At 34.9% G+C, this 239218-nt stretch overlaps 2 protein-coding genes across 6 annotated transcripts in view; one reads left to right on the top strand and one right to left on the bottom strand.

Annotated features, from left to right (window-relative positions):
- The window catches only part of LOC142347900 (uncharacterized), a 67600-nt gene extending 56517 nt beyond the window's left edge, over positions 1-11083 (top strand). For all 5 annotated transcript variants that reach the window (XM_075399058.1, XM_075399062.1, XM_075399060.1 and 2 more), the window contains exons 9-10: positions 4891-4951; positions 8716-11083. In XM_075399058.1, coding sequence (XP_075255173.1) covers positions 4891-4951; positions 8716-9595 — 941 coding nt within the window. In that variant the 3' untranslated portion in view covers positions 9596-11083. The remainder of the gene's footprint in view (positions 1-4890; positions 4952-8715) is intronic.
- Positions 11084-69525: 58442 nt separating this feature from the next.
- Positions 69526-190616, bottom strand: LOC142347902 (uncharacterized). The gene is made up of 5 exons (XM_075399063.1): positions 190179-190616; positions 143629-143981; positions 139889-140354; positions 84429-84734; positions 69526-69844 (listed from the first exon to the last, which is right to left on the bottom strand). The coding sequence occupies exons 1-5, from the start codon at positions 190503-190505 to the stop codon at positions 69659-69661; spliced, it is 1638 nt and encodes a 545-aa protein (XP_075255178.1). The 5' UTR covers positions 190506-190616; the 3' UTR covers positions 69526-69658.
- Between the last annotated feature and the right edge of the window lie 48602 nt (positions 190617-239218).

Raw genomic sequence — 239218 nt, forward strand, 5'->3', positions numbered from 1 at the left:
GAACGACATGACACACTCTAAGTTTTTCTATTTGATTCTATTTGCTCACTTCTGTCAACTTTGGATGACTTTGAAAAAAATCTTTGATGGCTTTTTGCTCTTCCTTTCTCTTTCTTCTTCCCTCTTTCTCTCATGTGATGTCGCAAATCAGGAAGTCTGCATGCTAATTGCCCATCACAGATCAACTTGTGTTCCCTGGGCAAATAAATGCCCAAGCATTGACAGACTACAAAAGAAAGTTGCCCAATAGATAGACAGACGGCTGGTAACTGGTCAATCAAGAAAAGTTAACTCAATTATTTTGATCTTGTCGGCCATATTTTGGGCCCCAAGCCCCAAGATTTTAACTAAGATTTCAGCAAACAATGCTAGGAGCTTCTCAGCCAGACTACTCAATAATAAACTCTCTGTTTATTATTTCTCTTTTTTTGTCTCTGCTCTCTGAAATAACGAAAATCTTGAAACTCGAAAAGGAAACTAATGTGGCAATATGGCGTCATCAATTTGTCCATTGAAAAAAATCAATTAAATTTGAGCTATTTGTTGAGCTGTCAGAATATAGTTAATGTGATCAAAACAAGTAAAAACCTGAGAATTGAACTGACCATTTGGGGGGTTCAAGGATATCATTTTGGTAGGCCCAATTCAGTAGTTACAGTCCTAGTTGAAGTTCCGAAATTTTCTTGGGCACTTTTAGGCGCGTGAAATAACACACGGTTGTATGGATAGCGGATAGAAGAGCACATAATTCTAATTAACAGACATACAACTGACAGTTGCTAGGAAATCTGAACTGATCCGCTCTCTTCTATTGATCTACCCACCCCCCCCCCCCCCCCCCTCCTCCCACCCACCCACCCCGCGTAGAACCTCTTACAGCACACCGATAGCCCGGGAACCTGAAAACCCAACACGCGCGCGGAGAAAAGCGGAAGAGAGAAAGAGATCAAAGGAGTCGGCGCTTTTATGAGGCCAGAACGAAATTAAACAGAATAAACTAACAAAATAACTAAACGATTATCCGAAATCGTTAAACTCTCTCTTTTCTCTCTAGTTAGTACTGAACTCAACCACTATTGTCCTACTGCTATCCCCTCACAAACAACACTTTTATGGCCATCCCCGAAAGTTTTAGTGCCCACACATTATGATACATGCTAAAACCCACTCGGAAATTCGTGCGCAATTCCAGGGGAAATATTGGGGGGGGGGGGGGGGGGGGGGGGGTGGTGAAATTCGAAATATTTAAGAAGTTAAGTATGCGAGGGAGCGCGAGAATTTGTTAGGTGAGAAAATGTGATAATGTTTGCGTGATCAAAGATCCGTGAATCAGCTATATAGCCATTACAATAATCAATCATAGGGCAATTTTTATGTTCTTTATATATACACACTAGGACATTAGTTTATAACTTGTAATAACAGTGCTAACTGCAGACTTAACAAAACACTAGCCTCGCCATAATTCTCTCAGAATAATTATTCCCTAAATTTAGGTGAAGCCGATATAGCTACTAAAACTGTCTGAGTTAAAATGGGAAAAAATAGGTCAAAGGTCAAGGGCGTTTTCCACTTTTTGTTTGAAGTAGTTGGTCTATTTAGAGAGCAAATAATTGAAGTGAATTATGCTTATCAGGCTCAGTTTAACTTGATTGAAGCCTGTTTAAGTAAAAGTGTACTTTTTGAATTTAGCCATATCTATCTATCTATCAAATCCATAGCAGTTACTCACATATATCTATTGAGTGTTTATGTGTGTATTTATGTGTGTTATATTTTAAGAGCAGTTTAGTTGTAGTATTGTCGTGGTCGGTCATACAATGATCAAAGCAGTCTAATTTTCTCTGATCTGGCATCATAAAAGCGATCAAACCGAATCAAAATTTCACTCTCTCTTTTCTATGATCAAACTACAAACTGAAACATTGAACAATAATTCATTCCTTATTACTCCAAAAGCGATTGATGTTTTCTCTATTAGGAGTCATACAAATATACATACATGCATATATAATCATTTTCAATCTAGTTTTTCCTAAGTTTTTTCCATCCAATTATTCTGCACTTGTTGTTTTTAATTAATTGGGACCTTTGACTTGTTCTTTTAAGTTCTTTTCAAGTGTGCAACATCAAAAGTATTGTAATAGCGTTTGCGTCCTAGATTCTGATGTGATCATAACACGCTTAGGAAGCACAAAAACCTTTTAAGCCTTCAAGTTAGTTTTTTTCCAAAAAGAGTATAGGTAAGTAATACTGAATGAAACACTTAATGTGAAAGCTAATGTAGCGTATCAAGAGAAAGGGAGCCAACAATAGCCACTTTTAGAGAGAAAAAAGTAAGAGACAAAAGAAGAAAAAGAAAGAAAGCGACAGTGAATTAAAGTAAAAAGAGAAGAGAGAGAGAGAATTTGTCTTTAATGTGCTTGTGTGTGATCTAGTTATAGTGTGTGTTGTTATTAGTAGCTGGAATTTAGCTGGAATTTAGTGGCCGGATGGCGCGGCGGCTTTTTCCGGATAGGATCAAAGGAAAAGCGGCTAAGCTGCCGTTACTTTGCCGCGATATTCCCAATCCCTTTAACCCCTTTGATTCCCACAATTGCCTTCTGTTCTTTCCTATTTCAAGTATCCCAACACCACCACCACTACTACCACAACTGCTATTGCTAGAATCTCTTCTCTGCTTAACACACGTGAACGCACATTTGTTCCATGGCTTTTGAACAATTTTTCACGCACCAAATGAACCAATCGAATTACGCGCACATTTATTCACAACAGAGAGACAACAAACAGACAGACAGCGAGAAAAAGTGCCAAGTGGCCATTTGATTGGCTGATTAAGCTGACCAATAAGAGCGACAGCCGCAATCAAGTGTGCTTTGTTTGTACAGTAATCAATTGGGCTTTGAGTATGGCGTAGTGCGAAAGTGTGCTTTGTTGATAGAAGTCAGAATTTATGATTGATTAACAAAAGTGTGTTTGAAGTCTTTCATCTCTTAACTTTAACTCTAGTTCAATGACCGCTACCTTTCAAGTGTTTGCCCTCTCTTTTGATCTTTCTTTCTTCTCTTTATTTTGCTTTACTCTCTTTCTTTCTCTCTCTTTACTCAATATCGCTTTCGCTTTTCACCATAGACGATTGAAGCGCATATGATTGTATGTATGTGTTTGTGTTTGTGTGGATCTGAGAAAACAAAGCTGCAAAAGTCTTTAGAAGTTGCCGCCCGTGGTCACCGCCAATCACACACACATACATACACACTAAACAATTGCTAGCCATCTGAATAGCCTTTTGCGAGTTGATAAAGAGAGTTAGTTAAGCAGTAGTCGTCTAGTGATATAGCGGCCATAGTTGGTCAGATTAGAAGAAAGAAAGAAAGAAAGAGTTCAAAGCAACACAAACATATCACAACACTTACAAACTAGCCAACTTAAAACTTCATTGAAACAAGACACGGTTTAACGCTATCTACAATAGATACACACACTTTCATAACAACAAACTTATCAAGTCAAAGCAAACCGGCTCGCCCCAATACAAGACAACACCCCATCATCAAAATACCCTTTTAAAAAGTAAAAGTTCAAGTTGTGCCATTTTTGTTTGTATTCTGGACACAGTTAAATTTTCAGTATCGGAAAAGCAATCTTTGCGCATATAGACGTATAGACATATTAAAGCGTTTGTAATAAAACGAAGGAGCCTATTGTATGTTATAATGTAGCCAGGCTGCTTTTGGACTGTAGTTGTGGTGGTGGCGGTGGTTAATAAAAGTAAATCACAAGTATAAATTGTTCTGTCAATTTGTCGGATCAATCGCTTGTTTGTCTTTGAAGTTGGCACCACCAGCGAATATGGTTTGCGTGATTGATTTGATACCTAAGTGTTATGTCGGACCAACTTTCTAATACCGCATTTACACACACATAGTCAAAGGGCAATGCTTTAATTTGACACATGCCAATCAAGAATAAACTTCAAAGTTTACCTGTCTAATCAAAGCCCCACAACCCCCTCCCCTTACCATTACAGTGTTAATACTCAAAGAAATCTAAGAGATTAGGATCAAAATGGGAATAGACATCAAAAGAGGGTCCGGTTAATTAGAGGATACTGTTCAAAGTCTACCCAGTGACGCACAGGGTTTCCTTTTAAAGATCCAGTCTTGAAAAACAAAAGATTTTCCTCAATTAATTTGAGTTAATAATTTTAGTTAATGATTAGCTCAAGTGCTGTAAGTTCTGCCATGGTTCTCCTCATAAAAGTACAATTTTCAACTAGTGGATGTAAATTATAGAACTTTCATAAAAGCAGTTAATATTTCAAAGGTCTAGAAAATGTCAAAGTTATGGTGCCTTTAAACCTGTTTTAAAAATCTTTGCGAGTCATGCGTAAACAAAGTTGTCGCCGCAAGAAGCCAAGTTACTTATTTAAACAGTTACTGCAGTAAACACGACGAATTCAATGGCTGCTTATGCTTACTGATGTAACAAAAGTTAAGAATAGATTTCTCATTTTCGCTTGCTGTTATCCTTACATTATTAAGCTCCCGGTTTCATTTTAACTGCCGTTATTATTTTGTAATGATGAAGCAGTGTATTTTTGGGACATGAACACTCGGCTGTTTAAATTGACAGTTTTCATGGCAACGTGGTGATGTAACAACTACCAGCTGGTATAAGAAAAAAAAATCCAGGAAAATTACCATGACTGTGGTGCAAAGGTTAACACGCTAGACCGCAATGCTTGAAGTTGTTAGTTCGAGTCTTCTTAGCACGAAAATTTTGTGCTAATTGTTAATAAAGGTACAGTGGTGGGTTGTTACAGTTGCAATTGATAAAGTTATGGTCTATTTTGGATTGTTTATGTTGTTTGTTTGTTTGTTTCAGACAAGAAGTGCAGAGCTAGATTTGGGATGGATCAACAAGACGCATGGTGCAAACATTGCAGGTCAGTTACCTACTAACACTACTCACTGAAACTGAACTTGAAATATCGTCAAGAAATTTTTGATAAGAGTTTTGATCGGAAAATGTCAAGATGTGCACGAGATCATCACACATGGTCCATAAATTAAGTATTTTACGAAGATCATGGCAACATTTAGCAACATTCATTATGAAAATTGGGCTTATCTAGATTATGCTTAGGTATCTAATGTTTTACGAAAAATAGGGTGTTACAAAAATAGGGTTTACAAGTGACTCATTTGCCGGGTTAAATGACCCTGAGGTTAAAATGTAGGTTATTAAATTTTGACTACATTGAGGGGCGCATTGAAAAAGAATTGATTGAACTTAGATGTCGGAAGATGCTCAGCAGTCCTATTCAATTTTCTTGTGATACGGTCGGAACTTTTGCACGCACATCAGTCCAGGTTCCTACCGAACCAATCAAAATGTTGAAACTCGCACTTAACAGCTTGATGATCACATTTTTCCAGTTTAAACGGCAAGTTTAGGTGAGATTTTTTTTGCAGTTGCAACTTGTGTTCAAAATACTCAAACATTTGTGAATTAAGTATAATGTACGTTGTTAAGTTGCTCCTGTGGCCTGGTAGCTTGTTGTTGTTTGAAGTGATTTGAGCTGAGGAGTAGAACGTTTGTTCACTTTTGTGCATTCCTGATCGTTTGATGTAGTGAAAATTCACACTGACTTCAATTGGCGGCGGCTTCGGCCTTGATCTCTTTCTTGTCCTGTGAGCCCCTTTCCATTTCATCTCTCTCTATCGGCTGTCAACGGAGCAACTCTCTCTTTGAGTCTTGCAAGATCTTTCAGGCAATATAATCACACACACTCTCTCACCCTTTCCCACTTCTGAGGAAAAGAGACAGAGAGAGAAACTAACTGGCAAGACCAAAGGTACAAAACGAGACCAAAGGGCAAAGAATTGATTTGGCCATAGACCAATAAGGCAAGAGGGAACAGACGTGAAAGGTACCCGAAAGAACGGAACAAACTACTATATCAAATGATTTCACACGGCTACCATAAGTAGATCAAAAGTCATTCACTAAGCTTTGAAGCGGCCATTTTGACTCAACTTTTCCGGTTCTCCAAGTTCAACCAATCAGAATTTGCTGCCTGTCAACTATCTGAAACGTGATTGGTTGAATTAGAATCTGTCCTGAAACTGATGGAAAAAGTCACGTACCAAGCTACAATTCAACAGTCAACTGAGCTTTCAATTTTTGTTATCTTTTTTGCAATCTTGAGAAACATAACTACGATACCGAAAGCTAGTTTTGATAATTTAAGTTATGGTTTTTTTGTTTCCGACTTTTTTCAGAAAATTTTTTCTTAGGCAATAAATAACAAAAAGACTTTTGCGAAGGTGATAAAACTAATGACACCGACTGCTTGATAGGAATATTTCATGCTCATATGAATTAATAAATCCTTATATCCTTGGGTACATAGTTTGGCCCTTTATTCTTCATAACTCAAGTCGCGGCGAAATTGGTCAAATTGCGAAATATAGTTCACACTCAAATAATTGGCCCCCAAATCGATTGGGTTATTTTGTTCTGTGCCGTAAGCAATGAATAGTATCGTTTACTCTATTTCCCTTTTATCTTTTGTCGCCAAAATTCTGCTTGTTAAGGAAAATACTGAAAAAGATCAAAAATAGCACACTGATTATGGACTGTGAGTTAATTTTACCTTATTACTAATTGTCCCTCATTATAGCGATTAGTATTACTCATTGTCTTTGAGTAGGAATTCAATACTAACAGGGAAAAATTAGGAATTGTTAAGTGTAAATTGGGAATCAAAGGTAGAAACTAGATGGAAAATTAGCCGGCGGCAGGGAAGCAACTAATATCAAACTAACAAAAACAAACAAACAAACTCTGGGACAGGACGGAAAAAGTAAATTAAATGCCTCGAAATTGTGGGGAAATGCAAAACTATGCCCAGAGTGTTTTAGGGGTGATTTGTAAATGCTAAGATTAATTAACCCAAAGGAAAAGAACTCAAACATCATGCTGCTTTTGAAGAAGTGGAAAAGGCGTCAAAAACGTGAAAAGAATCGTAAAATTATTTTGTGAACTGATTTAAACAGCAGATTTAAACTGCTGTCTGAATTTTTGAAAATTGTTGAATTACGCATAGATTTGTGAAAAGATTTCTAAGAAACATTTATTTACTTAAAAATTCTGTAATTTCTGTGTTTGAAAATTGATTGTCTGATAAATTTACGCAGGAGGGGAATTATTTATGCAGATTTAGTTGGTTTCATAACATTGTCGATGCTATTTTTAGAGTAAGAAAAATGTGTGTGAATATTGAGATGTTGAATTGGAAATACGTACTTAGTTACAGTCATCACTATCTATTATAGCGCATAATTGTATGTACTACTAATGTGAGGAAATAAGCTAAGCATTAGCTCTTACTGCTCGAGCTATATCGCTAAGCATTTAGCCGCCGCGCTCAGCTGAGCTTGTTGTTGTTTGCGGCTATTCCTCTGCTGCTGGGCTTGAATCGCCAGCCAGTGGATTGAATCCTCGCAGAGTTGGAAAAAGTGCTTCAACTACAAATTCACTGCTTTTTAAAGTGGTGGTTTATACTTTTTGCCAGCTGGCATAATGTGATTGGTTGATTCACTATGTCGACATAGACTACAGCAATAGCACAGTAGGATAGCATCAGATAGCACTAAAAATGATTGAGTTTTGTATTGTATGTAGCACTGCTACATCTCACCCCAGTTTTAAGGAAATTGAAAAGTTTTTTCAGTTTGTGAATATGACTTCATCTCTGGTTAATCCGAATCTCTTTCTCTTCTTGTATTGCTTCGTTGCATCCAGTTATTGTGTTTTGTTGACACATCTGCTACGGCAATAATTCAATAAACTTCAGGTACCATTGTGTGGGCAAAATTTGCCTCACCAAAAAGCCATTTTAGGCAAACAAATAAAGGCAACGCTCTTTTTGGCGTTTTCAATAATAAACGAGTGTAACTGACAAATAATTGAACATCGCAGTCCGAAATCAGAATAATAACAATTGATAACAACAAAAACAAAGCAAGAAATTCATCCCTCCGGGGACAAACAGAAAAAGAAAATAGTGATAACAGTGAACGAAAGAAGAAAGTCTCACATTCTTAAGGTGTAAATTTTTTGCTGCTCGGCGCACCAGATTTTAGAGTAAGAAAAATGTGTGTGAATATTGAGATGTTGAATTGGAAATACGTACTTAGTTACAGTCATCACTATCTATTATAGCGCATAATTGTATGTACTACTAATGTGAGGAAATAAGCTAAGCATTAGCTCTTACTGCTCGAGCTATATCGCTAAGCATTTAGCCGCCGCGCTCAGCTGAGCTTGTTGTTGTTTGCGGCTATTCCTCTGCTGCTGGGCTTGAATCGCCAGCCAGTGGATTGAATCCTCGCAGAGTTGGAAAAAGTGCTTCAACTACAAATTCACTGCTTTTTAAAGTCGTGGTTTATACTTTTTGCCAGCTGGCATAATGTGATTGGTTGATTCACTATGTCGACATAGACTACAGCAATAGCACAGTAGGATAGCATCAGATAGCACTAAAAATGATTGAGTTTTGTATTGTATGTAGCACTGCTACACTATCTGGAAGGAGAACGCTTTGATAAAATGCAAAAAATTCCCAATGCAAACAAATACAAATAACAAAAGTCGGAGGTTAAAAAATAGAGCACTTGGTTAAAAAAGTTGTTTGTGTTGCAGGCGGAAGAAAAAGTGTCAATTTATGATCAAGACTGAAGACGGGTTCCAAATGACAGTGGCTAACCCCAACAGTGGTGACGATTCTGAAGACCAGTGCAGTGAATCTGAGGAATGTTTGGCAGCAGAAAGAGCAGCCCAGTTGCAACAGAGCGCAGTCGCCCTGGGCTACCACCACCCCCACCAGCAGTTAGGCCAACTCTCTCCCCCCAGTCTAGCAGCAGCTGCAGTTGCATCAGCAGGACAACATATCAATGTCAATTGTCAGCAGCAGAACACAGCTGGTGTGAACTCAAACAACAGCAGCTGTGCCACCCCAGGAGCACAGATCCCCACAGCAACTGATATGACTATCAACAAAAACAACAGCGCCAATTCCTCATCGTCATCAAACTTGCTACCTGGTCACACCTCAGCAGGGGGTGCTCAGCTGGATCTGGGATCCGGGCAGCCCAGCGGCGGAGGATCCGTATCGCCCCCAACAACTGGCCTGAACCCTGGTAACCCCGCGGTATCTGTCCACCACAATCAGACGTCTCAAGCCCAGGCTCAGATGGCCGCAGCTCAAGTGGCAGCAGCCGGGGTCCTGCTTGCAGCCAATCACAGCAGTCTGTTGCCCCAGAACCCTATCTCAACACCCGCCCACGCAGCAGCTGCTCAACAGAACTTAGCCCCGTTCTTCGCAGCTGCAGTCGCCGTTTCCGGTCAACATAACGGAGGATATCCCCCTAATTCGAATGCAGCCGGGTCGCAAGTTATGGGCAATGCTGCCGGTGGTCTACCCTTTTCTACATCCTCGGCTCATCACCCCTTCGCAACATCTGTAGCCGCTGGATCAGCCGGTCTGTTTTCCCAGAATGTTCACGCGGCAGCTTCAAATTGAAACACTCATGCAATGACAAGCTCAAATACAATATCCAAAAATCCGGTACCTCGCTATTATACAGTAAATGTTTATGTATAAACTACAGAAGCCGCTAACGAGACGCAAACAAGACCTCGGCAGAGCCGAAAGCCATGATTGCGCAACTTCCAGTACTCTGCGATCAGAGTTCGTCTACTATTACGTCATGACAAATTACGTAACTGCATGGTCTGGTCACCATATATGGACACTTTCCGAATGAAATTCGTACCGAATGTATGCTCGGTCAACTGAAAAACATTTTCTGAAAACTTCTTAAGACTAATTTGAGTTCCTAGATGCCATTCCACAAAGACTCCATCTGAAAATAACCAAATTTAGCCTAAAAACTTCATTTTGATGAAAATTTTGATGTTTTGCTATTGGTTCAACTTGTGAACGAATTTGAAACTACCTTTTAAAGTGCAGTTTAGTTACTCCCAATTTTATGTGCTCCCTTAAATAAATTTGAAATATTTCTTATACTCTTAGCTGTTGTAGAATAATTATAAAACGTCTTTAGAAGGAAGAGCTTTAAGGCTTGAAAAGTCTTGAACATTAAAGCAACAAATCATATTCTCTCGGAGCTTTCTCTCTCTCTCTCAAATACAAAGACATCACTAAATGAGCTTTACTTTGGTGCAAATGCTAATTACTATCCAATGTTTTGTATGACTCAAATAGTAGAAGAACCAAACCACAATTTCACTTCAAAAGAAATCAAGTTGATGAATTGCAGATTGGGCTGGATGGTTTATTGGAAATGTTTTCTAGTTTTATCCAGTATAACAAAAGCTTTATTCAATAGTTTAATCATATCACTGTTGCACTTTTAGCCATTGCCTGAAAAAAAATTGATTTGAGAAAAATTTACAAAGAAGTTTACATTATTTTTTTCAGGTTATGGAAAATTACAAGGAAAATTAAATTTTTGGCTGATGTGCGATACAAAAAATCCCTTCAAAATGTGTTTCATTTGCTGCAGTACACACTTAAATTAAACACAAGTGCAGATACACCCCTATTTATTATAGTTATATCCTTATTAACTACTAGTTAACTGCTAATTTTATCAAGTTTGCCTGATGTCGGAAAAAATCTTGATTAAATTTGGAAGTTTTCGAGGAGGTCAAATACTGGTGCCATCAATGTGTGAAATCATTAATAATTGTGGTTATGAAAACAAGTCCAGTTATGATTGGTTATGACTGGTGTTTGGTTTTCGCCAGTCTCTGCTGTTTGTTTTGTTTGTTGTTTTTACAGACAACAACATCATCCATCGCAAAATAGCTTTCTTTTCAAAGATTCCTTTATCGTTTATGACTATAATATTCGTGTTGTGTGTTGTAGGTCCCAAGAAACTCTTTCTTTCTCTCAGCGCTTCACTAGATATTTCTTTTTGTCAAAAATTATTGATTAATTATGCAATATATAAATATTTTTGTAATTAAACTTTATGAAACTTCATTTTGCTCACCCTTTCCAGTTTAGACAACCAGAAATGTTTAAGTGTATCACAGAAAATTGAGGTTGAATGAACTTGTTCACTAGTTTTGTATAGTGGAAAAACTAAGTATTGTAGGAAGTAAAAAACCTCATTAGTGTAAAATCAGGGTGAAAAACACTAGTACGTGTGAAATCATTAACTTTGAAATTAATTATGCTCCCTTTTATCATTGGGAAACGTGTCGTGTTGTGTGCTTGTATGTCGATATTAATGAGTAAAAATTGAGCTAGCTAGTATCGCACTTAAAGATGAGAGGAAAAGGTTTCAAGTACTGAAAGTGTTTGAAGTACTGAAAATTGAGCAGTTATACGTTAAGTGATTTCGAGAGAGTGAGACTTAAAAGTGAAAATTTTGGCTTTGATTTCGGGGTGTCATTTTCACACACACACACATACACGGGATGAGGAGATCGTTCCCCCACGTTTTTCCTCCAATTTTCCTCTCTTTTTATCATCTCTCTTTTTTCTCTACCCCCTCCCCTCACCATTTTAAAATTTGCTGGGGGCGCCGGCAAGCCTTCTCCGTTCATCACTTCAATCGATGGGTGTTGAATGCTTGCAATCAATATCAATCAATTCAGCATTACTAACTTCTACTAACTAATACTAGTCAGCCACTCTCTCACTACTATTACTACTAATACTGCTCTTACTATTTTTTACTTCTTATAATAGAACCAATCACAACTCCAAACTGCAGACGACGGATAAATGACATGAAAGCAAATGGAGCCAAATACACACAAATATAGGCACACTGGCGCACATGTAATTTATACATAAAAACACCCGTAAAAACACTAACACTTGATGATGCATATATCAAAACACAACTAAGAGATCATTAGCTGAAAACTATTTTTTTCAATCCGTTGCTCAGAGCAAACACAGTACCGACTTATTACGACAGAACGGCCCAATAGAGTCAGGAAAAGGAAAATTAGGAGAACTTTATGCTAGCTAGCCCCTTTTTTCTGTTCTGACAATTTTTGACTTTTTTGCGCGCATTCCAAGCTAGCATATGTGGTATCATTTTGGAGCTCTAGAATATCGTTTTACGTCTAGAATTTCCCTAGACATTTTATTAAGTTTTTGAAAAATCAAAAATATAAAGATTTTTCATTTCGAACCTGGAAAACTCATAAACATTTCAATTTTTAATGAAAGCATGCACTTTTTTTCGCATACACAATTGACTGAACGCAAATCAACAAACACTCATTTTGCTTTTTGTACTTATCGGACTACACTGAGATTTGAAAAAGAAATCAGATACTTTTTTTGACATTTTTTAACTTGGAAGTGGGAAAACTGGGAGAACTTTATGCTTGCACCTTTTTGTTCAGAAAACTTTTGAACTTTTAAGGGCATCTCAGGGTAGCATTTGTGGTATAGACTTGAAGATCTCTGCGTCTGGAGTTTCATTAAGCAAAGAAAAATTAGGAAAATTTTTTTTTGAGAAAAATCACAATTTTATAACCAACTTTTCTGACAAACTAGCCTTTATTTATCATTATAGCAAAATCTTCAGCCAAATAACAATCCTTTACGAAAAATAATTTTTTGAAGACATAATTGGCAAAAAATCTTATTGCTTTATCAAAGTCTCATAAAGTGCAGAAAAACAAAAAATTGCCTTTTTTGAGAAAAAGATCCGGACCAGATTTTAAGCCAGTTTTAAGTAACGTAGTTCCGTCACCTGTTTGCTCGTAATTTTTAAGCAAAATTCAGTTTGTTTTGAATTTTTGTTCAAGTTCCAATATATTGGAGAAAAATATTTGAGACCAGTCTAAAAATGGTTAATTGTTACAATTTCTTTGAATAATTAAAAAACATGTTCTCATTAAGTAAAAATGTCTCACATCAACGATTTTATTTCCTAAATGACAACACATAAGACAACGTATTAGTACTGTTATGATCATAGCAACGATGAAGCCACGTATAAGAACAACGTATTAAAATCACGACGATCGAACCAACAAATGGTTTTTGAGACAGCAATTTTTGATGCTCATGTCGCTGGTAATTTGTCTGATAGCGACTCAGTTCAACAGCAGTCATCATTTTGTACCCATAAATCCAAAATCTTGAAAATTACAAAGCCGACTCATGTCTTATTTGACAGGTTTTATGATAAGACTCAATGAATTAGTGTTTTTTTTTTCAATTTTTCCGAGCTTTATATGTAGATTGGAACAATTTCAAAGCGAGTCTTATTCATTAAAATTAGTATTCGAATACTCATTTCTGATTGCAAAATATTCTTGCTTTATTTAGCAACATCCTTCCTTCTATAAGAGGATGTTGGGAGAATTGGTACTAACTTTACAAGCCGGCGAACGAGAGGTCCGGTGGACGGGCGCAAAACAGCGAAGCGTGCGACGCTGTCTGAACCGTAACGTAGTTCAGTGATCCGAGCAGTAGGGTTGTAACCCCTTGGGTTAATGTCTTCAACTACACAAACCAGGTCGTCAGTCTTTAGATGTTGCTCGGCAGGCGTTTGCCACTTAGAACTTGGGTTCAGCGTCGGGACGTACTTTGATCCAACGAGACCAAATAGCGTTAGCATAAAACTATGCGCGAGCATAACGCTTACGGTGATCGAATTGGTCAACGCCAACGACTGACTGAATTGCGGTAGCTTGGTTACGAAGTAGAAAATAGTTAGGTGTTATTGCGCTTAGGTCGGTAGGGTCGGCGCCTACGGGCGTTGACAGGCGTGAATGAAGTGCGTATTCCACGAGACGGAAAATAGTGTTCAAACCATCGTCAGTGAGGCGACGAGTACCTAGCACGGTGTGAAGATTTGCTTAAAAGAACAAACTGGCTTTTCCCAGATGCCAACTGTGGCGTGCTGGGCGGGTTGAACCTCCACTTACTTCCTTTATGAGCAAGTTCCGCTGCGATATTGATAAAATTTTAATTCTCAATATTCTCGCGTAGCTCTTCCTCCGCGCCAACAAAGTTGGTACCCCTATCTGACCAAATAATTGCGGGTAGGCCCTGACGGGAGACAAACTGCTCCACTCCCAATACGCACGAACATGCGTCCAAGGACGAAACAATTTCATTATGAACGACACGAGTAGTTAAGCACGTGAAGAAGAAACCCCTTCTCTTCTCGGTTGTCTTATGCACAGTAACGTAAAACTGGTCAAAGTACACAACCGAGGTGTTGGTGAGGGGATGAGACAGGTATGCGTGTATTTCTACTGGGAGGTCGGACATGATGGGCTGAATAGTGGCAGCGTGGAACTTTCTGCACGGGACGCAGTTGGATTTAATCGAATCCAGAAAAGATCGTAACTTTAGGACGGTATATTGTTCATGTATTTCAGCCCACAGATATTCAACGCTTTGATGATGGTTTTTTTACGTGGGTATGCTCTAGAAACAGTTTTACAAATATATGGCGTTCGTCAAGAAGGATAGGATGTTTTACATCAAAATCAACTTCGACCAACCGTTTGATGCGGCCAGCCGGACAGATTAGACCAATTAGCTACTCAGTTTAACGGATTTGTTTTCCAGAAGATGTTTCACTCGGAAGTAAAAGATTCTCCATGGACGAGTTACTGGAGATGACGCTCACCTCCGTCGAGCTCAGTGGGATCTATTATACTACCATCGATTTTGCTGTAGCATTCATGTGAGGGTTACAGCCGGAGAATGTATGCTGTTATTCGAAGCAATTTTTGATAGGATAAAAACTTATCGAACGGGATTAGTTGCGGGGGCGTTTCGTTAGTTGGTTTAATTGCGGGTGCAGCCAATGATGTGTTAGTATCATCAGTTTCTTTGGTTACTATTCCGATGTTTTTAACTACTTCAGTTCTTGCTTCGAACGGGAATTGCTTGGTTCTTAGGAAACATCTCAGCTACTTAATTGCAAAACCTCAGCGCACATACCACGACAACCGGCGTCTGCAGGGTTGTCACTTGAGGCAACGTGGTTCCATTCGTCAACGCTAGTGTGTTCTAAGATCTCGCTAACACGGTTTGCAGTAAATATTGGGTGCTTGGTTGTAGTGTTAAGCCATTTATGGACAGTAGTAATGTCGGTCCGCATAAAAATCCTGTTGACGTTCTCTGTGAGAGCTCGACAGATATCCTGTTTTAATCCAGCGGCCAGTAGCGCTGCCTGTAATTCCAACTTTGGAACTTTCAGCACCTTCACAGGTGCTGCACGAGTTTTATCCAGGACAAAAAAAGCTCCGTTTGAGACGCACACGAAGTAGTTATTCGAACTCGAAAGAATGCAACAACACTGAAAATTTCTTGCGCACTATCGCCAAACATATGCAATTCCAGGTGTTCAAAAATTCCGGAAAATTGTCACCTTGGTATAAAGGTTTTGGCAAGCTCGAATAGTTTTACGCTCCATGCGAGGAACCTTTCAACAGTGTCATTTGCTAGCTCTTCATCCCAATGCTGTCACTAGACCTATGGGATCAAACACTTTAGACACTAGAATCAGTACCAAGCGTTGTGTTACAGACTTGGTCACTGTACTGGAGGTACTTCGACTCACAACTAGAGTATCGTTGTTGTGATCCCATTTCAACCCAAGCACATGCGAACATTCTTCCTTAGATGACGCGATTACTTTTGGTGTGGTTGACTATGGTGACCCATCGATTTGATCAGCCAGATTTGGTACATTGCTTACAAATTTAGTAAGCTTGAACCCAACTAAATGGAAAAGATGCACCAATTCATTCGATATATTGAGAGCCCTCTCAGGGGAATTCAACGAATCTAGGTAATGGTCCATTTAGAAGTTTTCTAGGAAGGCTTTGGTTGCATCCGGATACTGACCTATGTTCTCTAAGGCCGTGTGTTGCATAGCATGGTTAGCGCAAGGAGGCTAGTCTTCAGCCCCGAATTTATGAGGTGTGTTTTGATAAACAACAAAATTTGTTGTGGTATCCTCCTGCCACAAAAAAAAGAAGTTATGGCTGGTCACGGTCTGGCACACCAACATGGAGGAACATACCATCGATATCTGCCGACACGGCAAATTGATGTTGACAAATCCTGAGTAGCATATGGATTAAGTTCTAGAGCTAATAGCAAGGATTTAATCAAGGAGGAACCATGAAACTTTGCTGCCGCATTTAGTACCCTAAGCAGTTTTTCCGGTATGTTCGGGTTGATTACGGGATGATGTGGTAGGTACCACTCTTTATCCAACCGCTGTTCGATCGTGTGAACACCAAGAATTTTTATTAATTAACTTTTTTATAGGTCTTCATCGATGGTTTTCGCGTCTTTTCTTTTATTGTTGTGTCTCTCGAGAGCCACATCTTGACAGATTTAAGTTGCAACATTGACGTAAAGTTGTCATTCGGGAGCTGGATGTTGTCATCAACCCACAACATAACAACATCGTACCTTTGGCCATTATTAAAAAAGTCGTTGTTGTAAGTATTTTATGCACGCCAGCATCCGCTGCGGATCGTGTGTCAACTTGCTTGTACGCGCAGTACGATTCCATGTCGTACTTGACTTAACTTGACAAGCCAGTTCATAATCCTCTTTAATATTGGCTTTGATTCACTTCGAGACTAAACCTGAACTTGTCGAGAGTGGGCCACTTAGAGCCCAAGATATGGGCAAGCGGACATCGAACGGTGAGAGCTCTTCGTTTGCTGAAAAGTACTCTAACGTGCAGATGGCATGGTAGACTCTCTGTCCCAGTATCATCTCAATTTCTCCATAACTCTATCTTACTGGATCTAGGACAGACAGATGTGGGTAACTTTCTTGCATGGACTTTACGTCAAAGATGTTGGAACCTACGTTTAATGTTTTCCTCAAATAGGTACGTACAGTGAATACTTCGAAGTCTTGATTGTTAGGAGATCAATTGAACCACCATTGTGTCGATGAGTTCTTTTGTGTTTGTATTCTTGACGGTAAGCTTTAAAGCAGTACCTTGCACACCGAGTCTAGCTGCGAGACTATCGGACACCCAAGAGTTACTGCTAGCGGTATCGCATAAAACCAACGCGGTAGTACTAGTACGAAAAGAATTAGTAAGTTTCAGTTTGGTCACTTGAAAGAGTCCCTTGACATCAGTGACAGAAGACAAAATGGTCTGTTTGCTTGGTTGCTGTTGACAATTAGTTGGCCTACTAGTAACTGCATTCGACTTCCAAATATTGATGTTGCTATTTGAGGACATAGCTGGGAATAATCTTTTAACTCCGTGAGGTAAGGTGTTATGAGAGCTGTTGCAGCCATCTTGCCTACATTTACAGGGAATTGGGCATTGCATGAACATGTGACTATCACACAAACAAGGGAAACAGAGCTTTGCTTCAGCCACGACCTTGGCTCGCTGCGTGGGAGTCTTTTCCTTGAACAGCGACGCTCTCACAGACGATGACTGCCCTTGCATACGATGCAGCTTGGGATAAATGTTGACAGAAGAGTCTGGTGCGGATATTGAAAAGCCTTTTGTTGCGTATTTGCAGCAAAAGCCTTCAATGCAAATTTTGACTGGTTTACTGGGTTGATGGTTTTCTCAGTCTTGGTTTTAATTGTGGTATTCTGTATTAAATCGTGCGCTTCAGCCTTCTCCTTTAACCTGTCGTTGAAATTCAGAAGAGTAGGTTTCACCCAGTGCTTGTCGACCGTGAAAAGTGGCCATGACTACATCATAATGGGTGGAAGCTTCTGTACGGCTGTGTTGAGAGGCGCAACACTCTTTAAATCCGAATCGTATGAGAGCGAATTAAAGACCCCGACTACACTTGAAATGCGAACTCAGGGTTAGCTTTAGCAGTTACGAGGGTCTTAAGGTATGTCAATTTTACATCATTATTTAGGGACTGAGATTCAATTGCGCTTTCCAAGTGACCGTACCATTCGTGCCACTGTAGGGGATCCCTATTGTATTGGAACAACTTCCATTGGGGTAGGAGAACAATTCTTTTGCTAGTTATGGCGTCAGCCAATGCCTTAATTAGGCTTGCATTTTGGGCTGCTGACGCCAAAGGTGTGGGATGCGGTGGGCCACCGCGACACATTGGTATTGGAGCGGTATGCCTTCATGCTGGATGTATAACGGGCGTGATAAAATGTGGCGCGATGTTAGCAATTGTTCTGAAGGGGTTGATGGGATGCTACAGGTTGCTGCGTGGCTGCTATTTACGTTTTGTGGACAAAAGATTGCAGGATTGAATGACTGATGGCGGGCTTAGCAGTGCTTGTGGGTAATGTGTGTTACAAATTGATGAAAAAGGCTGCATTATTTGTGGACTGATTAATTTGGGGTTATTCTAAAGAAAGAGCCCCAAGTTTTGGTCAAAATTACAGTTAAAGGGCCGTTTCGGTGCGGTGGGAAACGGTACTAGGCGTGCTTGGTGTGAATGGACAGTGTTTTTCTGTGCAATTTTGGGGATGGGTAGGTTTGTTGCTGTGCTCGCTGGGAGAGAGGAAAGAATCACGTGAAGGTGAGGGCTAATTAATTGACGAGGCGGGATAAAGGGTGGCGGGTTCATGAGTGGGTTCAAAGGTGATGGTACATTGTGCATGAGTAGGTTAATAAGGGTGTTGTGCTTCGTGTGGAATGTTACTTTGAGGCGAACTTTGCTGTAGAGCACGAGGGTTGGAAAGAAGCAACTGACCACGCACACTAGAACATTTCGGGCCCAAGCGTATAGCGGGTTGATTCATAGTGGGTTTGATTTGCCTGTGGATAAGCTGAAAAATCAGGTACGAAAAAGTTGGAGTTCGATGATACCATACCAGGTTTCGGTGGCCGGAGAGGTTGCACAGGTGGCTGAAGTGGCGGGAGTGCGACATGTTGTTTGTTGACTGGTACTTGGTTCACTGGTTCACCACACCAGTACCTGAGGGACTATGTGCCTATTCCAACCTTCGATCACTGAAAGCTTGCTGCAGTTAAGCCTGGAGGTAGTCTCATTACAACGATTCTTTATGAGCAGCAGAAATTGAAACTCCTGTTCGTATGTATTGAGATAGCATTTTGAGTTGATTTATGTTACGAGCAACTTTACTTGAGTTTTCTGGAGGGTTACTAAGGGCAGCATCTTAAACGGGATAGTCAGCGGTTGCCGAACAAAAACGAGAAAAATTTAAGTCCCTTGCAGCATTCAATGAGTTACCGGGTGGAAACAATTTTTTCCAATGCTGAACAAGTTTCTGACTTCTATCTGATCACCTATTTTTAAATAAAATTGGTTCACTTGAGTGGTGACTAAACAATGAACGATTATTCATTAATTCGGCCTCAACTAATTTAGCTGCGGCAACACGCTGGCGGTGGTCTTCCTTCAATTCTTGAAGTGCCATCTGCTCCATTTGTATTTCAAGCTCCTTGTTCTCATAGTAATTTCGTGATTTTAATTAGCAAAGCGTATGGCAGCATGTTCTTGTGGCTAGCCTCTTCGCGTTTTAGTTTTGCCATGAAAAAGTCATGTTTACGCTGGCTAGACATTCATGACATTGTTCGGCGTGAATTTCTCTTTTCTTGCCCTTGAGGGTTGACGACCTCGCATACGGTGTCTCGGCCAGCAATTGTGTCAATACAGCTTCTAGCCGCGAGCAAAAATTTATCATTGTTCTTAGTTATCTCGTCAACCATTGCTCAAGACAGGATAAATTGAATCTGGGTTCTCGGTTTTACTGGCCAAGTCAATTAGTTCTTCATTCTTCGGCACCAGTTTATTGAAAACATCTTTCAACTTAGAAGTCAAGCGTTCAACTTTAACCCTCCTTTCCTGTCAATCTATGGAATCTGTGATGTTCTTATGAAAGTTACGTAACACAGATTCGAGATTGAATATTACATTAAAGAGCTGTTTCAATTTCTCTTGCTGTTCTGCCATGATACTGAAATGGCTAATTTCTCAAGGTGAACTAACTTCCAATTAAACACATGGAATGAGGATTATATCGAAACCAAATGACAGCGAAGTTATGATAAAGACGCCGAACAGTGGGAAAAAATTTTTCGAGTAATGAATTACTCGGTGAATGTAAGTAACAAAGGGGAGAGGGCGTCTAACGTGCTTTTAACGTGTTAACGTGCAACGTGTTACTAGTGGACGGAGCGCGATCAAATCGGGAAACAAACGGACATGGCGGGAAGGACCGGTGGACGGCGCAATTTGAATCAGGAAACGAACGGACCAGGCGAAAACGCAGGTAGGAAGCGGGAAATGAAACGGACGGAACGGAAATGACGGGCGACGGGCTCACGACGCGTCGGGAAAACGGACGGATTGATTAGAAGCTTTAAAAGAGTAGCGCGTAACGAAAGGGAAAGACGGGAAAGGACGGTCGGGAAACGAGCAAACAACGAGCGGGTAGGTGGGGAATTACTATGCTAGCAGACCACAGCAACAAACTGAAGCAAACAAACTATCCGTTACTCCAGAACAAAGTTAAGTCACACACTAGGAAGGAGGAGAGATGCTACTGCAAGTCAAACTAGCACAAGCCATTGTGGGGCTTAATATACAAATAACAAACATATTTAGGGCAACGAAGTGGTATACTGAATGGATGAAAAGAGCAAGAAACTAACTAGCCATAACTCCAGAATAAACTTAAGTCACACCCTAGCAAAGCACAAACCTTAACAACCAATCACCATAGTGACAATATTAAATAAACTACAGCAAAAGTTAAAAAACAACTGAAGTGTAGTTGTAGAATATGACAGCTGGAAAAGTCAAGAAATTTTCTAGCTGTAACTGGAAAACAAACCGAAATCCCACAAAAGAAGACAAAGGAACAAACCAACTAAAAACCATACAGTTAAACGCAAACATGGAGCAGCAAATATCATTATACTACAACACGGGAGCTAGTAAATAAGTTGGAAAAGTCAAGAGACACTCCAGCCTTAACTCGTGAATCACCTAAGTAACACCCTAGAAAGCTGCAAGACTAAAACAACAGACCAGCATATTAGCATAATCAACACACTGCAACAAAAACAGAAACATACTTCATCACATAGGACAATATACTTTATAGATGGAGCAAATGAAGCGACGTTGAACGCAAAAAAAAATCAAAAAGATCGGACACAAAAATGAAAAACAAAATGTTGGGAGAGAAACTTTATTGAAATAGTAAACGGAATACGGAGATTAGAAAAATTAAAGGACAGAAAAAACGCGGACGGTACGATATTTAACCGAGCAAAGAGAAAAGTATATTGCTACGCAAATTTTTTTTATGTAGGCCGGAGGTTGTGATTTTATTCCCAACTTCTCTGTGTATTGAATTTCACTCAATTGACAAACTTTCTGTTTGGAAAATTAATATATGACATATTTGTAAAGTTTTTAAAATTTGTCCAGTTTTTTTTATTGTTTGTCAATTTTTTTCGCGGAACGGTCATCCTGTATGCTGGCGGCCTTAAGCTCGAAAATATGGTTTATCAGTTTTCGCTATTGATTTTATAGGTTTTTTTAGAATTGCAACAAAGTTGACCAAAAATTTTCAAAATTGAACAATTTGGCACTATATATTTTACTATCTTTTTTAATAACTGAGGTTAATTTTTGTTATGCAGCTTATAGAAGACTAATTTTTCTCAATTTCCTAAACTTCTCCAAAAAATTTTGAAATTCGATGCTTTTTTCAAACAAATTTTTATTGCGGGGCCCCTTAACATTTATTTCTACAAAGAATTGTTCAACTCCCCATATAATATGAAAATTAGGGGTTGGGTTTCTTTGCCGTCTAAGTTCTATTATAGCAAATTATTGCCTTAGTCAGTGTTGTCTTACAGTTTTTTAAGTTTCACAATAAGTAGATCTTCGCTGTTATCAAACAACCAATTGACCATCTGAATGGGTGTGAATTGCATAAAAATCTCGCTTTACTAAGTAACACCGAAAAAGTAGAGACATTTAGTTCTAGTGTTTGCTTGCACTTGCTCTACATGCACAATTAACCACAAACCAATGACAAATAATTTGCATTTTGTTTTTTTTTCTTTTACTAAGGTTGATGTTTGAAGAGATAAAAGGTACTTTCTTAAATTTTTTAAATTTTAATAAGACGTTACGCCAATTTTTTTCTAAAAGCAACAAATATGATATGTTAGGTGAAGATTTGCTTACTGAGTCAGGTTTTTTTCAGTTCCAATTTAGAATAACTTATTTCTACTTTGTACTCTTTTTTAAGGAACACATCGTAATTTTTAGCAATTTTGAGGTCAATTGGAAGCCAAAATTGAAATAGCAGATCAAAAAACAGAGCGCTAAATCACACTGAGGAGGCAGAGATAACAAAAATCAATAAATTTTAGGGAGAGAACAGTTTTTCTGAAATAGAGAACTCAGATTTTTGCCGTTCTATTTCTTCGCTCTTCGATATCAATTTTTGTCATGTCTGCTACATAAAAGTTAAAAGTTCCGTTAATTAGTGCTTAGTTCGAACTGTGTCAACCTCCTGTCATTATTCTGATAATTTTTTTTCCGGAAAAAAGTGTTTGGAAAAAATGGTCAATACTTCTAAGGTCTAGTTTTCCTATTATTTTAATGGCTTGCGTGATCGCCATTCGCGAAAACAATTCATACTAAAACCAAGTAGATTTTTGAGCATTCAGATTGATTTTTACTCATCGAGATTACCAGTTTATTGAAAACCGGTTTTTCAAAAATGAACATTTTTCCTTTTAAACATTTGATGACATGTTTTCTCTTTATTTCACACGGTTTTCGTTCCTTCTACAGACAATTTTTTTTGAGTTTTAATTAACGCAAGTTGAAACAATTTGGAATTCAATTGTGTCGGCCCTCTGTTTTTATTTTATTTTAAACATCATTTTTTCAGGAAACAAATTTTAAACAATTTTTTATTAAAATAATTTCATGATACATTTTTGAAGAACATCTCGCTGTCCAAAAGGAACAAAGGGTCTGAACTGCTCTATAGTAAACTACATTGTCTTCTTTTGACTCTTCTTTTACGTAGCTTACGGTTGTACCAAAACTGATATAATTTTTGAAGTTTGATTGCTTTGGAAATAATGCTCATGTAGTAATATTGTTCGTACTCGGAGTGTTAAAACCAAAACTTCAGCATAGAACATTTATGTTTTGTAAGTTCTTCGAAGACATTTTTCAATTAAACTCACGGTATAAAAGTTTCAAAATCTTTCTTAGTTATTCAGAATTGTCACATAGAAAAACTTTTCTCAAGGTATGAAAAAGAAGACTGAGCTCTTTATTAGTTAAATGGCAAATTTTTTAATACCGCTTTCTCTAAAATTAGTCTCTGATGCATTATTAAGCTTCTGTTTTCACTATTTTGTGTTTCTAAAGACATGTAGTTATTTTGTTTGGGAATAAGTGATACCACACCTATTTTCAAAAGCCCAATCCATGTCGCTAATTTTTGCCCCCTCTACAGCTCTGCGGATTAGTTTTTGTTTTAATTGTTTTATAATTTGTCGTCGATGAGTCCTCAGAAATTTAGCTCGATCTGTGTATATTCTGATTACTTTGAAACGCACAGCTTTCGAATCTAATATAAAGTCTTCCTTTCTCAATGTTTTACCGCATTCGCTTAATTACTAACAGAACAAGTCAGTAGCAATGAAATCAATGAGTTAGTCAGAATTGAATTTTCCTTGTTGTTTTCTTTGTTTGGAGTTTTTTTTCGAGTACTTAGCCTGCTACGTTTATGAAATATTCAAATAAATGGATTCACTTAACCTCCTTTGCCGCTTGATTTTATATCTGTCTACATTCATATTGACTTCTAATTACTGTTTAGTTCCTTTGTTTTTACCAAAACAGCATATAATGGTTGTAGAAAAAAATAACTTGAAAGAAATTGACACGACCTTGTCCCGTTATTAATGTAAGCCACAGAATCAACACAATTATTACAAATAACAAAAAAATAATTGTTTTAGTTTCTATTACTCTAAATTTCTGTAACAATGTTTCGGCTACAAGAAAAATAAAACAAGAAGAATTTCATTGAATAGGCCTGACGTGGAGCCGCTATTTCGTGAATGGTTTTGGCTTCTTTTTAGATTGAATAGATGAGACATGTAAACAATATTGTTTTTTGCAACCATTTTAACTTCTACAGCCACATTTACCAATGTTTTCCACCAAAATATACTTTTTGAGAAAAATAGAGTGTTATAAAAAGAGTTAAGTTTGATGACATGTCAGCAATTTGACATAAGAGTTGTTGAAAAACCTTCAATTTCTCAAAGAGTTACAGGAAAAGATTGATGAAGCTCTACCGAAATCGTCAATAATGCAAAAGATTTCAGACTTTAAGGAATCATGTTTAGTTACACGGCTTACGAACTTCTTTAGATAAAACTCATCATAATTTAAGCGCAACTAAGTATTTCCTTATTGAAGGTTGCTCACGATTGTTGGTTGTTTTGAAAACTCAATAATTTTTCTAGTTTTTTTTCTTTAAATTTCGGGAAGTTAACTTTAGCTTTGCAGCTTGATAAAAACAAAATGTGGTCCCAAAACAAAATTTTCTGAAATATCGTTTTCGTTGTATTGATTCTTTATATGGTGTGTTTAAAAAAGTGAATGTGGGCACGTTGTATGCCATGCACCGTACAAGCGAGCCTTCTTGTCACCATATCCTGGAACAAACAAGCAAAATCCAAAAGAATTTATTATAGGTTTAAAGCACTCAATCCTCAGTAATTTAAAAAGACAGCCTTTTGGTGAAAGACTACGACAACGTCACATCAATGCAACGGCTGTTGTTCTTGTTATGACAACAAAAATTTGACACAGCCCATTTTGTTCGAGTCGTTTCAAGTTTGCACAGATTTCACGCTTGTAACGGCTGCACTCCTATCAAAGACAAGGAACACTTTACCCCGCTCTGTTCTTTTCAGCAGTTTCAATTCTTTCCGGATATTGTGTTTATGTAGTAATTTTTTGTGAGCTGTATTATCCGCAATATTATAGAATACCGTTGCAATACTTGATACATAATAATTTAAAAAAATCTTTTTGTTCAGCTTTGCCAAATAACAATTGGCTTTGCTTTAATTAAGCAGAAAAACAAAAATTTCAAATAGGGGTTTTTGATTACATCTCTTTAACAAAAAATGCTTGTCAAAAAAATTTTCACAGGTTTTTGAACGTGAAATTGGCCTACTCTCTAATGAAAAAACTGGCAACGCTTGGTAAACTGCGTTGGTTGGTCTACCTTTTATATTTTATGCCCAATCTAAACACATGGGCAAAAAGTTCCTCCGAAAGTAAAAATTCAAAATTGAGCAAGCTTGGCAGTGCACTACACTGTCACACAGGTAATCGAATAAAGAAGAATTGAACTGTATTGGTTGTATGATCTTCGAGAATTAACACAACATTTATCACCTCTGATTCGAATATTCTGAATTAGTTTAAGGAACCACTTTTGTTTTTCAGTTGGCTTCAATAACCATCAATATCAAAATTATGCTAGGCTTCTTTCAAACCAGTAAGAGCAACTGACTGTGCTCTTTGCTCAAAGTTTCTTCTACATAGGAACTTTGTTCCTCAGGCAGAATTTTTTGGGAAAACAAAATTTAAATCTCGTTTCGACAAGTCAAAGTTAGTTTAAACTGTACAATCACTAAGATGATCTATAGAAATAAAACACGGTAACAAGTAATTTACCGCTCAAAAAATGTGCTACAAAACGCACTGTATATCAGTTTAATAATACGAATTCAACGACTTCAACTAATTTCTGATAGTTTTCCAAGCTCTTTTATGCTGATAGTCACGTTGTTCTACAGTTCAAAATTGCATATCTGGTTGGTTGTAGATAAAATGGTCAGCATTTGAGAGCAATTTTCTTTAACGTCACTTTTTCGGTGTAGATCTGATCTCATGGGAAATTTGTTAACCAGGTAGAAGTTTCGTCGAATATTCTGTATCAATAGCATTTGCCTTCTCTAAGTGTTTCGTTTGCCGTAGATCGCAGTTTTTGCAGGTTACTCAACGTCGGCAAATGGTCTTTACGAAATCTATCGCAAATGAGATCCGAATAGGCTTGATATTTTCGAAAAAGTTTTGTAGGAACGACAAACTCCTCTGCGCTTGGTAGATAGGGTAAACAAACGTTTTGTTGTCCAGCAAGAGTCCATTGGGTTTTAATGCTTCTAGATTGTTGAATTAGATCATGTTCGATCTTTTCTTGTTTCCATGCTGCAACCTACTCTGCAAACTCTCCATCAGTTTCAACAACGTTTGTCCTGTTGTCGCTGATTATTGTGTTTGTTTTGCCTATTCGCGAAATGAATCGCATGATTGCATTGAGACAACTATCTGTGTCGAACGTGGGTACAATATCTATATGCAACGCTCTCATTGTTAAACATGTGAGCAGACAACACCACCACTTTTCGTTTCTTCGCCCAATCTTCACAGTGAATGAGCCAAAGTAGTCAACTCCAACATTTGTAAAGGTTGTTGATTTCTTTAACCGGTCTTCGGGTAGATCAAGCAATACTGGTGCTATCGTTTGCTCTCTGCCTTTTCTGCAGGCAACGCACTTTTTTACTGATCTCAAGGCGTGTCGTGTGCCTAGGCTCCACATCTTTTGCTGAGCAAAATTTCTTTTATGCTCAGTGCCTTTGTGTTGATTGTCCTTGTGCTCGTTTTGCAAGCATAATCCAACTTCATGATGTCTCCATTGTAGCAATTTTTGGTGCTATGCATTGAAGTCCAATTAAATTTAGCCTATTTTTCTTTTGGCTAGAGTAAGTCATTCTACAAGAGGAGAGGGTGAGAGTTGTAGGATTTTGCTGCCTCTTGGAATTTTTTTCAGCTTTCAGTTATATCATCTCTTCACCAAACCATTCTTGCAGTAGTAACTTGAAGATGATTGCTTTTGCTTTTCTCTTTCTTCAATGCTGACTACAAGTGTTGATGCTTTGTATTTGCTCATTTCTTGATGTACAAATGCCATTGTGTTGACTATTCTGTTAAAGTTACTAAATTGTTCCTACGTAATAACCGCTTTCTTTTTTTCAGACTGTATCATGAAGACCGGTGAGGGTATATTCTCTTTATCTGAGGCAAAAATTAAGTCCACGTGCTCTGACCATTCACTTTATGGTCGCATCAGCAAGACCGGCCCGGCGAGTCACGTGTTTCTTTTGAGTTCTTCGATGTTGATTGCTCTGGTGCCAATATCTGCTGGGTTGTTGATACCGCTCACATGTTTCCACTGTGAAATATCAGTTGTTTCCGGTACCTCAGCTGCCTGGTTGGCGGCAAACACTTGTTGCTTGCAATGGGAACTGTGTATCCACTGCAATACTGTAGTTAAGTCTGACCAAAAACTGAAATTATTTATCTTCATTTCATGATCCTTGAATATCTGTTCTTTCAGCCTCACTGCCATAACTGCTGCTTGCAATTCCAATTGTGTTATTGAAAGATGTTTCATTCTGCATTTTTTGATGACAAATTCTAAGTCAGCTGAGTGCTTTATCGGTGGTGAACGTAGATAGGCTATTGCACACATCTTGTTTCAGATCCGTCAGCAAACACACGAAGCTCGGTTTTACCTACTCTCTATTGAAGAATCTTCTATCGATGCTTGTTTCAGCTATAATAAAAGTTGTTCTTTCCATCTCAGGAAATTGGCGTTTTCATCAAGCTCAACTTTGTTGTTTCAATGCTGCCTTTTGTTAGTCCAAACGCTTTTCAGGAGTCATCTCTTGTGAACACTGAACGGAGCGAACAATCCGATTGCGTCGAATACTGAGGACACCAGAGACAGAATCAACTTCTGAGTTAAAGATGCTTCAAGTTCTCTGTTCGTACCTCTTCACACTTGAAAACTAGCATCAGTAACAGTCCATTGGAGCCCTATCACTGAAGATCCTCTCCATATTAGTTTCAACGTTGACTCATTTTGTGATGCTGAACTTCCAATCTTCTGAGATCGCTTCGGTATCTGAATTGGTGTTGCTTATCCACTTCATCAGTTCAAATGAAAGTCTTGAGAGAAAAAGTTGTAGTTGAATGAAGACCTTAGTCCCCCCTTCAGGGGTTTCTACCGGTGTTATGAAATCTTCCATGCAGAAGTTGTTCTGTTTTGCTTTTGCTGCAATTGGATATTCTTCTTCGTTGTCTTATCCCACTCGCGTGAGAGCATAGTTGCACACATTGGAAAACGTGACGCTGATACTCGTATATTTTAACGTGTTCTTCAGTTCTTGGACGCCATAGAAACCTCAAGCAACCTTTATCCTATTTGGGATCTTGCACTTGTAGAAACATCGATTTGATGTCAGCTATCAGGGCTATTAGTATCTCTGGAGATTGTTCTAATCAACCCCTGTAGCAGATCAGGTCCTGCTAGTAGCGTATTGTTTAGGCATACTTCTTTGTACTTTGATGCAGCTTTGCAAACAAGTCTTAATTTGCCAGGATTGCCCGGGTTTAGCACTGGATGGTGTGATAAATACTATTCCCTCTCAAAGGTGCCTTTCACTTCGGACTAATCCAACATCTTTAAGAATGCCTTAACTACATCTCTATCTGTTAAATTTGAATACAAAATCTTCAGATTTGGAATCTTTGCTCCTGTGAGTGAAGCTGACCCAAGGCTGAGGTGTAGTTGTTAGGTAGGTTTGTCTCTGGTTCACTCCACATCATTCCCACTTCGTGCCGCTCGCCTGTGAACTTCGTCGTACCCTCTAGCAGAATCCTTTGTGCCCGCATTTCTGTCTTTGACTGACTGACAACGTTTTTTTAGGAAAAATAGGTTGCTATGTACCACCAGTTTTGAATACTCTCAGCAACTTTCACATCTTCTTTGATAACTAAATGACAAACATTATGTCTTCTTTTGACCGTCGTGGGTCCATTGACTATCAATCCCAGCTCTGTTAGATCGGCGAATGTTTCACTTTCTATCTTGTAGTTCAAAGGGCGTTATAGCTCATAAGCATTTTGACAAGGTAGACGCCAACTTCCATCAAGTTGAAGCTTTTGTTGGGTAGAACACTCAAGTGATTGAAGCTTTGCTTCAGCTTGTTGTAGTTGTAAATTTTTTTCCACAAGGATATTGAGGTGAGTGCAAACACTTCGATTAAAAGCACGTTTGAATGTAGTCCAATTTTCTTGATAGGAACCTTCTCTTTCTTCAGATCCTTTGTTCCGTGTAAACCATCTATGTTGAGCTTCACATCGGTGCCGTGGGCCTGTAACTTGTTTTGCAAATTTTGATCGATGAATGAAACTGTTGATCCACTATCGAGGATTGAGACAAGAACGCTCTGACGAAAGCTCGTAAAATCGTTACACTTATTGATTGATGCTCTGTATTGAGACAGGAACGATCTGAAGAAAGCTCGTAAATTCGTTAAACCTATTGATTGATGCTGCGCTTACGTTGACTGCGTGATTGCCCTCGTCAATTTGGTTTTTGAGTGTAGCAATCTGTTACGCTTCTTGATGCATCCATTGATACCACACGCATTGACCTTACGATCTTGGATTGCATCATTTTGCCTAGACATCCGTATTATAAGCGTTGCTTCTTCCCTGCTGCGTACCAATAATTCCCACTCATGTTTCTGGATAGTGGAAAATTCCAATTTTTATGAGTGCCATCAGCTAGTGCACAGTGATCACCTTGCAATTGCTTCCTTTCTTTCACGCTCAAACTAGCACTGAAGTTCGATGTTCTCGAGAACCGCTTGTCTCTATTTGTGCTTCTTTGGTCTCCTTCTCTTCACTCTCCCTTGAAAGTTTAAAACTCCTTTTTTGTTCCTGACTGCCATCCCATAGAACCATTTTTCAAACATAATCAGATCAAGCCACTCTCCATCTTTATCATCATCTAAAAACCACTACTTCTCTATAAGAATTTGAGGTAGTTCATCTACTGCAATACAGAGTGTAGAGCTTGATTGCAGATCACCAATCTGTCTGTACTTTTTGAGCATATTCACACAGTTCGAACCCATTGAGAAACGGATCAGAGCTTTTGAGTTGTAAGGTTTCACTGACTTGCTTTGCGAAGCCTCCTTAGCTGTGCATTAATGAACCCAAGAGGCCTTCCAAATTTCATCCCAAGAACAATCCATGCAGCACCATAGAACTGTCATCAATAGTCCATTCAGGAGAGTAATGCCTTTTCCTTGCCTGTCAGTTTAGCCTTCAGATGTCTCATCTTCACTGAGTCTGGTATTGGGCTTGGATCCACTGTAGCAGTGAATATACCAAACCACCCGGGCCATTCAAGAGGCTGTCCGTCGAATTTCTTCTACATCAGCATTGGTAGGTTACTGCTACATGGAAAACCACCTTTTTCCTAGAATGACTTTGAGGGAAACGTATTGGTCTTCAACACTTGAGAAACGGTTTGGTGAAATGCGATATCGTGAAGAGTGACTATGCCTGTTCGTTTCAAGGGTTGATTCGGATCGAACTTATGATCAATCTGGTGTTTTAGGACTGTCGGTTCTACTAAACCAGTCTGCGTCATGTTTCTTCTTTGAGGTCTCATTGAAGGGCGATTTGTCTCGAGCACTAGTTGATAGGGAACTAACATCATCATTTTCTAATGCTGTTATCTTCACTTTGAGCTCTAGCTCATGCTCTTCCTCCAGTAGTTCACGTTTGGTATCCATTTCCTTCATTTTCATTTCCAGCTCTAGATTTCTCCGTTCGAACCGTGCCTGTTCCAGTCGCATCATGGTTTTGAATTCGATATCGATTTTCCTCATCCGTTTTTCGCGCATTTTTCCTGCTGAAGATGTTTTCGACACATTCTCCGTATCTTGGCCGCTTGCTGTTGCTCCATTTCCTACTTTTTGAGCAACTGGGTTGTCCGTTGGGTAGTTGCTGTTAATCTAACACTCGTTCACTGTTTAATTTGAGCTGCTTTACTCTTAATTCATTGCTGGTTGCGTGCCTTTGCTTATATACGCAAGCCAATGATAGTCCAATTTTGCTTTGCACTTCCTTGCTTTTTTCAGATATACATAAACATAATTTGCATGGTAGGACACAAGCTTGCTTCGACAATGCAGTTGCTTAGGTATTTCTTCCTGTAGAAGGTGAACAGTCTGTTGGTAGAGGAACCTTAGTTTGTAGAGCCACTCTGATTTGTCAATTATTTTGTAGCCAAAACTTGTTTTAGTGCAAAATTCTCTCACGAAATCTTTGAACTTCTAGTAGTATCTGTGAACCGCCGCTCTCCTATCAAAGTCAAGGAAAACTTCACACCGCCCAGTTCGTTTTAGCTGTTTCAAATTTGTCCGGAAATTGTGTTTTTGTAGCTAACATTCGTGAATTTAAATATCACCTATTCTTTAGAATACGGTTGCATTACCTGATAATCAATAAGTTCAAACAACTGCTTGTTCAATTTTGCTTCAATTTCAGCTTTGCTTCAATTAAGCAGAAATCCAATTTTTGAAATAACCAACTGAAAATATACATAACGCTAATAAAAATAACGCTAATTTTGCCGGTTCTCCTTTTCATCTTGAAAAACGGAATTCAATTACTAGTATGTGGTTTTTTTTGAAATTGTTTGAATTCCAACATTTGTTGTATGACTTGCAGGTTTTATTTTTTTTTTCACCACGATTCATTTCACTCCCTATAATATAAACCCGTATAATATCACCCCCCAGTTTTTCAACCCAGCAATTTATTCACACAGAAAACGGTTTAACACCGAGATCTTTTATCTATTTCTTCATCCAAAAAACAAAAAGCAAAGTTGAAGTTCAAATGACTTAAATAACACAAAACTACTGACCTTCAAGAGTGCGGCATTGAAAAGCTTGCGTTTGTTTGAAATCAAAGAATAAATACAACATTGTTTTTAAAACAATGCCTTTGATCGAAAAAGAACACTTGACAAGTCTGACCTCTTTTAAGTTGAACTTTCATTTGAACCAGAGAAGTTCAAAAACCGTCCTAGTGTCTCTTCCTTGGGGTCCAATCGAAGGACAATTTGTCTCGAGCACTATTTGATAGGGAACGAACATCATCATTCTCTAATGGTGTTATCTTCACTTTTGAGCTCTAGCTCATCCTCTTTCTACAGTAGTTGACGTTTGGTATCCATTTCCTTCATTTTCATTTCCAGCTCTAGATTTCTCCGTTCGAACCGTGCCTGTTCCAGTCTCATCTTGGTTTTGAATTCGATATCGATTTTCTTCATCCATTCTTCGCGCATTTTTCTTTTTGAAGATGTTTTCGACACATTCTCCGTATCTTGGCCGCTTGCTGTTGCTCCATGTCCTACTTTTTGAGAAACTGGGCTGTCCTTTGGGTAGTTGCCGTTAATCTAACTCTCGTTCACGGCTTGATTTGGGCTGCTTTACTCTAAATTTATTGCCGGTTGTGTGCCTTTGCTTAGATACGCAAGCCAATGATAGTCCAAACTTGCTTTTTTCTCTTCCTTGCTTCTTTCAGATATTCTTAAACATAATTTGCTTCGTAGGACACAAGATTGCTTCGACAATGCAGTTGCTTAGGTATTTCCTCCTGTAGAAGGTGAACAGTCTGTTGGTAGAGGAACCTTAGTTTGTAGAGCCACTCTGATTTGTCAATTATTTTGTAGCCAAAACTTGTTTTAGTGCAAAATTCTCTCACGAAATTTTTGAACTTCTAGTAGTATCTGTGAACTGTAGATTGAAGCTGTTCTCTGCTGATTCTGCGTGAATTTGCTTGGTTGATGATCGATTTTGCTTTGCAATTTTCTATTGCGCGGGGTTTGCACTTTATTTTCTTTTTTGAACTGCACTCTTCGATTCGCCTCATTGACATTTTGCGGTTGATTCGTCTGATTTTCTTTGGTGGCAGCCTTCTGTACTCTCTTCCTCAAATTGGACAGCACTTTTTCCCACTGTTTGTATTGGCGAACCAATTGTAACCGCCGCTCTCCTATCAAAGTCAAGGAAAACTTCACACCGCCCAGTTCGTTTTAGCTGTTTCAAATTTGTCCGGAAATTGTGTTTTTGTAGCTAACATTTGTGAATTTAAATATCACCTATTCTTTAGAATACGGTTGCATTACCTGATAATCAATAAGTTCAAACAACTGCTTGTTCAATTTTGCTTCAATTTCAGCTTTGCTTCAATTAAGCAGAAATCCAATTTTTGAAATAACCAACTGAAAATATACATAACGCTAATAAAAATTACGCTAATTTTGCCGGTTCTCCTTTTCATCTTGAAAAACGGAACTCAACTACTAGTATGTGGCTTTTTTTGAAATTGTTTGAATTCCAACATTTGTTGTATGACTTGCAGGTTCTTTTTTTTTCACCACGATTCATTTCACTCCTTATAATATAAACCCGTTTAAAATCACCCCACAATTTTTCAACCCAGCAATTTATTCACCCAGAAATCGGTTTAACACGGAGATCTTTTATCTATTTCTTCATCCAAAAAAACAAAAAGCAAAGTTGAAGTTCAAATGACTTAAATAACACAAAACTACTGACCTTCAAGAGTGCGGCATTGAAAAACTTGCGTTTGTTTGAAATCAAAGAAAAAATACAATGCCTTTGATCGAAAAAGAACACTTGACAAGTCTGACCTCTTTTAAGTTGAACTTTCATTTGAACCAGAGAACTTAAAAACCGTCCTAGTGTCTCTTCTTTGGGGTCCAATTGAAGGGCAATTTGTCTCGAGCACTATTTGATAGGGAACGAACATCATCATTCTCTAATGGTGTTATCTTCACTTTTGAGCTCTAGCTCATGCTCTTTCTCCAGTAGTTGACGTTTGGTATCCATTTCCTTCATTTTCATTTCCAGCTCTAGATTTCTCCGTTCGAACCGTGCCTGTTCCAGTCGCATCTTGGTTTTGAATTCGATATCGATTTTCTTCATCCATTCTTTGCGCATTTTTCCTTTTGAAGATGTTTTCGTCACATTCTCCTTATCTTGGCCGCTTGCTGTTGCTCCATGTCCTACTTTTTGAGAAACTGGGCTGTCCTTTGGGTAGTTGCTGTTAATCTAACTCTCATTCACTGCTTGATTTGGGCTGCTTTACTCTAAATTCATTGCTGGTTGCGTGCCTTTGCTTAAATACGCAAGCAAATGATAGTCCAAATTTGCTTTTTTCTCTTCCTTGCTTCTTTCAGATATTCTTAAACATAATTTGCTTGGTAGGACACAAGATTGCTTCGACAATGCAGCTGCTTAGGTATTTCCTCCTGTAGAAGGTGAACAGTCTGTTGGTAGAAGACCCTTAATTTGTAGAGCCAATCTGATTTGTCAATGTTTTTGTAGCCAAGCCTTGTTTTAGTGCAAAATTATTTCACGAAATCTTTGAACTTCTAGTAGTATCTGTGAACTGTAGATTGAAGCTGTTCTCTGCTGCTTCAGCGTGAATTTGTTTGGTTGATGATCAATTTTGCTTTCCAAATTTCTATTGCGCGGGTTTCGCACTTTAATTTGTTTATTGAATTGCACTCTTCTATTCGCCTCACTGATATTTTGTGGTTGATTCGTTTGAGTTTCTTTGGTGACAGCCTTCGACACTCTCTTCATCAAACTGGACAGCACTTTCTCCCACTGTTTGTGTTGGCGAACCAAATATAACGGGCGCTCTCCTGTCAAACACAAGGAAAACTTCACACCGCCCAGTTCGTTTCAGCTGTTTCAAATTTGTCCGGAAACTGTGTTTTTTTGTAGCTAACATTTGTTAACTTAAATATCACCTATACTTTAGAATACGGTTGCATTACCTGATAATCAATGGGTTCAAACACTTGCTTGTTCAGTTTTGCTTCAATTTCAGCTTTGCTTCAATTAAGCAGAAATCCAAGTTTTGAAATAACCAACTGAAAAAATACATAACGCTAATAAACATAACGCTAATTTTGCCGGTTCTCCTTTTCATCTTGAAAAAACCGAATTCAACTACTAGTATGAGCATTTATTTTTGAAATTGTTTGAATTCCATCTTTTGTTGTAGAACTTACAGGTTCTATTTTTTTCACCACGATTCATTTACATCCTTATATTAAAAACCCGTACAATTTCACTCCTCAGTTTTTTAACCCAGCAATTTATTCACCCAGAAATCGGTTTAACACTTTATCTATTTCGGCATCCAAAAGAACAATAAGCAAAGCTGAATTTCAAATGAATTAAATAACACAAAACTACTGACCTTCAAGAGCGCGGTATTGAAAAGCTTGCGTTTGTTTGAAATCAAAGAATAAATACGACATTGTTTTTAAAACAATGCTTTTGATCGAAAAAAACACTTGACAAATCTGACCTCTTTTAAGTTGCGCTTTCATTTGAACCAGAGAAGTTCAAAAACCGTCCTAGTGTAGAAGACGGAAGAACCGGTGTTTTTCAAAAGAAAGTCTGTAAGCTAAAACTTAAAAAAGGCATAAAATAGCAATTCAAAACGAAATTCAAAACTTCAACCGTGTGCTTAACAGAGTTTTCAGTGAAATCCAGATTGATATTTTTGCTAGAATCTACGCTGTGCAGGCTTTTTATCTAAATGTTGCAAAACTGTGTTCCCAATTAGGGGTCCCATCATAGGGTTAACGGCTGGTATCAAATTCCCTAATGAGTAACGATATGAGGCTTCGAGCGCCAACTCAAAAATATTAAAATTGATTTCAAGTTTACCTTAACACGGAAACACAAACACAGTAATATAGACAAAAAAAACACACCTGAGTCAAATTGGCAATAGCCCTGAAAAAATGAACATCAATTTCATCCCTGTCAATCTGCATGAAGTTTTGCACTTTCACTTTCAAATTCTTATACTTCTTCTTGGGAATTTATTGCCTGGATTAGGCAATCGAAAAGTTTCATTTTTGCACCGCAGAATCTTTTTTAAGTTAACCATAACTTTCCAAATGCCGGGGTGGGATCCGCTGAACAAGGCTTGTATCCCATAATGCCAGCCCTCAACAGCATTAGTTGTTCTGGCAATTTCCTCAATGAATGCGTCTTTTTGCTTCCAAATTTTTGGGGGGAATGTGGGAGGGCGGTTCAATAGTGGACACTTGATATAATTTGATTGGAAATATGAACAAAACTTGTCCATTTTTACAGTAACGAAGCTATCTAAATTCTGTTGATCCGCCACTTTAATTATTTCCTCGTCAATCAAATGGTTTTTTGATTACCTCATATTTTTCGAAAGCTAGAGCAGGAATCATTTTAAGCGCCAGGGCCACTTCATGATTTTCTGACACCAGCTTCTTTAGTCCAAATTATCCAAATTTTCTAACAAAAATTTGAGTTAAATGGAAATAACAGCCCGATAGCATTGAAACGGGATGATATTTTTGAAAGGCATTAATAGCGACAATTTCAAAATCCAATAGAATTTTATCTGGCGTACAATCTGGGCCAAAGTTTTCTAAGGCATCCAGTAATTCGCTGTATAATAAGGCATCAAGTAATTGGCTGCATAAACAAGCAGGAGCAATTCCGAGAACATACATGAAGTGTGTAAATTTGATAAAAGATTTCGGGCGATAATTTAAAGGTTCCAGTCCAAAGCCAAAACTTGGAGCCTTCGAGAACCGATGTCATATACTGATCACCAAAAACTAAAATACGCTCGTGGTTATCTTTTCCGCTGTCATACCGCAAAAACTCTTGAAACGTTTGGGATATATCAAGATGCCGGTCTGATGGTTCTTGATTTGACGCTGTTTGTATATTCTTTCACAACAAATGCGAGGTTTGTTTTAAATTTGGTTTTGACGGCAACGCATACCGGGTCGACAGAAAGTCAATTACTGGTAAAATTGCGCAAGTTATGACTGCTGCGGGGGTTAGGTTTTCACTCAGGGCTGTGAGCGCTTTCATAATTTTTTGTGTGGCCGGCTTTCTAATCAAAGCATTATGATTGTGCTCACCGCTTACGCGAATAAATGGGTCATCTTGTGTAAAAGCGGAGACGCAGCACTTTTAGCTTTGATATTTCGAGCAATTCCAGGTAGTGGTAAACTTATTTATTCTTTTAAAATGAAACTCATTGCCTTCTACAGCCAATATTTCTTTGTTTTTGGAAGAAATAGTAAGCTCAAAGTCGATAGTTATCATGGTGAATTCAATATGCAACAAAAGAAGAAATGTTCGTGAGTTCCAATCATTTTCAAATTGCTTTTAATTGCCCCATTAAAGACTAGATGAGAAAATTATTTCGCTAATTGTTATAGTTGTGCTTTAAACTATTGAGTCGTTAGCTCTGTGTCCCTGACAATTATGATCCATGAAATTACAGATTTAAATCGTGTTGAAATGATTGAGGTGTGAAAAGTATATTCACACCTCAGTCATTTCACCCCAATTTTATCTCCAATAATTAGAATAAAAAGAATTGATTGAGGCCTAAATATCCTCAATAAGAGGAAGCTTAAAATCGGGTTGAAATAATATAGGGGTTAATTAATTGAGGGTTTAAATGATATAGGGTTGAAAAATCGGGGTTAAAATATAGGGGGATAAAAGAATGGGGGTGAAAAAACAGGACACCGACTCACAATGTGAGATCTTTTGAGGGTGTACCTCATTCGATTCAAAACGTCGTATCCTGCGCTGATCTTCGACTATCCAACATAGTCTCATGACTCTTTTTTTCGTACCAATTCTGCCGAATATTGAAAGTAGGAAATTGCGTTTTACGAATTCTGTCACATACACAGGATGCATAAACTTATATATAGTTCGATTTGTGACAGAAGTTTTCTGAGCATGGTTGATTAAGTATGCAAACATCCTAGCATTTTGCAGAAACAAACTTGGAGGCAATGCCTTTAAGTCAGATTTAACTGAACTGGTGTCACAGGCCTTGCAATCAAATTCTGCTAAAAAAGGTCAACAAAGCATCTTTCATGACTGATCAACTAAGCAAATCGGCACATATTGATCAGTTGCAACATCTAAGCAACCACTCCCAGATCCCATAAAAGTTCCGAGCTGCGCAGAAATTGAACATTAATAAAATAAATCGATGAAAGTGATGTTTTGCAAAATTCTCACCTTTGTTTCTTGCCGCAGCATCACTTCCAATTTCAGCTAAACTCCAACAAAGTTTTTAGTTGTCATTGATTGTCATGTTCGGCTGGTTTTACGGAACCACAAACCGCATTATTCCAGTGACACAAAACTCATGGTCTAACTTGGGTACCACATCTATATGCACCTCATTCACACTTAGGGGTACAAACAAAGAACACAATCGCCTTTGATTTCGTCGCTCAGTTTTATCAAGAAAAGATCAAGCAGTCCACTTCAGCATTTGCAAAGGCTGCCGAGGAATCTAGTTACTCTTGGGGGGAAATGTGCCATATTTTACAAGACCGGCAGCAAAAAGTTTACATAGGAGTGGAGTTGTGTATCTATTGCAGTGCTGCATTAAAGCGATGAAAAAAAAGATGGGACTGCGTATCTTTATTCCGGACGCCATCGATACTCAAGCAACTTCCCCCAGGTTTGAAAAAGGACTTACACCAGGGTAAAGGCCATTTCCATATGTGCTGCGAGGGCAAATGGTCCCTCTCGAAATTTGAGTATGGTTCCAATCAACTTCTGCATTAGATCAGATCCAGCGGTTAGTTTTCGCTGCAACATGAGTACTTAAAATTCGAGCAGTATTGCAGACAGGGCTTTTTCCCGCATGTTGAACTAGTATGTATGGATAGTACAATTCTTTCTCGAAGAAAATAGTCATTTCGGAGTCATTTGGTTCACAGCATTCACACTAATAAATTTTCTGGTGATCTATATTATATTAACACTGAGGTTTGTTCATTGTATGTTGATTTACTGGCAACGAATATATGTACTGCCAGGGCTGATAGTCTCTCTTGAAAACTGAGTATCGTTCCGATCAACTCAATCATTATAGATTAAGTCATGATTGTAGTTTGCAGTGCAGCTTAACTGTCTAAAGTTTTGAAGCGGCATGGCAAACAAGGCATTTTCCCCCCGATTGCTGAACAGGATTGTGGAGCTAAAATCTTTTTCCAAAAAAATGTTCAATTATGAGTCATGTAAGTAGTGGATAAAACAAGGAAATCAACCACTAGCAAAATTTGGCCCGTTCTCCAAACGCTAATCGCGCATGTCGAATAGGGCCGAATTTTACTACTTGTTGATTTCCTTGTTTTATCCACTACTATACATTCTCTCTATATTCGATCAAAAATCAATCAGAAATCAATTAAAATCAAAATAAAACAAAAAATCAAAAAATCACAGCAAAATTTACATTTCACTCTTTAAGAGCGATTCACTCTTATTCGGGGTGATCCCCCAGTAGAAAGATCGCTCTTTTTCGCTCTTAAAGAGTGATTCCCTCTTTTTCTGATATTTTTTTTATTTTTTTATACTTTTATTTCAAACTGTCTATACTCTTCAATAAATTTATATTTTCTTTTACTTTTTCTATATTTAACCCATTATTAATAAGAAATGATACAAAATAATAATATTTACACGAACAACTTTCCTCAGTTTGGCTATTAACTAAAGGACTTACAGTCTTGCTTTGCCAACTAAGATTAATTGTTTTTTCACTCAAATTTCTACTAAATCCTTTAGGTATATCTACATCTGGATGTTGTTTCTTTACATGAGCCCGTATCCCATCATATCTCACAACAGAAGCACAATATGGACAATTAACTTTAGCTGAAGTAAAACTTCTACATGTATACTTACTCTCATCAAAATCAGTTAGTGGTTTTACAGAATTACATTTATTACAACTTCTAGTTAAGACTTCTGGGCTAAGGTTAAGGTTAAGGTTAGGGTTAGGGTTAGGGTTAGGGTTAAGGTTAGGGTTAGGGTCTGAGTTAGAGTTAGAGTCATAGATAGAACCAGAACCAGAACTAGAGGTAGAACTAGAACTAGAAAGAGATTCATTTTTTAAAGAACAACCGCATGGAGAAAAATTATTAGCACAATTACCACTTAGTATTATATTACCACACACACAGTTATCAGTTTCATCTTTATGACATGACTCATAATGATATTTTAAACAAGCAATGTTTCCATATTTATAGTTACACTCTAAACATTTTGAAGCATTTATAATAGGGTAAACTATAATATTTTCCTAATCATTTCACAGATCAGAGAATGAGCTTTGCACGTGGTTCTCCAACGAACTTTGCAGATAATATTTAGCCATGATTCCAATTAAAAATTTAGTATTATCTTTAGATGCGATACACTCTGCTAAATATTTATTTCCTAACGTATTGAGTGTATTAATTTTATATCTCCTATCTAAAATCAATTCAAAGTTTAATTCTTTTTTATCTCTAACAAAATATATAATCTCTTCTCTAAATTCTTCATTATTTCCATATAGTCTGGTTAAAAACTATCCTCCCTTTCTATTCAAAATTCCCATCTCTTCATTTAAATATTTTTCTTATAGTTTCTCTAAGGGTGTAACAAGTTTACGTGCCCCATTAACCAAACTATTTTTTAGATCGGTATAATCACTTTGTGTATCAGTATAATCACTTTGCTAATAGGACGTTGTTTATGTTTCACCATCAGTATAATCACTTTGCATATAAGACTTTGTCCAGGTTTCACCATCAGTATAATCATTTCCCATATTAGGGAACCTGCTTGGCAGATCTCCATATCCAACACTAACCAAAGTGTTTGCTCTATTCAACATATTGCTTGCACTCATTGCCACGGCTCCAACAGTTTTTATTTTTGAATCAGGATTATTATAACAAGTTATAACTAAAACCCAACCTATAATTCCACCAATATTTGATAATTGTTTTAAACCTTTTTCTTTAACCATCTCTTTTGTTAAAACATAATTCTGAAATTTAATATTATTTAAAGTCAGAAGTTTATTAAAATAAAACTGATAATTATCTTGATTAATGGTATTTTTATCTGTTGCATTTATCATGAGTGGTTTCATATATGCTATAAGTTTATTTATATCTTCCCTTTCTAATTCATCTTTTAATCTAAGAGCTTTTAAATCAAGGAAACCAACTCTTGAATCATATATAATTGTTCTATTACTATTAATAATAATAAAATATTTTCCTTCTTATTATATTTAATTATACCATAACGAAGTTCATCTGACATTCCATCTGTACGATTATAATGGTTACTATTTAACTCACTAATTATTTTACTAAAGTCATGTTCACATTTATATATCTCTTTAAAGTTTTTAAATAGATGAGGTCCATTATAAGTTGTTAAATAAATAGTATCACAACTCATTCTTTCCGTATTAATTATTTGAGCTGGTTTATGACACATTACAATCATTTGAACATTATGATGTCTACCTTCAGTAAAATAAAAAGCTATATCCATATTTTACCTATCACCCATATCATCAAGTACTATTATACAATTTTGAAATTTATGCATTTTATTTTTTGTGATCATATTTATATCACATTTATTAAACACAGTATAAAACTTATTAGACTCGGGATCTATCCAGTCTCTGTTATCTTTACACACTATAACTATATTTTTAGCTTGGTCTTGGTTTCGGTTTTGGTTTTGGTCTTGGTTTTGGTTTTGGTCCCCGTTTTGGTTTTGGTCTTGGTTTGGACTGAGTATAATTTTAAGTATTGTCTAATAAAATATGTTTTCCCTGTACCAGTTCCACCATAAACAATAGTATGTAATGGTTACTTTTCATATTCAAATCTAACTAGACTCCTATTCATAAATCCACCAAAATTTTCTTCTAGTTTTGTGTATTTACTCGGTGTTGAATCATATATTATAAAACAAAGTATAATTATTAAAAATAAAATGAAAACTACACTACCCGTCTCCATTTTTATATATAAAATATAGACTTGATTTAGACTTAGACTTAGACTTCTTAAATTTATTATATAAAAATGATTATCCTAACTTTTGAGGAATTCAAAAATAAATTTAATATTGATAATAGTGCTATGAGCGATATCAGAATAAAAGATATAGGTAAAGATATAAGTCAAAAACCAATTGAAAAAGTAATGAGAGATCAAACTCCAGATAGTATCAGGGAACCTGCTTCGCAGATTACCAATCCGAACTCCAACATTATTGTGAATTTACATCCAACTGATGGTACACATTGGGTTTTAGTTATAAGAAGAGAAGGTGGTCCTCTGTATTACTTTGATAGTTTTGGTGTTGAGACCCCCCCCCATTATTTTTAGAAGAATATGTTGATCTAGGCTCTAATGAAAGAATACAACAAAATGATGAATCTTATTGTGGGGCTTATTGTTTATACATGATCTATCTTATTGATAGAGGATTTAGACTTAAAAGTGCTTTAAGCATTTTAGTTAATCAATGTAAATATCCGAGAATATAATGAGTGTTTTTGTTCGGGTTGTAAAGTTAATGATAAATATAATGTTAATGATAATGATAATGTTAATGATAATGATCTACGAAGTAGCTTTGCTAATCAAGGAACGGACGAAGTCCGTGGCATGCCAACCTGCTCCGCAGATAATGATAATAATCTACGAAGTAGCTTAGCTAATAATGATAATGATAATGGTAATGATAATGATAATGATAATGTTAATGATAATGATAATGATAATGATAATGATAATGATAATGATAATGATAATGATAATGATAATGATAATGATAATGATAATGATAATGATAATGATAATGATAATGATAATGATAATGATAATGATAATGATAATGATAATGATAATGATAATGATAATGATAATGATAATGATAATGATAATTTTATATATCTATTTGGTGAAAAACATCAATGGGGTAAACCTAACAACAAAGAATGTCTTAGTAAGAATATCTCTGTTAATATAAATGATGATCTACAATCATGGCTAAAAGATGATGATATTATTACGGAGGTTGAATTCCCAGATAGCTTTAGTTGTATAATATCTTGTCCTAGTGAATGTGGTAAGACATTCTTATTAAAAAAACAAATTCTAGCTAGTATATATTTTGATAGGCTATACATCATTGGACCTACTGGTGATCAATACAATGGTTTAGAAAGAATAAATAATAAAGCAATTATAGAATTTATTAAAGATATATAGAAGATTTACCCTCTCCTGATAAACTACCCAAAGACTTTAAGAATCTAATGATATTCGATGATGTTAGAGCCAAGGAACCAGTTATTAATGAATACTTTTGTAGAGGTAGACATAATAATTGCATTATGATATATCTTAATCAAAACCTGTTCTCTCTGGATAGGCAGAGTGTTAGAGAGAACTGTAATCTATTTGTTTTATTTGAACAGAGAGGTAAAGTCCTAGCATTGATATATCAAGATTTCTTTAATAATATTGAACTTAGTTATAATGATTTTGCCAATATATGTAATAAGGTATTGAAGAGCCTTATAATTATATTGTAAATAATATAACTAAAAATAAAAATATTAATGGTAAACTAAGAATTAATTGGGATCGGAGAGTATTGTAGATGTTTAATTATAATTATTTATTTATGTTTAATTATAATTTATAACTATACTAATCTGTGAATATGGTATAGTTATGTTTATAATTATATATAAATTTATTTATAATTATTTATTTATGTTTAATTATATATTATAACTATACTAATCTGTGAATATGTACATAGCCTACAATAGAGATGTTTAAATCTAAACTGGGAGATATGTTTATACACTTTAAACTTTCTACAAGTTAGATATTGATCGGGATTATTAAAATGTTCTAGTAAATGATTATGTTTATCTCTATATGTTATAACTCTATTACATACAAAACATTGATATAGTTTGCCCTGACACCAATTACAACTTTGAGCCCAGGACTTATTTTTACATTCATCACATTTAATACTAAACATTTTTAAGGAAAAAATACTATTTCAAATATGTTATGATTATAACAAAACAAGGCTTCGCCCTGCTGACTACGTCAGATTAGCGAAGTTGTTCACACAAACAGACCTTCGGTTTGCTAGTTACACTAGATCAACGAAGTTGTTAACACAACTGGGTCTTCGACCTGCTAACTATGTTAGATGCAAAGTAAAACTTAATACATCGCCATTAAAGTCTATGGGTCTTCCATGCTCATCTTTAATATGAAATTCTATATATTCTATTCTATCTTTAGTTACAATTTGATATAAGATATTAGTTGGTATAATATTTACCAAATAGCCTGGTGGTTCAGTTAGATTAGAAGTATATAGTATGTCTGTATCTTTACCATTATCTTTAGCTCCAGATATAATATTGCAATGAATGTTAATAGTATTGAAACCCATTATATCAATAATTTTATTTGTAGTATACTTACCTCTTGAATATAATTGTTTATCAAATCCTAGTATTGATGATACCGAGTTTTCTACATCGAAATTAATAACACCTTGTTTCACTTCCATTTTACATTTCATTGTATTTTTATCTACTTGTATTATAACATTATTATTTGTTTCTTGTTTTATTATATCTGCTATATCGGCTAACTCATAGGACCCTGGTGGTATAATAAATATTTTGGATGCATCTATTTGGTAGAAAGATTGAGGATTAGTAAATATAAACTGGTTATTTCTTTCAGTTATATTAAACACAGAATTATAAACAGATAATCTAATTAAAACTAATTTTGTTGTAATAAGTATAGTTCACTAAAAGTTAAACTTTTCTGTTGGTTTTATCATTCTAAAGTTAAGTGTATAATCTTCTTTAGTTTTAGTTAAAGCTTCGTGTACATTTTGTAGTTCTCTTAACATTAAACTATCGGTGAAACCGCTTCGTGAATCAGTCATTTTTCATCTAATAAAAATGGATTTTAATTTGGATATAACTTATGGTTATAATAATCACATACATAAAAGTAAGACTATAAAATATAAACCAAATAATCTGGCAACAATGAATACCAGCAATACTAGCATTAATATCATTCTCAATAGAGAAGAGAATTATTTAAATTTACGTGATTCATATCTAGAGATAGAGTTTGTTGTATCAGATGATGCTGTTGGTGTATTTGCTAATGAAGCTAATATTAGATTAGTTAATTATGGTATGATGGCATTATTTAGTTCAATTAAGCTTGAAACTAGTGGTGGTAGGACTATTGAATATATAGATCATTGTCATCCTAATCTATTGATGTATAAGTTATTAACTAGTACTGATGATGAATTTGAGAGTGGTTTTCTTTTAAATATAGATAAAAGGAATAGTCAACTCAAAGGTGATCAAGTTGCTGCAGAAAGAGGTCATGTGTATATGATGATTAAGATGAGAGATCTATTTGGTTTCGTAAATGATTTAGAAAAGATTATATATGGTTTAGGATTTAAACAAATATTGAAAAGAAATAAAAATGATAGAGCTCTATATAGAATTAATGCTAATTCTGGTGCAGTTGGTAATGATGGTAATATAGATTTTAGAGATATATCATGGTGTGTGCCTAGTATTGATCCTAGTACTGATAATATATTTATTGTACAGAAAGGATTAAATAAAAAGAATAATATAGACTTTAGTTATTGTGAAAGAAAGACATTTTATAAGAATGTACCCAATGCTACTATTTTCTTGTTTGATCTAGGTATGGAAAGTGGTATGGAAAGACCGCAATATATAATAATTGCTTTTGAGAATAATATTGTTAATGAGCAAACTCATGATGCAAGTACATTTCATATAATGAATGTTACTGAATGTTATTGTAAGATTGGTAGCGAGTTTCATCCTGAGGACAGAATGAATATAAATTATGGTGCTAATAATTATAATGATGCTTTTAAAAAGATTGTTAGCTTTAATAAAGATTGTAATGGGCTACCACATAATGTAAAACCATATATAAGTCATAGAACATTCAAAAGTAGTTATAGAATATATGTATTTGAAACTAGATATCAAAATGATCATATAGGACCACAACCAATACAACTTAATTTTAAATTTAGTGCTGCAGTTGCAGATGTTACATGTCATGCATTAGTATTAGATAGAAAGGTTATTAGTGTGAATAGTGATGGTTGATATTATATCATAATTATAATTATAGTTAATGACTTAATCAATTACTAAATCAATGACCAAATCAATGACTAAACAAAGACTAAATCAGTGATAATCAAACTAATTTCATACTAGTCTTAACAAAACCTTTGGCATAAATAGTATCCAGTTTCTTCTTATTATCTAGAGTCAATCCCTTAGCTTCAAGTTCAGTTTTAGGCTTTGGCTTAATCTTAGCCTTAGGTAATGGTTTAGCCTTAGGCTTAGGCTTAATAACAACAAAGGGATTATACTTTTATTTCCATTATTTTTCATATATAGAAATGAGTCTTTTAAACAAGTTCAAAACTAATTCATATTGTGTTGGTGGCAGACATTATAGTGGTACTAATAAAATAAGTGGAGCTATTAGCTCAAAAGGTACTAAAAAGTTAAGAGGATCCTGCAAAAAATGTAGAAGGAATAAATCAACGACAGTATCTGATGCAACAATAGAAGCAGAGGGATTGAAATATTTCTTTAAAAGTGTTGGTAGAGCTAGGGTTAGTTTTTGAAAGAATGCTACTAATCCAGTAAGAGCATTAGAAATAGAAAGTAAAATAGGAAGTGCAGCTACAAGTAGAAACAAAATGGTGAAGGTATAAAGGTAGTACAAAAAGGAAGAGGGTTATGCTTAGGTACTAAGAAGAGATAATTATGTGATTATAGTCATGACTAAATTTATGATTATGTTTATACATTTTGTTTATAGTCATGATTATATTTATGTTTATATATATCTATCTATCGGTGTAACCGCTTCGCGGATAAATAATAATACTAAAATTATTATTACTAAATACATTATTATAACTAAACACTAACAACTTTAGTTTAAAAAAACACAGCTTGTTTTTATTGTTCTTCTTATAATCCTCATATAACCTCAATTCATAACTAAGTCATTATACTCATTATTATCTATTTTTTTATCTTTCTTTGAATTAGTATATATTTTATTAAACTTGTCGCTAAACTGTTTATTTAAAACATACATTTGTGAATACTTTATAATTTTATTTCTTATTTTAGTATTAATTGTTTTTGATAATGAACCACAAACAGTTGCCGTAGCTAAAGCTGTTGGTATAGAATAAGGTAATCCTACACCTGTTAATACAACTGATGTTGTTGTTGCCGTTGTTGCAATTGATGATAATACTATTTCTGTTATCTCAGCTACGTTAATATAATTTTTGTTTTTACTTAACTTCTTATTATAGTTATTAATTTCAGTTTCATAATAATTTCTAATATCTTTTATAATGTTAATATTTTTATTAAATTTATTATTAGCTAAGATCTTTTCATTTATTAATCGTTCTGATACTGATGACAAATCTGGATATAGTAATCTCTCACTCGGTGCTGTTGGATTGGTCAAGGACTCCGTCATAGCTTTGCTTAATTTCATTAGTAAAAACTTTCTATTTCTTTCGTGATATCTTCTTGTTTAAATCCATAAGGCATCTCAAATCTTGCTTGCTCTTTATTATCAACTATTTTTTATCAACTATATTTTTATCAACTATTATCAACTGTATTTAACGTACTTCGTAAAAGTATAGCAATTATATATTGCACTATTGTCCTTTCATTCTTTATAAGTGCTTCATCAACGGCAGAATTAGTCTTTTTATTAATTTCTTTAAATTCTTTTAGACCCATAGTAAACATATCATCTAGTTGTATGTAAGTGATATTCTGATTAAACTTATTATTATCAAATTCTTGTTTTAATTGATTATATTTAGAGATAGTATCAGCAGCAACTTCATTACAAAACTTAACAGTATTTGTGACTTTATTTGCTGATTCAATAAACTCATTAATTAGTTCATCATTAACTTGTGTTTCATTTAGTTGTAATGCTTTAGTTGTAACTGTATCAAAGTCACCCTTTCTTAGTTCAGCTATGTTTCTACTTAAAATGTCTACTTTATTAGAAGAGGATAATAAGTTATTGTCACAATACTCTTTATTAACAACATCTTTTTCATCTGTAGGAGGATGTACATTCGTAATTTTATAAGTATCCTTCATATTATTATTATCATCATCTTCTAGGAATAACCCACGAGCCTTACTTAGTGTTAGGTTGTTTCCATTCCCCATATGGTGTTTCGCTTGGTTAAATCTATTTCTTGCCTTCTTTGTATTTGTTTACAGTAAGAATTGATCCATCTTGCTGGCTTATAAGTTTAACTTCTTCGATGATCAGGGAACCTGCTTCGCAGATGACCGGAGGCCTATACCCAATGTTTCCAAAACCTTATTATTAGATTCAAAAACAAACTCGGATTTTAATAGTTCCTGTTCATAGTATTTACCACCTTCTAGTATCTCTCCATTAATATCTTTTAATTTTTATGTTGGTGGTTGTGTTTTTAGAACTGCATTAACTTTAAACAATTCTCTATTCCAATAAGAAATGTATCCCTTAGAGAAGATATTACGTTTATCTGCATTTTTGACATAATCACCAATTTTAAGTTTAAGTTTAAAATTCCTATAAATGAATGAGTATTTAACCTTATCGGGATTATTAGAAGCATCAACAGGTGTCATATTAATTGTTGAATGAATGTTATTGTTATATTTTATAACAGCATCATTTAATATATTTACCCAATTACCATCGCCATTGATGAACATAGGTTTATTTATTATGGGTAATAATGTTCTATTAATTCTCTCTATGAATACAGCCTTTAAAGCGCTATGTGTAGAATATAGTTTTGTTTCATATTCTTTAAGTAAAGATTTAAATATTTCATTGTAAAACTCACTACCTCTATCTACCCATAAAATTTCTGGTTTTCGACCTTCAGAGCCACCCTGTGGATGTTCACTTAATACTATTTTAAAACCATTAGTTATAGATAAACCAGATTTATTCTTTAAAGAAATACCCCATGCATATTTTGTGAATATATCTATAACAGTTAATATTAACTTATAATTATTATTGTATTTACTTAGAGACCACTGATCAATTAAATCAGCTGACAATGTTTCATCTTTATTTAATGGTATTATTCTTTCTCTTCTAAACTTTGTTATTTGAGGGCTAAATACCTCTTTAGCTAGTTGTTGTTGTTGTTGTTATTGTTTTTCCACATTTTTTTATTGACGTAGTCATGGTTTCACCTATTTACCATAGTTTAAAACAAAATTATCTAGTTGCTCTTGATTAATAATATTCATAGATAAAAGTTGCTTAGATATATCTAGCATTTCATCATATAATCCATCATGATCAGTTTTTGTTTCTGGTTTTAATAATTCTAGTCTTTCTATTAAGATGTTGGGGTCAGTCTTAGTAAGACCGCTGGCTTTAACTTCTTCTTCTTCTTCATTAGTATCATAAACAGTGGATTAACTACTAAAGGAATCTCTTCTCGGTGATGCGATACTAATTGATAATCTTCTTATAACTTTTGATCTATTACTTTTAGTATCCCCTCTTTGTTTATAACCAATATCCCTTAGAAATTGTTTTATTTTGTTTTCATCACCTTTTATGTCTCTTTCTGTCACATTTTTATTAGTGATAAACATAAGGAAACCTTCAGTGAAATCATAATTTTTATTTCTTAGTTTTATACCATTCGGTGTTAAATGAGTGGGCACATTATTAATTGTAAACTCATTTTCATTTAATTCGAATGGGACTAATTGTTATCGAATGTTTGTTTTCTCATATCTGCTAGAATATCAAGCATCTCGTTGCTTAGTTTAAACCACTTGCCCTCTCGACCTGGTAATGTGATAGGCTCTCTGACAGAGAACCCGCTTTGTTGAACGGGAGAGAACTCTAAAGCTTTCAATGCATTTGTGTTGTCTTCTATCCGTAAACCGGTTTCACCGATCTGCGCAGCAGTTTCACCAATTGCTTCCATTGTTTGTCTTTGGTGGGCTTGTTGTATTTCACTATTATTATTTAAAGTTTTAGTTAAGGGATCAAATAACTCTTCTATTTCACCATAATATTCTTGTTGTTTTAATTTATCTTCTAATCTATTCTTTCTGTTTTGTTTTTCTAGATGGTTTAATTCTATAAGTTCATCTAGCTTAGTCATTTTTTATATAAAAACATTATACTAAGTTTGAATTAGATCTATATTTATAATTAAAATAATAATTATAATAACTCATTATATAATATAATGGCTGCTTCTATTAATTTTCTATTGCTATCTATAGTTAATTCTTTAATATCTATAATCATGGAATCTGCTTGGCTTGCCACAGACCAAGTCTGTTCGCAGATCAGTTTATCTACATCCTTATCCTTATCCTTATCCTTATTTTTATCCTTATCCTTATCCTTATCCTTATATAGTTTCCTAATCCTATTTAACAAATCCCTTTTAAATAAATATAGTTCCTTATCATGTGGATAACTTGTTATATTGTTTACATAGAACCTTTTATCAACAAAATTATTTAAACTAATCCTTTTTGTTTTTGTTGTTGTCATGCTATCCCCAACTTTTTGTTTTCTGCTTTCATCTACTGTTCTCTGTGTATTATTCATTAACGCATCATAATAATCTATGTGCATAGCATTATTATGCTTCTTTATTCCGTTTTCTTTAGAGTTTTTAGGATAATTTTTGAAGCTATATGTTTTGGGGGACAATGCTATAAATTCCTCAATAATCATACTCCCCAGCTCGTGCTTAAACTTGCCGGGGACTTTATTATTAGTTTTTATAGGTATGTCTAGATTACTTAAGTCCATATGCTCATCACTAAATTTACCTTCACTATAACTTAATACGAAACTGTCTGTATCCATATAGTGAAGTGTTAGATCTTTGAGGGATGGTTGTAGAATATTATAGAATACATCAAACATATGTAATTTGCTGAGTTCGAGTATTGTTACTCCTACATATACAGGTGAGCTATATTCTATTTTTATCTTTATATATTCTATTTGGCTATAATCCCTATATCTAGTTATATTCTTAAATGTTGGTTTACTTACACTTTTCATTATCTTTTCTTCATCATGCAAGAACTTGCTTTGAAAGAAGTGTAGAGGATTCATGCACATTCTTCCATATAATGAGTTATTCATTATTTCCTTACATCCTTTTCTGCTTCAGTTTTAGCTGTTTTTCTTTTATTTGTATTGTTTTGTATATAATCTCTACATATATAATCTTGTTTAAATTTAATTACTCTATGTATTTTTGTTAATTTTACACCCATCTTAACATAGAACTTTAACATCCTATAATGAACCGTATATTCTGTTTTGTTGTTTTGGTCTAAGATTAATTTCTCTGTTTTTGTTTTACCTTTTTCGTTTTCTTGGTATCCCAATTCATAATCATTTATCTTTCTTTTATTAGGCATTAGTGCTAATTGTTCTGTTCTCTCTTTACATTCATTAGTATAATCAATATCACAAACTATATAGTAACCATGATCACTATCATCTGTAGTATTCAACATTGCATCTAGAGTAATAGTAGTAATAAACTCAAAATCCTTATAAAGTAACTTTTGCATCATTGCGTAACCATATAGGTTGTTTGCGTCTATGTACCAGATAGACCTCCGGTCATGCTCTGCCATCTGCGAAGCAGGTTCCCTGATTGACTTACCATCACTGTTATCCGCGAAGCGGCTTTGCCGATTAACATATCTATCACCCATTATTCCACAAATACCATCTCTCTTTGCTCTCACAAAATCATCTAGCATTTGTTTATCTTGCAATGTATCTAATGTAACACCACTTGACATCAACCAACAATCAAAACTATAACCCGGTAAACTTACGTATTGTAGTGGGTTGAGCATGAATTTTTTCATGCTTAGTTTAACATATTCATTCATGCAATAGTCTAATATTTCCATATCATTCTGTAAACACTCTATAGTTAGATCTTTACCATTTTTATGACTGTTTTCATTATTAAAGTTATCTACTTCTTCTTGTGTTGGTAATTTATTATGTAGTGAGGATTTGAAGTCTTCTATTTTTAGATTACCTAAGAGATTTTCATAGGTAGCTGTGCTACCACTGGTAGTTCCACTACCATACGACTTCATCGTGGTGCCCAACTCATCTAAACCAAAGTATTCATATGGATATAATGTTTTAGTTTTACATCCGTATCTCTTTGCCATTTGATCTAGAGGCATAGCTAAGAAGTTATAACTATCTAAAAACTTGAGACAACCAATGCTAAACATCTTAGACTTACCAGCAGCTAAGGGTATGTTATCTACTTTTCTTTTATCATTATTGTGATTGAAGAGTTCGCTGTATAGTAGGTTGAAGTCATAGCCGGAGCCATTGTGGAATATTACAGGAATGAAGTTTTGTTGTTTGTACCTCAGATTACATATTCTACATGCTGGTCCTCTATACTTACCAGTTTCATGACAATGATCTCCTACTTTATTAATACATGTTTCGCTGCAGATAAGACAAGTGTTATTGGTTTCATGATATAATTTATCTTCTTCTGTGAATATCATCTTTTCATTATATTTGAAATTATTCTCTGTTTCTATTTCTAATAGATCTCTAGCAAATCTTTTGATGCAGTCTAGACCGAAGTATTGCTTGAAGTTACCTTGCCAGGTGTAATCAACCCACAGCTATTGGAATATGTTCAGCTATTACACATTTACAATCATTAGTTGAGACTTCAACAACGCAACATTCTATATCGGCAGTTAAAATATTTTTTATATTTTGACGTTTGTGTTCATTTACAAAAGTAATATGTTTTTTCTTAGGACAAACAATCTCTGGTTTGAATGAATTGTTGCTTTCGTGTTTATCATATTTAATTTGTGAGTAAAACCAAGAGGTACACCTATCGCAATAATAATATTTAATGTTATTTTTATTTGGGCGAACTAACAGGGTTTCTATATTTTTTATTAGGGCACAGTGTTCTATTTGACAATTACTCCAAACTAGTATTCTTACATCTTTTCTATCTTTAATAAAATCATCCACTTGTTTAAACATTTCTACTTTACCTCCACCACAGGGGGTCTATAACCAAATTTTAATATTGTATAATTTCTGTATTTTTAATATATTGCCGAAGTCATCTTCATGTTGTTGTCTTGGTTCAATTAGTTTATCTACATATTTACTTTCTCGAGTTGTATTACCTATGACTGGATGTAACCATGCGGTGATAGATAGTTGCAAGCAGTTGTATTTATAACTTCGTATATTTAATATTGATTTAGAGTTTTTGAGATCAGCTGTTAAATCTATATGGGTACCAATAGAGGCTTTAGTTGGTTCAATGTTTAACTGAATACTTCTTATTCCAAGAAACTCGAAATCATAACCATAAACTTCATATATTTCCTCTTCAAAGTTTAACCATCCTTGAAACGGCTTCGCCGATTGTGTGAAGTCTCCATTTTCATATATTGCGTTATTAATAATATAGACAGTATTGAAAAATATTTTAGTAGTTTTAACTTCTTCTTTGTTTCTCTTTTTATACTCACACTCGGCTGTGATCTTATATTTAAAACTTTTAACTTTTTTGAACTAGTAACAGTTTTTAATTTCTTCTAAAGAGTAATTAGTTGCTTCATCTATATCTTCAATGTAATTCCCACCTTTATCTGTAATATAAAACTCTCTCATGTTCTGACTGAAGTTTATATCGAAGTCTTCTGTGTTTTCTAGATACTTACGATTATGACTTTATGAGTGAGAAGTTAGAGCTATTTTATTACTAAATTCTTCATGACATTCTTTACATTCATATCCGTGAAATGGCTTCACCGATCTAATTTTAGAGTTGATGTTATTTTCGGTTTTGGCTTTATTTTTTCATAATATAATCATCTTCATCCAAATTATACACCCTCTCCGAGATTTCTTCTTCTTCAGACTCAAACTTTCTCTCCAATAGTTCCTTATGTTTGAGATCGTATCATTGATGCCTGAATAAACCCTTCTTTGATTCAAAGGATAGATTACAGACATCGCAGAAGTTTACGACACTAGTATTAGTTGATTGAGACACGATGCATTTATTTAGGGAAAAAATCAAAAAATAATTTTTTGAAAAATGAAAATGAAATGCAATAAGTGTATAAATAAACCTTGGAAAGATTGTTGTAATAATTGTAAAGAATTAGAATATTCTTGTTATGTATGTAAAAATATGGTTAAAGTGAAAGATTATATAGAACATTTGGGATATCATTATTCTGATCCTGATCAATATCTAACATGTAGTATGTGTAATGTTTATAAACATATATCATTATATAGATTCAGAAATAGGAGATGTAGACTATGTATTTATCTTCATAGATATAGATATGGTCATACTAGAAATCAATTCAGAGAGCATGTTTATAAGAATAATACTCAAGAAGCTTATTCTTCTTCTTTTAATTTATCTGTCATGTAGTTTTTGGGTTTTATTGATATTTTAGATTTAGACCTTTTTTCTTAATTAATATCAGATTTAGAATAAATAATAAGCTGGTTTTTTTATTCAAGTTACACTGAAAAACACTAATCACTGTGTATCCACCGATCTCAGTGTTTTTGACTGTGCTCTTTTTGTTCAAGTTATCCACGAAGTGGTTACAACAATTTTCGCAAGTTTGGTTTTACGTGCTTGTTACACGATCTCATCTGCGAAGCAGTTCAACGGGGTTGTTTTACAAATTCATTGATTAGTTATACTGAAAAACACTAATCACTGTGTTTCCACCGATCTCAGTGTTTTTTGACTGTATACCCATCACAGTGTGTCCCATATACATTCTCTAAGCAGGGATCATCCTTTTTAAGAACTGTAACTTTGGTTTTTTTATGTCACTTAGTTTTATAGTAATTCATCAAATCCTGAAAGGTGGCATCGCCGATCGGGGGACGTTCACTGGAGTCAGTGAGGAAGGAACCCCAAATCTTCCGTTTGTTAAAGCAACTTAACTAGACTCGATGATTTAACCACTACACCAAGTGAGACAGAAAGTTTTAGTTTTAAATTGGTTAAATATTGATTAGGGGATATATGAAAAATTTCATTATTTTAATATTTCTTTCAATTTTTGTTCAAGTTTTCTTTTTTGTTCAAGTTTTTTCGCAAGTTTGTTTACGTGCTTGTTACACGGTCTCACTAGTTTTATACTAATATCTGGGGACGTCCACTGGAGTCAGTGGGGATAGAACCCAAACTATCAGTCTGAAAACGATTAATTACCAGGTTAACTCTGTTCTAGTGGATTGCACTAAGTGAGACAAGAAATGATTGATTTTGAGTGAATATAAAGCTAATATATATAGTAGTGGATAAAACAAGGAAACCAACAAGCAGTAAAATTTGGCCCTATTCGACATGCGCGATTAGCGTTTGGAGAAAGGGTCAAATTTTGCTGGTGGTTGGTTTCCTTGTTTTATCCACTACTCATGTAGTATCTTTACGAGTCAATTTCTTATATCGATGACGATTATTTTTTGCTACAATCTTTTTGAATTTTGTGTCATCTTTGATTCCTTGCTCCCATGACCAGAGGCTGAGCAGAAATTAGCTGGAAGGGTTGCCTCTGGTTCTCTCGACAGCATTTCCCTTCTTACAATAAGTGATACCTTATAATGTCTTCTTTCACTGAGGTTTGTTCATTGTTTGTTGATCTACTTACGAAGTATATCATGGAACCAATGGTTCTTATTTTCCCAGACTGTCTCGAAAAACCTTTATTGACTGCTACAACTTCCGAGACAGCGAACAGTCGTTTTTTGCTTTTGCTAGCCATTAGGTATCCACTGACTACCCATCCAAGTTCTATCAGAACTGTGAAATCTTCACGCTGTGTTCCAATTTTATAGACCAAAAAAAATTGTGGCACATAGCAATCATGAGGAAGAACGGTGCCAATTTCCCTCAGATTGGTGCTTTTGTTTAGGGAAACGCTCAATTGACTGAAGTTTTATCGCAATTTGTTGTAATCGTTGCTTGTTTTAATATAAACTGACATGTGTGCAAACGCTTCTAAGAAATGCACCTGTGATTGCATTTTTCAGGGGAGATCACGGCTTCAGATACTTTGTTCAACGTATACACGGAAAAGTCGACTTTAACATAGGTGCTTTAAGCTCTCTCGTCTCATGAATATCTGGATCGATGAATCTTACCATTGAGTCACTGTCGGGGACAGCTTTTGTATATAGCCTATTACTGATACTGTGTTTTAAGGCAGCAAGGATGATCAAACAACTTTTACTCTCAATGAAACTGCAATTGCTTTCTTTCGACTAGGGGCCAGCTGCTGATAGAAAACTTTTTTTTACCATTGGTCGATACTAAAATTCAAATTTGGGTGTTGACATTTCTTTAGATGTTGACACTTTTTATTATGTGATCATACGTCTTTTTGTAATTGTTCTCTGCTTATTGGATGGCTATACTGCTGGCTGCTGGCGTTTAAAAGGAGTTTATTTTAAAGATCTTGGTTTTCCAATTTTTGTCCCAAGCATAAGAATTCAAATCGTTGTTTTCCAACTGCTGCGGATCATTAACATTTTGTTCCTGATTAACGGACAAATGCAAACTATTTTGCGGGCACATTTTTCAAGCAATCAGATCGAGCCAGTTTTCATCTTAGTAATCAACATAAATCCATCAATTGATCGAGGTCCCTGGTCAATATAGCGACTGCCATTTACAACTTTTAGCTTCATTGCAGACCATATTTTTGTTTGTCCATTCTAAGGGCGTTATTAAGTCTGAAACCACATCTAAAACTTTGTCATAACCGATCAGTCTTTAGGCTCTGCCCTTCTAGCTCTGCATCGATGGTTCCTTATGTTGCCCTTTTTCCATTTTGTGAATAGAGTTTTTACAGATGTTTCATTTTGTCTGCTTCTCATTGAAGTTTTTTTTACAGGGGATTGGTCCATTTGCTAAATCTCGACATTGTTAAGTTACTGTCGGTTAAGAGCACAATGTTGTATCGTAGACCAGTTCAACTCCATCTACATGGGCAGCAGAGGAACCTATTTATTCATGTAAAAATTGGCCATTATTTGTGCCATTGTATAGGAAGTGCCTTCTCTGCAGGTGAAACCTTTATCCTTTTTGCTTCTTGAATATTTCCAGCTTGTTAATTACTGTTTTCTACGTACTCAGTGCCTTCAAATTGATTGAATTTGAGTTGAATAGTTCAAGAATAATTGCACGAGGTCAACAATAATGGCTTTTGTTTCCAATAGTTAAATGAAATTTGTCTATTTTAACATAAACAAAAGGAAAACCATCATCAATAAGAAAGGGTGAGAACTAGCTGTTTTTAGGAACTTCATTTTCAGCTTCTTTGAAATTTCATATCTTCGGAAAGTTGTTTCTGCTGCAAAAGCTTAAAAAATAGTCGGTTTGCGTTGTCTGTCCTCAACGAGTACCATCCGCAATGTCGGCCTTTTTTTTGTAAAGACGCGCCTGCTGTAAATATACATTCGTATTCATTGGCTTAGCTCTTGGTTACGCACTTTTGATTGCAATTGTGCCATTATTGGCTGGGATTTTGATACTACTAGATTTTTTCCACTGGGAAACATTTTTGGTGTATACATCAACAACTAGATTGGCAACAATTAGTTGCCACATATGATCGGGAACTGTGTATTTCTTGTAGCACTGTAGTTCAGCAAGACAAAAACGGCTATTTTGTATATTCGGTTCGTATTAGATGAAAATCGGATCTTCCAAATTGGCTCCAACTACTGCACCACTTTTTACGAAGCGCCGTTTTGGAAAATGTCTCCCAGGTAACACCGGGGCTTTTCCAACTACAAATTTTGAGGAGTTGACTATTCACTTGGTTGTGTTCGCAATTGTCTCACTAGGCACATTGTCTCTTCAGAAGCATCAGCAACTTCAAGTACCTCAATTTTACATTTCCCTGTACGAATCTTGTTCCATCAATACTTGCATCAGTTAAGATTGGAATTTATTTCCGAGTTCAAGAACAGGCTGCACTAGGTTTTCTTCTTGTGGAAATTTTTAGTCAAATACTTTTCAAGAATTTTCTCATGTGAGCAGTGACGTATCAAACAGTCGGATTCGGAGAAAAACCTGGAAACTTGTAACAGAATGTTCACCCTTACTTGTTCGCGTACAACATCGTAGCTAGTGTTTGTGTACATTAGCGTTAACAACAGTCCGTTGCAGTGCCGTCATTGAAGAAACCTCTATATTGAGTTCAATGTCGACTTTAATTGTTGCTGATAAGTTGCGAGTCTTACTCCATTGATTGGGTAACTGAAATCTAGTTGCTTATAGTGTTCACTACCTCATTCCTTTTTGGATGGAAGAGATTGAAATTAACCAGAAAATGCAGTAGCTTCTGTTGACGTTTTTACCAAGCTGATAAAATTTTATTTTCTCCCTATTACTATATAACTCCTTTGGGAGCGTAATTTGCACTAGTTGCTTAAATTTTGCACCAAAGATCAAGGATGTGACGTTGATATTCTGTTGATGTACAGGTTTGATAGATTTTTTTTGTTCATGGACGCTATCGAGGCTTCAAGCGACTTCCCTCAAGCTTGAAAAAGGACCTACACCAACATAAAGGCCCATTCGGTATGTGCTGCAAGGGCTAATGGTCCCTCTCGAAATATGAGTAATGTTCCGATCAACTTCTATATTTGATCAGCCCCAGCGATTAGTTTTCGGTGCAGCATGAGTAATTAAAATTAGAAGCGGTATTGCAAACAGGGCCATTTTTCTCGCATGTTTGAACTTGTATGTGTGGCTAGTACAGTTCTTTCTCGAAGCAAAGTAGACGTTTCGGAGTCTTTTAGTTCACAGCATTTACGCTCATAAATTTTCTGGTAATCGATATTGATATTTTGAACGAAGTTTGTTCATTGTTCCTTAATTTACTGACGACTTTCATCTTGGATCCAATGGTTCCTATTATCCCAAACTGTTTGAAAAAATTCTTGTTTCACACCTTTGTTGCCTTTTCTAGTCGAACACAGAGTTAACTTTTGTTGCATTTTGATGTAAGTAGCTCTTGTTTCAAAAGAGTTAGACGGCTTTGCAAACACTGCAATGAAATTCGCACCTTTGAACTCTTTTCTGTAGGGAACATGTCTAGCTTCTGATTCTTTGGTCAATGCATACCGGCTATTGTTCAGCGTAACATCAATGCATTGGCCCAAAATTTTCACGAAGAATTGCCTTGCTGAACACTGCGTTGCTTCAATATTGAGAAAAGCATTGGTATTTTGCCTACTAATACCGCTGTGTTATAAGGCAGCAAAGATGATAGGAAGGCTATTACGCACTTACACTCATTCCAACATTTTTGGTGTTTTTGGTTAATGCATTTTCACCTCAAAAGTTGTCCTTAAAATCTTGTATTACAAGTCATTTTTCCTAAAAATCAGGAACATAACCGTTGTATTCTCACTGCTGCTTTTTGTTAACATTTTGCTCCTTAAAAACGGATAAAATTTTTGCTTGCGATTTTTCAAAACTCATCAGATCGAGCCAGTTTTCATCTTAGTCATCAATAGAAATTTAAAACCCTGAGGTCCTGGGGCAATATATCAACTGCCATATACATCTTTGAGCTTGATTGTAGAACAATAATTCATTTGTTCACTCTGAGAACCCGATAAGTTGCGAGGCGTCACTTTGCTAGCCCTGCAAAAACTTTCCATCTCTCCATCCGTCATTCCTAATACTGCCTCTTTTCTTTTTGACTCTCATTGCGGCTTTATCCATGGGAGTTATTATCAAGCTAAACTAGACAAAAATATTGAATTCGTCAAAGGTGTCAATCTTCATTTTTGAAGGTAAATGTCAATTGATAGCACGCTGATGTATCATAGATTAATTTATGAGTCCCAGTTTTCACTACTCAATCACAAATGATAATAATACAATGATCATAATTTTCCCGCCGTCAACTAACTATGTTTAGTTAAGAGGTTTATTTCGAAACAAATAAATGATCTATATGTCGTCATAAAGTTGTCAACAGCGCTGTCCACTTAAGTTCCGGTTGAAGGGCTGTTGTCGCGGTACTGGTTAGTTGAGAACAGAGACCACCAATCTTTTTTGTCGCTGCCGTTACTCTGTGCTATAGCTCACGTTCTTCTTGCCGTAATTGAAGCATTGGATTGGTGTTAATTTTTCGCAATTCTAATTTTAGCTAATTTTTTGAATCGTGCTTTTTTTCGGATGCAACTTTGTCTCATCTTCGATCTCGAATTTCTTCATCCGTTTGTCATTTCTTTGTTTCCCTCAAGATAATCCAGATAGCTTTTCCATATGCCGACCGTACACTACTACTCCGTTCTGAACGAATTGAGTTACTGAATTGTCCGCTAAGTAATTCTTGTTTTCCTTTCTTTCCGTTCGTACCTAACTGGCGGTGCATTGCTCTGTATTCATTGATGATTGCGTGCTTTTTAAATGTGTTTTTATTTTCAATCCAGTATGTATAATTATTTTCTAGCCAAGTTTGCTCCTGACTCCACTGCTCACAAGTTTTTTTATCAAAACACTTTAGTGGGCAAGGTGCCAGTTTGCCTCAAAACTGTAGTTGCTTCTTGACAAATAGGTGAAAGCTGCTAATAGAGAACCGTTGATCAATATAAAAATTCCAATCTATTGAAGACAACAATTCTTTTAATATTGACATTTTATTATTAAAGGTTCATACTTCTTTTTGTAATTGTTCTTTGCATATTGGATGGCTATACTGCCGGCTGCTGGCTTTTGATGGATGATTATTAACACTGTTTTCTTGTTGTCTTGCTTTCTGCGCGGCGTAGATAGGGTTCAAGCTTCAACTTTTTTTCCGCTGGCGTCGCCTTATTGAATCAATTTATTTTCGGTAAATGATAAGTTTGGCAATATAGAACGAATTGGACAGCAATTAGACTTCCATTGCCTAAGTAGGTTAAATAAAATTAACGTTTCGTTTTCCATTTTTACACCAACTGTTTCAGTGTCTTCGAACCTGTCTAGTCCACACGTTTTGCATTTGATTTTCGCTAACCAATTGATTTTTGCTATAACCATTTTATTACTTGATACTTATTTAATTCAAATTAGTAATTGTTCAGTTAGGCTCAACTTAGACAATGAAAATAACTTAAAATTTATTTCATCAATTAAAAACTTTACAAAAAATGGGAGTTAATTATTGTTGCTGATTCTTAGTTGTAAAACTAAGAATCAGCAACAGCTAAGCAAAGTTTCACCCAGCTAAAATTAGTGGTATCTGTTTAGGTAATGTTACAAAATATATATCAAATAAAAAACTAATAAACTATCAAAAAGGCCAATGTTGAGAGTTTATTTAGCAAATTGTTAGCCAGTTACGCTAACTGTCCTTGTACTTTGCACAAAAAGTTTTCGTTAAGAAGTCTGTTCCTTTGAAAGAAAATTTTGGAATACCAAAGTGGACTCTTCCTCCGAAAATCAATATTAGTTAAGCGACGCAATCAATTAGTCGATAATCAGAAACAACGCGCATTATTAAGCATCTTAACATTGGGGATTGAATCGCGTTTTACAGAACAGTTAGCCATCTTAAGTTCACCAGCAAACGATCTTTAGTCTTCACTAATTTTGCTAGTCTACTGCCAGTCACGAGACTTACATGTCAACTTATCGCCTCTGTTTGATTGCAGAAATGTTTGTCGATATAATGTGAACATATTTCCACGACCAATTTTTCCACGACCAAAATTCATTTGGCTAGATTGGCGTTTTTATGACCCAAATCGAAGTCTTGGTTTTCTTAAGGTTTATTTTACCGGAATTAGTATTCATTCAGACGGCGTTTTGAACTGAAAGCGGAAGAGTAAAATTGCCGTGTGAACAAACTTTTCCTCAGCAAGAAGTTTTTTTGATCATGCGCTTCGATCAGTCAATGAATTTTCCTGGTAGAAGTTTGTGAACCTCTTATCAGGATACCATTGTGTTTTTGAGAGTCCAATAATGCGTTTTAATTTTTAAATGAGTATTTCCCAATTTTTAAATTCATTTGTGGCCTTTTTTCAATTAAATTCTTTGTTTTTAGATCTTAAAGCGGATTTCTTTTCATATTTTTGAAAATCATTGCATATGACAAATTATTTTGTGAAATTCATGCATTGCATTCCTCTTTAAAACGCGAGGTTTTTTTGTTTTATAGAATTGTACAAATGATTGCCTGATTTCGGCATTTTTGTCTAACGTTGCTCGCTTTTTTGTTTGTTTGGAATTAATTACTAGAAAAAGAACTTTCCGCGCTGTCAGGGATCCTAATTGTCATTTACTAATAATCGAATAATTTTGGCGTTCAGTAATTGAAATTCTGCAAACACGATTTTCAAATCAGCAATTTTCTTTTTATTGCAAAAAATTTTATTGTTTCCAATCTTTGAACTGTGTTTCTACTTTTAGCTATATAATTTCTTTTAAAATTATATAGCTGTCCTCCTGTGTAGAGTAAAATTGCCATGTGAACAAATTTTTTCTTAGCGTGAAGTTTTCTGATCATGCGCTTCGATCAGTCAATGTCTTTTCTGATTTGAAAAGCGTCTTTGTCACAGAATGCCTCATGTAGATAAAACCAATTTTTGTTCAATTGGCCCAATTCCTGGTCTATAATTGCTGTTTTGTAGACTTACTACTTTTTAATAGAACAAGTAGCAACCGACACAGGAGGAAAGCTATATAAACTTATGCTAAACAAGGAAATCTAAATGTTTTTTACTTCACTTTTTTTATTTTGAACTTTCAAAAATCAAGAATTGGTCTTTTTTTGTGTGTTTTTGTTTCTGTCTTTTTCTCCGCAATTTAGCAGTTATCAGTTTATCATTTTCCTCAGACTTATAGTTCTAATCAGCTCTGCTTTTATCAATTGTAAAAAAGAAAGATTTCAGCCTTTTTTAGTTTTGATTTGACATATTGCGGCACTGAGGATTTGCTTTAAATGCCGTTTAAACATTTTAACTGATAGTTACTGTCTTCGTATTGATTTTAACCGATATTTTGCTTAGGAAGTTTATTCTGTTTCTTTTGTCTTTTTGTGGATTAATTTGAAGGTTAACTATTTTGCTGATTTGTGGTCATGTTACATATTTTATCCATTGTATCGTTTTATTGAGTTTATTTGTGATTGAATTAAAGCCTCATGCCTGTAGGCTCTTTTTAATACAAAGGATGCAAGTTTCTTTTGCTACAAAGTTTTCTTTTTCCATTCAGTTTTCTCAAAAAATTGAGAAATTTTACATAATTTTTTTTAATTTTTTTCCTTTTCTTCAACAAGAGATATCTTGGTGATCTCATTAACACTTGGCTGATATTTTGTGGTTGGATAACCTGTTTTCTTTTGAAACATTTGTTTTTGTAAGCATTTTTACTTGTACTAAACGGTTGTTTTCTCTGCATTGATGAGTTCTCCAAGGAGATATTAGCTATTTGAAAAGCCGGTTCTTTCAGAGGATATGACCTCAAGTCGTTTGCGGAATTCTTCCGGCTTTGTTTTCAATTCGATTTTCCGTTTGAAGTTCTTGTCAGCTATGATATCCACAAACTTCTAGTAGTTTACCATAAGCATTGTTTGAAAAAATAATGAACGAATCGATTTCAGTTTGGTTGAATGTAATGGCAATTTTTGTTCATGCTCTGCTCTCTGCACCACTTATTTAGTCTTTGATTGCACTTGCTGAACATATGTAAAACGCTGTGCCCAAACAAATAAAAAACATGTAATTTTTTTCGGCAAATTTGTATTTTACAGGTGCCAGATTGTAGTCTCAACAATTCTTCGGTTTAGAGCAGCCATTGATAGTTTTGGAGGCAATTTTTTTCAAGCCTAACAAAGTTCAATCGATACTGTTTATTAAAATTTTTGCTCAAAAATAATTGATTTCAAAATGCTAGTTTGTATGAAATTTAATGTGTTGTACATATTTAAAAATGCAAACTTGGTTGCTTGAAACTGTTCTCATGGCATTACACGGGTAGGACTTTTGGCATTGGAAAACACATTATACTCGTTACAACGTAATTTTGCTTTTCAAGATGCTCCAGACCGTTAAGAGATGTTTTGAGTACCACAACAAAATCAAGGATTGGACAAATAAAAGAACTTGTGCCTGAGAGAGAAGAGTTAGGGTAGTTATTGGATGGAGCCGTAATGGTTTCGTTAAAACGGGATATGACATAGATATTAACACAGTGTTGCTTTTTCCGACTGTCTAAAATAAGTCACATGTCTGGTGTTGCATGGCATATGCAGGTACCCTTAGAAACGGTTTAAAGCGGGAAACACTCCATTAGCTAAGGCAACCAACTTTGATGGCGCATGATTGCGCCTAGTTTGTAACGCCCAAAAACAATGATCTCAACTCTGCCAAGGTTGAACGGAAATAATTTTCAATGGTTAACGACCAAAACACGAACTCGATGCAATTGCACTTAGGTTAGACCGGTAGATGATACGTATTCGACAAAACAAACTGTGGCTTTCGAAATCTCATGAGTTAAAGTAGAACTTTCTACAAAAAGAATATTTTGGACGCTGCAGAACATAAACACCCTGGTGTGGCTCTATAGGAGAATTAAACTTCTATTTAAGGTATATTTAAGACCTGAAGCGAAAACTTCATGGCATTACCAATGATATTCCTTTTTCAATACCCCAACCAAGCTCTTTTTCCGCTCCAGTTTTGGATGCAGATGTAGCTTGAGATCGAACGGCTTGTGTCACTAATGACGAGTTTACCAGCCTATGTTTGTGCCTGGTTCATAGTTTCTTCCATCTGTAATTCACTCTTCAGAAGTGGTTCATCCATTTTTGGAAAAATAGTCCTCCACTGGCACAGAGTGTGCTGTTAGAGTTTTCTTGTTTCAAATAATATCAATGCAAGCCGTTTTACTTATAATGCTTGAAGGAGTAGTAGTGATTCTTCAAAAAAGTTCTAAATCGTGTACCCAAATCTGCAGGATTTCCTACTCCAGACACCGGATGCCATTTGTCAACAGTAGACGAATCCAAATTTTCAACTACTCGGTTGGGTACAAAATCTGGCCCTTTTTTTGTTGCTTGAACAAATCCACTGGAACACAGTAGTTGAATCTGACCCCATACGTTTCATGAAAGTGAATGGAGTATTCCTTCTTTGAAGCATTCCTGAGTCCGATCCCACTAAGTGTTGCCATTAATACAAGCCTTGGAACTGATTGATGCTTCAATGAGCAATTCTTGCTTTTTTCTAGATGAAAAAGAGTATGAAGCTCGTTTCGTGTCACCAAAGATATTAAGCTCATTTCTGGTGGCAGCTTTACCTTATACCATCGTGGATGTTCAAAGATTTCACCACCATTTCACGAGTTCAACAATTCATTGAGTGAACTGCTCATTTACTTCATTGCTGATTCTCGAATCCCAATGTGGCCCTTTCTTATGCCAAATATGCTTCATAACTATTCTTCCGCGAATGGCAAAAAACTAGGATTCCCAATGCGTCAAAAATGCTAGACACCATGGACAAATCTTTCCCATCCTATGTGACCATTGGGCAACCCTCTGAAATTAAGTATCTCGCCTTTAGCGTATCTGCATTATTCTCCCAATCAAGTCCAAAAATAGCTTTTTCACGTTCTGCTTCGTCATCAAAACTAGTCGACCATTTCGTCAAATTGAAACCATCACCTGCCAGCAGATCCGTCAAACCAGATTTCAACAGTAGAGCATCATCCTTGGATTCCAATGAAGTTGAGAGGTTGTCCATATAAACGCTCTGCCAGGCTACTTGGCTAGCATATATGAAATTTTCCGTATGGTCTCGTGCACACTGATGAAGGGCAGTTTTAACAGGCGTTGGCGATGAACTGTCATCAAAGACGTGAAGATTATACTGATAAATAACCAGCCACCATAAATCAATCTTTTCATCCTGCCACGAAAACGAAGATATGTCTTCGGATCTCACTTCAATTTGCAGAAAAAATTGACTCGATATTGGCAATCACCGCAATTGTATGTTCTCTGAACCTTGCTCGTATTCCCACCAAATTGAGCAGCAGGTCAGGTTCAGCCAGTAACCTTCTTCTGAACTTTCTGGCTGGGTTGCACACTCGTCGTTCTATGTCTGGGCTATGTGGTTTAGCACAGGGTGGCGAGGGACAAACCAAACTTGCTTGTTGTTTGAGACTCGTTGAGCAATTCACCGGATATGAGGGAAACCTATCTCTTCTCGAGGTCAGTAAAGTTTGTCTTTAAAGCGCTCAAACAACGTTTCACCAGTGCTTAGTCTTTGAAATCCCACCCCATATCTCTGTCCACTAAAGTTTATGGTTGCATTCAAATTCTCAGACACCACTCTATATAGGACCACAAAGAAACAAATACAGGTGAGACCCAAAAATCACACAAATCTTGCAATCACAATGCTTGGAAACTATTAAAAGCAAAACTACTAGCGGAAATAATTTTATAATTCAAAGTGGGCCAAAATTGAATATCAATAGGTCTGATTTTTAAAGGGGGGGGGGGGGGAGGTGAGGAGACAAAAAACCACAAATATTGACCAGCATCAAAAGCTCACAATACCTCTGACAACTAAGTGCCAAAATCACACAAGCATTGTTTGAAACAAAAAAACTAGCAAAGAAAAGCTTTTCACTCCACAGTTTCACTTTTAAAAACAAATAATTTCAAAATCATCAAGAAAAACTGTCTACTGAAAGAGTAAAATAAATGCTTTTAAGCACTCCAAAGGAAGCCATTGAGACCTGTCAGTGTTCAGAATGACAGCAATATAAAAGAACAATATATATCCTATATATGTTCAACTGTGTCTCCTGTCAAGAACAAGGAGAATTGTCGTTCAAGTGATTGTGAGAAGAGACCGATTAGAACCACAAAAACAGGCAACTGTTAAAAAATTATAGAATTTTTTGACACTTGGAATATCAAAGTCAGAAACCAAAAGTTAAAACAAATAACCGCCATTAGATTGAATTTTGCTTTACACCATAGAAGGTGCGACTAGTCATTAGTAAGACTCAGGTAAAGTTGACAGAAATAAGTTAAAAAAAAGTTTAAAAACAGTAATACACTGAAGAGATATGAGAGCAATTAGAAATCAAATGAAAAAATAAGATAAATTCACTAATACCTCTCTAGACAGCGAAATAGACTTTTGGTTAGTGAAAATAGGTCATAAGACTACAGAAAACAATAAATGCTGGCAAACTAAAGAGTTCATTGAAAAAATACGGAAAGGTTGTGGGAGCCTTAAACACCATCTGCTTTACTCAGAAAACATATTTTTTCAAAAGGCCACTACTGAAAATAAATGGGATCTCTCATCTTTGGATCCTCTAAATGAAAACAAACCGAATGAAAAAAAAACAGAAAACATTTTGAAAAAGACGGCACGGCAATACAATTTTAGTCCTTTTCCACTTTAGAAGTCTGCGATGAGACCAAAACTGGCCTAGCTATAGATGCACAGTTTCTAGAGACCTCATTGTCTTAGGTTATTGCGTAATTTGGCGCATTGAAACGTTTTTTTTGATAAATATCAATTAAATTTAGCAAAAGACCGGCAAATTACTATTTCCAGTAGCATAATTTTTAACTTTTGTCGAAATTCCCAAAATTTCAAAAAAAAAGTTTTAGCCAAAACAGTCGGTTCGAACGATTCAGTATCTTTTTCATCTTCGAACGAAAAACCAATTAAGTTCTCGGTAACACTTTTTCAGTTTTTTAAAGCAAAATTGATCCAAAATTACAAAAAAGTGATCAAAACAACGGAAATGCGGCCATTTTTTACAAAATTTTAAACATCGTTAACTATTTGGAAAAAACTTACTTCAAACATTTTTATTTCCTTATTCTACGCTGAAAGAATATGCCCCAATATAATCCGAATAAATTTGATTGTAGAAATCCATGGTGAGATAAAAAAAATAAGTTGCCTGGCCATTTTTGCCTGCCTATTAGCATTTGCTAATTGTCAAATTTCAAACGAAAGATAATTTGGCAAAAATCTTCAGAAATAGTAGATGCATTTTGTATAATTATCGTTTTAAATAAGCGGAAAGCCGCTAGAAATTTAATTCCAGAACTATCTCTTAAGAAACGGAAATAAAACTATCACTCTTTGGAAATCACAAACATTGTGTCAGCAGTTTTTAGATCTCTATTTCACCGACAATTAAACAAAGTGAGATAAAGTGCATATTTGGTGCCAGCTTTGATAAAAGCTGAATTTTGAGAAATTTTGCCAAAACCTTATCCAAAAAGTTGGGACAAAGTCTAGCAACCCCCATGTTTTTAAATGTCAATGCAATCCCTCTATGGTAAATAATTCTAACGTATTTTCAACGTCAAAAATTTAGTAAATTAAGGAAAACGTAAAAACGGAAATCAGTCTAATGTTCAAAAAATCTTAAACTTTGGAAAACTCTTTAAAAAACGAATTTGAAAATCTTTTTATTTCTATGCAGGACGGTCTGTCGAATGATGTCACTCACCTCTATTTTGAACATATCGATCGGCCAAATTTGACTGCACAAAAACCCAATTGAGTATATAGTTCCCTCTCGCAATTGAAGTGGGGTACGTTTCTGATAAATATGAATCCCAAAATTATGTCAACCTCTGACTAAAACTTTATATTCAAATATTAGCTCAACGATTAATTTAGTTCTAAATAATTCCATAAAAACTGCAATCAGCGATTTCCTTGAAAAATTGTCGCCATATTTTGCTTGCTCCGAGAAAGAGATCGAACTGATCTGCCCGTTTGCTGCTTGAATTTCAGTTGGTATGCCGTGGAGCAATCAGAAATACTTCAGAAAAGATTAACCTGAAAAAACATTTTGCCTTCTGTCGAATTTAGTCTTTTCCGAGTAACTCAAATATTTCCCTGTTAGAGTACTATTCGAGTTATTCAAACTTGATTGTAAAAGTGATGATCATGATTTTTCAATTCAGGCACTTCGCCCATTTCATCAATTTTGTACACATGAACACATCTAAGAAAACTACAACTTTGAAGTGAAACAAAATAAGCATCGACACGCGGTCACAGCCCCAACGAAATAATAATCAACGTCAAATTTGTGGACCAGAGATTCCAAATAATAACACGAAATAACACTTAGAAACAGGAAGAAATTTTTCTGTTTTTGGAACAGATAGTCATACACCCTCCTGTTATAATTTCGATCAAATCATTCAAAAGTTGGACAAAATAGAACTTCTTCAAAGTATAATTGAGATGTGAAGGAAATCGAAACCCTTTTCAACAAAATAACCCTTGAATAAATATTTTGCAATTAAGATTTTCATTAATTGCTGAATTCAATCCAACTTCAACTTCTCATACCTTGGTCCACAAACTTGATCAGCAACCTACATGTACATATATCAAAATCAGTTATGTTCCCAGAGAACATTTTGAGCACAAAAGATCTTATTTTCTAGTTTATTCCCCCTCGTCACTCGAATCCTCGATTAGATCAATGACCTCTGGCTTTTGCACACTGATTTCGTCATCCAACACTTCGTATGTCACACCTCCCGCCTCGTATGTTGGCAATGGACCATCTGGGATAGTGCCACGGGGAATAGAATTTGAGTTCAAGGACAATTGGGCCCCGTTCACAGGATCCTAAAACGTGCCTCATAATAACACAGTCTGACCATTAAGGGCCATATAACTCCAGAGGCTTTGTCTAGCGAACTCTTCATCTATAACAAGCTAGATCACTTTTCCAAAAAAACTATGCTTTTTAACTATTGTTCAAAATGTTCAGATAAATTTTTTAGAAATGTTTTTTATGTTCAAAAAGAGCAACAAGATTCATCCATGCAAAATAAAATAAATTAAATGACAAAAACTGGGCTAATCACCCAGGAGGAGCATTAAAATACCCAAACTTCCATGAATTGGCTGAAACCTGTTCCAAACTATTTTTACCTCTTTCAAAAAATCCCACTTAAAAAGTGTCATGAATACATGCAAACTGTTCACTGCGTATTATTGTTACTTTTGTACAAGACGTTTTTCTTCTTAGTTCACAACAATTCGTCATATAAAAGCCATGAATATTGAAGCCAAATCGAAGCACTCAATCTAAACCGCAAAATCTATAGAAGAGCAGCTGCTTTATTAATATGGCGACCTTCTATATTTGGCAACCAAATTTAAAATAAGAACAAATGCATTGGATTGTCGTCACTTCAATAGTTTCACTCATTTATTACAAATTTGACTACAGACCACATTCTTGCGACATACTCGAATCTATTTATAGTTTAACCATCGAAGCATGAAAAATAGAAGTATCATCCCTTCTCTCAACTAAACGTCGGAAGAATTGCTCTTGAACAACTAGTGGGAGCTCTAATCAATTGCAGCCTGCTTCAGTCGGGGGGGGGGGGGGGTAGGGGGAGCTTACATGGGACTAAAAAGTTCAATAGTGGGCTTCAAATAACCACATTAGAGGTTAACATATACCACTATTAAGATTAAAAGTAAAAGATGACACCAGTTTCGGCGCACTTTTCATTTGACTTTTAGTATTAAATTGCCGCCAATTGAGTTCAGCTGTTTGAAATTGTGATTGAGAGAGAATTTTAGATCACGCGAAACGTAAAAAGTCAAGGGCGTAAAAGCCACTCGAAAAGTCAAAATTGTCAAGCAAAAATTTTGCATAAAAAAGACACACACGTTTACAATAATTGCTATGAACTGCGTTCAAGAGCAATTAAAGACAATTTAACCAACTAACAAAACTAAGACAACTAACAAAACATAGCCTGCATATTGCCGGAAAAAAGCCGTTGTTGTTATTATTGTAGCTGTCGTACAGAGTTGCAACTCGCGGGTAATTATGGCTGCTTTCTTAGGTGCATTTGTATAATAAAAATAGATACATTAGAATTTTGACTGCCTATCCCCAACTTGCTTGTGGTGCGGCAAACTTCTGCATATACGCAATGGAGGATGGCCTGCGCTCCCCGGGTTAGGGGTAAAGGGGGACAAGCGTGGTCGTGTTGGACTGATGGTATTAATTCCTCTACTGCTACCTCAAATGGTCTTTCCCACAAGTCAATAACTTGTAGGTCTGTGGTCTTTTTACTGCAGTTGAAAATGTTATTTCCTTCATACGGTGCTACTTCACATTTCGGAAAGCGGTTATCAATCCTACTCAAGTAAAAGTTCATCAGGGAGCTCAGCTGTCGTTGTAACCGACGTTGGGATTGAAACAGTAGAGAACAAAATGACAGCGCCAAAAGTTCTAATTTCTCTAGTTTCTTGGTTTCAATGAATATGGCTGATTCAGCCCCTAAATTTGAGGAAAAAATTTTCACGCTAATAACGTTTCGCAGTATTCTCTAAGGAACTTAATAAACGCAGTTTCTACTCAAAGATGCTCGGTCATCAATGCTTCATCCCGTTTCTTTTAGATTCAACTTTTTTAAATCTGAACGTATTCGCTACATAAAGTCTTAACTCAATTCAGTTGAAAGTAAATGATTGGGGTTAATTCAGAAGCCAGACGTGAAATTGGTGACATTTGTAAAACGAAAAAAGGTAAAACAAAGAAAAACAACAGCGGGACAAGTCCTAATTCGCAATCCAAACAATTGAAAAAAAATAAGTTTTGACTATCAGTCACATATCAGAGGAACCAATTTGATGATTATTGAAGCATATAACGGCACATACAGTAAAAAGAAACCAACAAAACACGAAAAAATGTATCAGTTTTTTATTTTTCTTTTAGTGCCGAAGTCATTGAATCCCACATCCAAAATACCGTTCACAATACTGCGTGCCGTATTATATACACAGAAACAGATACGCATATACGTTGAAAAAATTTATCGACGCAGCTCAAAAAAAATATAAAAAACATTCAGCAATAAATTAACCTTGCTAAAAATCGTTCCGCAGAAGCCTTTTTTATTAGAGACCTTTAGTACACATATGAGTTCCTTTGGCCTTAAACTAATTCAAATTAAACTTGAGTTTAAAAGTGCAATATTTGATTTTAACGAGTGAGATAAATCACGTTAGATCTTTATTAGTCCCTTAAACTAATTCAAATTAAATTTTGAGTTTATGAGTGCAAAATTTAACTTTAATGAGTGAGATAAGTCACGTTAGACATTTATTAGTGCAAAAGTAATTAAATCCGACATCTGAAATACCGTTCACAATACGCGTCTTCCAAAATCATACACAAACCTTGAGAAAAGTCAATGAAGACAACGTGGAAGGATAAAACCAAAACCTGAATCAGACTGACAGAACAGCCGCGACAACTTCGTGGATCTGCAGTCTCAAAAACAGACCAAAAAAAACTTCTTTTCTTTTTATTTATTGCTGCGATGTAGATATCTCGATTAAGAATATGTCCAACTTATTACTGTTTTTGTGAGCTGCTCTCGAATAACCGTCAACTAGAGTGACACCTAGTTGACCTTATCTACTTGAAAATGTAGTCGGCAGATTGACGGAATAGCTGCGGAATAGACTTGCGTGCCGTATTGTATACATAAAAACAGATACGCATATACGTTGCAAAAGTTTTGACGCCGCTCAAAATTTATGTAAAAACATTCAGCAATAAATGAATCTTGTTAAAATTCGTTCCGCAGAAGTCTTTTTATTAGGGACCTTTAGTACATATATGAAATCCTTTGTCCTTAAATTAATTCAAATTAAACTGGAGTTTTAAAGTTCAAAATTTAATTTAAATGAGTGAGATAAGTCACGTTAGATCTTCATTGGTGCCAAAGTTATTAAATCCGACATCTAAAACACCGTTCACAATACGCGTCTTCCGAAATCATACACAAACCTTGAGAAAAGCCAATGAAGACAACGTGGAAGGTTAAAACCAAAACCTGAATCAGACTGACAGAACAGCCGCGATAACTTCGTGGATCTGCAGTCTCAAAAACACACCAAAAAAGAAACTTCCCTTCTTTTCATTTATAGCTGCGATGTTGATATCTCGATTAAGAATCTGTCCAACTTATTACTGTTTTTGTTAGCTGCTCTCAAATAACCGTCAACTAGAGTGACACCTAGTTGACCTCGTCTACTTGACAATATAGTCGGCAGATTGACGGAATAGCTGCGGAATAGACTTGCGTGCCGTATTATAAACATAGAGACCGATACGCATAAACGTTGAAATTTATCGACGCCGCTCAAAAAGTTATGTAAAAAACATTCAACAATAAATAAATCTTGTTAAAATTTGTTCTGCAGAAGTCTTTTTATTAGGGACCTTTAGTACACATATGAGTTCCTTTGGCCTTTAACTAATTCAAATTAAACTTGAGTTTATGAGTGCAAAATTTAACTTTAATGAGTGAGATAAGTCACGTTAGATCTTTATTGGTGCCAAAGTAATTAAATCCGACATCTAAAATACCGTTCACAATACGCGTCTTTCGAAATCATACACAAACCTTGAGAAAAGTCAATGAAGACAACGTGGAAGGATAAACATACCCGGCAGATTGCCGGAAAATAGCCGCCGTTGATTCCCATAACTCTATTGGGATTGAAAGAAAAGAAAATATCAACAACAATTGATATTTGTACAAAAGCATTTTTAAGTGCAATTTATTTTGATGTCAATTCGTAGTTGAACATACTCCTGTCTCTCAGTGAGAGGCTACAGGGTCTAGCATCAATACCAATAAGCATTATAGATAGTAACTAAAACTTTTGAGAACTAAGTTCAAGTACCGGGCATCTAAAAATGGGCTTTATGGGTTTATCCCGTTTCTATCTCTGACTTTGATTTTTTTATACTGCCTCTCTTCATTTTGAATTGCTTTGCTGAGCAGCTGCCGTTTAAAAGGACTTTGAGCAGAATGAGAGAAGAGAGAAATTAGCCTAGAGAAGTCAAAAAGATTTCACGCAAAATGTCAAAAAAGCGGCAAAATGGTAAAGCGAAAAAAAGTTCGACGAAGTAAAAAAAAAATACGTTCGCAATAATAGCCGGCTGAGAAGATGAGGGCGGCTATTAAAAAGAAACACTGAATCAGATTGACAGTACAGCCGCGATAACTTCGTGGATCTGCAGTCTCAAAAACAGACCAAAAAAAACTTCTTTTCTTTTTATTTATTGCTGCGATGTAGATATCTCGATTAAGAATATGTCCAACTTATTACTGTTTTTGTTAGCTGCTCTCAAATAACCGTCAACTAGAGTGACACCTAGTTGACCTCGTCTACTTGACAATATAGTCGGCAGATTGACGGAATAGCTGCGGAATAGACTTGCGTGCCGTATTATAAACATAGAGACAGATACGCATAAACGTTGAAATTTATCGACGCCGCTCAAAAAGTTATGTAAAAAACATTCAACAATAAATAAATCTTGTAAAAATTTGTTCTGCAGAAGTCTTTTCATTAGGGACCTTTAGTACACATATGAGTTCCTTTGGCCTTTAACTAATTCAAATTAAACTTGAGTTTATGAGTGCAAAATTTAACTTTAATGAGTGAGATAAGTCACGTTAGATCTTTATTGGTGCCAAAGTAATTAAATCCGACATCTAAAATACCGTTCACAATACGCGTCTTTCGAAATCATACACAAACCTTGAGAAAAGTCAATGAAGACAACGTGGAAGGATAAACATACCCGGCAGATTGCCGGAAAATAGCCGCCGTTGATTCCCATAACTCTATTGGGATTGAAAGAAAAGAAAATATCAACAAAAATTGATATTTGTACAAAAGCATTTTTAAGTGCAATTTATTTTGATGTCAATTCGTAGTTGAACATACTCCTGTCTCTCAGTGAGAGGCTACAGGGTCTAGCATCAATACCAATAAGCATTATAGATAGTAACTAAAACTTATGAGAACTAAGTTCAAGTACCGGGCATCTAAAAATGGGCTTTATGGGTTTATCCCGTTTCTATCTCTGACTTTGATTTTTTTATACTGCCTCTCTTCATTTTGAATTGCTTTGCTGAGCAGCTGCCGTTTAAAAGGACTTTGAGCAGAATGAGAGAAGAGAGAAATTAGCCTAGAGAAGTCAAAAAGATTTCACGCAAAATGTCAAAAAAGCGGCAAAATGGTAAAGCGAAAAAAAGTTCGACGAAGTAAAAAAAAATACGTTCGCAATAATAGCCGGCTGAGAAGATGAGGGCGGCTATTAAAAAGAAACACTGAATCAGATTGACAGTACAGCCGCGATAACTTCGTGGATCTGCAGTCTCAAAAACAGACCAAAAAAGAAACTTCTCTTCTTTTCATTTATTGCTGCGATGTTGATATCTCGATTAAGAATCTGTCCAACTTATTACTGTTTTTGTTAGCTGCTCTCAAATAACCGTCAACTAGAGTGACACCTAGTCGACCTCATCTACTTGAAAATATAGTAGGCAGATTCACGGAATAGACTTGCGTGCCGTAATATAAACATAGAAACAGATACGCATATACGTTGAAAAAATTTATCGACGCCGCTCAAAAAGTTATGTAAAAAACATTCAGCAATAAATAAATCTTGTAAAATTCGTTCCGCAGAAGTCTTTTTATTAGGGACCTTTAGTACACATATGAGTTCCTTTGGCCTTTAACTAATTCAAATTAAACTTGAGTTCAAAAGTGCAATATTTAATTTTAACGAGTGAGATAAATCACATTAGATCTTTATTAGTGCCTTAAACTAATTCAAATTAAACTTGAGTTTATGAGTGCAAAATTTACCTTTAATGAGTGAGATAAGTCACGTTAGATCTTTATTGGTGCCAAAGTAATTAAATCCGACATCTAAAATACCGTTCACAAAACGCGTCTTTCGAAATCATACACAAACCTTAAGAAAAGCCAATGAAGACAACGTGGAAGGATAAAAAGAAAACCTGAATCAGATTGACAGTACAGCCGCGATAACTTCGTGGATCTGCAGTCTCAAAAACAGACCAAAAAAGAAACTTCTCTTCTTTTCATTTATAGCTGCGATGTTGATATCTCGATTAAGAATCTGTCCAACTTATTACTGTTTTTGTTAGCTGCTCTCAAATAACCGTCAACTAGAGTGACACCTAGTTGACCTCATCTACTTGAAAATATAGTAGGCAGATTTACGGAATAGACTTGCGTGCCGTAATATAAACATAGAAACCGATACGCATATACGTTGAAAAAATTTATCGACGCCGCTCAAAAAGTTATGTAAAAAACATTCAGCAATAAATAAATCTTGTTAAAATTCGTTCCGCAGAAGTCTTTTTATTAGGGACCTTTAGTACACATATGAGTTCCTTTGGCCTTTAACTAATTCAAATTAAACTTGAGTTTAAAAAAGCAAAATTTAATTTTAATGAGTGAGATAAATCACATTAGATCTTTATTAGTGCCTTAAACTAATTCAAATTAAACTTGAGTTTATGAGTGCAAAATTTAACTTTAATGAGTGAGATAAGTCACGTTAGATCTTTATTGGTGCCAAAGTAATTAAATCCGACATCTAAAATACCGTTCACAAAACGCGTCTTTCGAAATCATACACAAACCTTGAGAAAAGCCAATGAAGACAACGGGGAAGGATAAAAAGAAAACCTGAATCAGATTGACAGTACAGCCGCGATAACTTCGTGGATCTGCAGTCTCAAAAACAGACCAAAAAAGAAACTTCTCTTCTTTTCATTTATTGCTGCGATGTTGATATCTCGATTAAGAATCTGTCCAACTTATTACTGTTTTTGTTAGCTGCTCTCAAATAACCGTCAACTAGAATGACACCTAGTTGACCTCATCTACTTGAAAATATAGTAGGCAGATTTACGGAATAGACTTGCGTGCCGTAATATAAACATAGAAACCGATACGCATATACGTTGAAAAAATTTATCGACGCCGCTCAAAAAGTTATGTAAAAAACATTCAGCAATAAATAAATCTTGTTAAAAATCGTTCCGCAGAAGTCTTTTTATTAGGGACCTTTAGTACACATATGAATTCCTTTGGCCTTTAACTAATTCAAATTAAACTTGAGTTTAAAAAAGCAAAATTTAATTTTAATGAGTGAGATAAGTCACGTTAGATCAAAATGTAATCACGTAAATGACGTAAAACCTCTGCTAGAGGGAGTGAGAAATGACGTCACGCGCGCAAACGCCGTTAGTGAGAGGAAGTCATTCTGAAAACTTGGCTTCTTCAGCTTTGCTGTGTTAAGAAATGTAAAATGAAACAAGAGCGTCAGACGACGAAACAAAAAAAGACTAAGAGCACCACAATATAGCTCCGCTCAGCTTAAAGCTTTGCAGCTGTAATAAAGTAAGGAAGTCATGTTGAAATGACGAAAGACATTTTTGAGAGTGAGGTTAGTTGTATTTTGCAACATAATTATACCGGGCAGATTGCCGTAAACTAGTCGCCATTGATTCCAATGACCCTGATTGCAATTGCAGGAACGGAAAAAATTAAATTTTTGGATGTTTGTAGAAAAATATTCCTAAAGCTCCGCTCAGCTTAAAGCTTCGCAGCTGTAATAAAGTAAGGAAGTCATATTGAAAAGACGAAAGACATTTTTGAGAGTGAGGTTAGTTTTCACTTGAAACCTAATTATACCAGACAGATTGCCGTAAACTAGTCGCCATTGATTCCGATTACCCCGATTGCGACTGCAGGAACGGAAAAAATTAAATTTTTGGATGTTTGTAGTAAAATATTCCTAAAGCACCGACTATTTTGATGTCATTCTATGCTCCAGTCGAATAATCAGCGGACACAGTGGCTAGTATTAACATACCCGGTAACCAGGACTTATAAGAACAAACCTCAAGTAGCGGGAATCTAAAATCAGGCTTCATGCGTTTATCCAGTTTATTATTGATTCCGTGTTTTGATACTGACTGTGTTCATTTTAGATTTCTTTGCTGAGCAACTTCTGCTAATAAGCTATTTTAGCAGAATGAGCCAACAGCAACCCTAGAGGAGTCAAATAGATTTCAAGCAAAATGTAAAGGCGGCAAAATGAGGCGAAGCAAAACAAATTTTTATTCGACGAAATAAAAAAATAGGAGCGCAATCGCAACAATAGCCTGCTAAGAAGATGAGGGCGGTCATTAATAACAATAAGCATTAGAGATTTTAATTAAGACTTAGCATAGCTGGCAGATTGCCAGAGAATAGTCGCAATAGCTACGTAGATCTGCAGTCTCAAAAAGATATTAAAAGAAACAGACCAAAAACACATCTTTTTTATTAAATACTGAGTTGTTGTTTTGATTAGGAATCTGTTTAACTTATTGCTGCTTCCACTAGCTGCCCTCAGATACCCTTTCAATTAGAGTGCCACACACTCATTTGACCTCTTTGAAATAAAATACTCACTTTCAGAATGAGGAAGTAAATTTTGAGAGCGACGTGTGACCAAAAACTTAATCACGCGAATTAACAAAAAACTCTTTCCACTAAGAGTGAAAAATGAAGTCACATGCACTTCAGTTGAAATTGCATGAACGAATGAAAAAGCAGATTTAAAGTGATTGTGACGTCATATGGTCGTAACCCCGTTGACGAAATAAACGAAAACCAAGAGAAGGCCAACAATAGCCTCAGGTATCCCTTTGCGACTATTAAAAAGAACAAAGTTTAAGTAGCACGCATCCAAAATCTAAAAATTAGCTTTATCCTGTTTCAATTTTTGATTTCGTTTTTTGACTACCTTCGTTTCTTTGCTGACCAACTGATATTTAAAAACCTTTTGACCAGGTTGACCAAAATTTATATAGAAACATTAAATTTCAGCAATAAAAAAGCATAGGAACCTATATTTATAGCATTCGTATAGCAACAGTAAACTTTAACATTAAAGAAAGCATAGGATCACATCTATTTACTCGATAAATAAACATACTCGACAGATTACGAAAAATCTTCGCCACTGATTGCCATAACCTCAATTGACATTACAAGAACATAACAAAACAGGGAATAGTATTATTACCAATAAGAAGCAGATGGTAACTTTGCAACAAAATTCAAGCAGAATTGACCAGGTTGTCACATGCACTGGGCTTCATGGAATTAAGCCCAGTGCATGCCTAAAACTAGGCTTCATGGAATTAACCCGGTTCTACTCTTCGTTTCCTTTTTTATGATAGTTTTTTTAGATTTCTTTGCTGAGCAGCTGCTGTTTGAGCAGAATGAGCAAAGAATAAAACTAGCCTATTGAAAAGACTCCACGAAGAACATTGAACATGCTGTGACTTACTGGAAAACGATTTTGTTTGGAAGCTCCAAAGAATTGAATTACCTAATGAATTCACAATTAACATCAAACTTTCTAGCAACATCAAACTAAGACAGACACAAAAGTCCACGACTCTAAATGAGCAAAAACAAACCCGGCAGATTGCCGGAAAATAGCCGCCGTTGATTCCCATAACCAAGATTGGTATTGAAAAAAAAACTAGTGAAAAAATGATTTTTGTACAAACAATTTTAAAGTGCGAACTATTTTGATGTCAATTTAGAGCTGAACATGCTCCTGTTTCGTTGTGAGACCACACATGAGCTAGTATCGATACCACTAAGCATTAGAGCTGGTAACTAAGAACAAAGTTCGAGTAACGGGTATCTAAAATCGGGCTTCATGGGTTTATCCTGTTTCTATTTCTGATCTTGTTTTTTGATACTGACTCTGTTTGTTTTGAATCGCTTCGCTGAGCAACCGCTGTTTAAAAACACTTTCAACAGAATGAGAGAGGAGTGAAACTAGCCTAGAGAAGTCAAAATGATTTAACGCAAAATGTCGAAAAGGCGGAAAAATGAGGTAAAGCAAAAAATTTTCATTCGACCAAGAAAAAAAATATAGCAGGGCAAGTCCTGACGTACAATTCAAAGAATTTTCATTGACTAAAAAAACAGACCTAGAACGTACGAGTGAATTGGGAAAACCATTTCTACGAAAATCCGATCAAAAAATATATTAAAAAAACAGAAAATCAATGTCAAAAAGCCGCATGAGGACAAAAAACCACTAGCGAGAAATGGAAATTTGGTTAAAAAAAATGCCTAGAATGAACTATGAAGGGATTGTGAAAACCATTTAGAAAAAAAATTCCGATCAAAAAAATCGAAAAAACAGTAAAAAAAAACAAATTGAAATAGCCGCATGTGAACAAAAAACCACTAGCGAGAAAGCGAATTTTTGTTCAACCTCACTTTTCTCACTCTACTTTAAAATTAAAGTGAATTAATTTCACGCCACAAAACCACTCGCTTTTTCGCTCCATTTCCTGTTTCGGCGTGACCAAAACCACTACTCCAACTTCGACTTCAAAAATCATGAAAATGTGTGAACAGATCTTAAGAAAAACATAGCCGGAAAAATTCCGGAAACGACTCGACGAGGAAATCCCCTCAAACGCCATCCAACTACTCATCAATCAGACAAACTTGCCTCCCCTAATTTATGATTACTTGAAAGAAAGCCATAAAACAAAGTAAAAACAAGAAAATCAAATATGTTAAAATCTGATTAAAAAGTCTGATCAAATTTTGTCATAAATTGAGATCCCGAAATAACTATCACTGCAAAAATTACCATCAAAACCACTAGTACCTACTAAAACTACCTATTTGAACTTTTTTCAAAATACTTGAAGCCAATTCATCAAAAAAATTAGCTCTTACAAACAACTTGAAAAACTGGAAAAATTAGAAATTAATAAATTTCTTAACATTACAACAGCACACAAATCCAAAGAAAAAATTCCTTTCACCCAATAGGGTATCCAGATCCTCGCAAAACAAGAGGCAAGTAATAATGGGCCAAGAAACTTGTCTCAAAAACAGAAAAGAAAAACTAATAACGGCAAAAAAAATTAAGAAAATTAGTTTCAATTTTCGCCAATTTTTGTCATATTTCTAAACAAAAAAGCTTCATATCCAAAAAACTGTTACCACTTGTTATCTAAAAATTGCTCAAGTAATAGTGGTCTTTTCACACCCATTTGAGGCAGTAAAACAAAATCGTCAAAAAATCGCAAAAATTAGCCCAAAAATCGGAAAAAATACATGAAAAACCTCCGAATTAGCATGAATGTTATTCGAATTTCTAGAAACCTTCAAACCACTACCACAAACAGCCTAAAATTAAAGCAAAAGCATGACCCACCTCTTAACCAAAAAATTGAAAAAACTGCTTTAAAATGCCGCACTTGAAAAAATTTCGCTGGCTTACAGAAATTTTCTCTTCACAGCTCAATTTCTCGCTCTCTAGAAAACAGCGATATGAACAAAATTACACTCTTTTCACTCCACTTTTCATTTCGTTCAGCAGCAAAATCACTCAAAATTCTTCACGTTTCATTTCCTGCTTCAAAATTCACTCCAATAAAATTGATTAAAAAAGGACTTCTCCAATACTCCTCTTCGAGTCGTAAAAAGACAGCGTCCCAACACAATTCAAACTCTTTGAATTGTAAAAAAATTAGGAGCGCTATAATAGCCAGCTGAGAAGCTGAGGCGGCTATTAACAATTAAAAATTTTTCCCAATACTTAACTTCTGAAGAAACGTTGATATTAAATTATGAAATTATTGATTCTACGCATCCTTAGAACGAGTACAAAATACAACCTTGTGCAAATCAAAGAAATACCAAAGAAAACAAAATAGCTGCCAGATTGCCAGAAAATAGCCGCACTAGCTGCGTAAATCTGCAGTCTCAAAAAAACAGTAAAAAAGATACCAAAAAATTCGTCTTCATTGAAGGCTGATATGTTATATTTTGATTAAAAATCTGTATAAGTTTTTGGTGCCTCTATTAGCTGCTCTCAAATGACACACACCCATATGAGGAGTGACACAAACCCATTTGACCTTATCTCTTTGAATTAAAGTAAATAAAAGTCAATTTCAAAGTGAGGAAGTCATTTTTGAGAGTGAGGTAAGTCAAGTGTGACCAAAAATCACGCGAATGAACAAAAACTTGCTTCACTAAGAGCGAAAAATGATTTCACGCACCTCAGTTGAAATTGCATGAACGAATGAACAAAAAGCAGATTTAAAGTGGTTGTGATGTCATATGGTCGTAACAAAAATCGCGACGAAATAAAAAAAAACATAACCGGAAGAAGTCCGGAAGCGTCAAAACTTCACTAACAAAACCGTAATTGTAGAGGAAGTCACTACCTTTTGAATTAAACCACTAAATCACTACCTCTCAAGGTCTGCTCAAAAATTGGTGAAACTTAAACCACTGTCACCAAGAGAAACAAAATGTAGAAAAATTTTATTATTGAAAACGTTTGGTAATCTTAAAAAATCCGAAATAATTAAGGTGGTCAAAAAACTGGTAGTCTGAAAAAGCTGACAAATTTATCATATGCCCTCAAATAATTCATGATTCTAATCTGAAAAAGATCGCGAAAGCAAACGGAAGATAAATCTTAGAAACTAAGTTAAATTTTTTTAAAAAAGAAAGCTCAAACTGAAGAATCAGAAAACATGTATAATTACACTTGTTAATACTGCAAATAAGACAAAAAACAACACACGTGTTCCTTGTTGTACATATGCTAGACAACATGATTTCATACTAATTCAAACATTAAATTGATCATAGAAAAGACATACGCAGCAGAAGAATATTCAAAGGCAAAAAACCGTTTAAATTAATACCAAGGCCGGATGAAAGTTGCAGTAAATAGTCATAAGTAGAAACTTTGGAAGAGGCTTGCTATCAAACTCAGTACTGCCTTATGTTGAATGAAATCAATAGCAAACCAAAGAAATGAGGAAAATGTAAGAAAAAGTTGAAATCATTATTTTAACAACTGAAAAAATCAATATACCGATAATAAATGTAGGTGTCAGGACAATCTAGAATGATACTAACTAGAATGTGAAGAATATGGGCACAATGTAAGGAACACCGTAACAAAAAGACATTCTTGATTTTTGAAAGTTAAAGTCAATTTAAAATATTCAAGAAAAACGAATATATTTCATTGTTCAGCACTCAAGACATAGAAAAGATAACTAGTCATCCGATACAAAGATCTATCCTCCTGAAGTGAACAAAAAAATAGGAAAAACCAGACTTCATAAATACGAAGCATTGAAACATTTTTAAAAAAAATGAAAAAACTTTTAAGACTGCATTTATGAAAAAGTTTTAACTGTTTCACGGAAACATGTGCCAATTTTCACCTTGAAACGCATTTGCAGGCTCTGCAAAAGACTGTGGCATCAATTGCCGAGGTTGAAATTTCAATATAGTATCGAATAAAATTTATTTCTACAAGAAACCAAATTAAAAGCGAAAAAATTGGGCCAATTAGACGAAAAAACGGCTAAAAACGGTTATCTATATGTGCCATTCAGTCAAAAACTACTTTTCAAAGTCAAAAAGTCATTCGCTAAACGCAGCGCATGATCAAAAAAATTCTCTCGCTTAGCGAAAATCTATTCACCGAGACAGCTTTTCTCACTTTCGCTTTTAGGTCAAAATGCCGCGTGAACAAATCTTCCTGTAAAAAAGACCGAGAGAAAACCAATACTCCTCTTCGAGTCGTAAAAAACCAAGAGAAGGCCAGTTATATCCCCAGCTATCGCTGTGCGGCTATTAATAAATTAATAAACCGACTAATGTCGGAAGAATTGCTCTCGAACGACAGGGGGGTAAAAAAATTCGACCCCACTGTGATTCGAACCATTGACCTTCTCCTCCATTACCCAATGCTCTGCCAACTGGGCTATCAGACCTTACTCTAGATATGCTAAAACGGTTTTATTTTTCAAGCTTTTTTCGGAGTCAGAGCAATCGAGATCACTCACAAAAGAAGAACGAAAGCGTGAAAAATTCAACGAATGTTCTAGAAGAAAAGCGCAAAATGGTCAAGCAAAAAATTTGCATAAAAAAGACCAACACGTTTACAATAATTGCTATGAACTTCGTTCAAGGGCAATTAAAAAGAGGCGAAAACCAAAGAAATTGGTCAAAATCAGATAATCTTTCAAAGTCAGTGGCGTCAAATTAAGAGATCCAATAACTACATCATGCTATCTATAATTGGTATGTTCCCATCATATACTGTACCGATATTTACTGTAATAGCTCGCCCCACCCATTTGAAAACAATTTAGCCGCATCGAGGGTTCTGGTAGCATCGAGTGTTATGAAGACGAAACACTGTTCGAAAGGAACAAGAAACAGATCCACTCAAAATGTAAAAACTGATACTCACATTAGTCGAAATGGAAGTTGCGTCCCTATTTTCACCCTGTTCAGGCCCAGACGGCGTTGCACCGAGAATTGAATCTGAACTGGACCCTCCATCACTGCTGCTACTAGAACTACTGGCGCTACTTGCATTGGAATCCTCAGCAATATCGTTCAAAAGAGCAGCTATGTGAAAAGAGGAAGGTCTGCGTACTTGATGTGCCGCTCTTGCTTGTGCTGTTGTTGGGTTAACAACTGGTGACGATTCCAGGGATTGCGAACTATCTTGACTCAAATCCATTACGCTCTCACTTGGACCCTCGTCTTTCACCTTAATCAGATATTATGCAAACTAAGTTGTAAAAACACAAGCAGCATCGAGTACAGAGGAAAATAATTTATCTCAAAGGCTGTTTCCTTGCATGCAATGCTGTATCTATCTAATTCGTCTGTAATTTCTTTGCATATTATGCTAGATACAAATATTCAAGAACGTATCATACAAAACTAATCCAATTGGCACGCAAAATGAGCATAATTGGAGATTAGGGAGGCTAGCTTAATTTTAACCGAGAGAGGGGGAAATAGGTGTTGACAAAGGGGTGCATGTGGATGTGTCCGGAGTAGAGGGTCTTAAGGGCGTTAGGAGTGGAATGAGTTATAAGTTGCTGGTGGATTTTGGGGACATGGTGTCGGTGATTAGTGTAAACAGCTTCGGTGATTAGTGTAAACAGCTTTTGGGGACATGCAGCTTCGGTGATTAGTGTAAACTTGAGTGATTGAGAATAGTAAATATCTTGCGGTTTTACAATTTGCTGTATTAGTGATACGTTATTATTAATACGTCGTTTAAGCATTAATACTATTACTAATTCTTAAATAGTGTTTCAATTCAATTAAAGATCAAATATATAAATAAGGGAATGGAATAAAAACTTAAATTCAGTTTGACCGTGCATTCAGTAAACTAAAAACAAATATTAGTTCGAAGCCCGTATGCAAACGGTTTGGTTATTGTAATGCAATGAAGATGAACCGACCAATGTCGGAAGAATTGCTCTCGAACGACAGGCGAGGCAATTTAATTCAGGGGCTGTAGCCCGGATAAATTTTTCTTTATGGGTGCAAAAATAGTTCACAACGCCGGGATTCGAAGCATGGACCTCCCGATCTCTCACCAGAAGCACCACCCACTCGGCTATCAGCCCCTTCTTGGTGCTAAGCTGCAATCGATTTTATTTTAGCAACAACCTTTACTTCGGAGTGAGAGCAATAGAGATCACTCAAAACGGAAGAACGAAAGCGTGAAAAATTCACTTGACAAATTCACTTGAGAAGTCAAAGAATGTTCTAGAGGAAAAGCGCAAAAACGGTCAAGCAAAAAAATTTGCAAAAAAAGACAAACACGTTTTAACAATTGCTACGAACTTCGTTTGAGAGCAACTAAAAACTTTACCGATAGATTGCCGGACTATATAGCCGGGAAATAGAATGTTGGGACCCCATAGTAAAACAAAAACCGACAAAAAAGATATTTGGATTAGCAACTATTCCCATTTTAAAGCAAACTCACTAATGTCCATCGAGTATTATAGACTTCTAATTGCCTAGCCTGGGTAACATTTATGAACTTAGATTTAATACCTGAGAGCAAATATTTTTATTGAGTGAGGCAAGTCGTGTTTTCTTCATTTTAATTCAAAGAGAGGAGGTCAAATGAGCGCTTGTCACTCTAATTGAAGGGTATTTGAGGGCAGATAATACACGCAGCAATAAGTTAAACAGATTGTTAATGAAAATATAACCAGCATTAAAATTTTTTTTTGGTTTGTTTCTGTTATTAGTAGTATGGTAATCCGCCATATGACTGTAGGGGGGGGGGGGGGGTCCGACCCCCCCCCCCCTACTAGACTTTCTACCTTTGAAAAACAGAATTTTGCGTCAAAGTTTTTTGTTCTAGTGAAAAGGCGGATTACCATACTTGTATTTTTAAGGAAAGTTTTACGTGGGTATTCATATAAGGGTAGTTTTGGAATAATTCTTTCACCGCGCGCATGAAGGGTATTCATTTTGTAAATTGAACTTTTTATTCCATTTTGGAGAGTTGGAATTGTTTAAACTTGTCAAGTTTTGTTCGCAGTATATAGAATTAGGTGTTAGCTAAGTTTTACACTTTCACTAAATGTTTTTGGTGAAAACATAAAAAATCCAATATAAAACACCAGAGGCCTAAAATTTTCAAAATTTTTTTGAATTTTTTTGGAAATTTTTCCAATTTTTTGGAAAGTTTTTCAAAGTCCTAAAATGGTCTGAAATGGATTTTGCGCTATGAAAGAGCACTCAAAAATGATTTTTTGTTGACTTCACTTTTTTTCACCTCCACAGTATGGGGGTCGAAACATAGAAAAATTTCAATTTTTGAGAAAAAATTTAAACTTTTTTGAAGTCCTAAAATGGTCTGAAATGGATTTTGTGCTATGAAAGAGCATTCAAAACTGATTTTTTGTTGACTTGAAAATTTTCTCAGATAAGGTCTCTACTATAACAGATAGACAAATTTTTGTTGACTTGATTATTTTCGTACATAAAAGCAACTTTTGTTGATTTATTCATTTCTCTGTTTGAGAATCAGCATGACAACCATAGCGACCATAGATTTGAAAAACATTCATGAAATTTACAAACAAATAAAAGTTGACTACCCAGAATATAGTGAACGGTTTGTATACTTTTTGGCAGCATGCAATTATCTGGAACCAGACATTAACTTGGAAATAGTTCTCAAGTTGAGACCATATGGTGGACTTATTGGTATAGACAACTCCTCGTTAGACACTTACTTGAAGTCTTATAAATTGCTTCGATTACATGCAATACTTCATGACGCTTCAGGGTTTATTGCAGAGCATAGTCAGAAAGGCCCTGGATATTCCTACGTTTTACCTTGTCCAATCACAAATGCTTATATTGGTCACATGACTGGTCTAACGTTTTGCCTTTTCGTGAAAACGTTTAAAAGGAATTTGTTTAATTTGCTGGAATGTTGAATTCTGAAGTTGTTGTCTTAGATTTTGAAGGTTTTCGTCACAAAAAGTCCGGTTTTATAATTAAAGAGTTGTCAATTTGCTCAAACAATTATTCAGACACAATCTTATTTCTTCCACCACTGCCATACAATTCTCTTTCCGCTAGTGAGAGGAAATCTCATCAGTGGGTTAGTAGGTTCTTACACGGTTTATCTTGGAGCACTGGCAGCTATCCTTACTGGTTTCTATCCCAAATCTTTGTCGCAATTAAACTTCGTTTTCCATCCGGAAAGTTCTATGCAAAAGGAAAAGAGAAATCGGAATCACTGCAAACTCTATTGCAGAAGGAAGTTGTAGATTTGGACACTCTTTTTTGCCCAATAGTTGAAGAAATTTCTCATCCGATTAAAAATTTTACTTGTGACTTGCACTCTTTCAACTTACCCGAGAAACAAAAGAAAAAACATTGTGCTAAAAGAAAAGCACAATTGTATTTCTATTGGCTAACACTGCCCACCAATGAGCCGTCGAGTGGAGAAGGTAGCTCCTTCAGTTCTTCAAGTGAATTTATCTCCAAGTTTGACAGTATGCAGTTGCATAACGAATGATAATCAAATAACTCTCATTGGTCAGAGAGGAAAAAGTAGAATCACGGGGGCAATCTATTCTGAGGAAACAACAAATTCTTTGCAACATAGCTGAGGTTGAGACGCTGAAGAAATACCTTTCACTGCTCGAATATTTTCAATGTACCATGTCTTTACAAGAGAAAATGAAAAGACTGAAACTAACCCTTTTACCTATTCACAAGTCGTCAGCACCGGTTCAAGTGACCCTGGACGACGAAAGTCTCCCTGATGAAATAAAGCAGGTTGTCAGCAAAGGCAATGTGGAGTCAATTGTCTACTATGCAAAGGATTATGGCATGCAATCGAACTACAAAGTGAATTACAAGAAGGAAGACAAGGACTCTAGATATACTACATATGAATATTTTATGGTTGAGAGAGGTACTAACAAAATAATGAGCTAACACAAAAACTGATGTTTTAATTCATTTTTGATCAAAACGTCTTTTAAAATTAGTGATAAAGAAGACCAGATAGATTCGCCTGCTGGAATTGGTTTGAATGATTTAGTTTTCAATGAAGAAAATCAAGAGAGACGCTCATGGAAATTTTGTAACTCTAGTCTACCACGATCAGAAGTAGTGTATTTTACTCAAATCGCAATAATACTGTTTCTTATTGGTGTGTCTTTGATCAAACTTGTGTTTTTTCATCTTGATTGTGAAGAGTCAACATTTTGGTTTTCATTGCTTTCATGCACAGTTGGCTACGCGCTTCCTAATCCGAAGCTATGAACAAGATAATTTCAACAAGCGATAGACTATCCATGGCTGTTTGTGGGCCGTCATGCTGTGGTAAAACTGAGCTCATATTTCAAAAGTTACTGAGAAACACCTTTTATCCAAAATTTAAATCTATTTACTACTTTTATCAACACGAGCAACCAAAGTTCAGCTCTATAGAGCGTAACTTGAACATTTTTTTCACAAAGTTTTCTGGATTTGATTTCATTTCACACCTGGAAAACTGCCTGCTTGTTTTTGACGATTTTTGCGAGGAAATTTTCAATGACGAAGAATTTTCGAAACTCGCAACTGCTGGACGTCATAGAAATATTAGCGTCATTTACGTCAAGCATAACTTATTCCAACAGAGTAAATGGTCAAGAAAAATTGATCTGAACACAACCCACATCATTTTGTTCAAATCACCTAGAGACATACAGCAGATTGCCTATATTGGCAAACAGTTAAACAACACAAGTTTTTTAAAAGAAAGCTACGAATTAGCAACAAAATTACCCTTTCGACACTTACTCATCGACTTGGATCCGAAAACTTCAGACACTTAGACCCAAAAACAACCGACTCACTACGTTATTGTTCAAATATTGTACAACCAGGTCCAACAATTTTTTATCTACCTTCCTCCAAAGCAGTTATAACTAACTTGACAGATGAGAGAGAAAGAGTTATGTATGCTAAAGCAAATGCTCGAGCTGTCTGAGAGTAATTTCAGAAAGTTCGTCAAAGAAGCACCAAATAGTTTTATAAACTTTCTATGTGAATGTTTGCTCAATGTAATCAATGGCAATGTTCCAGTCAAAAAGCAGTTACTTAAAAATCAAGAGGATTCATTTCAGCAGTTACTATCAAAGGAAACAAGTCTGAAGAAAAAATGATTTATTTTAGCGAAAAAACCAGAACTTATCAAGGCAATAGGATTCTCGTGCTATCTTTACTTGAAAGTCAAATAATGCATGCAGAAGAATTTGTTTTGATCCCGAAGAGAATGTTCATATCAATAAATCCAACCAAGGAAGAAATTTTTGATAATCCATTATATCAACAAAAAGCCACTCAGTTATCACTCCTACAAAGATCTAATCCAAATTTTGAGCAAAGCAGTGGAAAAAAATTAAAAGATGCTGACACAAGCACTGATAGATTGATCACGAGAACGAAGAGTACCGGTGATGAAACAAGTGATCCAGATGACGTAAAAGCAGAATTATTTGTTAGTGATGACAGTGAAATCGAACCCGTAGTGAAAAAAACGGAAGGATTCAGCGTTTGACTCAATAATGCTAGAACTAAAATTAATGGATGAAAATAAAAAAAAGAGCTGCAATTATCCTGAAAAATTTTTGATTCCGATACTATTTCTATTAGTGAAGAGAATAACGTCCTCCATATTGAAGATGAACCTCAAGGAGTGAAGGTGACAAATTTCTTGTACAATTTACAACCTACCAAAAAAAATTGACGAGCAAAAAAATTCAAAAATATTGAGTGAACTTGATATAGCAGCCCATTTGGTTTACAATACTCATGCAAAAAAAGTTCTCGATGAGTTTTACAGCGAAGAAGAGGAAGAGCAACCGACTCGAAAACAAAAGAAACAGCAGCAGCAACAAAAACAACCAAGAGGAAGATCTGAAACAAAAGAAAAAAGTGCGAAGCCAAAAGTCAAAGAGAGCAAAAAGAAGACAGACGAAGACACGAGTAGAAAAGACAGGGCTTTCTATAGATGATGTGAAGAAACTTGACAACCTCTATTTAAAAGGACCTGCGTCATTTGGAAACGCAAAAAGACTGCAAAAATTGAGTAAATTATTAATGAAAAAAGTGAAAATGTATTTGGAAACAAAACCATCTTTCACCAAATATCGTTCACGTCGCCTCAGATTTCCAAGGCTTAAAGTAATTGTTAAAGACCTATATGAGATCTGGTCTGTAGATCTAGCATTTGTTGATAAACTTGCAAAGTACAACCGTGGTGTAAAATACCTTCTTGTTGCAGTTGACTGTCTCTCAAGATATCTCAGGGTTGAACCACTAAAAACAAAACATGCTACAGAGGCTTTCAAAAAGATGATCAAACATAAGCAACCTAAAAAAGTTTGGGTCGATGATGGCACAGAGTTCCTCGGTGCTTTCAAAGACCTTTGCAACAAACGCGGAATTCAATTATACAGTACGTTCAGTGAGAAAAAGACCGCTTCTGCTGAAAGAAATATACGTTCCCTCAAAAATATAATAAACAGAAACTTAGAAAAGTGGACCTATTCATATCTAGATAAACTGGATTCATTTGTTAAAACTATCAATTCTAGAGTTAATCGAACAATCAAAATTGCTCCAAACAAAGTTACAAAAAAAGACGTTCCGCGGCTTGTATTGTTGATTGCGATAACATTTTCTCAAGAACCAAAATTTTTTGTTGGTGATCTTGTACGAATACTGAATAATAAGAAGACGTTTGGAAAATGTTACAAACAGTCTTTTACAGACGAGATCTTTCAGATTTCGCCCATCCCAACATTGAACCCTCCAACGTACTCTCTTATTGATACCGATAAAGAAATTATTCAGGTTAAATTCTATCAACACGAACTCCAATTAGTACGAGAATCTCTTTTGCAAAATGGCAAGTAAACCTTTTGAAGATGAATTTACGGTACATGTAATCTCCTCCGCTTCGATGGAGATCTTTGATCAAAACACATTGGCTTCATTCAGAAACTTTTTCAATGATGAAATACAACTGTCGGGAGACTGGAGAGTAGCTTTGATTGAAAAATTTTTTTTCCAACGAAAACAGAACACATCACAAACGGGGTCCTAACTTCTTACAGTTTAGGTGGTTTAGAAGATCACCAACGGAATAGCTCTGGAGCCAATGTCATATCACGTCCATACAACGGTGAGCGATTAGCTTTCATGCCAGGAACTTTTGATACTGTGCCACAGTTGTTAGCTACCATTAAAAGAACTGTTGGTTTACCAAATTTTTCTTTCAGAGAAATTAAAAGTTCCGGTAAATTTGATATTGTCTTTGGAAAATACGAGGGAATTACGTTTCCAAGCGATGAAACTCCTAGCATTAATAGCTTCAAGGGTGTCGCTGATGGACGAGGAACACACATTGGGTACAAAATGGACACAACTGCAAATAAACTGATGAAAAAAGATGATACCAAGGCTTTTATGGGTGACTTTCCAGCTGATCTGTGCGCCGGGAAACACTTGATATTCATTTATACAAACATTATTGAGTATCAATACGTGGGCGATGCGAAAGCACCTTTATTACGAGTCATTGATTCAAAACAACGGTTGAAAAACGGTAGCATCTGCGAGCTTGAACCAACACAATAGTTTTTTCGAATTTGGATTACAAAAAACTTCTTTCAGATACGATTCAATCAATTTCTATAGAACTACGCACCGAGACAGGTCAGTTAGTCCCCTTTTCAGGGACCGGTAGTCATTCTGACGTTACAATTCAAAAAATTTGGTGAGTAAAAGCAATGGAATCATACTATACCAATCAAGCATCTGCATTGCCTTATTTTTCGGGGCACTATAGACAAAGAGGTAGCGGCTTTGGAGCTTTAGCAAGTGGCATCGGAAGAATCGCTCTACCTCTTGCAAGAAAATTTATTATACCAGCAGCAAAACGTGTTGGAAAAGAACTTCTGTTACAGAGCGTACCAGAGTTAATGGACGTTGTCAGTAAAAAAAATCACCAAAACAAGCGCTGAAAAACACGATATCAAATACGGTCAAAAAGCCAACAGGAGGCTCATTGGCACTGCGAATGAGACAAAAACGAATGAATCGTAGACGATCCAAACGTTCAGGTTCAAAAACGAGAAAAGGTAGCAAAAAAAGAAAGGTAGTCATTTCAAAACACAAACAGCCAAAGAGAAGTCGGTCGGATTTCTTTGCCAAAGTTAAAGATGATCGGTAACATGTTACCAACAGAGGCAGCACATAGTTCCTTGGATTTAATTGAAAAACCAGCGCTTCTTGTAACTTTTGATGGGAGCTTTTGTCAAAAAGTAGGACCAGTTTACAGTCCTAATGGACCCATGCTTGAGTTTGAGGTTGCTGGAGACAGAAATAATTTTATTGATCTGCAAAAAATTTTCCTTGAAATTAAATGCAAGATAGTTCAGGCATCTGAAGCTGATTTAAAATATTATGCTGGAGCTGCAGCAGATATAACCAAAACAGATGCTCCTTACTTTTCTAATAATCTTTTACATTCACTCTTTTCTGACTGCACAGTATCAGCCAACGGATTAAAAATTTCAAATGCAAATGGAAATTATGCTCACAAAAGTTTCATTGAAACTGAATTTTCTCACAACAAGGATGCAAAAGTTACTTGGTTGGCTTGCCAAGGTTATTCGTACGAGGATAATCCTGGAGCGATAACAACAGCTGAAGTTAACAGACGAAAAGCTTTGGTTAGACAATCTGCTGAATGTACATTATATGGAAAAGTGGCAGTAGATTTTTTTACATGCGATCGTCATCTTTTGAGTGGAGTCACTCTACGAATTTCGTTTCAACGATCAATAGATGATTTTCTAATAATTTCTGACGATGCTCGAAAGTCATACAAGGTTAAAATTATTGAAGCTAATTTGTATGTGAGAAAAATGACGCTGAACGATGACGTGGTCTCTGCAATTGAAAAAACTTTACTATCAAGTCCAGCGTCCTATCCTTACTTAGAAACTATAACTAAAACGTTTTTGGCTTCCACTGGTTTGCGAAGTTGGAAACAGGAAGATGTATTTAGCAGGGAGCCCATTCGACGTCTTGCTATTTGTCTTAACACAAATGAAGCCTTCTAAGGAAGCAAACAATTCAATCCTTTTCACGTAAATTTAATCTGGAGCAGATTTGTATTTATCGAAATGGACTCCCTGTTGCTGACAGCCCCATAATGACAACTGAAGTAAACCGCTTGTACTTCAACACAATGTCAGATTTAGCCTATATCGATCATGGGCATGGAATTAGTTTGTCTGAATACCCCAACCATTTCATTATGGTGTTTGATCTCACCAGAACTCAGCAGGCTTCACATGATTTTATTCATCCTGAACTTACAAATTGTTCAATTTCAATTGAACTTATATTTTCAGCAGCATTACCCAACAATATAGAAATTTTTATTATTGGGGAAAAAGCAAGCACTATCTTCATCGATTCTGCCCGAAGAGTTTCAAAAAATCATATTCCTACAAACTGATGGATGAAGATTAAATAAACAACCTTGTTCAAGCATGTAAACTTTTGAAATACAAGTTCCGAGGTGTATTCGCAGCTGCCAACTTCCCTGTTAATCTATCTCACAACAGTTTCATCATAGTGAATGTATCAACCTCTCAGTCAATTGGAACACATTGGACACTTTTTTGTCGGAGAAATGGAAGATATATTTTTGCTGATCCACTTGGACAAAACTTAGCTGCATACAAAAATTTACATAATAGACTTGCTTCCTCTGCTGATAAAATTCAAACTGTTTGAATTGCTTAGAAACCAACCAATTCAAAAACCAAACTCAATATTGTGTGGCTTATTTTGCATTTCTATTGCTCATTACCTCTTTGATGAAAAAGAACTTGTAAAGATGAGTGATGTTGAATTGATACGTTTTGCGTTTCATATGATGCTCTAACATTACTAACTTTTGTATCGAAATAAATTTTTTTTTCAAAATTTTATTTTTTCTTCAAAAACTAAGCGTACACACAAAACATCATTATCAATATCTAATTTCCCATAACCACTCACAAAAATATCCATTATTTGACAGAAAGCACTTGCATGAGGACCATACAAAAGGTTTTCAAATCTCTTTAGAGTTTCAGTTGATAAACAGTCAGTTTGCATTTGCTGATTCAATGTTTTCTCAGCATTTTCCACAGATTTGTAGGCATTAAATCCATTTTGACGGTGATTTTTGCTCGGGACATTGCTCAAGTTTGGTAACCGCTTCTGAATTGCGGTTGCGTCTCCTTTTGTTAGCGGTGCTGAACCGTTGTATTCCACAGCTAGTTTGAGTTTTTCAATAACCTCTCCAGTTGCCTCCACTGTGGCTCCGTTTGAAAACAAAGTTTTGAAGGTTGTGTATAAACAGGGAACTGCATAAAGCTTATTACGTTTCAATATTTCCGTAGAAACGTCAGACACATCAAACAACACATGATAATGGTTAGAGAGTAACACTTCACAATAGCCGTTTTCAAAATGCATGCACACAGCGTAATTCTTGGCAAATAATGAAGATGGTTTCTCATCTGAAACGAAAAATCTGAATTTTTTTTGAAATTGTTTAAAGTAAGCAGGTGAGCGCTCATACATAGCTTCAACCATTTTGTCAAAGCGGTTCTTTTATTCAGATATTTCGTGGTCGTCGTCTTTTTGCTTAAACTTTTGTTTCTTTGCTGGCGTTGCTTTAGCTGTTATATCAGTATCATTAGAATTGTTAGCAGTGGATCGAATCTTTGGAGATTTTTTCATCAGCTTTTCAAATTCTTCGAGTGTTAGTGTAATTCTTTGTTGAAATTCATAGTCATGTTCAGCTTTTTTGAATAATTTTAAAAAGACATAACTTCCAGTCTTTTCATGAGACTTAATCGTTGCTCTAACCAAACGTTTTTCACTTTTAGAAACGTCGAAATGAGCGTCTCCAAACTCGGCATCTTTCTCAGCTGTAAATGGCATTGTACAATTCTTTTCTCAACTTATTGAATCAAACTGTTTTACTTTGAAAATGAAATACCAATGAATTCTCTGGAAATGAAATTTGAACACACACACACACACACACGTGCAAGCTAAATATAGAATTCTTCAACTGATAAGAATAATGTGTAAAATATAACATTTAACTATATGTTAGCTGTATGTTTAGCTACATGGTTAGCTAACAGAAACAGTAATTGTACACTACCATGTGTCAAACACTTGTATGTCTACAGTATTTCCAACAAACAACGAGATTGAATAGAACACACACACACACACATTCTTCAACTGATAAGAACAAAGTTTAAAATTCAGCGTTTACATACATGGTAGCTGCGTGTTTAGCTACATGTTTAGCAACCAGGAACAGTAATTGCAAACTGCAATGTGTCAAACATATCTCTATAGTATTTCCAACAAAACAACGAGATTGTCAGGGCATTCCGTGTTATCTTTCAGCTTGAAAATAACACCTAAAACCCATAGTTTTACGATTGCTGAATACATAAAAGTTAATTAGAATGTAGAATTATTTGTGACCCTGGGTGTGTTGATAGACATTTGTTTATAAAAGTTTGCTAAACTGTGAGCCAAACCCCTTCCAGTTTAATATTTTGAACAACGTACCTACTTGCTGAAATACAGTTTTATATTCAAGATCATGCTTGAAACACTAAATAATTTCCTCTTTGTAAATTAAATGTACGTTCTTTGACGGCTTCAAGTTTTATTTCAAAATTATTCAAGTTTACAAAAAAATTATTCAGCTTCAATTTTTATACAAAATTTCCTTTTTGTTTTCGTTTGAACTTAAACAATCTCATTTTATCTTTTTTTTCTTTCGTGTTTCTCAATGTCTTACCATATTTTATCAGAAACAGAAAACTCATTCGAACGCACAATCGTTTACCAAACAATGCATGAAAACTTTGTTGTGATCGTACAACAAAATCGTTTAAACGAAAAAGAGGACTGGACAACGAAAAATCATTGTATGATACCAAAAATTTTTGTGAATTTCATTGCTCAGTTGTCAGACAAACCTCAATCAACCAGTGGGTGTTTCATTACATCAGGGGGTATCATACCACCTTCAACACTCTCTGACCCTCTGCATACTGTAGAATTATTTGTGACCCTGGGTGTGTTGATAGACATTTGTTTATAAAAGTTTGCTAAACTGTGAGCCAAACCCCTTCCAGTTTAATATTTTGAACAACGTACCTACTTGCTGAAATACAGTTTTATATGCAAGATCATGCTTGAAACACTAAATAATTACCTCTTTGTAAATTAAATGTACGTTCTTTGACGGCTTCAAGTTTTATTTCAAAATTATTCAAGTTTACAAAAAAATTATTCAGCTTCAATTTTTATACAAAATTTCCTTTTTGTTTTCGTTTGAACTTAAACAATCTCATTTTATCTTTTTTTTCTTTCGTGTTTCTCAATGTCTTACCATATTTTATCAGAAACAGAAAACTCATTCGAACGCACAATCGTTTACCAAACAATGCATGAAAACTTTGTTGTGATCGTACAACAAAATCGTTTAAACGAAAAAGAGGACTGGACAACGAAAAATCATTGTATGATACCAAAAATTTTTGTGAATTTCATTGCTCAGTTGTCAGACAAACCTCAATCAACCAGTGGGGGTTTCATTACATCAGGGGGTATCATACCACCTTCAACACTCTCTGACCCTCTGCATACTGTAGAATTATTTGTGACCCTGGGTGTGTTGATAGACATTTGTTTATAAAAGTTTGCTAAACTGTGAGCCAAACCCCTTCCAGTTTAATATTTTGAACAACGTACCTACTTGCTGAAATACAGTTTTATATTCAAGATCATGCTTGAAACACTAAATAATTACCTCTTTGTAAATTAAATGTACGTTCTTTGACGGCTTCAAGTTTTATTTCAAAATTATTCAAGTTTACAAAAAAATTATTCAGCTTCAATTTTTATACAAAATTTCCTTTTTGTTTTCGTTTGAACTTAAACAATCTCATTTTATCTTTTTTTCTTTAGTGTTTCTCAATGTCTTACCATATTTTATCAGAAACAGAAAACTCATTCGAACGCACAATCGTTTACCAAACAATGCATGAAAACTTTGTTGTGATCTTACAGTTTAGGTGGTTTAGAAGATCACCAACGGAATAGCTCTGGAGCCAATGTCATATCACGTCCATACAACGGTGAGCGATTAGCTTTCATGCCAGGAACTTTTGATACTGTGCCACAGTTGTTAGCTACCATTAAAAGAACTGTTGGTTTACCAAATTTTTCTTTCAGAGAAATTAAAAGTTCCGGTAAATTTGATATTGTCTTTGGAAAATACGAGGGAATTACGTTTCCAAGCGATGAAACTCCTAGCATTAATGGTTTCAAGGGTGTCGCTGATGGACGAGGAACACACATTGGGTACAAAATGGACACAACTGCAAACAAACTGATGAAAAAAGATGATACCAAGGCTTTTATGGGTGACTTTCCAGCTGATCTGTGCGCCGGGAAACACTTGATATTCATTTATACAAACATTATTGAGTATCAATACGTGGGCGATGCGAAAGCACCTTTATTACGAGTCATTGATTCAAAACAACGGTTGAAAAACGGTAGCATCTGCGAGCTTGAACCAACACAATAGTTTTTTCGAATTTGGATTATAAAAAACTTCTTTCAGATACGATTCAATCAATTTCTATAGAACTACGCACCGAGACAGGTCAGTTAGTCCCCTTTTCAGGGACCGGTAGTCATTCTGACGTTACAATCAAAAAATTTGGTGAGTAAAAGCAATGGAATCATACTATACCAATCAAGCATCTGCATTGCCTTATTTTTCGGGGCACTATAGACAAAGAGGTAGCGGCTTTGGAGCTTTAGCAAGTGGCATCGGAAGAATCGCTCTACCTCTTGCAAGAAAATTGATTATACCAGCAGCAAAACGTGTTGGAAAAAAACTTCTGTTACAGAGCGTACCAGAGTTAATGGACGTTGTCAGTAAAAAAATCACCAAAACAAGCGCTGAAAAACACGATATCAAATACGGTCAAAAAGCCAACAGGAGGCTCATTGGCACTGCGAATGAGACAAAAACGAATGAATCGTAGACGATCCAAACGTTCAGGTTCAAAAACGAGAAAAGGTAGCAAAAAAAGAAAGGTAGTCATTTCAAAACACAAACAGCCAAAGAGAAGTCGGTCGGATTTCTTTGCCAAAGTTAAAGATGATCGGTAACATGTTACCAACAGAGGCAACACATAGTTCCTTGGATTTAATTGAAAAACCAGCGCTTCTTGTAACTTTTGATGGGAGCTTTTGTCAAAAAGTAGGACCAGTTTACAGTCCTAATGGACCCATGCTTGAGTTTGAGGTTGCTGGAGACAGAAATAATTTTATTGATCTGCAAAAAATTTTCCTTGAAATTAAATGCAAGATAGTTCAGGCATCTGAAGCTGATTTAAAATATGATGCTGGAGCTGCAGCAGATGTAACCAAAACAGATGCTCCTTACTTTTGTAATAATCTTTTACATTCACTCTTTTCTGACTGCACAGTATCAGCCAACGGATTAAAAATTTCAAATGCAAATGGAAATTATGCTCACAAAAGTTTCATTGAAACTGAATTTTCTCACAACAAGGATGCAAAAGCTACTTGGTTGGCTTGCCAAGGTTATTCGTACGAGGATAATCCTGGAGCGATAACAACAGCTGAAGTTAACAGACGAAAAGCTTTGGTTAGACAATCTGCTGAATGTACATTATATGGAAAAGTGGCAGTAGATTTTTTTACATGCGATCGTCATCTTTTGAGTGGAGTCACTCTACGAATTTCGTTTCAACGATCAATAGATGATTTTCTAATAATTTCTGACGATGCTCGAAAGTCATACAAGGTTAAAATTATTGAAGCTAATTTGTATGTGAGAAAAATGACGCTGAACGATGACGTGGTCTCTGCAATTGAAAAAACTTTACTATCAAGTCCAGCGTCCTATACTTACTTAGAAACTATAACTAAAACGTTTTTGGCTTCCACTGGTTTGCGAAGTTGGAAACAGGAAGATGTATTTAGCAGGGAGCCCATTCGACGTCTTGCTATTTGTCTTAACACAAATGAAGCCTTCTAAGGAAGCAAACAATTCAATCCTTTTCACGTAAATTTAATCTGGAGCAGATTTGTATTTATCGAAATGGACTCCCTGTTGCTGACAGCCCCATAATGACAACTGAAGTAAACCGCTTGTACTTCAACACAATGTCAGATTTAGCCTATATCGATAATGGGCATGGAATTAGTTTGTCTGAATACCCCAACCATTTCATTATGGTGTTTGATCTCACCAGAACTCAGCAGGCTTCACATGATTTTATTCATCCTGAACTTACAAATTGTTCAATTTCAATTGAACTTAAATTTTCAGCAGCATTACCCAACAATATAGAAATTTTTATTATTGGGGAAAAAGCAAGCACTATCTTCATCGATTCTGCCCGAAGAGTTTCAAAAAATCATATTCCTACAAACTGATGGATGAAGATTAAATAAACAACCTTGTTCAAGCATGTAAATTTTTGAAATACAAGTTCCGAGGTGTATTCGCAGCTGCCAACTTCCCTGTTAATCTATCTCACAAGTTTCATCATAGTGAATGTATCAACCTCTCAGTCAATTGGAACACATTGGACACTTTTTTGTCGGAGAAATGGAAGATATATTTTTGCTGATCCACTTGGACAAAACTTAGCTGCATACAAAAATTTACATAATAGACTTGCTTCCTCTGCTGATAAAATTCAAACTGTTTGAATTGCTTAGAAACCAACCAATTCAAAAACCAAACTCAATATTGTGTGGCTTATTTTGCATTTCTATTGCTCATTACCTCTTTGATTAAAAAGAACTTGTAAAGATGAGTGATGTTGATTTGATACGTTTTGCGCTTCAATGATGCTCTAACATTACTAACTTTTGTATCGAAATAAATTTTTTTCAAAATTTTATTTTTTCTTCAAAAACTAAGCGTACACACAAAACATCATTATCAATATCTAATTTCCCATAACCACTCACAAAAATATCCATTATTTGACAGAAAGCACTTGCATGAGGACCATACAAAAGGTTTTCAAATCTCTTTAGAGTTTCAGTTGATAAACAGTCAGTTTGCATTTGCTGATTCAATGTTTTCTCAGCATTTTCCACAGATTTGTAGGCAACAAATCCATTTTGACGGTGATTTTTGCTCGGGACATTGCTCAAGTTTGGTAACCGCTTCTGAATTGCGGTTGCGTCTCCTTTTGTTAGCGGTGCTGAACCGTTGTATTCCACAGCTAGTTTGAGTTTTTCAATAACCTCTCCAGTTGCCTCCACTGTGGCTCCGTTTGAAAACAAAGTTTTGAAGGTTGTGTATAAACAGGGAACTGCATAAAGCTTATTACGTTTCAATATTTCCGTAGAAACGTCAGACACATCAAACAACACATGATAATGGTTAGAGAGTAACACTTCACAATAGCCGTTTTCAAAATGCATGCACACAGCGTAATTCTTGGCAAATAATGAAGATGGTTTCTCATCTGAAACGAAAAATCTGAAATTTTTTTGAAATTGTTTAAAGTAAGCAGGTGAGCGCTCATACATAGCTTCAACCATTTTGTCAAAGCGGTTCTTTTATTCAGATATTTCGTGGTCGTCGTCTTTTTGCTTAAACTTTTGTTTCTTTGCTGGCGTTGCTTTAGCTGTTATATCAGTATCATTAGAATTGCTAGCAGTGGATCGAATCTTTGGAGATTTTTTCATCAGCTTTTCAAATTCTTCGAGTGTTAGTGTAATTCTTTGTTGAAATTCATAGTCATGTTCAGCTTTTTTGAATAATTTTAAAAAGACATAACTTCCAGTCTTTTCATGAGACTTAATCGTTGCTCTAACCAAACGTTTTTCACTTTTAGGAACGTCGAAATGAGCGTCTCCAAACTCGGCATCTTTCTCAGCTGTAAATGGCATTGTACAATTCTTTTCTCAACTTATTGAATCAAACTGTTTTACTTTGAAAATGAAATACCAATGAATTCTCTGGAAATGAAATTTGAACACACACACACACACACGTGCAAGCTAAATATAGAATTCTTCAACTGATAAGAATAATGTGTAAAATATAACATTTAACTATATGTTAGCTGTATGTTTAGCTACATGGTTAGCTAACAGAAACAGTAATTGTACACTACCATGTGTCAAACACTTGTATGTCTACAGTATTTCCAACAAACGAGATTGAATAGAACACACAAACACACACACACATTCTTCAACTGATAAGAACAAAGTTTAAAATTCAGCGTTTACATACATGGTAGCTGCGTGTTTAGCTACATGTTTAGCAACCAGGAACAGTAATTGCAAACTGCAATGTGTCAAACATATCTCTATAGTATTTCCAACAAAACAACGAGATTGTCAGGGCATTCCGTGTTATCTTTCAGCTTGAAAATAACACCTAAAACCCATAGTTTTACGATTGCTGAATACATAAAAGTTAATTAGAATGTAGAATTATTTGTGACCCTGGGTGTGTTGATAGACAATTGTTTATAAAAGTTTGCTAAACTGTGAGCCAAACCCCTTCCAGTTTAATATTTTGAACAACGTACCTACTTGCTGAAATACAGTTTTATATTCAAGATCATGCTTGAAACACTAAATAATTACCTCTTTGTAAATTAAATGTACGTTCTTTGACGGCTTCAAGTTTTATTTCAAAATTATTCAAGTTTACTAAAAAATTAATCAGCTTCAATTTTTATACAAAATTTCCTTTTTGTTTTCGTTTGAACTTAAACAATCTCATTTTATCTTTTTTTTCTTTAGTGTTTCTCAATGTCTTACCATATTTTATCAGAAACAGAAAACTCATTCGAACGCACAATCGTTTACCAAACAATGCATGAAAACTTTGTTGTGATCGTACAACAAAATCGTTTAAACGAAAAAGAGGACTGGACAACGAAAAATCCTTGTATGATACCAAAAATTTTTGTGAATTTCATTGCTCAGTTGTCAGACAAACCTCAATCAACCAGTGGGGGTTTCATTACATCAGGGGGTATCATACCACCTTCAACACTCTCTGACCCTCTGCATACTGTAGAATTATTTGTGACCCTGGGTGTGTTGATAGACATTTGTTTATAAAAGTTTGCTAAACTGTGAGCCAAACCCCTTCCAGTTTAATATTTTGAACAACGTACCTACTTGCTGAAATACAGTTTTATATTCAAGATCATGCTTGAAACACTAAATAATTACCTCTTTGTAAATTAAATGTACGTTCTTTGACGGCTTCAAGTTTTATTTCAAAATTATTCAAGTTTACAAAAAAATTATTCAGCTTCACTTTTTATACAAAATTTCCTTTTTGTTTTCGTTTGAACTTAAACAATCTCATTTTATCTTTTTTTCTTTAGTGTTTCTCAATGTCTTACCATATTTTATCAGAAACAGAAAACTCATTCGAACGCACAATCGTTTACCAAACAATGCATGAAAACTTTGTTGTGATCGTACAAAATCGTTTAAACGAAAAAGAGGACTGGACAACGAAAAATCATTGTATGATACCAAAAATTTTTGTGAATTTCATTGCTCAGTTGTCAGACAAACCTCAATCAACCAGTGGGGGTTTCATTACATCAGGGGGTATCATACCACCTTCAACACTCTCTGACCCTCTGCATACTGTAGAATTATTTGTGACCCTGGGTGTGTTGATAGACATTTGTTTATAAAAGTTTGCTAAACTGTGAGCCAAACCCCTTCCAGTTTAATATTTTGAACAACGTACCTACTTGCTGAAATACAGTTTTATATTCAAGATCATGCTTGAAACACTAAATAATTACCTCTTTGTAAATTAAATGTACGTTCTTTGACGGCTTCAAGTTTTATTTCAAAATTATTCAAGTTTACAAAAAAATTATTCAGCTTCAATTTTTATACAAAATTTGCTTTTTGTTTTCGTTTGAACTTAAACAATCTCATTTTAACTTTTTTTTCTTTAGTGTTTCTCAATGTCTTACCATATTTTATCAGAAACAGAAAACTCATTCGAACGCACAATCGTTTACCAAACAATGCATGAAAACTTTGTTGTGATCGTACAACAAAATCGTTTAAACGAAAAAGAGAACTGGACAACAAAAAATCATTGTATGATACCAAAAATTTTTGTGAATTTCATTGCTCAGTTGTCAGACAAACCTCAATCAACCAGTGGGGGTTTCATTACATCAGGGGGTATCATACCACCTTCAACACTCTCTGACCCTCTGCATACTGTAGAATTATTTGTGACCCTGGGTGTGTTAATAGACATTTGTTTATAAAAGTTTGCTAAACTGTGAGCCAAACCCCTTCCAGTTTAATATTTTGAACAACGTACCTACTTGCTGAAATACAGTTTTATATTCAAGATCATGCTTGAAACACTAAATAATTACCTCTTTGTAAATTAAATGTACGTTCTTTGACGGCTTCAAGTTTTATTTCAAAATTATTCAAGTTTACAAAAAATTATTCAGCTTCAATTTTTATACAAAATTTCCTTTTTGTTTTCGTTTGAACTTAAACAATCTCATTTTATCTTTTTTTTCTTTAGTGTTTCTCAATGTCTTACCATATTTTATCAGAAACAGAAAACTCATTCGAACGCACAATCGTTTACCAAACAATGCATGAAAACTTTGTTGTGATCGTACAACAAAATCGTTTAAACGAAAAAGAGGACTGGACAACGAAAAATCATTGTATGATACCAAAAATTTTTGTGAATTTCATTGCTCAGTTGTCAGACAAACCTCAATCAACCAGTGGGGGTTTCATTACATCAGGGGGTATCATACCACCTTCAACACTCTCTGACCCTCTGCATACTGTAGAATTATTTGTGACCCTGGGTGTGTTGATAGACATTTGTTTATAAAAGTTTGCTAAACTGTGAGCCAAACCCCTTCCAGTTTAATATTTTGAACAACGTACCTACTTGCTGAAATACAGTTTTATATTCAAGATCATGCTTGAAACACTAAATAATTACCTCTTTGTAAATTAAATGTACGTTCTTTGACGGCTTCAAGTTTTATTTCAAAATTATTCAAGTTTACAAAAAAATTATTCAGCTTCAATTTTTATACAAAATTTGCTTTTTGTTTTCGTTTGAACTTAAACAATCTCATTTTAACTTTTTTTTCTTTAGTGTTTCTCAATGTCTTACCATATTTTATCAGAAACAGAAAACTCATTCGAACGCACAATCGTTTACCAAACAATGCATGAAAACTTTGTTGTGATCGTACAACAAAATCGTTTAAACGAAAAAGAGAACTGGACAACAAAAAATCATTGTATGATACCAAAAATTTTTGTGAATTTCATTGCTCAGTTGTCAGACAAACCTCAATCAACCAGTGGGGGTTTCATTACATCAGGGGGTATCATACCACCTTCAACACTCTCTGACCCTCTGCATACTGTAGAATTATTTGTGACCCTGGGTGTGTTAATAGACATTTGTTTATAAAAGTTTGCTAAACTGTGAGCCAAACCCCTTCCAGTTTAATATTTTGAACAACGTACCTACTTGCTGAAATACAGTTTTATATTCAAGATCATGCTTGAAACACTAAATAATTACCTCTTTGTAAATTAAATGTACGTTCTTTGACGGCTTCAAGTTTTATTTCAAAATTATTCAAGTTTACAAAAAATTATTCAGCTTCAATTTTTATACAAAATTTCCTTTTTGTTTTCGTTTGAACTTAAACAATCTCATTTTATCTTTTTTTTCTTTAGTGTTTCTCAATGTCTTACCATATTTTATCAGAAACAGAAAACTCATTCGAACGCACAATCGTTTACCAAACAATGCATGAAAACTTTGTTGTGATCGTACAACAAAATTGTTTAAACGAAAAAGAGGACTGGACAACGAAAAATCATTGTATGATACCAAAAATTTTTGTGAATTTCATTGCTCAGTTGTCAGACAAACCTCAATCAACCAGTGGGGGTTTCATTACATCAGGGGGTATCATACCACCTTCAACACTCTCTGACCCTCTGCATACTGTAGAATTATTTGTGACCCTGGGTGTGTTGATAGACATTTGTTTATAAAAGTTTGCTAAACTGTGAGCCAAACCCCTTCAAGTTTAATATTTTGAACAACGTACCTACTTGCTGAAATACAGTTTTATATTCAAGATCATGCTTGAAACACTAAATAATAACCTCTTTGTAAATTAAATGTACGTTCTTTGACGGCTTCAAGTTTTATTTCAAAATTATTCAAGTTTACAAAAAAATTATTCAGCTTCAATTTTTATACAAAATTTCCTTTTTGTTTTCGTTTGAACTTAAACAATCTCATTTTATCTTTTTTTCCTTTAGTGTTTCTCAATGTCTTACCATATTTTATCAGAAACAGAAAACTCATTCGAACGCACAATCGTTTACCAAACAATGCATGAAAACTTTGTTGTGATCGTACAACAAAATCGTTTAAACGAAAGAGGACTGGACAACGAAAAATCATTGTATGATACCAAAAATTTTTGTGAATTTCATTGCTCAGTTGTCAGACAAACCTCAATCAACCAGTGGGGGTTTCATTACATCAGGGGGTATCATACCACCTACAACACTCTCTGACCCTCTGCATACTGTAGAATTATTTGTGACCCTGGGTGTGTTAATAGACATTTGTTTATAAAAGTTTGCTAAACTGTGAGCCAAACCCCTTCCAGTTTAATATTTTGAACAACGTACCTACTTGCTGAAATACAGTTTTATATTCAAGATCATGCTTGAAACACTAAATAATTACCTCTTTGTAAATTAAATGTACGTTCTTTGACGGCTTCAAGTTTTATTTCAAAATTATTCAAGTTTACAAAAAATTATTCAGCTTCAATTTTTATACAAAATTTCCTTTTTGTTTTCGTTTGAACTTAAACAATCTCATTTTATCTTTTTTTTCTTTAGTGTTTCTCAATGTCTTACCATATTTTATCAGAAACAGAAAACTCATTCGAACGCACAATCGTTTACCAAACAATGCATGAAAACTTTGTTGTGATCGTACAACAAAATCGTTTAAACGAAAAAGAGAACTGGACAACAAAAAATCATTGTATGATACCAAAAATTTTTGTGAATTTCATTGCTCAGTTGTCAGACAAACCTCAATCAACCAGTGGGGGTTTCATTACATCAGGGGGTATCATACCACCTTCAACACTCTCTGACCCTCTGCATACTGTAGAATTATTTGTGACCCTGGGTGTGTTAATAGACATTTGTTTATAAAAGTTTGCTAAACTGTGAGCCAAACCCCTTCCAGTTTAATATTTTGAACAACGTACCTACTTGCTGAAATACAGTTTTATATTCAAGATCATGCTTGAAACACTAAATAATTACCTCTTTGTAAATTAAATGTACGTTCTTTGACGGCTTCAAGTTTTATTTCAAAATTATTCAAGTTTACAAAAAATTATTCAGCTTCAATTTTTATACAAAATTTCCTTTTTGTTTTCGTTTGAACTTAAACAATCTCATTTTATCTTTTTTTTCTTTAGTGTTTCTCAATGTCTTACCATATTTTATCAGAAACAGAAAACTCATTCGAACGCACAATCGTTTACCAAACAATGCATGAAAACTTTGTTGTGATCGTACAACAAAATCGTTTAAACGAAAAAGAGGACTGGACAACGAAAAATCATTGTATGATACCAAAAATTTTTGTGAATTTCATTGCTCAGTTGTCAGACAAACCTCAATCAACCAGTGGGGGTTTCATTACATCAGGGGGTATCATACCACCTTCAACACTCTCTGACCCTCTGCATACTGTAGAATTATTTGTGACCCTGGGTGTGTTGATAGACATTTGTTTATAAAAGTTTGCTAAACTGTGAGCCAAACCCCTTCCAGTTTAATATTTTGAACAACGTACCTACTTGCTGAAATACAGTTTTATATTCAAGATCATGCTTGAAACACTAAATAATTACCTCTTTGTAAATTAAATGTACGTTCTTTGACGGCTTCAAGTTTTATTTCAAAATTATTCAAGTTTACAAAAAAATTATTCAGCTTCAATTTTTATACAAAATTTGCTTTTTGTTTTCGTTTGAACTTAAACAATCTCATTTTAACTTTTTTTTCTTTAGTGTTTCTCAATGTCTTACCATATTTTATCAGAAACAGAAAACTCATTCGAACGCACAATCGTTTACCAAACAATGCATGAAAACTTTGTTGTGATCGTACAACAAAATCGTTTAAACGAAAAAGAGAACTGGACAACAAAAAATCATTGTATGATACCAAAAATTTTTGTGAATTTCATTGCTCAGTTGTCAGACAAACCTCAATCAACCAGTGGGGGTTTCATTACATCAGGGGGTATCATACCACCTTCAACACTCTCTGACCCTCTGCATACTGTAGAATTATTTGTGACCCTGGGTGTGTTAATAGACATTTGTTTATAAAAGTTTGCTAAACTGTGAGCCAAACCCCTTCCAGTTTAATATTTTGAACAACGTACCTACTTGCTGAAATACAGTTTTATATTCAAGATCATGCTTGAAACACTAAATAATTACCTCTTTGTAAATTAAATGTACGTTCTTTGACGGCTTCAAGTTTTATTTCAAAATTATTCAAGTTTACAAAAAATTATTCAGCTTCAATTTTTATACAAAATTTCCTTTTTGTTTTCGTTTGAACTTAAACAATCTCATTTTATCTTTTTTTTCTTTAGTGTTTCTCAATGTCTTACCATATTTTATCAGAAACAGAAAACTCATTCGAACGCACAATCGTTTACCAAACAATGCATGAAAACTTTGTTGTGATCGTACAACAAAATTGTTTAAACGAAAAAGAGGACTGGACAACGAAAAATCATTGTATGATACCAAAAATTTTTGTGAATTTCATTGCTCAGTTGTCAGACAAACCTCAATCAACCAGTGGGGGTTTCATTACATCAGGGGGTATCATACCACCTTCAACACTCTCTGACCCTCTGCATACTGTAGAATTATTTGTGACCCTGGGTGTGTTGATAGACATTTGTTTATAAAAGTTTGCTAAACTGTGAGCCAAACCCCTTCAAGTTTAATATTTTGAACAACGTACCTACTTGCTGAAATACAGTTTTATATTCAAGATCATGCTTGAAACACTAAATAATTACCTCTTTGTAAATTAAATGTACGTTCTTTGACGGCTTCAAGTTTTATTTCAAAATTATTCAAGTTTACAAAAAAATTATTCAGCTTCAATTTTTATACAAAATTTCCTTTTTGTTTTCGTTTGAACTTAAACAATCTCATTTTATCTTTTTTTCCTTTAGTGTTTCTCAATGTCTTACCATATTTTATCAGAAACAGAAAACTCATTCGAACGCACAATCGTTTACCAAACAATGCATGAAAACTTTGTTGTGATCGTACAACAAAATCGTTTAAACGAAAGAGGACTGGACAACGAAAAATCATTGTATGATACCAAAAATTTTTGTGAATTTCATTGCTCAGTTGTCAGACAAACCTCAATCAACCAGTGGGGGTTTCATTACATCAGGGGGTATCATACCACCTTCAACACTCTCTGACCCTCTGCATACTGTAGAATTATTTGTGACCCTGGGTGTGTTGATAGACATTTGTTTATAAAAGTTTGCTAAACTGTGAGCCAAACCCCTTCCAGTTTAATATTTTGAACAACGTACCTACTTGCTGAAATACAGTTTTATATTCAAGATCATGCTTGAAACACTATATAATTACCTCTTTGTAAATTAAATGTACGTTCTTTGACGGCTTCAAGTTTTATTTCAAAATTATTCAAGTTTACAAAAAAATTATTCAGCTTCAATTTTTAAACAAAATTTCCTTTTTGTTTTCGTTTAACTTAAGCAATCTCATTTTATCTTTTTTTTCTTTAGTGTTTCTCAATGTCTTACCATATTTTATCAGAAACAGAAAACTCATTCGAACGCACAATCGTTTACCAAACAATGCATGAAAACTTTGTTGTGATCGTACAACAAAATCGTTTAAACGAAAAAGAGGACTGGACAACGAAAAATCATTGTATGATACCAAAAATTTTTGTGAATTTCATTGCTCAGTTGTCAGACAAACCTCAATCAACCAGTGGGGGTTTCATTACATCAGGGGGTATCATACCACCTTCAACACTCTCTGACCCTCTGCATACTGTAGAATTATTTGTGACCCTGGGTGTGTTGATAGACATTTGTTTATAAAAGTTTGCTAAACTGTGAGCCAAACCCCTTCCAGTTTAATATTTTGAACAACGTACCTACTTGCTGAAATACAGTTTTATATTCAAGATCATGCTTGAAACACTAAATAATTACCTCTTTGTAAATTAAATGTACGTTCTTTGACGGCTTCAAGTTTTATTTCAAAATTATTCAAGTTTACAAAAAAATTATTCAGCTTCAATTTTTATACAAAATTTGCATTTTGTTTTCGTTTGAACTTAAACAATCTCATTTTATCTTTTTTTTCTTTAGTGTTTCTCAATGTCTTACCATATTTTATCAGAAACAGAAAACTCATTCGAACGCACAATCGTTTACCAAACAATGCATGAAAACTTTGTTGTGATCGTACAACAAAATCGTTTAAACGAAAAAGAGGACTGGACAACGAAAAATCATTGTGTGATACCAAAAATTTTTGTGAATTTCATTGCTCAATAGTCAGACAAACCTCAATCAACCAGTGGGGGTTTCATTACATCAGGGGGTATCATACCACCTTCAACACTCTCTGACCCTCTGCATACTGTAGAATTATTTGTGACCCTGGGTGTGTTGATAGACATTTGTTTATAAAAGTTTGCTAAACTGTGAGCCAAACCCCTTCCAGTTTAATATTTTGAACAACGTACCTACTTGCTGAAATACAGTTTTATATTCAAGATCATGCTTGAAACACTAAATAATTACCTCTTTGTAAATTAAATGTACGTTCTTTGACGGCTTCAAGTTTTATTTCAAAATTATTCAAGTTTACAAAAAAATTATTCAGCTTCAATTTTTATACAAAATTTGCTTTTTGTTTTCGTTTGAACTTAAACAATCTCATTTTAACTTTTTTTTCTTTAGTGTTTCTCAATGTCTTACCATATTTTATCAGAAACAGAAAACTCATTCGAACGCACAATCGTTTACCAAACAATGCATGAAAACTTTGTTGTGATCGTACAACAAAATCGTTTAAACGAAAAAGAGAACTGGACAACAAAAAATCATTGTATGATACCAAAAATTTTTGTGAATTTCATTGCTCAGTTGTCAGACAAACCTCAATCAACCAGTGGGGGTTTCATTACATCAGGGGGTATCATACCACCTTCAACACTCTCTGACCCTCTGCATACTGTAGAATTATTTGTGACCCTGGGTGTGTTGATAGACATTTGTTTATAAAAGTTTGCTAAACTGTGAGCCAAACCCCTTCCAGTTTAATATTTTGAACAACGTACCTACTTGCTGAAATACAGTTTTATATTCAAGATCATGCTTGAAACACTAAATAATTACCTCTTTGTAAATTAAATGTACGTTCTTTGACGGCTTCAAGTTTTATTTCAAAATTATTCAAGTTTACAAAAAAATTATTCAGCTTCAATTTTTATACAAAATTTGCATTTTGTTTTCGTTTGAACTTAAACAATCTCATTTTATCTTTTTTTTCTTTAGTGTTTCTCAATGTCTTACCATATTTTATCAGAAACAGAAAACTCATTCGAACGCACAATCGTTTACCAAACAATGCATGAAAACTTTGTTGTGATCGTACAACAAAATCGTTTAAACGAAAAAGAGGACTGGACAACGAAAAATCATTGTGTGATACCAAAAATTTTTGTGAATTTCATTGCTCAATAGTCAGACAAACCTCAATCAACCAGTGGGGGTTTCATTACATCAGGGGGTATCATACCACCTTCAACACTCTCTGACCCTCTGCATACTGTAGAATTATTTGTGACCCTGGGTGTGTTGATAGACATTTGTTTATAAAAGTTTGCTAAACTGTGAGCCAAACCCCTTCCAGTTTAATATTTTGAACAACGTACCTACTTGCTGAAATACAGTTTTATATTCAAGATCATGCTTGAAACACTAAATAATTACCTCTTTGTAAATTAAATGTACGTTCTTTGACGGCTTCAAGTTTTATTTCAAAATTATTCAAGTTTACAAAAAATTATTCAGCTTCAATTTTTATACAAAATTTCCTTTTTGTTTTCGTTTGAACTTAAACAATCTCATTTTATCTTTTTTTTCTTTAGTGTTTCTCAATGTCTTACCATATTTTATCAGAAACAGAAAACTCATTCGAACGCACAATCGTTTACCAAACAATGCATGAAAACTTTGTTGTGATCGTACAACAAAATCGTTTAAACGAAAAAGAGAACTGGACAACGAAAAATCATTGTATGATACCAAAAATTGTTGTGAATTTCATTGCTCAGTTGTCAGACAAACCTCAATCAACCAGTGGGGGTTTCATTACATCAGGGGTATCATACCACCTTCAACACTCTCTGACCCTCTGCATACTGTAGAATTATTTGTGACCCTGGGTGTGTTGATAGACATTTGTTTATAAAAGTTTGCTAAACTGTGAGCCAAACCCCTTCCAGTTTAATATTTTGACCAACGTACCTACTTGCTGAAAAACAGTTTTATATTCAAGATCATGCTTGAAACACTAAATAATTACCTCTTTGTAAATTAAATGTACGTTCTTTGACGGCTTCAAGTTTTATTTCAAAATTATTCAAGTTTACAAAAAAATTATTCAGCTTCAATTTTTATACAAAATTTCCTTTTTGTTTTCGTTTGAACTTAAACAATCTCATTTTATCTTTTTTTTCTTTAGTGTTTCTCAATGTCTTACCATATTTTATCAGAAACAGAAAACTCATTCGAACGCACAATCGTTTACCAAACAATGCATGAAAACTTTGTTGTGATCGTACAACAAAATCGCTTAAACGAAAAAGAGGACTGGACAACGAAAAATCATTGCATGATACCAAAAATTTTTGTGAATTTCATTGCTCAGTTGTCAGACAAACCTCAATCAACCAGTGGGGGTTTCATTACATCAGGGGGTATCATACCACCTTCAACACTCTCTGACCCTCTGCATACTGTAGAATTATTTGTGACCCTGGGTGTGTTGATAGACATTTGTTTATAAAAGTTTGCGAAACTGTGAGCCAAACCCCTTCCAGTTTAATATTTTGAACAACGTACCTACTTGCTGAAATACAGTTTTATATTCAAGATCATGCTTGAAACACTAAATAATTACCTCTTTGTAAATTAAATGTACGTTCTTTGACGGCTTCAAGTTTTATTTCAAAATTATTCAAGTTTACAAAAAAATTATTCAGCTTCAATTTTTAAACAAAATTTCCTTTTTGTTTTCGTTTAACTTAAACAATCTCATTTTATCTTTTTTTTCTTTAGTGTTTCTCAATGTCTTACCATATTTTATCAGAAACAGAAAACTCATTCGAACGCACAATCGTTTACCAAACAATGCATGAAAACTTTGTTGTGATCGTACAACAAAATCGTTTAAACGAAAAAGAGGACTGGACAACGAAAAATCCTTGTATGATACCAAAAATTTTTGTGAATTTCATTGCTCAGTTGTCAGACAAACCTCAATCAACCAGTGGGGGTTTCATTACATCAGGGGGTATCATACCACCTTCAACACTCTCTGACCCTCTGCATACTGTAGAATTATTTGTGACCCTGGGTGTGTTGATAGACATTTGTTTATAAAAGTTTGCTAAACTGTGAGCCAAACCCCTTCCAGTTTAATATTTTGAACAACGTACCTACTTGCTGAAATACAGTTTTATATTCAAGATCATGCTTGAAACACTAAATAATTACCTCTTTGTAAATTAAATGTACGTTCTTTGACGGCTTCAAGTTTTATTTCAAAATTATTCAAGTTTACAAAAAAATTATTCAGCTTCACTTTTTATACAAAATTTCCTTTTTGTTTTCGTTTGAACTTAAACAATCTCATTTTATCTTTTTTTCTTTAGTGTTTCTCAATGTCTTACCATATTTTATCAGAAACAGAAAACTCATTCGAACGCACAATCGTTTACCAAACAATGCATGAAAACTTTGTTGTGATCGTACAACAAAATCGTTTAAACGAAAAAGAGGACTGGACAACGAAAAATCATTGTATGATACCAAAAATTTTTGTGAATTTCATTGCTCAGTTGTCAGACAAACCTCAATCAACCAGTGGGGGTTTCATTACATCAGGGGGTATCATACCACCTTCAACACTCTCTGACCCTCTGCATACTGTAGAATTATTTGTGACCCTGGGTGTGTTGATAGACATTTGTTTATAAAAGTTTGCTAAACTGTGAGCCAAACCCCTTCCAGTTTAATATTTTGAACAACGTACCTACTTGCTGAAATACAGTTTTATATTCAAGATCATGCTTGAAACACTAAATAATTACCTCTTTGTAAATTAAATGTACGTTCTTTGACGGCTTCAAGTTTTATTTCAAAATTATTCAAGTTTACAAAAAAATTATTCAGCTTCAATTTTTATACAAAATTTGCTTTTTGTTTTCGTTTGAACTTAAACAATCTCATTTTATCTTTTTTTTCTTTAGTGTTTCTCAATGTCTTACCATATTTTATCAGAAACAGAAAACTCATTCGAACGCACAATCGTTTACCAAACAATGCATGAAAACTTTGTTGTGATCGTACAACAAAATCGTTTAAACGAAAAAGAGAACTGGACAACAAAAAATCATTGTATGATACCAAAAATTTTTGTGAATTTCATTGCTCAGTTGTCAGACAAACCTCAATCAACCAGTGGGGGTTTCATTACATCAGGGGGTATCATACCACCTTCAACACTCTCTGACCCTCTGCATACTGTAGAATTATTTGTGACCCTGGGTGTGTTGATAGACATTTGTTTATAAAAGTTTGCTAAACTGTGAGCCAAACCCCTTCCAGTTTAATATTTTGAACAACGTACCTACTTGCTGAAATACAGTTTTATATTCAAGATCATGCTTGAAACACTAAATAATTACCTCTTTGTAAATTAAATGTACGTTCTTTGACGGCTTCAAGTTTTATTTCAAAATTATTCAAGTTTACAAAAAAATTATTCAGCTTCAATTTTTATACAAAATTTGCTTTTTGTTTTCGTTTGAACTTAAACAATCTCATTTTAACTTTTTTTTCTTTAGTGTTTCTCAATGTCTTACCATATTTTATCAGAAACAGAAAACTCATTCGAACGCACAATCGTTTACCAAACAATGCATGAAAACTTTGTTGTGATCGTACAACAAAATCGTTTAAACGAAAAAGAGAACTGGACAACAAAAAATCATTGTATGATACCAAAAATTTTTGTGAATTTCATTGCTCAGTTGTCAGACAAACCTCAATCAACCAGTGGGGGTTTCATTACATCAGGGGGTATCATACCACCTTCAACACTCTCTGACCCTCTGCATACTGTAGAATTATTTGTGACCCTGGGTGTGTTGATAGACATTTGTTTATAAAAGTTTGCTAAACTGTGAGCCAAACCCCTTCCAGTTTAATATTTTGAACAACGTACCTACTTGCTGAAATACAGTTTTATATTCAAGATCATGCTTGAAACACTAAATAATTACCTCTTTGTAAATTAAATCTACGTTCTTTGACGGCTTCAAGTTTTATTTCAAAATTATTCAAGTTTACAAAAAATTATTCAGCTTCAATTTTTACACAAAATTTCCTTTTTGTTTTCGTTTGAACTTAAACAATCTCATTTTATCTTTTTTTTCTTTAGTGTTTCTCAATGTCTTACCATATTTTATCAGAAACAGAAAACTCATTCGAACGCACAATCGTTTACCAAACAATGCATGAAAACGTTGTTGTGATCGTACAACAAAATTGTTTAAACGAAAAAGAGGACTGGACAACGAAAAATCATTGTATGATACCAAAAATTTTTGTGAATTTCATTGCTCAGTTGTCAGACAAACCTCAATCAACCAGTGGGGGTTTCATTACATCAGGGGTATCATACCACCTTCAACACTCTCTGACCCTCTGCATACTGTAGAATTATTTGTGACCCTGGGTGTGTTGATAGACATTTGTTTATAAAAGTTTGCTAAACTGTGAGCCAAACCCCTTCCAGTTTAATATTTTGAACAACGTACCTACTTGCTGAAATACAGTTTTATATTCAAGATCATGCTTGAAACACTAAATAATTACCTCTTTGTAAATTAAATGTACGTTCTTTGACGGCTTCAAGTTTTATTTCAAAATTATTCAAGTTTACAAAAAAATTATTCAGCTTCAATTTTTATACAAAATTTCCTTTTTGTTTTCGTTTGAACTTAAACAATCTCATTTTATCTTTTTTTCCTTTAGTGTTTCTCAATGTCTTACCATATTTTATCAGAAACAGAAAACTCATTCGAACGCACAATCGTTTACCAAACAATGCATGAAAACTTTGTTGTGATCGTACAACAAAATCGTTTAAACGAAAGAGGACTGGACAACGAAAAATCATTGTATGATACCAAAAATTTTTGTGAATTTCATTGCTCAGTTGTCAGACAAACCTCAATCAACCAGTGGGGGTTTCATTACATCAGGGGGTATCATACCACCTTCAACACACTCTGACCCTCTGCATACTGTAGAATTATTTGTGACCCTGGGTGTGTTGATAGACATTTGTTTATAAAAGTTTGCTAAACTGTGAGCCAAACCCCTTCCAGTTTAATATTTTGAACAACGTACCTACTTGCTGAAATACAGTTTTATATTCAAGATCATGCTTGAAACACTAAATAATTACCTCTTTGTAAATTAAATGTACGTTCTTTGACGGCTTCAAGTTTTATTTCAAAATTATTCAAGTTTACAAAAAAATTATTCAACTTCAATTTTTAAACAAAATTTCCTTTTTGTTTTCGTTTAACTTAAACAATCTCATTTTATCTTTTTTTTCTTTAGTGTTTCTCAATGTCTTACCATATTTTATCAGAAACAGAAAACTCATTCGAACGCACAATCGTTTACCAAACAATGCATGAAAACTTTGTTGTGATCGTACAACAAAATCGTTTAAACGAAAAAGAGGACTGGACAACGAAAAATCATTGTATGATACCAAAAATTTTTGTGAATTTCATTGCTCAGTTGTCAGACAAACCTCAATCAACCAGTGGGGGTTTCATTACATCAGGGGGTATCATACCACCTTCAACACTCTCTGACCCTCTGCATACTGTAGAATTATTTGTGACCCTGGGTGTGTTGATAGACATTTGTTTATAAAAGTTTGCTAAACTGTGAGCCAAACCCCTTCCAGTTTAATATTTTGAACAACGTACCTACTTGCTGAAATACAGTTTTATATTCAAGATCATGCTTGAAACACTAAATAATTACCTCTTTGTAAATTAAATGTACGTTCTTTGACGGCTTCAAGTTTTATTTCAAAATTATTCAAGTTTACAAAAAAATTATTCAGCTTCAATTTTTATACAAAATTTGCTTTTTGTTTTCGTTTGAACTTAAACAATCTCATTTTATCTTTTTTTTCTTTAGTGTTTCTCAATGTCTTACCATATTTTATCAGAAACAGAAAACTCATTCGAACGCACAATCGTTTACCAAACAATGCATGAAAACTTTGTTCTGATCGTACAACAAAATCGTTTAAACGAAAAAGAGGACTGGACAACGAAAAATCATTGTATGATACCAAAAATTTTTGTGAATTTCATTGCTCAATAGTCAGACAAACCTCAATCAACCAGTGGGGGTTTCATTACATCAGGGGGTATCATACCACCTTCAACACTCTCTGACCCTCTGCATACTGTAGAATTATTTGTGACCCTGGGTGTGTTGATAGACATTTGTTTATAAAAGTTTGCTAAACTGTGAGCCAAACCCCTTCCAGTTTAATATTTTGAACAACGTACCTACTTGCTGAAATACAGTTTTATATTCAAGATCATGCTTGAAACACTAAATAATTACCTCTTTGTAAATTAAATGTACGTTCTTTGACGGCTTCAAGTTTTATTTCAAAATTATTCAAGTTTACAAAAAAATTATTCAGCTTCAATTTTTATACAAAATTTCCTTTTTGTTTTCGTTTGAACTTAAACAATCTCATTTTATCTTTTTTTTCTTTAGTGTTTCTCAATGTCTTACCATATTTTATCAGAAACAGAAAACTCATTCGAACGCACAATCGTTTACCAAACAATGCATGAAAACTTTGTTGTGATCGTACAAGAAAATCGTTTAAACGAAAAAGAGGACTGGACAACGAAAAATCATTGTATGATACCAAAAATTTTTGTGAATTTCATTGCTCAGTTGTCAGACAAACCTCAATCAACCAGTGGGGGTTTCATTACATCAGGGGTATCATACCACCTTCAACACTCTCTGACCCTCTGCATACTGTAGAATTATTTGTGACCCTGGGTGTGTTGATAGACATTTGTTTATAAAAGTTTGCTAAACTGTGAGCCAAACCCCTTCCAGTTTAATATTTTGACCAACGTACCTACTTGCTGAAAAACAGTTTTATATTCAAGATCATGCTTGAAACACTAAATAATTACCTCTTTGTAAATTAAATGTACGTTCTTTGACGGCTTCAAGTTTTATTTCAAAATTATTCAAGTTTACAAAAAAATTATTCAGCTTCAATTTTTATACAAAATTTCCTTTTTGTTTTCGTTTGAACTTAAACAATCTCATTTTATCTTTTTTTTCTTTAGTGTTTCTCAATGTCTTACCATATTTTATCAGAAACAGAAAACTCATTCGAACGCACAATCGTTTACCAAACAATGCATGAAAACTTTGTTGTGATCGTACAAGAAAATCGTTTAAACGAAAAAGAGGACTGGACAACGAAAAATCATTGTATGATACCAAAAATTTTTGTGAATTTCATTGCTCAGTTGTCAGACAAACCTCAATCAACCAGTGGGGGTTTCATTACATCAGGGGTATCATACCACCTTCAACACTCTCTGACCCTCTGCATACTGTAGAATTATTTGTGACCCTGGGTGTGTTGATAGACATTTGTTTATAAAAGTTTGCTAAACTGTGAGCCAAACCCCTTCCAGTTTAATATTTTGAACAACGTACCTACTTGCTGAAATACAGTTTTATATTCAAGATCATGCTTGAAACACTAAATAATTACCTCTTTGTAAATTAAATGTACGTTCTTTGACGGCTTCAAGTTTTATTTCAAAATTATTCAAGTTTACAAAAAAATTATTCAGCTTCAATTTTTATACAAAATTTCCTTTTTGTTTTCGTTTGAACTTAAACAATCTCATTTTATCTTTTTTTTCTTTAGTGTTTCTCAATGTCTTACCATATTTTATCAGAAACAGAAAACTCATTCGAACGCACAATCGTTTACCAAACAATGCATGAAAACTTTGTTGTGATCGTACAACAAAATCGTTTAAACGAAAAAGAGGACTGGACAACGAAAAATCATTGCATGATACCAAAAATTTTTGTGAATTTCATTGCTCAGTTGTCAGACAAACCTCAATCAACCAGTGGGGGTTTCATTACATCAGGGGGTATCATACCACCTTCAACACTCTCTGACCCTCTGCATACTGTAGAATTATTTGTGACCCTGGGTGTGTTGATAGACATTTGTTTATAAAAGTTTGCGAAACTGTGAGCCAAACCCCTTCCAGTTTAATATTTTGAACAACGTACCTACTTGCTGAAATACAGTTTTATATTCAAGATCATGCTTGAAACACTAAATAATTACCTCTTTGTAAATTAAATGTACGTTCTTTGACGGCTTCAAGTTTTATTTCAAAATTATTCAAGTTTACAAAAAAATTATTCAGCTTCAATTTTTATACAAAATTTCCTTTCTGTTTTCGTTTGAACTTAAACAATCTCATTTTATCTTTTTTTTCTTTAGTGTTTCTCAATGTCTTACCACATTTTATCAGAAACAGAAAACGCATTCGAACGCACAATCGTTTACCAAACAATGCATGAAAACTTTGTTGTGATCGTACAACAAAATCGTTTAAACGAAAAAGAGGACTGGACAACGAAAAATCATTGTATGATACCAAAAATTTTTGTGAATTTCATTGCTCAGTTGTCAGACAAACCTCAATCAACCAGTGGGGGTTTCATTACATCAGGGGGTATCATACCACCTTCAACACTCTCTGACCCTCTGCATACTTACGATATATCAAATCTACAAGTGGGAACAAAGAAAATTATTTATAAATACGATTGCGACTTTGTCCCTTTCTATGAAATTCAGCTCGGTGTTTTGCAAGAGTGTGACAACTTAGCAGATCTTTGGGGGCTTCCCAAATCTCCAGAATCACCCATCAATCCGTCTCCATTCTGTACTCCTACTGCAGATCCCAGCCCTACGTTGAGCCCAGAAAGCACACAGCCAAGCCCATCTCTTTTCTCAAGTTTGAAAAACAACAATTTGTGGATCAACTTTGACAGCTCACAAAATGTAAGCGATACTCTACTGTGCAACCTATCTGGTGACAATTTTGAAACTCCTCCACAAGACGCCGAAAACCAAGGGCATGAAGTCACTTCGACCAAAAATTTCTCAAAAACGCCTGAGAACACAGAAACCCCTTCTGTTGTCAATGCTTCGAAAAAGAGGAAAATTTCAGCAATGCAAGAACTCTTTGACAAATCTGAATAACTACTTTTTCTTGAAGTGAATATAAAAAGTTTTTAAAAACAGTCCTTCAACAGTGTTCTTTATCTTTCACTGCATGTTTCTAACAATTGAATTTCTAAAATAGATTTCATTTCTTCATAATTTAAACTTTATTAGATAGTCTTTTCGACTAAGAAAACATAAAAAAAACAAAAAAAACGAATTTTGCTTTAGAAACAACGTCAGATTTAGCCTATATCGATAATGGGCATGGAATTAGTTTGTCTGAATACCCCAACCATTTCATTATGGTGTTTGATCTCACCAGAACTCAGCAGGCTTCACATGATTTTATTCATCCTGAACTTACAAATTGTTCAATTTCAATTGAACTTAAATTTTCAGCAGCATTACCCAACAATATAGAAATTTTTATTATTGGGGAAAAAGCAAGCACTATCTTCATCGATTCTGCCCGAAGAGTTTCAAAAAATCATATTCTTACAAACTGATGGATGAAGATTAAATAAACAACCTTGTTCAAGCATGTAAACCTTTGAAAGAAAAGTTCCGAGGTGTATTCGCAGCTGCCAACTTCCCTGCTAATCTATCTCACAACAGTTTCATCATAGTGAATGTATCAACCTCTCAGTCAATTGGAACACATTGGACACTTTTTTGTCGGAGAAATGGAAGATATATTTTTGCTGATCCACTTGGACAAAACTTAGCTGCATACAAAAATTTACATAATAGACTTGCTTCCTCTGCTGATAAAATTCAAACTGTTTGAATTGCTTAGAAACCAACCAATTCAAAAACCAAACTCAATATTGTGTGGCTTATTTTGCATTTCTATTGCTCATTACCTCTTTGATGAAAAAGAACTTGTAAAGATGAGTGATGTTGATTTGATACGTTTTGCGCTTCATATGATGCTCTAACATTACTAACTTTTGTATCGAAATAAATTATTTTTTCAAAATTTTATTTTTTCTTCAAAAACTAAGCGTACACACAAAACATCATTATCAATATCTAATTTCCCATAACCACTCACAAAAATATCCATTATTTGACAGAAAGCACTTGCATGAGGACCATACAAAAGGTTTTCAAATCCCTTTAGAGTTTCAGTTGATAAACAGTCAGTTTGCATTTGCTGATTCAATGTTTTCTCAGCATTTTCCACAGATTTGTAGACAACAGTCTTTTCGACTAAGAAAACAAAAAAAAAACAAAAAAAACGAATTTTGCTTTAGAAACACTGAGAAATTTGGTAACACTTTTAGAGATGAAAACTATATGGGGGAGCACTGTTTAAAGGTAAACATGAGAAAATCACATTGCAATTTTTTCAATGTCTAATAAACCTAAATTTCAAGGATTATTTTTTCTTGAAAAAAAATTGTGTGTAGAAAACAACTGATAAAAAACATATTTGTGAATAATTTTCTAATATCATCTCAACTTTTGAAGCATACTATGGAAGCAGTCGAACCAAAAGTAAGCGTTCATCCAAAAAATTCGAAGACACCGCTAAAATCATTTTGAAGTTAATAATTTTTTGAACAAAATTTCCAAAAAATTTAAAATTTTTTTGAGCAGATTTTTCTTCTAAACTCTGAATACTGATTAAATATTTTGGAGTCTCCAGCCTGAATGGAAAAAAGAATGTGCAGCAAGCGCAAATAAGGTTTTCTTATGATTCAACAGAAATGTTTTTCTGTACAAAATTTTCACGTTCAAAAATTTTACATGTATTCCTATTTTTACAAATAATTCTGATTTCTGAAATTTTCAAAAACTTTTTCTCAATTTTTTAAGCATAATTTGAAAGCCGTTGAACTGATTGGTAGAATTTGACCGAAAAAAGATTAGTACATTTTATATATTTTTAGAGAATTCTAAAATTTTCTATCAAAAAACTTAGAAAAAACCGAAATTTCATGATATTTTTGCCGTTTACTCAAAAACTGGACATACGATTTTTGACTTTGTACCCTATACCAAAAGAAGAGTGTGTAGCAATTGCAAAAAAAAACTTTTTTCAGATTCCAAAGCAAAAATTTTCTTAATAAAATTTTAATTTATAAATTTTTACATGTAATCTTAAATTATCCAATTTTCAATGGAAAAACTCATTCGTTTATAAAAAAACTGAAATTTGGTTTGTTTTTTTTTCATTTCAACTGAGCCTGCCTCCAATTGACGGGAGGTGGTCTGAAACTGTGTTTAACATGGTGAGTAGAGAAAGCGTAAGTGGTTCTTATTTCATTGCTCTTCAGGCTAGAGGGGAGTATTAGGAACAATCTTGACCACTTTCTGTTATAGAGTTATCTGGGAACATATTTCCCATGAATCGTAAAATCATTCGTGGCGTGTTTCATTTTGAACTTAGATAGGTTCAATTGTATATCAATACTGTGGAAATTAAACGTTAAAGCAACATTTTGTTTAGTAAAATTGAAGTTTTAAATATAGAATAAATCGATTTAAGTGAAACCCCCCGAATGAATTTACGGTTAGTTCAGTTACGTTAGTACATAGACCTGTTATCAGCTTTCTACTATAACTCATTCACAATGCTTTTACCATGTTTTGGCTTTTGAAATATAAATGCCCGTGTTTACTAGGTCACAAGGGTAAAAGTTATCAGCTCAAAATACTTGTTATAAAATAAAGCAAACGCTTTACAGAACACACACCCAAGCTTTGATAATAACTGAGAGTTTGAATTGGGAACACGGTACCAATTTACATAGTTTCACTCAACGGTTTTCAACGTTTTCACTTAAACGTTTCTCAGTCAACGTTTCTCAGTCTTGTTAGTCTTTCTTTTAAAGTTATTTCAGTCCAAGCAAAACTATTTCACCCAAATTATTCCAACTTTCAAATTCAATTTGTAATTAACTCTTTCCCAAGAATTATCTTTTGTATCATTTTGAGCACTTTTCTATTTTCAAATATTTTTTTGGAATTTTTTTATATAGAAAACGTTAAAATGGGCCTACAATGCACAGAATGCTCTATTCAGTTCAGCGATAGACGATCCCTAAAAAAACACATGAAAAGGAAACAAAATATCTTTCCTGATGTGTTAACAATCAGTTGCTCACAATGTTCGGCAAATGAAAACAGCTTACTTTTGTTACGCAAGCATTCCATCACTAACCACCAGAAGCCAGTGGTTAAAATTTGTTATTCATGTCGAATCGGATTCCAATCAAAAACTGATTATGCAAACCATGTCAACAATGAACATGGTTTACCTATTTACGACATGGCTCCTGAAGACATAAACCCTGTAAAACCAACAGTTTCTTCGATCAGACACTTAGAGTTATAGGTCACTTAGAGTTATAGACTGACTATAATACGTTGTTTTATGAGCTTATACGTTGCTTTATACGTTTTTGAATTGAGCATCCGAAAGAGTGTTGTTTTACACCTTTAATATTGGTGCCGCGCTGTTAACGGGCCACATTTTCGTCTGGTTTGCTGTTATTCATTAAAGTGGTAAACTACAAGGAAAATGGAGGACTAAGCGGGAGGAACAGTTGAGATCGACTAATGAACAGCAAATTGCAGTGGACAAAGTAGTATCCAAAACCAGAGATGGCCTTGCAAAACTGGAGCAAATTGTACTGAGTGAGGATGTGGGAGATAGCTCCTGGATATTTGTGGATCAAGAGAGCAATAGAACAGTCTCGATCGTTCTCTGCTCTTATTATGAGTTGCATTGATTTGGACCGTGTTATCATTGTCCAATATGCCTATAACAAGGCCTTCAATCTACGTATGGTTGTTCTAATTCCGCGAGTAGACGAGACCGCTAAAACGGATGACGAGTATCTGGTAGGAGTTCAGCTGATTTTTACCCATGGCCTGCGCATGTTCACTTCCTTCTTTTGGACTCCAGACAGCAACTGTGGACCCAGCATCTGAGACAGAGGCAGGAAGCAGGTTTCAACTGTAAGACAGAACCAAAACTTTAAATTTTTTTTGCAGTGCAGTATTCAAAGATTAATTTAGACGGCAAAACCCAACCCTGGTTTTATTCCGTTAGGGTCTGAATTAGTAAAAAAGAACACGATTTATTCAAGAGATAAATATACATAATCGGGCACCATTAATCCCTCCCACAAACATAATTTTTGAGACGAATAAACATCGATATTGAAAATTTTGGTCGAATTATCGAAAATTTGCTAAAATAGATATAGTCGATTCGTATATCAAAAACTACCTCTGATAGAGAAAATCGAGAAAACATTATGCTAAGTTGTTCAATTTTGAAAATTTTTGGTCAATTTCGATGCAATTCTAAAAAACTTTACAAAATCAATACCGAATTTTTGTAAACCGTATTTTCAAGCTTAAAACCGTGCAGTTTATTGGATTACCGTTCCGTAATCAAAAATCTGCAAAAAAATTGACCAAATCTTGAAAAAATTGTACAAAAGCATAAAATTGTGACAAATTTGTCAAATTTTTGATTTTTCAAACAGAAGGTTCGTCAATTGAGTGAAACTCAATACACACAGCAATGTTGTGAAAAAAATTCACAACCTCTGGCCTAAAGAAAAAATTATCGAATTCTCAGAATTTTTTCTCGTCGCTCATTCATGTAACGTTTTTCGTACGCGTCTTTTTTGTCCTTTCACTCGTCAATTGTCCGTGTTCCGTTTTTTTCGCAATAACGTCGCTCTCCCAAAACTTTGCTTTTCGTTTTCTTCGCTACTTTTCCGATTTTCGATGTAGTATGTCATATGTGATGAAGTATGTTGTTTTTGCTGTAGTATGTTGAGTATGCTAGTATGCTGGTTTGTTGTTTAGGTCTTATAGCTTTCTAGGGTGTGACTTAAGTTTATTCTCGAGTTACGGCTGGATTGTCCTTTGACTTTTCAATTTTACTAATTTACTAGCCTTCCTGCTGTAGTATATTAATTTTTGCTGCTCTATGTTTGCGTGTAACTGTATGATTGTTAGTTGGTTTGGTTTGTTGCCTTCTGGGGTGTGACTTAAGTTTATTCTGGAGTTACGGCTAGATTGTTTGAATATTGATAGGGTGTGACTTAAGTTTATTCTAGAGTTACGGCTAGTAATTTTCTTGCTCTTTTCTTCCATTTAGTATACTACTGCTTTGCCGTAAATTAGTTCGTTATTTGTATATATTAAGCACCATAATGACTTGTGCTAGTTTGTCTCTTGCAGTAGCATCTCTCCTCCTTCCTTAGGGTGTGACTTAAGTTTGTTCTGGAGTTACGGCTAGTTTGTTTGGTTGAGTTTGTTGCTGCGGTCTGCTAGCATAGTGGTTCCCGACCTCCCCGCTCGCTGCGTAATCGTCTCCCGCCTTTGTTTCGTTGCGCGCTACTCGCTCAACGCCTCCGTTCCGTCCGTCTCGTTTCCCGTTTCTTCGTGCGTTGCTCGTTCAGCGTTTTCGTCCCGTCCGTTGCGTCGCCCGTTTACTACCCGCGTTTTCGCTAGTTCCGTTCCGTTCCCTGTTGCGTTGCGCGCCGTTCGCCCAAAACACTGCGTTTTTTGTGGCGGGAGGACCCCACAACAAATGTTGTAGTGTATCAATACACGCGCCATATATTCGGGGCTAACGACTCGCCCACATGCGCTAACTACGCACTGCAACGCACGGCCCGAGACAATGTTAATCAGTACCCGGAAGCAACCAAAGCCGTCCTAGAAAACTTCTACATGGACGATTACTTGGATTCGGTGGAGTCACCTGAGAGGGCTCTCAAAAGATCGAAGGAGTTGGTGCATCTTCTCCATCTAGGTGGGTTCAAGCTTACTAAGTTTGTAAGCAATGTATCAAATCTGGCTGATCGAATTGATGGGTCAACTCAGTCTACCGAACCAAAAGTAATTGCCTCATCTAAGGAGGATTCTTCGCACGTGCTTGGGTTGAAATGGGATCACAACAATGATACTCTAGTTGTGAGTCGGGGTACCTCCAGTACAGTAACTAAGTCTTTAACACAACGCTTGGTATTGAGTCTAGTGTCTAAGGTGTTTGATCCCATCGGCCTAGTGGCACCATTTACTGTTGGTGCCCGATTGTTACTAAAGGACATCTGGCGTGTCAGCGGGCAGCACTGGGATGAAGAATTACCAAAAGACACTGTAGAAAGGATCCTCGAATGGAGTGTAGAACTACCAAAGCTTGCCGAAATCACTATACCAAGGAGTTACTTTTCGGGAAACTTTAAACACCTGGAACTACACATGTTTGGCTATAGTTCCCAAGAGGTCTTCAGCGCCGTTGCATTTCTCCGAGCTCAAGTAGCTACTTCGAGTGGTCCCCAAACGGTGCTTGCGTTTGTCCCGGGTAAAGCTCGTGTAGCACCTATGAAGGTGATGACAATTCCAAAGCTAGAGCTGCAATCTGCTTTACTGGCCGCTCGGTTGAAACAAGATATCTGTCGAGCCCTTACTGTGCATGTCAACAAAGTCTATATGTGGACTGACAGCACTACTGTCTTGCAGTGGCTCAACTCCACAAGCAAGCAGCCAATATTTGTTGCAAACCGCGTATGCGAGATTTTAGAACACACTAGCGTTGACAAATGGAACCACGTTGCCTCAAGCGATAATCCGACAGACGCCGGCACTCGTGGTATGTCCGTTGAGGTTTTGCAATCCAGTAGCTGGGTGAGAGGTCCAGATTTCTTAAGAACCAAGCAACTCCCGTTCGAACCAAGCACTGAAGTAGTTAATAACATCAAACTTGGTATAGTAACTAAGGAAACTGACGAAACCAATACATCATTGGCCGCATCCGTAACCAAGTCAGCTAAGGAATCGCCCCCGCAACTAATTCCCTTAAATAAGTACAGTTCTTATCAGAAGTTGCTACGGATAACAGCGTACGCACTCCGCTTGTTACCTTCTCACGAATGTTACCGTAATGTCGATGGTAGCATCACAGACCCCAGGGAGCTTGACGAAGCCGAGCGTCATCTCCAGTATCTTGTGCAAGGGGAGTCATTCAATGCAGAGAGAAAAGATCTTCTCGAAAACAAACCCGTTAAACGGAGCAGCCGTATTGCCCCGTTTTCTCACTTTATTGGGCCAAACCGTCTAATCCGATCGGCAGGCCGCATCAAGCGGTTGGTCGAAGTTGACTTTGATGTAAAACATCCTATCGTTCTTGACGCACGCCATGCATATGTAAAGTTGTTCCTTAGGCACAACCACGTTAAACATCATCATCAAGGTATTGACTACCTGCGGGCTAAAATACAGGAACGTTATACCATCCTCAAGTTACGATCCTCACTGCGTTCAATTAAATCAAACTGCGTCACGTGCAGAAAGTTCCGAGCTGCCACTATCCAAGCAATCATGGCTGACCTCCCAGTAGAAAGACTCGCATACCAGTCTCCTCCCTTCACAAACACCGGGGTCGACTACTTCGGCCCGCTGTATGTTACTGTACGTAGGACTACCGAAAAGAGGTGGGGTTTCCTCTTCACATGCTTAACTGAAATCGTTCCTTCCATGGACGCCAGTTCGTGTGTAATGGGAGTGGAGCGGTTCGTCTCCCGTCGGGTACACCAGCCATTATTTGGTCAGACAATGGCACTAACTTTGTTGGCGCGGGAAAAGAAATACGCGAGAACATCGAAAAGTGGAACACTATCAACATCGCCGTGGAACTTGCCCACAAAGGCATCAAGTGGAGGTTCAACCCGCCCAGTGCGCCACACCAGGGTGGCATCTGGGAGAGGCCAGTACGTAGTTTCAAGCGCGTACTTTACACAATCCTTGGAACACGTCGCCTCACAGATGAGGTTTTAAGTACCACTTTTTGTCTGGTCGAACATGCACTTAATTCACGTCCGTTAACGCCCGTAAGCGCCGACCCGTCCGACCTGGGCGCATTAACACCTAATCACTTTCTCCTCGGTAACCAAGCACGTAGTCTCCCGTCCATCATTGGCGTAGATGAGTTTGATCACCGTAAACGTTACGCCCGCGCGCAGTCTTACGCTAACGCTATTTGGTCTCGTTGGATCAAAGAATACGTACCGGCGCTGAACCGACGTTCCAAGTGGCAGACGCCTGCCGAGCATCAGCTTAAGACCGGTGACTTGGTTTGGGTGGTTGAAGAGACCAACCCGAGGGGTTACTACCCCACTGCTCGGATCACTGAACTCCGTTACGGTTCCGACAGCGTCGCACGCTCCGCCGTATTGCGCACGTCCTCCGGATCGCTCGTTCGCCCGCTTGTAAAATTAGCACCTATTCTCCCAGCATCTTCTGGGCCGGAGGGTGTTAGTAACTAAATAAATCTAAGCGAGAGAATATTAACCAATCAGATTCAAGTATTTAAATACGCATAGAAATCGTTCCAATTTACGTATAGTGTTCGGAAAAAGTTCGTATAACCTAATTTTAAGTAAATATAACCATGATATGTACGAATTAGGGTGGTTTTTGGCTTAATATTTTTAGGTTCTCTAGACGATTTTTGATCGATTATGAACTGATTCCGACGTCAATGACATCAGACAAAAAAACCCGTAAAAGAGCATCAAAAACCTTGTCGTCTAAACTCTCACTTGTTGCTATGTACGTTACAATCTTAATACGTTGCTATCATCGATGAGTTATAGACTGACTATAATACGTTGTTTTATGAGCTTATACGTTGCTTTATACGTTTTTGAATTGAGCATCCGAAAGAGTGTTGTTTTACACCTTTTAATAATGGTAGCATCAACTATTATGAGATCACTCCTGAGTCAACTAGTTTGGACATTATGGAGTACCTTTTCGCAAAACGCAAGGAAACTTCAGACATTGTGAGAAAACACACAAACCAGTATGCCCAAAAAATGCAATTGACCGTCGAATTGAGCCTCACAAAACCTGTAGCAGAGGAAACCGAGAGGGTTACAGTTTATTTCAATACTGAGACAGTATCACTGTATCACACTGGACTTTCAGATGAAACGTACAGAGCTAGTGGATTCTATCGTTACAAAACTAGTTTCCTTCTCTAGCCATGGAAGCGGTTGGCAGCTGTCGTCTATCGATAAAGTTACACTAAAGCTGGTACGGTTTGTAACTGTCCGTGGCAGCAGTTTCATACCTTTTGCAGAAGGGCATTTGTAAAGGAGAGATTCAAACCTGCTCAACATCCATAACGGAAACGATGAAAATTGTTTCTTGTATTGTTACACTGCAGGATACCATCTGGTGTTTAAAAAGGAAACTCTGGAACCACCCCGCAATTGTTTTAGACCAAGGACGAACGTCCTTACCTACAGCAATGAAAACCCACCAGCAAAGCAACCTGTGGGCGACTTCGATATGCATATGAGCTTGATGGACATTTCAAAATTCGAGGACATGAACGAAGTTCAGGTGAATGTTTTCAGGTAAGAAGGTTTTAAAAGTTCCAATGGTGTCTAATAGTTGAAAGTAAAACCCAAAACTAAAACGAAACATAAAAAATGAAAAAGAATAGCTGAAATTCATCTCTAAGAAACAAAAAAATTGAGCCATGGAAAAATCTCACATTTATTAAAATTTTTTGTTAAGGTATCACGACAAACAACTCCTACCACTTCGATTATCAACAGGAAAAACCTTTCCCTTCATACTGGATTTACTTCTTCTCAGCGACGGTGAAAAGTATCACTATGTATTAATCATCGACTTACTCAAGCTTGTTTCAAAGATCAGTGGTAAAGAATATCGTGATAGAAACTTCCTTTGCCGAAAATGCTTCCACGTCAGTGCATCTGAAAAATCGTTTCAAAATCATCAAAAAACTTGTTACGATAATGACGCAGTAGAAATCAGAATGCCTGAGCCAGGAAAAAACAAACTAGTGTTCGACAGTTACGCAGCTAGATGGTTTTCACCATTTGTGGTTTACCTTGACTTAGAATCATTGATTGTACCTGTGTCCAGTCAAGAACAGACCAGAAATTTCCAGCACAAGTATTATTGATCAACATCAACCCTGCAGTTACTGTATTATGGTGATTGAGCGAAATAACCCTACGCCGATACATTTTGACATATATACAGGAACTGACTGCATGGAAAGGCTTCTGGCTAAACTGGAAAAACTAGCACGCTTTTTCTACAACCAGAAGCGTAAGTTTCCTATATTCAATGGGGTGGCACCGTCCAAAAAAGCGTACAACTGCTGCTGGATTTGTAATAATGAATTCGTGAACGATGCTGAAAAAGTTATAGACCATTGTCATTTTACTGGAAGTTTCATTGGATTTGCTCACAGTGAATGTAACCTGAAGCGGAGAACCATCAATTTTACACCAATTGTTGCGCATAATATGATGAAGTATGATATGCATCATATCGTAAAAGCACTTCACTCAGCTTCACAGGATACAAAAATTAACGTTATTCCTACTAATGACAAAAAACTTATCGCCTTGAACTTTGGTGTACATAATGAAACGAAAAAACGCAAAACAAATGAAGTCACTGTTTACGAGTAACTAAGATTTATAGATAGCTTCCAATTTATGCCAGGTAGCTTAGATAAGGTAATCCAAACCTCACCTGCTGACAAATTTACGATCAGAGGATACTCAGCCGATCAACGAAAGCTGTTGAAAAAAAAGGTAGTTTTCCCTACTCATATGTTGATTCGTTTAAAAAGCTGTCTGAAACATCACTGCCTAACATTCAGAACTTGAAAAACAGAGTTAATAAAGTTGATATCACGCAAGAACAACTTGAACAACTCTGGAAACTGTTCAGAGAGTTCGACTGTGTCAACCTCAAAGACTTTCTCGAGCTTTATTCAACAGGAGATGTGCTCCAACTAGCTTGCTGGTTTGAGAAACTAAGAACAGTGTGCTATGAGACTTACGGGCTCGATTGCGTTCAGTTTTATACCGCTTCGAATTTGTCAGGGAGCGCCTGCCTCAGTTTGCAAGCCCGACCTTGAATTGTTAACAGATCGCAACATCTTAGATTTAACGGAAAGAATGATCCGAGGCGGTTTGGCATCAGTGTACAGTTCTCGATTGGAAATAGTCAACAATTCACTCCTCAGCAATTTTGACGAATCAAAAGAACCATCGTCCATACTATACATTGATGCCAATAACCTTTACGGTGGAGTCATGCTACATTATCCTCTCCCCCTCAAGGACTTTGAAATTGTAGAGGAAATCAGTTTGGACGAAATTCTGAACACAGACGATGAGGGGGATATAGGATATATTGTAGAAGTGGACCTTCACTACCCAGATGATTTACATGATAAACACTGACTTTCCTCTCATATCAGATAAAGAACCTGTTGATCCTATAGAGTTGAGCGAATATCAGTCTGAACTGAAAACTGCTCTAAACGTTTCAAACAGTAAAATTAAAAAACTGAGACAGACGTATCACTCAAAAATGAACTATGTCACTCATTATCGGAACCTAAAGTTTTTCATATCGAATGGAATAAAAGTCAACAAGTTGCATCGCGCAGTCAAATTCTGTCAGTCGAAATGGCTCTCAACCTGCATTCAACTGAACACCAACAAACGTCAGCAAGCAGAGTCAAAACTGAATCAAGACTTTTATAAATTAATGTCTAACTCCGCATTCGGCAAACTGTGTTAAAGCCTAAGAAATAGAGTAACCGTAACTTTCATTAGGAATGATATTGAATTACTCAACGCCACCTCACAAGGAACCATCTCTTCAATCAAAATTGTGGATCAAGACCTTTCCCTAATTACTAGGAAGAAACATTCAATTAGTTGGACAAAACCCACAATAGTAGGAGCTAGCATATTGGAACTTTCTAAGCTCTTCATGATGGATTTCCATTATAATGTTATGAAGATCGAAACCGAGTGTACTCTTTTATATTCTGACACAGACTCAATTATTTACAAAATAAAAAGTCCGAACTTCTATGAAGATTTAGCCAAAAATTCAAGGTTGAGAAGCCATTTCGATCTGTCGAACTTCCCAGAAAATCATCAACTACATGATCGATCCAATGAAAAAACTGTCCTCAAGTTTAAGGACGAACTTGCAGGCATGCCAATTGAAGAGTTCTGCGCCTTAAAACCTAAATTATACTCAATAATTGCAGGGCAGAATGCTAAAATGTCTGCCAAGGGGACCAAGAAGTATGCACAGACCAAACTAACACACGAAATGTTCAAAAAAAAAACATTACAGAAAGGCGATCTTTTGAGACTCGAAAACATAAAATTTAGCTCTGAAAAGCATCAAAATCATACTGTTTGTAACAATAAGACTGCTTTAAGTGCCTACGATGATAAGCGATACATCAACACAGACCGTACAACGACAATACCGTTCGGACATTACAGTCTGAGAGAAATATTCGCTAAAAAAATTTGTGAGGACGTTGACTGGGGAGTAGAACCCCCCGAAATGTACAGTTTTTGACTTACCTGAAGGAGGGGAAGCGTCTGGTTGGGAGACCCCTGATCCTGGTTTCAATCAACCCTCATACTCAAATGAACAATTGAATGATGTTGTTGATTTCAATTTGATATCCGATCAAGATGATGAAACCAATCAGGAGTCCCCCAATCCTTTTATTTTGCTTGAAACGGAAGAGAGCCCTACCACTTCAACGAGTACTGAAAACTTCTCATTGGAAAAAAATCAGAAAAAGAAAGGCTATCAGTCCAAAAACGGATGATGAAGCAGACAGCGAGAGTTTATTATCACCAATAATTTCTCGAGAAGGACAAGAATCTACTTTGCAAAGCAGTGAAGAGTCTCCACTATTGCTCAAAAAACGCACCCGCGCTTATATAGATGAGTGATTGAATTGGTATTCATTCTGTATTTTGAATTAGTACCTCTTTAATAAGAAAGGAAAGTTTCAAATTACAAAGAATAAAATACTGTTAATCAAATGGTCTTTTTAATAAATCAGGCTAATAATATACAAAAACGCTTACTTTAGCTGAATTTTCCCGTTCTCCTGGCAAAAATCTTGCCCACTTTGTCTCCCTGACAAAGGTTAGATAAGTGATGCAAATATAACTCTTTTTTTTGTAGAAAAAGCTGTTTTACAGAAAGGACAAATTTGGTCTTTAATGTTACCAGAACAAAGGGACTTGAAACAATAAAGTGGATTTGATATGAGGAAGTACTTATGGCGACGGTGATGGGACAATTGGGATAAGAAAAAAATTGGCTGATCACACTTTTTGCAGTACTTCAAATATCGATTTTTATGAAACTTGGAAAGGTGATTCAATTTTTCTTCCGAATCTGTAAAAGTAAGCTCACACGTAGTGCAAACCGGTTGTATCATGACTTGTTTCTTTCATTCATAACGCTTCGTTCATAGTAAAACGTTTCTAGCTCTATTCATACAAGAAATAAGGTGCTATTTCTAACAAAATTCCCAATTTAAGACCCATTCCAATGCCCTGGAAACCATAAGTTTTATCAAAGTTGCAGACACTCATAAAACTACTCTGAGCATTCCACCACTCTCAAACTTGGCAGTCCAATTTACCCAACCACAATTGCACACCCATTCCAATTTTAATTTACCCCCCCCCCCCCCCACTTTTGCCTCTCGCCGTAAAACCAATTCTGTAAAAATCCCCCAAACACTGACAATTAATTTACTTTAACTTTGAAAAACAAAGTTCCAAGGCAGACCGCCGCTTTGATTTAATTCCCCCTAAATTCAATAACTATAAACAAAACTTGACAAGTTTAAACAATTCCAACTCTCCAAAATGGAATAAAAGTTCAATTTACAAAATGAATACCCTTCATGCGCGCGGTGAAAGAATTATTCCAAAACTACCCTTATATGAATACCCACGTAAAACTTTCCTTAAAAATACAAGTATGGTAATCCGCCTTTTCACTAGAACAAAAAACTTTGACGCAAAATTCTGTTTTTCAAAGGTAGAAAGTCTAGTAGGGGGGGGGGGGGGTCGGACCCCCCCCCCCCCTACAGTCATATGGCGGATTACCATACTACTAATAACAGAAACAAACCAAAAAAAAACAATTTTTAATGCTGGTTATATTTTCATTAACAATCTGTTTAACTTATTGCTGCGTGTACTATCTGCCCTCAAATACCCTTCAATTAGAGTGACAAGCACTCATTTGACCTCCTCTCTTTGAATTAAAATGAAGAAAAGTCAATTTCAGGGCGAGGAAGTCATCTTTGAGAGTGAGATAAGTCACGTGTGACCAAAAATTTAACCAAGAGAAGGAAAAAAGTCTCCACTAAGAGTGAAAAACGTCGGGCACACAATTCAGTTGAAGTTGCATGAAGGAATGGACAAAAAGTAGATATGAAGTGGTGATTGTGATGTTATATGGTCGTAACAAAAATCCGGGTGACGAAATAAAAAAAACTAAGAGGAGGCCAATAATAGCCTCAGCTATCGCTTTGCGGTTATTAAAAACGAAATTAAACAGAAAATTATAATAAAAACTCATTTTTTGCAAAACAGTCTTTTTTGAAACATTGATTAAGTAATCGAATCCAATAACCAGATATTAAGTAAACATTTACGCAAAATCTTAGACGGTAAACACCACATTTGTAGAAAACAAATGAGACAGGTAAAGGACGGACCAGAAATTTTGGAGACATTCGAATTGCACCGAGCTATTGGAAAATAAGCGACATAAATTTCAAAAAGTACTTATATAAAACGTCCAATCTCAACGCAACAAAATAACTGAACAAAAGAAAGCAAAAACTAGAAAACAATCAAGTGATAATGTCACAAAACTAAATACAAATGCGGGCAACGATAAAAACTCAGTTATATACTTAACATTTACTCAACATCAAATCTATTCAGTTCTGGTATAAAACAATAAATAAGATCTGTCAATCGTGACACAGACTAGAAACCAAATAGATTAACAGGCACATTCAAATACAAAATTGCTGTTTTTTGAGAACAAATGGTCTTAAAATAAGTTATAACTAATAGGTACTAGAGCTTAAACCATAGACGGGTTTGTGTTTTCTTTTGTGTTATTCAGAAAATCTAGGACACCGGTCATTACACAGACTTAAGTAGGAAGACAACAAAAACAACAGACATAAAAAACTGATATCTCAAAAGTTTTTTGAAGTCCGTGTTTATTTTACATATGAAAAAACCCTATCAAGAATTAACTATGTTTCACTAGAGAGACAAGATGACCTTTCATTATTTACACTAAGTCAGCGGACGACAAAAAATAAAACTACAGGCAAAACTAAAAAAGACTGATAAATTTTTTAAAAGCGACGAAGTCATTAATGACGGTATATGTGAAATGAAAATGCAACCTTGCTTGAGACAGGGACGACGCAAATTTTAAATTCTCGAGGAATATATGGCAGTCTGGGGTCTGACACTGCAGAGATCTGGTATTTTGAAATTTGCACGTTTTGTCGCAACGACCTGATCAAAAGAAAACAAAAATAATTGTTAGCACCTATTTAAAACAGTTTCGGTAAATCGTATACTTGGAGACTAGTAATGCGTAATGCTCTAACCCCGCTGCTCGGCCACTTAATACCTTCCGAGCGCAACATGTTTATCACGCTTTTGAGGACGAAAAGTCAAATGGGTCAGACGAAAAAGCGGTCAAGCGAAAAATTGCATAACAAGACCACAGGACTAATATAATTGCGACAAACGTTTGAGAGCAATTCAACATAAAACATACCCAGCAGATTGCCGGAAAATAGCCGCCGTTGATTCCCATATCTCTATTGGGATTGAAAAAGAAATTATCAACAAATTGATTTTTGTACAAAAACATTTTTAAGTGCGATTTACTTTGATGTCGTTTCGTAGTTAAACATACTCCTGTCTCTCAGTGAGAGGCTACAGGGTCTAGTATTAACACCAATAAGCATTATAGATAGTAACCAGAACTTATGAGAACAAATTTCAAGTACCGGGCATCTAAAAATGGGCTTTATGGGTTGATCCCGTTTCTATTTCTTGACTTTGATTTTTTTATACTGACTCTCTTCATTTTGAATTGCCTTGCTGAGCAGCTGCTGTTTAAAAGGACTTTGAGCAGAATGACAGAAGAGTGAAACTAGCCTAGAGAAGTCAAAAAGATTTCACGCAAAATGTCGAAAAAGCAACAAAAAGGTAAAGCGAAAAAAAAGTTCGACGAAGTAAAAAAAACATAGCAGGACAAGTCCTGACGCACAATTCAAAGAATTTTCATTGACTATTGAGTAATTGGGAAAACCATTTCTAAAAAAATCAGATCGAAAAAAACTGAAAATAAATGTGAAAATGCCGCATGTGAACAAAAAACCACTAGCGAGAAAGAAAAATTTGTTTGAAGAAAAAACTAGGCCTAGAAAGAACTATGAATGGATTGGGAAAACCATTTAGAAAAAAATCCGTTCCAAAAATAAAACAATAAAAATTGAAGTGAAATTGCCGCATGTGAACAAAAAAACCACTAGCGAGAAAGCGAATTTTTGTTCAAACACCCTTTTCTCACTCTACTTTAAATTTGCAGCGAAAAAAACTAACGCCTCAAAACCACTCGCTTTTTCGCTCCACATCCTGTTTCAGCGTGACCAAAATCACTACTCCAATTTGACTTCAAAAATCATGAAAATGTATGAGCAGATCTTAAAAAAAACATAGCCGGATGAATTCCGGAAACGACTTGAAGTAGAAAAGTGACCATCCTCACTGAACTAATGCATAATCCACCTAATTACACTAAGCATCTTGAAACAAGCGGAAAAATACGAGAAAATTATTTGACAAAAACTGATACACAACCTGATTCAACTTTAGTGGAAAGTCCAGAAAAAACTATTAGTAAAGGAACCTGTTATACAGATAGTTTGATACAGGAAACTGTTACATATATTCATCAGACTCTTAACTATTGACACACAACCGATAAAATTGGTTCATAAAAAGACATTCGAAACGGGAAGAAGATGACAGACAAAACGCTAGAGTAAAAATCTCTAAAAAAAATCGCTGCAAACGCTAAATGCAATTTACAAACGAATCATTAGAGCAAATGTTAATAACAATCTCTCTTTCATCAGTCATCCAACCAAAATTCGACTGAGAAGTAAAAAAACAACAATATAAGAAGAGCAAAAAAAACAATAATTCGAATTGTTTAATTTAAATATATTTAATATGTATTCAATATTTAATTTCATATCACAATTCTTCCCAACCATTACTCCTCTGACACTTTCTACAACATTTTCTTCCAGATAGCTCACTCATCCAAAACGAGGGAGAGAAAAATCAATTGACAGTTGGAAACCGCTAAGAACAAAAAACTGTAAAAATAAGAATTTTATGTTTGAGAAAATTGCCCTGACTAGATTTGAAGTGTCAGTCCATAGTCTCAACACCTAAAAAGCAACTCTCAACTTATATTTGGCAGAGAAAAAATGAGCAGGAAGCGTAAGGTCAGAAGATAGTCAAGAACCATAAAAACAAAAATCGGCAAAAAATTGGTCAAATTTAAGCCAATTTTGATCAAAAGTTTAAAACTATCAATCATAGTGAACAACCACCAAAACCATTATAACAACTAGTTTCAACCACACCGCTCCGAAAATGTCAAAGAAACTCAAAACGAATACAAAAAAGCTAGAAAAGCTTAAAATAGGCAAAATGTTTAAAAATAGACGAAGACTGAATCTAAAGGAGTTATTTCTTCTTCAGACGGTCAAACGTGCTTCCAAAGACACTACTACTAGATTAGACAATTGTGAGAAACTCCTTTGATTAAAAAGTTGGAATTAAAACTAAATAACTGTTTTGAAAAAGACAAACGTGATCAAAAAATTTCGTGCTCTTAGCAAAATTTATTTAACTAGTTTTCTCGCCTTTAACATATACATTGGTTTTCAACGATATGATTAAAAAATTGGTCTCTCTTCTCTGCTTTTTGATTAGTTCAGCCGTTTGACCTAAACACAGTTTTCACAAGCGGCATTGACTTTACATTCCGTTTTAAATACACTCAAAAAAATATCGATACAAAATTAAGTACATATATTTATAAAGCAATAATGGTTCAAAACGATTACGCAGGCATGCTTCTGTTGAAATAAAAAACTGAAAAAAGGTTACAGAGTTTCGCTAAACTAAAAAACTTTGCAAAAATTGTCAAAATATTAAAATTATATTTAAATATATTAAAATTGTAATTAAGAAACAAATTTCCCTTGAGTTTCAAACATTAGACTTAAAAAAACAAATCAGTTATTAATAAAAAGGACACTAAACCACTGGCAGTGCACAGAAACACTTTTCTTCTAAGTAAAACCAGAGAAAAAAATTAAAAAATAAATAAAAAATGCAAAAAATATTAGTATGTGTACAATTTGATGAAACAAAAAAGAAGTCACGTTCAAAAGAGTTGTTCAATGCACGAATTGCCAATCAAACGTTGCCATATACATTGAATTTTAAAAAAAAAGTCCGCTCGAAGACCCAAACAGGAAGAAAATAACAAAAAAAATCCAAAAATTAACTTTAAAATTGAAAATATGAGCCCATTTTACACTTGAAAACTATTACTAGGCTCTGCAAAACTTTGTGGCATCAATTTCATAAAATTATATATTAATGCAGCATCAATCAAAAACAATTTCTACAAAAAACCAAATTACAAGCCAAAAAATTGAGCTAAATGGACGAAAAAAACGGTTATCTATATGTGCCGTTCTCTCAAGAACATTTTTCAAAGTCAAAAAGTCGTTCACTGAACGCAGCGCATGATCAAAAAACTTCTCTCGCTTAGCAAAAATCTGTTCACCTTGACAGCTTTTCTCACTTTCGCTTTTAGGTCAAAATGCCGCGTGAACAAGACTACTTCCTGTAAAAAAAAAGACCGAGAGAAAACCAATACTCCTCTTCCAGTCGTTAAAAAGACCGAGAGAAAACCAATACTCCTCTTCGAGCCGTCAAAAAGACAGAGCCCCAATACAATTCAAATTCTTTGAATTGTAAAAAAAGGAGCGCTATAATAGCCGGCTGAGAAGATGAGGGCGGCTATTAATAATTGAATCAAATTGCCAAATGTCAATAAAAAACTTATCGAGTAAACAAAAACTGTTTTTCATGCTGACTTGAAATTTACAGTTAAAATCACGGCGCAAAGCCACTCGATTTTTTGCTTCACTTCCTGTTTAGGCGTGACCAAAATGTGTTAATAGATCTAAACAAATGAGAGTGCCACACTACACTTCAATTCAAAAGTAAAAAAAAACACTTAAGAGCAATTATAGCCCCGGCATCGCTTAGCGGCTAATAAAAACACCGTCGAGTGGAGAATAAGGTCTCCACAGCCCTGAAGACCTCTCACTGAGCGTGGATAGAACTCCCACAATTTAAAAGACTACTATGGAACTCAATAAAATTTTTATTAGGCTCACGGCATGTGACGTAGCACCATTAGAACTGTTGGTCCAAGAACTGCAACCTTGCACCGGGACACTAGTCAGAGTTAAATACTGATCTAACTCCTCGTCGGAATCATAAGTGGCTCCTCTGCTCTCAGAGGACATTCTGGCTCTTTTCGCCGGCACAGGGGCGCTCATTTGGCCACACTTCAGAGCCAGTGGTTTTCTGGGTGCCTTTCCCGCGGTGTTTTTTGATGCCCTAATTGACATTCCTCCTCTTGCTGACAGGATACTTCTGGTTCTGGCGCATCCATTGTCACTGATGCATTGTGTGCACGTTGCAACTCTGTTTAGCTTTCGCTTGAGAGAGCGGATCTCGGATTTGTGAGCATCCACTTCTGAATCAACCAGGAAACAGTAGTTGACCAGCAGCTGCATCGCTTCATCAGTAGTGGTGGCAAGGTTTTTAAAATGCTCCACTCGTTTTGGAACCTCTTCTCTAAAATTGACCTACTCCTTCAAAAAGAGCAAGAGAGAAAATATCGATGTCATTTAATGTATTTCACAATTTAATCCGATAATTTGAATTGAGTGTTAGGTACTACCAGAAGCATTAATAGCAGCACCAAGTTTCATATTTAAAATCAGTGAAATCAGCAAGCACAAAAATGGTTTACCACACATCCTAGCCTTAATTTGAACGGGAGCGAACCTCACCTTACAAGACATGTTTAATGTAATATAATTTTCGGAAAGAGCATTTATCATTTACAGCTGACCATTGATCATAGATGCAAATAACTTTGAGAAAGTGTAAACTAGTTCAACTTGAGAAGATCAAGTTGCAACACATGCGTGCAAGTTGTTCAATGTCGAAAGTCAGCAGTGCCTGAAGTTCCCATAAACTAGGCCAAAAACAAACTGCCAAAAACTTTAGTACACGTTATTAATGAATTTCGTGTCTACTCAATTTTCTATTTGCGGGCTTCAAGCCAGTTTATGTCATTGTGGAAAAGTTACCTCGAAATTCTGACGTACCACTGGAACCAATAAGCGGTTCTCGATTAAGGCTACAAGTACCCAATAGATTTCAAAATGCTCAGCCTTAACTAAATGCGCGTTTACAGAAAAAAAATTTGAACCTCAAAGGTCGATTGAACAGCAATTCGACAAAAAAATCAAAGCTATAGCAGAAGCATACAGCAAGACAAATAATTGCTACGAACTTGAAGAATAAAACCATTTTGTGCACAAAATAATTGGAAATCCAGCTTTTCCCATCAGCCCACGAACACTTGTAGCTGGAAATGGCAAGATCAATTTTAATCCAACGGGCAAAACAAATGACCAGTTTGAAGATTTAAAAAATGCTTAAAGATTTCTTCAATTCTTCACAGCATCATATTTCATGCAGAGTAATTTTCGGAAAAATTCCGGGGTGGGTGCACCGTGGGGAGGTGTTTTGTGGGCGGGGGGGGGGTTGGGGTCATGGAATTGGGTCATAGGTGGGTGGTTATAGAACCACCCTTCACACCATAATTATAAGTCTCCAAAACAGTTTCTGTCAATCGCATACTTTGAGACTAGTGAGCTGAAATGCTCGAAGAGAACTAAATACCCGCTGGTCGCTACCTGTTTATCCCTTTTTCGAGAACGAAAAGTCAAATGGGTCAGACGAAAAATCGGTCAAGCGAAAAATCGCAAAAAAAGACTTCACAAGACTAATATAATTGCTACAAACTTCGTTTGGAGCAATTAAAAAGATCTTAATAGTTTTTGTCTAAGATTATAAGATGCCATACTAAGGCCTTACCAAGTTAGGGCACCTGTAAAAAAGGGACGATTGCCGGAAACAGCCGCGATAGATGCTTGTGGCCTTCCATGAAATGAAACAACTAAAGAAATAAGATAGACAGATCGACCATCACTCCTTTAATAGACCACAGGGATTTTTTTGGGTTAGATTTGGACTATCAATTTTATGACACATACGGTCTAAAAGAAAAAAGCCCTAAAAGAGCTTTCTAAAATTGATATTCGAAATCAAAAGCTTGGTACTACTTAGATGCTCACTATTGATCTTTAACTACTAAATGTTCATAAAATTGAAGGTTCCATAAGTGAGTTCAGAAGTTACTTTTTTGATTGAGGCACTTCACGCTATTGACTCAAAAGCAGAAATGACAAAACGCGCACAAATTGTAACTGCAAAGCAGTAGAGTCACTGAAGTCATTGAAAAAGTCAATTGCAAGAAGTCAGGTCGCAAGAATCACCAATGGAGACAAATTAAAAAACATAGCAAAACAAGTCCTATTATTTAAACAGTTGCATTAATTTATGGCCTGACAATCATTAACTCCGCTTTAAAAGGCAAATGAGAGCTGTTAATAATGAGACTAAGCAATAAAACAACACAACACCAACAAAAACAAGCAAGACTAAAAAATCAACTTTTATTTTTGAAGACAGGATCAACATCAAAAAGCAACTGCTTTGATTTCAAACTGCCAACTAAATTCCTCTATTTCTCATTAGCAATCTGACATTAAATGTCGATGAGTCATCTCATTGATATTAAATGATAAGACAAAAATAACCAAAAATCGCAATAAAACTCGCTGAAAATTTTGAAAACACTTAGTATAAAGTCACAGAAAGCAACAGCTGCTGACGGATACAATTACATCAATAAATTAAGTCCTCAATGACTATCCTTGAGACTGGTCATCAATGAGATTAAGTGATAAGACAGCAATAAGTACAAGAAATACTAGGAAAACTCAAAAAAATTCGAAAATTATTATTGAAAACAGTTATTGTCGAAATCATAGAAAGCAATAGCTTTGAACAAAAATGGTTAAATCGATAAACTTATCCCCTATTAGCAGCATCAAAGACCTGTTACCTAGGAGATTAAATGATAAGACATCAAAAAGTACAATAATTATTAGCAGAACTCAAAAATTCACTCAAAATTTTTGAAAAAAAGTAGTGTCAAAGTCATGAAAACCACTAGATATCAATTCGAGCCATTGATTAGCTTATTTTACGCCTCATTAGCAACCAATCAGACGCGTCATTGATGATACTAAGTGATAGGACAACAGATGATTTTTTTTCAAAAAAGTGGCAAAACCTAAAAATTCAGTAATATTTTAAGACAAATAGCGGCAAACTCATAAGAAGTTTTAGCTTGCCCTTAAAGAATTCAAGCAAAGGCAAGTAAACACATATGTACCCTCCTTAAAGCATCGAAGGATAGAAAAATCTTAGAACAGAAGTCAAATTGACGCTCCAGAAAAAAAAATCCATCTCAAAAACCGCCAAATTGTTCAAACACCAGTTTCTCACTCCACTTTAATGGTATTTTGAAAAAGGTCACGCCTCACACCTACTCAATTTTTCTCTCCCTTTACTATTTCAGTGTGACCAAAATCATCACTCTAATTTGACTTCTCACTGACGTGAAGAGGCCGAAAAAAGCGTGAACAGATCTTTAAAAAAAGCGCACCAATACAATTCAAATTCTTTGAATTGTAAAAAAACCACGATATCCCCAATAATAGCCACTATAGCTTCGCGGCTATTAAAAACCCTAACAGAGCTTTTTCAAAATCAATATTCGAAATCAAAAACTCAAGACTCTAATACTTAATCAGAAACAAAAACTACGATGTGCCCAATAATAGCCGCTATCGCTTCGCGGCTATTAATAACTGACACAACAAATGCCCGATATAGGCAACTGAAGTTAATATATTTATCAACTAACTTTCTTTTAGTAACGATATCCCCAATTGGCTTCAGGGCTTTTAATTCACTCAACCCACTGTTCTCTCTTCGTAATCTCTCATTGTTTCGCTCCAGTGTCATGTTTCGTTCAGTTATCCTTCCGCGTTCCAGAACCAAGCGATCATTATCACATGTAACAGAGCGCACATTGCTATTCAATCGTTCAACATCATTGGATAAAGAACTGATTTGTGTGTCTTTATTGGCAATGAGGCTTCTAAACGTTGAGCACTCATCTTGTGATTTGACAAGTTGTTTGTGTTTTTCCGAATATTTCTTAAAAAGTTCTTCAATTTCTTTTTCGGCTGCTGTCAACTCAGATAAATCTCGGGGCTAAAATTTAAGCAATTTGAGACATTTCGTAATCAACTTGAAACGCATCATCTCTAGGTTATTATCCGTATTTTTCACTATTTCTGCTCCCGATTTGTTTTCAACAATTTGGCAGCAATTGTTCATTTTTGCAACCCATTGTTCCAGAAATTTCTCAAAATTGAAGAACATATTTAAGAGACAGGTCTGTTGTTCGGACCTCGCTTGTTCTTTCCGATATAATTCACGTAGAAAGCTAAGAGTGCTTTCAATGGAAAGCACATTGAGCGTAGATTTCTTCATCCGTAGTACACAAAAAGAGCTTTATGAGCGGAGGATATTCATACGATACTAAACATGGGGATACCAGGAATGATCCTAAGTGGTCATTCCCAGGATACTTACACATGGGAATATAGGCGCAATCCTCACCGTCTTCTTACGATAGTTAAACCTAGGAAACTAAGGGGCATTTTTTATGAAACTCAAACCAGGGAATATAGAGGGTTAACATAAGTGGGTATTATCAAGACACTTGAACATGGAAACAGATGGTGTGGTAACAAATAGAGAACTTAAACGTGGGAATAAAGAGGATTAACTTAAGTGGGAATAGGTTTGAATTATTATGCTTCTTTTTCTCTATTTTTCTATCAGTTCCCTGCACTACAAAAACTAGGGGATCAGGCTTGAAGTGTTAATTGGCAAGGAGCGCTGGATGACAACGATAAAATTTAAAAAGTATTCAGAGATATATCAAGAAGTATAAGAAAAATATTCGGAGAATAGTGAAAGATATCTGTCTCTTGTATTGCGACTTGTTTTTACGTAGACCCTGATCTCGACTCGGATGTTTCATTAAAATTAAGAGCCCGTGGTGGGCTCATTGGTATTAATGACTCTAGCTTTGCAAAGTATTCCGAATCGTACAAAATTTTGAGATTGCATGCTATTCTACATGACGCTTCTCCTTTCGCCTTTGAGGACAGCCAAAAAGGACCAAGTTATTCTTACGTCTTGCCCACTCCAGTCACAAAAAAGCCTGCTTTTCGAGCTTTACGCCTGCCTGGTTCTTTACAGAGTTCCATTGCCACAAAATCTCGTCGAAACAATTAGTCGCTTGGACGTATTAAAGGACTGTAACTTCAATTTTTGTTGATTGAAGTTAAGAAAATCCTTAGTGATAATCTATTTTCAATCCGGCGCTGAGATTTGGAAGGCTTGAGCTAGTGATAGTAATGTTGCTAACATCTTATAAGAAAGCTCAACTAACTCGAACTCTAAAGATCTTAAGATCCAGCAAAACTTAGAATAAAAAGAATAAAAGACGTAAGTTGATGAACAACCAAATTTTAGTCCAATCTGAGAGCCAAATGCTTTTTATAACAGTTTCTTATGGTTCTAAATACACCATGGTTTCACCAGTCAAACAATTCGGTTAAAGTAAATAAGGTAAATATCATTTATAACATCATTGCTACTCGTTTATGATTGGTTAATCAAGTAAGCGATTTAGATCAATATTTACATCGTAAAAGTCAAATTACTGCAATATTTGCTTTTGTTGACATAAGCACGGATGGTTATTACGTAGCGCTAAAAGCCTCAAGTGTACGGTATTTGACCTTTAATGAAAACCTAAATAATCATAAAAAACAACTTAAGAAAATTAACAAAAAAGGACAATATCAGAAAAGGCCAATTTTGCACCATATAAGTGCTAATAGCGTTTGTGAGTCTGATGCGATAGAGGTTGTTGAGTCCATGAAAAGCTTACATGTTAGCCTAACAGTGTGCCATAACTTCGGGTTGCTCAGGTTTTGCCTTCCCAAAATCGGGGAGGGGTGTACAAATTTTCGGTCCCAACTTGTAAAATTTTTCAGTTTTGAGCATTTTTGAATTTTGACAAATTCTATGTTTTTTCAGCTTCAAAAGTTATTTCATGTTGTCTGAGGGCTTTTGTAGCTGATTTAAAGTGGCGCCAACATTGCCGTCCCTGTTTTCGATCTCGGAAACACCATCGTAGAACACTGGCGCTAACTTCACGATTGGCCGGTTCAGCTCTCCATGTGCCATTGACTCTCGCTGCTCGCACAACACCGTCGTTGCCAGTGAAGATCTCAATGATTCGTCCCAGCTTCTACTCACAGCGTTTCACAGAGTCATCTTTTAGCCATACTAGACAGCCTTCTTTCAAGTTTCGCACATGTTCTTTTGACCACTTCGATCTTTGGTTCCACTGAGGAAGATATTCGCGAGTCCATCTGTTCCAGATCATGTCGGCATATGCTTGAGCCGCTTTGAAGGATTTTGAAGGTCCTGGTAGCGCTCGCTGGATGGCATGATTGGAGCACACATTCAATACATTAACAAGTGTTCAACTTGTCTTCAAGCAAAATCACCGAAACATTAAGTACTACAACCGCAACTATCTCCAGTTAGTTCAAACACTAACTCACCAGCGGATATGCTGCAAGTTGACATTTGAGGACGAATACCAACATTTGGTGGTTTTTCATACATTCTTACAGGAATGGACGTGTTTACTAAGTATATGTTTTCCCAACCACTCACTTCAATGTCTGCCAAAACAGTATGCACAGACCTAATGCGGTGGTTTATGCGACATTCATATAAACCCACCCACGTTGGCATTGACTGATCAAGGCACGCAATTCACTTCAAAACTGCGGAAGAAACTTTCAACACTACTTGAATTCCGACTAGGACATGCTACATTGAAACATGCACAAACTATAGAAGTAGTGGAGATCACACGGACCATTAAAACGCTACTTGAAAATATAAGAAAATCAAATACAACACGATTGGCGCAAGTATATAGACCTAGCATTCTTCCAACACAATAAAGTTACCACTCTACAATCAGTTGCCCTCCAAACTAAGTTTTCCATGGACGAATTCGAATATATCCTATAGACCTGAGAGTTAATAATAATAACATTTACAAACAAAAATGTAATTTCGACTACCTAGCAGACGTACAAAGTTAAATGTCAGCACTGCTGAAAAGCTTTAAAAATAATGAGATTATTATGACAGAAAAGCAAAAGCAGTTCTTTTGAAAGTTGCAGAAAATCGCCTACTTTTAAGCCCAAAATTGTCTAATGAACATGAGAAAATCAGCAACATGCAATGTAAATAGATGTCCCTTTACACGGTAGAGAAAATTTTCCCTATAAGTAATTACCTCGTACGAAAATCTGGAACAAATCACAAATTGTTCATAGAGTTAGACTAAAGCCAACAAAGTCTCAGTATACAGACATTGAAGTGAATGAGGAAAACTTTATTGCTGATCTTTTAGTCAGTGAAATTATGAGAGAACCTGAGTTGCTTTTGATAATTGTATAGTCGAAGCTGTTCATAGTCCGTGGAATGATAATAGAAAAGTGGAAGTTCAAACACGCATCAACACAAAACATAATACAGTTCGTGAAACCCAACCGCAAACACCAGAGAGACAAGTTCAACAAGCAGAAGAAACACCGGAAACACCACAATCTAATGAATCGTCACCCTTACAATTTAACACACCAAATTCAAAAATGAATGTTAATGTTTTGACTAATTCTTGGGACAGAATTTTCAGAAGTCCAATAACAGAAAATCAATTACCACTAAATCACAATGCGCAGTACCAGCAGAACCTAGCTCACCTGTGCCTAACTATGCTCGTCTAATAGCTGAGAAAAGAGTGGAAAGACAGGCTGGACTTGCACAGACACCTCCTCCAATTTCTACGGTTACACCAGCAAATATTACTAAAAGCCGACGACCTGAATCACCGCAAGTTGCTTATGCGGTCTCAAACTAAGGTGACGTAAAGAGACAGACGCAGCATTTTCAGTCTACTGAAATACACGTTTACAAAATTGAACTTTCTTCCATAATTCCTCCTTTCTCGATTGGACACAAATACATTAACAGTTGAAAAACTTATCACTTCTATTTAACGATTCTTGGCTTCAATATGAAATTGGATGGGATCCTAATCTTCAGCACCCTTGATGTAAATTTAACATAATAATCCCAGCTGCCCGGTTCGTCAGACGGAGTGGAGCCACGATGTCCGAAATCCGATCATAGTCAGTTAAATCTGACACAACTCACAACCTTCTGAATTTCCGGTTTTTGATACATTAAGTTAATCCTATCAATTAGAACGGAGTGTTTTCCAAATTTCTTTCCAGTTTCTTTGACGGTCATGTTTACTTTGCCTATTTTAATACTGAACTCAAAGTTTGATTGTGTTCGTGTACTCTCAGAATATGATTTTGTTGCTACCTTAGATTGAGATGATTGACTCTGCTGCACGAACACCGCCAAGTTCTACAGTTACACCAGCAACTAACTAATAGCCGACGACCTGAATCACCGCAAGTTGCTTATGCGGTCTCAAACTACGGTCACGTAAAGAGACAGACGCAGCATTTTCAGTCTACTGAAATACACGTTTACAAAATTGAACTTTCTTCCATAATTCCTCCTTTCTCCAATTCGTATCTATTATGTTTCTCTTAAAACTTATCTTTAGCTAAAAACTTTTTCTTATATTTAGCTCAATAATATTTACACTACAGTTGTATAGCTGTAGGCAATTCACATTAAAAGCAGCGCAAGACAACTGAACACAAAGCGTCAATCGAGAGAATGAAATCACAAGCAAAATAGGTAAAAATTCATTCAAACTTATAATTAAAGTCAACTTCCTCAAATATTTTACGGGAGAAAATTCTTACTAGGCGTTGTAGAGCATGCGGTTACCAATCCTTTGATACCATTCAAGATGCTTCAAAATGCACAACAGCCATAGGCAAATTCACTTCTGAAAATATTTTTTACCTTTCAAGCCAATATCGATTGCTGAATATTTAAATCAGCCCGACATTTTAAAACGATGCATTGCATAGACACGCTGTGCCAGACAATAGGTGCTCCAGTCAGTAGCCCAGTTGTTTCACAGCCATACGCCGCAGTAGAGTTTCGTATTACAGCATATTTAAACCGCCGCTCCATTCGCTCTATATATCCTAACTTTCTACTTTTACTTTTATCATTTTACAATGACTTAATTACAATTATCCTGGTCTTTCTTTTCATTATACCATGGTTCTTGATTGGGGAGACGAAAGCTCTGTTGCCTCTTTTTAGAAGGCCCACTGGGTCGACCACGTTTACATTGAGTACTGGAAATACAAATAGGCTGACTGGAAATAATTAAAGCAACTGGGCGTTCAATAACGCCAGTATTGATATTCAATGAATTATCACATTGAGTGGTCCATTCAAACGCCCCCACGTGGCCCCTGGATTTCAAGTAGTCTTTTATATATTGTGCGCCTCAAGCCATTTCCATACAACTGCAAAGTTTTCTGCACCCACTGAATATCATTCACCTTACAAGCCTCCCAGCCAAGAACAAAAGAAAGACTATTTGTAAACGTTAAAACTGTTTGAACACATAGCGCGGGCTGGCATAAGAAATTATAAGAAGTTGGAAAGTAATATTTGAGTTCATTTGTTGATTCAGCTGAAAGAGCACAAGGACCGGATTTAACAAATCAAATGAGGTTATATACATTTCGAATGCGTTTTTCCATCAACACAGATTTCAAACAGCGCTCACAAATATGAAAAGTTTCCACAAGAGGTATAAGAAAATGAATCCATGCCCCCATTCAACACGAGCTGCGGTGAACCAGGAGTTCCACTCATAATGAGCTTAAAAATTGGAAAATGTTAAGTTTGATGGTAAATTCTAATTGAAAAGTGAATCCAAAGAAAAGCTGATACAACTTGAATAACTGCTTTATTTCAACTCGGAACAATGGTTTTGTTGATAAAATCTCAACTCTCCGTTTGCTTTTCTGACCTTAGACGGCAGCCTAAAACAATTATCATCCATGCTTGAAAAATGATTTACTCCTTTTGATACGTTAACGTCGTCCAGAAAAGACCCATTAAATTGCAACAGATTGCAATTCAAAAAAGCTACTGGAAATTTTACCCATTCACCATCGATATGATGAGCAAATCCTTGATCGATAAAAACTGATTGAACTTGTTTCAAGTTTTTGGCTCCATTTACATCAATTATGGGTACAGAACGCCAACCCAGTATATTTAGCATTATATCGTTACAAATTTCATCATATCATCGGAAAAATTTTTTATCGACATCTTTATCTCAAAAATCATGTACCCTGATCACTCAAACATGAAATAAAGAATATGTTAATTAACATCTGACCATCACTCCAAAGGAATCTAAACACGGCCAACAACAGACGCACAGAAAAGCACCCACAGACAACACAACCAAAATGAAAAATTCATTTATATCACTGGACACTTCAGGACAGGGTTACTCCACAGAAGATGTCTCGTAGACAACTACACCAGCTTACCAAATGGCAAGACAAAAATTTCATTCTGGTGATATTTCCTTTTAGGTAAAAGCAGAGCAGAATTTCATTTAGCGCGAAGTTTCATTTCACCTGTAAATAGTCTTACCTTTTCCACATGAGTTTAAAGCTATACAAAACAATAAACACAGTATATAACTCATTATCAGGACCCCTCAACAGAAAAACGCAAATATATTGCATTAATAATTATTACATTCTATGTGCACTGCGCCCCCTTCTTTTGCCAAAATCCTAATTTGTGTTGGAAAAACTAGTTCAGTTGAAAACACTGACGTCAAAAACGAAAAGTCAGCTGACGTCAATCGTCATACGTTTTATAATTCAAACATATTTTCATACTTCGAGCACCGACAAGAAAAACTGAAAAAACACCCAGAATCACAAATTTGAAAAATTTCCATTGTCGATATACTGAGGATCAAAAATGTTCATTCTTGATTATGTCGAGACAAATTCTGCTAAACAGTAATTGCACATTTTCAACCAACTGAGCAATTTTGATTTATAAATGCAGCTTGAAGGTTTTTACAATAAAAATAACTTCTTATCTCCAGGACATTTAAGTCTGAGGAGAAAACTCAATAATAAGTTATCTGACATACCAAAAAATGTTCATGCTTGATTATGTCGAGACAAATTCTGCTAAAAAATAATCACACATTTTCAACCAACAGAGCAATTTTGATTTATAAATGCAGCTTGAAGGTTTTTACAAAAAAAATAACTTCTTATCTCCAGGACATTTAAGTCTGAGGAGAAAACTCAATAATAAGTTATCTGACATACCAAAAAATGTTCATGCTTGATTATGTCGAGACAAATTCTGCTAAAAAATAATCACACATTTTCAACCAACAGAGCAATATTGATTTATAAATGCAGCTTGAAGGTTTTTACAATAAAAATAACTTTTTATCTCGAGGACATTTAAGTCTGAGGAGAAAACTCAATAATAAGTGATCTGACTTACCTCGAAGCTCAGACAGTTAATTATTTAATATTTAACTTTATCCTACAGTCAAACAAGACTTGTGAACTTAAGTAAGCCCTGTTTAACTTCATTTTAATTAGAAAACAAAAAAGATTTCCTTGAAAAACCTTCTCTTTATATTACTAATCGTTAGATTGTTAAAACAATAGCAATGACTCACTAAAAGGTATAGAACTTATGTATCAACAAAAGCTACTGTTGGCAGAAAAATTTGTAAACATCCAATTTCTGGTACCATTTCCTCGATTGGACACAAATACATTAACAGTTGAAAAACTTATCACTTCTATTTAACGATTCTTGGCTTCAATATGAAATTGGATGGGATCCTAATCGTCAGCACCCTTGATGTAAATTTTACATAATAATCCCAGCTGCACGGTTCGTCAGACGGAGTGGAGCCACGATGTCCGAAATCCGATTATAGTCAGTTAAATCTGACACAACTCACAACCTTCTGAATTTCCGGTTTTTGATACATTAAGTTAATCCTATCAATTAGAACGGAAAGTGTTTTCCAAATTTCTTTCCAATTCTTTGACGGTCATGTTTACTTTGCCTATTTTAATACTGCACTCAAAGTTTGATTGTGTTCGTGTACTCTCAGAATATGATTTTGTTGCTACCTTAGATTGAGATGATTGACTTTGCTGCAGGAAGTAATAAAGCCATGTCGAACTACCTCTCCCAGCAAAAAAGCATTGACTCGAGTGATTGAGTCCAGCACCAATGCATGTTCGTCAGCAGAAGCAGATGATTATTTGTGAACGAAATTCTTCTGCAGCGAAAAGCATTTCTTTTATTGTTCTTAAAGTATAAAATCCCTTCAAAATGTTAATACCAATGATTACAAAAATTTTGTCAAAATTAGTAGGAGTAGTAATAGTAATAATAATTATAAGTAATAAGTAAGAGAATCATTGTTTAAGACCGAAAAGAGAACCCAAAATGACTGGGAAAACCATTCGCAAATGACTGCTTTTTTTCCTCAAAAGAAGGAAACAAAACCAGCTTTCGCCGGCTACCAAGGATAGGGAAGAATCGTAAAGATGACATTATCTGGAAAGAGCCTTGAGTTTATCTGGACTGGATTCCGTAAAGAGTTCATTGTGGAGGCAGCTCTAATTGGTGATTCCATTATCCATATTATTCAATTCCTTTGACAGTCATATTTAATTACCTATTTTAATACTGCACTCTCAAAGCCATGTCAAACTACCTCTCCCGGCAAAAAGCATTGTCGCGAGTGATTTAGTCAAACACCAATGCATGTTCGTCAGCAGCTGGTTATTTCATTAGACTTCTTCTGTGAAAAGCAGTTATTTTAGTGCTGTTGTTCTTAAAGTACAGCCCCCCTCTAAATTGTTAATCTCAATAATTACAATTATTTCGTAGAAGTAAGTAGTAGTCGTAGTAGCAGTAGCTTAATGACTGGGAAAACCATTCGCAAATGACTGCTTTTTTCCCTCAAAAGAAGGAAACAAAACCAGCTTTCGCCGGCTACCAAGGATAGGGAAGAATCGTAAAGATGACATTATCTGGAAAGAGCCTTGAGTTTATCTGGACTGGATTCCGTAAAGAGTTCATTGTGGAGGCTGCTCTAATTGGTGATTCCATTATCCATATTATTTAATTCCTTTGACAGTCATATTTAATTACCTATTTTAATACTGCACTCTCAAAGCCATGTCAAACTACCTCTCCCGGCAAAAAGCATTGTCGCGAGTGATTTAGTCAAACACCAATGCATGTTCGTCAGCAGCTGGATATTTCATTAGACTTCTTCTGTGAAAAGCAGTTATTTTAGTGCTGTTGTTCTTAAAGTACAGCCCCCTCTAAATTGTTAATCTCAATAATTACAATTATTTCGTAGAAGTAAGTAGTAGTAGTAGTAGCAGTAGTAGTAATAATAAAAGCAATAGTTATTATTGTTTAAGACCAATACGAGAATCCAAAACGATAAGGCGAAACATTTGCAAATGACTGCTTTTTACTTCAAAAGAAGAACACAAAACCAGTTTTCTCTGGCTACCAAGAACAGAGGAATCGCAAAGATGAAATCTGGAAAGAACCTTGAGTCTATGTGAACCGCAATCCGTAACGACTTCATTGTGGACACTGCTCTAAATGGCGATTCTATTATAGACATCATCAGTGTGATTGGTGTACAAACTTACTCATTGTCAGGCGGCAAGGTGAGGGATATGTACGAACTCATGCCAACTCTGAAGTCTTACAAAAAGATCATTGTGTCGGAGGCAATAACCTCTCCTACTTTAAAACCGAAACATGAATCCAAAACGAGTAGGCGAAAAATTCGCAAATGACTGCGTTTTACTTTAAAAGAAGAACAAAACCAGCTTTCTCCGGCTACCAAGAACAGGGAAGAATAGTAAAGATGACATCATCTGAAAAGAGCCTTGATTTTATGTGGACTGCATTCGTAACGAGTTCATTCCGGAAACTGCTCTAATCGGTAATTCCATTATAAATATTATCAGTGTAAACGGTGTACAAACTTACTCTTTGTCCGGTGGCAAGGCGAGGGGTATGCCAACTCTGAAGTCTTACAAAATGATCTTTGTTAGTGTCGGAGGCAATAACCTCTCCTATTTCAACGAACTTGGCCAGACTCCCGGTAGTGTGCATGAAGAGCTGAAAAATTTGGAAGCAACAATCAAGAAGCTGGATCAGAAGCTGGATGTAGTTTGCATCATTCTTCAATATTGTCCCATTTGTGTCTGATTTTGTTTGGTTAGATTTTGCCTAATTGTTTTTTCTTACTTATATTCCTGATTTAAAATTTTTTCGATAAAATTGACAATTTGTGTGTTGTCTGCTTTAGTCATTTATGGCATCGTACGGAACTCTCCTCCAATTTACTTCGCTTCTTGATTTGAATTCAATCAATTTTTGACTCTGTTTAAACGCTTTGTTAAATGTAAACTTTAAAATATTTGTTGATATTTCAATTTAGAATTCTTAAATCGGAAACAGTGTTAGTCTTTACGCTTCGTTTTTGAGTCTTGTTGACTGAAAAACCTTTCTGCGTTCTTGAAAACTAATAATTAGTTTTTTTGCCTTCCTGCAAAAGGTAGCATAACAAAACAATCCCAGCTGCACGAGTCGTTGCACGGAGGGAGGCCATGAGGTCCGAAATCCGATTTCAGTCAAATAAAGTCCTTTGACTATCATGTTTATTTTAACTATTTTAATACTGCACTCAAAGTTTGATTGTGTTCCTGTACTCTCAGAATATGATTTCGTTGCTACCTTAGATTGAGATGATTGACTTTGCTGCAGGCAGGAAGTAATAAAGCCATGTCGATCTACCTCTCCCAGCAAAAAAGCATTGACCCGAGTGATTGAGTCCAGCACCAATGCATGTTCGTCAGCAGAAGCAGATGATGATTTGTGTATGAAATTCTTCTGCAGCGAAAAGCATTTCTTTTATTGTTCTTAAAGTATATAACCCCTTCAAAATGTTAATACCAATGATTAGTAGGAGTAGTAATTGTCAAAATTAGTAGGAGTAGTAATAGTAATAATAATTATAAGTAATAAGTAAGAGAATTATTGTTTAAGACCGAAAAGAGAACCCAAAATGACTGGGAAAACCATTCGCAAATGACTGCTTTTTTCCTCAAAAGAAGGAAACAAAACCAGCTTTCTCCGGCTACCAAGGATAGGGAAGAATCGTAAAGATGACATTATCTGGAAAGAGTCTTGAGTTTATCTGGACTGGATTCCGTAAAGAGTTCATTGTGGACGCTGCTCTAATTGGTGATTCCATTATCCATATTATTCAATTCCTTTGACAGTCATATTTAATTACCTATTTTAATACTGCACTCTCAGAGCCATGTCAAATTACCTCTCCCAGCAAAAAGCATTGTCGCGAGTGATTTAGTCAAACACCAATGCATGTTCGTCAGCAGCAGCAGCTGGTTATTTCATTAGAATTCTTCTGTGAAAAGCAGTTACCTTAGTGCTGTTGTTCTTAAAGTACAGCCCCCCTCTAAATTGTTAATCTCAATAATTACAATTATTTCGTCGAAGTAAGTAGTAGTAGTAGCAATAGTAGTAATAATAATAGCAATAGTATTATTGTTTAAGACCAATACGAGAATCCAAAAGGAGTAGGCGAAACATTTGCAAATGACTGCTTTTTACTTCAATAGAAGAACACAAAACCAGTTTTCTCTGGCTACCAAGAAGAGAGGAATCGTAAAGATGAAATCTGGAAAGAACCTTGAGTCTATGTGGACCGCAATCCGTAACGAATTCTTTGTGGACACTGCTCTAAATGGCGATTCTATTATAGACATCATCAGTGTGATTGGTGTACAAACTTACTCATTGTCAGGCGGCAAGGTGAGGGATATGTACGAACTCATGCCAACTCTGAAGTCTTACAAAAAGATCATTGTGTCGGAGGCAATAAACTCTCCTACTTTAAAACCGAAACAAGAATCCAAAACGAGCAGGCGAAAAAATTGCAAATGACTGCGTTTTACTTTAAAAAGAAGAACAAAACCAGCTTTCTCCGGCTACCAAGAACAGGGAAGAATCGTAAAGATGACATCATCTGGAAAGAGCCTTGATTTTATGTGGACTGCATTCGTAACGAGTTCATTCTGGAAACTGCTCTAATCGGTAACTCCATTATAAATATTATCAGTGTAAACGGTGTACAAACTTACTCTTTGCCGACGGCAAGGCGAGGGGTATGCCAACTCTGAAGTCTTACAAAATGATCTTTGTTAGTATCGGAGGCAATAGCCTCTCCTATTTCAACGAACCTGGCCAGACTCCCGGTAGAGTGCATGAAACGCTGAAAAATTTGGACGCAACAGTCAAGAAGCTGGATCAGAAGCTGGATGCAGTTATTTGCATCGTTCTTCAATTCTGTCCAATTTGTGTCTGATTTTGTTTGGTTAGATTTTGCGTAATTGTTTTTTTTTTTACTTACATTCCTGTTTTCAAATTTCTTCGATAAAATTGACAATTTGTGTGTTGTCTGCTTTAGTCATTTATGGCATTGTACGGAACTGTCCTGCAATTTACTTCGCTTCTTGATTTGAATTCAATCAATTTTTGGCTCTGTTTAAATGTTTTTTAAATGTAGAACTTTAAAATGTTTGTTGATATTTCAATTTAGAATTCTTAAATCGGTAACAGTGTTAGTCTTTACGCTTCGTTTTTGAGTCTTGTTGACTGAAAGACCTTTCTGCGTTCTTAAAAACTAATAATTAGTTTTTTTTGCCTTCTTGCAAAAGGTAGCATAACAAAACAATCCCTGCTGCACGAGTCGTTTCACGGAGGGAGGCCATGAGGTCCGATATCCGATATCAGTCAAATAAAGTCCTTTGACTATCATGTTCACTTTAACTATTTTAATACTGCACTCAAAGTTTGATTGTGTTCCTGTACTTTCAGAATATGATTTTGTTGCTACCTTAGATTGAGATGATTGAACCTGCTGCAGAAGGTAATGAAGCATTGTCCAACTACCTCTCCCAGCAAAAAGCAGTGACGCGAGTGATTGAGTCAAACACCAATGCATTTTCCTCAGCAGAAGCAGGCGATTATTTATTTAGAATTCTTCTGCTGTGAAAGGCAGTTGTTTTAGTGGTGTTGGTCTTACAGTATAGCCCTCTTTAAATGTTAATACCAATAATTACAATTATTTTGTCAAAATAGGTAATAGTAGTAGTAAACAAAAATGGGGGGGGGGGCAAAATCCATCCTCACTTCCACGTGGTGCCCCTGTGGTAAGCGTTTTGGCGCTCAGTCCCTAAGCTGAGCTAACGAGGCAATGGTTCTCTAGTTGGTGGCGCGACTAATTGTATTATAGCCAACAACCCTATAACAAGATTCCAACTGATGAGAAAGACCCCGAGTCCCGGGCAAGGGGTGCTAAGAATCTCACGCGGAATGGACGCTTGCTCATGCTGGTTGTCTGCAGACTCTTAAAATGGACTTAGCAAAGTACGAGCAAAGTACGATTCAAGAAACCAGACATGACGAACAGGAGATTGACCTTCGAACGCACAAACTTTTCTTGACCAACTCACTTAGTTCCTCCAATCGTTCCAAGCAAGCAGGTGTGGGTATTTTTGTTAAGAAGACACTGCTTGGCTGCATAATCGCAAATGTGACTGAATGAACGCTTGTGCTACTTCAAATTTGCTTGCTGTGCAACAAAGAACAAATTTGATTGTCATTGTGTGTTATGCGCCGACAAATGAAGCGGATATTCAAACAAAGGAAGATTTTTGGAACACACTAACAAGTTTGACACACCACTTCAGAGGAAGGGACGCAACTGTCTTATTGGAGACTCCAATGCAGAGCCGGAAGTAATAAAGAGAGCGAACATCTATGCATTGGCCCTTTTGGTTTTGGCGAAGAGAACGATAACACAAAAACTTCTGGGTCTGTGTGACGCAAACCAACTTCTGATTGGAGGAACATAGGTTTGTCGCCGTTTTATGCATAGTTACACCTTCAACCGTCCGGACAAAAAATGTCGGAAGAGAATGTTGAATTATGTATTGCTCTCAATCGCAGTTGTCAGAACCAGAAGGGGAAATTTAATTTGAATGACCATGAATTATTAACAGCACATTTAGATCTTAAACTGCAGAACTCTCAACTTCGTAAACCTGCGAAAATTAACCCGACGAAATTGCATGACGAAGTGGATCGAAACAAGTTCAACGAACTAGTGAACAGAAAATTGCACGAGACGGAGGACATTAACGACGTTGAACAATCATGGCTCATCTTTCGCAGTGCTCTTAACGAAGCTGCCTCAAAGATTCTTGTCCAGGATAGAACAGAACAAGCCTTCGATATCTAAAGAGACAGTCGATCTGATAAAGAGAGGCAAGTTGCAGTTAAAAAAAACTCAAGCAAAGCGGAGGCTTTGTCTGAGACCAATTTGAAGAGAAACCAACTATAAACCGCACTAAATTTAACAAAGCGGAGGCTTTGTTAGAATTTGATGACTGCTTCAAACTTGTGCCAAAAAGCTGTGCGGGCGGATAGAAGAAAATGGCTCAATGAAAAGGGTACTCTGGTTCAAGAATTTGCTGATAAAGGTCGCATCAAATAAATGTTTGGCGAAACAAAGCTTGTTTGCAGAAAGTCGTGTCCACAAACAACAAAGCCCACGTCTAAAGATGGCCAAGTGCTAGGAAAGTGCTTTGACGTCAGAGCTGGAGTTCGTCAAGGTGACGTATGGTCTCCATTCCTGTTTGGACTTGTCATCAATTAAGTTTTGGCAAACTCGGTGCGTGGTGAAATAGACATTGGCCAAAATGTTGCGGACCTTGACTTTGCTGATGATGTTGCCCTTGTGGGAAATTGTGATCCGGATGTTGAGAACCTACATAAGATTTAAAAAACTGCTCAGGTTGGTCTCCTGATTAACGTTAGCAAGACCAAAAACAGGGGAGTATCGTTTCAACACCCGATGGCCTCAACATCAGCATAGCAAAATCAAGTCGAGATTATAACAGGATGTTATAAAGGACAAACTGGATTCCTCGGGTAGATAGACAAAGTCTGGAGTTTATCCATTGGCACGGAGGTGCTCAAGGGAAAAAAGAAAAAAAGCAAGCTGGTTTGAAAGGAGACAAGATCCGTTTAAAACATTTGAAATGCAAGACCATGTCACAATGGACCACCGGAACCTACCAACGAATCAAAAGTATGCTCGAAGTTTGAGCGCTGTTTTGATACTGTGGTTGGACGAAAAGGACACGAGTCAAGATATTGCAAGAAAGCTGATGCAAACAAAACCTCAGTTAGTGAAACCCATTGGTGCAAAGTTCAAAAACCTTGAAAAGAGCTTAAGATGGAATAGATGCGAACAAAAATTAAAATCTGTTAACGGTCGAAAAGCACATGAAGCGAGATATTGCGGTAAACTGAAAGCCAGAGCTAATAAAAGTTTTTCTAGCAGTGTAAAGGACGCTTCGGGTACCGGATTTGAGAGCGTTCATGCATTCAAGTTTCTACGTCAATTTACAGGACCGGTGATGCAAAAGAAATTATCTGTAAATTGGCTGAAGGTGGACAACGCTTCAGAACATCTGGAAAAACAAACAATTAGCGACAGCATTGAAAAGCAAGCTTTACAGAGCGTTCACCTTGACAGCGGTGTTGTACAGCTCAGAGACACGGACGATAAACAAAGCGTTGGAGAAAACACTTGATAGCTTTCACTTCAACTGCCTACGTCGTATACTTTGTTTGTCTTACATGACGAAAATAACAGTCTGTGCTCAACAAAACACAGATGCCAGCTATATCAAAAAGTATCATGATTAGACGCTTTAAATGGTTTGGACACGTCCAAAGAATGGAGAGCGACAGACTGCCAAGGAAAGCTCTGGAATGGAACCCCACTGAGCATTATCCAAACGCCGTGAAAGCTGTCGGAGGACAGCGAGAGTTACGGCTAGATCAACTGCAAAACGATTGCAAAGGAAATAAGATAGATTTCTCAGTGGTTCAAGTAAGAGCTTATAGCAATTCGAGATCAGTCTTCAAAAAATTCGTCAATGAAAAGTTTCTTGCTTAACTAATAACTTGATGCTGATTTAATTTAATGATTGCTACATTTATATTCTTGCCCTAAATCCATGCTTGATTGTCTTGTAATAGTGTCTTTAGTTCTTAGTGGGATTCAAGTTGTATCAGTAGTAAAAATAATAATAGTAATAAGTAACAGTATTATTGTTTAAGACCGGGACTGGACGAACCATTCGCAAATGACTGCTTCTTACCTCAAAAGAAGAAAACAAAACCAGCTTCCTCCGGCTACCAAGAACAGGGAAGAATAGTAAAGATGACATCATCTGGAAAGAGCCTTGATTATATTTGGACTGCATTCCGTAACGAGTTCATTTTGGACACCGCTCTAATCGGTAATTCCATTATCCACATTATCAGTGTAAACGGTGTACAAACTTGCTCTTTGTCCGGCGGCAACGCGAGGGATATGCCAACTCTGAAGTCTTACGAAATGATCGTTGTTAGTATCGGAGGCAATAACCTCTCCTATTTCAACGAACCTGGCCATAGTCCCGGTAGTGTCCTTGAGAAGCTAAGTATTTGGAGGCAGCAATCAAGAAGCTGGACCAGAAGCCGGATGTAATTATTTGCACCGTTCTTCGACAACTCAAAGCAAATGATTTTTTGATCAAACGCTTAAACGAATTATTGGAAAGCTCAGACGTCCGATCTAATAGTCTTCCTCGCAAAGTGTGCAAAACGAGATCCACGGAAGACAGGATCCACTTGACGGAGAAGGGCAGGAAGAGGCAGCAAGGGAAGGGCAGGAAGGGCAGCAAGGGTCTGCTGGAGCTTACGAAAAACAAGTTCAACGATTCTGTCCAATTTTAATTTGCGATTTCGTTGTTTTGTTAGATCTTGCGTGATTGTTTTCTTTCGTACTTATATCTTGATTTCAAAATCCTTTGATGATATTGACAATATTAGTGTCATCTGCTTTATTCATTCATGGCATTGTACGTAACACTCCTGCAATTTACTTTGCTAGCTTCTTGATTTGAATTCAATCAATTTTTGGCACTGTTTTTGGTTTTGTTAAATTCACTTTAAAATAGATAGGTGTGTTGAAATTATTTACATGCTATACCTACGTATTTCTGGCTTCGTATGTGCACTCTACAGAACTTTATTTGACGTTTTAGAGGCTGTCAAACACTGCGTCTCTGTGACCAATTGTTCACACCGGTTTTTTAGATTTTAAAGTAACAGTGATATTTGCATGACGAGAGAAATTGAATTACGGGCAAATTTTAATGGTTGAATATTTTTGTCTCCTGCAATTAGTTCAATATATTATTTTTAAAATGAAAAGTGCTGCCAAATAGATCGCTTGTTTTGTCGTCAAGTGGACACGAATAATCAGCTCTAACAATCAGATTTGGGGCCAAAAAAAGATAGATCGGCTTTGTGCCTTGACAACGAAAAAATTACTTTGTACCCGTATGGAGAACCAGAAAATTATGTGCCGCTTAAGCAAAGTCTGAGGTCTTTCAACACTGCTGAATTAGCAGCGACAAGAGCAAAAATGTCAAGGTGTGCTTCCAATGCAGGTCCTGTGGTCAGCAACGAAGAGGTTTACGCTCTATCTCAAGAGAAGAAAACACAACCACATCTGCGGAAGCCTGTTCCTCGGCTGGTTCAGTTCTTGATGTTGAATCTATTGAGGTATTTTTATACTACTCTGATGAATTTGACAATTTGTGTGTTGTCCGCTTTAATCATTCATGTCATTGTACGTAACTCTCCTGCAATTTACTTTGCTAGCTTCTTGATTTGAATTCAATCAATTTTTGGCTGTGTTTTCGTTTTTGTTAAATGTAGAACTTTAAAAAGTTTGTTGATATTTCAATTTAGAATTCTTAAATCGGAAACAGTGTTAGGCTTTACGCTTTAATGTTGCGTCTTTTTGATTTAAGAACCTTTCTGCTTCCATAAAAATTACTTAATTTCAAGATTATTTAGTTTTTTTGCCTTCTTGCACAATTTTCACAAAATCAGATGTTATTTGCACCGTTCTTTGACGACTCAACGCGAATCATTTTTTGATCAAACGCTTTAACGAATTATTGGAAAGCTCAGACGTGCGATCTAATAGTCTTCCTCGCAAAGGGTCCAAAACGCACTTGACGGAGAAGGCCAGGAAGAATTTTGGGTGCAATCTGAAGGAGCTTACGAAAAACATGTTCATCGATTCTGTCCAATTTTAATGTGCGGTTTTGTTTTGTTAGAATTTGCATAATTTTTTTACTTACATTCTTGATTTTAAACTCCTTTGATGAATTTGACAACTTGTGTGTTGTCTGCTTAAGTCATTCATCGCATTGTACGTAGATCTCCCGCAATTTACTTTGCTAGCTTCTTGATTTGAATTCAATCAATTTTTGGCTCTGTTTTTGGTTTTGTTAAATGTGGCACTTTGAATAGGTTGTTGATATTTCAATTTAGAATTCTTAAATCGGAAACAGTGTTAGGCTTTACGCTTTAATGTTGCGTCTTTTTGATTTAAGAACCTTTCTGCTTCCATAAAAATTACATAATTTCAAGATTATTTAGTTTTTTTGCCTTCTTGCACAATTTTCACAAAATTTTTAAATAATTTTCAGTCTTGTGGGTATACATAGATACACGAACACATGTGTAAACACATAAAGAGGTTTTCTTGTTGCGTATTGTTGCTTGAAAGACCTTTCGGCGTTCTTAATAAATAATGAACTTTGAAGATCAGTTCTTTTGCCTTCTTGCAAAATATAGCATAACATAACAACAATCCCAGCTGCACGAGTCGTCGCACGGAGGAAGGCCATGAGGTCCGAAACCCGATATCAGTCAGTTAAATCTCACACCACCCACACCTTTCTGAAATGATGTTTTTGATCATTAAGTTAATCCGATCAATAAGATCGGAAAGTGTTTTCCAAATTTCTTTCCAATTCCTTTGACGGTCATGTTTACTTTAGCTATTTTAATACTGCACTCAAAGTTTGATTGTGTTCCTGTACTTTCAGAACATGACTCTGTTGCTACCTTGAGTGAGATGATTGACTCTGCTGCAGAAGGTAATGAAGCATTGTCAAACTACCTCTCCCAACAAAAAGCAGTGACGTGAGTGATTGAGTCAAACACCAATGCAAGTTCGTCAGCAGAAGCAGGTGATTTTTTCTTTAGGATTCTTCTGCTGTGAAAAGCAGTTGTTTTAGTGATGTTGGTCTTAGAGTATATCCCCCTTTAAATGCTAATACCAAACATAGCCCGCCGATTGCCGGAATAGCTGCGAAAGAATAGACCTGCGTGCCATATAATTGAGATAGAAACAGACACAGATCTAAATTGAAAAACTCGACGCCGCTCAAAAAAATAGGTAAAAACATTCAGCGATAAATTAATAAAGCTTGTTAAAACTCATTCCGCTAAAAGCCTCTTGTTAGGGACCTGTACTGCACATATGAGTTCCTTTGACCTTAAACAAATTCAAATTAAACATAAGTTTTAAAGTGCAAAAGTCATTTTATTGAGTGAGGTAAGTCACGTATGATCAAAATCTAATCACGCAAATAACCTAAAAAGCGAGTGATAAATGACGTCACGCGCGCAAATGCCGTTAGTGAGAGGAAGAAATCATTCAGATAATTTGAATTTTTCAGCTTTGCTGAGTGAACAAGTGTAAAACGAAAAAAGAGCGTCAGACGACGAATAAAAAAAACATAGCCGGAAGAATTCCGGAAACGACTCCAAGAGTCGTCTTCATGAAGGAATTACCTTTCAAACAAACTGTTATATAATAAAATGACTATAAACAAGAACCAAAACTCCGTCAAAATGCATAAAACCAACTAAACTAAAAATTACATTCCTCCTGCATATAAAACAATCCATTTCTTTTTACGCAATTGAAAACATCAAAGCACGCGAGCATCAGAAATCAAGCCATATTAGGCTCCCAAAATTTTAATTTATAGGAAAAAGTTGAATACTGCAAGAAATGGCCGAAAGTTGTTACAAAATTTTTCAATTTTTGTAAACTCTCAATCGAAACTTTATTTTCAATATAAAACAGAAATCAGTTGGCAACTAAATAAACTTTGCCGCTTTAACTGTAAACAATAGTTGTTGCTTCAAACCAGAATGAACCCGATAAAACTAAACAATGACCAAAAAATTAATCAAATCGAAATTAATCATGAAAAGGACTAAAGAGACAGAACATTATTCAGACGCAAAAATTCGTATTTTACCAAAACCAAGCCCTAAGAATATTCGCAAAAAAAGTTGTTCAATATTTGTAAAAGTGAAGGTATTAAAACCTCAGTACCGTATTGCATTGAATTAAATCAACTGCAAAAAAAATTCAAGGCAAAATGACAAAAATATTACTTCAAATCAAACAAAAAAATTCAAGGAAAACGACCAAAAAATTAGTTCAAATCAATTAGTTTAAGTTTTATAAAAGCAGACAGGGCGAATAAAACTGTAATTCATAGGAAAATGGTAAAAAAACATGCTAGAATAGGGAGAACACATACATTGTGATAAAGATTAAAAATAATTCGCAATTTCTGAAAAATCGAAATTAAACCGGCAAAACTAATTAAAATTCAAAATGAAAAAAAATGAAAAGATGGTTTTTTTGCTAATAAGCAATCGTGGTCTAAGAACACTACATAGCCATCTTCCTGTCTCAGAGGTGAAAAGTGAAAAGAGCGCAATTGCGAAACAGTAGAACAATTTGCAAAAAAATTGTTCAAAATATGGTAAAAATTTTCACTGAATTTAGAAGAGTTGAGGCCAAAAACAACTCAATTAGCAACAAAACGAAATCGAAACTAACGATGGAGCACCAAAAGACTTTTAATGATTGATAAACTCAAAAAAAAAAACAAAATTTTGACAAAAACCACCAAAATTGTATTAGTAGTTGTACAATTTTGTAAAACAAAAACACCTCACGTCCAAAGGAGGCATCCAATTCAGGAAATATCAACAAGACGTTGACATATGTACTAATTGGCTAAACTAAAGTCCGCTTAAAAAGCCAAAAATGAAGCAATTAGTGAAAAAAACAAAAATTGACAAAAAAAATTTTTTCGTCAAAATAGGTAGTAGAAAAAAAAATGTAATGAGTAATAGTATTAATGTTTAAGACCGAAAAGAGAACCCAAAAAGGCTGGGCGAACCATTCGCAAATGACTGATTCTTACCTCAGAATAAGAAAACAAAACCAGCTTTCTCCGGCTACCAAGAACTGGGAAGAATCGTAAAGATGACATCTGGAAAGAGCCTTGAGTTTACGTGGACTGGATTCCGTAACGAGTTCAGTGTGGACGCTGCTCTAATTGGGGATTCCATTATCTACAATATCAGTGTAAACAATGTACAAACTTAATCTTTGTTTGGCGGCACGGCGAGGGTTATGCCAACTCTGAAGTCTTACAAAAAGATCATAGTTAGTGTCGGAGGCATTAACCTCTCGTATTTCAACGAACCTGGCCAGACTCACGGTAGTGTGCATGAAGAGCTGAAGGATTTGGGAGCAGCAATCAAGAACCTGGATCAGAAGCCGGATGTTATTTGCACCGTTCTTCGACGATTCAACGCGAATCATTTTTTGATCAAACGCTTTAACGAATTATTGGAAAGCTCAGACGTGCGATCAAATAGTCTTCCTCGCAAAGGGTCCAAAACGCACTTGACGGAGAAGGCCAGGAAGAATTTTGGGTGCAATCTGAAGGAGCTTACGAAAAACATGTTCATCGATTCTGTCCAATTTTAATGTGCGGTTTTGTTTTGTTAGAATTTGCATAATTTTTTTACTTACATTCTTGATTTTAAACTCCTTTGATGAATTTGACAACTTGTGTGTTGTCTGCTTAAGTCATTCATCGCATTGTACGTAGATCTCCCGCAATTTACTTTGCTAGCTTCTTGATTTGAATTCAATCAATTTTTGGCTCTGTTTTTGGTTTTGTTAAATGTGGCACTTTGAATAGGTTGTTGATATTTCAACTTAGAATTCTTAAATCGGAAACAGTGTTAGGCTTCACGCTTCATTTTTGCGTGCAAAATTTTCACAAAACTTTTAAAGAATTTTCTGTCTTGTGGGTATACATAAATGTGTAAATACATAAAGAGGTATTCACTTATGTAGACCTTTTTGCAGAATAGCAAATTAAATGGTTACATTGGACAGTTTTATATTATAAAAACTTTTTGCTATTGAGATTGGCTTATTTTCAGTTATTTCAATTTAAAATAGCTAGGTGTGTTGACATTATTTACATGCAATACTTACGTATTTAGAGGTTTTCATATACTTCGTCTCTGTGCCGAATTGTCCAGACCGGTTTTTCAGCTTTAAAAGTAAGTGATATTTACATGACGAGAGTATTTGTGTTACAGACACCTTTTATTGGTTGAATATTTCTGTCTCTTGCAATAAGTTCAAAATAGTATTTTTAAAATGAAATGTCTCAATTTCTGTTGCCAAATCGATGGCTTGTTATGTCGTCAAAGGACACGAACAATCAGATCTAACGATCAGATCTGGGGCCCAAAAAAATTGATTGATCGGCTTTGTGTGCTTCCAATTAAGATCCCGTGGTCAGCAACGAAGAGTTTAACGCTCTAACTCAAATTTAATTATTCTTGGCATTGTACGTACCTCTCCTGCAATTTACTTTGCTAGCTTCTTGATTTATATTCTTGGCTCTGTTTTTGGCTCTGTTTCGTTTTTGGCTTTGTTATATGTAGAACTTTAAAAAGTTTCTTGATATTTCTATTTAGAACTCTTAAATCGTAAACAGTGTTAGGCTTCACGCTTCATTTTTGCGTCTTTTTGATTTTAAAACCTTTCTGCGTTCATAAAAATTAAAGAATTTCAAGATTAGTTAGTTTTTTTGCCTTCTTGCACAATTTTCACCAAATTTTTAAAGAATTTTCTGTCTTGTGGGTATACATACATACATGTGTAAATACATATGAAGGTATTCATTAATGTATACCATTTTACAGATTACCAAATTAAATGGTTACATTGGACAGTTTTATATTATAAAAACTTTTTCCTGTTGCGATTGGCTTGTTTTCAGTTATTTCACTTTAAAATAGCTAGGTGTGTTGACAATATTTACATGCAATACTTACGTATTTAGAGGTCTTCATATAATTCGTCTCTGTGCAGAATTGTTCAGACCGGTTTTTCAGCTTTAAAAGTAACAGTGATATTTGCATGACGAGAGTAATTGAGTTGAAGGCACAATTTATTGGTTGAATACTTCTGTCTCTTGCAATAATTTCGAAATAGTATTTTAAAAAAGAAATGTCTCAAGCTCTGTTTCCAAATCGATGGCTTGTTATGTCGTCAAGTGGACACGAATAATCAGATCTAACAATCAGATTTGGGGCCCAAAAAATGATTGATTGGCTTTGTGTCCTTGACGACGGAAAAGTTACTTCGTACCCGTATGGAGAACATGAAGATTATGTGATGCTTAAGCAATGTCTGAGGTCTTTGAACACTGAATTAGAAGCGACAAGAGCAAGAATGTCAAGGTATATTTCTAATGAAGATCCTGTGGTCCGCAACGAAGACTTTAACGCTCTATCTCAAAAGAATCAAAACACAGAGAAATCCCTAGTTATAATAGTCAACAGACAGCTTGGAATTAACCTCGTGACTCCAATGATTCTTCGGCCACATCTGCGGGAACTTGTTCCCCGGCTGGTTCAGTTCTTGATGTTGATTCTATTGAGGTAATTCTTCACTCCTGCGCAAATTTGATGTTCAAAGTTTTTGGAAAGGAAGCTTAGTTATTAGTTTGAATTTTTGTCTTTAATATGAAGTTTAATTGTAAACTTTGACTAAACTTGACGCTTCAAAATTGATTAAAAACTTCGCTAAGTTGAGGTGATTTTATATTTCTAATTAAATGTGAAGCTTTTTCAAAGAAACTTAGTTAATAGTCTGAGACTTTGTCGTTAATCTGAAACTTAATTCTGAAATTTTAATCTAAATAAGCGCCACAGAGAGGTTCAGTTTACAATTTTTTTTTCTGATTCTTTGATCTTTCAGAATGTAGTTTTTTGAAGAGTTTCGTGTTCAGTGCTGCAAATTTCATAACAGAGTGGCTGCACACTGTCGTGAGGTCGAAGAAACTGTCTTGCATCTTGAATATACTCTTGAGACAACCATAAATGAGAGCAACAATCGATTTGCGAGAAAAACACCTAGAGCCACTTCGTTACATTTTTGTCAAATTGGAAAAGCCAGTTTGGTGACCTTAAAAACGTTTTAACCCTTTAGCTTCTAGGTCTCAGAAGCTTACAAAACGTTCGTTCCAATAACTCTGATTCTGATATGACTGATGGCGATGTAAAAGAACGAGATTTTTTGATGAAGAATGAAATTTTGGCCGAAGTAGGACCAAATCCTGTCTTTCAGTTTGAATCAAATGGTCGCAACTTGGATAATATTTCCGACGGCAACCACTCAGATCAATACGGCTTGGCTTTAAGATTAAACATTTTTGGCAAGGATGGTCCCTCCGATGTTATGGTTCGGCCAAAAAGATCTGGCACCCGTCCTGCTTCTAGGAAACAACTGCTTCTGACCTTTCAGAGTAAGTTTTGCTAGTTTTCAGTAATTAGCTGCTTGAAAGCTTATATTGTAATATATAAAATATATTACAATAAAAACATATATGGTAACTACTGATACAAAATAAACATATATTTGGTAACTTATTTAAAGGAGCTGTACAGAAGAGATTTTCTCAAGATTGCTACCCGAAAGCCATAAATGCTGCAAAGCAAAACAGCTCGCAAGCAAACAACAATTAGATAGTTGATAGTGACAATTTCTGAATGTTATTGACTGTGGTGCTTTGATTTACTGTTTATGTTGAGCTACTATGTTAGAATTTGCTTAACTTTGAATGAGGAGCTTGTTTCCGGCGCAGAATTTTATCGTGTTAAGGTTTAATATTAAAGTTACATTGGTGCTTTTGATTTACTGTTTAGGTTGAGCTACTATATAAGAGTTTATTCAAATTTTTTGGAAAACTTTGGTTCCGATCCAGACTTTTATTGCATTAAAATTTTTTCATTGGCTGGACAATAATTAGATAGTCATCATAGAAACATTCTGAAGATGTTTGAAAAAACCTATATAGAATTTGTTTAACTTTTTTTTGAAAAACTTTTGTTTCCGATTCAAGATTTTAATATCTTAAGGTTTAGATAGTTGTGATTTGAAAGTTGTGATTTGATTGATTTGATTTCGTAATTCTTCAGAGGCTCAGCTTTACTGTTAATTGCTTAACGGTTTATGCAGTGTGAAAAAACTAACTAAGTTTTTCGATACTAGCATAAATTCAAAGTTAAATTGAGCGCTGGATTTCTTCTTTTCTAACTGAATCAATGTGTTCTTTTCCTCAATGTGTTCTTTTCCTATCATCTTGAAACTTTGATTTTTTCAAGTGGCAGAAAAGTGAAAGCCCCTCATTATAGTTCGGTATCAGAAAAAGAACCTAGCAGTACGATACGTCGTCAGAAGTTGGACACTTGTTTTCTCTTTTCGCACAATTACGATGTCTTCTCCATTAAAGTTGAGTCTAGTGTCTGGCAAATGGGAACAATACTTGAGGTTAAATTGAATTTGCAGACCAAAGAAATTATGGATCTCCTTTACAAAGGTAAAGAGCCCGCAGAAGCAACTTTCCACTAACTGGTATCAAATGAGCTCATTTCAGCTTGTTGAGGTTGAGCTTAACAACTCATTAACCAAATTGAATAGCGCTTCAAGGCCATTTCAAGCATCAAAGCTAGAATAGCATGACAAGCGATATTTAATGCTACATTCTATCAAAGCCATACGGATATGTTCATTTTGTTCAACAATTATATTCAGTAACCATTATTAGTGCGCAATCGTCATACATGAAGTGAAACTCAAACTCGAACTACCTCAACCACCAGCAAAACAATACTACGACTTGACAGTATTGCATCAGATTCTTTGCGATTGGATTGCGAATCAACCTGTTATTGATACAAAATATTCGCCAAAACTTCTACACGGTTAGCAAATTTCCCATGACATCAAATTTACACTGAAAAAGTGACGTTATGGAAAAGTGTTCACATTCTGTCGACATTATTATCTACAACCAATCAACAGTTGAATTTGACATGTATATCCACGTGACTAGCAGCATAAAAGGAGCTTGAAAAACTACCAAAAATCAGTTGAAACTCGTTGTTTTGGTTATATTAAACTGACATACAGCGCGTATTGAAGCACACTTTCTTGAGCGGTAAATTACTTGTTATCGTGTCTTGTTTCTGTAGATCACTTCATTTCTGAAGTCAGTTTCTCTTACTGGCTTTAACGAAGCCTACTCTAGTTTGATATTGGTTGTTATTGAAACCAATAGAGAGACTTGTTAACTTTGAATTTAGAAAAATTATTATTATCAAATTTGCAAATGGTAAAACTGCCCGTTTAACAACTGTTAACTGCAGCAGGTTGAAACTTTGCATAACTATAGCCAGGTTAAAGGACTACAATTTGTAGGAACGGGAATTCCTAAATTCGGTTTATAGATTGAGTTATTAACAAAAACTCAAAAATTTCGATTGTTTCAATTTGAATTATTTGTTATTCTGAGAGAAACAATTTTGTTATTCAGCAATGCTGAGCAATTAGTTATCAGGAGTAATAGAGCAACAAGTAATGCAACGGCATTCTACAGTATAGCGGATAATACAGTTCACAAAGGTTAACTGCAAAAACAAAATATCCGGACAGATTTGAAACCGCTGAAACGAACTGGGCGGTGTAAAGTTTTCCTTGACTTTGATAGGAGAGCAGCCGTTACATTTGGTCCGCCGACCCGGACAGTGGAAGGCAAACTGCTGTCCAATCTGATGAAGAGAGTGCCGAAGGCACGCCCCAAAGAGAATCAAACAGATCAACAGCAACAGGTCAGTGAGACAGAGCGAAAGGTGCGAGTGCAATTCACAAAAAGCGTTGAAGAGCTAACCTCGCTTAAAAGGAATAAGCAAAGCAAAAGCAAACAGCAACCAAGCAATCCAAGCACAACCCACAGAGAGGAGCTTCAATCAACAGCCCAAAGGCACGACAAGAAGTTCCAAGATTTAGTGGAAGAAGAAGTTAACACTAAAAGAAAGCTTGGCTACAAAATAATTGAAGATTCAGATCGACCCAACAAACTAAAGGTCCTCTATCAACAGACTGTTCACCTCCTAGAGGAAGAAATACCCAAGCAACTGCAGCGTCGAAACAAGCTTGTGCCCTACCAAGCAAATTTTGTTGAAAAACAACTGAAAGAAGCAAGGAAGTGCAAAGCAAATTTGGACAATCATTGGCTTGCATACATAAGCAAAGGCACGCAATCAGCAATGAATGCAGAGCAAAGCAACGCAACCCAAGCAGTGAACGACAGCGAGAGCAACAACAACTACCCAACGGATAATCCAGTTGCTCAAACAGTACAAAATGGAGCAACAGCAATCTTCAGCAAAGCAAAGGCGTGAGGAAAGGATGAAGAAATTCGATATTGAATTCAAAACAAAAATGCGACTGGAACAGGCACGGTTCGAGCGGAGGATGCTAGAGCTGGAAATGCAAATGAAGGAACTGGAAACCAGGTATCAACTACTGGAGGTAGAACGTGAGCTAGAGCGCAAAATGAAGAGAACAGCATTAGAGAATGATGATGTTCGTTCCCAATCAACTTATGCTCACCCCTTAAACAGACAAATCACCCTTAAACTGGACACCCAAGAAGAGAGATGTTTCTGACTGGGGCAGCAGAATCGACAACCTTCTAACACCAGATCGATCAACAGCTCGCTTCGAAGACCCCTGAAGTGAACAGGCAAAGTCACTTCTCACGATATCGCAGTTCACGAGACCGTTCCTCAAGTGTTGAAGACCGGGACGTTTCCCCCAGAGCTGGTCGACTACGATACAACAGTGGGTACGCAAGTAGCAGTCACATACCAAATCTAAGTTGAATAACTTCGACGGAAACCCCCTCGAATGGCCGGAGTGGTCTAGTATGTTCATTGCTACAGTGGATCAACGCCCAATACCGGACTCAGAGAAGATGAACCACCTGAAGACTCTACTGACAGGCAAAGCAAGGTCAGCAATCTCTGGAATGGGCTATTCTGGACAATTATATGGTGCTGCAAGCAGCATTCTGGAAAGGAAGTTTGGAAGGCCTCATGTGATCATTGACGCACAACTGGAGAGTCTTCGCAAAGCAACTCAGGTGAAATCTCACGACTCAACAGGTCTGATCAGTTTCTCAGTTATTGTTTCAAACTTTGTGAATGTGCTCAAGGAGTACAAGCAGATTGGTGATCTGCAATCAAGCTCGACACTGTATATGGCAGATAAACTACCTCAAGTTCTCAAAGAGAAGTGGTGGTTCTATGTTGATGATAAAGATGAAGATTGGCCTGATCTTATTATGTTTGAAAAATGCCTATCTAGGATGGCTTTCGTGCACGAAGGGTTTTCAGCTTTCAAGGGAGAGCGAAGAGAAGAAGACCGAAGAAGCACAAATAGAGACAAACGGTTCTCGAAAACATCGAACTTTAGTGCAAGTTCGAACGTGAAGGAACCAAAGCAAATGCAAAGTGATCACTGTCCGCTAGCTGATGGCACTCATAAAATATGGAACTGTCCACTATTCAGGAACATGAGTGTGGATGATCGGTACGCAGCAGTGAGGAAGCAACGCTTATGTTACGGATGTCTAGACAAATGACATGCAATCAAAGATTGTAAAGTCAATGCGTGCGGTATCAATGGATGCATCAAGAAGCACAACCGATTGCTACACTCAGAAAACCAAATGGACGGGGGCAATCACGCAGTCAATGTAAGCGCAGCAACAATCAACCAAAGTAACGAAGTTACAAGCTTTCTTCAGATAGTTCCTGTCTCAATACAGAGCGGTGGCAACAGGCTGAATACATATGCTTTTCTTGATAGTGGATCAACGGTTTCATTCATCGATCAAAGTGTGCAAGAGAAGTTACGAGCCCAAGGCACCGGTGAGACGCTCAACATAGCTGGCATACACGGAACAAAGGATCTGAAGAAAGAAAAAGTTCCTCTCAAAATAAAGGGACTACATTCAAAGGTGCATTCAATCGAAGCGTTTGCACACCCGTCAATCTCCTTGGGAAACACAAACTACAACTACAGCAAGCTGAAGCAAAGTTTCAATCACTTGAGTGTTTTACCCAACAAAAGCTTCAACTTGGAAGTTGGCACCATCCTTGGTCAAGATGCTTATGAGCTACAACGCCCATTGGACTACAAGATAGGAACACGAAGTGAACCTTTCGCCGTTCTAACAGAGCTAGGATGGGTAGTCAGTGGACCCATCACGGGCAAACGAAGACAAAAAGTTTGTCATTTCGCCTTCACTGAAGATGTGAAAGTGGCTGAGAATATCCAAACCTGGTGGGACATAGAAACCTATGCCTCCAAAATCAACGTCGTCAGTCAGCCGAAGAAGGAACTGAAGGCACAAAAGATGCTAGAGTGTACGACAAAGTTCACAGGCGAGCGGTACGAAGTCAGAATGCTGTGGAGTGAACCAGAGCCAAACTTACCCAACAACTACAGCTCAGCCCTGGGTCAGCTTTACTCACTGGAGCGAAGATTCCAAAGGGACCCAAACCTGAAGAGTTTGTATCAACAGTCAATAGATACAGATGTAGAAAAGGGATTCGTAAAGATATAGGACGAATCCGAAGTGAAAGGCACCTTCGGGAAAGAATGGTATTTGCCCCACCATCCAGTACTAAACCCGAACAAGCTTGGCAAAGTAAGACGTGTTTGTAATGCCGCATCAAAGTACAAAGAAGTATGCCTAAACGACAAGCTACTAACAGGACCTGATCTGCTACATGGCTTGATTGTAACAATATTCAGATTTCGCGAAAGACCAATAGCCCTGACAGCTGACATCGAATCGATGTTTCTACAAGTGCAAGTTCCCGAACAGGATAGAAGTTGCTTGAGGTTCTTATGGCGTCCAAGGACTAATGAAGCCGTTCAGATATACGAATATCAGCGTCATGTATTTGGAGCTAAGAGTTCTCCAACTTGTGCAAACTACGCTCTCAAGCGAGTGGGACTGGACAACCAAGAAGAGTATCCAATTGCAGAAAAGGCAATACAAAACAACTTGTACATGGACGATTTCATCAAATCAGTAGAAACCCCAGAAGAAGCAATCGAGGTCTTCAATCAACTACAACCTCTTCTCTCACAACATGGATTTGCACTGAAGAAGTGGATAAGCAACAACGATGCAGTCACCGAAGCAATCCCAGAAGACTTGAAGTCAATTAGCAACACGAAGCAAGTCGAGGTGGAACCCAATACGTAGGGATCCTCAGTGCTAGGACTACAATGGACTGTTACTGATGATAGTCTTCAAGTGTGCCGAGGTACGAACAAAGAAATTGAAACACCTATAACTCAAACACCTGAAACACCTATAAGATTCTGTCACTGGTATCTTCAGTATTCGACCCGATCGGATTGTTTGCTACGTTCAGTGTTCACATGAGACGACTTCTGAAAGGCATCTGGACTAAGAATGGACAACATTGGGACAAAGCAGTGGAACCTGGTGAGGAAGAAGAATTCCTGAGATGGAAAGAGCAACTTCCAATCGTAGCTGAAACAAGCATCAATAGAAGATACTTCAACAGAGAGAGGCACAAAACCGAACTTCATGTGTTTGCTGACGCATCTGAAGACACGATGTGTGCAGTGGCCTATCTACGTTCACAACCAATAGAATACTCAGCTGACTTAGCATTCGTCATTGGAAAATGCAGAGTGACACCGATGAGGCATCTTTCAATACCACGATTGGAATTGCAAGCTGCAGTCATGGCAGTGAGGTTGAAGGAACAGATAGTCAAGGAACACGAAATGAAGATAAATAGTTGCAGCTTTTGGTCAGACTCAACTACAGTATTGCAGTGGATACATAGTTCCCATCGTAAACAACAAGTGTTTGTGGCCAATGGAGTGGCTGAGATACTGGATACAACTGATGTTTCACAATGGAAACATGTGAGCGGTATCAACAACCCAGCGGACATTGGCACCAGAGCAAAAAACATTGAGGAACTCAAGAGAAGTGAGTGGGTCACTGGGCCGGCCTGGTTGAAGCGACCAGAAAGTGAGTGGCCAGAGCAAGTGAACCTAATCTTTGCAACAGGTGAAGAGAATATACCCTCATCAGTCTTCATGATACAGGCTGAAGAAAAGAAAGCTGTTATTCAGTGGGAACGATTCAGTAACTTTAACAGACTAGTAAACACAGTGGCATACGTACAGCGAGCATTGAGCAAATACAAACCAGCAACAATTGTAGTCAGCATTGAAGAAAGAGAAAAAGCAAAAGCAACAATCTTCAAGTTACTACAGCGAGAACAGTTTGGTGAAGAGATGAAATCTCTCAAAGCTGAAAAGGAAATTCCAAAGGGCAGCAAAATCCTACAATTCTCACCCTTCCTAGATGAAAAAGGACTTATTCGAGCCAAAGACAGAATAGGCAAAAGTCGGTTGGATTTCAATGCAAAGCATCCAATATTGCTACATTGGAAACATCATGCGGTTGAATTATTCTTACGAAACGAGCACAAGGACAATCAACACGAGGGCACTGAGCATGTAAGAAACATTGTCCAGCAGAAGACATGGATCCTAGGCATACGGAACGCCTTAAGATCAATCAAGAACAAGTGCGTTACCTGCAGAAAAGGCAGAGCGCAAACGATAGCACCAGTAATGGCAGATATACCCGAGGAGCGATTAGATGCTTCAACAGCTTTAACAAATGTTGGAGTGGACTACTTTGGCACTTTCACTGTGAAGATTGGGCGAAGAAACGAAAAGCGATGGTGTTGTCTTTTCACTTGTCTGACTATGAGAGCGATGCATATAGAAGTGGTACCCAAGTTGGACACAGATAGTTGTCTCAATGCAATTACGAGATTTATTGCACGAAGAGGCAAACCAAGTACGATCATCAGCGACAACGGGACAAACTTTGTTGGAGCTGAAAGAGAATTTGTAGAGTACGTTGCGGCATGGAACAAAGGAGGGATCGAAAAAGGAGGGAGGTTCAACGCACCCGCAGCACCACACTTTGGAGGAGTATGGGAGCGGTTGGTTAGAAGTTGCAAGAAAGCAATGTATGCAGTGTTGGGGAACAGATCAGTCACCGAGGACGCTCTTTCAACAACGATGTGTATTGTTGAGCAGACATTGAACGCAAGACTTTTGACTCCAGTCAGTTCTGATGTTAATGACGTGGAAGCATTGACCCCCAATCACTTCTTGCTTGGCAACAAGAACGTTTGCTTACACTATCTACCATGTTCAGAAGACTTTGTCGATCATCGAAAGCTCTTTCGACAAACTCAATCCTATGCAAATCTCATATGGGACAGATTTCGTAAAGAATATCTGCTAACTCTGAATAATCGACAAAAATGGCGATCTACGGCGAACGAAATCCTTAAAGAAGGCGATCTCGTTTGGTTGATCGAAGACAGCAATAAGCGTGGATATTACAATCTAGGTCGAGTTACGGAGACCATCGATGGGTCTGACGGTGTGATTCGATCAGCGTTAGTCCGAACGAACGACGGAGTGTACAAGAGACCAGTAGTGAAGCTCGCCCCAGTATTGCCTGGAAAAGATGTTTTCGCGACGGAAAACAGGGCCGGCGATGTTGAGGCTGAGCTTAATAACTCATTAACCAAATTGAATAGCGCTTCAAGGCCATTTCAAGCATTAAAGCTAGAATAGCATGACAAGCGAAATTTAATGCTACATTCTATCAAAGCCATACGGATATGTTCATTTTGTTCAACAATTATATTCAGTAACTATTATTAGTGCGCAATCGTCATACATGAAGTGAAACTCAAACTCGAACTACCTCAACCACCAGCCAAACAATACTACGACTTGACAGTATTGCATCAGATTCTTTGCGATTGGATTGCGAATCAACCTGTTATTGATACAGAATATTCGCCAAAACTTCTACACGGTTAGCAAATTTCCCATGACATCAAATTTACACTGAAAAAGTGACGTTATGGAAAAGTGTTCACATTCTGTCGACATTATTATCTACAACCAATCAACAGTTGAATTTGACATGTAAATCCACGTGACTAGCAGCATAAAAGGAGCTTGAAAAACTACCAAAAATCAGTTGAAACTGGTTGTTTTGGTTATATTAAACTGACATACAGTGCGTATTGAAGCACACTTTCTTGAGCGGTAAATTACTTGTTATCGTGTCTTGTTTCTGTAGATCATTTTAGTGATTGTACAGCTTTAACTTAACTTTGACTTGTTGAAAAGAGAATTAACTTTGATATTCTGAAAATTTTCTTTCTGAGGAACGAAGTTCCTAAGTAAGAGAAACTTTGTGCAAAGCATAAAGTCAGTTTCTCTTACTGGCTTTAAAGAAGCCTACTCTAGTTTGATATTGGTTGTTACTGAAACCAATAGAGAGACTTGTTAACTTTGAATTTAGAAAAATTATTCTTATTATCAAATTTGCAAATGGTAAAACTGCCCGTTTAACAACTGTCAACTGCAGCAGGTTGAAACTTTGCATAATTATAGCCAGGTTATAGGGCTACAATTTGTAGGAACGGGAATTCCTAAATTCGGTTTATAGATTGAGTTATTAACAAAACCTCAACAAAATTTCGATTGTTTCAATTTGAATTATTTGTTGTTCAGAGAGAAACAATTTTGTTATTCAGCAAAGCTGAGCAATTAGTTATCAGGAGTAATAGAGCAACAAGTAATGCAACGGCATTCTACAGTATAGCGGATAATACAGTTCACAAAGGTTAACTGCAAAAACAAAATATCCGGACAGATTTGAAACCGCTGAAACGAACTGGGCGGTGTAAAGTTTTCCTTGACTTTGATAGGAGAGCAGCCGTTACACAGCTCACAAAGTGCAATTGCAGAATTTCATTGAGGAAAAAACAGTGGTTTTTTAACGTTGATAATCAATGAGCCGTTGCTAGCGACTTCAAGCGTTATGTAACTAGAGCTAGCCCCCCCGGGAATCGCGAGCGCTAGCACAAGCCGGAATAATTTTACTGGAAAATTCTGCAGTTGACGTTGTAACCCCAATAAAAGTGGTCACAAAAATGTGTGCGTCTCACTAGCAACTGTTGAGCGATATGATGCCTGTAGCAGAGTTTTGACGCCTGTTTTGAAAAACATGAACGTCGACTCAGCAAGGCCAAGACGGCCTTCGACATAATGAAAAGACAAGGTGACCGGAAAAAGTCCAAAGCTTATTCGTGAATTTAATGATGTGGTAAGACATTATTTCTCTTAAAAACCCTCCCAATGATTATTGGCAGGCTTTAGATATTGACCAGCTATGTGAAAATACTAATTTGGAAAGCTTTGAGTTTCTGATTGACAGGTAGCCCGGCTTGAGGAGGCGCATAGAATCAAAGCAGCTGGATTCGAAAGTGTAGACAACTCTCCTCATCTGCTACAACAGTATCCAGTAGTCTGTTTTACATTTGGAAGTTGATACCATGAAGAAACTGGAGGCCAAAGACCACCCGTCGCAACTTGGAAGATCGCTCCGACAAGATCTGTTTGGAGAAGATTGGTTGGCTAATGACATGATCGACGCCAAATTTTCAAGGAAAGGTGAAGCTCATTCAGACCTCAAGAAGATTTTTCGGTATATTTCTTAAACTTTCGTTTTCCTTTTGCATCAAGCAGAATAGTTATTGGTCCAATTTGCCCGTGGAAAAGATATCAAGATCTGCTCAAGTCAACATGAATTTAGAAGCCAAAAGTTTGCAAGCCCATGATCATAGTTATTGGTCATAACATTTGATTTAAATTTGTTAATAGACGTTCATAAAAAGTACCATTTAACGCCCAGATTGGCTTACCGCAAGGTGAGCGATGCAAGCAAACCAAGCATGACAAGACAGGAAATCCTATCTGCGCAAACAATAACTCCCATCATTTGAAGAGTCTAGTGACAATGAACTTGAACACGAATCTTGAACTTAAAGATATTCATTCCTTCTGAGAATTTGAACCCTTTAAATTTTAGTTCCCTCTCAGATGTTGTCCTTACTTGTTGAATACTTAATGTTTGCAGTTGTATGCTGATTTTTAAATTTCGTTTGCTTGAGTTTGATTCATTTCAATGAGCGCAGTTTATGTTAAAGGCAGTTAGAGTTTTTGATAAATTTTTATCACGATCTCAATTTTTTGGTAGTTGTTTTTGATTGATTCATTTTTTGCTTGTTCGATATTAGCGTTAGTTTACAATTTACATGCTAATGTTTTGAAAGCTGAGTTGATAGTTTTTCTTCAATCGGTCTTTCGAATTTCCAATTTTTTTGTTGTATCTTGGACAAGCTTCCTTAGAAATTGAAGTCAGTTTGCCCAACAAAATATTGAAAGCGAAGAGATTACTATATTTTTCCGTTGAACGGAATTAACAGAGCTTTCAGCTCAAGCACAGGAGCTCTTGTCAATAGAGTTTCCTTCGGAGTACGAGCAATGTCCAAAGTTATTAACAAAATTATGAAGGAAAGAATTTCTTGAAGCTGAACGCGGCTCGAATAAAAAGTCTCAACAGCTCTTAGGCGATCTTCGTGATGCATACCAAGCTGCGTCTTCCGAATGTTTAAATATAGAACCTGATAACTTCGGCGGATTTTGTTTACGAAACAGAACAGACAAAGTCATAAGACCTGGTGAGATTCCTAATTCTGTGGGCCTGGTTGCGAAGTATTCGAAAAAAGCTGTGAACGAGAGTTGGTCCGTCCAGCAGGTTGAAAAGTTTCTCGTTGGTCTAGCCCGATGGGCGAACCATTCTTGTAGATCTAATTGCGTCTACTACATGAAAGGTGGATATCGTGGTCCAGACCCACAGTCTGACCCAGAGAATGTGTCAGACTGCGGGCTCTCAATCCTATTTATCAAGGCGAAGAGATAACAACTTTTTATAGCGACTTCTTTGGTGACAGCAATTGCAATTGTTTGTGCAAATGTTGATTTGCATGGTACAAAATCTGAAGCTCATTCTACTCACAAGAAACCGAACTCCTCGGCCTCAGATAATCAACTGCGCATCGGTCTCAAATGAGCTTCAGACTTCTATGATGAAAGTTCAAACCAAAGAAATTTTGCTAGATGTAGCAATTGAAAATCAGTTTGATACGGACCTTCCCAATGTCTATGATAAAAATGAGTCCAGTGAAAGCTCTAGTTCTGAAGAGGGCGAGCATATTGTTAAGGAAAACCAGATAAGAACAATTCTGATAGCCCATACACGCAAAAATACCCTGGAAGATCTTCAAATTGCGTTTTTTAATGGTGATGTAAAAATAATCGATGCAGCTCCTGTCTCGGCAAGCAATTTAGCTGCGTCCCTAATCTCCATTGTAGCTCAGAATAATAATGGCTCCGATTATTTGCTAAACGCATTACTGAAAAGAGATCGAGTCTTAATCGGTAAAGACGCGGTGTCACATGGAGCACTAAAGCAAAAAACTGATGTCTGAAGCTGCTCATTATAAGTTTTCTCCACATGAAGTAGAAAAAGGCGAACTAATACATCTCAATATCAGAACTCTCTTACAGGAAATTGTTAAATGACGGACGAAGTACTTGTGGACGACAGGAGGCAAGAAGCAGGAGTTAGTGGGGCGACCAAACGCCTTAGTCCGTAAGCTAACAGAATCCTTGGCAAGGAAGCACAACGAGGAAACCAACAAAAGTGATGACAATCCCACATTCTAAATAAGTACGCATAATCAACTCAAATGACAGGAGTACTAATTAAAACTCGCTTTAATGGAGCTAAACTTCAAAAACTCAGTTAGTCGTGCTAAACAAAAAAATTATTGCCGACCGTTACATGAAATCCTGAGGTGCTAGATTTGAAATTTTGGAAATCATTTAAAAATTTACTGCAAACCCGGAAAATGATATAGATATTATGTATACTTACATATGCTTACTTTTACTGCATTTAAGAACTAAGCCACCTATACAATCACTATAGTTTAGTCCTGAAGTTATCAGGCTCGTTATCGGCAAAGCAATAGTGGACGGTCTGTTCATTGATCAAATGCTCCTTAGCAAAAAACGCAGCTTTGCACGGGACAAAATTGCGGAATCAAACATGCTATACACGAAATGAGAGCAAGTTTCACGCGACCAGAAAGAAGCTACACTTCCAATTGATACGAAAAATGCAATCAACAATCTGAATAGAAAATTAGGTCTTGAGAACTTCCGCAGAATTTTCCCCCTCCATCTTCCACGCTATTCATAATTCATATGCCCTACCCAGCTACTTGCACGTGAGTGGAAATGGCTATAGTAGGAGTGTACTACTCGAGGTGGTCTGCTGGCGGTTCCACTCAACGTCAAAGGTAAGTGAACCTAAAGCGTTAATTGATGACCCTTATAAGCTTCGAGATATCTTATTTTACCATCTAACTGAGGTTTACTAAGCTCAGTACATATTTTTCATGATATCATTGCTATCTGCGCCTGTGTCTACTGGCATTTTCAATTATTTATTCAGATATATTCCCAAGTCGTAGACATGCTAAAGATTATTTCTTCAGTATAAAAGTTATTTTTTCAAAAAACTTATTTTGTTTATTGTATCTACCTGAATTTGGTTGGGATTTGCTTCAAACAATTTTGAGAACTGTCCCACCTTTTCTCGGGTGTTGCATATTTACTTAGCGCTGGACAGTTTCTACTAGAATGTGACTCACCTCCATGATGCTGTTTCCAACTACTTTATTCACTTTAAATGGCTTTTTGCTTTACGAACAGCTTGCAAAAGCCATTGCTAGACTTCTGAGCTGTAAACTCTCCGTCATTTCATTAACCGACATTGCTGGTTTTGTAATACAGTCCAGTATTCAAAATTTTGCTTCAGGGTCCCTCTATCCTTTGGTTTCACAACTCCTCAGGATCCCTCAATTTGCTTCAGGGTCCCTCAACCCTTTGTTTTCACAACTCCCCTTCAGGGTTGACCGCTTTTTGAGTGTTTTGAAGATACAATAACGTACTTCTTCTCTGAGACGTGATAAGAAATCATCGTCTGACCCCCTTACACTTCGTATTACGGACAGATATTTAGCCTTTTCGGCCGTTACTTCTCTATCTTTCTCTCCCTCTCTCTCTCGCTCTTTCGCACAAAATTTCATTCACACCTACACTTAACTCACCTCTCTCTCTCTCTCTCTCGCTTCTTGCACTGTTGATAATAAAAACATGGCCCCTCATTTGCTTACCCGAACGCTCCGAAAAGCCAGCTGATTACAAAAACACATCTGAAAGAGCAAATGAACTGTTTCAGAACACCAAGGTTGAAGTCACAGATGGCACACTTGTTCTAAGCTCGGTTCGTGCATCAGATGAAGCGGGCTCCAACTGGATCGACCAATACGAAACGATATAACCGCAATTTACACAAAAGTGGAATCTCAAATATCCAAAAAACTATTTGCATCAATTACTGGAAATCAACTCACCATCGAAGAGAGAACTTATTTCATTACCACTGCGCTTATTCAACTGCCGAGTGATTTTTCTCGTGGTCAATTCAAATATAAGACTGCCTGAACAAAGAAGATCGGAGTCAAATTAAATCAGGGCATCAAAAGAGAAAACATCAGAAATCGGTTGTCTGAAAACCCGAAAAGAATTCAGAAAGAAGCGACCAGAAAGAAGCTCCACTTCTAATTGATGCGAAAAATGCAATCAACAATCTGAATACAAAGTTAACTCTTGAGAACTTCCGCAGAATTTTCCCCTCCATCTTCCACGCTATTCATAATTCATATGCCCTACCCAGCTCCTTGCACGTGAGTTGAACAAAATTGCTATAGAAGGAGTGCACTACGAGTTTTTCCGCTGGCGGTTCCATTCAACGTCAAAAGTAAGTGATGAAGCAGGTGATCCTAAGTGATGAAGTAAGTGATCCTAAAGCGTTAATTGATGAGCCTTATAAGCTTCGAGATATCTTATTCTAACATCTATTATTATTATAGGTTTACGCACCATTTTTAAACTCAAAAGTGTTTTCAAAATCGAAAATAAAATAAAAAAGTTTTCAGTTTTTTGCGATAATCAATTTCATGGGGTATTAGTTTCATCTCAAAAGGCAACTTATTCCATTCGAAAGGAACAGCAAAACTGAAGGATCTTCGCCCAAATGCAGTTGTGACATTAGGAACCTTTAAATTGTACGCATATTGGCATCTAGTCACCCTGTCATTTCTGAAAACTAATGCGCCTTGATACATCGGAATTTTCCACGGATGGTGAACTAAACGGTGACCAAAAAAGTAGAATTTTGTAGAGGCTACGTTGTTTCATGGTTAGCCAATGAAGCTCTTTGATATAATTTGCTGTTGGTGAACCAGGTGATAGCCTAAAAATGAGACATGCTGAGTTCATTATACGCTGTAATTTCTGTATAATATTAACAGGTAGTCCATAGTACAGTGAGTTGCAGTAATCTAGTCGCGAGAGAATCATTACCCGAACTAATTCGATCAACGACTTTCTGTCGACTGTATCTCTGATGGAACAAATTTTTCGCAGGAAATAATAACATCTCCGGCACACGGAACTAACTTGTTTCGCATATGAAAGTCTGGAATCTAAGTTGAAGCCCAATAAAGTTAACATTGTTAGAAAAATTCGCATCCGTTGAAAGTTCAAAATCGCTATTTAAACTATTCTTTCTACTAACAAACATGCATTCAGTTTTATTCGAGTTTAATCGGAGCTTAGCACCACTGAACCACTTTTGCAGAGTCGTAAGTATCAAATCAAAAGCCCCCTGATTTATCGAAGAATGGTAAACAAAATAGATAACAGTGTCATCGGCATAAAAATGATAATTGACACCAAGACATTCAAATAGAACTTCCAGAGGAACAAGATAGCATGAAAAAAGAATGGGGACCTAGAATAGATCCTTGAGAAACATCCGTTTTTATAGTTCTTGGCATCGAATACTCACCATCAATCAACACATTTTCCGATCTAATACTCAGATAACTATTTAAAAAGCTAAGCACTTTATCTTTGAAACCCAAACCTGTTTCAAGAATTTAAAGAAGTAATTCATGATCGAGAGTGTCAAAGGCAGCTGATAGAACAAGTCCAATATAAAAAGTGCTTTTTGTCCTATCTAAATTGAGGAGCAGATCATTTGTAACCTTAACCAGCGCTGTTTCTGTAGAAAAAATTTCCTGTAGGCACTTTGGCATTTGCTTAAGACACTATTCTTTTCAAGGTGTTCACGCATTTGCATGAAAGCCGCACGTTCTAATAGTTTTGAAATGTAACTTAGGTTTGAGATAGGTCGATAATTTGAAAGATCCTCTTTGTCAGAATTTGCTTTCTTCAAGTGGGGCTTAACAATGGCCATTTTAAAGGACTGGGGGAAATATCCCGCCTTCAGCGAAAGCTTAAGAAGTTTTAGGAGGTCGAGAAAATAATAATCTGGAAATGACTTTACAAGATTTGTCGGAATGATGTCCAGTGGACATGTACTGTTTGACGACGCCGAAATTAAATCTCTAAACTGACTTATCGACAACTCTGTGAACGAATACATTGAGTTAACTTCAGTTTTCAGAATTTCAGGACCTATCGCAGTCGGAATCGATGCAATAATACTCTCCACTTTAGATATAAAGAACTCGTTGAAGAGCTGTTCTACATCTTGACCAAGAAGCAATTTTAATGTGGCAAACTTTTTACGGCTACAATTTTCCATCAACGCATTCTCTATGTACAATCTACGCTTCTCTAGGAATTTTTCAAAACACATATGGGTAACATTTTCATATTCAGATTTCAGTATAGATGTTTTCGACTTTCTGTATTTACGCTCTGCTTTTCTCTTCTTTCGTTTCAATCTCAAAAGCTCGTCGTCAAAGAATGGGCATTAATGCTTAGTAAATGTCTTTATTTTGAGTGGTAGAAAGGAATCCAAAATATTCTCCTCAAACCTTAGATACATATCCCATGCTTCATCAATACTTGAGGCAACATCTAACTTTGAGCACGACTTCAATAACTTAATAAAACCATCAGGGTGAAACTTCTTCCAATTTCTATACATCAAACGTTGTTAAGATTTGCGTTGTTTATAACTGCTGAAACAAATAAACGAGTGGTCCGAAGAAGTAATGAAGCTATTCGATTTAACATTAATTAAAATATTGTTTGACGCAATAACATGGTCAAGAATCCCACCACTTCTATGTGTTTTCTCGGAGACGTACTGAGTTAGGCCGAAATCTTCAAAAAATGAGTTCCACATTTTTGATGCATGGTTATTTACATTTAGTGATATGTTAAAATCACCTAGCAAAACAATCTTGTCTAATTGTTGCCTTTTCTCTTCAAAAAGAACAGTAAAGTGATCAACGAAAGATTTAAAATGTAATCCAGGTGGTCGATAAACAGCGATTACTAAATAACTGGTAGCCCCAACGTGATCAATGAAAGATATAAAATTTAATCCAGGTGGTCGATAAACAGCGATTACTAAATAACTGGTAGCCCCAACAGTTAAAGAGGCATAACAACATTCAAAAAATGCAGAGGTAAACTTTTCAAAATTTTCCAAATGGATATCATATCTGTAAAAGAGGCAAATTCCACCTCCTCTTTTATTCACCCTTGGTGCACTATAGAAAAGAAACCCCGGGGACAACACTGCTTTAGAATAAAATTGTCATCTGAGTTGTTCGTAATCCACGATTCTATAAATACTCCCAAACTAATATTTACTTCCAAGAGGGCATTTACATCTTTCGTTTTGTTCCTGATAGATCGTACATTATGTAGACAAATGTTTAGTTCTGTAGATCTTTGTTTCTTCGATCATTGTTTTAATGGAGGACTTACTAGTCAATTTTGAACCACTTTTTTTAGCCAATCACGGGCGGCTTGATTCAGGTAAAATCTTGACACCGTAACGTCTTCAGGCCAGAAATCAGGTAACTCAACTTTCTCTTCATCAAACTTAAATACAATGGAAGGCTTTCAGGTGAGGCTCTGACTTCGAAATTTGGCGAATGTGAAGTAGTTCGACGTTATTTTCTACACAATACTCCTCCATTTCTGATGCCGTTATGTTCTGACTCAATCGACCTACATATAAATGACGACGCTTCGGGGGCTTTTTGACACCCTTGATGACTGCTGGATTGGTGTTCGTTCCCGTTGTTACCTCCTTAGTTGATCTTACTTTTCTCTGTACAGTTTCAAATTCAGAATCATCCGCCCCTCTCTTTTTGTTTACCGTCGCACTGTGATAACTGGATGAGCTGTCGTTTCGACTTTCTCTTCATCAAACTTAAATACAATGGAAGGCTTTCAGGTGAGGCTCTGACTTCGAAATTTGGCGAATGTGAAGTAGTTCGACGTTATTTTCTACACAATACTCCTCCATTTCTGATGCCGTTATGTTCTGACTCAATCGACCTACATATAAATGACGACGCTTCGGGGGCTTTTTGACACCCTTGATGACTGCTGGATTGGTGTTCGTTCCCGTTGTTACCTCCTTAGTTGATCTTACTTTTCTCTGTACAGTTTCAAATTCAGAATCATCCGCCCCTCTCATTTTGTTTACCGTCGCACTGTGATAACTGGATGAGCTGTCGTTTCGAGTCCTGCTGGGTCCACTTTTTGCAGCTTTTAGAAAAGGGAATTCCGGTTTCTTTATCAACGCTATCTCATTTTGTAGCATTGTCACCTCGCGGATCAAAGAATCAACACAATCGAGTTTCTGCTCAACGGCCGTGATTCTGTCAGGCGCAGATAGTTCTGCAGTAAAGCTAGGAGTACAACCAGCACATGACCAGAAGATCATTCCTCTGATATTTGCAGTACTTGAAATTCCCAAACACCTAAAGAACTTATATTTTCTTACATTTGACACAAAATGCACTCCCTTGTACATTGCAAGGCTCGTTACAAATATTGCAGGGAGGTTCGGGCGGTGGTGGGGGCACCATTGTAACCTTGGGTAAAAGGGGGACTAAGCGAAGTGGCCGCTAGGGCCTAAACTAATTAGTCAAACAAATGTGGAGAACGCTCACACCAAATATTTGACTAAGAAAATTATTTAGGATGGCCAAAAATGTAAGGAAGCAATCAAGCAGATGCGGAGAACGCTCCCGCCAAATGCTTGATACCAAATATGGAATCGTAGACAAATCTTGTTTAATATCTAAATAAATAGGTACAAGAAAAGTAGTCAGATACCAGTGAAACCTATCTGAGGCTTCGTATGCTTTGGAAAAGTCAGATACCAGTGAAACCTATCTGAGGCTCGGTATTGTTTGACAAGTAATAAAAATGGTTTGACAAGTGATAAATTGCAGCGATCATTGCAAAAGAATACCTTCCGCCGGAATCTGAAATCCCCTATAACTGGGGCTACCCAAAGAATGTCCGGCCTCTACTGATCCAGTAAATGATTGCAATCAGAAGCTGAAACGAAATTAAATAGCCTCCCGGGTGCCTATGGAGACTATTTAATAAGTTTATCATAACAATTAGGCTAACTGAGGTTTACTAAGCTCAGTCCATATTTTTCATATCATCGTGCTATCTGCAGCTGTGTCTACCTGCATTTTCAATTAGTTATTCATTCAGATATATTCCCAAGTCGTACACAAGCTAAAGATTTTTTCTTCAGTATAAAAGCGTTTCTTCAAAAAACGTATTCTGTTTATTGTACTTACCTGTATTTGGTTGGGGTTTGCTTCAACACAATTTTTTGAGAACTGTCCCACCTTTTCTCAGTTGTTGCATATTTACTTAGCGCTGGACAGTTTCTACTAGAATGTGACTCACCTCCACAACTAGTGCACATATACGGTTGCTTTTTTTAGCGGCAAATTTTTCGTTCGTTTTTCAAAATGTCTTTATGAAGTCGTTTCCAACTTCTTTCACTTTAAAAGACTTTTAACCTGACGAAGAGCTTGCAAAAGCCGTTGCTGGACTTCCGAACTGTAAACTCTCCATTATTTCATTAACCGACATTGCTGGTTTTGTTGTAATACAGTCCAATATACTAAATTTTGCTTCATGATCCCTCAATCCTGAAATAAACTTTGTTTTTACAACTCCTCTTCGGGGTTGGCCGCTTTTTGAGTGTTTCGAAGATACAAAAGCGTACTTCTTCTCTGAGACGTGATAGGAAATCATCGTGACTCCCATATACTTTGTATTACAGACAGAAATTTAGTTTTTTCGGCCGTTACTTCTCTCTCTCTCTCTCGCACAAAATTTCATTCACACGTACACTTAACTCACCTCTCTCTTTCTTTCTTTTCTCCCTCTCTCTCTCTCTCTCTCTTGCACTGTTGATAATCAAAAGGAATATGGCCCCTCATTTGGTTACCTTAACGCTCCAAATGCCAGCTGATTACAACACATCTGAAAGAGCAAATGATTTGTTTCAGGACACCAAGGTTGAAATCACAGATGGCACACTTGTTCTAGTTTCGGTTCCTGGCTCAGAAGAAGCAGGCTCAAACTGTATCGACCAATAAGAAACGAAATATTCGCAAATTACACAAAAGTGGAATCTCAAATATCCAAAGAACTATTTGCATCAATTACTGGAAATCATATCACCACCGAAGAGAACTTATTTCCTTACCACTGCGCTTGGGAGGTTTGAATGTTCAACTGCCTATTGATTTTTCTCGTGGTCAATTCAAATATAAGACTGCCTGAACAAAGATCTGAGTCCAATTAAAGCAGAGCATCAAGAGAGCCAAATCAGAAATCGGTTGTCTGAAAACCCGAAAAGTTCTAGACAGAGCATCTGAATCTCAGAAATAACTTCAGACACTAGCTTCTGAACAAGCTTTATCGAATTGGCTAAAAGCTCTTCAGCGTTCAAAGTATAGAGATCAGCGTTTAGAGATCTTGATGTCTGAGATATGAATGTAATATAAAAAGTACCCTGCCAATGTGCCTGCGGAAAATTTTTTCAGTGGCAGATGCCTTGCATTGCGCAAAAGGTGAGCATAATCATATCAGAGACACTGTTGCCAGACTCCTAGACGAAAAATGCCATGATGTTCAAATCGAGCCTCATCTACAGCCGCTCTAAGGCGAGACCTTCTCGAGTAATGCAACCACTGTTGATGATGATGCAACACTTGACATCAAAACCACAGGCCTATGGGAGAACTCCTTTGTCCGAACATTCTTCGATGTTGAGAGCTTCAACCCGCTGTCAAAATCTTGTCCGAAAAGCTTGCCAGCTGCTCACAAGTATTATGAGTCAAAGAGCGAAATACGTACAACGGGAGATTGACGTAGAGCATAGTACATTTAACCCACTAGTTTTTGCCTGCAGTGGAACAGTACGATGACGTCATTCCCGTTATTCGAACAAAGATCAGATTCGCTCTTCTTCGAAGTTGCTTTCTCTGTTTCAGAGGATGTCTGTCGTTGCGAAAAAAAACGAATTAATGGAAAATTCTCCTGCCACTGTTCACGAGGGACGGCTCAACGGATTCTAACGTTTTTGTTCTTCTTAAGCGTTTGCTCAAGTTTTGAATGTGACACCCACTAGTTTTTTTGATAGTTTTGTATTTAACTATAATCTTTCTTAGCACTGGACAAATATTTGAGAGTAAGTATTTTATATTTCTCTTCATATTACGTATGTATATATGAGGATGTTGTAATTTACATTTTAAAAATACAATCACTATTAACATGGAGCGACGTAATCATTACTTTATTGTAGTAGTGCAAGCATTACCAAAATAAGTACCTGTCGACCTTCACGTTTAGATTGTTTTGGAAACCCGTTTTGTCTATTGACATTATCGCAGCACAGTTGAATTGAACGTTTATGCTTTTCGTCTCACATACCGAAAGTCCGAAGATTAGATTATCTGTACAGATTAGATTCAGTAATTTCTTGATTATTCTTTCATTTATTAGATTCATATCAAGTACGTAAGATTTACCGTACAATAAATAGACTTAAGCTCACTGTAAAGGCCACTTACTTTTTTGGTCCCCAAAAATTTTTCTTTAATAATATTGAATTTCTCCAAAATTGAATTGCTTCCACTGCTCACTGATGTTGATGAGATTGCAGTCATGCTGCTTGGAGAAGGAGATGACGGAAACTGGGCATCTGAATCGAACTGCCCAAATACTTGACCGAATTTGCCAGTAACTTTCTTCCGACAATGGGGGCATTCTTTTTGATTCCTCGGTTTATTAGAAAACCATTGCTCCACGCAAGTTTTATGATAGAGATGGCCACACTTTAAAATTACAATATCTTCACTTGGTTTGTAGAGATTGAAGCAAATAGGGCAAACTAGCATCTTTACTGGGTTGACTTCTAGTTTTTAGAGAAAAACGTTTTCACCGTCGCAAGTAGATGATAAATTAACATAATACCTTAAATTGTACGAAAAATTAGACCAATATATAGACTTCGTATAATGCACAGACCCCAATCATTTCTAATCTTCTCATCGAACAGTTAGATAAGTGAAGGCGAATTTTCAAACGTTAGAGAAATAAAACTAAAACTGGAACATAGCTGGCAGATTGCCAGAATATAGCCGCAATAGCTTCGTAGATCTACTCTAAAAAAAACAGTAAAAAAGACAGACAAAAAAATCGTCTTTTCAAGGCTGATATGATATTTTGATTTAAAAATTTTTATAAGTTCTGCCTCTAATAGCTGCTCTCAAATTACTTTCATTTAGAGTGAAACACACCCATTTGACCTTATCTCTTTGAATTAGAGTAAATAAAAGTCAATTTCAAAGTGAGGAAGTCATTTTTGAGAGCGAGGTAAGTCAAGTGTGACCAAAAATTAAATCACGCGGATGAACAAAAAAACTCGCTCCACTAAGAGCGAAAAATGACGTCACACACGCACTCTAGTTGAAATTGCATGAACAAATGAACAAAAAGCAGATTTGAAGTGGTTGTGACGTCATATGGTCGTAACAAAAATCATGACGACGAAATAAAAAACATAGCCGGAAGAATTCCGGAACCGAATCGATGCGTCAAAACTTCACAAATAAAACCGTAATTGCGGCGGAAGGCATTAATTACCTTTTGTATTAAACCATTAACTCATTACCTCCCCTTGTCTGATCTAAAAATTGTAGAAACTTAAACCACTGTCAGCAAAAGAAACAAAATGCAGCAAAATCTTATTTTATTGAAAATGTTTGGTAACGTTAAAAAAACCCGAAATAGATGAGAAGGTCAAAATACTGATGGGCTGAAACAGCTGACAGGGCTATCAATTGTTCTCAAATATTTCATGATTCTTATCTCAATAAGATCGGGAAAGCAAACGGCAGATAAATCTTAGACACAAGTTAAATCTTTTAAAAAAGGAATGCTCAAATTTAAGAATCACAAAACCAGAAGTACATTTCTAATCACTGCAACTAAGACACAAAACCGCACACACTTCTCCCTTTTTCTACATATGCCAGACAACATGATTTCAAACTAAATCAAAAATTAAATTTATAATGGAAAAGAAATACGCAGCAGAATATTCAAAGGCAGAAAATTGTTTATTAACACCAAGGCCGGAAAAAAGTTGCAGTAGATAGTATTAAGTGGAAATTTTGGAAAATGCTTGCTAGAAAACTCTCAGTACTGCCTTTTGTTGAATGAAATCAATTGCAAACCAAAGAAATGACAAAAATCTAAGAAAAAGCTAAAATCATTCAATTTTTTAACAACTGAAAAAAACCAATCAACAAGAAACAGAAGTGCCATAAATAGGTGACAGGACAAAGCTAGAATGATACTAACTAGAATGTGAAGAGTCTGGACACAATGTGAGGAACACCGTAACAAAAATAGATTCTTGATTTTAAATTAAAAAATCAAGAAAAACGAATACATTTCATTGTTCAGCATTCGACACATAGAACAGCTAACTAGTCATCCGATACAAATGATCTATACTCCTGAAGAGAACAAAAAAATAGGAAAAAGCAGAATTCAAACATACGAAACATTGAAATATTTTGCAAAAAAATGGTCAAAAAACTGCATTCATGAAACAGTTTTATCTGTTTTTCAAAAACTTAACGCCAAAAAATGATTGAATTTTTATTGAAACGAAATTAAAATCCCTCATGTTGCACAAAAAGACCATTTCTAGTAATTGAAACCAAAATACGAACAAAAAAACAGACAAAAATCGGAAAAAGACTACCAAAATCGGATTAGCATATGTAAAATTTTATAAAACAAAATTACACCGAGGTAGAAAGCGGTGTTGAGTATATAAATAGTCAAAACAAATCTGCCATATTAACTGATTTTTGGCAAAAAGACGGTTAAAAGATCCAAAAATGAAAAAATTATTAGAAAAAAAGCCAAAATTTAACTAAAAAATCAAGAAATATGTGCCAATTTTGAACTTGAAACGCATTTTCAGGCTTCGCAAAACACTGTGGTATCAATTGCTGAAGATCGCATTTCAATTTAGCATCGAATAAAAATAATTTCTACAAAAAACCAAATTACAAGCAAAAAAATGGGCCACTTAGACGAAAAAGCGGTTATCTATATGTGCAATTCGGTCAAAAACTACTTTTCAAAGTCAAAAAGTCATTCACTAAACGTAGCGCATGATCAAAAAACTTCTCTCGCTTAGCGAAAATCTGTTCACCAAGACAGATTTTCTCACTTTTGCTTTTAGGTCAAAATGCCGCGTGACATGACGTGCACAAAACGAATTTGTTACATTTGTGCCTGTCAGCTCGCTATGTACCCCCCCCCTCAGTCATTTAGCGACTGCCACTGTATAGTAAATCATTAGTAGTTATTGTTGTTGTGGCTTTACAGAAAAACTAAGGGGAGTTGATCCCGAGTTTGAGTATAGAAAATTGACCACGTTTCCCTGCAGTTCGGGCAGTCGCACGCAATCAGCCAGGTGCAGGAGTTGAATTAATCGCAGGTAGCATCTACAACTCTCCAGGATAGCTCGCTCAGTCGTCTCTTTCAGCAGTAGCAGATTTGGATTCGAGGCACTCGCGGTACTTCAGTGTTTGTTGAACTTCAGGGTTTGCTATTCGTTCAAGTTTGTAAGTTTATTGAAATAGTTGCAATTTCCGTATCTGCTTAGAATACAAGTACACTCTTTTCTTCCTTGATTTGTTTTATAGAACATCTCCGATTTTAGAGATCGTGCTTTTTGTCATGTTTCAACATTTTGTATTCTTATTTGATCTCGCCGATTCTTGCTACCAACCTGCATGGCTTTCGACGCTGACGGGCTAGCTCCCCTACTACAGAAGACCAATGCACTGCTTTTGTCCATAGTTCAATTTTGGCTGGTCTCGTGATATTTATAGAATCCGTTGTTATGCCTTCAGGACAACTCTTAGCAAACGGATCAAAAACATTTACATCTAAGTTTACCTCAGCCTATTTCACCAAACAGTCGATTTGCCTTGATATCTAACCGAGCGTCGTATTCAGTTGCGTTTTCTATTTGCAAAATTTGAAGACAGGGCTACACCTCGACATCATCACATCCTTCATCGACTAAATGAATAGCGTAAATCGTTGTGCCTCATGTGGGTATAGTCATCTTTTGGACAATGTTATGCAGGAGACAAACGGTTTCGCCACGTGCACAGGTTGGTATTTTTACAGGTTTCGAGTCGTGTCTGAGGTCAATGTTACCTCTAAATTATCAAATCAAATTTGTATCTTTTCAACGGGACCTCTTTCAACCAGCACGACGCTGACCGTTACGAGGTCTCGAGAATAATATTCAGTTTCATCAACGATATCTATCATTTGTAAAATCTTCACTCAATCCTGTAGGTCACTCATTTTTCCGATTCTCTCAAGGATCTGCTGTTGCATAGCAACTGAGTTCCCAGCGCTAGACTCATACAAGGGTTCAAAAACTCAAGCACAGATTTGAATCGAAGCTGGTGTGATCCCATTCATCATCTGTGTTATCCTTCTAAATATCATCAATTCCACAGTCTAGTAGTAATAGTAGTAGTAGTAAAGGCTTTAGGATTTAAACATAAATAAATCCAAGGGTTTGTTAGAACCACATGAGTTCAGTCCAAAGGTAGTTTTAGTTTAGTCTAGTTTTTTCCAGTTATTGCAGTGGTCACATTTGCAAACAATTCGCCAAGTGCATTTGTCCCTCTTGTCATATTTTCTCAGAAAGTAGTCCCAGTAGATTTTGGAGATGGTGTCTTTATTGAGATATTTTCCGTAGCTGGTGTACACTCTGATAATAATATTGTATAATAATTTTGTACGATGGAAGAAGTTTTCATCGGTTTTGTAGAGTCGATTCGTTCCGATCGTCAGTTCTCCTCTTGTATGCTGTCGAGTTTTATCTTCGGTGACTCTAGGTAGATCAACAACAACGTCGTATTCGTTTCTATCCAATGATATCAGAAGCAGGAGATTGTGCATTTCGACATATAAGCTGAGAGGCAGCAGCTTTAGCTGTAGAAGTCGATCTTTGTATTCAAAACTTGCATTCAGTATCCACTTGGTAGCAATTTCCTGCACCCTTTCAAACTTCGCAAGATTCGACTTGTTCGGCTGCCATGCTTGAGAGCAGTAGGTCAGGACTGGCTTGAGAGCAGTAGTCTAGAGCCTCATAGTGTCCAAATGGGAGAGTATGTACGCCGTCTGCTATTATAGACCGCTTGTTGTCGAACGCTGACAGATAGATTTTATTCGAAGAGACGGTCTGCAGAACATGATGATCCGAAACTATTCGCATGTTTTCGATATCTAAGCCACTTTATTCATAAACAAAAGAACTAACAAAATTGTAAAAAAAACAAGACGGATAACTTACTTTTTGACAAAATCGAATCGAGCTTCGGCTTCAGACAAACGAAATCTGTGATGAAATCACCGACGAACTCGTCTTTAATCTTCAAAACTGTTAGTTTGTTTTGGTCATTGAATAAGTTGCTGGTTGGTTTGTTCGAAAAGTCAAAGCAATCCAGCACAGCTCGAGGTATAGAAGACGACACTCAAAGTTGGATCGCCTAACTTTAAAATGAAATTAGTACATCTGATGTTTCGCCAAGTCTAATATTGAAGCGCCTACTATTGTTGGTGTAATCCACAAGATTTTTTTGGGAGGAGTCGATAGTGCAGCTAAGTTTTCTCCAAATTTGAAATAGCACTCGAATTCGAGTTTTGATATGGTTGAAAATGTACACTCGGCATCACGGCTAATAACTATTTTGTTCGGCGGCGTTTTGACTCACAATTTTTACCGCAAAGAGCATTGTTCATCAACTTATAAAAGCTCTCTTCAAATCTGTTCGATGCAGAGTGACCTTTTTGACTATTTAATGAAATGTAGGGAGCAAGCCGCTGTGCTTGTCTAAATTGTAGCCTTCTATATACTTTTCCACCAAAAGCCAAGATCCGCATAGAGTTTTAAAAGTTTGTAGTGAACAGCTATCGAGATGGCTGTTGTTCGCTGCGAATCGTCTCTCAGTACACAGACGTAACTCTACCTCTAACAGCCGACTCTATGATTTCCAGATGTCCACGCTCAGTCAAAATTTCAACTTCAGCTTAACCATCTCACAATGACGCCTCTTTGGCCATGTTTGGTAAATTAAAAAAGTGCATAAAATCCAACTTGTGTGTTTCAAGACTCAATTGTCGATGAAACTCGCAGACCATGCCAACATTGCACAATCCAATGTAAGATATCCATCATGATAGTCCTGAAGTGTTACAACTGTGTAACACCCCGCACTTTTTGTGCATATTCCAATTCTGTTTCATATATTGTAACTGCACCACCTTCGAGCTAGTTACGCCAATTTTCGGGGGGTGGTAAAGATGTGTCGAAATTTTTGCTTCTTTCACATACATACGAGTACGGATAATGACATTTTTGTTTCAACAGCTCTAAATCTATATCAAAAACTCCCGGGAACATCGAATTGAGATACCAAACTAATCGGTTGGCCAAATTTCGGTTAATTTTTCCAAAGAGCTATTCATCATATTATACGACTCAATTAATCGCAAGTATTTGTAGATTTTTTTTTGTTTTCGCCTTCATCCGTCGTGATAGTTTCAATCAAAACGCCAAATATCATAGAGATGTATTTTTTTCAGTTACTGGAATGACATGAACCGTGGTTGTTGGTTCGCATTCATTGAGCGGTAAGCAAATATGATGTAAGTCATAGTTTTGAATATTAAGCCCAACAACTGAAAAACAAATTAGCGTAGCGACGAAATCAGTTGCATTTCTAATGAGTCCAACCGAGGAATTTACCGCCTAAATGACAGTAGTCCAAATCAATTGTGCTTTCTGAGTCATCATCTACAACAAAATCTTTTTCAGAAATCAGTATTTTGTTGCTTTTTTGCTGGACGTTTGTTCAGCAAATTTTTGTTAGCTCTATAAAAAAGGTGTTTGGTCCTCTGTTTGTAGATATCTCGTGCTAGGTCGTGTAGCATTCGAACAAACTTTTTCATGCAGTCTTCCGAATTATCTACATGATGGAAAATTGGGGTTGTAGATTGTTGATCAATAACCGTTAATGCAAAACCACAGGGCTAATGTTTTTCGATAGCGCGTGTATATGCTGTGTTACTGGGGATCCGCACAACTCGCAACTGGTTGTAGAAAAGATTCGAAATCAAAGTATATCACCAGAGGTACAGACCAAGTAGCCAAAAATTTTGAAAATTTGTACATACTTTGCTCCGGAGAGGGCATGTGAACAACAGCTGGTGCATTCATGGAACTCGTCTTTAGATGTAGGTTGTAGCCTTCAAGTACGTCTCTACACAGCCAAAAACAATTACGACAGAATTGACAGCTATACCGAAACATGATCTCACGCACATAGCAGACAAGTTTCCCCAGGTCTGTTATTGGTACGTAGTGATACCAAACACACTCATACAGGAGGAGGAGGTCCATCATGAAAGAGGACTCGTAGTTGGAAACTCGAAGAGGGTAAAGCTGACTTTTCTCGAAACCAAAGACTTTCACCTGGACATTGTTCAATGACTCAAACTCTTTCATGTCGTCGAAACCCATAGGCATTTCAAAGTCACCCAAGGGTTGTTGAAGATTTGGGTTGCTGTAAGTTTCTGGTGATGTTCTCTCAGCATTAGTATTTCTACCGTCACGTTCCAGGTTGATGTTGTTGTGCAAATGATAAGCTGCAATGTAGCAGTTCTTGAAACAGTTTTGATCGTTGCGGTTCCGTATTTTGAGAAGACCGCGGCAATTGGCTATTTTCATGAGCAGAGGTAAATAGGAAGCGCCGTTGACTGATCTATAGCGTGCAAACTTTACGTCCAATATATTAACTTTCTCCAAGATCCAGCCACTTCCTGAAGACACGCAAATGTTGACAACACTGTTAACATTATATCCATCATTGTCCAGTGAGTTTCGTCTGACATTCCATTATTGAGAACTGGTGTCATGAGTGAATATGAGTAAATTTTAATACGCTCGTCATCAGTAGAGCCATCTTTTTCAACTCGATGAGGTTTAAGCAGTTAAACTTTTGCACAAAATTGAACTTTGTGAGGTCCGTTTGATAACTTTTCTCGCACCAAGTTTTCCATTCGAGGTTTTTTGATAACATGAATCTAGCAAAGTCTGTGCTTACTTCAGCGTCGATGTTGTTGATAACTTCGAGGTTTTAAAGTTTTCCACCCAAAGCTGACTCCAATGGTGTATCTCTCGCTTGGAAATCTTCACCGAAGACGGGCAGCCCATGAAGAGAACTCATGTGCTGAGCATCGTTTAAGCCTTGGTAACAAACTCGGCAACAGTTGGCAAATTTGGTGTGCCATGTTTGCATGTGCTGCTCAAGCTAGACAATTTAAGGGCATTGAAAGTGCACAGCGAGCATTAGAAAACAGGTAAACCAAGCCTGCCAGGATAAGCGCTGTTTTCATGCCTTGAACGATTCTATTGGTTGCTGTAAGTGGCAGAGGAATTTTGGCATTGATGAGTCATTTTTTTTGTCAACTTCGTTGGATTTCGAAGAAAATTGTTTGAACCAGAACAAGTAACGAAAGAACAGTAATTGACGACTTGAATTTAAGCTTTTAATAGGAATTGAAATTTGGGCGCCAACTTCAAATGTTTGAAATACTCAAATCTGATTTGCTAATTTTGGCGCACGCTTCAACTCGAAATTTAGCAAAAACTCCGAGGTACACTCTTTCTAATGTGAACCTCCTTTGCTATTATTCTGATACACTACATTTTAAAAAAATAATGTGTGTGTCGAACTTTATCCATTACTTCAACACACCTTTGTGTTGTTTAATACAGCAAAAAATTGCAAGAGTTTGAAGTTTTACATTTAGGCTTTGTTCTAGCAAACATTGTCTGAATATGCTCATAGCAGAAAGAAATTACTGAAAGTCAATTTCTATATGTAAGTTATAACCGAAGTATTAAAAATAACATCTCTCACATAGTAGCAAATAGTTTTTGCTTCCATAACCGTTTTGTTAAAAAAAGGTTTTTGAATATGAAAACGTCAATTTTTATATGTAGGATTTAACTGGAATAACAAAAATCACATCTATCATAACGTTACAAAAAGTTTTTGCATTCATAACCACATAGCAACAAAAGTTCTTTGACCGTGAAAAAGTCAACTTTTATAAGTAGGGTTGAACTTGGATAAAAAAAATCATATCTCTCATTTACTTACAAAAAGTTTTTGCTTTTATAACCATATGGTGAAAAATTTTCTAAAACGTAAAATAGTCATTTTTGATATGTAGGATTTGACGGAAATTACAAAAATCACATCTATCATATACTTACAAAAAGTTTTTGCTTTCATATTAATATAATAAAAAAAGTTTTTGAGTGGAAAAAGTCACTTTTTATATGTAGGATTTAACTGGAATAACAGAAATCATATCTCTCATATAGTTACAAAGTTTTGGCTTTCTTAACTATATAGTAAAAAAAAGTTTTTAAATGTTAAAAGGTCAATTTTTCTATGTAGGATTTGATGGAAATTGTAAAATCACATCTATAATATAATTACAAAATTTTTTGCTTTCGTAACCATACAGTAAAAAAAGGTTTTTGAGTGTGAAAAAGTCATTTTTATATGTAGCATTTAACTGGAACAACAAAAATCACATCTCTCATATTGTTACAAAAAATTTTTGCTCTCATAACCATATAGTAAAAAAAAAGTTTTTAAATGTTAAAAAGTCAATTTATATATGTAGGATTTAACTAAAGCAAAAATATCACATCTCTCATATAGTTATAAAAAAAAGTTTTTTCTTTCAAAACTATATCGTAAAAAAATGTTTTGAATGTGAAAAAGTCAGTTTTATATGTAGGGCTTAACTTGAATAAGCAAAATCACATCTGTCGTATAACTAAAAATAGTTTTTGCTTTGATAAAAATTTAGTAAAAAAAGGTTTTTGAGTGTGAAGAAGACAATTTTTATGTGTAGGACTTAACTGAAGTAAAAAAACTAAAATCTCTCATCTAGTTACAAAAAGTTTTGTCTTTCATAATCATAGAGTAAAAAAAGAGTTTTGAATGTGAAGAAGACAAATTTTATGTGTAGGATTTATCTGAAGTAAAAAAATAACGTCTCTCATATAGTTACAAAAAGTTTTTTTCTTTCATAACCATATAGTAAAAAAAGGTTTTTAGATGTTAAAAATTCAATTTTTATATGTAGGACTTAACTGGAAAATGGAAAATAACATCTCTCGAATAGTTACAAGAACTTTTTCTTTCATATCCATATAGTAAAAAAGGTTTTTAATTTTATGAAAGTCAATTTTATATGTAGGGTTTAACTGGAATAAGAAAAATAACATCTCCTCGTATAATAAAAAAAAAGTTTTTGCTTCCATAACCATATAGTAACAAAAGGTTTTTAAATGTTAAAAAGTCAAATTTTATATGTAGGACTTAACTGGAATATGAAAAATCATATCTCTCATATAGTTACAAGAAGAATTTTCTGTCATCACCATATAGTAAAAAGAATTTTTAAAATAAAAAAAAATGAGTTTCAATGTAGGAATATGAAAAAACACATCTCTCATATAGTTACAAGAAACTTTTTCCTTCACAACCATATAGTAGAAAAAAGTTTTTAATTGTGAAAAAGTCAGTTTCATATGTAGGGTTCAACTGGAGTAAGGAAAATAACATCTCTCCTATAAATAAAAATTTTTTGCTTCCATAACCATATAGTAAAAATAGCTTTCCAAATGTTGAAAAGTCAATTTCAATATGTAGGACTTAAATGGAATATGAAAAATCACATCTCTCAAATAGTTACAAGAAGTTTTTTCGTTTATCACCATATAGTAAAAAATAGTTTTTAAATGTAAAAAAGTCAGTTTTATACGTTGGGTTTAACTGGAATAAGAAAAATAAAGTCTCTCGTATAATTAAAAAAAGTATTTGCTTCCATAACCATATAGTTAAAAAGCTTTTTAAATGTTAAGAATTCAATTTTTATATGTAGGATTTAACTGGAATATGAAAAATCACATCTCTCATATAGATAAAACAAGTTTTTTCTTTCATATCCATATAGTAAAAAAAGGTTTTAAAACGTTAAAAAGTCATTTTTTATATGTAGGATTTAACTGGAGTACGACAAAACACATCTCTCATATAGTTAAAAGAAGTTTTTTCTTTCATAACCATTTAGTAAATAATGGTTTTTAATTGTTAAAAAGTCAATTTTTAGATGAAGGACTTAACTGGAATATGAAAAATCATATCTCTCACATAGTTACAAGAAGTTTTTCTTTTCATATCCATATAGCAAAAAAAAATTTTTAAATGTGAATATGTCAGTTTTTATGTATGTTTTAACTGGAATAAGAATCATCTCTGGTATAGTTATAGAAGTTCCTGCTTTCATAACCATATAGTAAAAAAAGGTTTTTAAATGTTAAAAAGTCAATTTTTATATGTAGGATTTAACTGAAGTAAAAAAAATCACATCTCTCATATAGTTGCAAAAAGTTTTTTCTACCATAACCATATAGTAAAAAAAATTTTTCAATGTGAAAAAGTCAGTTTTGTATGTGGGGCTTAATTGGAACACGAAAAATAACATCTATCGTATAATTAAAAAAATTTTTGCTTCCATAACCTTATAGTAAAAAAATGTTTTTAAATGCCAAATCCAATTTTTATATGTTTGATTTAACTGAAATAAAGAAAATCAACTCTCTCATATAGTTGCATAAAGTTTGTTTCTTTCATAACCATATAGTAGAAAAAGTTTTTCAATGTGAAAAAGTCAGTTTTATATGTTGGGTTTAACTGGAATGAAAAAAATAATATCTCTTGTATAATTAAAAATGAGTTTTCGATTCCATTACCACAAAATAAAGAAAGGTTTTTAAATGTTAAAAAGTCAATTTTTATTTGTAGAACTTAACTGGAACATGAAAAATCACATCTCTCATATAGTTACAAGAAGTTTTTTCTTTCATAACCATATACAAAAAAAGAGGTTTTTAAATGTGAAAAAATCAGTTTTATAAGTAGGGTTTAAATAGAATAAGAGAAATAACATATCTCGTATAATTGAAAAATGCTTGCTTCCATGACCATATAGTAAAAAAGTTTATAAATATGAAAAAGTCAATTTTTATATGTAGGACTGAACTGGAAAATGAAAAATCACATCTCTCATATAGTTACAATAAGTTTTTTTCTTTCATATCCAAATAGTAAAAAAAGGTATTTAAATGTTAAAAAGTCAATTTTTATATGTAGGACCTAACTGGAGTATGACAAAACACATCTCTCATATAGTTACAAAAAGTTTTTTTCTTTCATATCCATATAGTAAAAAATGGTTTTTATTTGTTAAAAAGTCAATTTTTAGATGAAGGACTTAACTGGAATATAAAAAAATCACACCTCTCATATAGTTACAAGAAGTTTTTTCTTTCAAATCCATATAGTAAAAACAAGTTTTTAATTGTGAAAAAGTCAGTTTTATATGTAGGGTTTAACTGGAATAAGAAAAACAACATCTCTTGTGTAATTAAAAAAGTTTTTGCTTCTGTAACCATATAGTAAAAGGAGCTTTTTAAATGTTAGAAATTCAATTATGATATGTATGGCTTAACTGGAAAATGAAAAATCTTATCTCTCATAAGGTTACATGAAGTATTTTCTTTCATATTTATATAGTCAAAAAGGTTTTTAAATGTTAGAAAGTCAATTTTTATTTGAAGGACTTAACTGGAATATGAAAAATCACATCTCTCATATAGTTACAAGAAGATTTTTCTTCCATCACCATATACAAAAAAAGAGGTTTTTAAATGTGAAAAAATCAGTTTTATATGTAGGGTTTAAATAGAATAAGAGAAATAACATATCTCGTATAATTGAAAAATGCTTGCTTCCATGACCATATAGTAAAAAAGTTTATAAATATGAAAAAGTCAATTTTTATATGTAGGACTTAACTGGAAAATGAAAAATCACATCTCTCATATAGTTACAACAAGTTTTTTTCTTTCATATACATATAGTAAAAAAAAGGTATTTAAATGTTAAAAAGTCAATTTTTATATGTAGGACATAACTGGAGTATGACAAAACACATCTCTCATATAGTTACAACAAGTTTTTTTCTTTCATATCCATATAGTAAAAAGAAGTTTTTAATTGTGAAAAAGTCAGTTTTATATGTAGGGTTTAACTGGAATAAAAAAATAACATCTCTTGTGTAATTAAAAAAGTTTTTGCTTCCGTAACCATATAGTAAAAGGAGCTTTTCAAATGTTAAAAATGCAATGATGATATGTATGACTTAACTGGAAAATGAAAAGTCTTATCTCTCATAAGGTTACATGAAGTATTTTCTTTCATATTTATATAGTCAAAAAAGTTTTTAAATGTTAAAAAGTCAATTTTTATATGTAGGACTTAACTGGAATATGAAAAATCACATCTCTCATATAGTTACAAGAAGATTTTTTTTCATCACCATATAGTAAAAAAAGGTTTTTAAATGTATAAAAGTCAGTTTTATATGTAGGAATATGAAAAAACACATCTCTCATATAGTTACAAGAAGTTTTTTCCTTCTTAACCATACAGTAGAAAGAAGTTTTTAATAGTGAAAAAGTCAGTTTCATATGTAGGGTTCAACTGGAGTAAGAAAAATAACATCTCTCGTATAAATAAAAAAAGTGTTTGCCTCCATAACCATATAGTAAAAAAGGTTTATAAATGTGAAAAGTCATTTTTTTGTATGTAGGATTTAATGGATGTTATATAAATCACATCTCTCATATAATTACAAAAAGTTTTTGCCTTCATATCCATATAGTAAAAAAATGTTTTTAAATGTTAAAAAGTCAATTTTGGTATGTAGGGTTTCACTGGAATAAGTAAAATCAAATCTGTCGTATAATTAAAAAAAGTTTTTGTTTTCTTAATCATAAAGAAAAAAAAGGTTTTTGAGTGTGAAAAAGTCAATTTTTATGCATAGGATATAACTGAAGCAAAAAACCACATCTTTCATATAGTTATAAAAAAGTTTTTTCTTTCTTAACCATATCGTAAAAAGAAGTTTTTAATTGTGAAAAAGTCAGTTTCATATGAAGGGTTCAACTGAAGTAAGAAAAATAACATCTCTCGTACAAATAAAAAAAACTTTTTTGCATCCATAACAATATAGTAAAAATAGCTTTCCAAATGTTGAAAAGTCATTTTCAATATGTAGGACTTAACTGGAATATGAAAAATCACATCTCTCAAACAGTTACAAGAAATTTTTCCGTTCATCACCATATAGTAAAAAGAAGTTTTTAAATGTAAAAAAGTCAGTTTTATAGGTAGAGTTTAACTGGAATAAGAAAATTACCTTCTCTCGTATAATTAAAAAACATTTTTGCTTTTATAACCATATAGTATAAAAAATTTTTAAATGTTAAAAAGTCAATTTTTTTATGTAGGATTTAACTGAAGTAAAGAAAGTCACATCTCTCATATAGTTGCATAAATTTTTTTTCTTTCATAACCATATAGTAAAAAAAAGTTTTTCAATGTGAAAAAGTCGGTTTTATATGTTGGGTTTAACTGGAATAAGAAAAGTAACATCTCTTGTATAATTAAAAATAAGTTTTCGCTTCCATTACCATAAAGTAAAAGAAAGTTTTTTAGGTTTTTAATTATTATAAAGTCAACTTTTATATGTAGAACTTGACTGGAATATGAAAAATCACAAATCTCATATAGTAACAAGAAGTTTTTTTATAGTAAAAAAAGGTTTTTAAAGATTAAAAAGTTTTATTTTTAGAGTTTAACTGGAATAAGAAAAATAACAACTCTTGTATAATTAGAAAATGTTTTTGCTTCCATAACCATATAGTAAAAAAAGCTTTTTAATTGTTAAAAATTCCATTTTTATATGTAGGACTTTACTGGAATATGGAAAATCACATCTCTCATATATTTACAAGAAGCTTTTCTTCATAACCATATAGTAAAAAGAAGTTTCTAAATGTAAATAAGTCAGTTATATATGTAGGGTTTAACTGGAATAGGGAAGAAACATCTCTAGTGTAATTAAAAAAGTTTTTGCTTCCATAACCATATAGTAAAAAGAGCTTTTTAAATGTTAAATTTTGAGTTTTTATATGTAGGGTTTAACTGGAAAATGAAAAATCTTATCTCTCTATAATTTATAGGAAGTGTTTTAATTCATATTTATATAGTCAAAAAGGTTTTTAAATGTTAAAAATCAATTTTTATTTGTAGGTGTTAACTGGAATATGAAAAATCACCTCTCTCATATAGTTACAAGAAATTTTTTCTGTCATAAACATATAGTCAAAAGAATTTTTCAAATGTGAGAAAGTCAGTTTTATATGTAGTATTTAACTGGACTAAGAAAAATCACACCTCTCATCTGGTTACAAAAAGTTACTGCTTTCATAACCATATAGTAATAAAAAGGTTTATAAATGTAAAAAAGTCAGTTTTTTATATGTAGGAGTTAATGGATGTTATATAAATCACATCTCTCATATAATTACGAAAAGTTCTTGCCTTCATATCCGTATAGTAAAAAAGGTTTTTAAATGTTAAAAAGTCAATTTTTGTATGTAGGGTTTAAATGGAATAAGTAAAATCAAATCGGTCGTATAGTTAAAAAAAGTTTTTCTTTTCATAATCATATAGTAAAAAAATGTTTTTGAATGTGAAAAAGTCAATTTTTATGTGTAGGATTTAACTGAAGTAAAAAAAACCACATCTCTCATATAGTTATAAAAAAGGTTTTTCCTTCATAACCATATCGTAAAAAAATGTTTTTGAATGTGAAAAAGTCGGTTTTATATGTAGGGTGTAACTGGAATAAGAAAAAAACATCTCTCGTATAATTAAAAAAGTTTTTGCTTCAACAACCAAATAATAAAAAAAGGTTTTTGAATGTTAAAAATTCAATTTTTATATGTAGGACTTAACTGAAAAATGAAAAATCACATCTCTCATATAGTTGCAACAAGTTTTTTTCTTTCATATCCATATTGTAAAAAAAAAGGTTTTCAAATGTTGAAAAGTCAATTTTTTTATGTAGGACTTAACTGGAGTATGAAAAAACAAATCTCTCATATAGTTACGAGAAGGTTTTTCTTTCATAACCATATAGTAAAAAGAAGTTTTTAAATGAAAAAAAGTCAGTTTCATATGTAGGGTTTAACTGGAATAAGAAAAATAACATCTCTCGTATAATTAAAGAACGTTTGCTTCCATAAGCATATAGTAAAAAAAGTTTATAAATGTGAAAAAATCAATTTTTATATGTAGTACTTAACTGGAATATGAAAAATCACGTCTCTCATATAGTTATAAGACGTTTTTTCTTCCATATCCATATAGTAAAAAGAAGTTTTTAATTGTGAAAAAGTCAGTTTTATATGTAGGGTTTAACTGGAATAAGAAAAACAACATCTCTTGTATAATTAAAAATAAGTTTTCGCTTCCATTACCATAAAGTAAAAGAAAGTTTTTTAGGTTTTTAAATGTTATAAAGTCAACTTTTATATGGAGAACTTGACTGGAATATGAAAAATCACATACCTCATATAGTAACAAGAAGTTTTTTTTATAGTAAAAAAAGTTTTTTAAAGACTAAAAGTCGGTTTTATTTTTAGAGTTTAACTGGAATAAGAAAAATAACAACTCTTGTATAATTAGAAAAAGTTTTTGCTTCCATAACCATATAGTAAAAAAGCTTTTTAATTGTTAAAAATTCCATTTTTATATGTAGGATTTTACTGGAATATGGAAAATCACATCTCTCATATTTTTACAAGAAGCTTTTTTATAACCATATAGTAAAAAGAAGTTTCTAAATGTAAATAAGTCAGTTATATATGTAGGGTTTAACTGGAATAGGGAAGAAACATCTCTAGTGTAATTAAAAAAGTTTTTGCTTCCATAACCATATAGTAAAAAGAGCTCTTTAAATGTTAAATTTTGAGTTTTTATATGTAGGGTTTAACTGGAAAATGAAAAATCTTATCTCTCTTTAATTTATAAGAAGTATTTTAATTCATATTTATATAGTCAAAAAGGTTTTTAAATGTTAAAAAGTAAATTTTTATTTGTAGGTGTTAACTGGAATATGAAAAATCACCTCTCTCATATAGTTACAAGAAGTTTTTTCTGTCATAAACATATATTCAAAAGAATTTTTCAAACGTGAGAAAGTCAGTTTTATATGTAGTATTTAACTGGACTAAGAAAAATCACACCTCTCATCTGGTTACAAAAAGTTACTGCTTTCATAACCATATAGTAAAAAAAGGTTTATAAATGTGAAAATGTCAATTTTTTATATGTAGGATTTACTGGATGTTATATAAATCACATCTCTCATATAATTACGAAAAGTTCTTGCCTTCATATCCGTATAGTAAAAAAAGGTTTTTAAATGCTAAAAAGTCAATTTTTGTATGTAGGGTTTAAATGGAATAAGTAAAATCAAATTGGTCGTATAGTTAAAAAAATTTTTGTTTTCATAATCATATAGTAAAAAAAGGTTTTTGAATGTGAAAAAGTCAATTTTTATGTGTAGGATTTAACTGAAGTAAAAAAACCACATCTCTCATATAGTTATAAAAAAAGTTTTCCTTCATAACCATATCGTAAAAAAATGTTTTTGAATGTGAAAAAGTCGGTTTTATATGTAGGGTGTAACTGGAATAAGAAAAAAACATCTCTCGTATAATTAAAAAAGTTTTTGCTTCAACAACCAAATAATAAAAAAAAGGTTTTTGAATGTTAAAAATTCAATTTTTATATGTAGGATTTAACTGAAAAATGAAAAATCACATCTCTCATATAGTTGCAACAAGTTTTTTTCTTTCATATCCATATTGTAAAAAAAGGTTTTCAAATGTTGAAAAGTCAATTTTTTTATGTAGGACTTAACTGGAGTATGAAAAAACAAATCTCTCATATAGTTACAAGAAGTTTTTTCTTTCATAACCATATAGTAAAAAGAAGTTTTTAAATGAAAAAAAGTCAGTTTCATATGTAGGGTTTAACTGGAATAAGAAAAATAACATCTCTCGTATAATTAAAGAATGTTTGCTTCCGTAACCATATAGTAAAAAAAGTTTATAAATGTGAAAAAATCAATTTTTATATGTAGTGCTTAACTGGAATATGAAAAATCACATCTCTCATATAGTTACAAGACGTTTTTTCTTTCATAACCATGTAGTAAAGAGAAGTTTTTAATTGTGAAAAAGTCAGTTTTACTTGTAGGATTTAACTGGAATAAGAAAAATAACATATCTCGTATAATTAAAAAATGTTTGCTTCCATAACCATATAGTAAAAAACGTTTATAAATGTGAAAAAGTCAATTTTTTTATGTAGGATTTGATGGAAGTTATATAAATCACATCTCTCATATAAATAATTACAAATAGTGTTTGCCTTCATATCCATATAGTTAAAATTTTTTTAAATGCTAAAAAGTCAATTTTTATATGTAGGACTTAACTGGAAAATGAAAAATCACATCTCTCATATAGTTACAACAAGTTTTTTTCTTTCATATCCATATAGTAAAAAAAAGGTACTTAAATGTTAAAAAGTCAATTTTTATATGTAGGATTTAACTGGAGTACGACAAAACACATCTCTCATATAGTTAAAAGAAGTTTTTTCTTTCATAACCATTTAGTAAAAAGAAGTTTTTAATTGTGAAAAAGTCAGTTTTATATGTAGGGTTTAACTGGAATAAGAAAAATAACATATCTCGTATAATTAAAGAATGTTTGCTTCCATAACCATGTTGTAAAAAAAGTTTATGAATGTGAAAATGTCAATTTTTTATAGGTAGGATTTGATGGAAATTATATAAATCACATCTCTCATTTAATTACAAAAAGTTTTTGCTTTCAAATCCATATATTAAAAAAGGTTTTTAAATGTTAAAAAGTCAATTTTTATCTGTAGGACTTAATTGGAATAAGAAAAATCACATCTTTCATTTAGTTACAACAAGTTTTTTTCTTTCATATCCATATAGTAAAAAATGGTTATTAATTGTTAAAAAGTCAATTTTTATATATAGGACTTAACTGGAATATGAGAAATTACATCTCTCATGTAAATACAAGAAGTTTTTCTTTCTTAACCATATCGCAAAAAAATTGTTTTTTAATTTAAAAAAGTCAGTTTTATAGGTAGGGTGTAACTGGAATAAGAAAAATAAAGTCTCTCGTATAATTAAAAAAAGTATTTGCTTCCATAACCATATAGTTAAAAAGCTTTTTAAACGTTAAAAATTCAATTTTTTTATGTAGGACTTAACTGGAATATGAAAAATCCCATCTCTCATATAGATACAACAATTTTTTTCTTTCATATCCATATAGTAAAAAATGTTTTTAAACGTTAAGAAGTCAACTTGTTTATGTAGGAATTAGCTGGAAAATGAAAAATCACATCTGTCATGTAAATACAAGAAGTTTTTCTTTCTTAACCATATCGCAAAAAAAAATGTTTTTTAAATTAAAAAAGTCAGTTTTATATGTAGGGTGTAACTCAATTTTTATATGTAGGATTTGATAGAAGTTATATAAATCACATACATATAATCACTCTCATATAATTACAAAAAATTTTTGCCTTCAGATCCATATAGTAAAAAATGTTTTTAAATGTTAAAAGTCAATTTTTATGTGTAGGACTTAAATGGAAAATGAAAAATCACATCTCTCATATAGTTACAACAAGTTTTTTTCTTTCAAATCCATATAGTAAAAAAAGGTATTTAAATGTGAAAAAGTCAATTTTTATATGTAGGATTTAACTGGAGTACGACAAAACACATCTCTCATATAGTTAAAAGAAGTTTTTTCTTTCATAACCATTTAGTAAAAAATGGTTTTTAATTGTTAAAAAGTCAATTTTTAGATGAAGGACTTAACTGGAATATGAAAAATCATATCTCTCACATAGTTACAAGAAGTTTTTTCTTTCATATCCATATAGTAAAAAGAAGTCTTTAATTGTGAAAAAGTCAGTTTCATATGTAGGGTTTAACTGGAATAAGAAAAATAACATATCTCGTATAATTAAAGAATGTTTGCTTCCATAACCATATTGTAAAAAAAGTTTATGAATGTGAAAATGTCAATTTTTTATAGGTAGGATTTGATGGAAATTATATAAATCACATCTCTCATTTAATTACAAAAAGTTTTTGCTTGGGAATCCATATAGTAAAAAAGGTTTTTAAATGTTAAAAAGTCAATTTTTAAATGTAGGACTTAATTGGAATAAGAAAAATCACATCTTTCATTTAGTTACAACAAGTTTCTTTCATATCCATATAGTAAAAAATGGTTTCATTTAGTTACAACAAGTTTCTTTCATATCCATATAGTAAAAAATGGTTTTTAATTGTTAAAAGTCACTTTTTATATGTAGGACTTAACTGGAATATGAAAAATTACATCTCTCATGTATATACAAGAAGTTTTTCTTTCTTAACCATATCGCAAAAAAATGTTTTTTAAATTAAAAAAGTCAGTTTTATATGTAGGGTGTAACTGGAATAAGAAAAATAAAGTCTCTCGTATAATTAAAAAAAGTATTTGCTTCCATAACCATATAGTTAAAAAGCATTTTAAATGTTAAAAATTCAATTTTTATATGTAGGACTTAACTGGAATATGAAAAATCACATCTCTCATATAGATACAACAATTTTTTTCTTTCATATCCATATAGTAAAAAATGTTTTTAAACGTTAAGAAGTCAACTTGTTTATGTAGGAATTAGCTGGAAAATGAAAAATCACATCTGTCATGTAAATACAAGAAGTTTTTCTTTCTTAACCATATCGCAAAAAAAAATGTTTTTTAAATTAAAAAAGTCAGTTTTATATGTAGGGTGTAACTCAATTTTTATATGTAGGATTTGATAGAAGTTATATAAATCACATACATATAATCACTCTCATATAATTACAAAAAATTTTTGCCTTCAGATCCATATAGTAAAAAATGTTTTTAAATGTTAAAAGTCAATTTTTATGTGTAGGACTTAAATGGAAAATGAAAAATCACATCTCTCATATAGTTACAACAAGTTTTTTTCTTTCAAATCCATATAGTAAAAAAAGGTATTTAAATGTGAAAAAGTCAATTTTTATATGTAGGATTTAACTGGAGTACGACAAAACACATCTCTCATATAGTTAAAAGAAGTTTTTTCTTTCATAACCATTTAGTAAAAAATGGTTTTTAATTGTTAAAAAGTCAATTTTTAGATGAAGGACTTAACTGGAATATGAAAAATCATATCTCTCACATAGTTACAAGAATTTTTTTCTTTCATATCCATATAGTAAAAAGAAGTTTTTAATTGTGAAAAAGTCAGTTTCATATGTAGGGTTTAACTGGAATAAGAAAAATAACATATCTCGTATAATTAAAGAATGTTTGCTTCCATAACCATATTCTAAAAAAAGTTTATGAATGTGAAAATGTCAATTTTTTATAGGTAGGATTTGATGGAAATTATATAAATCATATCTCTCATTTAATTTCAAAAAGTTTTTGCTTTCAAATCCATATAGTAAAAAAGGTTTTTAAATGTTAAAAAGTCATTTTTTATATGTAGGACTTAATTGGAATAAGAAAAATCACATCTTTCATTTAGTTACAACAAGTTTTTTTCTTTCAATTCCATATAGTAAAAAAAGGTATTTAAATGTTAAAAAGTCAATTTTTATATGTAGGATTTAACTGGAGTACGACAAAACACATCTCTCATATAGTTAAAAGAAGTTTTTTCTTTCATAACCATTTAGTAAAAAATGGTTTTTAACTGTTAAAAAGTCAATTTTTAGATGAAGGACTAAACTGAAATATGAAAAATCATATCTCTCACATAATTACAAGGATTTTTTTCATTCATATCCATATAGTAAAAAGAAGTTTTTAATTGTGAAAAAGTCAGTTTCATATGTAGGGTTTAACTGGAATAAAAAAAATAACATATCTCGTATAATTAAAGAATGTTTGCTTCCATAACCATATTGTAAAAAAAGTATATGAATGTGAAAATGTCAATTTTTTATAGGTAGGATTTGATGGAAATTATATAAATTACATCTCTCATTTAATTACAAAAAGTTTTTGCTTTGGAATCCATATAGTAAAAAAGGTTTTTAAATGTTAAAAAGTCAATTTTTATATGTAGGACCTAATTGGAATGAGAAAAATCACATCTTTCATTTAGTTACAACAAGTTCTTTTCTTTCGTATCCATATAGTAAAAAATGGTTTTTAATTGTTAAAAAGTCAATTTTTATATATAGGACCTAACTGGAATATGAAAAATTACATCTCTCATGTAAATACAAGAAGTTTTTCTTTCTTAACCATATCGCAAAAAAAAATGTTTTTTAAATTAAAAAAGTCAGTTTTATATGTAGGGTGTAACTGGAATAAGAAAAATAAAGTCTCTCCTCTAAGTATTTGCTTCCATAACCATATAGTTAAAAAGCATTTTAAATGTTAAAAATTCAATTTTTATATGTAGGACTTAACTGGAATATGAAAAATCACATCTCCCATATAGATACAACAAGGTATTTATGTAGGTTGTAACTGGAATAATAAAAATAAAGTCTCTCGTATAATTAAAAAAAGTATTTGCTTCCATAACCATATAGTTGAAAAGCTTTTTAAATGTTGAAAAGTCAATTTTATAAAGTAGGACTTAAATTGAAAATGAAAAATCACATCTCTCATATAGTTACAAGAAATTTTTTATTTCAATACCATATAGTAAAAATGGTTTTTAATTGTTAAAAAGTCAATTTTCATATGTAGGACCTAACTGGAATGAGAAAAATCACATCTTTCATTTAGTTACAACAAGTTCTTTTCTTTCGTATCCATATAGTAAAAAATGGTTTCTAATTGTTAAAAAGTCAATTTTTATATATAGGACCTAACTGGAATATGAAAAATTACATCTCTCATGTAAATACAAGAAGTTTTTCTTTCTTAACCATATCGCAAAAAAATGTTTTTAAAATTAAATAAGTCAGTTTCATATGTAGGGTGTAACTTGAATAAGAAAAATAACATCTCTCGTATATTTAAAAAGATTATTTGCTTCCATAACCATAAAGTAAGAAAAGGTTTTTAAATGTTAAAAAGTCAATTTTTATATGTACTACTTAACTGGAATATGAAAAATCACATCTCTCATATAGATACAACAAGTTTTTTCTTTCATATCCATCTAGTAAAAAAAGGTTTTTAAACGTTAAAAAGTCAATTTTTTTATGTAGGAATTAACTGGAAAATGAAAAATCACATCTCTCATGTAAATACAAGAAGTTTTTCTTTCTTAACCATATCGCAAAAAAATGTTTTTTAAATTTAAAAAGTCAGTTTTTTATGTAGGGTGTAACTGGAATAAGAAAAATAAAGTCTCTCGTATAATTAAAAAAAGAATTTGCTTCCATAACCATATAGTTAAAAAGCTTTTTAAATGTTAAAAATTCAATTTTTATATGGAGGACTTAACTGGAAAATGAAAAACCACATCTCTCATACAGTTACAAGACGTTTTTTCTTTCATAACCATATAGTAAAAACAAGTTTTTAATTGTGAAAAAGTCAATTTTATGTGTAGAGTTTAACTGGAATAAGAAAATAACATATCTCGTATAATTAAAAAATGTTTGCTTCCATAACCATATAGTAAAAAACGTTTATCAATGTGAAAAAGTCAATTTTTTTATGTAGGATTTGATAGAAGTTATATAAATCACATCTCTCATATAATTACAAAAAGTTTTTGCCTTCATATGCATATAGTAAAAAATGTTTTTAAATGCTAAAAAGTCAATTTTTATATGTAGGACTTAACTTGAAAATGAAAAATCACATCTCTCATTTAGTTACAAGAAGTTTTTTCTTTCAATACCATATAGTAAAAAATGGATTTTAATTGTTAAAAAGTCAATTTTTACATGTAGGACCTAACTGAAATAAGAAAAATAACATCTCTCGTATAATTAAAAAAATTATTTGCTGCCATAACCATATAGTAAGAAAAGGTTTTTAAATGTTAAAAAGTCAACTTTCTTTGTAGGAATTAACTAGAAAATGAAAAATCACATCTCTCATATATTTACAAGAAGTTTTTTTCTTTCATATCCATATAGTAAAAAAGGTTTTTAAATGTTAAAAATTCAGTTTATTTGTAGGACTAAACTGGAGTATGAAAAATCACATCTCTCATATAGCTACAAGAAGTTTTTTCATCATAACCATATACTACAAAAGAGGTTTTTAAATGTGAAAAAGTCAGTTTTATATGTAGGGTTTAAATAGAATAAGAAAAATAACATATCTCGTATAATTGAAGAATGCTTGCTTCCATAACCATATTGTAAAAAAAATTCATAATTGTGAAAAAGTCAATTTTTATATGTAGGATTTGATGGAAGTTATATAAATCACATCTCTCATATAATTACAAAAAATTTTGCCTTCATATCCATATAGTAAAAAAGGTTTTTAAATGTTAAAAAGTCAATTTTTATATGTAGGACTCAACTGGAAAATGCAAAAATCACATCTCTCACATAGTTACAACAAGTTTGTTTCTTTCATTTCCATATGGTAAAAAAAAGCTTTTTAAATATTAAAAAGTCTATTTTTATATGTATGTCTTAACTGGAATATGAAAAATCACATCTCTCATATAGTTACAAGAGGTTTTTTCTTTCATAACCATATACTAAATAAGAGGTTTTTAAATGTGAAGAAGTCAGTTTTATATGTAAAAAAGTTTGCAAATCTGTGAAGTCAATTTTTATATGTAGTACTTAACTGGAATATGAAAAGTCACATCTCTCATATAGTTACAACAAGTTTTTGCCTTCATATCCATATATTAAAAAATGGTTTTTAATTGTTAAAAAGTCCATTTTTATATGTAGGACCTAACTGGAATATGAAAAATCACATCTCTCATGTTAATTCAAAAAGTTTTTCTTTCTTAACCATATCGCAAAAGAATGTTTTTAAAATTAAAAAAGTCAGTTTTATATGTAGGGTGTAGCTGGAATAAGAAAAATAACATCTCTTGTATAATTAAAAAAAGTATTTGCTTCCATAACCATATAGTAAAAAAAGCTTTTTAAATGTTAAAAAATCAATTTTTTATGTAGGAATTAACTGGAAAATGAAAGATCACATCTCTCATATAGTTACAAGACGTTTTTTCTTTCATAACCATATAGTAAAAAGAAGTTTTTAATAGTGAAAAAATCAGTTTTATATGTAGGGTTTAAGTGGAATAAGCAAAATAAAATATCTTTTATAATTAAAGAATGTTCGCTTCCATAACCATATAGTAAAGAAAGTTTATAAAATTGAAAAAGTCAATTTTTATATGCAGGATTTGATGGAATTTAAATAAACCACATCTCTCATATAATTACAAAAAGTTTTTGCCTTCATATGCATATAGTAAAAAATGTTTTTAAATGCTAAAAAGTCAATTTTTATATGTAGGACTTAACTTGAAAATGAAAAATCACATCTCTCATTTAGTTACAACAAGTTTTTGCCTTGATATCCATATAGTAAAAAAATGGTTTTTAATTGTTAAAAAGTCCATTTTTATATGTAGGACTTAACTGGAATATGAAAAACCACATCTCTCATCTAAATACAAGAAGTTTTTCTTTCTTAACCATATCGCAAAAAAATGTTTTTAAAATTAAAAAAGTCAGTTTTATATGTAGGGTGTAGCTGGAATAAGAAAAATAACATCTCTCGTATAATTAAAAAAAGTATTTGCTTCCATAACCATATAGTAAAAAAAGCTTTTTAAATGTTAAAAAATCAATTTTTTATGTAAGAATTAACTGGAAAATGAAAAACAACATCACGTTTTTTTCTTTCATAACCATATAATAAAAAGAAGTTTTTAATTGTGAAAAAATCAGTTTTATATGTAGGGTTTAAGTGGAATAAGCAAAATAACATATCTCGTATAGTTAAAGAATGTTCGCTTCCATAACCATATAGTGAAGAAAGTTTATAAAATTGAAAAAGTCAATTTTTATATGTAGGATTTGATGGAATTTATATAAACCACATCTCTCATATAATTACAAAAGTTTTTGCCTTCATATCCATATAGTAAAAAATGTTTTTAAATTTTAAAAAGTCAATTTAATATGTAGGACTCAACTGGAAAATGAAAAATCACATCTCTCACATAGTTACAACAAGTTTGTTTCTTTCATATCCATATGGTAAAAAAGGCTTTTTAATTGATAAAAGTCTATTTTTGTATGTAGGTCTTAACTGGAATATGAAAAATCACATCTCTCATGTAGTTACAAGAGGTTTTTTCTTTCATAACCATATACTAAAAAAGAGGTTTTTAAATGTGAAGAAGTCAGTTTTATATGTAGGGTTTAAATAGAATAAGAAAAATAACATATCATGTATAATTGAAGAATGTTTGCTTCCATAACTATATAGTAAAAAATTTTTGCAAATCTGTGAAGTCAATTTTTATATGTAGTACTTAACTGGAATATGAAAAATCACATCTCTCATATAATTACAAAAAGTTTTTGCCTTCATATCCATATAGTAAGAAAATGGTTTTTAATTGTTAAAAAGTCCATTTTTGTATGTAGGACTTAACTGGAATATGAAAAATTACATATCTCATGTAAATACAAGAAGTTTTTCTTTCTTAACCATATCGCAAAAAAAAAGTTTTTAAAATTAAAAAAGTCAGTTTGATATGTAGGATGTAGCTGGAATAAGAAAAATAACATCTCTCGTATAATTAAAAAAAGTATTTGCTTCCATAACCATATAGTAAAAAATTTTTTTTAAATGTTAAAAATTCGATTTTTTATGTAAGACTTAACTGGAAAATGAAAAACAACATCACGTTTTTTCTTTCATAACCATATAATAAAAAGAAGTTTTTAATTGTGAAAAAATCAGTTTTATATGTAGGGTTTAAGTGGAATAAGCAAAATAACATATCTCGTATAATTAAAGAATGTTCGCTTCCATAACCATATAGTAAAGAAAGTTTATAAAATTGAAAAAGTCAATTTTTATATGTAGGATTTGATAGAAATTATATAAATCACATCTCTCATATAATTACAAAAAATTTTTGCTTTCAGATCCATTTGGTAAAAAATGTTTTTAAATGTTAAATCCAATTTTTATATGTAGGACTTAAATGGAAAATGAAAAATCACATCTCTCATATAGTTACAACAAGTTTTTATCTTTCACATCCATATAGTAAAAAAAGGTATTTAAATGCTAAAAAGTCAATTTTTATATGTAGGATTTAACTGGAGTACGACAAAACACATCTCTCATATAGTTAAAAGAAGTTTTTTCTTTCATAACCATTTAGTAAAAAATGGTTTTTATTTGTTAAAAAGTCAATTTTTAGATGAAGGACTTAACTGGAATATACAAAAATCACATCTCTCATATAGTTACAAGACGTTTTTTCTTTCATAACCATATAGTAAAAAGAAGTTTTTAATTGTGAAAAAATCAGTTTTATATGTAGGGTTTAAGTGGAATAAGCAAAATAACATATCTCGTATAATTGAAGAATGTTCGCGTCCATAACCATATAGTAAAGAAAGTTTATAAAATTGAAAAAGTCAATTTTTATATGTAGGATTTGATGGAATTTATATAAACAACATCTCTCTTATAATTACAAAAAGTTTTTGCCTTCATATCCATATAGCAAAAAATGTTTTTAAACGTTAAAAAGTCAATTTTATGTGTAGGACTTAACTGGAAAATGAAAAGTCACATCTCTCATATAGTTACAACAAATTTTGCCTTCATATCCATATAGTAAAAAAATGGTTTTTAATTGTTAAAAAGTCCATTTTTATATGTAGGTCTAAACTGGAATATGAAAAACCACATCTCTCATCTAAATACAAGAAGTTTTTCTTTCTTAACCATATCGCAAAAAAATGTTTTTAAAATTAAAAAAGTCAGTTTTATATGTAGGGTGTAGCTGGAATAAGAAAAATAACATCTCTCGTATAATTAAAAAAAGTATTTGCTTCCATAACCATATAGTAAAAAAAGCTTTTTAAATGTTAAAAAATCAATTTTTTATGTAAGAATTAACTGGAAAATGAAAAATACACATCACGTTTTTTCTTTCTTAACCATATAATAAAAAGAAGGTTTTAATTGTGAAAAAATCAGTTTTATATGTAGGGTTTAAGTGGAATAAGCAAAATAACTTATCTCGTATAATTAAAGAATGTTCGCTTCCATAACCATATAGTAAAGAATGTTTATAAAATTGAAAAAGTCAATTTTTATATGTAGGATTTGATGGAATTTATATAAACCACATCTCTCATATAATTACAAAAAGTTTTTGCCTTCATATCCATATAGTAAAAAATGTTTTTAAATGTTAAAAAGTCAATTTAATATGTAGGACTCAACTGGAAAATGAAAAATCACATCTCTCACATAGTTACAACAAGTTTGTTTCCTTCATATCCATATGGTAAAAAAGGCTTTTTAAATGTTAAAAAGTCTATTTTTATATGTAGGTCTTAACTGGAATATGAAAAATCACATCTCTCATGTAGTTACAAGAGGTTTTTTCTTTCATAACCATATACTAAAAAAGAGGTTTTTAAATGTGAAGAAGTCAGTTTTATATGTAGGGTTTAAATAGAATAAGAAAAATAACATATCTTGTATAATTGAAGAATGTTTGCTTCCATAACTATATAGTAAAAAATTTTTGCAAATCTGTGAAGTCAATTTTTATATGTAGTACTTAAATGGAATATGAAAAATCACATCTCTCATATAATTACAAAAAGTTTTTGCCTTCATATCCATATAGTAAGAAAATGGTTTTTAATTGTTAAAAAGTCCAGTTTTGTATGTAGGACTTAACTGGAATATGAAAAATCACATATCTCATGTAAATACAAGAAGTTTTTCTTTCTTAACCATATCGCAAAAAAAAGTTTTTAATATTAAAAAAGTCAGTTTGATATGTAGGATGTAGCTGGAATAAGAAAAATAACATCTCTCGTATAATTAAAAAAAGTATTTGCTTCCATAACCATATAGTAAAAAAATCTTTTTAAATGTTAAAAATTCGATTTTTTATGTAAGACTTAACTGGAAAATGAAAAATCACATCTCTCATATAGTTACAAGACGTTTTTTCTTTCATAACCTTATAGTAAAAAGAAGTTTTCAATTGTGAAAAAATCAGTTTTATATGTAGGGTTTAAGTGGAATAAGCAAAATAACATATCTCGTATAATTAAAGAATGTTCGCTTCCATAACCATATAGTAAAGAAAAATTATAAAATTGAAAAAGTCAATTTTTATTTGTAGGATTTGATGGAATTTATATAAACAACATCTCTCTTATAATTACAAAAAGTTTTTGCCTTCATATCCATATAGCAAAAAATGTTTTTAAACGTTAAAAAGTCAATTTTATATGTAGGACTTAACTGGAAAATGAAAAGTCACATCTCTCATATAGTTACAACAAATTTTTGCCTTCATATCCATATAGTAAAAAAATGGTTTTTAATTGTTAAAAAGTCCATTTTTATGTGTAGGACTTAACTGGAATATGAAAAATCACATCTCTCATGTAAATACAAGAAGTTTTTCTTTCTTAACCATATCGCAAAAAAATGTTTTTAAAATTAAAAAAGTCAGTTTTATTTGTAGGGTGTAGCTGGAATAAGAGAAATAACATCTCTCGTATAATTAAAAAAAGTATTTGTTTCCATAACCATAGGGTAAAAAAAGCTTTTTAAATGTTAAAAATTCAATTTTTATGTAAGACTTAACTGGAAAATGAAAAATCACATCTCTCATATAGATACAACAAGTTTTTTCTTTCATATCCATATAGTAAAAAAAAATTTTTAAACGTTAAAAAGTCAACTTGTTTATGTAGGAATTAACTGGAAAATGACAAATCACATCTCTCATGTGAATACAAGAAGTTTTTCTTTCTTAACCATATCGCAAAAAAAATGTTTTTTAAATTAAAAAAGTCAGTTTTATATGTAGGGTGTAACTGGAATAAGAAAAAAAAAGTCTCTCGTATAATTAAAAAAGTATTTGCCTCCATAAACATATAGTAAAAAAATTATAAATGTGAAAAACTCAATTTTTATATGTAGGATTTGATAGAAATTATATAAATCACATTTCTCATATAATTACAAAAAATTTTTGCTTTCAGATCCATTTGGTAAAAAATGTTTTTAAATGTTAAAAGTCAATTTTTATATGTAGGACTTAAATGGAAAATGAAAAATCACATCTCTCATATAGTTACAACAAGTTTTTTTCTTTCACATCCATATAGTAAAAAAAGGTTTTAAAACGTTAAAAAGTCAATTTTTATATGTAGGATTTAACTGGAGTACGACAAAACACATCTCTCATATAGTTAAAAGAAGTTTTTTCTTTCATAACCATTTAGTAAAAAATGGTTTTTTATTGTTAAAAAGTCAATTTTTAGATGAAGGACTTAACTGGAATATGAAAAATTACATCTCTCAAGTAAATACAAGAAGTTTTTCTTTCTTAACCATATCGCAAAAAAATGTTTTTAAAATTAAAAAAGTCAGTTTTATATGTAGGGTGTAGCTGGAATAAGAAAAATAACATCTCTCGTATAATTAAAAAAAGTATTTGCTTCCATAACCATATAGTAAAAAAATTTTTTTAAATGTTAAAAATTCAATTTTTTATGTAAGACTTAACTGGAAAATGAAAAATCACATCTCTCATATAGTTACCAGACGTTTTTTCTTTCATAACCTTATAGTAAAAAGAAGTTTTCAATTGTGAAAAAATCAGTTTTAGATGTAGGGTTTAAGTGGAATAAGCAAAATAACATATCTCGTATAATTAAAGAATGTTCGCTTCCATAACCATATAGTAAAGAAAGTTTATAAAATTGAAAAAGTCAATTTTTATTTGTAGGATTTGATGGAATTTATATAAAAAACATCTCTCTTATAATTACAAAAAGTTTTTGCCTTCATATCCATATAGCAAAAAATGTTTTTAAACGTTAAAAAGTCAATTTTATATGTAGGACTTAACTGGAAAATGAAAAGTCACATCTCTCATATAGTTACAACAAATTTTTGCCTTCATATCCATATAGTAAAAAAATGGTTTTTAATTGTTAAAAAGTCCATTTTTATGTGTAGGACTTAACTGGAATATGAAAAATCACATCTCTCATGTAAATACAAGAAGTTTTTCTTTCTTAACCATATCGCAAAAAAATGTTTTTAAAATTAAAAAAGTCAGTTTTATTTGTAGGGTGTAGCTGGAATAAGAGAAATAACATCTCTCGTATAATTAAAAAAAGTATTTGTTTCCATAACCATAGGGTAAAAAAAGCTTTTTAAATGTTAAAAATTCAATTTTTATGTAAGACTTAACTGGAAAATGAAAAATCACATCTCTCATATAGATACAACAAGTTTTTTCTTTCATATCCATATAGTAAAAAAAAGTTTTTAAACGTTAAAAAGTCAACTTGTTTATGTAGGAATTAACTAGAAAATGACAAATCACATCTCTCATGTGAATACAAGAAGTTTTTCTTTCTTAACCATATCGCAAAAAAAATGTTTTTTAAATTAAAAAAGTCAGTTTTATATGTAGGGTGTAACTGGAATAAGAAAAAAAAGTCTCTCGTATAATTAAAAAAGTATTTGCCTCCATAAACATATAGTAAAAAAATTATAAATGTGAAAAACTCAATTTTTATATGTAGGATTTGATAGAAATTATATAAATCACATTTCTCATATAATTACAAAAAATTTTTGCTTTCAGATCCATTTGGTAAAAAATGTTTTTAAATGTTAAAAGTCAATTTTTATATGTAGGACTTAAATGGAAAATGAAAAATCACATCTCTCATATAGTTACAACAAGTTTTTTTCTTTCACATCCATATAGTAAAAAAAGGTTTTAAAACGTTAAAAAGTCAATTTTTATATGTAGGATTTAACTGGAGTACGACAAAACACATCTCTCATATAGTTACAAGAAGTTTTTACTTTCATAACCATATAATAAAAAAAGGTTTATAAATGTGAAAAAGTTGATTTTTATGTGTAGGATTTAACTTGAATAAAAAAATCATATAGTGATTCATATCATTCATATAGTGGCGAAAGTTTTTTCGTTCATAACCATATAGTAACAAAACAGTTTTTAAACGTGAAAAAATCAGTTTTATATGTAGGTTTTAACTGGAATATAAAAAATCACATCTCTCGTTCAATTAAGAAAAGTTTTCGCTTTCATAGCCATGTAGTAAAACAAAGGTCTATAGATGTGAAAAAGTCAATTTTTATATGTAGGAACTGATGGAAGTTATGTAAATTACATCTCTCATACAATTACAAAAAGTTTTGCCTACATATCCATATTAGTAGAAAAGGTTTTTAAATGTTAAAAAGTCAATTTTTATATGTAGGACTTAATTGGAATAAGAAAACTCATTTCTTACATATAGTTACAAAAAGTTTTTTTTTTCACAGCCATATAGTAAAAAAAAGTTTTTACATGTGAAAAAGTCTATTTTTAAAGGAAGGACTCATTTTAAATCACAAAAATCATTTTATTTATGGTATACTGATAAAAGATTTTTCCGTGTTAAAAATAAATTACTGTGTATAAGGACCTATTTCAAAAAAAAGGTTAACAAATTGTTTTTCTTTTCATTTTCATACAAAAAATTACCTCATTTTCATAGTTCCAATGGTACTTTCAAATTTTTAAATTTTAAAATTGTATAAGAAACACTTTCCTGAATTATATAACACATGGACACTGGTTTTATTGAACACGATCTAGCATGATATCTCTTAAGTTTGTAAAATTGCACTTTAGACAATGAAAAGTGAACAAAAATGTTTTATTGAACATCATCAGACACGTATTTATAAGTAATTTTTACAAGTTTGCCTTGCACACGTTTCTTGAAGATCTAGCAATCCAAAAAGTCCATCAGTGACCTCCGGCTTTTGCTTCTTGGGCGCTGCAGCAACTTGAGGCGTCTCAGAGCTCTGTGGTGTTTCGAATTGACTTTCATTTGATTGTCCTGGTGATTGGAGTTTTGTATCGGCAAAAGGTTGCAATCAAATGGCTGATCTCCGTGGCCGACTGAAAACTGCCGTGGTTGAGTCAGTCCTGCAAAAAGAGAAGGGCTCGGAGTTCGAGTGATCGAGAGACTGGGATCAGTTGCAGGCTCACTTAGTGGAGTGTGACTGTCTGGTGATTCAGGTATTGACTTGAGTCCTCACTTATCTGCCAAGTCATCGCATGCCTGATAAACGCCAAGTAGATTTTCTGAAAGTGGAATGCATCTCTCAATCATACCGATTGAAAATTTGCTTGATTTCATCAGTCAACGTGCCCACATCAACGTGTTCGAAGGCAAGTGTGGTTTTTTTTGGGGGGGGGGGGGGCAAAATTCCACCAGAAGTAATAATGCTGCTTTCAGAAAATTCCGTTTTATTCTGTAAAGCAGAAATTGCATTGATGAAAAATTTTGGATTTAGGCAGTGATGGTAAACTGTCCAAATTTCTCTTACTTTTTTGTCGAAAAAGAACTACCAAATTTTCGTATAAAGTCTGATAAACAAGTGTTCTTGCACGAGAAAATGCGGATTCTGCAAGAATTTTGACAGACAAATTTTGATCAAGTAACAATCCACAGAAAAATTAATACTACTGTTTAGCGAGAGAAACAAAATAAAATGATTCAAAGGAAACCAGTTTCACACACACTAGGTTGTGACTTTCAATATTGTATGTCTTTTTTGTGTATATGGCTGGCGTTTTTTTATGATTTATTCTGTGTTTGGTCTACAAAGTTAATAAAATTCTTATATAGTTGCTCTAGAGGTGTGTTCATATTTATTGTGCGTACATGAAGGGTGAAAAAACTAGGGTCATAGTAGCCAGTAAAAACATGTGGTCCTAAATGAATTTTGGAATGTTGCAATGTGTTTGCTTTTTACATTATTTAATACAATCGTTATCCAAGGTCACATTTGCTTTACGCACGTTTTGCAATTTTCACATTTATGGGGCGTACTTGAAAGTATTAAAACTAGGGTAACAATAGACAGTATTAACTTGTGGTTGTAATTAAATTGAATTCTCTTGCTTAGTGTTTATTTTACATCATTATAAACAAACCTTATCTAAGCTTACAATTGCTTTACACAAGTTTTAAAAGATTCACTATTATTGGGCGTACATGAAGTGTGAAAAAAATCTTATCTAAGGTTGCAATTGCAAAGTGTTCAAATGTGTTCCCAACTAAGTCGAACTCTTGTGCATGGTGCTTGAAATCCCATTACTATACACAACCGTTATCTAACTTCAAGTGATTGTATGCATTGCTTTGTGTTTGATAATCAAACTCAAGTACGCCCTAGGCGTACTTGAGTCTGTATTCTCAAGTCATTTGGATTCAATTACTTGAATGACGACATTGTGGTTTAATCCCAACTTGCCGCCGCCAGTAAATTGAAAAGTCCAACACATGAACATTCGAACTCTATAAAAGCAAGTCGGTCACAATGCCTTTTACTTTTACTAAAGATACAGAATACAAAAATTGCTATTTTGACATTTCCGAAACTGACAAGCGTTTGATTAGTGTATTGCTTAAAAATTACAAAAAGACAGGAAAATTTGTTTTTCTGAAAATGTTCAAAAAAGCGGCAGTAGAATACCAGTTTGAACACAGTATTTCCCTAGTAGCTTTGAAAAAACTTGGGAGCTTGGTGAATACGGCGGACAAAAATCTTGATTCAGAAAAATTTTCCAAGGACGCCTCAACAAAGCCGCTACCAGCAAAAATCGAAAATCCAGCTAAAAAGTGCAGGCAGAGACGGTTGAGGCAATGTTTCAGCGCTCTCCTAACTATTTGAAGCAGTTTCAAAAACAATCCAGATTTCTAATTGTTGAAATAAAAACCCAGCGACATTACGAGTTTGACTAATTATGCTGCGTGTCCTCACATTGATTCCGAATTTTGTCAGCTTGCAAATAACAACTTTCACGTTTTGTTAGACAGCTCAATTGAACTTGGCGAGGCTATGAAACAAATCAAATGCTATGCAGTTGCCTGTCTTTTCTCAACTTTCAAACACCTATTTTCAACATCTACAAAATTGCAGACGAATGGGGATGTATTTTCAAAGCAGAGATTGGCTATTGAAAATAACAACAAAGCTGGAAAAAATTTTGACTCTGTGAAAGTACACTTACGGCTTCCAATGTTCTCGTCATCAGCTGCCCAGGCAAAAAATAATTTGACAAAAGCTGGAGTCCTCAAAACATTCAAAAATGGCGGACAGAAAACAATTCAAAATGTCATTTCGCTTTCAGCCATCGAACAGACTCAAACTGTAAAACTGTGCACGGAAGAACAGGTTAAAAAAATTTTGTGTGGGCCTCATTCTGGTGCTTTTTGTAAACTTATGCTCATATTTGTGAGTGGTTGTCGAAATTTAGATACCGATTCTGAAATACTGTTTGTTTGTCTTGTATCTTACGAAAAACGTAAATTTTGAAAAAAAAATTCATCACCAGTTTTTATAGTTAAAACATCATATAAAGTGCAAAGAGAAGCAATTCAACATCAATAATTTTTACAATTTGTCTTTCACTAAAATCTACATGCGCAAAATAAAAAAGTCCTGAAAGTTCCGAGTTTCAACTCTAGTCTGGCTGATGTTCGAGCAATTGGCAAATTTGTGCATTACTGTTCGAGAGTCAGCGATATACATCTCTCTGGCGCAAAAATTGACTGTCCGAAAGGGGTTGGCAAACACTATTTGTTTCTTTCTGTTACATAAAAGAAGCCAGTGTGTACCAGAGCTGTTCAAAGGTGAAGCATTTACAATGACAAAACTATTCTGTTCAAATTTTCGCTGAAAGTTGTTGGCAGCGAAAACACCACGGAATTTGTATTTGAGTTCTCTTCATTTTTGATGTCATCCTCATCCATTAATTGGTCAAAATGTGACTTTTTGCAACCCGGTGCGCAGATTCCAAGAAAATTGTGCCAGCTTTTTCTCCAATAATGAAAATTTAATTGTTGTTGTGCAAGGCAGCCGAAAAATTCAACTCTGCCGAAATTGAGCAATTTGTAGTTCGGGATGAGTAAAATTGTGAGAGGCTTGCTGAGTACTAGTCAAATCAAAAACAATAATAAAATGGTTTGTGTAGTCTGTCAAACTTAAGCCATGACCATCGTCAATATAGGTTAAATCTGATATTGTATTGAAGTAAAGACGCTTATCATCATTTGTTGATATTGGGATCTCTGCAACTGGCATTCCATTTCAGAAGATAAAAGTCTGTTCCAAATCAAATTTGCGGAAATGAAATGGATTCTGTCTGTCGTTACCAAGAAAACTTTTTTTGTGTGTTCAGACTTTTTACTAGTCGTAGGATTGGTTCTATTGCAAAAATGTCTTCTTGTTTTCAATTGTGAAGACCAGTAGAAGCCAAAAAGTTTTTGCAAGGTATTCAAGATAGTGGTAGGACGCTGGACTGGTAAGCAAAGTTTTTTCAATGGACGACACAACCTCATCGTTCAAAGTAATCTTGCGCATATACAAATTTGCTTCAAAAATTTTCATTTTATAATGCTTAGCGGCATCATCTGTCATAATCACAAAATCATCAATTGATCTTCTGAAAGCAATCTGAAGTGTTACACCACACAGTTGATGCCTGTCACATGTGAAAAAGTTGACTGCGACCTTTCCAAAAAACGTGCATTCGTTTGATTGTCTGACTAAAGCTTTCCTTCTATATCCTTCAGCAGTTGATAAGATCCGGGTTGTCCTCACACAAGGAGCCTTGACATGCCAACCACGAGTTTTTTGTGACTTTGTTATGTGAAAACTGAGTTTCAATAACACTTTTGTGAGCGTAATTGCCATTTGCAATTGATATTTTTAGTCAGTTGGCGAACACTGTACAGTCCGAGAACAGGGAATTCAGCACATTATTGCACAAGTATGGAGCGTCAGTTTTAGTAACATCTGCAGCAGCTAAGAGATCATTTTTTTAAAATTTGCTTTGAACGATTGAACAATTTTTCATTAGGATGCAAGAAAAATTTCTGTAAGTCAAAAAAGCTATTTATATCGCCAGCAACTTCAAATTCCAATATTGGACCATTGGGGCTAGACACCGGGCCGAGTTTCTGAACTGTGAACTGTGAACTGTGAACTGTGAACTGTGAACTCTGAGTTGCCTCTGCTGGTAAAAAAATTAGAGATCATCTTTCACCTTTGCAAAAAATCCTATCGTCTTCTTTTTGGAGCTCTCGACGCAGAAATGAATGAGTTTTTGCTCTTTTTGTCAACTTATTTGAGCGGCTTCGAGTTTGTCTTCTGGGTCGTTTTTGCAGTTGTCGTCGTTGCCGCGCTCCCCCTCCTGTTCGTTTTTTGATGGTGTTTGACACAGTGTTTTTCAAGGCTTTCTCTGAGGTTTTTTTCTGTGAGACTCCATATACAAGTTCGGGAACATCCTGTTGTAAAAGCTCTCTTTCGATATGTTTTGCAGCTGGTAGAAAAACCGTCGAGCCAAAGGTAAAGCCAAGCCTCCATTTCCCGCAGCGAATTTCCTATGTCTATAGGGTCAGGAGAAATGGGGTAAAGATGTTACCTGATCGGCATAATAAGAATCCAGGCTAGTCGGAAAATCTTTTGAATTGTAGAGTTAAAAAATTTACTTGTTCCTGAAAAAGGAAGCAATTGTCTGGTCTCAGGGCGAAGCTCTAAAGAAATTGATTGTATAGTGTTTGATAAAATTTTTTTGTAGTCTAAATTTGAAAAAAAAACAATGCGATGTGTTGGTTCAAGTTCTTCAAACGTTGTTTCGATACCGTTTTTCAGACGTTGTTTCAAATCAATGACACGCAACAACGGAGCTTTGGTTTCACCCACATACTGATACTCAATCATATTTGTGTAAATGAGAATTAGGTGCTTTTCCGCGCACAGATCAACAGGGGAAATCTCCAAAATACGCCTTTGTCTCATCACTTTTCATGAACTTATTTTATTTAACTCTATCCATTTTGTAACCAATGTGCACACCGCGTCCATCTGGAATTCCACAAAAACCCATAATGCTGGGTTTTTCCTCACTCGGAAAAGGGATTCCCTCATATTTAGCAAATATGATCTCGTATCTTCCAGTACACTTGATTTCTCTAAACGAAAAAATCCGTAGTCCAACTGTTTGCTTGATAGTACCTGAAAGTTGATTAACATTTTCAAAATTTCCAGTCATGAATGACAGTTTCTCCATTGTAAGGTCGAGAAATGACATTAGCATCAGACGCGATTTTTTGCGAGTCGTCGTATCCATTGGGACTGTATGCAATCAAGTCTCCATTCACGACATTCTCGATTTTTGTTTTCAATAAGAGCTACCCTCAAATCGCCGGATAGTTGAATTTCATCATTAAAAAAATTGCGAAAAGAAGACAGAGTCTTTGACCGGAATATTTGCATGGAAACTGATGAAATAACATGCAAAGTGAACTAACTCATCTTCAAAACGGTTTCTACTCATTTTCCTCTGTCCGTTCACGAACCAGCTGCAATTTTGATTGATAGAGTTTTCCTTTTTTTGTTCTTTGTTTGCTCAGCAGTCAAAGACACAAGCCTCGGTACGTCTTTTTTGTAACTTTATTTGGTGCAAGCTTAGTTACCCGATTAACACGATAGTTGGTGGTTTTCACAAAACCGTCTAGTTTGTCAATGTAGGAATAAGTCCATTTTTCTTCAAGGTGCCTATGGATGATTTTTATTAGTGAACGAAAATTCCGCTTGGCAAAAACAGGCTTTTTTCACTGAAAGTGCTATACGAATGAATTGGTCTTGAGTCTCAAAATCTTTTGAAAGCTCCAAGAACTTCTGTACGATCAAAAACCCATACATTTACCGGTTGTTTATGTTTGATCATTTTTTTGATTGCATTGGTTTTCATTGGCTCTACTCTAAGGTATCTTGAGTGACAATCAACTGCTACCAAAAGGTACTTAACATTGCGATTTTATTTTGCAAGGATGTCAACATATGATTAATCGACTGACCAAATTTCATTGATATCTTTCACAATTATTTTGAGTCTGGGAAATTGCATTCGAATAGGGCAGTATTTTGTGAAAGATGGCTTAGTGTCTAATTAAAACTCCACTTTTGCTAATGGCAGTTTGTTGTGTTTTTGTGAACGTTTCGCGCTTCCAAACGATGCAGGACACATTGTGTAGAGTTCTTCAAAACTTTTTCTCTCAGAAAACGAAACGAGACCGTTTTTTCTGTTTGGTCTCTTTTGTGTTTGTTCTTTTGTTTTGTTTCTCCTTTTGTGTTGATGTTCGTTTTGGTGTACCGCATCCTCTTTGCGGACTTTGTTGCGTTGGGAAAAAATCCTCTTCGCTCTCATATCTTTCCAATATTTGCTTGGCGTATGTGTTTGAGACAAAATCAGCCTCATGATGAAGAACTAACAAGATTCTTGAATATGCCTCTTGGTCTAGTTTTTTGGTTGGCTGCTGCAAACTATACAAAAAAGATGAAATTTGTACATCCGTGGTTTTATTATCAATGTAAATTAATTGGCTCTCATCCCCAATTATTTAATCTGTTTGAGTGGAGGATTAGATCAAGCACTGATTCCTCAAGTTTGATTTTGTGAGCTCCTCTTAATTTTACATTGTTAATCATTGACTCAAATGATTCAATTGTTGGTGTTTTTCTTACAAATGGATCAATTTCAGTGTCATCAATAGAAGCATCCATTATTTTCCTCTTCTCGCTCCAATATTGTTGGATCTGATTGGAACACTCTATCTGCTTTTCCTGCATTCTCTTAACTTATTTGCTTGTTTCATTGCATAAGTGATAAGTGAATAGCTTTTTTTATATCTTGGGTTTTCAATCAATTTAATCTTTTGCAGTGGCTTGGCTATAAACATTCGTTTTTGAATTAAAATAAGCTCTTTTATGCATTGTATGCGTTTTGATTTCATCAAGTAAAAACAACAGGAAAGATCAACCGTTTTTAACAGTTCTGATTCTGTACTAAGAATGCTTTTTTTCTCCCTCAAACTTGTTTGTTTAAATTAAATTCTTCGAAATGATTTTTCGTGAGTTTCGATGAGTCTTTTATTATTTACCGTTGACTACGTTGAGAAAGCACTCGCAGAGAAAATAAATAAAATTATTAGAAGCTATGTTTATCCATTTTTTTTAAGTTGGTGTCGCTTGACTGAAGCATTTGCCGCTGCATATGTAGTTTTATCTTTTTTATTGGTAAATTTGTAATTACAGCTTTAGCAGGCGGTAAATAAAAAATTGATGGTCCTGGTGGCACAATGTTAGAGCAATAACGTAAAACGTCTGATGTTTTTGGGTCTAAATTGTTTGGTAAATGACCAAAATGTTGTTTGGTAGCTAACTCGTAGCTTTCTTTTAAAAAATGTGTGTTGTTGAGCTGACGACCAATTAAGGCAATCTGCTGCACATCACGTGGAGATTTGAATAACATAACATGTGTTGTATTAAGATCAATAGTTCTGGACCACTTGCTCTGTTAGAACAGATTATGTTTCACGTAAATAAAACTTATTTTTTCGTACCCACCCATTGTAGCAAACTTTGAAAACTCTTTGTTGTTGAAAATTTCTTCACAAGAGTCATCAAACACTAAAAGGCAATTATCCAGTTCAGTATCTTATTCAAAACTAAAATACTTTAAAATTTGTTTGTTTAGTTTTCTTTCCAATGCCTGAAATTTAGGTTGCTCATGCTGGCAGAAATAGAAAAAAGCGCTAAATTATTTTGAAGTAACATTTTGAAAATCAACTCAGTTTTTCCACAACACGATGAACCGCATACTGCCATAAACAAATTGTCGGTAGTTGAATTAAGTTTATTCATAACTTTCGATTTTGAGGAGCATATCCAACTGTACAAGAAAGAACTGAGAACCAAAATGTTGACTCTCCGCTGTCAAGGTCGAAAAACACCAAATTTATCAGAGAAAGAACGATAAGAAACAGAATGATGAAAATTTGTGTAAAGTAAACAACTTCAGATTGATGTAGTCTTGAATGACAAAACCACCAGGACTGCTTTTCTTGACTATTGTCATCAAAGACTAGATCAGTTATTCCTCCACCTGAATATATTTGACCCTCAAGCGGACTCATTCAAAACAAGGCTTCTCAAAATAATGAACTAACAGAGCATAGGTTAAAAGTTTTGTTAGTCAACAATAAAAAATTCATAAGTTGTAAAGGTTGAGTTTTTGTCTGCTTTTTGTAGGCAACAGTGTAACTGGCTTTCACACCACATTTTTTCTTGTGGTAAACAATTGAGTCAACATTTCTCCTGTGAACAACTTGTTTAACTTCATCTGGAAAACTCTCATCGGTCAGAGACATCTGATCTGCTACTGGCCGCTTTAGCTTAGGTAAAGTGGTTAGTTTCAACCTTTGCATTTTCTCTTGCATAGACATGTTAGAGTTGAAAGTACTCCAGCAGTGTTAGATTTTTTGAAAGCTTCAATATCAACACTACCGAAAACAATTTATTGCTTTCTCAGAACAGTTTGTCCTTGGCTGTCAATCTTTCCTTCTTTATCAAAAGTTACTGATAACGGATTTTTAACCGTTATGCAACTGTACACGGTCAAACTGGGAGATGAGTTCTTTTAAGTAAAGATGGGGCATTTTGTTTCAATCGTAGGTTCATTCGTCAGCCAGTGATAAACTAAGCTGGCTTCTTTTTAGCGCAGTGTCTGCTTTTTTCTCGATGTGGGCAATTAGTTCAATGCAAATCGCAAACTAGTGTCTCTCGATGCAGCTACAACTTTTTTTTGAGATTGCAAACTCTCTAGGTTCGTCACTTCTTTCTAAAGTAGTTTCTGCAAAGTCTTTGTTTTTTCCGTCTTTTTTGAATAAAAGTCTGATATAGGGAAGCAAAGACCTAGGCTCTGACAAATTTGGCGGAGATAACAGTAGTTCTCCCAGTCCAAACCATGATCAAAATTTGAAACCCAACGATAAGATTTTTGTTCACTCACTGAAAGCGTGTTGAATGCAGCCGGAGGCAGACAAGACACTGTATTGGGGTAGTTTTCTGCAAAAACGGCACATTTTTTATAATAAAACCAGTTTTTTTGTTCCTAAAGCCTTCAAAATCTAGAACAATCACAGGTGATTTCAACATTCCAATGAATTGAATAAATTATTTTTGAAATTTTCACATACAAGCAAAAAACAAGAAGACCCATAACGTGATCAAGATACTCGTTCGTTACTGGGCAGTGTAGAACATACGAAGATCCCGAAACCTTCTCACTGTTTTCAATAAGATAATTCCAGAAGTGTCACAAAGATTTGCATGTTATCTCAAAATTTTGTAAGATTTGAATTTGTCGTCATGCGAGGAGTTATCAATGCCAATCCAACCCCAAAAGCCCTCAATTTTAATGCAATATCCAAATCAATGTCCGGATCTAGGTAGAGACAATTTGCTAAAAAATATAAGTCTTTTATTTGCGAGTTTTTTACTTGCTGTAAATCTCGTGAATACTTTTCAATTCAAGCGTTGCAATTGTTGTCATTGCTGAAAATGAGCTCCGGAGAGTCACCTAAAAACCCTAAGCCCCTTAATCCCTCCATGTCTGGGTCAACCCCTACCCTCACATATTTAAGTATCAAATGATAACCCGCTACCCTGACATGTTTAAGTATCGAATAATAACCCCCCTTCTCTCTATGCCCCTATTTCATACTATAAGTACTTTGTTGCTTTTTTTAAAAAACCTTGACCAGTGTTTGTGTTATTCTTTCGATATACCGTCTTTCTGATGTGGATTGAGCACCAATCTTCGCACCATTAGACAAAGTTAATAAATAGCCCAATATCCGACCAGTTTTTTGTCTCTTTATGGAAACCCTCATATTCGGCCACTTCTCGTTTTTTCTTAGTCCTAGTTGAATGTTCGGGTAGGGGGGTCCCATCTCACAGGTCAGATAGGCTATAATCTAAAAAAAATACGGTTCTCCTGAAAAAACCGTGGTGAAAATATGTTGCGCGGCTATCGCAGACCTTTAAAAGTCTGGTAGGGGGGGGGGGGAGGGTAAAATTGGCTATAATTACACTCTCGATCTTCCTACTTATATTCGAGCCAATATCTTTTCATGGGTCGAGCTAAGTTAAGGTCCTTTCATGGTCCCTTATTAGTCATTTCAAAAACAACAAAGTCGATTCAGGGCTTTTCATGAGTCGTCCAATAGTCTTTTCATATTTTCCTTCCAAATTTGAAATTTTTATTTCTTCCTTTTTCTGTACAGACAGAAGCAGAACCGGAGCAAGACTAAATAGCTTTGCCCCAGAGCAGTCCAACTTAAGACACAGTTGGACAACTGCAAGTAGCCTCAAGAATTTTGTCAAATGTCAGGATAAAGCGTTATGACAGCTTGAATATATTACCACTATACTTGATTCAACGAAACCCGCTAGCTTATGCGTATTGGTCCTAGTCCCATTATTCTTGACAAAAAAGCCTTATTCTGTTTGTTTTCAATTCCAAAATTACTAGATATCTTTTAAAAAAATAATGCAGGTTTTTGAGGGATCTGTGATTCTTCTGAGTCGTAAAAGATAAATGAGCATACATGCTAACTACGTTATTTGCAATATTGCACATAAAAAAAATTAATGGCAAAACTGCAGACGCATGAAAAGACCAATGATGGACCCATGAAAAGACTTCAACTCAACGTTGTTTGCAAACGTTGTGTCGCGCCCTAATTCAGCCCAATTTTTTGGTCGAGAAAAAATCTTTTGTAACATATTGGGTCCAGCTAAAGTGTTTTGAGAAAAATCTGAGTCGAGCTAATGTCTGGAATGTCTTAAAGTCCAATTAAAATCTTTTCATAGCTCAAATGATTCGAGTATGGTCTTTTCATCTTTTCATAGTACATTTTGGTCGAGCATTGTCTTTTTATGAGTCTGCACATAGACCTGGGATAATGGTAAAAAACCGTTTTTTAGGAGAGCAATCTCAGTGTTTCTGTTCACTGAAATGGTGTTTTCTTACTTGAGATCAAGAGATCAAAGACCTGCAATTTCATCTATGTCAACTTGGTAAATTCAGATTTGGAATTCAAGTTCTTTTAGAATTAAGAGATGTGATTCCTTAATTTAATGGTGTACTTGATGTTCATTACACCGTTTTGAAGTACAACTGCCGACTTGTCCTTTTTGCTTAGATTTACGTTTTGTTTTGCTTTCGTCCGCAAAACCAAAAAAGCGGCATTCGTTATTTTGTCAGGTGAGTTGCTTTGAATATGGAAAACAACAAAGTTCGCACGACTGAACCTTAGTTAATGGTTAAGTGACTCTGCTCGACGTCACTGAGAACTTCTGGCGTTTATCGAAAACCACGAAGCGGTTGGAGATATTAAGTCAGAATTTAGAAGTGCACTCTAAATAATGTATAGGTAAATTTACCTGAATAGTGTTCAGGTAAGGCCTAGTGCAGGTAAAATTTACCTGCACAATTTTCCCCGGAATTGCTTACCTGCACATTATTCAGGTAATTTACCTGCAATTTTTTTTTGTGATTTTAAGGTATCAATTTGAAGGAAAATTTTTACAGGAAAACTGAGTTTGAAAATAAAATTCGTAGCAGACAGGAAAGACAATTCCATGAAGCTTTCCTATGGTTTTTCCAAAGCTGGACTTCTGCAGAGTCACGTAACCATGCTTAAAACACGAAGCGCGCACGTTTTAAAATGACGAAAGTCAACGGAAGTCAACTTCTGGCCAAGTAGCAACTTCTCGCATTTTAACTACTGGCACTGCAGACTTTCGGCATTTTAAAATTCGCATGTGAGTGTTTTAAGGAGAACCTCGTGTCATATCTGGCGGCCGGATAAATTTTGGACATAATGGGTTGTTACACTATGATTCTAATAGCTTCAATAAATGTCTCCCAATGTCAATTGCCTTGATTTTTTTTTCAAAATTGCCATATCAGACGGTGTCAAAGATCTTGAAGTTATCCAGGTATTTGTGTCTTGCGATGTTATGTGATCCTTAATGTATGGCACAATTTATTTAACATTTTTTATGGTATTTAGCGTCCGGGAGGCTAATGGTTTTTTGAATTTCTTTTTCTTCTACACTTGATAAATTCAATAATATTACAGAATTGTGGTGATTACGTTGCTCGGAACTACAACACTTTGCAACCTCACAAGCAGAGAAAAAATGTTTTTATTTTAAATTACCAGTGAACGTTAACATTTTATGAACCCTGGTCCACCTGCTTTTCAAGAGACTCCAATATTTTTTTCTTGTACGTTTGATAAATATTTTAAAATATTAAGGAGAAGACTTCAACAATTGCACTTGATTACCTCCGATGATTTTGTCGGGAAGCTGCTTCCTAATGAGTTAATTATCAGCATAACTTCTGCCTGCTTTGTTTGCTTGCATTTTAATTTTCAAACGATTTAGATTCCAAGGATGATACGGATGTGATATTTTTCTTCCATAATTCTGATGTCTGATTGAATTGCATCTGATGGGTTTGAGTGCGCATCATTAGCTTTGAAAAGGCACACAGAATCAGTATTGGAAGCGTTAAAGAAGCATTGAAAAACAACCCGTCAAATTTAAGGAACTTTCTTGACTCCAGTGTTTTTGCAACCGCACTTTTCTTTCTGCTCAAAACAACAAACATCCATTATGGTATTAGACCAGTGTAATAATTGTATTTTTTTCATGCATCAAGGCTTCTAAATGTTTTTTTTTTTCAATAGGAGCAGACCAAAAACGGAACCCTGTGTGCCACCGCATTTATCTTCACACCAACAAGAATAGATTGTTCATAAAAAATGCGTTGAAAAACTCCTGAAAGTGAAAAAGTAAAACTGAATATTGAAACAAAAATCAATAGACAAAAGTTTGTGAGACATGTTTTGTCGGAAGATGGAGTCAAATTTTTTGGAAACGTCTATGATTGCGTAAAAATGGCACCATCTGTTTGAATTCGAGTGTTTTTCTAAAAAACTTAAAGATATCACAAAGAAGTCATACGCAGAGAACTTTATATGACAGCAAAAAGGGGGAGCTGCAGTTTTTCTGATTCAGGATGTTCAGTCACTTGAGAATTTGACGTGAGAATTTCACAACATTTTTTAAATCAACATTTCTTGCACATATAGACCTGCAGTTCGTAGCATTTACAGGATCGTCTTTTTGAACATTCATGGTATACCAATAGAAAAATTGAGTTGTTTTGAAAATTTTGAAATTCGGTTGCCTTCAATGCTTTTGTTTATTAGAAACTCGAAGTGGAGGATTGAAAATTGTTTTGTTCATTCTTGATTGACCACATGGCTACAGGGCAAAGTCCAGTTTACTGATGACGTTTCAACTTAAGTTACCTTTAACAAGCTCCTCTGTTACCTGTTCAAAACTGATTAATCTAGGATACGCTGTCTTGAAAGTATCTTTTTTTCGCTACCTTTAGCATCTTTTTAACCATCGAGTAACAAAAAAAAATGAATATTTTGTAATTATTTGTTTTTTTATTAGCAATTGAGCTCTACCATGAATTCGGAGACGTTGCAGATTTATTAATTACTAATTTGATTGAGTTTCAACTTCTCTTGACGCTATAAGATAATTTATGCTTAAATATAGCCTTTGTTGAAGAAAAAAGCGTTAATTTGACTCATCATCTTTCCCCATTACCCAGGTTGAGGTGCCATCCGGAAGTGACCCCTGATCAGACCGTGCCAGACGAAAGTTACCTCTGATCAGGCCCTCCCAGACCAAAGTATCCTCTGATCAGACTAAAGTGCGCTCGAAACACCGTGTGCGCTCTAAGTGCGCTCGAAACTGTCTCTGATCAGACCTTCCCAGACGGAAAGGACCTCTGATCAGACCATAATCAGACCATTGTCCAGACGATTGTGCGACCATGGCCCAGTTCAAACCCAGACCATTGTCCAGACGATTGTGCGCTCAAAATCACTTCTGATCAGACTATTGTGCGCTCAAAAGTTACTCTTGATCAGACTATTGTGCGCTCGAAATCACCTCGCCGCACGAATTTTGTTATAATATATTCATTTCATACAAACTGATGTTTGCATTATCATATTCATCTGAAAAAGACCATTCTAAAAGTATTATTGCTAAAGAAAAGATAACCCAACTGCTGAGTAAAAAATTATTTAGTATACATTAGTGCATATTTCCAACTCAATGGATAAATTTAGACAGTTTTCCATATAAAACATCGTATTCTACAGTTAAACAAAGTTTCCTTGTAAGGGGACTGACATGTTCAATCAGTTGGACCCCTTGGTTCTGATCAAAGACCTCAGACTCCAGATCTGTCTGTGATCAGAATGCTGCTTTTTGTTGCCTCTTGACAGAGCCGGCATCTCTCTGTAAAAAAAACCAAAAAAACAAAAAAAAATCCGCTCTAAATGGTCTCTGATCAGACTAATGTGCGCTTGAATCCGCCTCTGATCATACCATCCCCAGACCAAAGTGACCTCTGATCATACCATCCCCAGACCAAAGTGACCTCTGATCATACCATCCCCAGACCGAAGTGACCTCTGATCATACTATAGTTTTTTGTTTTCAATAGTTGTCTATCTTTTGTTTTACACTTTCCTTAACTGACGTTTATGGGCAATATTTTCTTTTTTAATGATAGATATGAAAAATATGAAATGTTTTATGATGAAGTAGTGCTGATAGCCCTGGACCGAGCAATATTTACCCTTTGTTGACAAAGGGAATTTTATAATTTACTTTTTTTCTTCAGGTAATAACAAACTAAGGCCACTTTCTTCCACTGGAGAGGAAAAAAAATCCTAGACTTATTATTGAAGGTAGGCGGCTGGTTATTGCAGTGGTGTAATTGTTTTCTTTTACTTTTTTACTTTGTAAAATAGCTTGTTGTTCTTCCAATGAAGATGAGTTTTTTTAGACACAATTTGAGTGAAAGTTGTAGACATTTGAGCCCATTTGGGACATTTGAACATGTTGGACACATTTTCGGGTTGGGCGAGTTTTCGGTGAACTGTTCATAACATTTAATTTAATTGAACCTACTACGGAACTCAGAACACAAAGACCCTCAACCAAATCAATATCTGCACCCGAAAATATTTCTATAGCTCTCTTTAAGTACTTCGGTTTAACCAATAGGAAGTTCAATGCCTTCGTACTACAAAGCTTTTTCGTCCTACAATTAGCTGTACATTTCTTCAAACTTCCGAAGATTTTATATTACACGCAATACAATACTTGTGCCTATTGATCTTCCTAACACTTCGCCTATACCAATTGGTCCAACACCCGGGCACTTATCTAGACATATCAAACGCCAACCGCTGTATGCAGCCAAAAAGTCCAAATCCTCAGTGGCAAAATCGAAGGCAAGCCCTGAAACTTTTGTGATAAAATCTTTAATGATGGTAATAATGTTGGACGTACAATTGAGTAACGACCGGAGGGACCGTGTTTACATTACTGCCGTCTCATTTCCGATGATTATTTATATTTCTTCAGAGCCAAATTGGTGGACCGTAATTGAAGTTCTATCATTTCCAACCTTACAAACTTAGGATACGTTTTTCAACTACCTGGTTTCTTTTGCATGAGTTCTTGACCAATGTCTCATTACTGGGATCAACCCGGACCCAAGTGTCATAGACTTTCAGTACTGATTCATTAGATTCCCATAGTAGGTTCTTAAGTCAGTACTGAATCATAGTAACCTAAGGGTAAAGTTACCTTGCATTATGTTCAGACAAAACGCAGAATCAATTTTTTTATGAGTTTTGTCTGTTTAGTATGATTTTCCTTTTTCATACTGTTCATAGAAATATCAGAAAAAATTTTGAAAATTTCGAAAAAATTTTTGAATTTTTGGGAGACACCAATTTTGAGCATGAAAACGGCATTTATTGAGTTAAACTTGAATACCAGTTATAAAAACCAGTAAAACACCAGCAGTAAACCAGTAAATACGGGGGGGGGGGGGGGCGTCAACCGAGCGAGCGTAAACCGACCGAGCGAGCAGTAAACCGAGCGAGCGTTTCGAATTATGTCCAAATGCATTATACGTTTCATTATAATTATAGGGTTTGGAAGTTCGAGTTAATCGTGCCTTTCTATTTGGCAAAAAGGGGCGATTTGTTTTCACATCCAAGTACAAACATGCAATAAATCCAACAGCCAACGAGGGCAGCCCCCAACTTCCAACGACCCCCACACACGCACGTGAACACT

Source organism: Convolutriloba macropyga, chromosome 10 (genome assembly GCF_964194025.1).
Source record: "Convolutriloba macropyga chromosome 10, txConMacr16.3, whole genome shotgun sequence".
NCBI classification, from domain to species: Eukaryota; Metazoa; Xenacoelomorpha; order Acoela; family Convolutidae; genus Convolutriloba; species Convolutriloba macropyga.

What these genes read in the sequence shown, in the direction of transcription:
- LOC142347902 (XM_075399063.1), bottom strand. Translation starts at nt 190,505, where the DNA reads ATGCTAGTTTGCCCTATTTGCTTCAATCTCTACAAACCAAGTGAAGAT. An exon ending in AATTTTTGGGGACCAAAAAA is followed by an intron (nt 143,982 to 190,178) that starts GTAAGTGGCCTT and finishes CTTAAATTTTAG; the next exon opens with CCCCGAGATTTATCTGAGTT. An exon ending in ATGGTGCTACGTCACATGCC is followed by an intron (nt 84,735 to 139,888) that starts GTGAGCCTAATA and finishes TATCTGATTAAG; the next exon opens with GTGAAAGACGAGGGTCCAAG.